Genomic DNA, 288,358 nt, shown 5'->3' on the forward strand with positions numbered 1-288,358 from the left:
AGAAGGGAATAAGGAATTGACGTTCCCGAGATACGGGACGTTTAAGCTAGAAGTATTGAACCAACTGAAAGCGGTAATGCTCGCAACGAGACCTCTACCGAGGCCAACACAGTTCGAAGCCCTTAGTGCATGGTTTAGAACGGCACACGAAAAGAGCTTGAATAGACGCCAAGAAAGAGTGAGACGATCGGTAAAAGCAGTGCAGGATGCTAAATGGGACGATGAAGCTAAAAAGTGGAGGGTGCAGAAAATAGAAGCAGACAAACTGTTCACAATGTTAGAGACTACGGGAGAAAAGAAACCTCTAGAAGAAGATGAGGATAGCGAGCCAGATGAGGATCTGATAGATAGGCTACTATTAGATAGACCACCTCCGTACAACAGAGAAGCCGAAAGTCCCGAACTACAGCAAGGGGACGGAGCTAGATGGGGGGAATATAAACCGCTCCCAGTATCAGAGTGGGATCCCAAGAAAGGTGAGGAAGTACCTCAATCTAGTCCCGTACAGAGAGTAGTAGGAAGATTCGTGGTCCAGAAGGTGCCAGAAACGCAGCATGCAAGGTCGTATCAAATGCCAGATGCTCTACAAGTACCTGTTACCATAGGTCCTATAGTGTCCATCTACAACCCAGAGGGAGTCCAGCAGGAGGAACAGGCACGATGGGACAGAGAAAGGGCAGAGATGGAGAGTAGGAATAATACGAACAATTCCCAAAGGCAGTTGCTAGGACCAAGGAGTCGGAGTACCCCATTAGATTCAGCAACGGGTCCCTGGACAGAACAGAGGGAGAGAAGCCAGATGGATCTGAGGGGACCGAAACCGAAATCCTTTAGGGAATTAAGTGAGTATTTGAGAGAATGGGATGCTGCCGAAGAGACTCAGAATAAAAAGTTAGAAACAGAAGCAGAATGGAGAGATCAGGATAACAGGATCCTCTCTCACTGCGGAGCTGGCGAAAGCAGCCCTGAGTGGGAGAGAGGGAGTCAAGGAAGCAAGGGAGATACTTGCCATACCACTAGCGGCAGTAGACAAATGTGCGACGACAGGAGTGCAGGGTGTGGGGGAGTACCTCGCGTCATCCTTAGTGAGGGAGAACGAAAGACGCAGGAGTACCGAGATAGTTTCAGGTGCACTCACCATGCCCCGAGAGAAAACGTGCGACACTGGAGTCACGAGAATATAGGGAGTCGCGAAAGGTCTCGCCATACATCCAGTGATCACGGACGGGATCGCGGGAACATGGAGGACCGTGAAGGACCTTTCCATTTATTAAGTGACACCAGACAGCAAGGAAGTTGCAGTGATGTAGAACAGAACGGAAGATCCTATCTCGCATCTAGAGAGACCGAGCCGAAAAGACAGAATGTAGTAATGGGGAATAGATCAATGTTCCACCATACCCCAAGGGAGGATGGAAAAGCTTGGGATCTAGAGAGGTGGGAACAAAGAGAAACAAGAAGGACGCCTCATAACTCACCTGCACCGAGACGTAGGGCTCATAGTGGGGGTGAGAGGGATGTAAGCGAACCACCTAGGACTGAGGTACTGAAAGCTGAGATAAAGGCAAAACGGCTCGATGTAATGAGTTTAAAATCAGACTTGGATGAAATCATAGACGGCACATTGCCAATGGAAAGGATAGAGCTGTATGATCATGATGAAATACTGTTTATGTCTAAGGACGTTACTCGAAAAGCGAGGTCAGTTCATGAAAAATTATCCGAGTTGGCGGACAGGTATATGATAGACATGTCACGAACTAAAGCGTTACAGGGTAACCATAGGCTAAATTGCACGGATCAAGATCTGGATGATCGTAGGACGATTGGGCTGAAAGTACACATAAAGGAATTGATCCTGAGTATCAGAGTATGGAGGGATTTGGATAAATGGGAGGAAAGATGGTCTAAGAGGGGATCCGTCAGGAGGAGTACACTTGCGAGGTCCCAAGATGGAGAGCTAATGCGAATGGAAGCTTTTCCTTTGCGAGAAATCGCGAACGGAAGCTATGTGCATGTACCCTGGAGTAGGGGAGATTTAGCGGCATTTACCAATTCCTTTCCAAAACTCAGAGAAAACCCCGTTGAGTGGTACAAGCAGGTAGAGAGGTTTGTGAAGATCTCTAAGGTACTGTGGATCGATTTGAACACTCTGTTTGATATCGTAGTACCCGGAGATTTGTGGACGGCATGCAAACTTAGTATTGAATGGCCCGCTTGTGAACCTCCGAGGGATGCCCAGACAAACGGTCCATCAGAGAGAGTAATGGAAAAGTACGAGAGGGTAATTGCATGGTTAAAAGAGAAAGTACCGGTGCAAGACATAGACTGGGTTAAGATAGATCGAACAACTCAGGAACCTAAAGAGACCGTTCACGAGTTCTATGAGAGATTGCTGAAAGCATTCAAACAGTATAGTGGGTTGGATGTAATGGACCCCAAAGACATAGGACAGTTTGTGTCGAAGTTTGTCCTGGGATTGAGGCCAGACATAAGCCTAATGATACAACAGCATTTGATTTGTTGGCAGAACAAACCTTTAGATGAGATTCTGAGGTATGCAAGGTACTGTAGCGATGAAATAGACTCAAAAGCAAAGAAACTTAAGGAAAAACTGATGTTGGTGCAGATGCAATCAGCTGGAAAGGGTGGACAGCGGCAACAGGGAACAGGAACCCCAGGAAAGAAACAGAATAATCAGAGCAGAGATGAGGAAGAAAGACCGAGACCGAGGGTAGATATCGCAACACTGAAAAAGACAACGAGGTGCCATCAGTGTAACGAGGTGGGACATTGGAGACGCGAGTGTCCCTATAATGTCGAGACGGGGGAATTAGAACAGGAGGAGGATGAGGTTCAAACCAGCATGGTAAAGGGAACAGCAGTCCCGAAGGGAAAGTTTATCAAAGGGGGGACCCAGACTCCTCGAGCCCCGTTCCCTCAACCGCCTCGCATTACAAATGGAGGAAAAACCTATAGACAACTGCCACTGTTCGTAGGAGGAGAAGAATGCTACTACGTTGATCCTCTTACGGGGCAACGAGTGAATAGAGAAGAAGACTGTACTCTAGGAGCAGCCCTGGAGGTAGACCAGAGAGGACCATACGTAGAAGCTGAGGTGGCTGGATGTCCTACGACCTTTTTGGTAGACACGGGGGCCACTCGATCCACTTTGAGATCGGCGGTAGTCCCAGGTTTGCCAATGTCGGGAGAGACGATTCAGGTGGTAGGAGTCGCAAACAGGAGAATGACGAATCCTCTAACTGAACCAGTGTCAGTGAAGATAGGGAATTACAGTGATGAACATCAGTTTGTGATTTGTGATTCTAGCCCTGTGTGTCTGCTAGGAAGAGATCTGTTGTGTAAACTAAATTGCACAATATATTGCACACCTGAAGGAGTAGAAGTGCAGACCAATGATGATGATGCTGATTTTAAGGTTGTAAACTCGCAGGAATGCGTGGAACTATATCCTACCCTAACGGTGGAGGAGCTTCCACAGGACTTGAAGGAGACAGTGTCAGCTGAGGTGTGGGATTTTACTGGAGAAGAAATAGGACTGATCAAAGGGGTAGAACCGGTAAAGATCATGGTAAAACCCAATGCTGAGTATCCAAGAACACCACAATATAAGTTGACACCGGAGACAATTGCAGGAATAAAGCCTGTGATCGAATCCATGATTAAACAGGGAATACTGAAGGAGATCGTGGGAAGTCCATGTAACTCCCCGATTATGGGTTTGCAGAAGCCTAGTGGGAAATACAGAATAGTGCAGGATCTTCGAAAGATTAATAATATCGTTGTTTCATGTTGTCCAGTGGTACCGAATCCATCAGTGATATTGTTTCAGATACCGTTCCAAGCTGAATGGTTCACAGTGATAGACTTATGCCAGGCTTTCTTTTCGATTCCTTTAGATGAGGAGAGCCAGTATTTGTTCGCTTTTAAGCTGGAAAATCGCGTTTTAACATGGTGTCGTATTCCCCAGGGGTATACAGAAAGCCCATCGATTTTTAACCAGCTGCTGAAGAAAAATCTTGAAAGTCTAGTACTGCCCAAGAACTCGGTTCTAGTCCAGTACATAGACGACCTCCTAGTTGCGTCAGAAACTGAGGAAGCTTGCAAGGTAGACACCATTACCTTATTAAATCACTTGGCCGAGAACGGACACAAGGTGTCTCCAAGTAAATTGCAGTATTGTCTCACCGAAGTGCAATACTTAGGCCACAGGATTGAAAAGGGAAAACGGAAGGTGTCTCCAGACAGAATAGAGGCGATCATGAAAATGAACGCGCCTAAAACACAAAGAGAAGTCAGGATGTTTCTAGGCATGGTCGGTTATTGTCGGCAGTGGATAGCCAACTTTTCACTGAAGGCAAAACCTTTACTACAACTGACGCACAAAGGAGTGAGTGATCCGGTACCATGGGACAAAGATTGTTTGATGGCATTTTTGCAGCTGAGGGAGGACTTATGTCATGCCCCGGCTTTGGGAATGCCTGATTACGAAAAACCATTTTTGCTTTACTGCTGCGAAAGAGAGGGTTGCGCTTTAGCAGTTTTGGCCCAGATACACGGCAATGCGCGTAGGCCAGTTGCTTATTTTTCGGCTACATTAGATCCAGTAGCCGCAGCGTTGCCCGGATGTCTCAAATCTGTAGCTGCAACGGGTGTCAGCATTGAACGATGTGAAAGTGTGGTAATGGGACATCAGTTAGTGGTGTACGTACCGCATTCTGTAGAATTGTTAATGACCAGGACTAAGACTCAGCATCTGACGAATAGCAGGCTCACACGCTACGAGCAAGTCATATTGGCTGCCGAGAATGTGACCCTAAAAAGATGTTCTGTCTTGAATCCTGCTACTTTAATGCCACTTCCAAATGAGATTGATGATGAAATCTGTACAGATCATGACTGCCTTGATGTGACTGAACTATGCACCAAACCGAGACCAGATATCGTAGATGAGCCATTGACTGACCCCGATGAAATATTCTTTGTTGATGGTTCATGCGTAAGAGACGATATTGGTCAGCTAAGAGCAGCATATGCAGTTTGTACGATTACCAGAGTTGTGGAAGCCGCTTGCCTGGAAGGAGTACATTCCGCTCAGGTAGCTGAAATTATTGCTTTGACCCGTGCCTGTTCAGCAGGTAACAAAATTCGAGTCACCATATACACCGATAGCCAGTATGGTTTCGGGGTAGTTCACGATTACGGGCAGTTATGGTCTCAAAGAGGTTACATGACCTCCTCGGGTTCTCCAATTAGGAATGGAGAATTCGTGAGACTATTGTTAGAGGCATTGCAAGGTCCGACAGCCATAGCGGTCGTCAAATGTGCCGCGCACACGAAGAATGTAGATTTTGTGTCGCAAGGCAACCGTTATGCCGATGAGGTAGCACGTTACTGTGCAGAACAAGGTTATTCTCACACCAATGTAGAAGTGGGGGGAATACAGGAAAGAACTGAGTTGACTTTGTTGTTAGACACTGTAGATACATGGGACGAGTTGAAATGTGTTCAGGAAAATGCTCCAGATGATGAGAAAAAGAGCTGGGAAACAGCTGGATGTACTAAAAGTGAAATTAATTTTTGGATTTCTGCAGATGGGAGAGCAGTTTTACCAAACGAACTTGTTAGTCCAATGGCAAGGAAATTGCATGGATCAGCACACATAGGTAGAGATGCTATGGTGAGAGTATTCAGACAAACGTGGTTTAATCCGAAATTTAGAGTAGCGGCAGAAGCAGTATGTCAGCGTTGTGCGATCTGTCAGCAACTAAACGTAGGAAAGAGAACACCAGTCACGTTGAGTCACATAGGGAGGTCTGGGGGGCCTTTCAATAGGATGCAGCTGGATTTTATTGAAATGCCCAAGTGCAATCGACTCAGATATGTCTTAGTGATTGTCTGTATATTTTCTAGATGGGTTGAAGCTTACCCGACACGTAGGTGCGATACACTTACAGTAGCAAAATTGTTGCTTAGAGAGTTGATACCGAGGTTCGGGGTGCCATCCTCTTTGGAATCGGACAGAGGAACTCATTTCAATAGCGAAATAGTGAAGATGCTATGTTCAGCTTTGAGTATTGACCAGAAGCTCCATTGCAGTTATCGACCAGAAGCTTTAGGGATCGTAGAGCAAATTAACAGTACGATAAAATCCAGACTTGCTAAAGTTTGTTCATCGACATCCCTGAGTTGGCCTGATGCACTTCAATTGGTTCTTATGAGCATACGTAGCACACCAGATAGAAGAACAGGTCTCTCTCCACACGAGGTGCTAATGGGAAGAGCTATGAGATTGCCATCGGTTCCGACTGCAGCGTTGTTGAACATCACAGACGATTTGATCTTGGACTACTGCAAGGGACTATCTGATGCCATTCATTCTGTGTCCCTCCAGGTCCAGGCTGCAGAGGTTCCATCAGCACAAGACTTATGCCATGACTTGTGTCCGGGGGACTGGGTCCTGGTGAAGAAGCACGTTAGGAAGAACTGTCTAGACGTGCGCTGGCGAGGACCGTTCCAAGTCATACTAGTTACGAACACTGCAGTAAAGTGTGGAGGCTTGCCCAACTGGATACACGCCTCACACACCCGAAGAGTGCCAACACCTCTGGATGAAACAGCTCCTCTCTCGGATGAGAATCCAGCGGAAAGCGGAGAAGCCACAGAGGGGGAAAGCCAAGCTGTAGAGGTGACTGAAGAGGCTGAGCCTGTGTCGGAGCAGGCCGACGACGGTCAGGACACCAGTGAGACCGAAGTCGTCTCAGAAGAAGAGAGTACCTGGGAGTTCGAATCAGATACCGAACAAGCTATGAGTGATCAAGAGACAAGTCCAAGGACAAGGAGCAGGAGGACAAGGAGTGACGAAGCTAGTTGGCCGGAGAGAAGGAGAAGGCCAAGCTTGAAAGCAAATCAAGAGAGAACCCTTGTCCCGATCTCTGAAGAGTCGGATCAAGAAGAAGAAACTACGGATTCAGGCTCTGAGAGTCCAAGAAGATCAAGAAGGGTACGTGTGCCCTGCAGAAGGTACGCCACCCCAGAGTGGACTTATCTAGCAGATGTCTTGGGGACAGAAATCTGGGAGAGTGAAAGACGTGAAGGTGATCAATCTCGATCCATTTGTGGCAGTGGAGATATGGATGTTGACGCCTGGACTCGAGACTGAGGGGTTACTGACTTTCACACTTCCTATACCCCCTTACTTGAGTCGGATCAAAGATCTAGTACTAAATCGATTAAAGTTTCCGACTTTTGGTCATCAAATACCAGAACAAGAAGAAAAAGTCATTCGTTTGGAATTATTGAAACATGTTATTAGAGCTGCAGGTACGAGATTAATTGTAGATGCATAAAGACTTTTGTGTTTAAGCTATAAAGAAGAAGATAACCTAGCGCCGAGAGGAAAGAAGAATAAAATTAGGGATTACATTTAGAGGACGGAGAAGGGTTAGGGTTGTCTATTGCTGAAGAGAAAAAGACATTGTTGTGGAAAAGAGACTTTTGTTGCTAAGAGCACTTTACAGACTGAGAAAGCAAACAAAGCAAACCAAAGACTTGGAAAGAAACTTTTCTTAGTAAAGGAAAGAGCTACGCTGTTTGATAACATGGAGAATGGCAACCCAAACCGAAAAGCAAAATGCATAATAGGTACACTAATAGCAGTAGTAATTTTTCTTATTATTACAGTAGTTACCACATCGTACATGGTAGGACATGCAAGTGAAAAAGAGACAACCGATGTAAAGCCTGTAACGACTTTGAAACCTGCTCTTGTTGGGAAGAAGGAGGAGAGCAATGTCATCCGTGAAAAGGCGTTACTGGCAGATGAAGCTCGTAGGTTACACGTAGACGAGTCGCAGGGAAATTTTAGGTCAAATGCATATGCCAAGCTATTGTATGAGTATATCGATGCCATGGAGGCCAAAGAATGTTATGTATGTATGCAATTGCCGGCTTCCGTAGATGAAGGCATCAGATATCATCATCTCCCACTGACATATGGGATAACATGTAGTTTATTGCTCAGTATATTTTATGGTAGAGAAGGGTTCGAGTACTACTTTTCAAATTATGATTCGGTACTGCCTGAAGTCCCGAATTATAAACAAATGAATAAGTGGGACTATTACAAAAAGGAAGATAGATTAACAAAGTTCTTTCTTCCTTGGGATACATTAGATACTTCATATGCACGCAGAAATAATCTGACTTGCAAAGTGTCAGAGGTAGAGAAAAAGTTCATAGGACAGGTAGACGACAGATACAGAAGGCAGAAGATTCTAAAAATGTCAGGACAATGGAAAACAGATTGGACCGAAGAAGAAAAAGCACACAAGAAGAAGGGTAGCAATGGTCCAATAGCTTTGGATAGAACGCAGAAAGGAAAGTTATGTTTAACTCGAAGCAAGACGCATTATGAGAGTGTATTTGTAGGTGAAGTAAATTGCGAACATGCTTTTAGGTTAGAGTACTATACGAAAGATTTTATGAAAGGGATGCAAGCGATTCCTAATGTATATTTTGTATGTGGAAGAAATGCCTATGTAAAACTGCCTGACAATTGGTATGGTTCGTGTTACTTGGCAATTGTCTTCCCCAAAATATATCATGCAAAGGATTTAGCGATCATAGAAGGAAAGGCTTCGACAAGAATGAAAAGGGAAATAGGAGATGCTGAAGTAGTTGGAGACATATTTGGAGCAATGTTTCCTATGTTAGGTTTGATACTTAACGATGTTAAGATCAGGAGACTAGCTACAGTTGTGGATAGATTATCTGCAAGTACTGCAAGGTCATTAATGCTAGTAGGAGAGATGCAGTCGATTAGGGCAATGGTTCTTCAGAACCGTCTTGCTTTAGATGTACTGCTAGCAAAAGAGGGCGGAGTCTGCAAGGCTTTGAAGGTCCAAGAATGTTGTACTTACATTCCAGACAATTCAAAACCACTTGAGAAAGTCATACAAAACATTACACAGATACATAAAGAAATCGAAGATTTAACAAAAGTAAATGTTTGGGAGAAAGTAGGTCATGGAGTAGGAAAGGTTGGAAGTTGGTTTGCCAACCTTGGTAAAAGCGTTGTGTGGTATATATTAAAATCTGTATTAATAGTATTGATTTGCATAATTACATTGTTAGGGTTAGTGAAATTGTACAAATGGTATAGGTCGAACCGGTTACAAAGATCCATGAGAGAACAAGAAAGGAGATTAGCTGCTTTACAAGACCAACAGTACAAAAGTTTAAGAGCTCTCGAAACGATAAAAAGAGGGAATCTTGTAACTAGTTCTGTGTAAAGTGTTATTCAAATTGCATTTAGTGATGACTCCTAGAGGTCATCAAAGGGGGGAACTGAGAGAGCGCAATTTGAATAAAAAATATGTATGTACCATATTCACAAGCATATCGCATAAACGTAGGAGTTGTAACGTGAAGTTAACACTTGTAGCGTAAAGTTAGCCGATGTAACCAATGTAATAGGAAATGTATCTATTCTATAAAGAGTATTAGAATTAGAAAGCCCGTATACATAGTGGGCTAATATAGAAATGTATAGAAATGCTTAAGAATAGTAGAATGTGAAAACTGAATATACGTGTGTATGATCATGAAACGGAGAAAACGGCGAAACGTAAAGCGACGAAATGTGCAGAGTATGTATAGCACTATGTAAGCACGAGAATATAAATGTTGTGTTATATGTAGAATGCATTTGCGTATAATCATTGCTTTGCTAAATTCGATTATATATAAATGTGTGTTAAAGGTTATACTGTGTAGAAGAGTTGTAGGAATGTTAGAAGGGTTTGGTCATGTGTGATTTTAACCTAACTGACCAAGAGTTCGCAGGAGTGTAGTCTGCTGTATGTAATTTAGTGGGCTCACAGGAATTGTGGATAGCCTTGATCTGAATGTGCGAGACAAGAGTCAAAGGTTTTGCTAGATTTAAGGTGACAATGTTGGACGAAGTTTATGGCCTAAGTGAGATAAGAGACGCTTGGAATTTGGGTCTTGTTTTGAAATGACCGTTCACAGGACCAAATGAGGTTAAGAATATAGTCGTAAAGAATAAAGGTCTGTTGAGGTGATAGACTTTGCTCCGAAAGTGTCAATTGGAATGTCAATGAAGTCACCAGCAAGAAGACGAAGATGGTGCCTACGAAGCAAGGTCAACTTAACGGACGACGCGAAGAGATGAAGCTATGGAAAGAGCTAGAAATGACATCATATGTATGTGTACGTGGTGGGCGTCAAGGGGCGTTCCACCCATACTGTGATTGTGTATTTAGGGACAGCACCCTGGGGAGGAGAAGTTAGGAGCGAGCGCTGAGAGAGATCAGAGCGCAAGAGAGCAGTAGGCCGAGGACCCTTAGAGAGCGGATGGGTAGGCAGAGAGGGTACTGCTTCTCGACATAAGTTACCATTAGAGGCTAAGAGAGTTTGAACTTCTTTGGAAGTCAAACTGCTGACACCTTTTTTAGGTAAGGAACTTGCGAAGTAGGGATGTCACCTAGTACAGAGTAGGGACAGAATTAACTTGTTTATTCTCTTTTTGTAGATGACGCAACGGAACCACTTTGTGTCTATGCTTTTTAATCTGCTGATTTTGGAATTGACTTTAATTGTATTCTTTTGTAGACTGAGGTTCTTTAGGGAATTTATGTTCCTTTTAGTTCCTGTATACTTGTTGAATCTTATCCTGAGAGGATTGTATATGCACTTAATTCTGATTTTATATTAAATTTTTAAAACTTCATCAGTCGTAAGTGGTCCTTCAGAGTTGCGTCAGTTTATGGGGTTAATTTAACCTATGCGGGGTTTGTCTTTTACTCAATGACAGAAAATAATCGATCCAAATAGATGAATGAGATAAGTATCTAAGTGATCAAAAAGGGTATCAAAATCTCATTCCCCGCACTATTTAGGATCTGCACGTTTAGACAACATAGACTGTGTGATTGGTGTTTAGTCTGATTTCAGACACCCCCCAGGGAGTATATTCGCCTGTATACCAGCTAGCTCACAGCGCCACTAGAAACCCCTCTTACCAAAGAGAGAATAGTTCTTGGCAAATATCGAACATGACAACTATGTCCCATCAGGGATCGTAGAAACAGTGTGATACTTTTGGCTCAGTCACTCGTGCTCACGTTGTCTCAGAATAATACAGAGAAACAGTAGTTGGGAAGTTTTTCAATAAGCGTTTTTTGAACCAGCGTCATTCTAGTGTAAAATAGGTGTGCTGAAATAACCATTAGATAGAAACAGGTATAAAAGATTAGAAGCACCAACAGAGTAAAAGGATGATAGATTTCTACCATTGTGCTAAAACAAAGAGCACAGCAAGTATATGATATACATGACAGTAATAAATGCGCACTCCTAGGATGCGACCCTAACTAGATGTACGTAAGTGTACCTAGCATGTATGTAGGTGTAAAGCCAAGAATCCCTATAGGATAAAATCAACCCCATTACCTGAAGGGAGAGACTGTGGGACCCCGTCTTGGTCTCGAGATGGACACCCGCAATGGATGTCATACAACTGCCAGCTGGAGTGTCTGCACGCAGGAGCCTCAGCATCTTGCGTCAGCATGGAAGTCTTATACTCCACAGCCTACCCTAGCAAGATATGGTGTTTATATACCCAAAGTGTTACGCTCAAGGGTTCTACCTTGCTGTGTCATGTCACACTCAAGATGACATAAGGAATGACCCTTATACATAGTTATTATGCAGGAGATGGTAGTTCTGCTGAGTGTCCAAGACTCCTGATGCATAATGGATGAGGTCGAGGATTCAGGAAAAACCCTACATCCGGTAAGCAGTATGGTAACTGGCTAAAAGGTCAGTCCCAAGAACCATTGTGTTGTGTAATGGTAGGGGAGAACATAGGTGAAAGGTTAGGTGACTATCTGAGCCTATATTGGGGTACCTAGATGAAACATAACACCCACTCCTTATCCGACTGGATTACAGACTATTCATCCCAGAACATTTGTAAGTGTTGGACGCAAAGAATTTAGAAAATCCATAAAAATAGTATTAAAAATACTAAACTAATCGGATAAGCAATAAGTCTTCATTCGAATAAATTTGTATATATAGTTTGAACACCGATGAATCACTGAAATCCATGCAGCTCAGCAAAACAGTGTCTATTTAAAATTCCAAATTTGATTGCTTTGAGAAAGCCGGATTTTTCCATACACACGATGAGCTAAACGTTTATGCGTCCTGGCTGCAAGGGGCAACATCACTGTTGCCTGCAATCGCAGACGAAGGTCTCTGCAAGACCTCGCAAATCAAGTCAATCTAGCACAGATGTTCCTCCATATTCTACGCAGCTGCTGCTGGGGATACCTGTGTGACGTTCAAGGTCAAGTACTTGTTGAGGAGCGGGTATCCGTTCCAGCAGGAGCTTAAGCATACTGTGGTGGCTCTAAGAATGCAGACATCAACATTGGAATACACAGAGGACACTGCAGAACATTAGCCGTCATTGGGTCCAGTAAAGCATCACCGACCGGTGGCGCAACTGATGGAAGTGTTAGACAGAGATCCAACACGTATTCTTGTCCGCAGAACAGGCAGAATACAGTCGATACAGACTGGTCTAAATGATAGGAACCAAGATTCACTTATTTCGTGAAGGTGAGGGGTGCCCAAATGGAGTACCATGCGATCACTGTATCGGTGCTCCGAGAGCGTTTTTTCCATCTCCTTGGTGACCTGGATGTCCATTGCGCAGCAGATTAATGACAATCAGGAGCAGGATCAAAGGAAGCCCTCCAAAAATGCTGCCAAACACTGCGTGTATGAAGTTGGGAATAACTCCGAAGATTGTCTGAAAGGTGCTAGCCCAGAACCTATGGTCCTAAATAGGTGTATTATACCGGCGATATCAGCCATGTTAAAGATATGTTGTACCATTTCTGTGAAATGTTGAGGGCAATTTGTTCATACTAGTGCCAGTATCTCAGCAGAGGAGCTTGCAACCTGGACATCAAAAAACTCTCAAGAGGAGGTTAAGGGCACGGTTTTCAGTAAACGCATGGCTTTCATTCGACTCGGTGTATCAAACTGTCTAAAGGAAACATTCAATGCATGCCATAACGGCACCTCCCTGACTGTGTGGGTTGGTAGAAACAATACTTGCATACAGCAAGTAACTCTGGAGCTTACAGTGACAAGATATGCGATGCCTGGGAGAATCCCACAACAACCTTGATCATTCAGCATCAAGTAACTCCTATTTGAAAGAAAGTAACCCGAACACCGGATTAATCACGGCAGCTGGAGACCTTTTCAAGGCACAGGATAAGTTAGCAACTGAACCATTACAGGCCCAATGAAGCATGATATCCTGGCATATGAGAAATCGACTTGAAGAGTTCTCACAGTTTGTACCTCTTCGAAACACTTCCATGTCCCCACTCCTGCATCGAAATCTGTATGCAATTCCCAAGATTCCTTGATGAATTCCCTATCCATCGCTTCGTATCTGTCTACCTGTGGTTGTTCTAGGCAATACTGAAACTGGAAAGTTGTGACCGGTAATGTTATATGGCCATGGATTAACCAATCTGTGGATGGTGACTCAGTAAAAGGTCATTGGTACAGTTTTTCAATACGCAGCAATGTATATTTTGCTCCCCTTTGTACCATTGTTATCTCATTCATTCATTGATAACTTTATTTCGGTCAAATGACCATAAAAGTGCACATAAAATACATCAGCACAAGCAATAAGGCAATAAATAGTAATAAAATGTTAAAAGAAAATTAAACTACAAGTTATCCGGATACAAGAAATAAAAACAGTAAGTACAACAATTAGGTTAAAAAGGTTTGCCACATACTGAATAAATAACGAGAAACCGCAAACACAGTGGGAGGATGGGTATCATAGGTCAGTATCCTGCAAGCCTGTGTAAAATGCAAGAATCCCAAATTCTTACAAATAGGAATCAGCCAACATTTTCTAATTGCAGAATAGGTAGGGCAGAAAAACAATACATGGGTTACATTCTTATTTTTATAACTACATGCAGGGCAAACTTCGTTACTGAGTTTTAGCCATTTAGATGTAAAAGACCTAATAGGTAGAGTGCCATACCTTAGCTGGAGATATAGCTTTCGAGCAAGCGGGGGTTCAATTAAATCCAAGAATTTCTCAGTTTTGGATTCTGAATTAACTACGAGGAACTCAGATGTCAACCTACCCAATGTTGCAGAGCTCGATAGCGTTTGAACGTTCTGCATACGTATATGAGAAAGGAGTTCATTCTTTGATATCCCTAGACAATAAGTCTCAGGGGTTTCCCACAGTTCCAAAAGACCTAACCGGGTACTAAAAGCACGAATGTGCTGAAGCCAAGGGATCTTTTTGTGTATAAGAAGGGACCAGATCTCAGAAAATTCCGCTCTGTAAGCGGCCAGTTCGGGGACTGACCACAACCTCTTCCAGTACATAATCGGTCTTGCACTTATGATCTCCTCTATTGGGACCATGCCAAGATCAAGTCTAAGAGGGATCGAAGGCGTACTAGGCGGTAACCCAACTAGGTTTCTCACTAAAGACTGCTCTACCTTTTTGAGGTTCGTTATCTGCTTGTGCCCCCAAAGTTCAGCCCCGTAAATTGCTGCCGTATTAGCCTGGCGACAATATATCTCCAAAGCTGGGGACACCGGCCTAAAAATTGACTCCCTAAAAACTTTGCTTATACCCCCAACAAGCTGAGATAACTTAAGTGTGGACTTAGCAATCTGCGTGTTCCAGTCAAAATTCTCAGTCAGAGTAACACGCAGATAAACAAATGTTTTAACCCTTTCAAGGGGGTACCATGTAAAACCGGGTTTGGGCGTACCCGCTTAGGGGGGTTAGAAATCATAAACTTTGTTTTTCCCAAATTGGTTTCTAATCCCCGAAGCTCGCAAAACTCCACAATCCGTCAAGTGTTTTTTGAATGCCCGATGATGTTCTAGACAACAACAAAGTGTCGTCTGCGAACATCAGAGCGGGCACTCTACCCGTAACCAATTTAGGGGCGTCATTGTTTACCACACCATTCAGATGTTCCACAAGGCTGTTAATCTACTTCTTAGGTTGTATGCAGAAAATAGGGACATACTGTTGATGAATCGCAAAGGCACATAACCAGCATGCAACAATTGCAGCGTCCAGCTTAATAACATAATAGAACGTAATTGAGATTGTCTGTGATGTAGTATGGACAGGTCCTGTTCTAGTATATCTATAAAAGAAGATACAAAGTTGCCCAAGGAATAAATCCTGGATGTTAATGTAGTCATTCTATTGTCAGAGATTTTCCAGATTTCATTATAGACAGCGTATAAGAAACGTTTCGGACGTGGCTTTCGGGGGCATAATAAAAAATCCCTTAGATCCATCTCATCTGTGAGTAAGGATAAGTGCTGTTTCACCTGGGACAGTGTCGAGGTCTTTAGCCAATCAAGGCATATCTTCCCAACACTGTATGATGTCACCACCCCTGGATGTTCTCTTTGTACATAGAGTTGGTCTGGCCTACGGACACTGAACCCTTTGGTTGTACTCCTGGATCTTGATTCACATCTGTTTGTGTCTGTGGACCAAACTAACCATCCCTTCCGATTGGGGCTTGAAGTATTGCACTGCATGATGTAATCTATTGTATCACCTTCACATGATGTATAATTGATGTGTGATGGTGTGGGAATCCGAGGTGTGTTCAAATCCTTGTTCTTGGCTAGTCCAGGACAGAAAGTCTGTTGCACAGTTTTATTCAGAAATAGCTGCTGTGGGATGATGCACGCTCTAAGTAGTGCTCATGTTCCCTGAACTTGCCATTACTTTGAACCCCAGACTAATTTGATGTCAATAGTGTCCTTCCGTAGTCGAAACCCTGTTCAGACAGTTGGGAAATAAATGATGCAGTGTAAATCTGTTTGTTGTTAGTTAGCATATTTTTCTGTGCAGTTGTAGGTGTAATCTTATAGTAATATGAGGTCGCGTCAGAAGTGTTAAACCTTGAAAAATAAGAAAATGTCTGTGCAAACGTTTTTGAACTACCTTTCGGTGGGGTCAGGCATTGTTCCCATTGGTGAAATATGAAAACATTACGTGGGATACTGGATTTGTGTAAAAAGCAATGACCATAATGATGGTAACAGTACATAGTATCAACATCAGATGTGTCCTCTAACACTTGAGTGCTTGAAAATGCAGTGGATTGAATCTAGAGGATGAATCTACTGCCACCAAGATCTACTTGTAAGCCCCATCTGATTGTAGGGGGCTGAATGGTCCAAAAAGACACAGGCGAGTGGTCTGTCTGATCAATAATGGGGTCTGCGTGCTATGGTGGAACCCCTCATCAGCTGACACGTCGCAATTTAGAAAACTTTGTCTGTTTAGTTACTCCTGGCCGTCACCAATAGTGTTCTTTCAATAAAGAAACCATCACAGTAACTCCTGTGTGTGCAGAACCTAGACCCTCATGTGCAGCTTGAATTAAACCTAATCTGCGATCCATGTTTGGTATTACTCTATCCCCCTCTCCTGGAATTTGAGCATACGGAATGTTATTTGCATCTTACTTGTAGGAGTACTTGATTAGAAAGCCTTTCAGTAAGGCTGTGCTGTTTTTGGGTGAAGCAATGACAGCTATCATTATCTGTCGGTCTGTTCTTGTTTTGGAATGAGTAATTGCAGCTGCGGCAGCAGTTCATACTGCCCGATCTGCGGCCTCATCGGCCAATCAATTCCTATCAATGTGAACACAATCATGTGTGTATCAAGTGAGCTCTCTGTAATTTATTTTTCAATTCAGCTACCTGTTACCATTCATTTTATGCTACATTGTGCCACCTTTTGAGTCTTTAAGCCCATTTTGACCCCAGTAGTGAAGATACTCGTTGTATGACTGGACACAATAAAAAGATTCGCACACAATGAGTGTGGGGAATTCTCGATCCGTATTTATTAGTGCAAGTAACAGGGCCTTTAATTCGGCCAGCTGTGCAGTGCAGTCTCCTAGAGACGGTATTCGTACTGCTAGGTTGGAACTTCACTTCCTGCACACAACCCTTTACAAGCACACACGAGGAGCTGTATTGCTGTTTACTCCCTACGTCCAGCTGTACAGATCCGCCAGTGTAAATAATGTATTCATACTGATCTAGAGGCATTATTTCATGTGAAAGAGGATATTCTTGTTCATATTGCAGAAATGCTTTTATTTTAAGTGTAGGGTCATATTTGTATTCTACATCTGTTTCAGTGAGAGAATTAGCCCATTGTATCCATCTTGGATGTAAAGCTTTAGCATTCCGAACGCTTGCTTTTGGAACAGCCTCTAAGGCTGATACTGGAGTTACAACAATTATTCATTTCCCCATGAGCCAGTGCTCTTTCTCTTACCACTAATCAACAAGAAACAAGTGCCAATACTGATCGTATCTTCATGGAAATGCTCTAACACCAGAACAAAGACAGTTTATCAAAGCTGGGATATACTAGTTAATAGCTTTTTATTATTGCAACCGAGTCATCAAGAAAGTATATTTGTTTTAGTCATATACTGTCAAAAAGAAACAGAAAATTTTTTGTAAACACAAGAACAACTGTGCTATTTGATTATGATGATCTATCTGATTCAGACCTATATATACGAATTCACTGTATAATTTTGTGTATATAATTGTATATATTGCAGCAGACCTAATACTCAACCCGCTTGTCTATTCGTATTCAATAGGGCTGAGTATTTGTATTTGTATGTCGTTTGTGTATGAATGGAAGGTATGAATGAGCTATGATTGAGTACGGAATGCATGTTGGATTTTTATGCTTCACTGTTTGTGTCCAAAATTGTTCTTGTGTTTACAAAAAATGTTCTGTTTCTATTTGACAGTATATGACTAAAACAAATATACTTTCTTGATGACTCGGTTGCAATAATAAAAAGCTATTAACTAGTATATCCCAGCTTTGATAAACTGTCTTTGTTCTGGTGTTAGAGCATTTCCATGAAGATACGATCAGTATTGGCAATTGTTTCTTGTTGATTATTGATTACGGCTCAGCCTTACTGATTACGAGCCAACCCCAGTTGTTCTCAGGCTTTCTCTTACCACAGCAGTCAGTACTGCTGTCAGAATTTTTTCCGCAGAAGTAAAACGCATTTCTGCACAGGCATGATTTATATGCTATGAGAACTGTTTTGCCTTCATTGAAGGTTAGGTAAGTTTACCCAGATGGACTCGCTATAACACAGATGACCAGGTTGCGTACATTCACGCATGTTTGTAAGCGTTTTGATACTTTTGTGTCAGCTTATAGGGAACAAAGGTTATCTGTGTGTTCCTTTGTCCAGTGCCTAACTGAAAAATCAGGTCTTATTAGGTCGTCGAAAGTTTTAACTTTTTTTGTGTAATCTTAAATTCATGTTCTGCCAAAATTGAAGAATCCCAATATTTATTGTAAGTTTTTTTACCTGTCAGGCTTTTCCCTTCACTTGAAAGCTTGTATCCCAAAAATAGGACATTAAAATAGGCTATTTTGACTTTTTAAAGTCTAATTTGTAGCCCTCAAAGGAGAAGCCCAAAATGATCTCACTCACCCTGGTCAAGTGTTCCTTTAAATCATCATCCGTCAGACAAATATCATCTACACAGGACAATGCCTCTTCGTCCAAATTCTGAAGTAACTCTGTTACCCTAGCGCTGAACAACCCGGGCTATTTTAATACCCTTGGGGGAGTAGACAAATTTGACCCTGTGAACCTAGCGCTGAAAATGCTGTCAAATACCTGCTTTCAGGTGCTGTATATTGGCAGAAAAATCCATTTGAGATAGCTAATGTTTTTTTGTATTTCTTCCGCCCAATGTTATTTATTAAGGCAGCACTGTGGGCATTTTGTACTGCAAATGTTTTAGTGCAAGTATTCAGATGTCTGCATTCTAAAACTAGACTGTATGAATTATCGGGTTTCATTACGGGAAACAAAGGATTATTCATGGAGGAGGCGCAAGATTGAATTACACCCTGATATTCAAGTGGATCTAAGATCTCCCTGAACTGTTTTTCCCTTCTTGTTTTATTGGGTACTGTCTCTGTAGAGTTGGAGTAGTTTTTACTGGGATTTTATGGCGAGGTGACAGCATCCCACCCAACATGGTTGCGATACAGTGCTGGAGCAAGTACTATCTCCCACTCTCGTGCATATGTATGTTTTAAGTATATTGGAACGAGGTCGGAAAAAGGTGATAAAATGACTTTTTCTCCCTTTGGGCAATCTATAACAATTTCAGGCGGCCAATCTTTTTCAGCTAAAAGAATGTCATAGCTGTAAGTCAGGTTCTCCCAAAAAAGACATTTGATTTTGGGGGTCTGTCCCACTCCATTTGGAGTGTTATTTCATGTTAACTATGCGGGACACTTCCACCGTGATATGCTCATTCAACTCCGCTGTCACCAGAAATTCCATCAGGTTCTGGTGAGCTGTTGTTACTTCTGCTGCGCTGTCTAGGATCGTCAGAGCCCATTCCCCGTTCATAATTCTGGGCATGTCTAACTTTAAGAACTGCTACTTTCTTCTTTTTAAATGGAGGTTTTGATTTGTGCCTGTCTTCTTTTTTGGTAGTATAGCCTGAAGCGCCTTGAGTGTCTATAGACTTTGAAAGCTCTTCTTGTCTGTTTTCTGACCGTCCTTACCTCTTTGGAGTATCTTGGTGAACCCTGAAAGGAACAAAAGGAACATGTATCAGTATCCTGATACCTGTCAGGTTTTTTAATGTTATTCCTATTCCGAAGGTTGTATGTCCTTTCGCAGGGCTCCTATTGAGACCACCTACTCCTGGATTGAAATCTATTTTGTTTATTATTTAGCTTTTTCTTATTATCCCATTTCTTTTGTAAGAATAGGTGCTTGCTTGGGGTTCTCTTTTTTAGGACCACCCATTAGTTGAGGTCTTTTTGCTCTAGCTCCCAAACTAGCTCTACCTAATTCAGCATGTGTCTTCTATTATTTTAGTAATTCACATTCCTGTTGCAAAGGAGTGAAATCCCTCAGGTTGTGGCGTATTGCCACCACTGCTGCCTCGCATTTTATGTTTGCTCATATAAGAACTTCATCCCTAAGTTCAGAGCTAGTTCTGCTCCATACTCATTCTGTATTTGTCTCAATACATCTGGTATTACTGCTAGTGAAGGATACCATGAGTTCTGGTATACATGGCAGCAAACACTGTACCCCAAGAGGTACAACCCTCTATCTAGGGAGCTATCCCCATTGGCAAGCAGATTGTTAGCATTCTGTGTTTTTCTTGAGGGCTTGTGTGTGGAAATACTGCCTCTTGTGTTATTTTCTGAATTATGCAGAATGGCATCTGTTCGCGCTTAGTGGGCATTTTACCCATAACAGTGTGCAGCGTTCGTGGTGTTATTTTAGTTGTAGGTCCCTGAATTTGTCCTGTGTGTGTAGCCCTTGCTGGCTGAAGTGTGAGGTTTCTGTAAAGTTTTATTTTTTCTTTAAGAAGTGGACGTACGTCTGCTGCTGACATTGTGTCAATGTCTGGATACAGTGTGCATGGAGCTAGGACTGGCCAATGTGCTCCATCTCTTCTGAGCGGTCCGAATCACACTTTTTCTTTTGTGTGAGGAGGGCACCTTTAAACCAGTTTATGTGCTCCTGGTAGGTGAGCAGAACTTCAAAGTCCTCATACAGACACCATTCATTTAGTGTTTCATCTTCAGTGTAGGAATGAAATGTAGTTGATTGTGCAACTGCTTGTGGGAATTTAACCCATGAATAGAATACCTCTGTTCTATATGATTCATGTGCCTCAATCACAAATATTACTGTCCCACCCCTAGATGGGACTCCATAGTCTGTTACCATTAAAGTAAGGGCAGTTCTGACATTCTCTGAAATGTTAATTTCTCTTTCCTGCTCCTCCTCCCTTGCTGCATTTGCATGCTGTGTTGCCGCAGCAGTGTCTTCGTCAGCCATTGTTGACAAAGTTTTTCAAGGAAGAGTTTCAAGGCAACCGAAATAAGGTTTTATGCAAAATAGGAACTATTTGACTTTCAAACTTGATAAACCTACACCCAATACATAGGATATGCCAACTCAGCTGTGGCGGGTAATTCCATTCCTATTCCAGACGTCTTTGGGTAAATGTGAGCAGGAGTCTCTGAGAACAGCATGACTGAACTACTCAGATGTGACTGCTACATAAGTACTAAACCAAAATTGGCGGCGCCATGTCATATTGTTCATATAAAGCGATATAGGATATGCTTGTTCAGATAACATAGACTGTGAGATTGGTGTTTAGACTGATTCCAGACACCCCCACTGAGTATGTTCACCTGTATACCAGCTAGCTCACAGTGCTACTAGAAACCCCTCTTACCAAGGAGAAAATATTTTTTGGCAACTATCAAAAATGACAACTCTGTCCCGTCAGGGATCGTGGAAACAGTGCAATACTTTTTACTCAGTCACTTGTGCTCACTTTGTCTCAGAGAGATACACAGAATAAACAGTGGGGACATTTTTTAATAAGCACTTATTGAACCAGCGTCATTCTAGTGTAAAATAGGTGTGCTGAAACAACCATTGGACAGAAACAGATATAAATGATTGGAAGCACTAAGAGTGAAAGTATGATAGATTTCTGTCATTGTGCTAAAACAATGAATACAGGCAAGTATATAAAATACATGACAGTAATAAATACGTACTCATACAATGCGACCCTAACTAGATGCACCTAAGTGTACCTAGCATGTATGTAGGTGTAAAGCCAAGAATCCCTCTAGGATAAAGTCAACCCCATTACCTGAATTGAGAGACTGTGGGACCCCGTCTTGGTCTCGAGATGGACATCCCACAAGGGATATCAGACCACAGCGAGCTGGAGAGTCTTCGTATTGGAGCCTCAGCGCGTCAGCATGGAAGTCCTTTTCTACTCTTCTTACTCCAGCAAGATATGGTGTTACCTTCAGGGGTTCTACTTGCCTGTGTAATGTTGGGCTCATGATGAAAAAGAAAAGATCCTTATACAAAGGTATTATGCAGGAGATGGTAGTCCTGTTGAGTTTCTAAGAATCCTCATGCATAATGGATGAGGCTAGGATTCACAAAAATCTCTACGTCCTGTAAGCAGTACGGTAACTGGGTAAAAGGTCAGTCCCAAGAACCGGTATGTAGTGTTAGGGTATGGGGACAATATAGGTGAAAGGTTAGGTGACTATCTGAGCCTATACTGGGATACCAATATGAAACATAACAGCGACTGACCGGAACCACTTCAACAGTGGTACAGGACTTTCCAGACGACCAGGACCTGGAGCAGGGTGGAGTTTTCCAATGTTGGGCCACCAGAAACATCCCACGCTCCCGAATCGCGTTGGAATTCATGGTGCAGCAGTCAGGAAAGGTTGCGGCGTCGTGGTCCAGCTCGAGGCATCACAGGCAAACCAAATGGGGGCAGTCACCGATATTTGCCCATGACAGGTTTTGCAGGGTTTAAACCCTGTATGTTTTTCAAAGGGTCATCCCTAAAGCACACTTAAAATTGCTCAAACGAGTAGAAAAGACACTGAAAAAGGTGGTCAAAAAGTGACCAAGATAGCTCATCTGGATCTGCGCTGATTGCCCAGAAAGAAAGGAGCTGCTGTCAGCATGCTAGGGTTGCGCCTGCAAGGGCACTGCACACATCACAGCTGGCACGAATGACACCAACAAAGTTGAGACAGAGCTGTTCAATACCACCTAATGGCATGCAGAGGTACTGCTCAAGATTTTTCAGATACAGCCAGACTAATCAGGAATATTCTAAGGTAGCGAATCTTCACCTAGAAATCTCTTCTAGATGTCTTTTTTTCTTTTCTAAACTCCTTAGTCAGCTGTTTGATGGCGTTCTGGCTGTGGGTGTGTGCCAAGAAACACCCAAGATGGTTAGCTTGTCTGCATTAAAAGCGGGGTACTGGTCGTGTTGGCTTTGTAAATGGTGCAACTGGTTTTGGAGATGGTGCGGGCCGGCAAAGGGAGCCAACAGAGTTTATCTGGGTTGGAGTGATGTGATCATATTTCTGCAGGCCCTGGATGAGATGTGCGACAGCACTTAGGGTGCACCTATCGGGTGCCAGTGTGGAGGCCATGGACTAGGTCATCACAACCATCCAGATGCTGGAGTGCAAAGTCTTGACAGCAGTTTTGAACTTGATTTCTGGAAGAAATGGTTTGACTTTTTTTTACAAAAGGGAGTTGGTATCAGGCTGTTTTTGTTTACATTGTATTCCTTTAAGGTAAGGTTGGCATTCAGTGTAAGTTTGATGTTCGAAGTCGAAGTCGTCAAGGTTCATATCATAGAGCCAGGTTTGTACTGTATCTTGCTTCTTGTACTTGGCAAGGAACATAAATTCTGTATTGATTTTGAATTGCATGTTTGCTTGAACATGAATTGCAATGGATTATGAAACGAAAACATCTTCAGTAGCATATATTACATTTTGAATATTTTTGAGGTCATACTTGTACTGCACAAAGTTTATTATTCTTGCCGGAATATATTAGAACAATTTCTGTAAATATAACAAATATTGGAAGAATGAATGTAAAATATCACTTCACATTGCATCCCACCATCCAAGTGTTTAATACTGTAATGTAGTGCGAGCTAGGTTAACGGTTGAGCCCACCCTGCCCTTTAGGAGTCAGGGTAAACCAGAGAGTGAAGAAAGCCCCTACTGGAGTAGGCAAGGGTTGCATAGAAAAAGTTTTAACTTTTTCCCGCCACTGAGTAGGGTGGAGTGTAGGTTTTGCTTATTTTCCTTTTCTTAACACTGCTACCTTAAAGTTCGGACTGGACTGTTCCCATGAAGCACAGGGTCAGAGCTGATTTGCATATAGCCAGTGTCTAACCCAGGGTGGTGTGGAGTGCAAAAAAACGATGGATTTAGGCCCAGATCCTTGTACTGGGGTGAATGTATGACATTGTTCTACATTCTGTCCATCAAATGTGTTTTTTGCACCTTATAGAGAACGACATTTGACTGGTTGCTAGATGTAGTGAAGCCACACAGGGTAACTTATCCCCCAATTAAAATACACTTTGTTGAATTTGTAATATGCCGAATGGTTTGAGAACCAATCTTTCATTGTCAAAGGTATGTTTTTTGAGCTTTCGTAGGAGTACAAGAAAATGAATCACAGATGATATTGAAAAATGTGGATACTTCTGATGCGCGGTTGTTATCCCTGTCACTGGGAAGGGAGTTTTAGTATGAGTAGGTCAAGCACTTTAATGTGTCGGCAGTATTTTTCACACATACTGGAAGTCCTAATACTGAAATGGCTTTGTAGATGGTGTGACAAGAATGGTGTCTTGAGTTTCTAAAACAGTTTGGAAGAGCAATGTTGAGGGTATAAGTGGCCGGAGCTTGTACATAGGTTCCGCACATTGTTAAGAAAGGTTATTTTAATCAAGGAAAGAGCTGCTATTGTACACCCCGAGTGGGATAGGTATGCTCAGACGTGAGTCCCATGCTCTTCACACCACTGGATTCAAGCAAGCCGGGCTGAAGACGGCTGAAATGTCAGAAACCGGTCCTCGGAAGCTTGTTTCCGGTCCAGGGAAGGCATGGCTTGGCAGTTTGGGCTGGACTGTTCCCATGAGGCACAGGGTCAGACTGATTTGCATATGGCCATGTCTGAACTGGGGTGGTGTGGAGTGCAAAAAAAACATGGATTTAGGCCCAGATCTCTGTACTGGGGTGAATGTATGACATTGTTCTGCATTCTGTCCATCAACTGTGGTTTTTGCATTGTACAGTCAGAAACATTTTTCCACTGTGTATTAAAACCACCATGCATGCTGCATTATTTGACCAATAGAGGCTAAGAAGTCATGAGCACTAGCAGTTCTTTGGTATAGATCCAACAGTTTATTGACGGGTGGTAGATCAAGGTGGCTGTGGGAGATCATTTTGAGGGTGAAATAATCTTTTGCAAATCATAAAAGTATTTAGTGCTCATTTAGGTGCAAAATCGATACTGTCCTTGTGTAGCCCTGCTACACCACTGCATATCTTACTTTTGTTATTCTGTCTGACAACTGAGTGGCATGGCCATCCTTAGCGATCAAAGAGATGTGAAAACCAGGATTTAGAAAGAGTAGGTCCGTTTCTGATTAAGAAACATAGACAATACAGCGGGTGCATTAGCCAGTGCTGTGTGCCAGTTGTGAAGCATAGCTGGATTTGAGCGAAGAACAGTACACAATTCGATTGAGAACAAGATGCTGATACCTGATTTATTAAGTTCTTTGTGTCTATGTAAGCATTGGTATTAGGGTAGTACTACCTGGAAACCTATTTACAGTTTGCAAAGCAACAGTTCCCATAGGGGCGGGGTAGCATTGTGGTGAGCATTGGAAATGCCCAAATGTAACAACAGGTGGGCAAATTCATATTAGATAAAGTCCCAAAAGATGCATACAAACCTTGATGCTTCTGTTGGAGCGGTATGGGGGTTAAGAAATTCAAACAGTCAAGCTCAGCGTCATTTGTTTCAATAGCCCTATTTTGTTCATGGGTGACACAGTTGAGTATGCTGATGGGATGCACAATATGTGGTGAGTTACAGCGTGTGATAACCAGGGCTATCTGAGCTAAGTTTTTGCCAGTGGATATGAGGACAGTGGTATGTATGCATGATAAGTATGCCTGGGGGTGTAGGCAAATATGAAAACACAATTTGTAGGGTTAAGGCTCATAGTTCTTTTCAACTTTAAGGTGTATTTCTGTGTGAGTCAAGGTGTGATATCAAATGTTTGTTAATGGCAACATGAACTGAAATTGAAAACATCTGTGTTACACCTGGCCCTTTTTGCAGGGCCACCCTAGATCTTTTGATGAACCCATTTTCTTGGCATTAAGAGACTCTTTTTTCCTGCTAACCAGTGGTAATGAGCTTGCAATCTCTCCTTAAAATAAGTTACAATTTGCATCCACCTGATTGGCACATTTAATGTACTTGTAAGTCCCTAGTAAATGATAGTACATGTCTCCAACGTATGTACAATAAATGCTACTAGTAGGCTTGCAGCACTCATAGTGCAACCCACTAAAGTAGCCTTTTAAAACATGTCTCAGGCCTGCCACTGAAGCTTGTGTGCAGTTTTATGCTGTCACTTCAGCCTGGTAAAATAAATATTTGCCAGGCCTAAACTTTTCTGCTTATTACTTATAAATCAACCCTATGGCAGGCTCTAAAGGCTCATAGTGAGGGTTCATTGTATTTAAAAGTGGGACATGTGTACTCAAGTTTTACATGTCCTGGCAATGAAAAACTCCTGAAGTCATTGTTCACTGTTGTAATGCTTTTCTCACCCATTGACTAACACAGGGTTACCTTACTACATGTGCTACATAAGTGTTAACTCAAGATTAGGAGCAGGTACAAGTATGCTATTTACACTCAAAAGAATTGTAATTTAAACCCCAATTAATGGTAAAGTTGGATATTAAGTTACAATTTTGAAAATTTCGTTTTTTAGAAAGTTGGCATTTTCTTGTTTCAACCATTTGTGCCTGCTAAAGTGTCCTGGGTGACATGACTGAGTCTTTTGCCCAGGTGACCTGCTGCATCTGGAGCTTTTTGAGCCCTGCTGATCTCTGTTAGTGAGTACCTGATCCCCAAGAGGTGCCTTCACAGGTCCTAGACCCTTGGATGGCATTGGACTGTACTTCTTCTAAAGTAAATCCTGAAGTTTGGGCTCTTCGCACCTGTTAACGGGCCAGTTTGCGCTGAGATTCTGCTGTCACGATGACCACTCCAGGGAGACCTGCTCTTCGCATTGACCGCGAGCGAAGACTGGCACCATGAGACCAACACTTTACGCTACTGCAGCAGCCCGCAACAACTACCAAGCTACAGTCAATGACCCTCTGCGATGCCAGACCGACTCTGTCACTACAGCGACTGTTCATAACACTAAGCATCTTACTCACGGCCTCCTCCAACGTGTACAGAATCCTTTGCCTCGGACTGAGAAGGTAACTTTTCAGAGCAACTAATCTTGTACCTGTCTCTGACCCACGCTCCATTGTGTTTGGCTGAACTTGTGTCTAGCGCAGCCAGATGACCACAGACGACCTTTTTTTAGGTTCTTTTTTAACGTAAAACTTGCATATCTCCAGTTCTACTGATTGGATTTTTGTTATTCAGGTATCATTTTATTATTAAAATGAATTCTATGTTTCTCTACATTCATTTGGGATTTTTCTTGTGTTTTCACTGGGTGCTGCATACAAACTTTACACATTGCCTCTACATTAAGCCTGACTGCTTTGTGTCAATCTACCAAAGGGTTAGCACAGGTTAATTTAATGACTTTTGCGGTTCTCCCTGACAAAGATTTCGGCTGTTGCCTGAACGGGGCTTCCTTCCCCCTCTACCAATAACCCAATTTCTTACAATCTGTAATGTGGAAAAGCAACACGAGACTAGTAAAATCAGACAAGCGATTTAGATCATATATTTATTTCAAGCCCAATAAGCAAAAACATAGGACTAAATATACTATGACTACCACCATCTTAATCTCTTTGCTCAATTTATTTATTTATTTATTTTTACAATTTGTACAGCGCGAACAATTGCCCGTAGGCGTCTCGGCGCTTGAAACAGTGCATAGAATTCCCCACAGAGGCTAAAAAGACAGTTATTCTTGAGAAAACAGCCAGGTCTTTATTTTTCTGCGAAATTGCATCAGTGACGGGCTTTCTCTGATGGCTACTGGCAGGGAGTTCCAAAGTCTAGGAGCGGCCACCAAGAAGCGCCTATCGCCCCAAGTAACTGTTTTGGTTCTCGGTACCAGCAAAAGATTGAGGTTGTTAGATCTAAGCGATCTAGTGGATAAATGGAACCTAAGATGGGCTTTGAGAAAGTGTGGGCCCTGATTATGCAGTGCTTTGTAAACTATACAAAGGGTTTTGAACTTAATCCTGTTCCGGATCTTAAGCCAATGAAGATCTTTTATAGTCTCCAAGATTGGCATGAACTTCGGGGTTCCAGACAGGAGGCGGGCTGCAGCATTCTGGATTGTCTGCAGTTTGTTGGTCACTCTAGCCTGGGCATTGATGAATAAGCCATTGCAATAGTTGAGGGAAGACAACACCAGGGAACTTACCAGTGTCTTTCCTGCTACAACTGGCAAGAACGGCATAATTTTGTTTATCAGCCTGAGTTTATGGTAGGCAGGGGCTGCTGTTTTGTTTGCATGGGCCAAAAAATTCAGATTCTCGTCAAAAGTCACTCAATAAAAGACTGCTCGCTGGAAATCTTTTCAAGCTATCTGGAATTCTTATGTTGTCAAGGTGTGATGTATTGTATCGCATTGTGCATAACATAATAAAGGTCACAAAGTGCTTCGACTTGCATAAGTGTTTCCTAGATATGGTGTAGGATTTAGTTTGCCTTATATGGAAGATGCTGGTTGGAGTTCAAAGATGTAAATATAAGCATAAGGTGTTGCAGAGTGTAGACGTGCACTTATACATTTTAGGAGTGATCACTTTCTTAAGGTTGAGACTGTCATAGATTGCATGGCATGTGGATAGACAGAGTCCTCCAGGGAGCATGTTGTATACAGTAGACCCAAATGCAACACAGATTCAACTCCTGTCAAACTACTGAGGTATTATAAAGTGCAGGATCAACCAAGAAGCAAACAGAGACAGAACCACTGAAGGCACATTAAAACTACCTGGGTTCTGATAGTTCTTTTGGGATGGGGAAGAACATCAAACAGAAGTCACAGAACCAAACAAGCCATTGAGGCGGCAGAGCACTTGGTAGGTTTTACAAAAGGTAGAGATGACTTTTCAACTAAGGCCCCTACTACTGAAAGAATACAGCAATCATACTTGGTTTTAATGATAAACTAAAATTAGACTAGAACAATTCAGATTTTGTGAAATGAGTCATGACAACCATTAGAAAATAGTATTAAAATAAAACAAGCACAAATAAATCAATGCAGTGCTAATACATGTGTCGCACAAAAATAAAAACTATTTCTCAATTTGTTATAAGGTGCTAAATCTTTTTTAAAAACATTAATTAGCATAAATGAAATTTAGTAAATGAGTAATGTTTGTCCTACATATTTTAAAAGGAAATAAAAAACTTCTTCAATGAATGCTTCACGTTAAATTCCAATTAGAAAGTACTTAAGGAATGCATATACGTAAACAAATCAATTTCAAACGCATCTTAATATGGGATTTTTAACAGTGTAATGGCAAGTTCACAGTGAGTGTTATAAGCACACCTAAAATATTAAGGGATGAAATTCATGTGTTTCATCATCCATCTTCAACACAGCAGCGCCACAACTTTTTATCTGCAGCCGTAGTTCTGCAAATCCAGATATCCAGGTCCCGGACTCATATACCTTTTTGCTCTCAGACAGGAAAATTTGTCAGTACAGAATATTTTCGCCAGCACTAGGAGTAGGAATTGAACTAAGTATTCAAAATGATTCCCAATGTTTTTCCTACCCACTTACACACTAGCAGTGGTTGTATAAAAAGGTACAAGTGCTTAAAAGAGGTATAAAATGTTCTGAAACACTCTTTTAAAGAAATGAAATGCACAGCCAAAAAACACATATCATTTGATCTCAGGTTAGTCGGATAAGAATGCCAAAGGTAACAATGTTACTTGCGAGGGAAGAGCTATGTTTTAAAAAAATTTTAAAAATAAAATATCACATAATATAGCAAACAATAACTTTGACAACTGATCTATAGATTTATAAAGATATTAAGCAGAATAATTTACTATCACCTCAAACTCATTTATGTATGCTGAAAAATTCATACAGAAATATAAATCTGTAAAGCGAAATTTATGGTTCCATTGACTGGATATTCTTTTGGTGCTCATGCGCTAATCATTATTATCAAATTAAGAGTCGTTATATTGTTGGCAATGAATGGCTGCTACAAAAGAGGTATGGAACAAGCTGTTACACTGAAAACAGGTGGAACATCATATTACTGTAGGTCACTCAAGATGCATTTATCCCGTACTTGTAATTTTTCTCGTTGCAGAACTTGTCTACAGAAGACTTAATACAACTAGATATAAAAAAGACTCAAGAATGTACAGCAACTGATCCCTACGGCCTATTTCAAGACTATAGAGTCTGCCCTCAGTACGCTGCTTTGGGATGGAGCGCCGCGCGCATAGCAATTAATAAAATCCCGAGGGGGTGGTATGATGGAGGAATAGCTCTTCCTGACATCCAGAAGTATTTCTGGGATGATCAATTTATGACATTAACCAAATGTGTACATCTCCAAGCTGACATGCCCAAATTTCGTATGGACCGATTAGATTTACAACCCGGAGGATACTTGTAAGCCCTCAACGCCCGGCCAAGACACGACACTTCAGTCACCAAGGATTGTCACTGTTGCAATCTGGCACACTACACTTGCAGCCCAGGGATGGAAGAGGGATAAAATAACCCAGGCCGCTCCCCTGTGAGATTCTGAAGCATTGGGTACCCAGGAGAGGCAACCCAGGTTTGACAAGTGGGATATCATTGGTCTCTCAAAGGGTGGTGATTTATGATCTCTGGGAGACGTTGTCCCCTTCACCGACTTACAGCAAAAATATCAGTTGGCTCCTACTGAGACCTTGTGCTACTTGCAGGTTCTACACCATTTCCGGAAGGTTCTACCTCAGGGAGAGGAACTGCCTGAATCTTCCACTTTAGAGAACAGACTGCTTGACGGCCATATGTTCCGAAAGGCTACTTCGCTCACATACCGAAAACTGATTAACAACTCCCTGGGGACACTCCAAGATTTGCGGGGGCACTGGAACCTAAATATGAAAGGCTTAGAAGATGATGAATGGCCTGAGGCCCTTGCCACCCCGAAAGATAGTGATTACGTCTGGGTTTCACAAGATATTACACAGGTCCTACTACGCATGCACCACCATGGTAAAAATGGGCAGAGAGACAGATGCTTACTACTGTCGGCAGTGTGGACAGCAGGCTACCTTCTATCATATCGTATATTTTGGGAATTCTCTGCTGTGCAGCGCTATAGGGAGTCTGCGGAGAATTGTATTAACAGCCTGTGCAGCAGTGAGATGCTGCTCTCCGCCAAGTGGTGCTTGCTCATCATTTGGAACATAACTGAACTGAACCATATGGAGCGGAACTGGACAACTCCGGGTCTGGCGATAGCCAAGCCCAATACTGAACGATTGTGGGGGGAAGAGACGGCACCATGCCTTAGAGACAGGAAACGGGACATGGACTGGTGCATGGTGGCTGAAAAAGTGGTTTATAAAGGGCAAGGGTTGTCCTACCTAATAATAAGATCTAATTTAAAAAAAAAATGTACAGTAACTAGGAGCACTTTGCCAATGCAGGCAGCAACATGAACACTTGCCTAACATTTGTTACGTTATTTTTTTGTAGGAAATAGAACATTGCTTTTAATTAGAAGTTGAAACAACTTGGACAGCGATAACTGAATCTATATACATTTCTCTGTGCAGGTTTATTACTTGATTTAAAGTACACATACATATCTGAAACGTTTTTTATGTAAATCAATTTTGCATCCTTTGCTAATGTTCTGGAAAAAACAGAAGAATTTCAAGCTCATTGACAATTGTGCCATTAATATGAAAGATTAGGTCATTTATTCTAATAAAATATTAACCAAGAGTCAACAGAGGACAAATATTAGGATGCAATATAATGCTTTTTACTCTTAAAAAACAAACTGTTTCCGGTTTCAAACATCAATGTTCGCACAAATTAAATTATTGTTCAGGGAAAACAGCTTCTACAAAGGCTAGATCTGGGCATGGTCGATGGTGTTTGTTTTCAGTAAAATATAAATGGTAGAACAAATGGTTGAAAAAAATGTCTTAAGGACAGCCTTGAAACTGTAAAGACACCCACATTCTTAAAAATGAAGAGACCCATTGCTGCATGTTTGATTTCCATTCCCGCTGGATACGGCTATGAAAAGGACTAGAGAACGACCAGCTCCAGTGTAACATTAATTTAGCAGGTTAAGTCCACGGTCGGATGGTTGCTGTAAACTGTTTGACAGTGAATGTTTCATTGCTGTCGAAATTCGGTAATGTTACGATCTTCCAACACGATCTCTAGGAATAAGTCTCAGTTCTGAACCATGCTTTAGAAAAACATTTCCTACAAACACAAAACGAAATCAGTAAGTACAAAGTTCCAAATGACATCTTAACAGTTCCCTCACTTTTACGACCCAATTAAAAATATTTATTTATTTATTTTTATTTATAAAGTTTTTAGATTGCGCAAACTTGACCCAAGAGGGTATCAGAGCGCTTTACATTTAGGATTGTTGTGTTACAAGTAAAATCAGATACAAGAGCATAGTAAGGAACAGTACAAATAAACAATGTTTCAATAATTCGTAGGAGGGAGGGGATGAAGGAGTAAAAGCGGGGAGACGAGGGGGAACAATGCCCAATGTCCGGCTGGGTAGGTGACGGACAATGGGGAAAACCAGGGCCAGACTCCTCAATAGCTGTCAAGCAACTCCACCGGTCATCGGCCTTGTTGCTCAGGTCTCAGCATCCAGGAAAAAACAGTTTTTAGTTTATTAGAATTTGCGAAGGTTATATAGCGCTAACTAGACCCATAAGAATCAGAGTGCTATAGCAGAGGAACATTGCGTTAAAAATTACATCAGTTACAATAGCGTAGTAAGGTACAGTAAACAAACGACACGGCTGAGAGAATTGATAGGAAAGGAGGAGAGGAAGGAGCCATAGCAGGGAGACGAGGAAGAACTGAGTCCAATGTCAGGAGAGACAAATAGAGAGGGAAAGGGGAGAGGTGGAGTGAGAAGGGAGAGGATGAGGAAGAAGACGGAAAAGAGATAAAGGGAAAGTCAGCCCAAAGACTGAGTGGGTAGGTGACGGCCAGGGAAATAATCCAAGGCCAGTCTCCTCTATAGCTCTCTTGGAAGCTACAACGGGCATCGGTCAGAAAAATGGAAAGAAAGGAGACAGGGAAAAGGCAGAACAGCAGAAATACGCAGGGGGGTGGGGAGGGCGAGACGGGGAGAAGGGGAGAAGGGGAGAAACAGTGTCCAGTGTCTGGCTGGACAAGTCACGGTCAGGGAAAAAACCAAGGCCGATCTCCACAATTAGCTTAACAGAGCAGCTCCATCGGGCGTCGGACAAAATGCTCGATATAGCACTGGCTAGACCCGAAGGTAACAGCGCTTAACATACAGTTCCACAAAATTAAACAGTACATTAGAATCAGGTAACATCAGTTGCTAGAAAAACATTTTAAGAGCATAGATGCAAAGAAGGGTAAGGGGGTAGGGATGGTGGGGAAGGGGAATATAGGACAGGGAGACAAAAGGGAAGTCTGCCCCGAGTCCGGCTGGGTAGGTGACGGCTAAAGGGGAAGTCCAAAGCCAATCTCCTCTTTAGCTATCAGTAAGCTCCAACAGAACAGGGCCAAACAGCAAGGTATCGGTTAAGAGTAAAACATTTTAAAGAGTATAGGAAGACAAGAAAGGTGGAGTGTACAGGGGTTGGGGGAGAGGAAAAGGGTAGGGGGGAAAAAACGACCGACAGACAAAGGAAAATCTACCCGGTTGGGTAGGTGATGGTCATGGGGGAAATCCACAACCCAAACTCCTCTTTAGCTAGCAGGTAACTACACCGGGCATCAGTCAGCTAGGTAGGTCTCACCGGTCAGAGGAAGGTCCCAAAGTCAATGTCAAAGTGGGTGAGCCAGGGTGGAGGGGGAGCACCTAGGAGTTTAGTCCATTTGTGTGGAGACCAAGATGAGGTCAGGCACCCAGGCAGTTTGCAATCCCTCAATTGCTTCATCCTGATGATCGTGACTCCCACAGCTGCTCTATTGGAGTCATGCAACACCTTTAGTGAATGGACTCTCCCCTGCTTGTTGCCCCAGAGGGGAAGCTCCTGAGAGGATAGTTTGTGCCACGTATGGTAGGTACAGCATGTTGAGTTTAGTAGAGGGGTGAGGAGAGGACGGCCAATGTGTTGAGTGGTGATGTGGGCCTTAGGTGTCTGCCACAAGTCAGAGGTATTCGTCTGGGGACAGTCAGAGCTATTGTCACCCATCCAGAGATTCGGGAGTCATTCCGCTCCGAGATGTTTTAACCGGCCACCATTTTGACCTGGCGGAGCCTCTGTGAAATGGAGACCTTCCAGTTAACGATCTTGTCTTCCTACTGCAGCAAAATGAACAGAGCTAACAGAATGAATCATGATCTGAGCGCCGTGGATAAATTACATGGTCTGCTTAAATTAAGAAATTACTTCAACAAAGGTTACCATCTGGATGAGGACATCCTGAGAAACAGAAATTACACCTTAGGTTTAACTAAACAAAGATCAACTGACATCTCAAAACTGGGACAGAAATTACAACAGTAATCAGTGGCAGCTTTTGAACAATGATAGTGGAAGTTTTACCAATCAAGCCAATCCCTCAATAAATCAATCGGGGATTTGTAGAGCACACTACTCACCTGTGAGGGTCTCAAGGTAATGGGGGAAAGGGAGTTTTGGGCAGCTCCGGTCATCCCAAGAGGCATGTCTTGAGGCTCTTCTTGAATGCTTGCAGTGTGGGGCTTCGTCTGATGCGGAGGGGGAGTTGGTTCCAAGTCTTGGCCAAGGCTAGGTCAGCAGAGCGGAGGTTTCTCTTGGGGTATAGAAAGAGATTCCTTCATTGAGGTACTGGGGTCCGGTGTTGTGGAAGGCTTTCTAGGTGTGTGAACAGCTTTAAGGTCACACTTTTTTGACAGGGACCCAGTGTAGGTCTCAATGGTGCTGGGTGATGTGGTCTTGTCGTGAGATGCGGAGGACGAGTCTGGCTGTGGCGTTCTGGATGGTCTGGAGTTTGTAAAGTAGAGACTTGTTGATTCCGGCGAAAAGGGCATTTCCGTAGTTTAGCCTGCTGATGATGAGTGCGTGGGTAACAGTCTTCCTGGATTCGGGGGAATCCATTTGAAGGTCTGGTGGAGTATGTGGAAGGTGTTGAAGCCTGCAGAGGATATGGCCTTGATCTATCGGTTCATGGTCAGTTGAGTATGATGCAGTAGTTGCGGGAGTGGTCCATGGGTGTGGGAGGGTTGCCGAGGGCAGGGCCACCAGGTGTCATCCCACGCTGAGGGGGTGGATCTGAGGATGAGGAATTCCAGTTCCTCAGAGTTGAGCTTCAAGCAGCTGCTGCTCATCCAGGATGCAACGGCCTTCTTTCCTTCCTGGAAGTTGTGTCTGGTGATGTTGGGTTCCTTGGTGAGGAAGAGGATGAACTGGGTGTCGTTAAAGTAGGATACTATGCTGAGTTTGTGTTTTCTGACAATGGTTGCAAGGGGGCCATCTAGATAGATGTTCAAGAGCGTGGGGCTGAGGGAGAATCCTTGGGGTACTCTGCATCTGATATCTATGAGTTCAGACAGGAAGGGCGAAAGTCTTATACTTTGGGTTCAGCCAGCGAGAAAGGAGCGGATTTAGGGCAGTTCCCTGTATGCCGGCGTTGTGGAATCTGACAGCTAGTGTGCAGTGGGAGACGGTGTCGATGGCTTGTGAGAGGTCTAGTAGAATGAGGGCTGCAGTATGACCTTGGTTGATGTAGTCCATGGCGGCTAGGAGGGCGGTCTCTGTGCTGTGGTTTCTGCAGGAGCCGGATTAAGATGTGTCAAGGATATTATTGGTTTCTATGTAGTTCGTTAGCTTGATGTTGACGATCTTCTCTGACTTTGGTGGGGAAAGGGAGGAGAGAGATGGGCCTGTAGTTCTTGAGGTCCGTCAGGTCTGCAGAGGGCTTCTTGAGGAAAGGTTTGACTTCTGGACGTTTCCAGTGGTCGGGGAAGGTGAAGTTAATTGTACGTCGTAGTTATGGTGCAATAGTGGATGTTGCCCTGTGAAAATTGTGCGCCGGCAGGGGTTAGTAGGGGGCTCCGGAGACTATGCTCCTCATTGTCTTTGCAGGGTCTTCTATGGTGACAGGGGTCCACACAAGGATGGGTGGCTGAGTGGTGTTGCCAGTGGAAGGTGATGGGTCGGTGCCTTGGTCATGTCTGGCGAAGTTGTCGTAGAGTGCCCTGATCTTGTGGTGGAAAAAGGAGCAGAGTTTGTTGCAGAGGTCCTGGGAGAGAGGGACGTCAGGTTTGCTGGGGGGTCTGGTGAGTTCTTGTATGATGTTGAAGAGTTCCTTGGACTTGAGGGAGCTGGAGAGGATTCTTACCTGGATAAAATCTCTCTTTGTAAAAATAGTTTATTGTGATGATTATTTAAAATCTTACAATATTACACATCTCAGACAAAGGCTAAAAGACTGATTTCTCAATTAAAAACGCTTAAAATGTACTTGCATCAAAATTATAGATGATTAACACCTTGGATGCTATGAGGTTTTCCCGCTGTGCGCTGGAACTTGAGATATTCCATTCTTCATGACAAAGCCAGCTCGTCATAAGCACAGCGCAGGTAAAGCCCATGACGAGCTGGCTTTGTCATCAGCACTGAAGAGGTTAAGTATTTAAAATAGGTATAAGTTCTAATTTCCTTTTTACTATCATTAAAAACTTTACAAAGATAGCATTTAAAATAATGTCGTTCGAGTTCATACAATTAATCAAGGCCTGCCTACATGTCCTTATGTCACGTACTTTGAAGGGAAGCTTTAGTAGAGATTTTATCTCCTGTAGAAGCGTAGGGCAGGTGCAGAGAAGGTGAAGCATATCCTCCGCACCATTATTGCACAGTCTGCATTTCATTTGGGATTCCTGTCTTTCCCATGGGGGAAGGTGGCACAGGCCTGGCATTGTTCCAAATCTGGCTTTAAGGAGGGCCTGTTTGTTTTTTTCTGTCCATGGTGTTACCAGGTATTGTTGGATTTCCTTCTTTTTTTATCCATTAATTACCGTCCATGCGTGTTTTCTTTTGGTGAGGATAGCTTTATCGTTTAAGATGGATAAATGGTTTACCGTTTTATTAATTATTTTCTTGAAAGATGACTTGATTATATTGCTTTCCCATATTGACGTGATCGCAAAATCCTTTATTACTTCCCTAAGATAGGTCCACGCAGTAGAGTTTGTGTCCTTATTTATTTCTCTCCATAGCAGTTGTGATATTTCATTTTGATGGTCATTTTTTATTTGATTCCATACTTTTATAAAGTGGCCTTGCCTTGCATATTGCTGATTGGTCAGTCCAAACTCCAACCTTATTTGGGCTGGGGATGGGCTTGCTGGTACACGGAATATGGCTCAATAGACTCTTGTTATGATGTTGTTCAGAGTTTCACTATCCTTGCCCATTACCACTTCACTACCATACGTAATAGTCGGTAGGAGTTTTGCACCGATTACATTCAGAAGTGGACCATAAGTTCGGCTGGGGAGTGACTTTTGCACAATTCTGAATGCTGCAGTTAATGAGTTCGCTTTTCTTTGAATCTCACTTTTTTGGAGTTGATAGCTTCCATTCGCATCAAATAGAACACCCAAGTATTTATATACTTCTACTTGCTCCAGCTCATTAGTATCCATAAACCATTTACTTTTATGTCTTTTCTTGTTTTTTTTGGTCACTACCATAATCTTAGTTTTAGACTCGTTTATGACCATCCCATTCTCCTTCGAGTATATGTGTGTCCGCCTAATAAGACGCTGTAGTCCTACTTTGGTATGGCTCAATAGTACTTTGGTATGGCTCAATAGTCTCTCTTTGTAGATCTAATGAGTTGTCATTCTGGAGGGGTGCGAGCGTGTTGGTGCAACCGGTGATCCATTTGCGGAGTTTGTTGGCTGCAGAGTTGGCGTCAGTAGTAGCGGGGGGAGGAGTGCGGCTGAGGACAGAGGCGAAGTGCTCTTCAGTGATCTTGCTCCAGTTTCTGCGAAGGGCGTGGCGTTGGACTGTGTGCAGTAGGTTTCAAGAAGGAGAAGTGGATGCAGTGGTGGTCTGTCCAGAGGGGTTGCGTGGTGTGACTGAAGCGAAAGTTGATTCCTCTGGCGAAGATGGAGCCGATGGTTTGTCCCGCTTAGTGGGTGGGGGTGGTGACGAATTACTTCAATCGAGGTTGTTGAGGTTGTCTAGGAGGGGGGTGGAGTTGGGGTCCCTGAGGTTGTCAAGGTGGAAATTCATGTCTTCGAGCAATACATAGTTCTTGAAGGCGAGGTTGTGGGGCACGATGTGGTCTGCAATGGTGTTAGTTAACGGGGTGCGGGGTCCGGGAGGACTGTGGGCAAGAGTTCCGCGTAGAGTTGTTCTGGGGTTGACCTGGATCTGAAACTGGATGTGTTCCATAGGTGGCGAGAAGTAGTTTGAGATGTAGTTCGTCGGATGGAGATTTCGTTGACGATGGCAAGGCATCCTCCAGGGTGGTTGGGGTGGTCTTTCCTCTGGATCTTGAACCCCTCGGGGATGGCCGTTATAATGTCTGGTGCAGAGCTGGTGTTGGTCCAGGTCTCTGTGAGGAAGGCGCCATCGGGCAAGAGGGTGTTGAGGAGGTCCCAGGTTTCTACTGCATGTTTGTCCAGGGAGCATACATTGAGGAGGATGAAGATCGGTGTTTGGGTGCACCAGTGTCCGGTGGGTTGGCGGTAGCTGTTGGGGTCCGGAAGTGGGAGTAGGTGCGGTGGCAGTGTCTGCGGGAGAACGGGCCTTGGGTGATGCTTGGGGTCGAGAGCTGGACGATGTTGTTGCATTCAGGGTTGAGTTTGTGGAGGGTTGCTGGGTTGTAGTGGCAGGGGTCGGATGACCAGGGTCCCTGGCGCTGGTTGGGTTTGCCTTTGGCGTGGCCACAAAGCCAATTAAGTAGGGGGCAGTGGAGGGAGAGTAGCTCGGAGGCGGCAGAGGGAACACGAGAATTTAAACCTCTTGTTTAAACTGGATAGCAGAATAAGGTCTGAAAATACGATTGTTCAAGCAGAATGGAACCAGGAGCATAATTTCCAAACTGCTTGTATTATTATTTGCATTTTAGATGGACTTGTAAATCAGGGGACTTAATAAGAAATGAGGGATTTGAATGACTAGGCTTGGAGAAGAGCATTTCCAAGGGGATTCTTAACTTGCTCGAAAACTAGATGCAAACTGGGGACTCCTATAATTTTTCTTTGTTGCAAACAGGCCTGAAGAAATTCCACTTATTGAAGATTAGTCTTAGAATTGTCTGAGTAGTTTGCTGTTCATACGGAGCATGCCACAATACTTGTTCAGGGTCTCAGCTTGGGGAGAGCATTTCCTGCCCTAATGAAGAGCTATGGCACGAATTATTAATTACCCAGTCTGGTTGATGGGCCGCCAATTCTCCAATTCTAAACTCCAGCAGACTTGAAACACAAGTATAAAGTACTACTCCTCCCAAGAGCACTGGGAAAAATGAGGCAACATTAATAGCGAATCTACAACCACCTTGAAGGGGGTTTCCCATATTTCTCGCTCATCTAAGAGATGAATTCCCTCTCATTCTCTTGAAAGTATTACTGAGATTATTTTTTGTTACTTCAGCATTGCAGTATAGTTATTACTTTTCAATGAAGCTGAAGATTCTACAGACCAAAGGAGCAGCTACTCCGGTCCCAAACACAGCTCCAACTTGTTTATGCCTATACAGCAGAGTTGTGCTTATGTGTGGTAAGGCCTGCCCACCAGTACAGGGTGTCATAAGTGAGGATTCAGTCCGTGCACCACCTTGCCTCAAAGACCTCCGACTGAGTGGGATCATCCAACTAGTGGAGGAACAACATGAAGGGTTCTCTTTTGTTGCACACCAACATGGAATCTGAGCTTCTTGCAAGGAAACTCTGTCAGGACATGTGTCCATGCAGGACACGTCAAGCAGCAACTTCATTTCTGTGGTGAATAAATCAATTGTTCTGTTCACCCTATGGAGCATAGAGAGTAATGACTACTATGGTGGGGGGTCTGTATAATGAATCAGCGCCTTGGTGAGTTTTTTTACAGGGAAACAGCCCAGGCTCATCCCATCGCACAGGTGGGGGCTAGTGTTCCATCTCTACCTATTCAGACAGAGTGCTAACATTAGTGCACCTCATGCCCTATAACACTCCCAAGGAAGTGTGGGTGGGATACTGTCAATAGCCCTTGTGTCACCATATTTGTGCTCTAGACACGCTTGCTCCATCAACCTGGGCATTCAGCCAAAATTAGTGCGTCCGGAGAGGAGAATTATGTGGATGCCATTAAGAGTTCAATGGGAGGCCAAACCAGCCCAGACTTATTGGGTCCACAGAACCCCCCAAGGCTTCGGGACACAATCCCCAGGATGACCCGCAAGCATCACATGGAGACAAATTTGGCGTGAGACATTTCTGATAAGCTTGAAAGTGCATTTTTGCCCAGGGAGCCCGCTCCAATTTAGAACAACTCAGAAAGGCTATATGAGGAATTGAGGAATAATAATAATAATAGGCATTCTTGTAGAGCGCAATGGTGACGCACAACGGCGTGTCCCCGCGCTTAGATGCGAGCGTGTTCAGAGGAAGATCAGAGGGAAGGCCCGCTATCTGGCAAAGAGAAATGTTTTCAGCTCAGCCCTGAAGATAGACTCTGATGGTTCCAGGCGCAGCGTTACCGGGAGTTTATTCCAGCAGGATGCGGCAAGGTACCTAAAGGATCTGCCACCCATCCTCGCTCTGGACACCTTTGGAATAGTTAGGCGCCCTGAGCCAGAGGATCTTAGCGTACGGGATGGCTCGTATTGTGTCAAGAGATCCTGAAGTGGAGAGGGTGCCCTGCCGTTGATGATCCTATGGCAGGTGCAGAGGGCCTTGAATTCTATCCTGCTCCTGACAGGAAGCCAGTGCAAGGCTTGGAGCGCGGCTTTAGAGGCTGATCTTCTCGGTAGTCTGAGGACTAGCCGAGCAGCGGCGTTTTGCAAGACCTGAAGGCGGCTCAGGTTCTTCTCAGGGATTCCCAGGTAGAGAAGGTTGCCATAGTCCAACCTGGACGTGACTAGAGCATGCACCAGTGTTCTGCGGGCTTTGGTGGGAAGGAACTCCAGAACCTTCCTGAGGGTCTTGAGGATCCCAAAACAGGTGCCAACCACCCGGTTGACCTGGGTGCCAAAGGTTAGATCGGAGTCGAACCAGACCCCTAGATTCCTCGCCTCCAGGCAGGGGGTGGGTGCCATTCCCAAGCAAGGAGGCCACCACGCCGACGTCCACGCCGCTCGGTCTCCCCCTACCACCAGCACCTCGGTCTTGTTGCCGTTAAGTTTAAGGCAGTTGGCAGACATCCAGGCAGCAAGATCTTGCATACATGCTCTGAAGATGTCTGCCGCAAGGCCGGGTGCACGCGATAGGGAGATGACCAGCTGCGTGTCGTCAGGGTATGACACCAAGCGCAGACCGTAGCTCTCCACTATGGAGGCGACTGGGGCCACATATAGATTAAAAAGCGTTGGGCTTAGGGACGAGCCCTGTGGTACCCCTTGGTCCAATGCCATTCGCCTGGAATAGCAGTCGCCCTGCCTGACTTGGAAGCCACGGCCCGATAGGAACGACTGGATCCATTTTAGCGCTGCATCACCCAGCCCTGCCTTGTTCAGACACTGTAGCAAGATGGAATGTGCCACAGTGTCGAACGCGGCGCTGAGGTCCAGCAGGATCAGGGCCATAGTGTGGCCCTCGTCGACCCCCTGCCTGATGGATTCGGAAGCCATGAGGAGTGCCGACTCCGTCGAATGTCGAGGTCTGAATCCGAATTGGGTGGGGTGAAGGAGATTAGACTCTTCCACAAACTGCATTAGCTGCCGATTCACCAACTTCTCAGCCACTTTCGAGAAGTAAGGAAGGAGGGAAATGGGGCGCAGGTTCTCCAGCTTCTCGAAGCTAATATTAGGCTTCTTGCGAAGGGGGAGCACAACTGCTTGTTTCCATTCCCAGGGCACAGTGCTGGACCTGAAGGAAATGTCCAGCATGTGCCTGATATATGGTTCTAATGTTGTCAGGCTGTCCCCCAGCCGTTTAGGAGATGCTGGGTCCCGTGGGGAACCTGATTTCACTGATCTACATATGTTGATCAGGTCTTCAGCTGGTGGGGTGAAGAAATTAAGCAGCAGATTGTGACCATCTACCTCTCTAACTGATGCCTCAACTTTTCCATCTATCGCTGGTTGGGCAGGGAAGGCGGAGTATATTTTGGACACTTTGTCGCTGAAGTAGTCGGCAATGCGATTACAAGCAGCCAGAGAGCAATCCTCTGGTCCTGCTGTGGATTCGGAGACAGCAAGAGATTTGTATACACAGAACAGCTCTTTTGCTGAGTTCTCTGCATCCAAAATTCTCTCTGCGTAGTGGGCAGTTTTTGTTATCCTGATAAGATTATGATATTCTCGTCGGTGAGTGAGATATTTCTCTCTCGCCTGACTGTCATAGGCTACTCTCCACTGCCTCTCCGCTCGCTTACACTCCCTCTTGGCACCACGCAATTCTTCGTTAAACCATGGTGCCGATCTCTGTTTACGACCACCCTTCTTAAGATGGTTTAAAGGGGCCGTTTGGTCCAGCGCAGCCGTGATTCGTTCATTAAGTAGTTTATTTACCGAATCCACATCATCGTCTACAGGGGGGCCATAGGCTGTAAGAGCCTCATTAAATTTGGGCAGGGAAAACCTAGCCCATTTGCGCCTGAGATAGTTAAGGGGAGTGGGAGCGGTGACCTTATTCTTAGGGAGAGAGATTTCAAAAGGCACCAAGAAATGGTCAGTCCACGGGAGAGGCACTGGAGGAGCCACCCTAACATCCTCCCAGTTAGCAAAGACTGGGTCAAGCAAATGACCATGTTGGTGTGTTGGAAGGTGGCCCTTCAGCTCTAATTGTAGTGCTTGGAGATCCTGCCGGAACTCCATCACTCCCTTGTCTAGTGAATCTTCGAGGTGCATGTTAAGGTCTCCGAGTAGCAGAAACTTATCCCTCCGCAGAGCCATCTCAGTGGCACACTCTATGAGGGTGCCCTTGAACCTTGCCAAGGGGCCCGGGGGGCGGTAGACTAAATAACCTTTCACAGTTGTACCCCCATTGATTTTTATCGTAAACATCCCCACCTCACTTGCCGCCAGCTGAACTGACTCAATTTGACAGGCGAGGTTGTGTTTAAATGCAAGCGCTATGCCTCCTCCTCTGCCCTCAGGTCTATCTAGTCTTACCATCAGATAGTCATCCGGTAATGCCTGGATGATGTCAGGGTCAGAGTGTGTGTCCAGCCATGTTTCTGTTAGAAATAGCAGGTCCAATTGTCTGTCCACGAGGAGGTCGTGGATGTCGAACTTATGGCAGCGCAACGACCTCACATTGAGCAGGCCGCACAACAGGGTGGGGCTGTTCCGAGTATCTGCCATTACCGTGCGGAACCGATATTGGCAGAATATGCAGCCTGTGTCCCCCCCTGCATGCATAGTGTGGAGGCCGTGACTGCAAGTGACGGAGGCCAGATTCAGCAGTTCGTCCCTACTCCACTGGATCCGGTTGACAGGACCAGGGGGTGTGGCCCTTGGCCGTGTCCGGTCGCGGACGGGCGCAGACGGGCTTGGCTTTGGCGCGGCTTCGGCGCGCGCCCAGCGTGCCCGCTGCGCACGTCCGCTGCGCTTCCTAGGCCAGGGTACCATTTTGTATAGACAGGGGCGGGCGGGTCTGAGCACTAGAGTGCTCGCCCAGCTCGTCCCCCTCACCCAAGATGGCGGGACCGGTGAGGAGGGATCGGGGGTTCGCGCCCTGCTAGCTACAATATAAGTTTAAAACACAATGGGGCAGTATTATACACGCAGTCTGTATATACACAAGGCAACAATTTTAAAATATTTTTAAAAAGATAGCAGCAATTCCAAGCCTAAAACCGTCCCGGCTTTCCGCCTCAGGACATCACTCTTACCGCGCTCACAATCAGCGAGGCACCGGAGTGAGGAGCTTTTGTAGAGACAGGGGCGGGCGGGTCTGAGCACTAGAGTGCTCGCCCAGCTCGTCCCCCTCACCCAAGATGGCGGGACCGGTGAGGAGGGATCGGGGGTACGCGCCCTGCTAGCTACAATATAAGTTTAAAACACAATGGGGCAGTATTATACACGCAGTCTGTATATACACAAGGCAACAATTTTAAAATATTTTTAAAAAGATAGCAGCAATTCCAAGCCTAAAACCGTCCCGGCTTTCCGCCTCAGGACATCACTCTTACCGCGCTCACAATCAGCGAGGCACCGGAGTGAGGAGCTTTTGTAGAGACAGGGGCGGGCGGGTCTGAGCACTAGAGTGCTCGCCCAGCTCGTCCCCCTCACCCAAGATGGCGGGACCGGTGAGGAGGGATCGGGGGTTCGCGCCCTGCTAGCTACAATATAAGTTTAAAACACAATGGGGCAGTATTATACACGCAGTCTGTATATACACAAGGCAACAATTTTAAAATATTTTTAAAAAGATAGCAGCAATTCCAAGCCTAAAACCGTCCCGGCTTTCCGCCTCAGGACATCACTCTTACCGCGCTCACAATCAGCGAGGCACCGGAGTGAGGAGCTTTTGTAGAGACAGGGGCGGGCGGGTCTGAGCACTAGAGTGCTCGCCCAGCTCGTCCCCCTCACCCAAGATGGCGGGACCGGTGAGGAGGGATCGGGGGTACGCGCCCTGCTAGCTACAATATAAGTTTAAAACACAATGGGGCAGTATTATACACGCAGTCTGTATATACACAAGGCAACAATTTTAAAATATTTTTAAAAAGATAGCAGCAATTCCAAGCCTAAAACCGTCCCGGCTTTCCGCCTCAGGACATCACTCTTACCGCGCTCACAATCGCAATAAGGATGGCTCTAGTAATCCATGCTCCTGCCCAGCTGTAGGAGATGACGCCCCAATGGGTGATGAAATTGTTGATTTCCTTGGGGATTCAGATGACAAGGAGGGTACATCCCGGCCTTGGCACCCTAAGGGGATCCTTAGGCCTGTGGAACCTCCGGGAGGAGGATAGAATATCCACTGGTCGTCTCTGAGAGAATGAAAGATCTACCTGTCCCCCTCATTCTGATAAGTCAGATCTGGAGGCTATTTATCAACCCAGATCCACCAACACAGATTGGATTCAAGTGCATAAAGTGGTGCCCTACATGGTGTGCTGCCCAGCAAACCCCAATATTAAGAGGTTTGCACCAAATATAAGGCTGAATGCCCTAGATCAACTCCAGGGAGCAAAGTAGCCTTACCTCTGGAAATAAACCCCAAGATGACCACCTTCCTAGCGAAGTACGTCAAGGAAGCCAACAAGAGTATTGACCACTCCTGCTCAGACACATTATTGGATCTAACAGGCCTCTTACTAATATTCTGGATTTGGCAGAGGAGCCAGGTAGTCAGGGACCCACCACTTATTTTCTCAAGCAATACAAACTACACCATACCCCCTGAACAGAATAGATCCCTCCTCATCAAAGTCGATGCAAAACTGGGTGAATTAGCTGGCCTCTTTGGAGGAGGGGCAAGCCTGGGAGACCACTTTGGCAACACCGTTGTAAAATAATTGGGAACATTTGTGTCCAAGTTCGCCTTCCTAGACAAACCTCAAGCATCCATCAACAATGGATTCGCTTCCAATGTTTTCACCTGGGCTGGTCATGAGAGGGGGCCCTTGACTGCTTCTTTCATCATTTGTTCCAATAGGCACAATACAACAAAATGGACCACTGGCAAGATCAGAGCAGATTTGGTGGATTCTTCCCTTTCCGTTGAGCGGGAAAAGCTAGAGCTGCCAAAAGCTCATCTTCAACCTCTGAAAATACTTTGGTAATTGGCACCTGCTTATATCATGTAAAAATAGCGGGCAGGTTGCCCCTCTTTGTACAGAACTGGCAGGCTCTAACAAACAACGCCCGAGTCCTGCAGACAGTGACTGCGTTTCACATAGCGTTTTACCGTTCTTCCAAACAACTTCACCATTCCCCTTCTTAGAAGCAGACAAATGTCTAATACACCTAGAGGCGTAGTTGTTGCAGGAGAAAGGAGACATTGGCAAGTTTTGTTTCAAAAACTTTTATTTCGGTCACTAGGACCATAAAAAGTAAACACAGACACAAAAAAACATACATTATTAAGTACTACATACCATGACTAAAAAAACACTATGAGAAATACAAATTCCAATTTTGAATCAGATGCAGAGGTTGTACCAAACAGCTAGGGGGGAAGGAAGGGAGGCAATGAATTAAAGCAGCAGGAAGGAATTATATCAATTAAATAATGTCATGCGGTCGGCAAGCAACTAGAAAAATAGCAGCATTATTTCAGTAAATAATTTAAAAAGACAAAAAGATTTACACTATTTACAATAAAATCAGATTTGTCAAGAATGCTTCTATATACAAGATAATATAAAGCTAAAACCAGTATCTAGCAGAGACTGGACACATGGTGATCACATTTTATAAGTGTACTACTGGTGCACATTTTATGATTTTTTTACCCTTCTGAATAAAAGCCCATCTCCTTCGCCACATTATGTTTAAGTATTGTGAAACAGCAAACACAATGGGTTTAGATGTATCATATTTATAAGCCTCCCTACAGTGCTCAAAGCCCAGATTCCGACAAAGCTGTACAAGCCAGTAGCGCCTCGCTTTTTGGTAGCAGGACAAAATAATAAAACATGCATTTCTGTTTCCTCTTGTGTGATGCATACAGGGCAACCCTCCTCTTTCTGGCCAACCCATTTATTAGTAACTGCACGTACAGGTAGAGTGCTGTGTCTGAACTGTACATACAATTTTCTTGCAACCTGGGGAAGGATGTCGTCCAGGAATATTTCTAGCTCATAGTTATCCTTCACTGCAAGAAACTGTGTTGTAAGAGAGCCAAGTTTAGGATTTGTTTGCATCGCTTCGAGCTTTAAGGTGCGGTAGGTCTTAGGTAATAGAGCTCTGGGAACTAGAGGGCAAGTAATGCCCGGAGTGCTCCACAAAAATGGTTGACCAAGCTTTTCGCACTCATGCTTCACGTGGGCAAACCAAGGAACAAACCTGGATAGGATAAAAGCTCATTTGTTTCTGCCTGTTATGATGCTAATTCAGGAGTTGCCCAAAGTCTTCGTCAAAACGTTACTGGTTTTAAGGCGCTCTTGTCTTCGATCGGCGGAATACCTAAATCTAGTCGTAAGGGAATTAGCGGGGTACCCACTGGGAGACCCGTTATTTGTCTTAAAAATCTATTCTCAACTACAACTAAGGTAGAAGACGCACAATGCCCCCATAGTTCTGCCCCATACCGAGTGGCTCCACGCGCTTGGGCCCTGTACATTTCAAGCGCGGGACCAATGGGTTTAAAAGGCGATTCTCTGGCTAGTTTGGCTATACTCCCGGCAATCTGGGATAGCTTGAGCTTGTATTTGGCTATTTGAGGCGCCCACTGCATATCTTATGAAAGGGTAACGCCAAGATATTCGAAGACAGGCACCCTTTCCAAACAAGTGCCATTCAATTGTGGGTTGGGGCGTGTTGTCTTGGGAGGGTTGACGATCATAAATTTGGTTTTAGTGGTATTGATCGCCAGACCCCTAGTATTACAAAATGAGGCGAAACTGTTGAATAACCTCTGAATACCCATCGGTGTCTTTGATAGAAGGAGGGTATCGTCAGCAAACATCAAGGCTGCCACCTTGGTGTTTGCTAACTTGGGGGCATCGTTGTTTGCCACCTCGGCCAGAAGCGGGATTAATGCGTTTTGCAAAGAGGCAAAACAGGGTCGGTGCGAGCACACAGCCCTATCTAACACCTCTGCCAACTGAAAACCTGCTTGTTAATTCTCCTCCCCTTCCGCATCTAACTTTAGCATAGGGGGCATCATGCAGCTTAATCAAGATGTCAAGTAGATAGAAAGGGATCCCTAATTTGGGTCTAGGGACGAGATCAAAAGCAGTTTTCAGGTCCACAAGTATCAAATAGAGGCTGCCACCCTCCATTGATACTGTCTTCCATGTGATTAGTTGGAATCTAAACACTTGGTCGAGTGTGGAGGAATTTTTCCTGAATCCTGCTTGGTATGGGCTGATGATAATATTTTCTTCCAACCAGCCCTGGATTCGGTCCGGTATTACCCGAGCAAACTGTTTTTGTGTGACATCGATCAAACTGGCCCAGGTGTCAGGGATAGGCATGCCATTCATGATGGCATTGAATAGCACTAGGAAATAAGGGCCCCAAATTAGCAGTTCTTCCCGTAACATATACCCAGGGAGTTTGTCCAACACAGGTGCTTTTCCTGCTGGTAGACTTTTTATATTGCTAAGGTAACCTCTCGTAGCGTTATTCCTTCGTGAACACCATTTGCCTGTCTACTCGATGGAACCGGATGGACTTCTGCAAATGCAGATTCCAAGCAAAGCGTACCCCTGGGGTCTATTTAGGGGTCCTGGTCTGGGTCAATCGCAAACAAACCTAAAAACGTGCTCAGTCCACACTTCGGCAGGCAGATTGGGTTAACTAACAAGAGTACCATCCTTACATCCCGTTCTTATTATTAACCAGAATTCTTTCATGTCCCGAGCCAATAAGGCAGATTTAATATTTAGCCATTTATTTTCTTTACAGGACAGTTTTGCACTAGAGACAACTTCTTTGTAGTGGGCCTGTCTGTTTTTTATCAATAACTTTTCTTCCCCTTTGATAGCCTCAACAACGCTGTCTTGGCCTTACGACATTCATCATTATACCACAAATGTGGTGAATCATTAATTTTCCTTGAGCAACTAATGGGATTTAAAATATCAGCTAAATTATCTATAAGCTGTTTATGGAGTGTTGCAACCGAATGTAAAAAAACTGGGTTAGTTCCATCACCCTAAGCATACTTAATTCCTGCAATATCGGGATAACCCTTCCATAGAGCTCTAACAATTTCTCCGGAGACTGTTTAATTGCCCCCCATATTATCCTTCTCCTGTCGTTGGTTAGGATTAACCTGTCATCAGTCGGGATCTCACTAGGAGGGGATATACCGGAGTCTGGAACCCCGAAGGTAGTGATAGAGCATGATGGTCATTATCCATCCGTGGGATAACCTCAAAGTCCTTCACCCGATGCCAGGAGCTGCACTCAACCATAATATAATCTATTTGGGAGGCCTGGTCAGTTCTACTAAATGTGGGCCTACTCGGCCTATCCGAAGGGGTATGGCCAATGCAGGCTCTCAAGGAGTGTGTTAGAGCAATAGCATTGATTGGTAAAACCAGAGGTGACCAGGATTTTGCTGAATACGTTTGGGGGTCATGTATAGCCCTCTGTAGATCCTCCTCACTGATGATAGCGTTGTGTGAGTCTAAGAGGGGTTCGAAGTGGCAATTTAAATCTCCACCCACTATCAAACCTGAGTTAGGTGGCACCCTCGGGATAAAAAGATTTAATTCCTCCAAGGTTTTTGATTCCTGTCGAGTGGTACAGGGCGGGAATAGATATTAATAATTGCTCATTTCAGTTTGGATGGAAAGGTGAGCAGTAGTGATTGAATATCTTGTGAGTGGGTATTCAGGGAGGTAGGATAGCAACCCACATGGGAAGCTACCCATATGGGTAATCCACACGACGGCCTACCCCTCCCCCCTGTACTAGCAGGTATATTGTAAGTAGCAAAACCCACCCTTAGACAATCATCTCTTGCCCATGTCTCCTGAAACATGCAGACATCAAACTGGTCAACAAATGCACCTCATTCAGGGGAAGATAACTTAGCCTTAATACCAGCCAAGTTCCTTGAAAGAATCTTAAGGTCTCCACGTTGCCTTGGTGTTTCATCAGATTGGCTAGGAACGATTTCAGGTGTCATTTGAGAATTAGAAGAAGAATTTAGGGCATCCATGGGGAAATTAATGGGGGTGATTAATGGCAATATGGAAGTTAAAGATACCCCTGCCCCCTCCCCAGGCATAATCCCATCAAATGTATCCAAGTCTGATTTCGCAGCATTCATGGATGGCCCCCGAAGGTTCCCCGAGTTTTCCATCACATTCCCTTCCTGTCTGTCCTTGACGCACTCGCCACTACACATGGCATCTATAGTTATTAGTCACTCCACTTCTTCTAAAGGGCCGTACCGATTGCTGACTGGCAGATTATAAAACGGCGGCCTAATGATGAAATGGTTCCGGGTCAGCTGATGTCCATCCAACCTCTGGCTATTATGACCTAAGAGCGTCCTTGGTCGCTCCTGGTCCACATGATTGCAGTAAAAGTAATCGAGGGAGAACATTCTCATTCCTATGTCGGACTCATTAGAGAGACTTCTTTGTTTTAGTAAGGAGCTTACCGTCTGGGGTGTTTTAAAATGAATAATCACACAATCACCCCTGATATTTTTCTTGTTAAGTCCCACACATTCTACCCTTCTTGCCATCAAAATATCCCCTGCCCTCTCATAGGGAAAGTGCCTGTGTGTTGCCAGCCAGAACAGGCTCTTATTTATGAGATCCAGCTGGGACTCTCTCTGAGAAGCCTTTAAAGGAGGAACCCCTGTTAGAACTACTACATAAGGTAGTGATTGTGAGGGGAAGATCTATGGTTGGCAACACAACATCACCCAAGCCCTTGTTTCTATGTTACTTGCATCCCGTTTCTCCCCTGGAATTACAGGATTGAAAGGGGAAAAGACCGGTGGATGGCTGCTTCCTGTCACACCTGGGGCTAATGTCTGTATACTATTTGTGCACTGGGCATGCTCAGATTGTGTGGGCAGGGGCTGTGAGTTATTATTAGAGCATTGGGTGGCGGGTTGTCTGTTGCTGGAACTTGGTCTGCTAGTGCTCGTTTGTTTGTTCATGGACTTCCCAGGGCATATACTAGAACTATTAGATGGGCCCTCCAGTCTTAGTCCATTGTTTTTACAAGGAGGGGTGGGATGTGTCTGCGTCCCTAATACCATATCTGTCAGCAGTCTCAATTGGTCAGCTAGCGGGGCAACCTCTTGTCTAATCAGATCACCAAGTTGAGACAAGAGGTCATCAATCAGAGACTGGGCCCAATCTGGGTATTTAGGTGCAGTGCCCACACAGGGAGTGGGCTCTGCTCCAGAATCCCGGACAATGAGAGCTTCCTCTCCTGATCGCACCTCATCCTTGCCTTCTTATTTGCAATCACCTTCCCAGCTGTTAGTTTATGCTTCCCCTTTTTGCGTGTGGCCATACCATTGTTAGGCGATGTTGTTACATTTAAAACAGGATCCACATGTAGTGGGGCTGACAATAGGTCAGCTATAGGCGATGTTGGTGTACCAGATGAATTGATTTCAGGCGGGGGGTCTGGGGAGGGGCAACAGAGCTCCGGGGTAATGGAAAGCCTCCTTTTGGTCCGTTGTATTTCTGAAGTAACAACACCCAGAGCCCTTTGCAGCATTTTATCAATTGAGGTCACTGGCGGAGGTGTTGCTATGGCTGACTGTCCCCTGATTGCATTTTTCTTTGAAATACAGGAGGTTTTCCCCATGGTTTTTATCTAACAAAAATATTTGTAGGGGAAACACACCTTGCCCTAGTTACTATATGATACAGTTCTGCTTTCTGGAGCAAACTAGTTTCCAAAATAGTCCAGCGAACACAACCAATGATAGCCTAAATTTGTTGAACCCAACTAAAAGCCCAAAAGATAACCGTCTCTCTACCCCTCTGAAGATCACTACCAACAATAAGCAGGAGATAAAACGCTGTGAATGAGTTCCACGTTCCCAAGGGAAAAATAGTTACTTCCTGTTTGAAGAGCAGCCCATAGATATCTTCCAATAACAGCCTTTTCTATGGAATATGTTCTGTTGGAAAGCCAAGGGAAGTGGCCCTGCCCTGCCTCTTCCTATCGCGGACAGGTGCGGGACGAGCTGTGGGAGCCCTGTGGCGATTTAATAGCGCCTTCCGGCGCAGAAGGATGACGTCGTCAGCAGGCGCCCCCGGGGACTCTGGGAGATGGAGTCCCGGGCAACCCCTCGTGGCGAGTTACGGCGGCAGGCAAATGCAGGTGACAGGCACTGGAGCAGCTCCCCGTGAGCTGAGGGGGCAAATGCAGGTGTCAACGTTGGCAGGGTCCCCTCAACGTTGGCAGGGTCCCCATTGGCAAGTAAACAATCCACTCATGGGGTTTCGTGAGCAATTTATATTTGGTGGAAAAGAAAGATAAGGGGGTAAAGCCTGTGATAAACCTCAGAGAATTAAAAAAATGGCTGGTCTATTTCCATTTAAAGTGGAGAGCACTCATCTTCTTAGAGACGTCCTACGTCCAGGGGACTGGGTGCTGTGATTTGATTTACGGGATGCATATCTTACCTTCACTATATTTAAACCACATTGCAGATTGCTTCAATGTGTAGCAATAGGACAGTTGTATGAATTCAAGTCACTCCTTTTTGGCCTTCCTTGGCGCTTTACCAGGGTCTTGAAGCTGGTGGTGGAGCCAAAAAGGACAAAGAGCATTTGACTCATGATATATTTGGACAACATCCTAGTGATGGAAAGATGCCTGTGGAGGCTGACTGTACAACTTTCCAAGATAATCTCACTTCTGGAAAGCTTAAGATTCATCAACAACTAGGAGAAGTCACTGATGGTGCTCTCTCAGCAAGTTACTTTCCTCAGGTTAGTCGTTGATTCAGTCAATTTTTCCCTCAGCCTTCTATCAGGAGAGCTTCCATTTCTGACACAGAATAAAAAAACTCCTGGCTATCGTAAAAGAAAGTTTTAGTTCTATTAAGGACAAGGAAGTGATTATTATCCCACCTGAGGTTCTTATCAAACCTGGAACCACCCGTAGAAATGAGAGTTACATTATAGAATTCACAAAAGAGCGAATAAACAGATAACCATGTTAACAGGGTTTTGATGGTTAGATTTATCATATAAATTGTGCTTATGGACTTTTTTAATGATATGTATATTACTACTTATTCTAGAAGAGATTAAGAGGTAGTCATGATATTCTTCTTACGATTGTGGTAAGAAACGATCAGAAGATCAAACAAACATTGGAATGCAGCAAGGATATTGTGCTGGATAACTAAACACTTATAAGGTCCCAAAGGCGAGACCTATTGGCTATGCCAATGCTTGTTCTTTTTGCTCAGACCAACATTAACCCTATCCCAAAAGCCGGAACTAACCAGACCAGTGGCAAAGACTTGGGAAGGAAGGGTAGAAGTAAATTCTCTAAGAGCCTAGTCGTGCAGGGTGGTAGTGAGGGATAAGATGGGTTGTGCATGGCAGATGATGTATCCTATGAGAAAAAGGGGGAGATGAGATGCACACCAGTGTACTCAGTGTTTAACTTGCTTAACGTCATCACTATGCTGTAGGCGTGCAAATTTGCTCCGCGTTCTGCCCTTTTGCACTGCAGTATAACTGAAACACAAATGAGCCGGGTTAGGTTTAAATCAAACTGCACAGCCAAACTCAAATGAATCCAATCAATCAAATCGTCAAATTTCATAATGGTTTTCCTCTAACTTTTACTCCATTGTTCATGCTTTCTTTTTCTTCGTTTGATTCAATTCATTTTATTCATCCAAGTGTACTAGGCATAAGTAAAAACCAGGAGCCATTAAATCCTTGCCATATGTCACGATTTATTAAAATGTGTCCCAATGCATTTCGGGAAACTTCCCTTCGTCAGAGGACTCTAAAAAATACAAAGATAAAAGACACCCCCATCAACATCGTTGTCACACGTTTCACTGCTTAATTTACAAAGAAAATCTCTCTCATGCTATATTCCTTATTTTTATCGTGTATCAAATATCTGAGATTAGTTGTTGAGTGACTGCATGTGGCAACCGTTATGGTGGTGACAATTCAGAAGGAAGCTCAGCATACAGGCCACTGATGAATAGCTCACATTATATGTGGAATGCAAGCTATAAACAGGTCTCTGCTAGAATACAACCAATTGTATGGGAATATGCACACAATTGAGTATATATCATCTGCCCTTAAATGAAATTCTCCAGGACATAGATAGCCCAGTAAGGCACTATACTCTAGGATACTGTCTACTCTGAATTGTAAAAGAAGAACATGATGTGTCATTGGTAAAAAGCAAGAAAATAGGAACGAAATCCCTCAGAGGATGGAAACCACGCCACTCTTAGAGAGGACTTAGATATGGTGCACTAATAAGAAACTTACTAATGAGGCTTAGTAAAAGGAAATAATCTCACTGCAACAGCAGCTCGTGCTCCCAATGTTTCAAGATGTACAAAGTATTTAACTGTCCTGGAACTTTTTCACTTTTAAGTGAAACCACAGCTTAATTTATTTTTAAAACAAAGAAAGGCTCGCTACTGGGATTACACCCGGGAAAAAGTGAATATTTATTTACTGATTTAAATGGCTAGAAGCTTAAATAAGTATCATCCTCAAAGATATGTATCTGTGACAATCATTGCATTAGGAGGCTTGGGTATTTCACCATGCTTCTTTTACTGCTTCTTCAGCAGCGCTGGTATTATGAAGCTCGGGGTGACGGTGGGATGGGTGAAACTGGTACAGGACATTTTGCCTAAGATCTGCTCTATTGTCCATGCCTAGCTGCCAAGGTTTCAGATTCCATTTGTGTGACATTTTCATAATTTCACTGTAATTATGAGTGACATTCACTATCAAGCAGTGAAGACAAGTGTAACATGTATTACACAAATTACACCCATTTGAGGGACGAAAGAACTCTAATACGATCTTAAAACTACTTAAAAGCATCAAACACCGAGGCCGCCAAGCGCTTTCTCCTGCACCACTACATTTACAAGTGTGTTTGCGGCAGTTACTTCTCCACAACTGGGAAGAAACATGAAACTGGAAAGCTAGCAGCAACAGAGAAGAGGATGGAGGTACACCTCAAGAATCCAAGATGAACTGTAGCTCACAAACTGGCCAGGAAACGTACATATTTATAGTTTTCGTAAGATCATTGTAGGCACGTGGTTCCCTCTTTAGCACATTATGGGGAAATGATTATTCTCCACTGCGTTGCATATACATTCTGGGATACTGAGGGGGCTGAGTGTATCGGGCGGGTCGATGTCAGGGGAGGGGATAATGACTTGGTCAGTGTACTGAGGGCTGGGGTAGGAGCAGTGACAGAAGAGGGGGTTAGAGAGGGACCGCGGGCCGAGTCAGGGTCACTGCTCATCCTTGAGCTACCAAGCCTTTCATCTGCAGTTCTCCTGACGGACAAGATAGCCACGGGCCATGTGGCAGTGCACCCCACACACTAAGTTCTTCCGAAGGAAGGCAGCTCGAAAGGGACTGGGGCAGCCTGTGCCAGTGTGGGCGTAGAAGTCCCCTGGCAGGGCATGAATAAAAGGCCTCTTATTTCACAACCAGGTCTGTCTGTCACTCTATTTGCGGGCTTCCGTACAGGACAGAATGCTACGCAGAAGTATTTCCCTGGGACATACGTGGCTCCACAGTCATGATATATGAAAATCATCTAGAAAACAAAGGCATGCTTTAGAACTTCTGTTCACCACCACCTATCCTTTTAAAACAATATTGGCAGTACATTTACAAAGTAGTTCAGATTATGCTCAAAGTGCACTGAAGAGAGTGCAATCAGTAATCAATGTGGCGACGGCCATCGTCACATTACCAAATTAACATACACATGCTCCGCTGGCTGCAGCACTTACTGTCCAACTTGCGAGGCCGGAGCCACGACAATGAGTTCACCGTGGTGGTGGGCCAGCCGCCTGCTCGGTCGTCCTGGCACTCCCTCGACAATTCACGGTGGGGTGATGGTCTTCATTTAACATTTACAGCAACCATCAGGTGCAAGTAGCGCGGTCTATTTCCAGTCTCACTAACAACACTGCATCATCGGCGGCAGCACCAGCAGAAGGAGACGTCCTCGTTGCGCGCCTAATGATCCCTGACCTGGCAGCCGGCGCTGTAAACCGACATGGTCGGTCATGGTTGTCCTTAACCCACTGCACTAATTTCTCAATGCCTGCTCCGAAATTGCAACTGCTGCGGCAGCCTCGATTATGATGGCCTACAGCAGAGTGTGGCCCAGGCCGGGCCATCACGTGCAATATAATCAACGGCGCTGCCCCATTATTATTGCGGGCAACTTCCAGAAGAATAAACTCCCCGCTCTCGAGGTCAGCAGGATGTGACTGTGGAGCGCTAGCTGGGAACGGACATGACGTAAGGCAGGCTGACGCAATGCTGCGCGGCAGCGGGTGATACACTGTAGCAAAGAGGCAGAGCCAGGAACTGGCAGGCGCTTAGCTGGGATTTATTACTGCCTCAAGAAGACCACGGAAGCAGCGCGCTGGAGCAGGCAGACCACAGACAGTGCCTGCAGCCAGCTGCAACACACGTTTGCAGCCATCAGTAAATGTACACCTGAGACTGCCACTATGCATTATGCGTGACAATGCATTTCAGTGCGGTGATGCGGAGCACCGCACTGGAATGCGATGGTGTCACGTTTGATGCGTGATTATTGACAGGACTGGGTCCATGTCATTTTAGTTTGTGCAGGTGCAGAGCAAAAAGTACACAAACGCTAGTGTTCGTTAGTATCAAAGGAGAACCGCTCACCTACATATTTACAGGAAGTAAGGTTAGTCTAGAGCTGTTTTTTCATTTGGAACAAGCCTTTATTGCATGTACTTTTAAATATTTTACTAATTGTTCCCAGGCTTTTAGCTAAACAGACAGCAGGTCGCTACATTTCTCACGGAGTCTTTAACCTGCAGAGCAGTTTCAGAACATATTTGTTTAGGTATTCAAGTATTGTTGTTTTAACAGAAAGGGAACTTTCATTTGGATTTCTTGTCCTATGGTAACAGCGTTTACTCATTTTAAACTACTGAAAACAATTACAATTGGCAATATCATGACACTATCATGCAACTGTTAGGAAAAAAGAAAACCAAGTATACTTACCAGCTGTCTGTGCGGGGTTAATTCCTATTCCATCTGGTAAACAAGGTAAATTAAAATAAACCTAAATAAACAATCCCATAATGCAAAATGTGCATAATACAAGCAGATATTACATAAAAAGTCATTTTCACTTTGCAGTTATGGTAAATGTGCTAATTCCTAACAAAAGTGTTTGACTTAATTAGACAAATCAACCAAAAAGTACACAAGACTTTGATCTTTGAAACCTCATGCTCATTCTTCAAGCAAGAAGAAAGGCTTTTGGATGGATGTCCCAAAAGCTTCTTTTCCAATTCCAATTTCCACAGGAAGTTTTGCTTTCCAGTAAAAAGGGGAAAGCGGGTGTGTAAGTGAGTCACCCTAATTGTATGCCCAGACGAGGGTCTTGATTGTAATGTGGTGGAGGACTCACGGTACATCTCACCGATGTGGATCAATAAGGCAGAGGTTGGGTGTGTATGCACATTCGGGCAAGACTAACTTATTCATGGCAAGCAGGGCTAACTCCAGACTTAAATATGCCTTTCATCATCCTATATTTTTCATCATCCACCACATGGTTCATACAATTACCCATGGAATTATTTATGGTACCCAATTTGAGGTAAAACTGCTCAACAGCAAGGTCCCCAAACTGAATTTAATGTACAGGGAGCGCTTATAAGCAAATATCAAATCAGCATAGTTTTTGGGTATAGCAATATGCAGCACATATTCTGTACCAAAACCTATGTAATATATTGCATTTATAATTTTACAATGGACATGACGAGCCCTAACACCTATAAGCAAGTGGTTGATGTTAGCGGAGTCCACCGAAATATAGTTGTCAAACACTACACAAGGCATAGTCCAAGATATGAGCAGTGTAGGGGCAAAGAGTAGCTTTCTTAGGTCACGGTACAACATAAATGCAGGTCAGAGTTTCATCTATTATATTACTGGCACAAGGGCAACTTTTGTTTTTTTGACACACTTAACCCTAGCTTATATTTCATTAAAGGAAGATCTGAGCAGCCTACACATTTTTATCAGACACATGTATATATGATCCTCGATACGCTGTTGAAGATAATGGCATGTCCAACTTTGTCTGAAATTGCAACAGATCAGCAAATTGGAAAGTGCACAAATCTTGACAGGGTTATCTCGAAGCATGATTGGCTTTTGCAGGAAGTGAGTTGCAAAAGCCCCCTTTAAAGCACAGAGAAAAACAGACCTTTTTTTAAGCATAATTTTTGGTTCAGGGATAAATACAGATCTATGGTCCTGACCAAGGAGACCCAAAGGAGACGATAAATATGACCCCTTACCAAGCAGGTTAGTGGCTACGTCTCGGGCATTAGAAAGAAATTAGCAGACGTTTATATGGACTGAAAACCTGCTCTGATTAGCAGAGTTGAAGATCCGGTGGTCAGCTATTCCATATCAATTCTAGCTTTTTGCAAACATTTCTAACTCACTGTGTTAGGTTGCTTGCTATCAATTCAGACTTCCCCTTCTTAAATGAAGGTGGGAAATATTATACAGAGTTTGTTAAACACGTTAGTAGAGAGATCTCACATTTTATACCCGGATATTAAGACTTTTAATCCCACTTATGTAAGGCAAAGTAAATCAAATGTGCTTAAGGTCAGTTGCCTATGTGTATATTGGTTTGCCAGCTGCAAGTTTGTCTCTTGTTCGTTTCATACAAATGGCGGGGGCCTCACTCCTGAGCACAATGGTGCTACCTGCAAAGCTGGAGCTGGGATATTTTGAAGCCAAGAAAACAATTTGAATCTAACAGATAATGCTTCTATAGGAGTAGTACATCTTACATTTGTACAAATAGTTGGTCACTGGCAATACCATTAACTCACTGGGAAGAACGGATTTAAAAGCAACTCCATTGAGATATCTCCCATCCAGATGGAGGGCAGAAGGGTTGTGTGCTTGCAGATGTTTTCTGTATATGACCCCAAACATTAGAGACAAGGTGCAGCCTCAGACCCAAAACATTGACTGGTATTAAAAGAACTAAATACAAATATGCCTGCAAGTAACCTACCATCAAATCGAAAAATAGGAGTGAACCCGTTGACCCAGTTGAGACCCGGGCAGAGTATGTAACCACAAAACAATGCCTCAACTGGTGATCATTTTAGAGGACAAATACAAGGAAAGCATTAATCACTTCCAGATAAGAAGAAAGGGAGACCACACGAAATGTATAAGTAGAAAGTAAATTCCTATTTGTAAGTAGTTGTATCAGCACGAAAATACAGCGTATGTAAAAGTAACCATGTGCACTTTGCATGCTCGAGACAGTGAACAGCGCATTGACCCAATGGGGTGAAAACAGCATGAGCGCTGCAATGGAATATACAACAGAGTGGATAGTCAATGACACAATGAAGAATACATACAAGGCAGGTCTTTTTGTTTAGGCTGCTTAGGTTGACCACAGTGATGCCAGAAGTTACATTGAGTAGTTGACGGAGTTTCGACCTGTTTAATTCCAGGTCATCATCAGGACCAGATTACTTATAACAATATAGTGCTGTATAAAGTTAAGGAAACATGAATGAGGCCCAAAATAAAAATAATTTGAAAGAGATGGTAATTTTACACGACGGTGACAGAAGAGAGGAAGACTACCTGTTGTGGTAGTTAAGAATCAATCCAGATGGAGAGTGAAGCATTTAGTAAAACTGGATGTCAATTGAGGTAAGAAGGGTCCAAATTGGTTCTCCGAGGAAGAAAAAGGAATTGCTGTAAATACGGCAACATGTAGGGTATGGAACACGGGTAGTGGGGAGGAAAGGAAATTGCTGAGAAATCAGCAATGTGTGTGAGGTGGGACAAGGGTAGAGGGGTGGGTCGATGCAAAGGAATAATCACCTGCAGGAGAGAGTGGGAAGGGACAACGTTGGGACACAGTGGTCCGTGTGGAATAATTTGTACTGGGTGTGGTGGCTGAGTACAAAGGTTGCGTGTGCTCAAGACGGTGAACCAACGATACGAGTGTGCAGATTCCTAGGTTGGGACCTTCTTGGATTGGAAAGGAGGCAGTTGCAAATAACGGGGAAGATGGATACTTTCAACCAAAGATTTCTAACCTGTAAAACATATACCAAAGCAGAACTTTCCAAGGTGGTAGGTCTGCTGATTTGCTCAGATCAAAAAGTCTTGCAGACCGAGTAAAATGCCCTTGAACTTTGTGAATGAGGGAAATTACACTCATGTTGCAGCCCGACAGATGTCAAGGACAAGCACCCCATGTGCTAGGGCAGCTGTAGCTTCCTTGGTCCTTCTGGAATGGGCCCGCAGTCCCTCCCTCCAGAGGTTGCTTCTTGGACAGTGCGTCATACTAAAGTATACAAAAAGTGATAGATGGAAAGCTTGAATTATTCTTAGCCACTGGTAATTACATGGGGCCACGTCCTACTCAACTGTGATTATGCAAACCATGCCACCTCAGTTTGGAGCCAGCTATATCAAAATCAGCCTTGACTGTGCTACAATGGGAACAGTCCATCCAGAACTGCCAAGCCAGGTCATCCCTAAACCGGAACACCAAAAACCTAGGACTGGTTTCGCTCTAGCTAGGGTTCATCAGCCAAGTATAGCTTGGTTCCAGTACACAGTGTGCATAGGACCCATGTCTGGGCATACCCATCCCGACATACTTAAGTTTACAAAAAAGTAGTGGTTGTAATACTTAAATTGATCTCAGAAACTGGTAATTACTCGAGTCAACTTTTTGTCAGTTGTAGCGACGGGAAAAGAAATGCAGTTCATCCTACTTGTGGGAGCTTGAACCACACAACTCTGGTGTATGGGGCAGCATTTAAAAACCAGGTTAACTTGCTCTGACCTGTGGCACCGAGCAACCTTCCCGTTCGCTAGGAGACAGGAACAGGAACAGGGTTCAGATCAGGTACAATTAATGGTGTCATTCAGGGCTTCAATGAATAAAAGTAATGGTTCTGACGAAGTATGTCCTGGTTGCAAAACCTATGTTTGTTGGTTTTGACTTCCATTGTTGACAGCTGTAAATCTAACGCTTCCACTGCACATCTTATGACGATGGATAAGGAGGCAATCTCTTCTGTTTGTGGTTTAAGGGAAGAGCACAACCCACTATCTTGGTAAGTGTCTAGCTCACTTGCACCCTGCAAATGTAGATATAAATTGTCTGCATCATCATCATAATGCTTTGGAAAATACTCCCCTTCATCAACACTGTTTTTCCCAATGGCTGGTTGGTATTTATTTATTTATTTATAGTGTTTTATATAGCGCGGACAAGACCCGTGGGTATCAGAGCGCTTTACATATGAGATTACAGATTGACAATAAGCAATTATAACAGCAAACATATATGAAGGTAGAAGGCGATATACTATCTAGGATGGTTACAAACTGACATATGAAGTTAATAACTTGACATTATAGTAGCAATTATAACAACAAAAACAAATATGGAATGAAGGAGGCAATATGCTATCTAGGGTGATTGAGTAAATATATTCTTAACGCCTGATCACTTAGCGATAAGTGGTGCATATGGTTTAGGTTGTGCCATAGTCGTACAGTCAAGTTCGATGAGGTAGGATTGTAAATTATTATCAGAGCAGTGTCAGAGTAATTACCAAAGGGTAAAATGGGTATAGCTAGTTGTAACGATCATAAATATTCACATGACAAGATAGGGGTAGTAACTTTGGTGTGATACATAGTGCAGATAACACCTAAATATGAGGTAGCGATAGGGTGTACAGCCGAAGCTTGAGTTATAGTCATAGTCATAACTAGAGTGTTTAGACATTTGTCTTATTGGTCTTCCAATTGTTTATGATGGCTCCCGTCATCTTTGGCATAAAAAAAAAAAAAAAGTTTGCGCCACTGGTCTGTGGTCATCTCTATGTAGGGTATTTACTCATCATATGGCTTTTCAGTTCCCTTTTAAATGCTGCAAAATTTTGAATCTTCCTGATATAGGGTGGGAGTGAATTCCAGACTCTGGGGGCGGCTCCCGAAAAAGCTCTGTCATAGGTCTTTTTTTTCCGGAAGAAGGCCGGCCGTAGGAGCAACTCTTTAGCGCTTCTCGTTGATCTGTTACCTCCCGATAGCTTGATTTTCTTGGCTAGATATCTTGGCGTGTTGTAGTGGACCGCTTTGTGTGTAATACAGGCCATCTTCATTTTAATTCTAGCATCATAGGGTAACCAGTTTAGTGCCTTCAGGTGGGGAGATATGTGATCAAATTTCCTCGTTCCCGTGATAAGTCTTGCCGCTGCATTGAGACAGGCTTTTAGCGGGGCAGTGGATGTTTTTGGTAGGCCAGCTAACGTAGTGCAGCCATATTCGATCCTTGAGATAACTAGCGATTGGATCGCAAGTTTTAGATCTGCTTCTGAGATAAAGGGTTTCAGTTTCCTTAGATAGTTCAAATGGAAACGGGCGCTCTTAGCCATTGCATTGATGTGTTCTTTCATGTCTAGGTTCTCGTCTAGTGTAATTCCTAGAGATTTGGCTGAATTAACAAGTGTCGGAGTGCAGTTAAGCGCAGTTATCATTTTAGCCCATTCCTTTACCTCTGGTTGACTTCTTGTCGGTGAGATTAACAGGAATTCTGTTTTGTTGGCGTTAAGTTTCAAATGGTTGGCTGTTAGCCAATGCAACGCTTTCTTTAGAGTTTCATTCATAAGGTCAATGTCATCACTGCAGGCAATCTTCATGTATATTTGTGTGTCGTCTGCGTACATGTGGTAGGAGATCTGTGTATTCCGAAGGATCTCTGTGAGAGGTTCTACATATAAGTTGAAGAGATCTGGGGATAGCGTTGAACCTTGAGGGACCCCTATTGTGTTAGGGCAAGGGGAGGAGATTGCTTGGTCGACCAGGAATAGCTGAGTCCTGTTCTGCAGGAAGGAGTTAAACCACTTCCAAACATTTCCAGATAGACCCATCCTGTCGTGTAATCTGGTCATCAGTATCTCATGGTTTACCGTGTCAAATGCCGATGACAAGTCTAGTAGAATCAGTAGGCATGCATGATTTTGGTCAAGGGCTTGTAGGGCGTCATCAACAATATGTAATATCGCAGTTTCAGTACTGTGTCCTGTTCTGAAACCTGATTGGCAGTCATCTAATAGTGAGAACTTAGCGATGTGTTGACTCAGTTGGCCTTGCACGCATTTCTCAATAAGTTTGGCCAGTAAAGGGATGTTGGTCACTGGTCGATAATTATTTGGGTCAGTTGCATCCGCTGTCGGTTTTTTGATGATGGGAACTACCTGCCCCATTTTTAGGCAGTCAGGTAGGGTCCCTTGTGATAGTGAGGCATTTATTATCTCGGTCCAGATTGGAACTAGAGTGTGGCTGATTTCTCTTACACATTTTGCCGGTAGCGGGTCTTGGTAGTGGTTGTTGGGTCTAAGTTCCGCTAGAGTTTTGGCGATCTTTTCCTGGTTGTATAGTTCGAATGTATCCCAGCTTGCCTTATTTTTTGTTGGGGGATCTTCCGTTGTCGCGTTCGCCTTATTTTTGGTAACGGGCTGGGTCGTGAGGTTAGCCGCTGCATTTGTGAGCTCAGCTTCTAGCAGTTTAGTTTTATCCATGAAAAATGAGGAGAATTTTTCACAACTTATGGGATTCTTTGGGTTCTCTTGGGCCGTTTTGGTTAATTTGTTTGACTGTTGTTTTAAGATCTCGAAGAGTTTTCGAGGTCTGTTTATGGCATTGTCCAGTTCAGCCCTTATAAATTCTTTTTTGGCATTAGTTATCTTTAAATTATATTGTTTTCTTGTTTTTCTGAGGGCCTTCAGTTCGGGGGAGGAGGGATGTTGTCTCCATTTCCTTTCTGCCATTCTCAGTTTTCGCCTGTCCTCGTTCAAAGCCTCATTAAACCAAGGATTTTTTGGCTTTTCCGAGACACTTTTCAGTTTTTGCGGTAGGGTGTCATTGACTATATTACCGATTGAGGTTATGTAATGATCAGTCAGCTCATTTACATTCTGCTCGTTGATGCCTGGCTTCAGGTCTTTCACACATCTTTCAACCAATCGTTCAATATTAGCTTCTTTTGTATCTCGTATCAGTTTTTTGACCTTGCGAGGTTGCGTGTTCCTGCCCTTTTTCATTGTCGGTATCACAAATGTTATGGCGTGATGATCAGACCAATCACACGGGTCTATGGCGGTAATTGAGATTTCTTTGTTTCTAGAAATTATCCAGTCTAAAGTCGCTCCTTGTGAGTGAATTGACCATATTATCATTGCCGTCGTCCCAGTGGAGGTTAAAGTCACCTAGGAATATGTTGTTGGCATCTGGGTTAGAGTTAGCAGTTATGATCTCCATAAGATGCTCTGTGAACTTTGCGTTATCTCCTGGTGGGTGGTAAAACGCATGTAGGTTGTAGTTTTGATTATTTGGTGATCTTATGTTAAGACCAAGGTATTCACATGAATCTATATGGTCGGATTGGAATTGGTTGACCTTTATCTCCGAGCGATGGATGCACGCTATCCCTCCTCCCACTTTCCTGGGTCTGTCCAACCTGACAATGTTGTATTGTGGTGGTACTAGAAGATCCATGGTAGGAGAGGATGATTCGTTGAGCCATGTTTCCGTGAAGATGGCCAGGTCGATTTCTTTGTTGAGGATTAAGGCGGCTATGTCTGATGCGTGTTTATTTGCCGAGCGACAGTTAAGCAGTAGGCAGTTCAATGTTTTCTGTGATTTGACGCTATTTCCATTTTCTACTTCGGTTGTATTTACCTGAATATGTTGTAGGTTATGGTGGATTGCTTTCCTATCATTCTTTCGGGGCAATCTATTCGGGTCAATAGGTACAGTTTCGATAGGTACAGTTTCGATAGTCTCTTTCTTTCTCGGAGCCTGTTGTTCATAAGATCGAAGTAGGGCATGAGCTACTTCTTCTGGAATGGGGTTGGTCCGGTTTGGTCGGTTGGGTCGGAGTATTAGATTCTGGATGTGGGTGATTTTGGAATTCGTGTTTACCGTCATCTCCCAGATTTTCCCAATTGTCTGTGAAACTTTCCGCGAGTCTTGTGCCATGTTGCTTATTAGTTTCTTTAGCTCCTTGGTTTCTTTCTGTGTTCTGGGTGATTTCTTAAGGGAGATAGATCTGGCAGTCTGCGTTCTGCCATTTGCTCTCCTCTGAGCGTAGTCTGTTCTCGTTGTCCCATACCTTGTCGTTGTATCCTTACTTTGGTTGTGGTTCCTGATTCTGTTGAGGGTGTCATCATTGTTTCTTATATTGTTCGGAGTAGGGGGTGTTTTTGTAGGTGTGGATCCGTGGACTTCTAGTCTCGTATTCGAAGGGTGTTGGGGAGGGTGTATAGCCTCTACTAGGTTCCTTTCATTGTTCTCATCATAGGGGCGCTCACTCAGATCTGAGCTACCCTCTTCCGTTGGAGTGGCCATGTGAGATGGCGGCAGTGGTTCTTCTCTTACGGTCTGGTTTGTCTCTTCATTTGCAATGATATTATACACCGTTATCATTTCAGTCTCATTCTCCGGTGTTTCCATCTCCGTAATAGATAAAGCTCCGGTGTTAGAAATTTGATTGTCCGGTGTTGCCATCGCCGTAACAGATAAAGCTCCGTCGTTGGAGATATGATTGTCATTCAGATTGACATCTCTAGTGACAGGGTAGTTGTTGTAGGGTGTGATGTCTGGTGGGGTCATGTTTTGTTGATGATTTGTTCTTACTATATTATGTTGGAGATTAGGTCCTACTATGGTTTCCTTTAATGTTTGGAAGGTTATCTCAAATTTCTCGAGTTCTTTGTTGGTTGCTTGTATCAACACTATTCCCGTTTTGTATATAGTAATGCATACTTCTGAATTACCTCTTTTGGTTATTGAGGTCGTTATTTTTGTGCCATGTGGTATATTTTTCACCACTTTTGTGAACAGCATTTTTGTAAAGATATCACGCCATTTGGCGGTTTTGCCTGTGTAGAATATCAGGTCGTTCATCAGGATACCTTTAACTCTATCAAAATAAGGGTCCGCGAACAGAGTGTCCGGATTTTTTCTCAGTGTAGTATGTTTGAATTTTTTGGCAGCATTTTTGGATAGGGTGGAAGGATATTCTATATTCTTTGCATGAGACCCGGACGTCCCTCGGTAACTTCCCTCCATTTCCGCTTCGTATTCACGTTGGGGGTCTCCAGGAGCCTTTAGGCTATTTGTATTGCGTAGTTCCCTAGAAGCCTTTGACTAAGTTGTATTACGTAGTTCCCTGCTGGAACACACTACACACTTTTTATTTCGATATGTCAGTGATGCTAAATGCGCTTCCAGAGGTGTTCTTGGGGCCTTGTATTTGCGCTGACTGGTAACACTAATAATAGTTGGCCCTTTATTGAGGTATATCGGTTAAAAACTAGATATTCCAAGATGTCCGCCGTTTTTGTACTTGCTAAAGTCAGGGGACTTTCTCTTATACTTATTCAATTTGGTCCACTTTCCCTTTCTCGCCTCATATTATCTATGTTTTAGGCTCCTTTCTCTGTGTTTCTTTGTCCTTTTTCACTTTCTAGTCACCAGGTTGTTTACTTCCTTCGTTATTCCATTGGTCCATTTTCCCTTTCTCGCCTCATATTAACTTTGTTTTTGGCTCCTTTCTCTGTCTCTCTCCTTTTTCTTTGTCCTTCTTCGCTGTCTAGTCTCCAAGTTTGTTTACTTCATTTATTGTGTGCAAGTTAAATGTCTCGAGCGGCCGCCATTTTAAGGTCAGGCGCGCCGCTTCGAGAGCTCCCACGTAGGCTTTATTCCATTCCGCTCTCCTCTCGCCGTGTCGCTCACCCGCTGGCTCTCTCCGCCTCCAGGTCTCCTTGACGTCGCTCTTCCTCCTCATCCGTTCCTCTCTCCAAGCCTCCAGCCGCGTCGGCAGTGCACACTCACCGCTCCTCGCACCGCACCGCTCCCGGGGCCAGCCCCCGGTCCCGGGGCCCCCGTCTCAGTGGTGCGCTGCAACAAGCGTTGGCGCCAGGGCTGACCAGCTCTTCAGCACCTCCCGAAACGCCTCCAGGGACATCCAGCATCTGGGTTCGAATGGGTTCGAAAAGTTGCTAACGTGTGTGGTGTGGCTTTGAGACAAATGCATGATACTGTATGAATCAGAATGTACTGGAACAGCATCGAGATGCAGCCTTGGTCATGCTGAGAAGGATTTGGCTCAGGGTTGGAGAAGTCTAAAGCAATGGATTCATCCTCCGGCTCTGGCGTTAATGTAGAAGGGACCTGTGTGGATTTTAGTGCTAGATTGGAAGCCAGCTCCAGTGTCTGAGTGGAACCCTAGGGGGTTTCTAGAGCCAGACAGCTTCGAGGTCAGACCTGCCAGTGGTGTCCCGATTGGTGACCCCTGCAGAATCTTGTGGCCGAAGGCATGCCAGAAGGGGGCCAAAAATGTGCAACATGGCCTTTTTGAAGGACTCAATATGTTGCAAAGTTACTCATGGCGACTGATAACTCTGGGTGCATCGAAATCAGTTGCCGAATCGGCTCTTCTGCAGGGGATCGAGAGCAGACTGTCAGGCACCATGACATTCTTGCAACTTCTCAGGTCGAGAGTAGTGAGATTGGGATGAACTCCGCTTGATCTTATTATGCTTTTACTTCGATTTTGATTTACCTGAAGAGTTGGACCTCAGAAACAACCTGCTGCTGGAGTGTCCCTGACAATTCTAATGGATACGTGCCCTCTACTTCAATTGAGCCTTTTGAGGCAATACATAGTTTTAGAAAGGCATACATTTGCCTTGCACACTGGAAAAATCATATTGAAGAAAATGTTTGTCAACTGATGAGAAAAAAGTTTGCAGTAAGCTCCGGAACCGCGTACAAAGACATGGAAAGGGAGAAACTAACATTGGCGTGCAGGGGTGGTGCTTATATGCAGATGCATTAGTCACTTTTGCAACGCAAAGCCACATAATGCCACATTGCTGCAAACGGGACAAATGCTGTTCAAATCTTCTAGATCCAGTCTGGCACCTCAGAATATTCTAAAGGTGAGGAATCTATAGTTAGAATAATCAAGCAGAATATACAGGCAGCTCATGGAGATCTGCTCAAGCATTTCTAGATATTATATACAAACCTTCCCCCATTTCTAGATATTCAGTCTTGACATTGATCTCTGCCATTGACGACATCCACACCTTACTCAACAGGGAAGAATCTGCAGCTCTGATCCTCCTTAACTTCTCTACGCAACCTTCAACACTGTGTCCAACCACACACGCCTAAAGAGAATGCGCCAGATTGGGATCAAGGGAGACACACTCAACTGGATCGCATTATTCCTCACAGGACGAACGCAGAGAATTTGCCTACCACCCTTCACATCGGAACCCACGAGCACTATCTGCGGCGTCCTTCAAGGATCATACCTCAGCCCCACAGTCTTCAACACCTACAAAACGCCTCTAGCCAACATCGCCAGACCCTTGATCTCAACATGATATCTTACACATACGACACCCAGCTTATCCTCTTGTTCTCTGCAGACCCCACCACCACGAAGACAAACTTCCACAACTGCATGAAAAATGTTGCAGACTGGAAAAAGGACACCTCTTTGAATCTCAACACTGACAAGACCGAAGTGCTGATCTCTGGCAACCAACCCTCCCTCTGGAACGACACCTGGTGGCCCACCGAATTCGGACCCACTCCAACAGACCACATGACACAGGACATCAAATTCACAATGAAATGACAGATCAACACAGTCTCCTCTTCCTTCTTCCCCATTGTAAGATTGCTCCAAAGAATCTTCCAATGAGTACTCATCAGCACAAGAACAACCGTCATGCAAGTCTTAAACACTAGCCGGCTGGCCTACGGCAAAGCATTGTACCCAGGAACCACGACCAAATTCATGAGAAGGCTCCAGACTATACAGCACTCAGCAGCTAGACTGATCCTCAATCTGCCCAAGCGGACTCTCATCACCAAACATCTGAGAAACCTGCACTGGCTCCCCGTCCAGAAACGATACCAATTCAGGTTACTGACACACGCCTACAATGTCCTCCATGACCAAGGACCAGCAGACATGAACCACCTCCTGAACTTCCACCAACCATCCAGAAACCTCCATTCCACCTCCTTCACACAGACTCTGCGTGTCCGTAGCCACAGTGGAGGCGCTCCTTCTCTCACCTTGCCAAGTCCTGGAACGCCATCCACCTCCGAACATCACCCTCGCTGATCGACTCCAGGAAAAGGATCAAGACATGGCTCTTTGACTAAGCCCACCAACCCAGCACCGTGATACCCTCAAGGGGAATTAGCCACGGTACACAAGTACTGATTGATTGACAATGCATGATTAGACATACAAATGTCAGCTTACTCTTCTCAGTCGCAAACAATTACAGAATTAGGTAATCCAAACTGTCCTTGGATCCCTTTATTTTACAAAGCCTCCGAGTACATAGCAGAAACCTTAAATATATTCTGGAAACTTGCACACAATAAATAGTACACCATATTGAATGTTGTTAAGTAATAGTAAAAACAAATAAACATTGATAAACATTTAAGCATTTTGTGTGAATCAAGACTGACACAAGGGTCGGATTTGGAATGCTTGTTTCAGGCATCTACAGGCAAAATAGACAATTAGGTTTTAGGTATTTCATGAAGGATCACGAGTAAGGGGACAAAATGATTATATAGTGGTAACAGGCATAGTTTTGGTGTTTGCTTACAGCTTGACCTCAACTAATCATCAACTCAGAAAGATGAAGTCGCTTCGATACAAGACAGCAGAAGACACATTGCATGGTCGGAGAAACACCGCATTGTAATAATTGAGCTGACAAGCAGCACACAAACCGAAGATAGGATCTTTCTGATGAGACAAAAGGAAACGATTGGAAATATCAGAAACAACATCTATGTTTAAGGTGTCTTTTTATTTGATAGTTTATTGGTGATTGTGATTTTGCTGGAGAAAACTCTTACTCCCGAGTTAATAATATCCCAGTCTAGAAAATATACACATCACTCACATTGGAATCAGTAACTCATGCAGGAGCAATACTCCCGCTGTCTTCGATGATACATTTTGCACATTTGAAATTGTGGGTTCTCATTTATCTGTGGTGAAGGGAGTAGTAATTCTTTAAATCCAGTTGGCGTATGTGATGAAGGTATATTGATAGGTGGGGGGTGCGAAAAGTGGGTAGCTCTAGTCTGGCTACCGAACTATGTTGCAATACCTTATAGTCCTGTAACCAATCACCAATGTGGCCAATCTGACCATGTATGTATAGCAACAAACTTCAATTGATGAATCTAAATATTACCATTAAATACATTTTGTAGTTCTTCCTTTCCTGATATCCCGCTGTCTACGATGATACATTTTGCACATTTGAAATTGTGGGTTCTCATTCATCTGTGGTGAAGGGAGTAGTAATTCTTTAAATCCAGTTGGCGTATGTGATGAAGTTATATTGATAGGTAGGGGTGCGAAAAGTGGGTAGCTCTACTCTGGCTACCGAACTCTGTTGCAATATCTTATAGTCCTGTAACCAATCACCAATGTGGCCAATCTGACCATGTATGTATAGCAAAAAACTTAAATTGATGAATCTAAATATTACCATTAAATGAATTTTGTAGTTCTTCCTTTCCTGATATCAGCAGTCAAGAAAGGGTAATTGGGGGGGAAGGGGGGGGGGAGGGGGGAGAATAGATTAATCCTCCGTAATAGGTGCTCTCACTACATTAAACTGAATTTCAATCACCTATCTAGACACTTTGAACCAAATAAGTCCCCTAGAGATATCACAAAAGCTAAGACCCTGGCTCAGCCTTCTAGTGGACTGAAATATTTTTTTAATTATCAATGACAACGAGACAATCATCAGCCTTGATCCTTTTTTCCTGAAACCTATTATTAAAATTGTTGTCCCTTGGAGGTGTTGGAAGTGAACAATTTTGCTACAACTATACCTGCTGTCAGGTCTTATAGGACTGACATTTTCCCTGGAACCAGCCTACAACACATTTGCTAATCAATATAATGCCTAATCATGACACTTAGGACCCGATTACCAGCCGAGGCATTATTTATCAGCCCAGATAAATAACAATACCACCGGGTACGTTATTTACCATGTGCGATAAATAACACCTATTATGAGTTTATAGGGATTGAAATGGGGGTTTTGGTGTTTAACACACCAAAATCTGCATGATATGGAATTACTGTACGTTTCTCTCCTGTTAAATGTCAGCAGGTTTGAGCTGCTGAAATGTAACTATTGTTGGGTTATTTAAAGCATCCAATAATTATCGGATGTGTAAATAAAACCAACGCTCGTAATTCTGTCGGAACATAAGGCACAGAATTTAACGAGTCTGGGAGTCAGCATGATAAGCTTCACTGCAGGAACCAGGGCTACCAGACAGGCGGTATTCCACTGGGTTTTCCTTTGGCCCACAGTGAATATAAAACAATGTATAACTGGACTCAACACCATGCCATATTTCCTTTCATGTACTTAAGACAAGGTTTAGCAAAGTCATTTTACTTACGAGAAACAAGCAGAATGTCAATAATATATGATGGACCATGACAATTACAGATATCATATCTCCCATCAGCTTTATATGTAGAAGAAGGTAGAATGACAGCTGCATGTTAATCAGATCATGCCAGAGGGCAAGAAGGACCACTTTAAACTGCCAATATAGGGTAGAGACCACCCAAGAGGATTAGCTTTGGACAAATAATCTCTCACAGAATTAGAGGTCCGCGATATTGTTTGTTTAGATTTAACTATTTTCTCAAAGCATTGTAAAAAAGTGAGGTAAGTAAGGTGACGTAGACTGCTTTGCTCAAAATAGAAGTGTCTGCTTATGCAAACAAGCATTGGCATAGCAAATAGGTCTCGCCTTTGGGACCTTATAAGTGTTTTGCCAGGACTATTGGCTTTGCCAATGTGTTTAAGCTATGTTGTAGAGTAGTATACCTGCTGTGCAGCATGTTGAACAGTTATAATGAAGTGTAATGGAAAGGGGCGACCAATCGGTCCCCCCGAACGTATGGTGGAGTACCCCGATCTCCCCGGGAAGCCATCTTGGGCGGGAGGCGAGTCCCGGCTGGTATGCCCGAAGCGGCGTAGCCGGGGCGCGCTTTTTCCCGCCCTAGAGTGGGTTGTCCTAGACACCGAAGCCGCCAGCCACGCCCCCGGAGGCGGGCGGAGGCGGGTTTACGCCCGCCCGAAGAGGGATAAAAGGAGCGACAAGCCAAGGTAGCATCCTCTTGTTCCTGTGCTCTGAAGCTGCACCTCCCCGCTGCACGTGAGCTCGAGACGGAACGAAGAGCCAATTTTGAGCGTTGTAATTTTGTCTTTGTTCTTTCAGAGAATCATCGTTCGAGAATGCCGGGCAAGAAGGTCGGAAAGCGGGTCGGTACCGATCAGATGCTCCGCATGCTCGTGAAAGACATGGCCGAGATGAAGAAACAGATGGCGGCAATGAACGGTGTAGGAGGCCCAAAGCGAGTCGTCGGACCCGCATTGCCGGGAGTAGTCCCTAGCGGGAGAGGTAGAAGGTCCAAGAGGGGGGCAACTGGGGGAGAGACCCCGGTTCCCGAGGCGCCGCCGGCGCTCCCCGATACACCGACTGAGACCCCGATCCCGGTCCCGAAGGAGGGGCAACCAATTCCCGTTGTAGTCACCCCTGTGAACGGGGAGGATATGCCTCCCGAGTTGGCTGCACAGCTGGCAGCGTGGTTGGGGAAAGATAGCGAGGGCACCACGGCGGATGACGCCAGGGCAGTAATGAGGCAGTTGCGGCAATCAAGAGAGGCTGCAAAGGCGCCATGTCCTTTTGTTCCCCCGCAGGCTCCAGTGGGTGAAACCGCGGCGGGCACGAGTTCGGCAGCGACTACGGTTACAGCTTCTAGTTCAGGTAAGCAGCGACTGCCGATTGCGGGGGAGGGGTCCGTACCCTCGAGAAGGGAGAAAGTGGCTCAGCATATTCCGATTGAAATCAAGGAGAGGGTATGGGCTGAGAAGTATGTAAACATGTTTTCTTTGCTAACTGATCATTATGAGATCGAGCATGTGAAGGGTCAAAAAGAGTTTTTGCACCCGAGTGTTTGGCGCGCCAAGATGGCCGCTTTTAAGGTCGATGAGAACATAGGTAATTGGGGCAGAGCGTTTGGCATATTCACTTCAATTATGGGGGAACGAAGGCCTGAACTGTTGGCCGAGTTACCCGTGTACCAGACACGTATTATGGAGTTTTCTCAGTCATATGAGGGCAATCAGTGGTTTTGTTATGATAATGTTTTTCGGAAGGCCAAGGAGTTCGACACATCTCTGACATGGGATTGTTACGACTCCATTTCATGGCAAAGGATGGAGAAATCAGGCATGTTAAAGGCACCATTGGTGGGGGGAAACGGGGGAGAGTTTTCCCGCTATTCATCTGGGGCGCCCTTTCGGGCAGGTTCAAGTAATGAGCATCACTCAAGATCGAGTGGCAATACAGGCAAAAAAGGCATCTGCTGGAATTTTAACAGGGGAAAGTGTACAAGGCCCCAGGGGTCATGCAAGTTTAGGCACGACTGTGGGGGGTGTGGGCAATCCTCGCATCCTGAGACCATGTGCAGAGCCAAAACGGGTGATAACGGAGGTAGGGGAAGCGCCAAACAGGTCTGAAATAGTCCGAGGGGCGCCTTTACCTACCCCGGTTGATACCATGGCAATGATTCCTTGGCTCAATGAATACCCGGATCATGTCTCCGCTGGGGTGTTGCGAGATGGGTTTTCGTATGGTTTCCGCATCCCAGTGGGGAATTTTCAGGGTAAGGCACAGTGTAGGAACCAACTGTCGGTCCTGCAGAATACGGCGGTGGTACAGGCGAAGGTTGTGAAAGAGTTGACCCGGGGTCGGGTTGCCGGACCATTCGACATGCCACCAGTTGCTAATTTTGTTTGTTCCCCCTTGGGAGTGGTCCCCAAGAAGGACCCGGGTGAGTTTCGGTTAATACATAACTTGTCCGCCCCGAGAGGTCTTTCGGTGAATGATGCGATAGACCCGGAGGTGTGTTCGGTGCGGTACGCATCTTCCGATGAGGCCGTCGCCATGTTGAATCGCCTGGGGCCCGGAGCGCTGATGGCCAAATCAGACATCGAGTCAGCGTTCCGGTTGCTCCCGGTACACCCAGACGATCAGCGTCTCCTCGGTTTTATGTTTCAGGGTCGCTATTACATGGATAAATGTATGCCAATGGGATGCTCCATATCTTGTGCTTATTTTGAGAAATTCAGTTGTTTTCTGCAATGGGTATTCACAAGAATGACGGGGTATCAACATGTTATGCATTATCTTGACGATTTTTTGTTCCTGGGGGCAGCTAGGGATCCAGAAAGTGCACAAGCTTTGAAAGAATTTTGTGGTCTGATGAATCAATTTGGTGTGCCATTGGCACCAGGTAAGACGGTGGGGCCATCAACTTCGCTCGAGTTTCTCGGAATAGAGCTCGATTCACTGGAAGGTTGCTTCCGGTTGCCCAAAGAAAAGGTGGGGAAATTCAGGGCCTCCCTTGAAGCATGTATTCGGGAAACCAAGGTGAACTTGCATCAATTGCAGCAAACTGTGGGTCAGTTGAATTTTGCCCTTAGAGTAATGCCAATGGCCCGCCCTTTCTCCCGCTCGATTGCTCAAGCCATGGTCGGTCTTAAAGAAGGGCACCATCGCACGAGGCTCTCGGCCGAGATTCGCCAGGACATGCGCATTTGGTTGGCATTTCTGGCGGATTTCAATGGTCGGGTTGTCTGGAGCAAGCCGGCGGTGTCCTCCGAGGAGTTGGGGCTGTGGACAGATTCGGCGGGGAGTATAGGCTTTGGCGCCATATTCGGTAATCACTGGTCGGCTCAAAAGTGGCCGTCATGGTGGCACGAGTGTGGGCTGACGAGTAACATTGCTTTTCTCGAACTGTTCCCTATTCTGGTGGCCCTACAAACATGGCCTGAGGGGTTTCGGGATCACTCTGTGGTGTTCTGGTCGGATAACATGACCGTGGTTGAGTGTATCAATAGTCAGGCAGCACGATGCAAATGGATTCTGAGATTGCTCAAGGAAATTGTGTTACTATGTATGCAATTGAACGTGCTCTTTAGGGCGAGACATGTGCCAGGAGTACTGAATCAGGCGGCTGATGCGCTTTCTCGTTTCCGTATGCAGGCCTTCTGGGGTTTTCTGCCCACAGCGGACCCGGTGTCGGCACCATTCCCCGAAGCTCTCTGGTCTCTCGGTGCCCCGAACTACAAAACCTCGTGGGAGAGAGTTTAGCACCCAGGACAAGGAAGGCATATGAAGGGGCGTTCCGTTCCTATTGATCCTTTTTGGGTTCGGCTAGGGGGGAGCTTTGGGGCCAGGAAGAGTATGTCGTAAAGTTTTTGCTGTCGTTACATCAGGCAGGCAAATCGGTAGCCACGGCCCAGAGGCATCGGGCCGCCATTTCCTTCATGGCGCGGGCTCATGGGATCCAGGACCCTACTGCATCTTTCGTAGTACAGAGAGCGCTGCGTGGGTGGCAACGCCTTGAGGGTCGCAGAGTAGATGAAAGGCACCCGATAGGTCTGGAAAGGTTGGCCCTGTTATTTTCCGTTCTCCCTGCGACTTGTTCATCCCAGTCTGAAACAGTGTTATTCCGGGCCGCTTTTGCATTAGCATTCCATGGGGCTATGCGGGTAAGCGAACTGGTGGCAAGGAACAAGCAGGATACGGGGGGGGACTGTGCCGAGAGCACGTTCTAGTTAAGGGGGATACGATGATTGTCTCGTTTCCCAGGTCCAAGACCGATCAGGGTGCGATCGGGGACAGTATAGTAGTCCATCGGAGTCCCGGATCTCCCATGTGCCCCGTCGTATGCGTTGGGGAATATTTGGCGCAGAGGGCGGCATCGTGGGGGGGGACCCTGTTGAGACACACTGATGCCACCCCACTGACGAGGTTTCAGTTCCAGCGGGTGCTAGCAATGGCAATTTCGGCCGCGGGCTTGAACCCGGGCGATTTTGGGACCCATTCCTTCCGGATAGGGGCTGCTACAGAGGCTACAGCCAGGGGTCTGAGTGTGGAAAAAGTGAAACAATTGGGGCGTTGGTCCTCGAATTGTTACAAAAGGTATGTGCGGTTGCACATGTTGTGAAGCTGTAATCATGTACTCACGCTTCTTGTTTTTGTTTGGTTTACAGTTTCGCAAGCTTACGAGGCGGGGCGGACTGTGCAGTCGACCCGACACCTGGGAACCAGCGGTCAAAGATCACTGGCTGCGGAAAAAGTGGTGTGGGTCGTGGGCCACTCATACGTGAGGCGTGCCGCGGACGTATTCAAAGCAGGTGACATGATTCACATGGCTGGGGAATACGGGTACAGGGTGACCTTCTACGGAAGGGGCGGGCTCTGTATTGACCAGTTCCAACCTTTTGTCGAGGGTTTGTTAGGGCGGACAAGGTCACCGCCATCTATAATCATAGTGCATCTTGGGGGCAATGATTTGGTGACCACTGGTAGACGACTACTTCTCGAGGCGATACTATCCACAGTAAGTTGGTTGGCGAGAAGGGTTCCAGGGTGCACAATTGCATGGTCCCATATGATTCCACGAAAAGTGTGGCGGGGGGCGAATTCTGTGTCTGCTATAAATCATTCGGTGAAGAAGGTAAATAACAAGTTGGCTAGACTGTTTCGTACAAGTGCATTGCATTTGATTCCTCATGGTTGTATCAGGGGGGACAGTATGTATCTGGAGGATGGGGTCCATTTGTCCCGGGTGGGGAATTCTTTACTCATAGGAGACCTCGTAGCCTGGCTAAAGAGTTTACAGCATGACCTTTAGGTAGGAGTTTTGTGGGGGGTCCGGATAGCCGGTCAACTATCCGGCCTGTGGCGGTAAGGTCATGATCGGTGAGCAGTAATTGGAAGATCCCTATGGGGGGGGCGTCACCCATTACGGATGGGAGCGCCCGGGGGGAGGTGGCCATTGGCCCCTCAACGGGGAGGCGGTCCCTTCTAAGGATGGGACGCCGAAAGGAAAGGGAAGGCGGTCAAGGCCCCTCCCTGGATAGGAGGGGCTACGGGCCCCTCCTGGGAATTTCCCGGGGCCAGGACATCTGCAACGGCAGATGTGGTAAGTTGTGTGGGGTGGGGAGGGGGGTCTACGCTACCTTCTAGACACCTCACACGAGTCCTCGGACGACCATAAAATGGCGTCGAGTTAATTGGGGCCCCCGTCAAGACAAGGGAAATTGGTATGTGCACATGAGGTACAGTCCTCTGTGCGGCCGCCCCTCACAAGTGAGGGGGTAGTTCTGGTTTAGGGGTCTGACACCGGTTACGACCTTGCCGTTGGCCCTTAACGTTAGGATGTACAATTTCAATTTAAGAATGTATTTGTAGGATGTTAGTATCGGCTAGGAGAACCTTTGTATTAGAAATATGTTAAGGTCAGCCAAACATCGTAATATGGAAATGAAATTGTACATGATATGAAACTGTTATTTTAATGTTTTAATTTTGTTTCATATTTTAATAAATACGGCCGGGAGGGTAACTCCCTCCCGCCTTCCAAAAGTTCAGAAATGTTTCCGTATTCCCATTCTTGGGGATTGTGTTGAGAGGGGGTGGCGGGTATCTCAGCCATATGGAAAGGGGCGACCAATCGGTCCCCCCGAACGTATGGTGGAGTACCCCGATCTCCCCGGGAAGCCATCTTGGGCGGGAGGCGAGTCCCGGCTGGTATGCCCGAAGCGGCGTAGCCGGGGCGCGCTTTTTCCCGCCCTAGAGTGGGTTGTCCTAGACACCGAAGCCGCCAGCCACGCCCCCGGAGGCGGGCGGAGGCGGGTTTACGCCCGCCCGAAGAGGGATAAAAGGAGCGACAAGCCAAGGTAGCATCCTCTTGTTCCTGTGCTCTGAAGCTGCACCTCCCCGCTGCACGTGAGCTCGAGACGGAACGAAGAGCCAATTTTGACCCACCCACCAGCCCCTGAGGACAGCAAGTGGTCTGAAGTAAAGTTTGATGTGGTAAATCAATTTTCTTACAGGTTGCTTGGATTAAAAGTTGTGATTCATTATGCAATAAAGTGGTAACGCAATTTTCTTACAGGTTGCTTGGATTAAAAGTTGTGATTCATTATGCAATAAAGTGGATAATTTCTTACAGTATGTTTTAGCGAATAAAGTATTTGCACCAGTGTTGATCGGTGATGTTTCGACAGAGCATCTTTTGTCTTTTAGTGATTAGTCCTTTTTTAGTTTAATGTCGTATTTATTTTCGGTCGGGCGGTAAGGTCATGATCGGTGAGCAGTAATTGGAAGATCCCTATGGGGGGGGCGTCACCCATTACAGATGGGAGCGCCCGGGGGGAGGTGGCCATTGGCCCCTCAACGGGGAGGCGGTCCCTTCTAAGGATGGGACGCCGAAAGGAAAGGGAAGGCGGTCAAGGCCCCTCCCTGGATAGGAGGGGCTACGGGCCCCTCCTGGGAATTTCCCGGGGCCAGGACATCTGCGACGGCAGATGTGGTAAGTTGTGTGGGGTGGGGAGGGGGGTCTACGCTACCTTCTAGACACCTCACACGAGTCCTCGGACGACCATAAAATGGCGTCGAGTTAATTGGGGCCCCCGTCAAGACAAGGGAAATTGGTATGTGCACATGAGGTACAGTCCTCTGTGCGGCCGCCCCTCACAAGTGAGGGGGTAGTTCTGGTTTAGGGATCTGACACCGGTTACGACCTTGCCGTTGGCCCTTAACGTTAGGATGTACAATTTCAATTTAAGAATGTATTTGTAGGATGTTAGTATCGGCTAGGAGAACCTTTGTATTAGAAATATGTTAAGGTCAGCCAAACATCGTAATATGGAAATGAAATTGTACATGATATGAAACTGTTATTTTAATGTTTTAATTTTGTTTCATATTTTAATAAATACGGCCGGGAGGGTAACTCCCTCCCGCCTTCCAAAAGTTCAGAAATGTTTCCGTATTCCCATTCTTGGGGATTGTGTTGAGAGGGGGTGGCGGGTATCTCAGCCATATGGAAAGGGGCGACCAATCGGTCCCCCCGAACGTATGGTGGAGTACCCCGATCTCCCCGGGAAGCCATCTTGGGCGGGAGGCGAGTCCCGGCTGGTATGCCCGAAGCGGCGTAGCCGGGGCACGCTTTTTCCCGCCCTAGAGTGGGTTGTCCTAGACACTGAAGCCGCCAGCCACGCCCCCAGAGGCGGGCGGAGGCGGGTTTACGCCCGCCCGAAGAGGGATAAAAGGAGCGACAAGCCAAGGTAGCATCCTCTTGTTCCTGTGCTCTGAAGCTGCACCTCCCCGCTGCACGTGAGCTCGAGACGGAACGAAGAGCCAATTTTGACCCACCCACCAGCCCCTGAGGACAGCAAGTGGTCTGATGTAAAGTTTGATGTGGTAAATCAATTTTCTTACAGGTTGCTTGGATTAAAAGTTGTGATTCATTATGCAATAAAGTGGTAACGCAATTTTCTTACAGGTTGCTTGGATTAAAAGTTGTGATTCATTATGCAATAAAGTGGATAATTTCTTACAGTATGTTTTAGCGAATAAAGTATTTGCACCAGTGTTGATCGGTGATGTTTCGACAGTTCATATATTGAGCATCTTTTGTCTTTTAGTGATTAGTCCTTTTTTAGTTTAATGTCGTATTTATTTTCGGTCGGGCGGTAAGGTCATGATCGGTGAGCAGTAATTGGAAGATCCCTATGGGGGGGGGCGTCACCCATTACCGATGGGAGCGCCCGGGGGGAGGTGGCCATTGGCCCCTCAACGGGGAGGCGGTCCCTTCTAAGGATGGGACGCCGAAAGGAAAGGGAAGGCGGTCAAGGCCCCTCCCTGGATAGGAGGGGCTACGGGCCCCTCCTGGGAATTTCCCGGGGCCAGGACATCTGCGACGGCAGATGTGGTAAGTTGTGTGGGGTGGGGAGGGGGGTCTACGCTACCTTCTAGACACCTCACACGAGTCCTCGGACGACCATAAAATGGCGTCGAGTTAATTGGGGCCCCCGTCAAGACAAGGGAAATTGGTATGTGCACATGAGGTACAGTCCTCTGTGCGGCCGCCCCTCACAAGTGAGGGGGTAGTTCTGGTTTAGGGATCTGACACCGGTTACGACCTTGCCGTTGGCCCTTAACGTTAGGATGTACAATTTCAATTTAAGAATGTATTTGTAGGATGTTAGTATCGGCTAGGAGAACCTTTGTATTAGAAATATGTTAAGGTCAGCCAAACATCGTAATATGGAAATGAAATTGTACAAGATATGAAACTGTTATTTTAATGTTTTAATTTTGTTTCATATTTTAATAAATACGGCCGGGAGGGTAACTCCCTCCCGCCTTCCAAAAGTTCAGAAATGTTTCCGTATTCCCATTCTTGGGAATTGTGTTGAGAGGGGGTGGCGGGTATCTCAGCCATATAAGCATTTGCGTTACCTTATATGGCCATCCTGTGAATGATGTCACCATAGGTATCAGACCCATGGCAGACATAATCAAACATTGCTAGCAATTGCTGAATATGCAGTGCCAGTAAAGAGAACTATTTATCCCTTTCCTGGATAGCCCCTTTAGAACACACCTGTGTCATTAAGCCGCACAATGTACTCCATTTGAATACGTGCAGTGAGCATGAAGTCTACAGCACATGTGTGTGAAGGTGGTGCTTGCACATGCTTGAAGTATGAGGAGCACAATTAAAGACAGTCAAGAACGCCAAAACAAGACTTGTGTCGATCTGTTCGCGCCGGATGAAAGGCAGCAGGACAGCAGAGTGGGAAATAAACAGGTATAAGAGGGTGGGGGTTGCTCATAGCTTTCAAGTTATGTATTAACAGAAGCAACCAAGAGCGCTGTATTTATTTTGCTGACGCGCTACCTGTTAAGTTGAGGTAAGTAGTAGGTAAAATAAAAGATGGTCTTAATTGGCTATGCTTTTACATTGCCTTAAAAACTCCTTTTAAGCGGCCATCTCGTTTCCTTGAGCTTTTATTTGCCCTCCTATGCATTGATTTAACTGTGAATGAAATTTCTATATTTTTCCGGCATTCTGCCTGTGGCTGGATTATTCCTGCAACTTCCTTGTGGTGCTCCTTCCGCGTCCCCACTCCGGTAAGAAATTTCTTCGACTCTACATACAAAGAGCCAATTTCACCAAACGCCATATGCTTTGCTTGGCCAGTGAATGGACAGGAGTGAAAACAAACCACATTAAACCAGTGTAAACAGGATTTAACTGTACGGGCTGAAATTTAGTGGGATGGGGAACCTTAAGTAGTGCAGAAGGTTGAGCGTTTGCCCTTGCATTCATGCAAACGTTTAGAAATGTAACCATGAAACTCAACTTTGCTCTCAACAGTCTTGGAAGCTAATGCAATTGATCCACGAGCATTGTAGCTGTTGCACTGAGCGCCGCTGCTCGCTCCCGCAGGCAAAGCGCAGTGGGAGTGAACATTTAAAACAAGCAAAAGCACCGCGCGTTGTGTGGAAATAGTAACCTGACCCACGAAGAATGCAGCTGCCGCATTGCGCGCGCTGCTTGCTCCCAAGAGCAAAACACTGTGGGAGTGAACATTAGAAAAGAGGTGGGACATGCACCAGCCTTTAGCAATTTGTGTGCTTTCATTTTTTAAAGGGACACGCAAAAGCCAATACAATGTGTGGGAGGAGTCAGACCCAAGCGGAGAAAGCCGGAGAAGCCACAAAACAGCATATATAGCTTCTCAATTTCTAATGAAATAATTGCCGAGGCCTCTGAGAAATTGTTTTACTGGTTGACTGTGGTGTGAGCTCTGGTCAGACAGCAACCACAATCCTAGTCCGGGTAAGGCGCAAGTAAAACCCCAAATCAACCTGTGCTCACTCTCCTGGTAGCTTGGCACAGAGCAGTCAGGCTTAACTTGGAGGCAATGTGTAAAGTTTGTGTGCAATACATCAAACAGTAAACCAGTCAAAACACCACAAAAAAGTATCCCACAACATAAAGCTTCATTTAGTAAAAAATAAAGCAAGGCCAGAACAACAAAATTCCAATCAGTAGGACCGGAGTTATGAATTTTAAAAAGAATAAACTGCAATATAGCTCCTAAAAGCACAAAGAACAAATAGTGGCTATCTGTTTGCGCAAGTCCGGGTCAAAGTCAAAAGTTCAGGCCAACTGCTATGGAGAGCGGGCCAGATACAGTCCCAGATTGGTCCTGCTGAAGTTTTACCTTGTTATATTTTGTGGCAAGAGCCCTGTTCGCATTGGAGTGGGTCGCAAGGAGAGCATTGAAGGCGGCATGGTGCGAACAGCAGGCTGAGCGTCGCGGATGGCGGGTTGGAGATTCACACTGGCCATCCCCCACGAACTGTCAATGCTGCAGTGAGAAGAGACAGGCTAGGGGGCAGATGGCACTGTTTATTGGTGAGAGTGGCGTGGTTCTGGTGCAATCGGGCCCATTCACGGCTGCCAGAGACCAAAAGCTTAATTTCAAAAGCTCAAGAGCCACATCAAGGGTCTAGGGCCTGAGAGGCAACACTTGGGAGTCAGGAAATCACTGAATATGAGTCCAGGAGCTGTTGGGGTGCCTAAGGCTCAGATCAGGAAGCGAACAGACAAGCTTTTTGAGTCACTCTGGGGTCTTGGGTTCAAGATGAAGTTACAGATCCCGTACTTCTTACAGAGGCAAGAGGACATCAGGTTGGCACAGCAGAGTAGCAGTTCCTTCAGAGTGGTCATCCCGCAGAGTGGCAGTCCTTTATGCAGCACACCAGTCCTCCTTCCAGGCAGAGTATCCACAGGTCCAGAAAAGTCCTGAAGTGGTGGTGTCTTAGGTCCTTCTTTCATACTCAGTTATGCCTTTGATGTGGGGAGAAGCTTCTAGAGGCATGCCTTTGAAGTGCAGAGATGCCCTGCCATGGTTCCAGACTAACTACATCGGTATGCTTAGTGTGGAGGAAACAGACTAACTACATCGGTATGCTTTGTGTGGAGGAAACAGAACACAGCCTATTCAAATGGGCCTGTGCACCCCTCCTTGATCTCATCCTACCAGTGACGACCCATTAAGTCACACCTAAGCTTCCATTGTGTGTGGCTATCTAGGAGGAATATACAAAGCCCAACTGCCAACTACACACAGTCATGTGACCAGAAACATGCTGCAGGCACCAAATGGCTAAGACAGGAAAATGCCAACTTTAAGAAAATGGTATTTACAGAATTATTATTTTAAATCAGACTTCACATAAGTTAGGATTGTAAATCTGGATTCCAGAGACACCAAACACGAACCAATTATCTCTTCACATTTGGAAATGTCACTTTTAATATGCAATAAGGCAAGTCTAATGTTATCATATGGGAGAGATGAACCTTGCAGTAGTAAAAAACAAATGTAAGATTTTTTCACCACCAGGACCCACAACACCTAGAAAGTACATGCACAACTTACTAAATGTACTGCACCCTGCCCTCTGGGCTGTCCAGGGTCTACATCCGGGTTGACGTGTACATATTAGAAAGGATGTTTTGGGCCTGGCAAGAGGTTTATTTTGGCAGGTCGAAACAGCAGGTTAAAACTGCACCCAGTGGCTCTTCCATGGCTGGCCTGGGACATGTCTAAAGGGCTACCTAAGTGGGTAGCACCACCAGTGCTGCAGGGTGTGGGTGGCCGGACATGAGGTATAATATTTATCATTAACCAACCTATGATAACCGCCTACCACCCAACCAGACAGCTCAGATCTGGATCTTCCTTCCTGGCCCTGATACCTAGGTTCAAGAGCGCTAGGTATGGAGGCCGCTCGTTCTCCCACAACTCGGCCAGGCTATGGAACTCCCTCCCCCTCCAACTCAGATCAGAGCCCAAACTACTCACCTTCCGTAAACTCCTAAAAACCCTGCTTTTTAACAAACCAGAATAGCTTTTAACTATTTTGCAAAAAGCGTGATGTCTACAGCGCTAGGATGCCTGAGGGTACTACTGTGCTATATAAATGGTCTTTTCATTTCATTTTATTTCATTGGGAAGGGAAGGGGAAGGAGTTTAGTATGGGAGGGTGGCAGGATGTGTGTGTTTTTTCAATTGGGCAGGTAAGGAGAAAGATGGCTAAAGGGTAGTAGGGGATGGAAAAGAGGCCACCAAATCTTAGATAATTTGCCAAGTAGATACATAACACAGCAGGGGGACTGAGGCAAGCGAGGCCATGTTGTGTATTCCCTCTCTCCACCTGACATTTTACATGCTTGCACAACTGATCTGTGTAGAGAAAGATGTGGTGTGGCCATACATAACTTAAAACTCTAGATTGGTAACTGGGCATAAAGGGGACTTTTTAATTTCAGGGTTCTCAGTGACATTACAGACAATTTGAGTCTCACGCTTGATGCCACTTAAGCCCCGTTGGTGAAAAACACTGCAGTTATTGACAATTACATAGCAATAATTCTGTATTTTACAACTGTGTGAGGCTGCAGTAATAACAATTTGAAATGTAAATCTTAGCTACACTCAATTTAAAGGAAACTACAACACAAAAAGCATAAGTGTCAATCCTTTTGCATCCTACGACCATTTGATTTAATATAAGATATTGTGGAAAAATACTTACCTTGGTAGCAATCTGCTGTTGATCACTATAACACATCTAAGTTCAAGAATGCTGTGGATTTTAGTGACAAATCTCCGAGTGTGTCTTTGTTGAAACAAGAACTTTACTCAGAGGATATTCTACATTCATGGCCTTACAGAGGCACAGATACACTGCCGAGGAGCCCAAAGACAAACACTACATGGTCAAAATAATCTCGTTGTGTGCCTTGTAAATTCAAAGAACTCTCAATTTCTCATCTCCCTCTTACCACCGTGCTTTTACCCTAAGGCAAACCACCGTGGTCAATTACAGACATGGAAAACTGTATTTAAAATTAATGTTAACAACTGGCTACAAGGAATTGGTAGGCAGCAATAAAGGATGGTTCTTAAAAAAGAAAATCGGCATTTTGTAAATATAACCGTCCTTTTGAGAACTATTTTTGAACATACTGTTTTCACGGGAATGCTTACTTTTTTAACATGTTTTACGGAATTTCTAATCACTTTGTAGGACTCGAGTACTTATATTTTTGTGGGTCTTACTTCCTTAAAATACTACGTACATTATTATTTTTATATTTTTAACAAAGGAATTGTCGTTTTCTAATCCCTTTTCAGCTATATGAGGTATACTTACACAATATTAAATATTTAAAAAGTAATGGTAACTTATTATTTCCCGGATTCTAAAACACCTTAAGTGTGGTCTTTCACTGTGTTTGGGAAGGAAGAAGCAAAGAGAAGTCTATTTTAAGGTGGAGCTTTGGCAGCGGGCATGCGCTGTCTGCTGGACCTGCTCTAATCAATAGAACAACTTTACCCCACCTGTAACTTACCATACACTGATTCCAGTGTCCATCTTCTTTGCTGTATCCTGACTGGTTCCTGCAGCTGATACGTTCACTCCTGTCACTGTTTTTATTTTTCCTTGCTGTTATCGACATGCCTACAGCTGTGCTCTTAACTCGCTGCTCGATTATATGGCTGTTGTCCTGAAATTGAGTGTAGTTCCTCAAGCAAGTCACACATGGGTCTGGTGTCCTTCAACAAGACACAGATGTTGCAAACTGAGAGAGAGCTCTGCTGTTTGCCAAGCGTGAAGCACATTCAGCAAAGCACAGGTATTACACAACAAGAGATATTTGTGCTATTTACAGCAGAGCGAAGCTCCTTTAAGACATCATATGTAGTAAAACCAAAGGGAGCTCTGCTGTCTAACACACGGCAGATCTCCTTTAACAAGTGAAGTGCTCTGGGAGAGAACTCTTTTGGCTAGTGACTTGAAAAGAGCAGGCAAACATCGAAATTATGTGTGAACGAATGAGGTAATGTATACAGCGCATATGCACCACAGATCAAACATTCTCTTGGAGACGGATTCAATAGGAGACGGCTCTACTGTATACTGCTAAGTTAAACCGAATCCAACAGGTCATATTTGTTATAATTAGAGATAGTGCTACCATTTTGTTCAATGACTTGCAGTGCACACAGCAAGATAGATCTGCTATGTCTAAAAGGCAAACATCATTTAACAAGCCTGGTTGTTACCCTGAGAGAGAGAGCTGCTGTCTAAGGCGGAGGCAAAACATGTTATAGTGGACCACCTGAAGTTCAGGTCTCTCGTGGTACATGCCACAAGTGTGCCGGTGAGGGGCGCCCTACTGTTCTACCAGTAATCCCACCTGCCAGCGGAGGAAGAACAGCATCTGTCACATATTAATAGCCGCTGCATGACGTGGTACTCAGCCTCCCACCCTTTAGGAACAGTTCACCGCAAAAGGTGTGGGTAACTGTGCCAGGACATGCTTCGTTCAACAAATCAGCATGAACAAATCGTTTGTAGAGGCAGGGCGAGCGGTAAAGCGGTTCATACACTTCTATACATGAGTGATGTACTGACAGCAAAATCCACACCGCAATTAGACAAGGAGTCTGCAGTCATATCCCTAAAGAGGGAAGCATCCACGTGCAGCTCCTGTGCACCCCGAGGGATACGCCTGCTGTCTTGTTTGCACACACTGTACCACTCATGTACCCAGGGAGACAGTTAAGTAGAATGAGAAACAGGTGCAAACCTTTCATTCAAGAGCATCCTACGAGACAGTTATCTTTCATTTAGGCCCACTATCATCTATGTAACTTGAGAGACACCCGTGCAAGCCTTTAATTCCAATGTATCCTGAGAGCCAACTCATCTCTCATTTACGCCAACAGTACTTATCCAGGCAGACAGCCCCACAATCTACGTGCAAGTCTATAACTACAGTGCATCCTGAGAAATGGCTACTATCTCTCATTACACTAACTGTATCATCTAACCTGAGAGACAACCCTTCTGCCCAAGTAGCAAGCCTTTAACTCCTGTGGGTCCTTTTCAGTAGCTCTTTAGGCTTGCTTTCACCCATTGTATCTTCTATGCAACTCATGGGACTGTCCTGCTGCTAAGGTGCAAGCCTTTAAGTTGTGCTTTCCGAGGCATAGCTTATCTCTCATTTGCATCCACTGTATCATTAGGTAACCTGAGGGTCAATCCTGCTGTCAAAGGTACAAACTTCCTAATTGCTGGTTCCATATTTTTAGCCACCAACGTTTCCAGATCTGGGGTCACCTGTACACCGAGGTATACAGCCGTGTCTATGACACGGGAATGCTCAAAAATAACTGACCGGTTCTTATTTACTTGGGTCTTAGATTTATTGAGGGCATACCCCGTAAATATACCAAAGTCTAATGCTTATGTCTCAACCGCTTCCAAAGCCGAATGTGAATCTGCAGTGACTATAGCCACTTTATCCACGTAGGCGAGGACTTTGGTTTCAATCCCCTGACTAACAACTGGACAAATTTCATTTCTACCCATAAATAATCGTATTAGGGGATCCATATAGATAGCGAATAACAGAGGGGAAGACAGGCAGCGCTGCCGCGTCCCTCTCTGTTTATTAAACGGGGAAGTGTAATTGTCATTAACCTTTACTCGAGCCGTAGGATCCCGATATAACACTTGCACAGATTTGATAAACCCCAACCCAAACCATCTCATAGCCTCCCAGAGAAAATCCCAGCAGACCCTATCAAATGCTTTCTCTGCATCTAATAACAAAACAGCCATAGAGTCTCCCGAGATCTCCATTGCGTCAAAAAGCGCAATCACCCGCCGTATGTGTTGCGTTGTCCCACGACCCATAATGAACCCATGCTGACAGGTTTGAATAGATTTTTTTAAGATGCCATTTAGACGAGTGGCCAAAACTTTAGAAAATACTTCAACATCACTATTCAGAAGAGTGATTGGCCGATATGACCCCGGCTCCCTAGCTGGTTTGTCTTTTTTCAGAAAGACAACGACATCCGCCCCCGACCATGATTCGGGAGCCGGCCCCCCTTTTTGAACTAGTAGCATAACCTCAATTAAATCAAGTCCGATAAAATCTTTGAAGATCTTATAAAATTCTAGCGGGATCTGATCGGGACCCACAGCTTTTCCAGGAGGCAAATCTTGCAAGGCATCCATTATTTCATCCTGAGAAAACGTCCTCTCAAGTTCCTCCCTGTCTAATAGATCTACCTTCTGGGTAGATATTTTATCTAAATATTCACAAACACGCTCTGGTGCCACAGATAAGCCACCAGAATATAACTGGTGATAAAAAAGCCTAAAAGTCTTGCTAATGCCTGCTACATCTGTAATATCCCTTCTGCCCTCATCATAGATTTCAGAGATCTCCCCGGCTGACACTTTTTGCCTAGCTCTGACGGCCAAAGTATGTCCCACCCGCTCACTGAATTCATAACAGTGCTCTTTTTTGGACATATAAATCTCAACTGATTTTTTAGCATAATGATCCCCTACTTCCGCCTTTATCATAGCAAGCTGTACTAATATTTCCTCTAACACTTCTCCCGAGTTAATAGCTGTTACTAATGCTTCCTCTAGCCTACATAGATCCTGACTAACTTTGAATTCCCTTAGCCGCTTCTTTTTTGCCAATGCAGACTGTAGCTTGTTGTCTCCCCTCTCACCCCGCCTTAAAAGCATCCCATACAATTCCACCCCTAGTGCTCCCACAATTAAAATCCCAGAATTCCCTAATCCATCCCCTTATATATATATATATATATCATAATCAGGGTCATATAATAACCTTCGCTCAAAGGTCCAGCCAACGTTCTTTTTTTCCATCATTGAGAATTTAACAATCAAGATTAATGGATTATGGTCTGAGATAATACGAGGGTGCCTCTCAATCCCAAGATTAGTGGTACATTGACTGGACACAAAAAAATAATCCAAACGAGAAACAACCTTTTGAGGGGGAGAAAAAAAAGTGCTACCTACTTCGGAGGGTTTCATATAAGCCCATGCATCTACTAAGCCATTATTATAAACTAAATTAGATAAAGCGGAGCCCATCTTCTTTTTTTTGCCTGCATACTTACTACCTGGGTCACCCCATTGTAGCTCCAAGCCATTAATAATAAAATACCCACTTATGATTATCGGAGCAGGCCATGATACCAAGCTAAAGTCTAAGAAATCTAGCATCTCTGGATCATCACATGTTGAGCCGTATACGGAACAGAGTGTGAATTTAAAACCACCTAACAAGCATTAGATCAGGACCCAGCGTCCCCATTGATCAGTTGACTTTCTAAGCACCCTCACATCATTCCTCTAGGTGAGGATTGCCACCCCCCCCCCGGGTTCTTGAGCCCTGCGTTGTATATGCCAGTAGTTTAAAACCAAGTTGTTCGAGTATACGCGCTCTACCACCCTCATTATGTATTTCCTGAACACATAAGAAGTCCACCCGTAAGGATTTCAACCAATTTGCTGCCTTATTTCTTTTAACCTGATTAGGCCCGCAGATGTTTACTGTCAGAATCCGCAAACTCATGTTTTAAGATTTCCAGAGTTCCCTACAATTAACCATATTTGAATAGATCTCTTACATTCCAAACTGCCATACGAAGTTATCAATCAAATTGCATTAAAGAACCAACTAAAGCCAACTTGAATCCAACTATCCTTTCCCTGCCCAAACCTCACACCTCGAAGTATCTCATGCTGTGCTGATTGCTTGCCAAACCACACCCCACAACCCCCCCAGAGCCACCCACCACCCCCACCCCCTTACCTCCAGTACAGGCAATTAGGTCAAACATGACCTATGTATGACCACTGATGCTCCCTCTGTGCTAACGCCCACCCCCCTCATCCCAAGAGACACCCACCAACCCCAGCCTTTCCTGCCTCATCTTACAAAAAGAGAAAAAAGAAAAAGGGATAAAAAGGCACACTCAGGACCGGAAAACATTTCCATGGAGTAAAGGACCTCTGCACAGATTTTACAATAGCTCTCAGTTATTTCCAGTAGCCCCCCTTTCCAATACGTTGCAGACGGATTTTCCCCCCGTGAATCAGTTATTTCTGTGAGAAAATCCTGGGCTTTGATCTCTGAAAAAAACATCCTGACCCTCCCTTTATAGATAACCTTAAGCCGTGCAGGAAAAAGTAAAAAAGCTTCACAACCTGCAGGCTGAAATGGAGTGATCAGTTGGCGCAACCTCCATCTCCGCTCAACAGCCGTGTGGCAAAAATCCGGCCGAGGGAAGACGGTGTGCCCCTCAAAAGATCTTTTTGAATCTGGTCTGGCCCGATCCATAATTGCCTGCCTTAATAAAACGTTTCCCTTAAATATCAACATAGCCCAGGGTTGGCCCCCTTGATTTTTTGACAATTTTTTTAAACATTGGAAATCTGTGTGCTCGCTGTATTTCTAATTCCCAGTTCCATTGCGCCAGTTCTGGGAAGGCACCCTTCAGCAACTTTACAACAAAGGCCAGAGTGTTCTCTCCTTCGGCGCCCTCCTCCAGACCAAGAAGGCGAACATTATTACGACGCTGTCAATTTTCAAAGTCCTCGAGTTTCCAGTCTATGTCATGAGCTTGTTTCTACTGTGCAGTCTTAAATATCTGAATTTTCTCAATCTCTTCCTCAGCTGCTGCAGTGCGATTCTCCACGTGGGTTATTCGATCAGCCATATCTGAACACAGTTTATTCATCTTTCTAATAGCCCCTTGAATCTTTTTAGTAGCGAGTTGTGATCTTTTGCTTTCATGCCTGGCCTCCCCCTGCATTTGTTTAAGTGTCATTTACAGCAATTCCAAGGTTGGTGTGGCAGGTGGGCTACCCGGATTGCTAGCTCCTTAAGCACCCGCTACTTCAGGACTACATGTAGTTAATGTAGATGCAGAATAATCCCACTCTAGCCGCCTAGTGGCTATATCCGAGGATCTACCTTTAACCCTGGCACGTTGCTTAGAGCCCTTAGTTTTGCTATAACATCTCTGCAATGTGGCTGGAGACTCCTCTTCAGTATCACTTAATTGCGAGGTCTCCGGCTCACTGCAATGAGACGTATCTGTATCATCGTTCAGAGAGAAAAATGTATCTCCCTCTGGAGAAAGCAGGGGAGCACTAGCCCAGGTAGACTTCGCCCCTTGATCCACCTGTTCATGGGGGTGGTACTCAGATTATCAGCATGTCTCACCGCCGTTTCCAATGCTCGAGGAGCTTGCAGGGGTAAATTCAGGTTACTTGTTGTAGGCTGAGTAACTATTACCCCCCGTAGGAGTTTAATACTGCCATTCCTGCAGTTTCTGCCGACTTTTCACCTGCAGTGCCGTGAGCAGTGCCCCCTTCCCCTTTCTCACCTTCAGCTAAGCCAATGCTTTCTGTGCCCGGTACATTCAATGTTAAAAGATGATTTGCAACACCCGACTTTGGGGCAACCAGTATACCAACAGTCTCTTTTCTTCCCTGCTTTCATGCGCTTTTCATATCTGAAGCCACAGCAATATCTTCTACATTCTGATATGAGGCCAAAAGCGAAGGGATAGTAGCAGGACTTCATGGCCCAGAATGCAACAAAGCATCTGCAGGAAGATCAGTCTCAACCGTCTGGCAATTCAAGCCGTATAACTGTGGTGGGAGTTCTGCTTCTGGAATTGCAGAGAAATCAGGGAGGCTAGCAGGAACAGTCAAAGCCCTCACTGGGGTTGCCGCCAAGGTAACACTTGATGCACCAAAAGCTTCCATTACAGTAGGCTGGCGCATCGTACCTTTCCCTAGCGTTAGCCGTGCGCAGTCTTGTCCCACCAGCAACACAGTGGATTGCCAAGAGCTGTACGTTTTGTTATGTCTAACTGAGCAATTTACAACACTATCCTCTCCACCACACATATATGGATTTTGCACACTTGCTGCTTAAATAAGTACTGCCATGCATAATGTCAGACTTACAAAATAAATTAAAACCTGTTATAAGCCCCAAAACTTTCAAAGATTACTACAAACTCTGCACAAGAGATTCAGATTAATAGAAAAAACTTTTCTTAAGTTCAGCTGTGGATTGCGGTATTCAACATTAAAGAGGTTAGAATGGTGCCTGGATGGTCTAAATATCTCAGTGTAAAGGAATTTTTTGTGCACGAAATGAAACTCCTGCATATTTTAATGTTGCTGTCTAAAACATGGTACCTTCCTTGGCCCGAATTTTTTTTATTTTCACTCTTCACACAACTATATGTTTACATTGTACACACTGTTTTGAAAGCAGCAGTTATCATAAGAGGACACACAGTTTAAACGAATCTGAAACATATTTCATCCATTTTAGGGTCCGCTATAAAGTTGATGCTGAAGGCAGTACGAGTTTCTGTCAGTAGACCTTAAAAGCTTGCAAACCACAAGCACATCCAGTCCTTGGCTTCTCTACCGAGTGATAGTTGCATATGTGGCATAGGATCCGACCATAACATGGCTAAATGATACTGCCATTGGCAAAACCAATAGTTCTCGCTTTGCCAAAACCTACTGGCTATGACTCATAGCAGACCTACCCTTTAGGTGCTGCTGCTAGTGTGTGGCTTGCCACAGACTTTGTTTATAACCACATCAGGTCACAAAATTAAACAGCACACCACATAATTAAACTCCACTACATACCACTCCGCAACATAATACACAATTCCACATAATAACACTCTAAGCACACAATCCCACTCCACATAATTCCATTACACGCAATACCACATAATTACTATCCATATAAATCCACAGCACACCATACCACATAATTCCACTACACAAACCCACACCACACAATTGCACAACTAACTAATCCAATCCACCCACACAATTCCACTACACACCACACACATACACTCCATAACACATAGGTAAAAGACATTGCCATTTTTAATGTCAATAGCTCTAACTAACAAATGCGAGACCTATTGCATTTCCAATGATGGCTTTATACACCAGCTCTACTTTAAGAAATTTGGCCTATTTTTGTATATTAATGAGCTCTCCTGATCCAATTGCATATGCGAGCGCACACATCCTGATCCTATCCAAGTTTCTGTGGTATGTACTTCTTTTCATGTAGGAACTGACACTTAGTAAAGTCTGAAACCTTTCCACAAACACAATGAAAAAAAAATGATCTGACAGAATTACCAAGGACATATAAATATTACGGACATCCTTACCATTAGTAATTATGGCACTTGTTGCTGCGGGTACTTTAAACTGAAAGAGAGCAAAAAAGAAAACTTGAATTTTTTTTTACAAATAAAATAGGATCAATAACTCTAAGGGATGGCAAACATAGGTGTATCAAATAAGTGCTACTCACTCTCGTTATTTATTTGCCGCTTGCTCTCCTATACAAGACTGGCTGTTTGGGGGAAATGGTCGAGTCAAAAGAAAGAAGCACATTCTTAACCTACATAAAAGTAGACAGAGCTTGATAGCTTCCGTATCACAATTAATAATATTCTCTGCTTTTCTACAACCACTTGAACAAACAACAGTGGAGCGTGGAAGGGGCAGAACTAAGGACCAGGAATACAAATGGAACAGTGGTGAATAATTTTTTGTTAACCCTAAATTCAAACATTTTTAATCTAGATTTGTTAGAAAATTTTAAAGCAGTCATACAAGCTTGAAAAGGGAAAGAAAGAAAAGTGATATCCTCAAGACAAGGCCAAATAAAGCGGCCTTGACTGAACTGGGTATCACATCCTGAGTTAATACCTACAGAATAATGTCTGTAGATAGCCTGCACAGAATTTCAAATAGTCATTTTTCAAGCCTCTGGGAGGCATGGGTGGAATGGAACCGCATCACATGAATGGATCATTAGGGTCCGGCGACATAGATGGACTTTCAAAAAACTCTCCAAACAACATAAGTGGTATTAGCAATCCTCCAGGAACACCAAGAGATGACGGGGAACTAGGGGGAAACTTCCTCCATTCTTTTCAGAATGAAAACTACTCGCCCAGCATGACGATGAGCGTGTGATTTCCCCTCCTATTCTTCAGGAAAAGAAAGCGTCAGCTGCCAACTCCAAGATTAAGGAATTTATGCAAGAAGAAGCTAAGTGTATGGGCAAGGAGACAGAGGGGGCAGCACCTCAGTTTTAGTTTCATGCAATAAAAAGGTTGAACTTTTTATTCCATAAAACATGAAGGACAACAAAACAAAAGATTCAAGACCTGATCGATCCTTCTTCTGGAAGGATTTCTGTATGAACATGACACTTTTTTCTTTTTTTTGGAAACAAATGGAAGCCTCTAGCACCCAAATCAACCTCCTGGTTTTGTCCTTTTAAACTTGTTGTATGTTTGTGCTGTGCTACGCAAGGAAGCTAGGCTAGAGACCCAAAAAGCTCCTGATGTCTCTCTGTTGTAGCATATTTTTTTAAAGAAACTGGACATTTACAGTTGGTGGCTTTCTTCCCGAAGAACGTCTTTTCTTTTTGCAGCACAGCATAGCACGTCCTCCCTCATCCAGCTACAAAGCATGCTTTGCGGAGGGATTGTTCTTGGACTGAGCATTTCGCCACCCCTCTATGAGAACCCCACCACTATACTTTTAATGCAGCGACGGTCTTAAGTAGGATTGTATCCTCAAGAATTTGTTGCGATCCTGTTGTCCGTAACCCTGGCATGGGTACACCCTATGCTAGGCACACACTGCACCCCTCCCCTGCTTCATGTTCACCTGTTGGTGCAAGGAGACATCATTTCCTGATGTAGAAATGACAGCTTTTGTTTATATCCAGGAACAGAACGAACGATAAGAGGCCATTCTGACCTGAGACTTTGAAACTGTGATCTATTCAAGCCAATATCTTGTTCTAAAAGATGCGATCGTATCAGGGCTTCCGCTGTAATGTGCTTGGGAACTGGATTAAGATATTATGTTTGCTTTTGACCTCACTTTCGTTAATCAGGCATGCTCTCCCCCAGTTCCCTTTGCCCCAACATATAATGGAAGAGGTTGTGAATCCACAATCGACTTTGCACTGATATCCCCCACCGCGCCCAACTTTATAACCTCTTGGGAGATAGGGGAAGATCCAATGAGTGATCATTACCCTATTACCTTTGGGGTTAGGCTCCCAGTAGAGAAACTAAAGGAACCTAGTGGCCCACAATATCCATTCGAGGTTTCCTTAGCAAAGATAAATGGATATGTGGTAAAGTGGGAGAATTTAAACCCCAGCATTTTCTTCCACAAATTAATTTCATCCTGCCTTGAAGACATATTCGTATGCTTAGAAGTAGATGCGGAACCTAAGGCGATTATGGCAGCTTTCGCCAATATACAGGAATACATAAAAGGGGTTTTAACCAAGAGCCATAATAAGAAGGGGAGACGTGCATCCAGGTGGTTTGATTCTAGGTGCACAGCCGCCCTAAAGAACTTGAAGAAAGTTTTAAACACCGTCCCGAAAAATAGGGCCCAAATCTCTGAGGCTAGACGAGAATACAAGAGAGAAATTAACCTCCGGAAAGCAACCATAAAAAAGGAGGCCTGGGAAGCACTGGGAGAAGCTGCCAGGAATAAAGACACCAACCTTTTCTGGAAAGTGATTAGATCAGTATACAACCCAAAACATACTGATAACTGCTTAGATGTAGCAATTACAGCAGAGCTTTGGGTTGAACATTACGGGAAACTCTACACTGATAGACAGGGGAACAGCACGAATCAAGAAAAGGCACTTTTATCATCGAAGAAACCCATGCGGGACTTCCAGCAAAGTGATCCCCTAGCTTCGCCATACCCAATTGACTTGGTCTTCACCATCCTAGAGGTTGATAATGCAATCAGGGAATGTCCTTCAGGGAAAGCTCCTGGTCCGGATCACACACCAGTGGATGCCTACAAAACAAACTTGGAATTTTGGGCTCCGCTTTTAACGAACGTTTTGAACATGGGAAACAAATGCGGCTTAATTAAGACCTGGTCAGATGCCATTGTAGTTCCCATTTTCAAAAAGGGAAACAGGGACGATCCGGCTTGCTACCGTCCCATATCCTTACTAGACGGCCTCATGAAAATTGCAGGAAGGATCGTTCTAAAGAGGATCCAGCACTGGGAGGTAGAACATAAGGTTATTTCGGAACTCCAATATGGATTCCGAAAGGGACTGGGAACCCAAGAGCAATGCCTAAACCTGTCCTTACTAATGTCCAAATACACTGAGGCTAAAAAGGGATCTATTTGTTACATTTGTTGACCTTAGCTCAGCTTTTGATTGTGTGGATCATCTGCAGCTTTGGTCAACTTTGGAGAACATTGGGGTGGATCCCACAATAGTGGTTTTTATCAAAGAACTTTACAGAGAGGCTGGTGCAAGGGTTAGGTTTGGGACCCAGGGGCAGTGCACACAGAAATTCCCTATAAATAGAGGGGTTAGGCAAGGGTGCATACTCGCGCCCCTCCTATTTAGTTTTTATATTAATTCAGTTGTAGAAAACCTAACAAATCTCCAGAATGACTACCCAGCTATCAATGGTAGGCCTGTTCCCATCCTATTATATGCCGATGACGCGGCTATTATGTCTAGGACTAGGGTAGGGTTGCAGAGAGCGGTAAGAGAATTTTCGTCCTACATGGGGAAAAGAAATTTGAAAGTCAACATCTCAAAAACTTTCTCCATGCCGTGCACCCTAAAGAGTATAAGGCCACAATGCTCGATATACCTTGACGAGCAAAAAATCGAGACCACAGACACTTTTTGCTATCTGGGTGTTGTCTTTGAGAGAAAAGGAGCCTGGAAACATGCAGTAACGGCTAGGAGGCTTGCCTTTACCCGTGCTATTGGTGCCCTGAGAACTTTTGCAGCGAAAATTGGGGGCAAACCGACTGCCGAGATGATACAGATTTACCAAGCAAAGTGTATAGCGACAGTCACCTATGGAGCAGGCTTATGGGGCTTTGAAGATGTGTCCTCCCTCCAAATTTGCGAAAATCATTTTATCCGCTACTTATTGGGGGTGAGCAAATCCACTTCAACCTTCATTACTCACATTGAGATTGGCCTCAAATACCTTAGCGACCTCATAAAGCTGTCACCATGCTTGCTCTGGCACAAAATTTGGTCTACTAGGGAATGCCAACTTAATAGAGAACTAATCAGGGATTGCATGAGCTTGGATGCCGCAGCCAAAATTAGATGGTTGCGACACGTCCGGTTGATGTTTGCCCAGGCTGGCTGCCCGGAATACTATGATGACCCAGAGTCCCTTGAAAATCTGTCCAGGTCGTCTCTTAAAAAACTTTTACTTGCCCACTTGGAGGGACTTAGATGGGATGCAGTGCGACTCAAAAATACTATCCTGAGTTACCAAAGAATTACTCCCACCGAAGGTTTGCAATTGTACCTCAGGACGGAAACGGCACCTTACCCTCGTATGCTTCTCACCAGGCTGCGCCTAGGTACCTTCTTTCGTATGGTCACCCTCCCTAAACAAAACGATTGGACTGCCCCAAACCTCATTTGCCCATGCGACGATCACTCATCACAAAGTAATATTCATATTATGTTCTTCTGTAACCTGTATTCTGCCCCCAGGAAATTGTATTTATTACCTCTTTTAAAACAATGGGGCTTAAGAACATGCAAAGACGCTTACCTTAAATTACTTTTGTTAGATGAGGTGTATGTCATCTTTGTTGTCTCACGTTTTTTAATCTCAGTAATGAAATATAGAAATTCCATGATGTAACTTGTACATGTTTTAACCTTTTTCTTATGTTTTTACATGAGGTTAATTGCTGCAATTTCATTATTGAATCTTTTTGATCTGGAAAACTGTTTCATAGAATCTCACAAAAACTTCGTTGGGGTAATCTTTTTTAAACTTGTTGTATGAAATGTACCTGTATGCTTTTATGATTTTATCAAACAAATCGAATAAAGCTAAATTTGAAGCCTCTGGGGTTGAAACCCAACTCCTGGCTTAGTTTCACTGCATGCTTAGTAGGGCCTTTGTTCAGGAGTTATGTCAGCATTCTAAATTGCCAAGAAACTTACCAGTGCACAAAAGAAGTCTTGGAGATTAGCCCCACTAGATGACAAAAGGTCAACCTAAGTTCAGTACTTATATCCCACCGAAAGAAATCTTGCAAACCCGCAGAGAACACTTTACAGATAAAGAGAATTTTGTGAAAAAATAAATAAAATAATAATTTGGTAGATATCAGCACACCCTCTGAAATGTGCCTTTTCTTTCCTGGTCAATGATTTATCTACATTTTTCCCGTTCCTCTCTGTCAAACGATCTACAAAGTAGGCCAAGCAAAGGTAGTTTATTCATTTCACCTAGTTTCAGAAATGGACTGCCATTTGGGCTAAAGGGTAAAGCGTTCCTGGACAGTTAGAGTTTTGATTTCTGGTCTTAGAAAGAGGAGCTTGTTCCCCAAACAAGCTTGATTGCCTTACAGACATTCGTCGAATCGAGTAATCTGCTGCAATTGTTTGACAGTCTTTTAACATAGTCTGACACAGATTATTGACCTATGCTTTTAAACATCTCCTTTTGCAGTCACCACAGCCCATCACTCACAGAAAGACACATTACTGATAAAATACCCCTTTGACCTGAATTTAATACCCAGGGACTTTATCAAAGTAATGGAGGCAGTGACAGATTACACATCTGCATGTTCCTTGATCTCGAATTTGTGAGAGTGTCTTTCTTTACATTAGAATAAAATCTCTTTATTCAGTGACTCACAGGGTTACTCCTTGATCTTGGCATTTCAGTAAAAATTCCACTTTGTCATCGATTTCAGAACAGTAGCGCTCCTTCAGTGAAGTCCAATCTGAACAAAGCAGAGGGTCTGGCCTTTTATGTGCTAGACAATATTCTCCATCTGAAGCCCATCTTTCATCACATTAGTAGCCGTCTTATTCTTCCTTCAATGCAAGGGGGTTAGGGAGGGCTCAGGGGTTCATGGCGGCCTGCATGTACATAGTTACTCTGATCAGGCAGGCTCAAGATGTAGGTCGGAAGCTGCATCTGATGCATCCATGGGAAAGTGTACTCAACAGCAAAGGAAAATCTGATTTTGAGGGATTTGCAAAGGAAAAACATCCTAATGTGCTAATAACGAGTAGCTGCAAAGCAAGGATTCTGATTTTGTACGTACAAGCGCAAATGTCTAAATGCCCATGCATGTTATTTTGAAAGTGCGTTTTGACGACGGAAGATACGTGTGCAAATTAAATACCTCGTCATGCTAAAATAATCAAACGTGCATTACAACTCGCATCACGATTAGAAGACAATTACATAATTTAAGAATATTCAATAATAAATATTTTAGCCAGATAAGAGGAAATCCATCAAACCAAACATGCCATCACGAAATGATAGTGAAACAAGAGCATCAAATAGTAAACTTTAAAACAAGCAGCAGAGGGAAATGGAATGTCAGATTTACATAATAATGAGAAGTTAAAATGAAATTCTTGTATGACAGGATTATTATTTAATCTGTTCGTGTGTTGTGACTCATGGTTGTCTGCCGAGATAAAGCGTCGGCATTCTCCTGAGGCAGGCAACGCGGCTGGCAATTCAAAAACTGGCACACAACCTATCTCCAACTGCTATATAGGCTCTCTCAGCCATCTCGGAAAAAGGGGCGTACCTTTAAGATAAGGAACGGGGAAATATGAACCTTTAAGTCCTCAGTCTAACAAAAGAAACAACATAAAAAATGAGAAAAACACGTTTTATTGCTGTAGAAAAAAACAACACTGTTGTCCTTTTTTATGAAGTTGCTTTTAAAATTTCATTATTTCATTTATCTATTTGGGTACTTGTAATGTATTTACAATTCATTTGCTTTGTTATGTAAACTTTTACCTCACCACGCACAGTCATGCCGCCCTGCTTGTACCACCCCGGTTCTGTCCTTTCTATGATGATTAGCTATATGAGCCCACCTTTGGCGTAACTGTGCACTACAGGGAAGGGCACTTAATGCTGGATTGAGTGGATACTGTATTACCCCTTTTGTGGCTTCTTTACTTTGTAACTTTTGATTATTAGGTCTCGCCTAGGCAGCACTTGTGCTGTCTCTGCGAGACATGCTGTATTTCAGGATATGGGCTTCAACCTGTTCCGTGCTCCCGTCGGTCGTTGGTCGACGGGAGCACTACCTCCCCAGTGCTGCCGTCGGCCACTGGCCGACGGAGACCCGCCCACCCTTTAGAACACCTGCACCGCGGCGGAAAAAACGCTGAGGTTAAGGCGTTAAAAGCTCTGCCTATTTTCAAGGACTGCCCCGGTTACATGTGTTGTTACTCAGGGCTTGTGAACACTATTTATTTCTTTAAATTGGAGCACTCAGGAGCAGAGCTCATGGTTTACAGAGCTCTGTTGTAGATAGGGCTGTAAATCTTGCTCCTACCGTGCCATATTTGCTGTGCATTCAAAGACCAAGGTCTGTTTTGGCGCAGCGGTCTCCTCCTCCCTCCTGCTTTTGAAACGCACCACCTGGCATCACAGTGCCTGCCTTCACATGGCTGCGGTCACCTCCGTCTCAAGAGACATCTCAATAGGGTATTATAACCACGCATCTATTTAATTTTGAGGCTTTTATTATCATGACTGAGACTAGCTCCATTCCAATCTCCATATATCTTTAATTAATCTGTACTGAGCAAGGTTAATGAGGGAAAGGGGGACTAGGCCTTTTCAGTTTTGATAGTTTCACACATGCATAAAACAGTGGTTGGATTTTTGGAATTCAACTGTTTCCAATACTGTTGCATTGACAATCAACCCGATTGTGTGGAAGCAGTTTTATCACAGGAGAATGATTCAAAGTTTATAGTGTGATTATGAAGGCACATTGGGAGTAGGTGTGACTGTGTGCGTGTATATATATATTCACTGAAAAAACCATAGGTTTTAGCCCATAAATAGTTAGGGATTAGCATTTACAAAACCTTAATTTACTCGCACAAAACCATAGAAATTCGCATATATAGTTAGATGCAATAACTATATATCGCGCACCCGCAACCCACTGCTGATGATGTCACATATTACATCATTCATGACATGGTCAGTGACATCACTGATGACATCCAGTGATTGTATGTTTCTGTAAAGTTAAAATATGTCTTACATATTGTAGAATGAGTGGATGTATAAGTGTCTGGATGAAGGATTTAGTAGGTGCATGACTGACTGTATGAGTGAGTGATTAAATGTGTCTCACTGAGTGCATGGGTTAGTGACTAAACTGTCTTAATTTGTGCATCATTATGTCTGTTGTTCTGTAAACTGCTGCATGTGTTGATCAGTAGCTATATGAGTAACTATATGGGTTATTGATTGGTTGCCCAAATATTTGTATGGGAGAGTGAGTGTGTGTGTGGGGGTGGCTGGGAGGTGTATGACTCTGTGCATAGATGTGTGAGCAGTTGATTCACTAGATGTATGGGTTCAAAAGTGCATGTGGAAACAGCTGTATGGGCGGTTGACTGTGTGCATGAGTGTATTGGTGAGTGAATGGATATCTCAGTGCTACATGTCAAAGTAAGTACATATTTAAACACAGTACATGTGAGAGTTGACATATATAAATGACTTTGCATAAGAGCCAGTGAATGTGTGAGTGGCTGTATGGATCATTGTGAACTTGTATCAGGGATTGTATAAGAGAGTAAATATGTGTTAGTATATGTTTGATTAAGTAAGGTGTGTATAACTGTATAGTTGAGGAAATGGAGGTGTGATTGATTCTTTGCATGAGTGACTAGGTGTGTGAGTAACTTCATGGATGAGTGACAGTCTGTGAGAGTCTGTTTACACTGATTGTATCTAAGGTTATATTAGAGTCTGAAGAGGTTGATCGTATTATCACATGAATGATATCATCAGTGATGTGATCAGTAATGACAAATGAGATGTTATCAGTAATTTTATCAGTGATGTCATTTGAAATGTCATCAGTGATGTCATTTGAGATGTCATCAGTGATGTCATTTGAGATGTCATCAGTGATGTCATCAGTGATGTCACTGACCATGTCATGAATGATGTAATATGTGACATCATCAGCAGTGGGGTGCGGGATATATAGTTATTGCATCTAACTATATATGCGAATTTCTATGGTTTTGTGCGAGTAAATTAAGGTTTTGTAAATGCTAATCCCTAACTATATATGGGCTAAAACCTATGTTTTTTTCAGTGAATTTCAATGGTTTTTAATTAGCAAATATCAAAAGCTGTCAAATGTCAAGTACGTGATAGGTAAAAACATTTTCGTGTTTATGCACGCTGATGTGCTTTGAACGCTGCCCCCCCCCTCTTTTCTCTTAGTAGTACTCTCTCTTTGCAGATAGTGAAGGGTAGTTAACGCAGGCCTTTGCCCCCGTTGTAATCCGTCGTGCCTGCTTGTCTCTCCATTTGATTGATTGTTATCCAAGCATTTACTGTTTTAGAATTGATTTTCTTTGGTTCATTCTCTATTTACAAACAAGCACAAAGTCGCAATACTCTGTTTTGTCTTTGCAGATAGTGAAAAATCGTGTAAAAAAACAGCAGTAATCGAGCAAAATCAGTAGGCCACTAATGGGATCACTTTTTGACCTCGCTAAAATAGAAACATTAGGAACAACCCTTCATGAGAAATACGAAAATAGTGAGATGAACTGAGCTCCACACCATGATGGCTGCAAGACAGCTCGGCTCCGCCACCCACCCCGCCCAAAATAATGATAAACTCTATGCAAATATTATAAATATATACAACACACCAGCAAAGTAACAGGGTAAAACATTTTATTTAATAACTATTTACATAACTGTTTTATACTTTTTGCTGCCTGATCTGGCTAGCTCAATCGATCGAGCATGAAACTCATGCACTCTGATAGCAAGCGTTGCTGCTGATGCTATGCAGACAAAAACTGGTTTTCAGTTTGTACATTCATCAAGATTTTTCCATCCAAGGCTGGTTGAGAGTTTGTAGAACGATGGCTTCAGATTTTCAACATACGGTGTGGTGGCGCGGACTGGGAGGGGGCGCTTGGCTCCTGCCCCCCCCCCCCCAAGTCGTGTTGCCCTGGTGTGGCCTAAGATCGCCCCCGACATAGGTGGCCGGCTCCCGGGGTCCGGCGGAACTTTTTGCCTTTTGATGACTCTTCCATTCTGGACCTTGTCCCACAATCCGTTTGACCTGAAGACACGCTGTAGTGGGGCGCCCCTTTACCGTTTCAGTTGCCATTCCGCCCGCTTTTGCTACACTGTGCCTCTTCCGCCATTCAGCTGTTTACCGCCCGCTCTTGCGACTACAGCGTCTCGCTCACCATGTAGTTGAGTTGTTCCCGCTCTTGCGATGCAGCGATAGGCGGCTGCCACAGGACTCTCAAAATGGCGGCTGGCTCTTCAGATTTGGGCGTGGTCCACTAAAATGGCCCTGGGACACCTTGGAACTCGGACGCTTGTCTGCTAGGGCTTGGGCCCCATTCTCGAAAGCGTCCACTGAGCCTTGAAGATTCTACAAAAGTCTTGGGGGCCCCCGACTCCCGCAGGCTTCTGGTGGGGAGCGGCTGCCATAATTGCTCGTGGAATGGCCACGACTGAGCTACGAGATGGTGGTGCTCTCATGCTGACGCCAGCTTCAGTCTGAAACATCCAGAAACACTGTAGACTACCAATTCGATCAGTTCCGGTAGCGCCCCAACGTGACCCGGTAGGGAAGAACTTGCCCTCCCTTTTTGACTGATGGTTCTTGTTGCCTGTCCCTTCTGTTGTCATTTAACAGAACTTTTTAGACTGCTGAAAGGGGTTGTGTTCCGACCGCTGGTTGGTAGAGACATTTTGACTATATTCTGGACCTACGTTGTCGCGTAATGCGTTATATGACACGCCGCGTTAGCACACCCGGAAGTGCTCCGGTGAGCGAAGCGCAGCTTCCCGGAAGCGATCCGGGGCGCGGCTCGCAGCGCGTAACGTAAGCATAACAGGTCATGTGACTTGTTAATAAAACTTTTCATTGGTTCATTTTACTTTTGTTTTTCTAATGATGAAAGGCTTGGTCATATGACCTAAAAATTACGCTTTTTATTGCTTTCGAACATTATTTTTTCATAAACATATATGTTATAATGTTCCAGGCTAATGTACTTTCCCGGAAAATTTACAACTGTCCTGCAAGTAAAATATATTCCTTTTTCTAGAAAAAGGGCGTTTCTTCGTCCCATGACGGAGCCGTTGAGCAAAAGATGCTCGGCCTGCTGTCTTAGTCGCCGATACGCCTGAATATCAGATTCTTATAGATCACTTTATGTTGCAGGAGTAGAAAACACAACAGCCCTTGACCATTTATCTTTACTGCGTTCCTGCGTATTATACCTTTTATCCGTCATGTAATTGGACTGCTTTATTTCACTTGCCTTTTACTGATTCGAAAACAGTGACTAAAATTAAAAACTTTACCAATGTAAATACTACTACCGTGTTTTGTTTTAAAAACCTTTATTGTGAAAATGTCAGTATACAAATACGGGCCTATAACCACGTGGGCCGGCCATGGAGCAAACTGGAATCGTATATGATGAGGAGACATTTACACTGTAGAGGAACGTAACGAGCGGGCCATTAGGTTGCAAGAACTAAGGTGTCTAAGTTGCGGAATCGGTGGACGTACATTTTGTAATTAAAATACGACAGGGCCACTTACAATAAAATTATCTAGATATACATTTGCGGGCAAGTACCATGGGTGACGTTAATTCGAACTTTCAATAGTACAGTAATCAATAACACATCAGAACTTAATATCAATAGGGATGTCGAAATATTCAATCAATTCTCGTCCCCGCCCGCCATGTGCTTCAAAACTGCACCTATCTCGTGATATCAAGGTTGTGCAACCAGTACACAACAAGGAGTTACGAGTCCCATTTATACCGGCGCCATTTTGGGCGAGGCCGGGCAGGTCCAGGATATAGTCAAAATGTCTCCACCAACCAGCGGTCGGACCAGAACCCCTTTCGGAAGTCAAAAAAGGTTCAGTTAAATGACAACAGAAGAGATAGGCAACAAGAACCATCAATCAAAAGAGGGGAGGGCAAGATCTGAAGCCATTGTTCTACAAACTCTCAACCAGCCTTGGATGGAAAAATCCTGAAGAATGTACAAACTGAAAACCAGTTTTTGTCTGTATAGCATCAGCAGCAACGCTTGAGTCAGCTTTGTGTGAAGCCGCCATTTTGATTCAATCAATAGCGTCCCCCTGCACACATTCAGGGACCTGGTTGTGTCTTCAGGTCAAACGGATTGTGGGACAAGATGCAGAAAGGAAAAGGAAAAAAGTTCCGCCGGACCCCGGGAGCCGGCCGCCTATGTCATGGGCGATCTTTGGCCACACCAGGGCAATAGTGAAGCTGCAGCAGGTGCAAATAAGCTTCAGACAGTGTTACAAGCGCTGCTCAGAACTCTCAACTATGACACCACCTCCGTGCCATCCGGATCTTGGAGCCTTGTGCTGGTTCCGACCTATTGACACGTCGGTCCGCTACTGACACCACCTCATAGGCCAACGGGGCACCCCACGCCGACTTTCGGCGTAGCATTGTAGGATGGCCACACCAGTGCGGCAACTTGCTAGACACCACCTCGGTGCCATCCAGATCTCGGCGCGTTGTGCTACCTTCGGCCTACTGTAGCCGCAAGTGCGGACGCAACTCAGCTGGATAGCGAGTGAAACACCAAGGGGCGCCCCACTGCAGCCAAGGAGCCTCCAACTTGGGGGCGACGCACAGCATCACATTGCTTTCCAATGCAGTCAGATCCTCAAACAGCCCCCACTGACTGACGCGACCTCACAGGCCAACGGGGCGCCCCACGCCGACTTTCGGCGCAGCATTGTAGGATGGCCACACCAGTGCGGCAACTTGCTGGACACCACCTCGATGCCATCCGGATCTTGGCGCGTTGTGCTGCCTTCGGCCTATTCGCACATCGGTCCGCTACTGACGCCGCCTCACGTGCCAACGGATTTTCTACGCTTTTTATAGCAGCGCGTAACGTAAGCATAACAGGTCATGTGACTTGTTTATAAAACTTTTCATTGGTTCATTTTACTTTTGGTTTCCTAATGATGGAAGGCTTGATCATATGACCTAAAAATAACACTTTTCATTGGATTAAAACATTTTTTTTTCCCAAACGATGAAAGCCCCACCTTGTTTCTGGATGTTTCAGACTGAAGCTGGCGTCAGCATGAGAGCACCACCATCTCGTGGCTCCGTCGTGGTCATTCCGCGAGCAATCATGGCAGCCGCTCCCCACCGGAAGCCTGCAGGAGTCGGGGTCCCCCAAGACTTTTGTAAAATCTTCAAGGCTCAGGGGACGTCCGAGTTCCAAGGTGTCCCAGGGCCATTTTAGTGGACCAGGCCCAAATCCGAAGAGCCGTCCGCCATTTTAAGAGTCCTGTGGCAGCCCCCTATCGCTGCACCGCAAGAGTGGGCGCAACTCAACTACATGGTGAGCGAGACGCTGTAGCCGCAAGAGCGGGCGATAAACAGCTGAATGGAGGATGAGGCACAGTGTAGCAAAAGCGGGCGGAATGGCAACTGAAACGGTAAAGGGGCGCCCCAGGACAGCAGACGAGCCTCCACCTGGGGAGGCCCATTCACAAAATGGCGAATTCACGTTTCGCTACCAGTTTGCGACCCGGTTCGCGAACCGAGAAGCGCTTCTACCGCGAAAAATCAAATTTTTATTATTTGCCCCACGGGACCCTTTAATAACCTCAACATCATTCCTAGGGGGTCAAGAGGGGTCTACCTTGCCCCCTTTCATTAAATTCCCCCTTCGTTTTTCTCCTCCTCTTGTCTCTCGATCCTACCGAGAGACAAGATGGCGGCCGCACCGGACTGTTTAGAATGTTGACAGACACCGGAGAACCAATTAGCTTCGCTACGCAAAGCTCCGTTACGCGAAAAGTACGCGATCTGGAGCGCTATCTGGGACGCTGTCACAGATATATCTGTTTTTTTAAACGTTAATTTCTCAAAATCCACTGGAGCACATATATTGAGACCCAGCAAAGGCACATCGGGCAAACAGTCCCTATAATTTTGCCAAGTTTCGTGTAAATCCATTCAGCCGTTCAAGCTAAAAGTGAGGCCAAAGGCCCTATGGAAAAATGAATGGGAAAAACGCGTTTTGGGACCCCCTTTTTTCTCGGCCCCCCCTTGACGGAACCCCCCCAAATTTTCAGGGGCTGCTCGGAAACAAAATGTGCCATTTTCCTGAAAATTCCAGCCGATTCCGTCCACAAACGCCAAAGTTATTAGACATAGAATTTTCAAAAGTTCCACAGAGAAAAAATCATATATATATAAGACACCATTCCACCCAGGGATACGACTAAGCCCACTAATGCCCCGTGTGTGTACTGAAGTTGCCATGTGTTTGTTGATCTTTAAAGCGGTTCCACCTCCGCTTTTCGGTTGCATCCGCCGTGAGTTCGGCTGGCCCTGGGTGGAATGGTGTCTTTCTATTAATTTGGGCTGCCAGAAACGCCGCTAACAGATACTGTCGACCGAGTGAGGTCGTTGCTTATACAAAGCAGGAGTGTCTCTCTAATACGTGGGGCACTCACAGGTGTGGAGCGGCAGGCGAGGGGACACAGGACCACAGCAAGTGCAGCTGTCATTTGATTTCGACGATGAGTGCGCCATGAACATTGCGATTGGCAAGAAACAACGGGAATGAAGACGCCCCATTGCTGGCCGTTCATTGGCCAAGGATACACCTATCAAATGGCAGGACTGTTTAAAAGACTGTGGCCAATCATCGATGGCTTTTCCGCACTGATGAAGGCAGAAGCCAGAAACGCGTCTGCGGATACGACTAAGCCCACTAATGCCCCGTGTGTGTACCGAAGTTGCCATGTGTTTGTTGATATATATATATATATATATATATATATTCATCCAAAATCTCCTCAATCAAGAAGAACACAGGACACCCAGAGATTCTGTTTAGGAATTTATTCTGGCAGATGAAAAAGTCTCCACGCCGCGTTTCGTCACTTAAGGCTTGATCACGCTCGTCAAGTTTGTGTTGATAGCCATTTTTAAAACCACACAACAACCTCGTGCACAGTGAATAATACGAGAAGCGGCAGACATATTGTAATGGACATGAAATGCTGGCATAGTGCTGATATCAATACCTTAGCGCAACATATTAGTGCAACTATTGCCTTAATAACATATACTGTAACGTTCTGTTCAATATAACATTATTACGACACATTTGTTATTGTCGCGGTACATGTCAAAAAATATATTTGATTAGTGTCCCAAGCATGGTTATCATAGCGGAATTCATATTATGCACAAAACCATCTTATCCTGCAAAATATACAAAGATTAAATACATATCCTGTGGCGTAAGTATCCTTGGCTCTGATTGGCCACACTGTAAGAGCAGTCCTATGATTGGTTGTATAATCGCTAGGATACAATAAACAATGCTCATCGCGTATCTGTCAAAATACAAGTAAAAACTTGAGGAGTTGGCCTTAATAAACCAATATATTACTCTAGAAAGGCATATAGTCCATTAGTAACCTTTGAAAAAGCCTCCGTGTAAAGCTAGCAGTCTAGCCCCAGTGGGCAATACGACTGTAAACACTCATTCATTGCAATGAATTTGAAGATAGCGAAAAGTACCGGCACTAGTGGAGGATATATATATATATATATATATATCTGCAAATACCTTGCAGCAGCGCTTCCTCAGTGAAACACGAGGCAAGGACCAACTTTTTTCAGCATCTTATTTATTTAGCCATTAGCCAGGTAGTCATAACGCGTTTATATATATATATTGCAGTACTCTATCCTTCAAGAATCCAGTAACAAAACCACGGACTCAGATAGACAACGCGGACCCAATTTCTTCGTGCGTTTCTTCATTTATTTAAAGTTTTCCGCCCTGCATCAGTACGCCGCCATGACGCGTTTCGGTCCGACCTGGACCTTGATCACATGACATATATATATATAAGCCTCGCTCCGCTCCGCTCCTTCCCTGAAAGTTTCGGGGGGATTCGTCAAGCGGGGGCCGAGAAAAAAGGGGGGGCCCAAAACGTGTTTTACCCATGTTAATTTCCATAGGGACATTCTGACACAACTACAGCTCGAATGGCTGAACGGAATTACACCAGATTTGGCAAAATGGTAGGGACAGGTATGCAGCAGTGCCTTTTGTATGTTTGATGTAAATCCCTCCAGTAGTTTTTGAGAAAATTGAATTTGAAATTTTTAAAATGGCATTTTCTATGGGACCTTTAGACACGGCTACAGCCCGTACGGCTGAACGGAATTACACCAAACTTGGCAAAATGGTAGGGACAGGTATGCAGTAGTGCCTTTTCTATATTTGGTGAAAATCCCTCCAGTAGTTGTTGAGAAAATTGAATTTGAGCAAATTATATATCCATATATGCTCAACATTCTATTGGGAATAACTTTGGCGCCGATTGAGGAATCTGCGTGTAATTTTCCAGAATTTTGGCCAGCTCCGCTCCGCTCCTTCCCTGAAAGTTTCGGGGGGATTCGTCAAGCGGGGGCTGAAAGGGGGGTCCCAAAACGTGTTTTGGCCATGTTAATTTCCATAGGGAACTTTAGACACGGCTACAGCCCGAACGGCTGAATGGAATTACACCAAACTTGGCAAAATGGTAGGGCCTGGTATGCAGATGTGCCTTTGTTATGTTTGGTGAGAATCCCTCTAGTAGTTCTTGAGAAAATTGAATTTGAAATTTTTCAAAGGGTATTTTCTATGGGACCTTTAGACACGGCTACAGCCTGAACGGCTGAACGGAATTACACCAAACTTGGCAAAAAGGTAGGGACAGGTATGCATAGTGCTTTTTCTATATTTGGTGAGAGTCCCTCCAGTAGTTGTAGAGAAAATTGAATTTGAGCAAATTATATATCTATATGCGCTCACCATACGCGCACCGTACGCGTACGTGCGCGTACCCTTACGTGCGCGAGCGAGTTTCTGATTGGCTGGCAGTCGACTGTCAACATTCAAAACTGTCCAAACCAGGAAGTGTTGGCCACCATCTTGTTTTTCAGGAAAACTGAGGCACAAGAGAGGCCAAAACAAGAGTGGAAAACACGTAAAGGGGGCAGGGTAGAGACCCCCCAACCCTCTAGCCCTTCTCAGGGGGTCCCAAAAGGACCCCCAAGGGCAAAAAAAATTAAACACCATTCAAAAAAATCGCGAAGTACGCGCACAGTACGCATACCGTGCGCGTACCCCGCGATTTAAAAAAAAATTGCACTTGGTGGTCCTTCTGGGACCCCCTGAGAAGGGCTAGGGGGACAGGGGGTCTCTACCCTGGCCCCTTTTTCGCGTTTTCCACTCTTGTTTTGTGCTCTCTTGTGCCTCACTTCTCCTGAGAAACAAGATGGCTGCTTAGGTGGTCCCAGAAGGATAATAACATATATAAACGTTATCCGCTAATAGAATTAGCATTTACAAAACCTTTGAAATTTATTGAAAAAAAATATAGGTTTCACGCCTGATATAGTTAGGAATTAGCATTTAAAAATCTTTGCAAATTCACTGAAATAAACATAGGTTTCAGGCCTTATATAGTTAGGAATTAGCATTTAAAAAACCTTGCAAATTCACTTAAAAAACCATAGGTTTCAGGCCTTATATAGTTAGGAATTAGCATTTAAAAACCTTGCAAATTCACTTAAAAAACCATAGGTTTCAGGCCTTATATAGTTAGGAATTAGCATTTTAAAAACCTTGCAAATTCACTTAAAAAAACATAGGTTTCAGGCCTTATATAGTTAGGAATTAGCATTTAAAAAACATTGAAATTGCTCCTCTATAGTTAGTTGTACTAACTATATTTCGCGCACCCGCAATCCACTGCTGATGATGTCACATATTACATCATTCATGACATGGTCAGTGACATCACTGATGACATCTCAAATGACATTACTGATGACATCTCATTTGACATCACTGATCACATCACTGATGATATCATTCATGTGATAATACGATGCACCTCCTCACACTCTAATATAACCTTTGATACACCCAGTGTTAAATACAGACTACCATTCTTGAAACCATTGACACACCAATACCAGTTACTACATATGCACTCACTGATTCCTAGGTCTACACACACATTCACTCATTCACCCATAGAATCACTCATACATACAGTCACTCATCAATACAACACTATCATATGCACTCATACACCTATACAGACACTCAAACACTGCCACTCATCCATGGAGTTACTCACACACCTAGTCAGTCATGCAAAGAATCAATCACACTTCCATTTCCTCAACTATACAGTTATACACACAACACCTTACTTATTCAAACATATACTAACACATACTTACTCTCTTATACAATCACTGATACAAGTACACAATGATCCATACAGCCACTCGCACATTCACTGGCTCTCATGTATAGTCATTTATATATGCCAACACTCACATGCACTGTGTTTTACATATGTACTTACTTGGACATGTAGCACTGAGATATCCATCCACTCACCAACACACCCAAGCACACATTCAACCGCCCATTTAGCTGTTTCTACATGCACTCTTGAACTCATACACCTAGTGAATCAACTGCTCACACATCTATGCACAGAGTCACACACCTCCCAGCCACCCACACACACACTCAGTCTCCCATTTAAATACTTGGGCAACCAATCAATAACCCATATAGCCACTCATATAGCTACTGATCAACACATGCAGCAGCTTACACAACAACAGACATACTGATGCACACATTCAGACAGTTTAGTCACTAATCCATGCATTTAGTAAGACATATTTAATCACTCACTCATACAGTCAGTCACGCACCTACTAAATCCTTCATCCAGACACTTATACATCCACTCATTCTTCAATATGTAAAACATATTTAAACTTTACAGAAACACACAGTCACTGGATGATGTCATCAGTGATGTCAAATGAGATGTCATCAGTGTCATATTTAAACTAGGGTGCCTAGTTTTCCGGGCTGTTGATCGCTCTGCTCCGGCGTTCATCAATACCTTGATCTCCACTCATACCCCTGCCCGTACCCTCCGCTCATATACTTCCGCCCTCCTCACTGTTCCTCGCTTTCGCAAATCCCGCACTGGTGGTACAAGATTTTCTGTGCTGGCCCCCCGGTTCTGGAACTCCCTCCCTCTATCTATGCGCTCAATTCCCATCTTTTCAAACTTCCGCAAAGCGCTCAAAACATTCTTGTTTGCCCAGGCCTACAAGTGTTAACTTACTTGGCCCTGTCTGTATCTGTTGTTTAGAGCTCTCAGCGCCAGGAAGCCGCTTGGCCACAGTGCGCTTAACAAATATCTTATTCATTCATTCATTCATTCATTCATTCATCAGTGATGTCACTGACCATGTCATGAATGATGTAATATGTGACATCATCAGCAGTGGATTGCGGGTGCGCGAAATATAGTTAGTACAACTAACTATATAGGAGCAATTTCAATGGTTTTTTAAATGCTAATTCCTAACTATATAAGGCCTGAAACCTATGGTTTTTTAAGTGAATTTGCAAGGTTTTTAAAATGCTAATTCCTAACAATATAAGGCCTGAAACCTATGGTTTTTTAAGTGAATATATATGAATATATATATATATATATATATATATATATATATATATATATATATATATATATATATATATATATATATATATATATATATATATATATAATATAATCCTAGTATAGTGTTTCACAGTTTTTTTCCAAGTTACATATCCACGAAAGTTTAATACCCTCGTTATAACCTGCTCACATATAATGTATGCTATTTTATCCTATTTATTACTCATATTTTTTTAATATTTAAACAGATATGATATTAAGGATGTATTTTTGATATTTGCATTTTAAGCTATTTATTTAAATAGACAGCATACAGTACAACATAAAAAGTTCATATGACTATGTATAGAACATAATTTTGTGAGCAGCTGCTCGAAGAAATAATGAGCACAGTTAAAACAAAACATGAGGTCTATTACTAGGATATTACTGGTACAATTCGTGTATATATATTATGATTCTAGGCTGGCAGGTTTCATCAAATTCAACCAACCATTGAATATAACAACAGATTTAGCAATGTAACTGAAACTTCTAATCATTTCTCTTCTGATTTGTTTTATTGGGGCTCCAAATGTCTGTACTCAGACACGTTTTTCTCCTTTGCAATTCTACTGCAATCAAGCCTTGTAACACATGTGTATTTTTTATAACAGTCAGGTATTCATACCGTTAGTTTAAACCTGATATACAAGTGCTCCGCACCTAGAAAATGTCACGGTTTGGGTATTTACACCGTAACACATGTGACCTACAATGCACATTACGTGCAACCAATTTTGGGCTCAAAATTGTGAAGACTCCTGTTTAACATCGCAGCGCACTTTCCTTATTTTAATCCTGTCTATTTGCACTTGCACAAGCACTTTTCGAACAAGGCAATTTAAAGTCTCTTACCTTGTTTACATTTATTGTTGCACTTTATCACGTCTTTTTTAACTTGGATTTTTATGTACCTTTAATATTGACAGAATTGATCGTGACTTTAAAACATTTGAGGTCCTTGTTTCATTGAAAACTTTTCTATGTCTATGGTACTATGCTGATGTCATCAAATTCAACTGGCATTTAAACCCATGTGATTGATTACACTGTGTCATGTGATCAAGGTCCAAGGTGGGACCGAAACGCGTCGTGACGCTTGAGCACCGAAAATAAAACTCTAGCACAAATTTGAGGACCGTGTCTGTATCTTCATTTCCACGAGGACTGTGGTTTTGCATGCTTGGATATGGAACCTGCACAAATATCCTAAAGCCGGCTTTCGTTTCTTCCCGGCGATACACGGACCCCCTCTCAACTTTGGCTGCAGCGATCCGAGGAAACCTGCTCCTCCCCTGTGGGAGGAACTCTGTCTGTACTCCGGAAGGAGCAACGCAACAGCCACCCCGGTGAACCGTGGACGGCGGCGAGTGCAGTGGGCGGACTTGGCGGGAACCAGATTCGGAGGAATCGGGAACTTCCAAAAGAAACCCAGGTACGAGCTGCTAAGCGGTCTTAGGGGCGAGAGGTGTGCAACCAGCGCAACGTAGGAGCAAATTGACCCTCTCCTGCTGCTACCCGCCGGTTAAAAGTTATTTGTAAACGGTGCAATGGCGTCTGACACAGTGAACGAACGAGAACAGGCGGCGCTGTTGATGTTTAAACAGGAGCCTGCAACGCGTAACAAACGGGGGAATCCAATAGCATCAGAATAAACTGCTAATACGAGCCTTAAGGAGAAATTCAAATTACTTGAAAGAAAGAGCCGCAGTGAGCAAAGTAAATGGTGGGAGGCACGATCCTTGAGAACTTATTTAGATGAGGACAGAGTCCCAAGAGGGCTTAGAATTCTCTTGGCGCCAAGCTATGAGGATCCGAATCCTCTAATGATGAGAGCTTGGGCGGAATGCAATTTAGACTCATCCAAGCGGCTAATGAAAATATTAATAGAATACGCCGAAATAGATCGTGCCAAACTGCTAGAAGAAATAGACAAACTGAATGAAGAGATTGAAGCCCTGAACCAACCTGACGAAACTACTAAACTTCGTGCCGAAATGAAATTGAGGTTAAAAAAAGAAGAAGACAAAATCAAGGAGCGTAAAACATACAAGTTTTTCCGTGACAAGACTGATTATGAGACTTGCCAAATTTTCACGTTTTCCCGAAAATATGAAGCGCTCAGAAAAAACAAAAAAACAGCTTTAAACAACAACCCTACAAGTATGAGATCTGATAGAAATGAGGCAGGTTCCTCAAGCACTTCTTTGACCAGCCTGAGCTCAGGGGCAGAAAGCGACCCAGAGTCAAGGGAAAATGTTATCATCACAGACTCTGTTGGTACTCTAGATGCAGAACTGGCTTTTTTATGCGAAGCCAGAAAAGCAACACTGAGACCGTGCACGAACAGAGTAAACTACGATCAATCAAGAACTGGAAACGCAAGCAACGACGGAAAGCAAAACGCAACAAAACCAAACTACAAGAAAAAAGGAAATTGGAGAGGGAAAAACAAACAGCAATAAATACTGTGGACTGTGCTAACAAAACTGTTGTAAACCTCTCCCAAACTCCATTGAATGAGAAGGAGAAAAACATTCTCAGTTTGGGATTGACGTATTGCCCTGCTAATAATTTCAACTACGCCAAACAAGAGTTGATATATTCAAAAGCACGAGAAAATTGAAATTACAAAAATACCATATTCAAAACAAAAAAGTGACCACAATAATTCTATCCCCACAAGTGAAGATATCCCCACCTCCCAGACAAGTACTCAAATGGGGGGTAGTCTGCAACAGGAAATTCAAGACCTGTGGGATGACAATTCAACAAATACCCAGGGAGGTAGTGTGGGTTTGAATGCTGCAAGCGAAATAAACATGGAGAGAGCCCTGGACACCGGGGGTCCCCTAACGCAATTTCGACCCAAATCCACGTTTAATCCAATTATGTTGAAAGATTCAATAGATCTATTTCATGATCAAGTCACTGAACAACTCAAAACATTGAATGTGGACACAAACAAAAAAAGAAAAAGATACAATAAGGAGAGGATGGAATATTTTTCCCTTATGGCAAAACTAAAAAAGAATAATAAAATTGTGGTTAGACCCTCTGACAAAGGGGGAAACATCGTCTTGTTGAGCAAAGAAATGTATACTAAAGAGGCTTTCCACCAACTACACGATAAAAACTGTTACATGAGATGCAATGCTACAGACTTGAAAAAGATGTATGAGACAATTGCTAAAAAGCTTCTACACTGGAAATATGAAGGACTCATCCCAAATCAAGAGTTCAAATTTCTTAACAACCCCTTCCCTGTGGTTCCCACCATCTATTTTTTACCCAAACTGCACAAAGACCCAAACAATCCTCCAGGGCGCCCAATAATCTCTGCAAGAAGAAGTTGCCTTGAGAACGTCTCCCAATATGTGGATTACTTTTTACAGGCACATGTCAAGGCTTTACCATCATACATTGGCGATACCAGTGACTTCTTAAGGAAATTGAAAGATTTGAAATGGGAACCAGGGTATCTGCTTATGGCACTTGATGTTAGTTCCCTCTATACAAGTATTAAGCACACTGATGGCTTAAGAGCGTTGGAATATTACCTTGAAAAATCTATGGGCAATATGGTACAACACAAGAAAATGATACTTGAAATGGTTGAGTTCTGTCTGAACAATAACATTTTTATGTTTAATAACCTTTTGTTCAAGCAGCTCAGGGGTGTCGCCATGGGATCCAGCTTCTCCCCCAGCTACGCGTGTCTTCACATGGGCTGGTGGGAGGAGCTGGTTCTTAGGGTGGAACATCGGGAGATCATGACAGACCATATTATGGCATGGTATAGATTTATTGATGATCTATTTATTGTTTGGAACGGTGATTTACAAAAAGCTAATGAATTCGTAGATTGTCTTAACAACAATGAACTGAATCTACACTTCACCGCAGACATAAGTGCTGAGTCTATAACATTTCTAGACACTGAAGTATATATCCAACACAACAGTGTAGAGACTAGACTCCACAGAAAAGCCACAGCAGGGAACTCAACACTACATGCCTCAAGCTCCCACATACGTCATCTGATAACCAGCATCCCTTATGGGGAAATGCTGAGGCTAAGACGTATCCATAGCAGAGAAGAAGACCCACTCAAAGCACAAACAGAAAGTGCTATGAGATTCAGGGAACGGGGGTACAGTGATAAACTCATTGACATAGCCATTACCAAATCTATGGCTAAAGAACGTTCATCCCTACTACAGACAGGAACCAATATGCAGGTAGTTCCCTACAGATCTGATAATACTCAAACAATTGTAGGAAAAACTTCCAATAGGGGTACCCCCTTTAGAATAATACTACAATACAGCCAACAACACAAAAAAATTGAGTCTATTATCAGCAAATACTGGCCTCTAGTACTGTGTGACCCGGTCATCGGTGGTACTCTGCCGATCCGCCCATCCATTACCTACAGCAGAGGCCGTTCTATGAGGGATGAACTCATTAAAACCAGTCCAGAAGTGATAGAGTTCACAGACTGGCTGAAAACCCACAGTGGATTCTACAACTGCAAAGTATGTAAGGCTTGCAAACAAGGCACCAACATGAGATTTTATATCTCGCCCTTTGACCACCAAAAACACAAAATAAAACAACTTTTGACCTGCAAAACAGAGTTTGCAGTATATGTGTTATCTTGCCCTTGCAAACTTATGTACGTGGGGAGTACCAAACTCCCAGTACATAAACGCATTTTACAACATCTCAGGGCCATAACTAACCAAGATAACACATATCCGGTGGCCAGACATTTTAAGACCGTGCACAATTCCAACAGCCGGGAACTTAGTTTCTTTGTCATCGACTCAATACCGGCTAGCAGAAGGGGTGGTAACCGCGAGGAAAAACTGCGTCAGCTTGAAACAAGATACATTCTCGAGCTGAATACCAAACAGCCCACGGGTCTTAATATGACTGAGGATTTGTCAACTTGCCTGTAAGCATACCTCAACCGTACACATCTTAGCAGTACATCCATATGGTTGATTTCAATTGATTCAATGTATTGATAAGCCCGCTAATCCTAGTATAGTGTTTCACAGTTTTTTTCCAAGTTACATATCCACGAAAGTTTAATACCCTCGTTATAACCTGCTCACATATAATGTATGCTATTTTATCCTATTTATTACTCATATTTTTTTAATATTTAAACGGATATGATATTTAGGATGTATTTTTGATATTTGCATTTTAAGCTATTTATTTAAATAGACAGCATACAGTACAACATAAAAAGTTCATATGACTATGTATAGAACATAATTTTGTGAGCAGCTGCTCGAAGAAATAATGAGCACAGTTAAAACAAAACATGAGGTCTATTACTAGGATATTACTGGTACAATTCGTGTATATATATTATGATTCTAGGCTGGCAGGTTTTATCAAATTCAACCAACCATTGAATATAACAACAGATTTAGCAATGTAACTGAAACTTCTAATCATTTCTTTTCTGATTTGTTTTATTGGGGCTCCAAATGTCTGTACTCAGACACGTTTTTCTCCTTTGCAATTCTACTGCAATCAAGCCTTGTAACACATGTGTATTTTTTATAACAGTCAGGTATTCATACCGTTAGTTTAAACCTGTTATACAAGTGCTCCGCACCTAGAAAATGTCACGGTTTGGGTATTTACACCGTAACACATGTGACCTACAATGCACATTACATGCAACCAATTTTGGGCTCAAAATTGTGAAGACTCCTGTTTAACATCGCAGCGCACTTTCCTTATTTTAATCCTGTCTATTTGCACTTGCACAAGCACTTTTCGGACAAGGCAATTTAAAGTCTCTTACCTTGTTTACATTTATTGTTGCACTTTATCACGTCTTTTTTAACTTGGGTTTTTTATGTACCTTTAATATTGACAGAATTGATCGTGACTTTAAAACATTTGAGGTCCTTGTTTCATTGAAAACTTTTCTATGTCTATGGTACTATGCTGATGTCATCAAATTCAACTGGCATTTAAACCCATGTGATTGATTACACTGTGTCATGTGATCAAGGTCCAAGGTCCAAGGTGGGACCGAAACGCGTTGTGACGCTTGAGCACCGAAAATAAAACTCTAGCACAAATTTGAGGACCGTGTCTGTATCTTCATTTCCACGAGGACTGTGGTTTTGCATGCTTGGATATGGAACCTGCACAAATATATATATATATATATATATATATTCCAAACAATCCGATCCATTAAAGCACGAGAGCGCTCACCAGTGTGTGCTCGACCCGAAGGCAGGATCACAGCCCCAAATTCAATTTTGTACAAGAAGGGCGGCACAACCGGATACTTTTTCAAAGTTACTTTATTTCACAACACTCCACCGACGCGTTTCAGCCTCACGGCTTTTCTCACGGTCAGTGAGTCCTTTTTTGCTTTCCCATTATATACTGCCCCACCTGAGCCATTAAGTGGCATTGTGGGATATGTAGTTTTTAAGCAAAAAATTATTCAAACATAAAAGACAGACAAAAGGACTGGTGTGTTTACATTGCTAGTATAGTACTTAGCGTCCCAAGTTATGTTCACTCAGGGAATGCAGTATTTCATTCCATTCAAGTCATTTAGAGTTTCATAACTTGGGACGCTAAGTACTATACTAGCAATGTAAACACACCAGTCCTTTTGTCTGTCTTTTATGTTTGAATAATTTTTTGCTTAAAAACTACATATCCCACAATGCCACTTAATGGCTCAGGTGGGGCAGTATATAATGGGAAAGCAAAAAAGGACTCACTGACCGTGAGAAAAGCCGTGAGGCTGAAACGCGTCGGTGGAGTGTTGTGAAATAAAGTAATTTTGAAAAAGTATCCGGTTGTGCCGCCCTTCTTGTACAAAATTGAATTTGGGGCTGTGATCCTGCCTTTCGGGTCGAGCACACACTGGTGAGCGCTCTCGTGCTTTAATGGATCGGATTGTTTGGAATTAATGGCTGAGAGAGCGCCCGATAACCTGCGATCGGCAAGACAGCCCTGAAGTTGGAGAAAATGCCCTCGGCGCTGTGGACGAAGCGGCAGGCTCGGCTGCGGCTGCAAAGACACCACAACGAGGTGAGCGATCCAATACACTGTGTAATTCAGCAGCGGGTTATCGAAGTGGCTGCGCTTGTATTTCGGCGAGTGGTCTAAGCGTTTACATAACGCAAGGCAGGAAATATAAGGCAGACCGGAGAAAATAAAAGTTAACTAAATCGCTCACGAAGAACGCTCTTAAAGTGAGGTGTGTTTACATCAAAGCACTGTTGAATAATGGAAGCAAGAGTTGCCAAACGTGCAACGAAAGCGTCAACTATGTTCAAACCAGGGGCAATAACAGCAGAAGTGACAAAGAAAACGAAAACAACAGAGAGTGAAAATGTCACTTTAAAGCAGCAAATGAACACACTTGAGCGCTTATACAAAAAAGAAATAAACAAAAGCTGGGAGATCATAGCACTTGAGAATTATGTGGAAGTTAAGAGAATCCCGAGGGGATTGAGGATTTTTACCATGCCAACACACCCAGATACAAAGGAAGATCTTATCATGGAATGGCTTGACAATAACACAGACTGTTCTCTAAATATGATGCGCATTCTCATCAAGCATGCCAAAATTGACATTGATGATATCACAATCAAAATAAAAGAGTTGGAGGATATAATTTCAAAAGATACAAAGCAGGATGAAATCACAAAACTAAGGTCTGAAATGGAAGCACGACTGGACACATATGAAGATGAAATACAAGAACGTAAAGAACGAAAGTTCAGAAGGGATGAACTAGATTATCTACATGGACGTATTCTCACTTTCGCAAAGCGCTACGACAATCTGAAAAAAAACTTTCCTCTCAACACACCAGCATCAAGCGGCAGTGAATCGGATGCCAGCTTGGCGGAATTGACGAGTGAGCAGTCAAAAAACTTCAACATTTTAGAGGAGGTAAAAATGGTGAATTTAGAAAAAGACATCACCAGAGGAGGCAGAGGGAGAATGCCCTTCCAGAGAAGAGGAAGAGGAAGAAGCATGCAAAACCCACCAAATCCTTCACCAGCACCAGAAAAACCCGCAGGTCCAAGCAGCGAAAGAAGACAATATCCCCTACGGAGCAGGAAGTAGCAAATTTAATCGTGAACTTATCAAGTTATCAACTGACAGATGATGAACAAAAAGTTCTCAACAAAGGCCTATCATTCTGTCCAGAGGCACATTTCGACTACCCACAAACCAAAATAGATTTATACAAATTTGTAAGAAAACTCAAACTGGCCAAAATCCATGCCAACAAAGTGATATCTAATAATGCCACTGAGATAACACAGCAAGCAATGGAAACGCAAGTGGGAACCACCATCGACCAACTCTCTGATTTAAGAGAAATATTTAATACAATGTACAATCCTGGAAGTGACGATGTAACGGACACACAAATGTTACAACAAATGGATATTCAAACAAATCTAAGCAGAAGCACTGGATTAAAGAAAAAATCCCGCTACTGCCCAGTCCTATCACCAGGCAACAAAATTGACTTGTTCGCAGAGGCAATGTCAGAAGAAATTGACAAACTGATAAAAGTGAAAGACAACAAACGACAAAACATCTCGACAAAGGAAAGAAAAGCCATACAAAATCTTGTGAATAACACCAGCATAATAATAAAACCCGCTGATAAGGGGGGCAATATTGTTATCCAAGACACAAGTGATTACATACTGGAGGCAGAACGCCAGCTGAATATACCTCAAAATTACAGCAAATTAACATCGAATCCAATGATGAAAATGATGTCTGAATTACACGGAAACCTAAAGACTTGGCACACGAAAGGATTGATCAATGAGGAAGAAATGAAATATATGATCACGGAATTTCCAATCACCCCGTGCATATACTTCCTGCCGAAGATCCATAAAACCCTGATCAGTCCGCCCGGCAGACCTATCGTTTCCTCCTGTGATTCATTGTATGAAAAAGTATCTAGATATGTGGACACCTTTCTCGCACCCATTGCCCAGAGTATGCCATCCTATCTGAAGGACACTGGTGATTTTTTGAGAATCCTCATGGACATTTCGTGGAACCCAGGCTATCTTTTGGTGACAATAGATGTATCTTTATACACATCCATAAGACATGATGTAGGATTAAAAGCATGCAAATATTTCTTACAACAACGCAGCATCAAAGAAATAGAACACACCTCAATGCTCCTACAGATGATACAGCTATGTCTTACGAACAACGTCTTTCTTTTCAATAACACTTTATACAGGCAAGAGTGCGGAACAGCCATGGGGATTTCTTTTTCTCCCAATTATGCAAATGTCACCATGGGATATTGGGAGAAAATGGTCGCCTGGAATACAACTGACCAAGAAGAACTGGACCGGATCATCTTATGGGTCAGATATATCGATGACCTCTTTCTGATTTGGAATGGTACTGACGAACAATTCCAAAAGTTCTTTACAACCTTAAATCAGAATGAGGAAGGCCTCCAGTTCACCTGTTCAACAAGCAGTGATGAAATTGACTTTCTAGACACCAAAGTCTATGTCTCCGAAGGCAAACTGGAAACTACACTGTTCAGAAAAAAAACGGCGACCAACAGTGTACTCCATGGCAATAGTTTCCACCCCAAATCACTACTCAGAAGCATTCCGTATGGAGAGTACATAAGATTGAAAAGAAACTGCTCAAGACCGGAAGAAGCCGAAAAAAAGATATGTGAAAGCAAAGCAAGATTCCAAGCAAGAGGGTACAAGGACTATGTGTTAAAAGACTGCAAAAAAAAGGCAGACAAAATCAGCAGAGCTGAAACGCTCATTGAAAAACAGAAACCCCCACAGGATAAAGATCCACCAAGATTTGTAACGACATACAACAAGGAGAGTGGTATCATTGCCAAGAAAATGAACAAATATTGGCATCTGATCAGCAGTGACCCAGATGTGGGACCCCTGGCGGGCAAACACCCGTCCATTACGTACAAAAAAAACACGTCTTTGCAAAACCTGCTAGTAAAAAGCTTCTTCCAAGCCAAAGAACAACCTAAATGGTGGATGGAACAGAATGTAGGCTTCAAGCCATGCACAACGTGCAAAGCTTGCAAATTAGGCAAAAAGACAAAGACAGTGCGAGAACCAGATGGAAAAGACATGCCCATCAAGCAGTACATCACATGCACATCAAAAAATGTGGTGTATGTGATAGAGTGTAAATGCGGAATGAAGTACATAGGGTCGACCACATGCATGCTGAAAAAAAGAATACTGGAGCATATACGAGCGGTGAAAAATCAAAACATGTTGTATGCAACCGCAAAACATTTGATTGCCTGTCAAAATGGGGATTGGAGAGCCATGAATTTTTATGGACTGAAAATGCTGTCAAAAACAGAGAGAGGAGGAGACACTGTCCGTCTCTTGCGACAAATGGAATCTCGCTTCATTGTCCGTTTCCGAACGAAACAGCATAAAGGCATGAACTTCGGAGAAGATCTCCACATACATCTGGAGTGAGCATGAACTCAGCTTAAATTAACCATGTACTGGGGTACTATACCCATCACATTGAAACTCTAAATGACTTGAATGGAATGAAATACTGCATTCCCTGAGTGAACATACCTTGGGACGCTAAGTACTATACTAGCAATGTAAACACACCAGTCCTTTTGTCTGTCTTTTATGTTTGAATAATTTTTTGCTTAAAAACTACATATCCCACAATGCCACTTAATGGCTCAGGTGGGGCAGTATATAATGGGAAAGCAAAAAAGGACTCACTGACCGTGAGAAAAGCCGTGAGGCTGAAACGCGTCGGTGGAGTGTTGTGAAATAAAGTAACTTTGAAAAAGTATCCGGTTGTGCCGCCCTTCTTGTACAAAATATATATATATATATATATATATATATATATATATTACCTACTGGCGGGCGCCAGTAGGTATATATAGTTAGGATTTTTTTGAATAGGGATTTCTGAAAATTCTATGTTGAATAACTTTGGCGTTGATGGACGGAATTGGCTGAAATTTGGGGGGGTTTCGTCAAGCGGGGGCCGAGAAAAAAGGGGGGTCCCAAAACGTGTTTTTAACATTGAGTTTTCCATAGGGCGGTTGGACTCACTTTTAGCTCGAACGGCTGAATGGATTTCCACAAAACTTGGCAAAATTGTAGGGACTGGTAGCCCGATGTGCCTTTGCTATGTCTCAAGATATATGTTCCAGTGGTTTTTACGAAAATTAACTTTGAAAAATATATATTGGGCTACATTGGGCTATATATATGTTAGAGCCCAAATGTAGCCCAATGTAGCCCAATGTAGCCCAAAGATGGCCACCAGAGACAAAAAAAAACAAATGTAGCCCAAATATCAGCCAGATGTAGCCCAACTATAGCCCAGTGACAGAATGTCCCAGAGTGTTCTAAAGAACAACTAGAGCGCTAACGGTCTTACTTATGACAAAAGTATGGCACACCTGAAGTCATCTTGATTGGAATAAAGTGTTAACACTTAAAACATTTAATTTGCAAAGGAACAAAATGAGGGGTTTCATTATATATATATATATATTCACAGAAAAAACCATAGGTTATAGTGGATATATAGTTAGGAATTTGCATTTACAAAACCTTGAAAATTCAATGAAAAAACCATTGGTTTTAGGCCATATATAGTTAGGGATTTGCATTTACAAAACCTTATTTTACTCGCATAAAACCATTGAAATTCCATATATAGTTATAAGCGCTAACTATATATCGCGCACCCGCAATCCACTGCTGATGATGTCACATATTACATCATTCATGACATGGTTAGTGACATCACTGATGACATCACTGATGACATCTCAAATGACATCATCCAGTGACTGTATGTTTCTGTAAAGTTAAAATATCTCTTACATATTGAAGAATGAGTGGATATATAAGTGTCTGGATGAAGGATTTAGTAGGTGCATGACTGACTATATGAGTGAGTGATTAAATGTGTCTCACTGAGTGCATGGGTTAATGACTAAACTGTCTTAATTTGTGCATCATTATGTCTGTTGTTCTGTAAACTGTTCCATGTGTTGATAAGTAGCTATATGAGTAACTATATGGGTTATTGATTGGTTGCCCAAGTATTTGTATGGGATACTGAGTGTGTGTGTGGGTAGCTGGGAGGTGTGTGACTCTGTGCATAGATGTGTGAGCAGTTGATTCACTAGATGGGTGGGTTCAAAAGTGCATGTGGAAACAGCTGTATGGGCGGTTGACTGTGTGCATGAGTGTATTGGTGAGTGAATGGATATCTCAGTGCTACATGTCAAAGTAAGTACATATGTAAAACACAGTACATGTGAGAGTTGACATATATAAATAACTCTGCATAAGAGCCAGTGAATGTGTGAGTGGCTGTATGGATCATTGTGAACTTGTATCAGGGATTGTATAAGAGAGTAAATATGTGTTAGTATATGTTTGAATAAGTAAAGTTTGTATAACTGTATATTTGAGGAAATGGAGGTGTGATTGATTCTTTGCATGACTGACTAGGTGTGTGAGTAACTCCATGGATGAGTGACAGTCTGTGAGTGTCTGTTTACACTGATTGTATCTAAGGTTATATTAGAGTCTGAAGAGGTTCATCGTATTATCACATGAATGATATCATCAGTGATGTTATCAGTCATGTCAAATGAGATGTTTTCAGTGATGTCATCAGTGATGTCATTTGAGATGTCATCAGTGATGTCATCAGTGATGTCACTAACCATGTCATGAATGATGTAATATGTGACATCATCAGCAGTGGATTGCGGGTGCGCGATATATAGTTAGCGCTTATAACTATATATGGAATTTCAATGGTTTTATGCGAGTAAAATAAGGTTTTGTAAATGCAAATCCCTAACTATATATGGCTTAAAACCAATGGTTTTTTCATTGAATTTTCAAGGTTTTGTAAATGCAAATTCCTAACTATATATCCACTAAAACCTATGGTTTTTTTCTGTGAATTTCATTGGTTTTTTAATAGCAAATATGAAAAGCTTTAAAATGTCAAGTACGTGATAAATAAAAACATTTTCGTATTTATGCACGCTGATGTGCTTTGAACGCTGCACCCCCCCCCTCCCCTCTTTTGTCTTAGTAGTACTCTCTCTTTGCAGATACTGAAGGGTAGTTAACGCAGGCCTTTACCCCCGTTGTAATCCGTCGTGGCTGCTTGTCTCTCCATTTGATTGATTGTTGTCCAAGCATTTACTGTTTTAGAATTGGTTCTCTTTGGATCATTCTCTATTTACAAACAAGCACAAAGTCACAATACTCTGTTTAGTCTTTGCAGATAGTGAAAAATCGTGTAAAAAAAATAAAAGTAATCGAGCAAAATCAGTAGGCCACTAATTGGATCTCTTTTTGACCTCGCTAAAATAGAAATATTAGGAACAACCCTTCATGAGAAATACGAAAATAGTGAGATGAACTGAGCTCCACACCATGAGGGCTGCAAGACAGCTCGGCTCCATCACCCATCCCGCACAAAATAACGACAAACCGTATGCAAATATTAAAAATATAGACAACACACCAGCAAAGAAACAGGGTAAAACATTTTATTAAAAAACTATTTACATAACGTTGGTTTATAAGATGATGTCAGTAGTGGACCGATGTGTGAATAGATCGAAAGCAGCACAAGGCTCCAAGATCCGGATGGCAAGCTCCTGGATGTTGGGTGCCATAGTTTAGAGTTCTGAATTTGAGCCTTTTTGAATGTCTGTGCTTTGTTGAATCAAATTTGCGGCTTGACACAAAGCTGACTCAAGCGTTGCTACTGATGCTATGCAGACCAAAACTGGTTTTCAGTTTGTACATTTTTCTAGATTTTTAATCCAAGTTTGGTTGACTTTGTAGAACGATGGCTTCAAATTTTCAACATACGGTGTGGTGGCGCTGACTGGGAGGGGGCGCTTTGCTCCTGCCCCCTCCCCAAGTAAGATTTTCATACCTGAAAGTACGTTAATGGTTTTGGTCCCTGAGATGCTTCGATGTCACTGCCATTCTCAAATAGCATAAGTTCTGGATGTTGGGTGCCATAGTTAAGAGTTCTGAGCAGCGCTTGTAACACTGTCTGAAGCTTATTTCCACCTACTGCAGCTTCACTATTCTCAAAGTAAGTGAGTGTCGTTTGTGGACCTGACTGCATTAGAAAACAATGTGATATATTACCTTCCTAAACAGCTTGACGGAGGCCCCTGAGGGGCGGTGTGATGGCCATGGACTCGGAGAAGACGCTTGGCTCCGACACCCTCCCCAAGTCTTATAGCACTGGTGTAGCCTGAGATTGCCCCCGACATAGGCGGCCGGCTCCCGGGATCCGGCGGAACTTTTTGCCTTTTGATGACTCTTCAATTCTGAACCTTGTCCCATCCAGCTGAGTTGCGCCCACTCTTGCGGCTACAGCGTCTTGCCCACCATCCAGCTGAATTGCGCCCACTCTTGCGGTGCAGCGATAGGCGGCTGCCACAGGACTCTCAAAATGGCGGCCGGCTCTTCGGTTTTGGGCCTGGTCCACTAAAATGGCCCTGGGACACCTTTGAACTCGGACGCTTCCCTGATAGGGCTTGGGTCCCATTCTCGAAAAGCGTCCCCTCAGCCGTGAAGATTCTACAAAAGTCTTGGGGGCCTCCGACTCCCGCAGGCTTCTGGTGGGGAGCGGCTGCCATGATTGCTCGTGGAATGGCCACGACGGAGCTACGAGATGGTAGTGGTCTCATGCTGACGCCAGCTTTAGTCTGAAACATCCAGAAACACTGTAGACTACCAATTCGATCAGTTCCGGTAGCGCCCCAACATGACCCGGAAGAGAAGAACTTGCCCTCCCCTCTTTGACTGATGGTTCTTGTTGCCTGTCCCCTCTGTTGTCATTTAACAGAACTTTTTGGACTGCTGAAAGGAGTTGTGTTCCGAACGCTGGTTGGTGGAGACATTTTGACTATATTCTTGACCTACGTTGTCGCGTAATGCGTTATATGACACGCCGCGTTACCGCACCCGGAAGTGATCCGAGGCGCGGCGCGCAGCGCGTAACGTGAGCATAACAGGACATGTGACTTGTTAATAAAACTTTTCATTGGTTCATTTTACTTTTGTTAATTTAATGATGAAAAGCTTGGTCATATGACCTAAAAATTACGCTTTTTATTGTTTTCGAACAATATTTTTTTTTCAAACATATGTTATAATATTCCAGGCTAATGTACTTTCCCGGAAAATTTACAACTGTCTTGTAAGGAAAATATATTCCTTTTTCGAGAAAAAGGGCGTTTCTTCCTTCCATAACGGAGCCGTTGAGTAAAAGAGATTCGGCCTGCTATCTTAGTCGCCGATACGCCTGATTATCAGATTCTTATCGATCACTTTATATTGCAGACATGAAAAACACAACTGCCCTTAAGCATTTATCTTTACTGCGTTCCTACATATTATACCTTTTATCCGTCATGTAATTGGACTGCTTTATTTCACTTGCCTTTACTGATTCGAAAACAGTAACTAAAAGTAAAAACTTTACCAATGTAAATACTACTACCGTGTTTTGTTTTAAAAACCTTTATTGTGAAAATGTCAGTATACAAATACGGGCCTATAACCACGTGGGCCGGCCACGGAGCAAACTGAAATCGTATATGATGAGGAGACATTTACACTGTAGAAGAACGTAACGAGCGGGCCATTAGGTTGCAAGAACAAAGGTGTCTAACAGTTGCGGAATCGGTGGACGTACATTTTGTAATTAAAATACGACACGGCCACTTACAATAACATTTTCTAGATATACATTTGCGGGCAAGGAGTTACGAGTCCCATTTATACCGGCGCCATTTTGGGCGAGGCCGGGCAGGTCCAAGATATAGTCAAAATGTCTCCACCAACCATCGGCCAGACCAGAACCCCTTTCGGCCCTTTATGCTACAAGATGGTGTCTTCCATTCAGAAAATAGTGTTGGCAGCATTTTGAAAGGAAACAGAAACAGCCATTCTCCTAGTGAGTTTCACATTGTTACATTTAGGAAGAATGTTGAAGAGTAGTATGTGGAAAATCTGAAGCCATTTTTCTACAAACTCTCAATCAGACTTGGATGGAAAAAAAAAACCTGAAGAATGTACAAACTGAAAACCAATTTTTGTCTGTATAGCATCAACAGTAACGCTTGAGTCAGCTTTGTGTCAAGCCGCCATTTTCATTCAATCAATAGCGTCCCGCTGCACACATTCAGGGACCTGGTCGTGTCTTCAGATGAAACGGATTGTAGGAAAAGAAGCAGAAAGGAAAAGGAAAAAAGTTCTGCCGCACCTCGGGAGCCGGCCGCCTATGTCATGTGCCACCTTTGGCCACACCAGGGCAATAGTGAAGCTGCAGTAGGTGCAAATAAGCTTCAGACAGTCTTACAAGCACTGCTCAGAACTCTCAACTGAGGCACTCAACATCCAGGACTTGCCATTCGGATCTTGGCGCCTTGTGCTGGTTCCGACCTATTCACACATCAGTCCACTACTGACATCACCTCATAAGCCAACGGGGCACCCCACGCCGACTTTCGGCGCAGCATTGTAGGATGGCCACACCAGTGCGGCAACTTGCTGGACACAACATCGGGGCCATCCAGATCTCGGCGCGTTCGACTCACTGTACCGCAAGAGTGACCGCAACTCAGCTGGACACGCCATCTTTCGGCGCAGCATTGTAGGATGGCCACACCAGTGCGGCAATTTGCTGGACACCACCTCGGTGCCATCCGGATCTCGGCGCGTTCGAGTCACTGTACCGCAACAGTGACCGCAACTCAGCTGGACACGCCGTCTTTCGGCGCAGCATTGTAGGATGGCCACACCAGTGCTGCAATTTGCTGGACACCACCTCGGTGCCATCCGAATCTCGGCACGTTGTGCTGCCTTCGGCCTATTCGCACATCGGTCCGCTACTGACGCCGCCTCACGTGCCAACGGATTTTCTACGCTTTTTGTAGCCCTATGCCGCATAACAGGTCATGTGACTTGTTTATAAAACTTTTCATTGGTTCATTTTACTTTTGGTTTCCTAAAGATGGAAGGCTTGGTCATATGACCTAAAAATAACACTTTTCATTGGTTTAGAACATTTTTTTTTCCCAAACGATGAAAGCCCCACCTTGTTTCTGGATCATTCAGACTGAAGCTGGCGTCAGCATGAGAGCACCACCATCTCGTGGCTCCGTCGTGGTCATTCCGCGAGCAATCATGGCAGCCGCTCCCCACCGGAAGCCTGCGGGAGTCGGGGGCCCCCAAGACTTTTGTAGAATCTTCACGGCTGAGGGGACGCTTTTCGAGAATGGAGCCCAAGCCCTAGCAGGCAAGTGTCCGAGTTCCAAGGTGTCCCAGGGCCATTTCAGTGGACCAGGCCCAAAACCGAGGAGCCGTCCGCCATTTTAAGAGCCATGTGGCAGCCGCCTATCGCTGCACTGCAAGAGTGGGAGCAACTCAACAACATGGTGAGCGAGACGCTGTAGCCGCAAGAGCGGGCGCAACTCAGCTAGATGGCCGCCACCTGGGGAGGCCCGTTCACGCCGCCTCCCCCACCCCCGGGCCGCCGCACGCCAATTTTCGGAGCAGCATTGTAGGATACCAAAACCAGTGCGGCAGTTTACTGGACATCACCTGGGTGCCTGTCGTACATGTTGTGTCAGCCATGTGACACTGGACACAGTCCCATCAACATCTCAACGCGTTCTGCTGCCTTGGGACTATTCGCACAACAGACCGCTACTGACGAGGCCTCCCCCCGCACCACCCGGGACGCCCCACGCTGTTTTTCTGTGCTGCATTGTAGGATCCCAAAACCAGTGCGGCACCCAGGCGACATCACCTGGGTGCCGTCCAGAACTCTGCACGTTGTGCTGCCTTGGGACTATTCGCACAAAAGACAGCTTCTAACCATTGTTGCTTTTTGTGTTGAAAAATGTTTAAATGTTTTTAGTTTTTGTTCCGTTCGTTATAGTTAATAAAGTTTTATAATCTTACTTTATTGGAGTGTTATCTATTTTTTTTAAAACGGGTGAATGGGGCCTTGAATCGGGTTATTGTCATGTGTGGGCTTTGGAAGTGTGCTGCTGCAGGATCGGACATTTCAAACTCAAATGCACGTTCTTTTTCTTACCTTTCCGAAGCATGGAGCGCAATAGCAGGCAGAGAAAGGGTGATGCACGTGTTGAACACTACCTGACCTGGCAAGTTGCTGGCAGTGCCCCCCCGCCCGCTCCTAAAAGAGGGCACACACACACCGCCGCCCCGAGTACTTCACAAATCTTTAAAAGACCATGCGCTTGTTCATGAGGCTTAAATGGTTTATCACCTCTTCTAGAACCCCTGCATCGACCCTCTGACGTTTCCTGGAAAAATTACCATGTAACACAATACCAAGCCCTGTCAGCTGAAACCCCCAAGGAATCGTGGGGCATATTATCAAGGGGGTTTATCTCCGCTTTTTTGGCTTTAAAAGCCATGAAAGCGGAGATAAAATTATCTCCCTATTACCAAGCTGTCGCTAACACCAGTTAGTGACAGCTAAAAGGAGATAGCGACCATCTTGGGCCCCGCTTTGCATGTCAGTGATACTTATCACTAATGACATGCAAAGTGGCGTACCAAGATGTTAGCGACTGGAAACAGTCCCTAACATCGCTATCTTCTATTACCAACTTTTGGAGATATTCGCGCTAAGCGCGAATATCTCCAAAATCTAACACCTGCCCTGAGCAGTTCTTAGCCATGTTATCCAATGGGAGGTGGATAACATGGCTAAGAGCATTTGCTCGATAATACATGAATATCGCTGACTTTTCTGCGATAATAGCAAGGTTTATCTGCGATAAAAATCGCCGATGTGCGGCGATAATTTTTGTCTCTAAACAAGTTAGAGACAAAAATTATCGCTAGTTGTTCGTAATATGCCCCCGGGTTTTTGCTTGCAGAAATCGGGAGGCGGGAGACTAGCACTGAAATCAGTAGTCACACGCCTGAATCAGGAGGGTTGGCATGTCTGAATTCTCTACAGCTGGGGCCATAAACTACATCCGCAGGGGTAGGTGATAGCCTGGGACCAGCCTGGCATCTAAAATGGCTGCCGTGCACGACAAAATTGTGGCATTGGAAAAAAGGCAAGATGGCGCAGCCGCTGGAAGAGATGTATCAACATATATGAGCCTCCTCAGCCACCCTCAGGAAACATAGGGGATTAGGATACGTCTCCCGCACCCCCTTATACCTAGTAATTTAATTAACGAAGCACAAAATGGCGAATTCCCGTTTCGCTACCAGTTTGCGGCCCAGTTCGCGGCCCGTGAAGCGCTTCTACCGTGAAAAATCATTTTTTTTTTCTTTTCCCCACGGGACCCTTTAATAACCCCAACAACATTCCTAGGGGGTCAAGAGGGGGATACCTTGCCCCCTTTCATTAAATTCCCCCTTAGTTTTTCACCTCTTCTTCTCTCTCGATCCTACCGAGAGACAAGATGGCGGCCGCTCCGGACTGTCACGCAGCAAAATAAAAAAAAGCTCACGCACAGCCGCTGGAAGAGATGTATCAACATATATCAGCCTCCTCAGCCACCCTCAGGAAACATAGGGGATTAGGATACGTCTCCCGCACCCCCTTATACCTAGTAATTTAATTAACGAAGCACAAAATGGCGAATTCCCGTTTCGCTACCAGTTTGCGGCCCAGTTCGCGGCCCGTGAAGCGCTTCTACCGTGAAAAATCATTTTTTTTTTCTTTTCCCCACGGGACCCTTTAATAACTCCAACAACATTCCTAGGGGGTCAAGAGGGGGATACCTTGCCCCCTTTCATTAAATTCCCCCTTAGTTTTTCACCTCTTCTTCTCTCTCGATCCTACCGAGAGACAAGATGGCGGCCGCTCCGGACTGTCACGCAGCAAAATAAAAAAAAGCTCACGCACAGCCGCTGGAAGAGATGTATCAACATATATCAGCCTCCTCAGCCACCCTCAGGAAACATAGGGGATTAGGATACGTCTCCCGCACCCCCTTATACCTAGTAATTTAATTAACGAAGCACAAAATGGCGAATTCCCGTTTCGCTACCAGTTTGCGGCCCAGTTCGCGGCCCGTGAAGCGGTTCTACCGTGAAAAATCATTTTTTTTTCCTTTTCCCCACGGGACCCTTTATTAACCCCAACAACATTCCTAGGGGGTCAAGAGGGGGATACCTTGCCCCCTTTCATTAAATTCCCCTTTCGTTTTTCACCTCTTCTTCTCTCTCGATCCTACCGAGAGACAAGATGGCGGCCGCTCCGGACTGTTTAGAATGTTGACAGACACCGGAGAGCCAATCAGCTTTCTGCGCGCAAAGTTCCGAAACGCGAAAAGTAAGCGGACCGGATCGCTGCCCGGAGCGCTGTTACAGATATATATCTTGATTTAAACGTTAATTTCTCAAAATCCACTGAAGCACATATATTGAGACCTAGCAAAGGCACATCGGGCTACCAGTCCCTACAATTTTGCCAAGTTTCGTGCAAATCCATTCAGCCGTTCGAGCTAAAAGTGAGGCCAACCGCCCTATGGAAAACTCAATGTAAAAAACGCGTTTTGGGACCCCCCTTTTTTCTCAGCCCCCCCTTGACGAAACCCCACCAAGTTTTCAGGGGCTGCTCAGAAACAAAATGTGCCATTTTCCTGAAAATTTCAGCCGATTCCGTCCACAAACGCCAAAGTTATTAGACATAGAATTTTCAGAAATCCCATAGGGAATTAATCCTAACTATATATACCTACTGGCGATAGCCAGTAGGTAATATATATATATATATATTATACCTACTGGCGGTCGCCAGTAGGTATATATAGTTAGGATTTTTTTGAATAGGGATTTCTGAAAATTCTATGTTGAATAACTTTGGCGTTGGACGGAATTGGCTGAAATTTTCAGGAAAATGGCACATTTTGTTTCTGAGCGTCCCCTGAAAGTTTGGGGGGGTTCCGTCAAGCGGGGGCCGAGAAAAAAGGGGGGTTCCAAAACGTGTTATTAACATTGAGTTTTCCATAGGGCGGTTGGACTCACTTTTAGCTCGAACGGCTGAATGGATTTCTATGAAACTTGGCAAAATTGTAGAGACTGTTTGCCCGATGTGCCTTTGCTAGGTCTCAAGATATGTGCTCCAGTGGATTTTGAGAAATTAACTTTCAAAAAAATATATATATCTGAGGCAGCGTCCCGGTTAGCACCCCGGTTCGCGTACCAGACGCGTAACGGAACTTCGCGAGGAGAAGCGGATTGGCTCTCCGGTGACTCTCAACATCCTAAACAGTCCGGAGCGGCCGCCATCTTGTCTCTCGGTAGGATCGAGAGACAAGAGGTGGAAATAAACGAAGGGGGAAATGAATGAAAGGGGCAAGGTAGACCCCTCCTGACCCCCTAGGATTGATGTGGATGCTATTAAAGGGCCCCGCGGGGCAAAAAAATAAAATACATTTTTTTTCGATTTTTCGCGGTGGAAGTGCTACTTGGTACGCGAACCGGGTAGCTCACCGGTAGCATAAAGGGAGTCCGCCATCTTGTGTTTCGGACGAATTTAGTCACAAGATGGAGGATAAACAATGTTGGGAATGGGTATAAGGGGGCACGGGTGATATATCCTGACCCCCTAGGTTTTCTGAGGGTGGCTGAGGAGGCCCATATATGTAAAAAAAAATAAACCTTTTTTTTCAAATTTTCGCACGGTTAGCGCCCGGTCCGCGCACCGGGTAGCGTTCCGGAAAGCGTAACAAGGGGAAAACCAAGGGAAATAGTAAAATAATATTTTAGAGTGCTTTGAGGTAGGGTAGCTCTGAATAGAGCTGTTGTGTTGTGTGGGTGATGTAAGTACCAACATGTAGGTACCAATGAAGAGTCTAAAATTCAATGTACACCGTCTCCTCTGTAGATATTTTGTATGTTCTAATATGGGTTATTTAAATGAAAATGTGTGGAAAAGCACTTCATGCTTTAAAGAAATTGTATTTTTGAACTGATTGTTCTTTCCTCTTAGTACTCCTCTTTGGTTTTTTTCCCCACACTCTTAATCAACATAATAGTTGATAAATTTGTTCCCTCAAAAAATTTATATACATAAAAAAATTATATTAAATACATATAAAATATATTTTTCCTTTAAAAGAAGAATACATTTTACAGCTTTTGATATTTGCTATTAAAAAACCATTGAAATTCACTGAAAAAACCATAGGTTATAGACCATATATAGTTAGGAATTAGCATTTACAAAACCTTGAAAATTCAATGAAAAAACCATAGGTTATAGACCATATATAGTTAGGAATTAGCATTTACAAAACCTTATTTTACTCACACAAAACCATTGACATTCGCATATATAGTTAGTTGCACTAACTATATATCGCGCACCCGCAATCCACTGCTGATCATGTCACATATTACATCATTCATGACATGGTCAGTGACATCACTGAGGACATCACTGATGACATCTCAAATGACATCACTGATGACATCACTGATGACAACATCCAGTGACTGTATGTTTCTGTAAAGTTAAAATATGTCTTACATATTGAAGAATGAGTGTCTGGATGAAGGATTTAGTAGGTGCATGACTGACTGTACGAGTGAGTGATTAAATGTGTCTCACTGAGTGCATGGGTTAGTGACTAAACTGTCTTAATTTGTGCATCATTATGTCTGTTGTTCTGTAAACTGCTGCATGTGTTGATCAGTAGCTATATGAATAACTATATGGGTTATTGATTGGTTGCCCAAGTATTTGTATGGGAGACTGAGTGTGTGTGTGGGTGGCTGGGAGGTGTATGACTCTGTGCATAGATGTGTGAGCAGTTGATTCACTAGATGTATGGGTTCAAAAGTGCATGTGGAAACAGCTGTATGGGCGGTTGACTGTGTGCATGAGTGTATTGGTGAGTGAATGGATATCTCAGTGCTACATGTCAAAGTAAGTACATATGTAAACACAGTACATGTGAGAGTTGACATATATAAATAACTGTCCATAAGAGCCAGTGAATGTGTGAGTGGCTGTATGGATCATTGTGAACTTGTATCAGGGATTGTATAAGAGAGTAAATATGTGTTAGTATATGTTTGAATAAGTAAGGTGTGTATAACTGTATAGTTGAGGAAATGGAGGTGTGATTGATTCTTTGCATGACTGACTAAATGTGTGAGTAACTCCATGGATGAGTGACAGTCTGTGAGTGTCTGTTTACACTGAGTGTATCTAAGGTTATATTACAGTCTGAAGAGGTTCATCGTATTATCACATGAATGATGTCATCAGTGATGTGATCAGTAATGTCAAATGAGATGTCATCAGTGATGTCATCAGTGATGTCATCAGTGATGTCATTTGAGATGTCATCAGTGATGTCACTGACCATGTCATGAATGATGTAATATGTGACATGATCAGCAGTGGATTGCGGGTGCGCGATATATAGGTAGTGCAACTAACTATATATGCGAATTTCAATGGTTTTGTGTGAGTAAAATAAGGTTTTGTAAATGCTAATGCCTAACTATATATGGTCTATAACCTATGGTTTTTTCAGTGAATATATATATATATATATATATATATATTTATTCTATAAGTAAGCTTCACATAAGCACAAACAAGTGTGCAGCATCTACCACAGCACAGTCTCCAAGATGTGGAAGAGCTTTGTTTGCAGAATAATAACAATTTTACACACTAATGGAGAAATGTCCCTTTTCATAAGGAATGCATTTAATAATTAATGTAGTTTATTTTTTATTATGAAGCACGTAAAGCATTTTAATGTAGAGCAAGTTCTTAAAGCCTTTCAAATAGCTTTTTAAATACAATAGGATACCTGACATTTTTAATTACTGGTAAAGCAGCAGTAATAATAAACGTAAGTTACTTTCCCAGCCTGTCTAACTGCATCCCACACTCCGTGCTCTCAGTGTATGAGATCGTGTTTCCGAGTTCAAAAAATTGCTATTCACAACTGTAGTGCCCAGGAAGGACAAAGGTAAAATGCCCTTAGTGGAGGAAAGTTAAATAACTATCTTCAAACCCCACATTAGCTTATGTATAAGTAAGCTTTTGCAATGCAATAGGTCTCGCATTTGAGAGAGTCTGAGCTACTGGCATTGTAAATCATTATGACTTTTATTTATGTGTCTTAAAAACTGGCAAGTGGTGCGTAAATACGCACTTTGTACTTATGTCCTTACGAGAAGCAAGGCTGGTCGTAAAAGAAATGCAGTTACACTTGACATACAGGGAGTTCTAGCACTTGATCTAGTGATTGCGCCAACTGTCCTTACAGCACATTCTAAAGTAAAAGTTGTAGTATCGTCCACCCACTACTGAATTGAAACTCACATTAGTCATTGTACAATAAAGGCTAAGCCAACTAAAAATAGAGTTCAATTACTGGAATGGCAAAAACAACATTGCCCCTCCTCGCTTTGAGAAACCTATGTCATGCATCGGCCCCTCCAATAAATGCAATTCGTTGGACTACTGCATTTTTGTGGGATGGTCGACCACAGTGTTGGATTCCCCTTACTCTATCCAGACCAAGAAACACAACTGAGCTCAACTCGCTTCCTGGCACTTCGAACTGCTAGCCATCTGGAAAACAAAAAACAGAAATGTGTAATGCCAAAGGCAACACAGCCACTCAAGAACAATGGTTCCCAAACTTTTTCGACCCGTGGCTACCTTGACCCATTGGCTATTGCCCATGGTTCCCCACTGTTATTTTTTTGGGAAGGTGGGGGGATGTTAGCCCGGCCTCAGGAGTACTTGAATTTCTCTCCCTGAAAATAATTGGTATGAAGCTGATGAAGGCATTATAATCATATATGAAGGGTGTTTCGTATTACTAAGGTGGCGCCTATAATAAAATATTCCTAGTTACATCTCTTTGCCCATGCCTTTTTAGAGTACCCTCTCAAATGTTTTTGTCCCATTTACAGTGCTAGATAGCACCCCATGCATGTAGGCCCCATTGCCAAGTGTTTTTGTGATTGAAGAATATTTGCATGCCCTTCCATTTCTACCCATATCACAAGTGCCAACACACCTGTCTCAGCAGGGTGACTCACGATTTTTTAAACCACATAAAGCTTTATTGTTGCTGTCTCCTCCCTAAAATTGCTTCCAAATCAATGCAAGTAAAATACATTCCTCTGATTTTATTTTTTTAACGTCCCTCTTTCTTGCTTCCAATTGTTGCCAATATGCTGTACATGGTATTTCACTTCCCTGTGTTCAAGGAGAGAGCAGGTCTGTCTGGGAATGTGTGTGTACTGAAAGCGATATGTACTGGAAGTCCTATGATTCAAGTACAAATGTTAATACTTAATAATACTTAGTGTGTTTAATAGACAGGGCAATTGTACTTTCCAAATTTTTTGATCATGGAAGGTGCACCAGGTAAAAAAGTCCACAAACTTAAAAGGAAGTCCTTTCAATGTATTTTATTCTTCTCAGTAAAACATCAGCCAACGCGTTTCGTTCCTTTCAAAGGAACTTTATCAGGGTTTGTCAAGGAGTAATGCCCACTTGGATCCTACACGTCCCCTACCAACAGCCATCTGCTCAAGGAGAGAGCAAGCCTGTCTGGAAATGTGTGTGTACTGAAAGAAATGTGTACTGGAAGTACCTATGATTTAAGTACCAATGGCAATACTTAATAATGCTTAATGTGTTTAATAGACAGGACAACTTAATTTATTTTAATAAGGGTGCTCTTGTCTGATGTCTAGTGCAGAAAAAACGGTTTAGATGCAACTGTTCAAACACAGACGCCCAGGACATATTGTTTAGGATCAAGGGCAACAGTTTTTCATGTTCATTTTGTCCTTGGGACAAATAGGCCCAACCCGCCGCGGCACAAACCCTTTGGCTGCCAGTTTGCAGTACAACAATATGGCTCACGTAAGGGCACGGTCTTCAGTTAGGTAATATTTTTGCCCATATGTTAATGCTGTTCAAACTTGTATTTATGGTTCATTAATTGTCAGCCTTTATTATTAGGGTGAGCGCTGTAAGTAAATGTTGTAAGCTTGGACTGCACTACTGACAGTGGTTCGAGAACAAAAATGTGTGTACACATTTTCCAAAGTTTAGCAATATGTAGCTATGTATAATACTCAGAGAATGCTCTTTGATTTGATGCAAATATTTGCAGAAGCTTGAAAGCAAGAATGATGATTCTTTGCTTTCAAAATAAAATGTTCATAAAAAATTAAAGCAGGGAAAAATATTTTTTTGCTTAACTACTGTAAAATTTGAGCTACCATTTCTTTGCAGCATCATTTAGTAACATGTGTTGATGCATGCTAGTATTTCCCAAAAATATTCATAATGGAAAATTAGTGTAGCCAATTTTTATAAGATTATGGGAAACACAACTAAACAAACAATGGCCAAGCCAGTAGGTCTGAAATTGGTGGTCAACTTTTAAGATTTGTCAATGAATGTGTGACTTGTTTTGGCATTGTTTTTGTAAAATCTTATTGATGTGGGAGCTGCCTGCCCTCACCATTATAACAAACATTAGCAAAAGCAAAAAAAAAAAGAAATGTTGGTCTCAAAAAGCACATACTGCCCGAGTAGTTAGTGGCACTGCACAAAACTACTTTGTTTGCAGATATTCTCCTTGTGAAAGAGCAGAATGCTGTCACTCACATTGAAGCCAGCTGATACAGAGAGAGACAGAATTTTAATAAACACAAAAAATCACGGTCAACATCAGACCAAATTAGGGGCCCAATTATTAAAGAAAGTGTCAACAGTGCACCCATGGTATATGTCCTTGCATTAAGTACAGCTTTACGGATTTTGGGAATTCCCAAGAATTTACAGAAGTAGGACAAGAAATAGTACACCTAGACAATATATGTGAACTGCATTTTAGCATGAGCAAATAAGCATGCGTAGATTAGCTCATGCGAAAATCTGAGTATTAGTAAGTTCACTTTCCCTCCAACCACTTTTTTCCCAACTCTGGAAGAAGGTTTACGTCTGCCTTTGACAGGGCTACATTTCCAACATTTCTCAGTATGGGAAAAGATTAGAGAAGAGTTGTTGAAAACCCTTAAAACATGCAAGTGAGTAGGTTTGCCCAGACTCAAAAGGGCATTCAACCATGGAACTATTCCTACTTTTACCTTCATCCCCAGTATGTAGATCTGAGGAAACGTGGCAACATAAGGGGATTGCGAGTAATCAAACACTATTATGGTACGAGCCCTGGCATAACCAGAGACGCTACATCAAAGCTCTTACATAATGAGATTTCTGTCATAATTTGTTGCTGCACTACATGGCACCAAAGGGGCGAAAGGATTTTATTACAGGGCAAGTAGATGTATGAAGCAACTTGCCCCATGGACAAGAAGATATTTTATTAAATCGACGAGGCTCTGCTGGCATCAGACATCAACAGTGTAAGTGCACTAATTGTATTAGACCTGTAAGTGGCATGTCACAAGGGTGACGTTGGAATATTGATACATAGTCTCTTACCTAAATATTAAGGTGTAGTACTTTCCTGGTTAAGGTCTGTCTCTATGACCACATGCAGTTTGCCACATGCCTCTGTTTTTCTCTACAGTTTTTCCATTTCCAGTTGTGGGCTCCTGGGTGTAACATTTTCACACTACCTTTTCAGTGTATATGTGAACCCTTTTGCCGCCCTTGTGCATTCTCTGGGCCCTCATTTCTATTCTTATCCTAATGACATTCAACTAATATGCCATTCTAATCAAAATAGATAATTAGTGAACAATTTCGATTTTACTTTACAGAGTTAGATAATGGATGGAGAAATACTGCTTTTAACTGAACTCACAAAGAAATTAGATACTGGTAGTAGGTGGGAGTGCTGATATCTGGAGTCTTTCTTATTGGCCTGCTGAGAGTGGTACCTACTCTACTCCTGTTATGTGACAAAGAATTCAAGGAACATAATTGATGCTGTCTGTACGCTTAAGAGACAAGTCTTGGTGTACTATCTACCTGCTCATTCCAGATTAAGAGAATATAAATGATTTTCCCAAATCTCAGTGAAGAGGGAGAACAGAGCACACTAGCTTCTGTTAAAGTATAAGGAATGGACTACGTAAGAGCCCTCCTTCCTGGTTTGTTGAAATGGCCTTCTTAATAGAACCTAAAAAAACACCGAACAATGCTGCATGATTATTTGAGGATGCAGCTCAATTCTGTTGAGCATCAACTATACTGAATAAAATAAACCCCTCCCTATCAAAGCCAAGATCTATTTTGCTAGACACACAAATAGCAGAACACAAAAGTCACCACAAAAATGTCTCTTTTCCATCTTCTTATGTCGAAAGGTAGATTAAAGTGTTTTCCAGCCATGTCCAGCATGGCTATCTAGGCTGGTACGACCGTGTCTACATTTATCTGAACACCATGATTGAGGATTATCTTCAAACAACCTAGAAACCAGTGCTGCGGGTGCACACTGGCTACCATGAATGGCACTCAGAATGAAAGCAAATAGAAAAATAAATAGCAGACATCCTAACTATTTTCCATTAGCCTGTGACTTTCTAAAAGGACCATTTTAAACAGCAACCATTTTGTTTAATGTTCTGGGCCCCATTACTTTATTATGCTTGTTTAAAAGGCGGAAAATGCAAACTCATTATATGTGTTCAAAACGAACCCTTTTGACTACAAACCCATTTATGCAACTAAACAACCCCTATTTTCATATGACACTCTAAATTCTGTGTTAATAAAGGTCAAAAGATAAACCACGAGACCTGTTCTGTCAAGACTTCGAAAAGTTGAAATCTGCTGCATCCCAAAAAATACTTATTGGGCACCGGTGATAAGAGACCATACAAATCAGAAAAGAAGTTTCCTTAAAAAAATATATATATTTTCAGGTTGAGCTAGACAGCGCATGCGCTGACCCTTCAAGACCCGTTGTGATCAGTCTGTGTGTTTCAAGTCCATCCCCTTTCTTGCCAGTGCTTATCATTTGCCTATGTAAGTGTCCTTTAACCCCATGGCTGCTAGGCGTTTTCCCGTCCTGCGCTGCAGATGATTGTATGCCATTATTTCATGACGAGCTGGCCTTGTCATCCGCGCACGGCAGGTAAGCGCCATGACGAGCCCAGCTCGTCATTAGCCTCGAAGGGGTTAAAAATCCTTGCTTGCTAATGGCCTGCCCTGCCTCTTTGTCCCTCCTTTTTCTCTTCTGTTCCTCCCATAGAGCAAGGGCTTAGTACTATCTCATGGCACTATGGCTCTTTATCTGTTCTTTGGGGGACTTTTTTTCTTGGTTTCCTGCTCTGTTACTGTTTGTCTGTGTTTAGCTTCAGCGCCCTAGCTGCTTTCATTCAAACATAGCATTCTTCCTCCTCTTAATGTCACAGTTGTGCTACTGCTGTCTCTCCCACCGTGGCTCCCGTCCGTTGCTTGTATCTTTTTAATTAGGCTTTTTGCACTTTTCTGTCTCCACCGTCAGCTGTGCTTTTTCTAGTACGATATTTGCTTAGGTTTAGGCTTCATTTTAAGGGGGAATGGCCTTTTTTTTTTAGGTATGGCCTGCAAAGTGTTACATCCCACCTCCTTTATTTCCTGGCTTTTCATTGATTCCCGTGCGGGCCACTTACTTTTCCTCCAGTTCCATTGGCTGTAACATATTTTCTTGCATTTGCTAATGCTTGTTTACAGTGGATTATAACATATTGGAGGGGTTTCCATGGGGCCATTTACACTATTTGTTTACATTTGACAGGCACAGCTTAAACTATTTGTTTACATTTGGCACAGCAAAGCGAGTGATTCACCCAGATCGGATGTTGAGTCGAATGGGGACTCGCACCATGCCCCTCAGCTCCAAAGCCGGCAGCAATATCTGTTATGCCATATGGTGTTCCGTTCTCCGTCAAGCTGCTTTTAGCAGATGTAAGCATTTTACGTTAGGGATCAGAAGATGGCCTTCAGTAATTGCCTTTTTAAAACATTTATATTGTGATTCACCTAGAATCACAGATGATAAGCGGCTCCGAGACTCAAACCGGATTGCCCAGCTTCAGATCCGTTAGCCATGATGCCACTGGACTGGTGTCTGCACCATAAAAATGTTTACAATGGCGGTAATCAAACTACTGTTTCAGGCATTGGAACAACTGTTTCGGGCACAAGCAGCTCTAATTTTCCAGGTTGACCTGAGAGACCTCTACTGGCGTGTTAAGAGTCCAGGGGAACACTATTAAAATAAAGTGTTTATTCTTCAGAGGGATATGTATGTCCAAGAGTTAAGCAGGTTCTAAGTCAGTTCTGCAGTGAGATAGTTAGACTCGGGGCTCGAGTCGGGGGTACACGCTGTTGGACGGCGTTCACCCACTCTTTTCACAGGGCGGACCCCGTCCGCCCTGGCAAGAAGTTGAGCCCCACTCTAAAATATGCTGAACACGTCCCGTTGTAATTGTGAGACACTGGGATACATTCAGCAGCACCTGCTTATTATCTGCTTTCCTTCCGATCAGCAATGTGCAGACGGGTATGGGGGTTTATCAATTGAGACTCCAGCTGGGCCATAACAAAGGCCGAACTTAGGGGCCCATTTGGCCTTCTTTTGTCTGAGTATTCAGGCTGTGGCCTGCCTGTAGCCTCACACCTAGATGTAAATGCAGAGGAAGGGAAACAAAAGCAGCAGCTTGTTAACACTTCAAAGGCGCATGAGAGGCTTAATTTTGACTTTGTTCAGACCCCCATATATAATAGATATTCATGCACTGTAAGAATGTCAGATGCATTACTTTGTCCCAGTGCAAAATAATTTAAATACCAGTATTTTTTATTTGTTTCACAGCGTTATTCATCCCAATATAGGGTGTCAGATCACATTACAGCAAACACACACATTACATTGACAATAAATCACATAAGTTTGTAAATCACTGCACAGGATTTGTTACATAAGACAGTGAGGGTCACAAGATATAGGTGTCACATATCCTTCAGAGCTCACTCTGCTGTACTAGAAGGTTTACAATGAAGCTGCGTGTAACAAAAGGATCTATGTGTTCAAAGCAGTAACCCACTTACCTATCTAAATAAAAAAAAATCTGCCATCTGCATGTTACATGATGTGCTTTGCAGGAGGTGCATTAACCTTGTATGCTACTTCAAATCAAAACTAGGAATAGACAAAAACAGATCTTTCCATCAAATGTGTTAACCACCAGGCAAGTAAAGCAATCACCTCTACATGGAAATGTGCTGCACATGGAATATTACGCCTGGTTAGGCTGGCAGCAGAGTTAGTTTGTCAATCCTTGGGTAAAGGAACCTGTCACGCGCGCAGTGATGTCACTTCCTGTGATATCACTTCCTACAATGCCACGCACCGCAATGTCACTTCCTGTGATACTACCTAACTTGGAGAGTGCCCCCCACTTCTTTTTTTTTTTAGGACTTGTGCCCAGGTTAGACTTACTTATGTGTTAAATATTGCCTTCAACCTCACACAGAGAAAGGTACAGCAATCCCATTCCACGACCATGGACAAGTGCAGAAATACTGAATTGCTGCACTCTGGGTAAAGTATGCAATACTGTCTCACGGATATGATTTATTTGTGGTGCCCAACGGTGTCCCTTCCCTGAGCCTTACCGCACAACTCTCGCCCACTCAGTCTACTAAAATAAACCGCAACACAGCGGTGCCCCATGCACTCTCAAATACAACACGCCATTTATATGGCCTTAATTTACCACTTGTTGAGAAGAAAAAAGTAGCAAATTAAGCCAAGTATTCAGATGCCACAAGCAAAGTACGAGATAAAGCAAAGTACGAGATAAAGCAAAGCTGTGTCAGGGGTAAACAAAGCATAAATTTACTTAGCACTAATAGCTTCAGAACTCCTGTGACTGCCACCCGGGTGTGGCAGACCGTTTAAGAGGTTACTATATAAAATATATCCCAAGGAGTAGCACAGTGGACGTGCAAACAGACGCTCACTCCCTGTATTATGAAAGGCACTGTGATTGTCACGATACAGTCAAGGATACTGGATGCTGCTGTACACCACAACAGACTTTCTCTGTTCTATTTGGTGTCGAACATCCCCCACCCCTTCACAGGTCTCACTCCCGGATTTGTTAGACGCTTGTTAATGAACATACCGGTTCCAAAGATTATTACATCTAATTCTGAGGGAAGGCTCACCACCATCTTGGTACAGTAGGATGAAAGTGTCATTAATTACGAAACTGGCAGCGAGTTTCTGAACGTGTGACACACTGTGCCAATGGAATACACACAACACATTTACACATCATACCACAACTAACAATTACAATACAGCCCACATAATGCCACTCCACACCACGTGTCCACTACACTACACTCCAAACCAAAACACAAAGGTAAAACACATGGTCATTTCCAACGCCAATAGCTGTAACTCTTGGAAATACGAGACCTATTGCATTGCAAATGCTTGATTTATTGGTTTTCAAAATACCATACACCGCCTTATCACAAGGATGTCAGATAGGTACATGTGACATAGCAATGAGAACCACTAAGGGAGGTCTGACATATGGATTATGAATCACATAAGTGAAAAGGAAGGTAGAACATCAGCATACTCAACTTTCAATCACGATGGCGGTTATCATCAAGTCCCATAAGCCAACACTGAGGTGGGTTCCCCAGCCCGAGATAGGTTATCTGAGCATATGTCATAAATCTAAACCCATAATCAGACTCCACAAACAGACCCAGACTCGGTCAATAATCCCCACCCTTGAGGTCTACCGGATGAAAGCTCAAAATGCGGCAATATATGGAGCAGAGCTATGGGTACATGCTGACACGAGCAAGCTGGCATGGAGCCGGAACATATTTTCCAGATCCTTCGTCTCTGTTCAAACTAGTACTCCGCTGACCGCCTTGTATCTTGATCTTGGGTTGAGGAAAATTGGAGATATGGCCGCATTAAAACCCTTGTTGTTTAGCTGCCTCAGTGGTCCAGCCCGTAATTAAGAGAATATAGTGGTTCAATGAGAGAAGTCCTAAATATGAGTGGTGCCAAACGGACTGCATGGATACTACATGTTGGAACTTAAGAGTAGATCCTTGGGGTTGATTAATCTATGGGTCTGTCCAGAGCGCATCAGCAAAACAAAGCTTTTATGATTATCATGGTTTTAACCAATGCCTATTAACACATTCCCATAGCTGGGATGCATCAACAATACCTCAGATTTCTTTGAGTTAAAAAGACACCATCAGTTCGAGGTATTGCCCTTTGGCATCAAGTCTGCCCCATGGGAGTTTACAAAGACGATGCCACCCTTGGTCATAATTCTTCATCTGCAGGGGGGTAGTGTGTTTCCATGTCTGGATGATTCGCTTCTCCTTGCTCCATCAAGTGAGGAGGAGAAGTTTGGAAAGTGATTAAAAATAGTTTACAATGTCCTGGTTCGCTAGTAAATTTGGAGAAATGTAAGCTAGATCCCTTCCAAGACACAACTTTAATTTGGGCCCAGTTCAGGACAGATAGGGGCATGTTTATTTCCGCCAGACCCAGAGGAGTGAAGCCGATGATGACTCTCTAATTCCCTACCTATCCCAAACGAGGGCACCAGCAAGATTGCTGCTAAAGGTACAGTGCGCCGTGGCATTGTGTGTATTTCCAGTCCCATGGGCAATGTGTCATTGGCGGCTTCTGTTGGCTCATCTAGCACAATATTGGAAACAATGCTTAATGGACCGGGAGAAGAGAATTCCTATTACAGACATTATCAAGTGGCAATTGTAGTGGTGAAATCACTAATTCCTTATCACACATCCTGAATCACACATTCCTTAAAAAGGAATCACTGTGCAGGGGATTTCCTCTTCAATCTTTGACATAGATTGTCTTAACAAAAGATGCCAGCCCTTTCAGTTGGTATGCAACTTTACAACAAAGGACAAGACAAGAACACTGTATTGGAAGGAGTCATCTGCAATTTTCCACGCAATGTTACATTTCACGAGGGACATTCTGAATCTAAGTGTGTTGATCAGGTCAGACAAGACTATGGTAGTGTCATATGTGAACAGACAAGGGGGAAAAAACAAAGTCTGCCTTTCTCAATCTGGTTGCTTTGAAAATTGGAGGTTGAGCAGAGAAACATCTTCTTTCCCTGAAAGCAACTCACATCAGGGAAGAGGATAATTCAGTGGTTTACAGGCTAAAGAGGGTCGTCTCATCTCAAGCTCTGTTCCTCAACCCTCTGGTGTTCACCCAAATATGTCAGTGAGTCAGAAACCGATAGACGTGTTTGCTTTTTGAGAAGATACTCAGTTAGTGAGGTTTTTCTCTCTGTGTCAGGATCCAGAACATGGAGTGTAGATGCTCCATCTTCACCTTGCCCTCCTCTGCTGTTATGTGTATTCTCACTTATTCATCACCTGCTTACAAGGGTGCAGAGGGAAATGGAGATGATTATTGCTGTAATCCTGTTTTTGCCTTGTTGCTCTGGTTTTCCCCTTCTAAAGAGTCTAGCTGTTCTTCTTCCACAGAAAGTTAAATTTTATCACCTTTTCTCTCAAATTGGTGGGGTGCCTACCTCTTCAGAAGCTGGCTCTATTTGTCTGGGGATTAAAATGATTGGGCGTCAAAGAAGAGGGGTACCTCAACATGTAGCCATAGATTTAGGGTCATAGGGGACTTTGTACTTTAAAGTCCTACTCCAAACATTGGAGGAATGTTGATGAATGGTTTTCTTCTAAATCTCTATCAACAATATAGTGTGAGATTTCCTCAGTTCTACAACTCTTGCTGGAGGTTTTCAGAAGCAATTAGTGGCAACTATATTAAGAGCCGACTGGCCAGCATTAGGGCCTTTAGGGAACCGTGTTCAGACTCTTAAAGGGTTTTTCTATCTAAAGACTAATATCTAGGCCTGTTGTGCAGTTCCTACTAAACCGTAGTATCTGCGCATTGTTTGACAACATAAACTAAGGGCTTGGTGTCTAGACTGGTTCCCGACACTCCTCAGGATTTGTTGGCCTATAGACCAGCTAGCTCACAGTGCCACCATGTGCCCCCCTAAACTTACCATGGAGCGAATGTACTTTAACAACCACTGAACATGACAAACATCGTGGAAAGAGTACAGAACCTTTCGCTCAGTCACTCATGCTAACTTATTCTCAGAGAAATTATACAGAATACACAGTGGGACGTTTTCAATATATTTATTGAACCAACATTATTCTTGTATAAAATACATGTGCTGAAATGATTAGCAGACAGAAGCAGATTCATGTGATTACAAGCCCTGAAAGAGTGAACAGTAGATACATTTCTACCATGGTGTTGAAGCAATGAATATATGCAGGCATATATGCAAAATATGGTAATCTGACATACTCCTACGATGCGGACCCTAATCTGAGTGTACCTAGAGTGTGTATGGGTGTAAAGCCAAGAATCCCCCCAAGGGACGATCCCACCCCATTACCTGATCGGATAGAGTGAAGAACCCCGTCTTGGTCTCCAGCTGGACACCCCAGAATGTCAGATCAGTGCGTGGTGGATTCTCAGCATGCACGGACCGTCAGTCTAAGCGGAAATACCTCCTCTACCAATCTGAAGGAATGCCTATCATTTATAATAAAAGGTAGCCTTTGCGATGTGCGTGTTAGGTTAGTGATGTTATTGATATATAGATAGCGCTGTCACCTCATGGATACAGATAAGATGACTTTTGTACCTACTGCATAGAGACCTAGTACATGATGTTCAAGGCATCGTGATAATGTTGTGCGAAGCTGGATGTGTAAACAAAATAGTTTCAGAGAAGTTAATCCAACATTGTTATGCATGCAAATGTTAGCACAACTTCACAGCTGAAATGTTATTTTCTAGGGCAATGTAAGAAATAGGCTGCTTCGCAACACGGCCTATCTCAGGAATATAACAGACCCACAGTTCCTCCTTAGGATGTGCCTCTAGTCCTTAAGGCTCTGCAGGGCGTGCCTCTTGAGGGACTGATAACAGTTGTTTAAAATTGTTTTAAATTGCCATTTCTTGTGGTCATAGCCTCAGTTAGAAGGGCTGGTGAGCAGGAGGCCTTATTATGCAAACCCTCTTTCTAAAAGAATCTAGAAGATGGAGTTTTGTTTAAACACAATCGAAGTTCCTCCCCAAAGTAGCGCCCAAGCAGCATAGGGAACAAGAAGTATTGTTACTTGTATTTTACCCTTCTCTGACTTCCAAGGAAGGGAAACATTTTCATTTGTTGAAGTATTTAAATTGCTTAGTAACTTTTGGTGGTGCCAATCAGGGTCACAGAATTTCTAATGTTAACTTACATAGATAGATTAAATCAAATATTGTTTCCCATATTCATTATTAAGGTTTCTCAGCCTGAAGGAACAAAGGGAAGATGCACTAAAGGTGTGATAGCCTTTTGGGCTAAGGCACAAGGGTACCGAGTCAGAGATGTGTAGTGCGGATAGGTGGGCTTCAGCTCAAACATTTGTTAAATACTATCATATTGAGTGCTATGGAGGGTAAATCCTTTGGAGAAAATATGTTGGATGCAGTTTTTTTACACACAATTTGAATCCTTAGTTTGGTACACAGATTAAAGATTAGTGAGCATTATTGGTATACTGTGTTTTCAGTTTGATATGGCATTTGGGTTTGTCGTGAAGGCCAGATTTTGCCTGAGTAATCCTCAAAAGTGATGACTAGAATGAGGTCATGGGATGTAAGGATAATGCCCAGTTACTTACCGGTACATTTCATTATCGTTATTCACTATTATCCTTGTCACAGTCGTTCCAACCCACTCTACTCACCCCGACAGCTGGTGTTCATATCCCTTGCTATTGTCAGGAAGGTGCATATACCACCCTAAGGGTGGGTCAGGTTATACCTTCACTTCCAGTTTTCCTCTTCTGGTTGAGGTGGAGTATACTACCTCAAAAATAATGACTGCAGTGAAGAAAAAAGGGATTATGCATAATGAGATTAACCGGTAAGTATCTCTGCATTACCATGTGCCTGCATTCATCACAGCCTCTGGCCTCTATTCAAAAACTTTGTTTATGCTCTTATCTTCAGAAGGAAATCCAGATGTGAACACTCCAAAATTTAAAAAGCTAACAGTTTTTATTTGGCCGGCCTAAAATGTTTTCTACTGGATGCATACCAACTGAGATTTCAAACTGGTTTGTGTGTGGAGTGAAAGAGAAAAACACAATTTTAAGAAGCAATAGTGACTGCAGGATGGGTTGCGTAAATAAGGTGGAAAAGGGGAAGAGTCATATACTCACATTTTGTGCGAAACGGCATATGCCATACAAACAATAGGGTGACCAAATATTGAGAAGCCAAAACCTGGACAGGCCAGATGTAAAAGTAGGACTAAAGCATGTGTGTGTTCTCTGAAAATCAGGACTGTTTGGGGAAACCTGTTAATGTCTGGTCACCCTAAAAAAACAACGCAAATGAAAAATAGTTCCACAATGTCAGCTGCAGAAGGACACAACATATCAAAGTAAAATGAGGCTAACATGCTCCTCTGGGAGGGGCAACCACAAGAATAGGATGGAAAGGTATTGAAGAATTAGGAGCAGAGAGCTGATATAGATAAACAAGCTTCCCAATTATGAGCATGTGGGACCACAAAATCTGCTGTAAGTATACGTAAAGGACTGGTTACAGTGCTAAAGCTGTCTGAAGCAAGGCACCAAAAATTAACAGAAACAAATGAGAAGTGAACAAGACTTCTAATACACATCAATAAAATATATATTTATATATTTTTAAATGGGTGAAGGTTGCATATCATAATGCTGTTGCCGCGAACATATTAAGTTGTAATAGCTGTAGGAATGGAAGAGCATAAGTGGAGGGGGAAGTGGAAAGTGGGAACATGAGAAGAGGAGATGCAGAGAGAAGAGCAAGAGACAGTGAGATACAGGGCAAATGGAATGAGAGGGGAGAGAAGGGGGTACCTTCATATATACAGCCTATACTTAGAACATACCTCCTCTGCTGCAAATTTCAGTACTGCAGTAAAAGGAGTGCCTTCAGGTACGCTTAATCTGAAATAGAGAAAAAATTGTGAGCTGTGTGTTAGAGCTTGTATATCAGCTTTTATGAACAAATATGTACACAAAGAAACTAAAACAAACTGAAAGGCAGTAACGTTTGACAATATATTATTAGTGGTATTGCCACAAAAAACTAAAAAGTGAAGAAATTACTGAGTTAAGTTATTGCATTTGTCTTCAGATCTACCTTTGTCATACTAAGTCATCAAGGCCTTTTTCCTAATTAAAGGACTCGTTTTTGGGTTTGATTTTAAATCAAGCAGCTCACAGTTGCGGGAATAGGCATCTCCTGGTAGTGAACAGTTGTCAAAGAGGTCAGTCTAGACTGAGGCCCACCTTCAACCAGCAAAGTATAAGGTAGATGGTTAACATTGTGTTAAAAGGTTGAGCGATGGGTAGAGTTTTGGGGTGGTAAAGGGATTTTAATGTTAAATAATGGATAGAGATTACCGAGGTGTGTGGGTTTAAGGGTTCAGGGATAGGTAGAGTGTATATGTAGAAAGGGTTTTAGAGTTGAGGGATGGGGAGTTTATGTGTGGTGAGAGATTTATGGAGTCAAGAATGGGTAGGTTTCAGGAGTGGTGAGGGTTTTTTTTTAGAGTTCAGGGATGAGTGGAGTTTGGAGGTGGTGAGAGATTTTAAGGGTTTAGGGATGGATGTGATTTAGGCATAGACATTTTATTTTTAGGTTCAGGAAGGGGTGAAAATTTGGGTTGTGAGGGGGTTTTAGTTTAGAGATGGGTAGAGTTTAGGAGTAGAAAGGATTTTAAGGGTTCCAGGATGCGTGGAGTGTAGGGGTCAGAGATCGGTGGAGTTTAGGTGTGGTAAGGGTTTTTGTGGAATTTAGGGTTAGAAATGACTTCTAGAGCTCAGGGATCAATGGAGTTTAGGGATCAGGGATGAGTGTAGTTTAAGTGGGGAGAGGCATTTTTAGGGGACAGCAAAGGATTTATGGTGTTAGTAACTGGGTCTCTAGTTGGTAGAGGTGTACACCCTGTCCAATTAGGGATCACAATCCAAGTTAAGGTAAGTCAGATAAACAACCTAAATTAACCTGTGCTCACCCTCTGGTAGCTTGGCACTGAGCAGTCAGGATTCATTTAAGAGGCATTGTGTAAAGTACTTGTGCAACACTTAAACTACAGTAACATAGTAAAAACACCACAAAAGACTCCACACCAGTTTAGAAATAGAATATTTATCTGAGTAAAACAAGAGCAAAACGTAGAAAGTCCAATAAGAAGAACTCAAGATATGATTATTTAAAGAATAAACTGAAATATAGTGCTTAGACCTCAATGGCGCTTAACTGTTACTTGAGGTCGCGCTGGACCGCGGTTAATCCAAAGTTCGGGCTGATCGCGATGAATGGCAGGACAGATACAGGACCCATGCAGGGCCCTGCTGAAATGGTACCTTGGATGGAACAAGGGTCAGTGTTGACTCGATGTGTCGGTTCCAATTCACGCAGCTGGGCTGATGCATCGCCCCCAAGCCTCGAAGTCAGGTCTGGTGTCATTATTGAACCCTTTATGATGCAAGCACTGCGACTGCGTCGAGCTGCGCAGGGATGTCCTCGGATCAGTGCTGTGTCGTTGTTGAGCCTCGCAGTCGGGAAGGATGTATGACGTTACAACGCATACTTTTACTCCGCATACCATTACAACGCGGTATTTACAACGCATACCGTTACAACGCATAGCGCTTTGGGGTGCTGGATAGTGGTAAGTATAATTTACTATTCTAACTCCAGTCCCCGTGGACCCTAGGGAAGGTGTTGGATAGTAAATTAAACTTACCTCTTATCCTAGAGCGCCCCCCATCGCAATGCGTTGTAATGGTATGCGTTGTAATGCCTGCGTTGTAGTGGTAGTGCGTTGTAAAAATTGCGTTGTAACAGGTGCATACCAGTCGGGAACTGTGTCTATGTCGAGCTGTGCAGGAATGGCCTTGGATTAGCATTGCGGTGGGTCCGATTGGTATAGAGTCATTGCTGCATCTCTTTTTGCAGGAAATCAGCTGCTGAGCCCACGTTCAAGGCTCGGGACTGGATTGGCACCTCTTGGCAGGGGAGGACTCAAAGTTGGCAGAGTCTAGCAGCTGAATCAGAGTTCAAGGAAGTGTTCGATGGCCCTGAGACTTTAAAAACAGGAGGCAAGCAAGCAAGCCCTTGGAGAAACTTAGATTCAAAGATGTAGAGCAGTGGTTCCCAAACTTTTGACTCCTGAGGACCCCCACTGAATCACTACTGGAGCCCGGGGACCCCCAAGCAATTTTTACAATTTAAATTTCAAAAAATTAAATCAGTAATTCACAAAAAATACACAAACAAGTACACACCAAACAAATACTTGCATTACTAAAGCTTTTATTATTTTATCTAGAAAAGTATGCAAAAATAAAAACATTTTAATGGGAAGGATGGTGCTGCATCTCAGCGACTAACTTTTCAATGTTAATTAAACACTAACGTTCTCCTCCTGGTCCGAGGTGCCGGAATGCTGGTGTTTTGCCTTTTTTTTTTTTTTTTGCAGACTTTTATATAGCGCAAACTTGACCCGAATCGGGTATCCGAGCATTTTACATAGCACCAGTTACATTACATGAGGACACACATTCATTTTTGTTCATGTCAGTGAGAATAAAATCAGTGATCTCATACGAGTGTTGTGATACTGCAGGAAGACTGTGTATACAAGATGATAGGTGTAATATGGAAAACAGGATGAAGCAGCAGGATATCTTTATTAATCTTGCTGACATAACAAATTGCTTACCAAACAGTCCGCGAAATCTGAGCTCTGGGACCTTGTAGTCTTTGTTGAGCTAAGTACAAATACAATCCAGATCCTGCACAGAAGCTTCTCTGTTGCTGCACCAAACAAACTCTGTCCACCCCCACCCACTTCGTTTAGTGTTGGCCATAATCTAGCAACCAGAGTCCATGGCTGAGAGTATCCGGTTTAGGTCAATCTAACTCACGTAACTTTAGGAATCAATACCAGCCTCACAATTTGCCTTCCAGAGAGTCTTGGAAGCAAGCCAGGAAACATGCACTGGGCCCAGATAAGGAAAGTGTACATATTTTAAAGACTGCCTGGGTTCTGTCTGGCCCCAAGATCCAACCAGTCTCCCAAAGCCCCATCCAGCCAATAGATGTACTTCATCTGGACTTAGAAGAAAGCTGTGCCCAGAGAGATGTTTCAAAGGGATTTTATCTGCAAGGACCAGACATAAATACTGGAAAAATCGGCTCTACAGTACCCTTGAAGGAGGTAGCTCTATGGACCAGTGTGAAGAAACAGAGGGCCCTATCTGCCAAGATCCAGAAAGGAAGGCTTGTGGACTGCAGCCTGCATGAGATTGTCAAAAATAAATGAGCCATCCAGAACCCACAGGGTACATGCCACCTAGAACTGATGATCCAACTTCAGACTGGTCTATGAAGCCAAGGTAATATTCTGGGACAGCAAACTAGGAAACATGATAATTTATAGTCAAAACCATACATTGAAGCACCCACCTGTGACCCCTTTGAACAGTTGTAGAAACACAACCTGCAGCAAAAAATTGAGTTTCCAAGAAAAGCTGACACACTCATTATTGACATTAGATATGGTGCCCAGGTGATAAATGTACCAGATAAGTGATATTATTGTGTTTTACTAACTGTTGATTTTGTGAAGTTATTTTAACTGCAGGACTTTCCTACCTGCAAATAAAATCCCTACCCTTTTTCAGAGATACAGCCCTGGCTGTACATAGAGACTATCGAGTGTAATTATTTCTGTCACACCATATCAGAGTTCCAAATACTGTACATCCCCGGAGTGCAAGTCTTAGCTACACTTCCTCAATACCCTTATAAAGTCAAGCACGCAGAGAACATAACTTGGAGTGAAATAATTCCACAACCCTCAGGCCATGAGTGGTGACGACAATACTACCCGAAGATGCTGTCCAATAAGGACTAACTGTGCTAGAAACCAGAGATATGGTTTGTCACTCGACGCCTGCCTAGCTGCAATGGCTCTTTCCACGAATGTTGTCTATATGCTATGAAAAGGATTAATGTGTCACCAATCAAGGCTTCAAGAATCTGGGATACCTCCCGCAGAGAGAGCTCTAGCAGCGGCCCCGTACACTCCTGAGATGGATTTACTAATGTGTGGGACATAAATACCATTTACTGTAAGATAAAACCAAACATAACATAATCAGAAGCACTGCCTTATGCGGGGTAGACTCCTTCTACCAGCGCTCTCTGGGGATGAGGAGCTGCAAGTCTGGAAATAAACAGAGGAGAGATTGGGAAATGCACTTTTATTCTCAAACACTTAAGAGTGGCAAGGAAGGCTCGGCCTGTGATAGGGCGGTTTCCCGGTGTAATGCTGCAAACACTGTTATACTTGTAATAGCCACGTCCGCCAATAACTTGGTCTGGTATCGCTTTTGCTGGCAGACGCATCAACAAGACAAACACTGCTTGCAGCCTCTGGAATCCAAAGTTTCAGGAAGGTTTTTTTTAGCAACTTCTAAGAAACTTACCGGTTCGCTATGCTTGAATTCCTGAGACCAGAGCTCTGAATCTGACCTGCCTGCTACAGTCCGTCCCACACACAGCCTCTGCGCACTGTGCAGCCAGAGCCCCTCGCTGTCATTCACAGGGCTTGTAGCAGCGCATGGGCGCTTGAAAGGTGCGTGTGTTTTTGAAGAAATTATGAAGGGGAGACGTGCAGATTTAAAGGTGAAGTACCTTTATTTCAGTTGAAAGCTTGCACGTGAATCAACAGGATTCACTTAGCGCTTTAGTATTGATGACGGAAGGCACTCCAGTCCGGCGGACCCCCTGGGAATGTGTCACGGACCCCTGGGGGTCCGCGGACCACAGTTTGGGAAACCCTGATGTAGAGAGCAGGTCCAGTCTTTCTCACTCCAAGGCAAGAATCAGTAGGCAGCAGGCGAGCACCGCAAAGCAGGTAGCAGAGTGGCAGTCCCTCCTACAGCACAGCAATCAGCAGGCCAACAGAGCAAAGCAGTTAGCAGAGTGGCAGTCCCTCCTACACACAGTGGCTCTTCTGCCTGGCAGAATGTCCTTGGTTCCAGCAAAGTTCTGATTTGGTGGTGTCAGGGGTCCAGTACTTATACCCAAGTTGTGCCTTTGAGGCTGGCAGAGACTTCAAGGAGGCCTTTGAAGATCACAAGGTCCCTGCCTTTCCTTCCCTGGCACCACACTCACTTTAGGGGGGAATGCGTTTTTTTGTGTGGGGACAGGCACAACCCTATTAAGGTGCAAGTGTCAGCTCCTCCCTCCCACTCTAGCTCAGCCGTGAAGGGGCCATCAGGATGTAAATGTCACACCCCAGCTCCATTTGTGTGTGACTGTCTAGAGGGAAAGCACAAAGCCCAGCTGTCACCAAACATAACGTGTATTAAGACACAAAATGAGGCACACGATGCTTAAAAAAATGCCAACTTTCTAAAAGTGGCATTTTCAGACTTGTGATTTTAAAATGTGAGTCCACAGACATCAAACTCCTAAATTTATATTGTTTCCCAAATGAAAAATAAAACCATGCAATCTCAATGTCGACATTTGGGAGAGATAGGTCTTGCAGTAGTGAAAAACGAATTTAATAGTTTTCACTACCAGGACACATAAAACTCAAAAGTACATGTCCTACCTTTTAAATATACTGCACCCTGCCCATAGGGCTGCCTAGGTTCAAGTTCAAGTTAATTTTATTAGCATAGTTAATAAAAACCATTGCTTAAAATGTAGAGCATTAAAATGTTCTTTACAAAAAAAGAAATGGATAAAATGTTGGTTAGATAATTCTAAAACTGTAGTAGTCGTGAACTGAGTTTTTGAGTTCACATTGTTTGGAGGAGTGTCCATTGATGGGGACCCCATTTCACACACAAATTTATTTAATGTTTTTATGCTGGTGGGACTTAGAGGGGTGAAAAGTGTAACGTGGGTTCAATGATTTCCTCAAAAGTGCTTTAGGTTTGCTGTGGGTTGTTTTAGCCGTGCGTCCCTCTCTCAGTGAGCTGGATCTTTTTTGCCACTAATGTCAAGAATTTTAACAATCGTCAGTTCAACTGTGGGTCCTCTGGTGCAAAGTATGCCAGCACAGCTTGCCTCCGTGTTCGGATCCCTCTTTGGCTGAAGTGATGTTTCAGTATCTGTTTCCGTTCCTTCAGGAGTACTTTGCAGGTGCATAAAAGGTGCTGTGCTGCATAATCAACAAGAGGAACCTCCCTGATCCCCAAGCTAATGCAGGAGATGCTGTGTGAAAGGTAGCAGCCCCAGATATTTTTTTGAGGAGGGGGATGCAGAGCACTACAAGTTCTCAAGGTCATTAAAGCCATGAGCACTCTTCGATAGTGCAGCTTTATCTTCAAACGGTGATAGAAGTTTTATTGTTTTCTGTACCAATTTTTTTAATGCGGTGTTAGTTACAGGTGTTTCTCAGAGTTGTGATAGCCCTGTGCTGCCCACAAAAAAATTGAGGTAGCTTGGGGCAGGTGACAAGTGGATCTGTTTTAGTTCTAGCCTTTAGTTGTGGTTGAGGGTTTCTGGTGAGGTTTTCCAGATTTTGTTCCAGGTCATAATGTAAGTTCCTTGCTTGCCAAGGTCTGTTTTTGTAGATCAAATTCCAACCCAATCTGTGCTGGTGAGGTGTGGTTGGGCAAGCCGAAGTTAATTCTGTACGCTCTTATAATTGTGCTTTACAGGATCTTGGAATCCCTTTCCCTCTGTAGTCCACTGCTGTAGGCTATCGTTGGTAGGATCTTGGCTTGTGTGACTTGAACTAAGGAAAGTGGTGATGAGCCAGTCAGTTTTGATCTAAGGGCTGCATAAGGCGTACCTTAGGGGGTTAACATACGTAATAAAAGGAAAGGTTTAGGCCTGGCAAGAAGGTTAACTTCCCAGGTCGAAATGGCAGTTTGAAACTGCACACACAGGCTCTACAATGGCAGGCCTGAGACATATTTACAGGACTACTAAAGTGGGTGACACAATCAGTGCTGCAGGCCTACTAGTAACATTTAATTTACAGGCCCTGGGCACATGTAGACCACTTTACTAGTAAGTTAATTAAATAAGCCAATTGTGGTTAAACCAATGTTACCATGTTTAGAGTACAGAGCACATGCACATTAGCACTTGTTATCGGTGGTAAAGTGCCCAGAATCCTATAGCCAGCTGAAAGGAAATCAGCAATACAGGAGGTCAGACGGCAAAAAGACAGGGGAAACCACACCAAGGGTGACAGGTTAAAAAGATGGTGTTTAGAGGTGGTAAGAGTTCAGTAAATTAAAAGCATCCAAAATTATTGTATGACATGTAAAAGATATAAATCCGAAATAATGTCCACACATGTAACAGACTGAAATAAATACCTTCTACAAAATAAATTCTGCAATTTGTACCTGCAAACACTTCATTCACACCTTCTCTTAGATCGGTCGGCCGCTTTCGACACGGTGGACCATGACATCCTTCTCCATCGTGTCGAGCAGGCAGGCATCCAGGGCCTGGCGTTGGCATGGGTCGAATCCTTCCTGACCGGGAGGTCTCAGACAGTTAGTCTGGGCACCTTCACGGCACCTAAGGAACGATCACATTGCGGGGTTCCCCAGGGCTCCTCTTTATCCCCCCTTCTCTTTAATCTGTATCTTCGACCTCTTCTCTTTTCTCTGAGGCAGTGGGACGTCACCGTCTTTAACTACGCTGACGACCTGCAACTCATCTTTCCTCTCAATTCTCCTTCTGCTATCACTAATTTTCAGGCGGTTATGTCCCACACTCTCCAGTGGATGAGCCAGAATCAACTCAAACTGAATCCCGGGAACACGGAGCTCCTTCTCCCTGGTAAGAGCTCTATCCACTGGGGCCCGCACTTCTGGCCGGTAGAGCTAGGCCTTCCTCCCACCCCTGTGGCCTCTGTGAAGAGTCTCGGGGTCATTATTGACTCTGAGCTATCCCTTAAGCCCCAGATAGGGGCGGTGGTCTCCTTCTGCATGTACCAGCTGTGCAGGATTAGGAAGGTGGCCTATCTCCTGACTCCCGAAGTTTTGATTCAAGTCATCATGGCTCTTGTCCTCTCCCGCTTGAATTTCTCGAATTCCCTTTATCACGGTCTGCCCAAGGCCCTTCTTTCGAGGCTGCAGATCGTACAGAACCAAGCGGCGAGATTGGCCTTCGGGATCCCGAAATGGCAATCCGCTAAACCTCTTCTTACCAACTTGCATTGGCTTCCTGTCATTTCGAGGGTAGCCTTTAAGATCGGCTGCCTTGCCTTCAAATCTCTAACTGGTCCCTGCCCTGCATTCTTGAAATCCCTTATCAGTCCCTATTGTCCCTCACACAACCTCAGATCCTCTCACCTCCGCCTCCTGGTTGTCCCCTCTTTCAAACTCTGCAGAATCGGAGGTCGGAGATTCGCTCATTTGGCCCCTAAATTCTGGAATTCTCTCCCACCCTCACTTAAATCCTCCAATTCGCTCTTCCAATTCCGTAGATCTCTGAAAACATGGCTCTTCCCACAATCTGGCTAACCCCCGCTGTCCACCCCCAGCACCAGATCAGCGCCAGGAAACCCACGGTGACAGAGCGCTCTATAAGCTCACCTTAACATAACATAACATAACAAAAGCTTGCAGAAGCCAACTTCGAAAAAAGGACATTCTATGAATTGGTTTCTATGAAAGGGAAAATGCCAATCATTCTGAAAGCATCCATTAAGCCGTTTATATGAAATACGGTATTCCATTAAAACGTTTTTTTATGAAATCACATACAACCCACGGATCTATATGAGGTCTTCCTATGGTGTCTAGGGACAGCTCAAAGGCATGCAACAAATGCTCTCTGTTCTACCAAGGGCTATCAGGCTACGGAAGGTAAAACTACACACTACAGAGAACATTAAGCGAAATAGGATGCACTCCAAGCATCAGACCCGCTCCAAGTCGTTGGCCCATTGCAGGTCCCAGTCTCACTCCAAGTCGCAGTCTCTGACACTTCAAAGACAAAGTCCAAGGACAACTTAACTTCTGCGAGAAGTGCAAAAAGCCCAAGAGGCACTCGTATCACCACTCCCACAACAAAGAGTAACCACGCAGCTGAAACTCCAAGATACCAACTCCATCGCAACTACATACATGGGGTTACTCTTTTTCTCTATCTCTACTACTCTTTCTTCCAACTTTCCACACTTCCATCTAGGAGCAACAAGCGCAGGCATAAGCACAAGTACCCACAAGCAAGCCAAGGGCTAGGGAGAGGCAGCAATAGCAATCCACACAGAGCGAGGCCACACAGATCGCCAGATGCACACCACCACAAATGACACACAACAACCAAACCAACCTCTCAACTGATATTAAGATAGTATACCTAAACGTCAAAGGTCTTAACAGCCCGGGGAAAAGAAGGAAAGTACTAGAACACCTGAGGAAAGTTAAGAGCGATATCTATGTACTGCAAGAGACAAGATTAGAAGCTGAGGACATAGAGCGCCTCAAGGCCAGCTGGATAGGCGAAGTAAGAGGGTCAGCAGCACAGAACAAGAAAAATGGGGTAGTGACACTAACCAGCAAGAACTCCAAGCTAACAGTGGTGAACTCACAGGCAGACACCGAGGGTAGAACTCTAGTGACCAGCCTAAGGAGAGCCGGGGAAACCATACATGTGGCCAACATCTACGGCCCAAATACCGACGACAGGCCCTTCTGGGACAAGGTAGGAGCACAACTACACACTCTACCACTAGGCGACCTTCTTGTCGTCGCTGGAGATATGAACCAGGTTCTAGACCCAGCCATTGACAAGCACCCGCACAGACCGAGCCAAGCAACACACAAGGGGAACATCCTGAAAAACCAGTGCTCCAAACTTAGCCTCAAGGACCCATGGCGCCTCCAAAACCCAGATGCCAGAGAATACACTTTTTACTCCAACCCACACAACTCCTACAGCAGAATAGATCACATCCTCATATCAGAAACACACACCCACCTCATAGACCACACGGAAATTGGGCCTCGGACCATCTCAGATCACTCGCACATAAGCCTTACCCTATCAGGGAAGCACAATGAGAAGCCAACTCGCAGATGGCGTTTTGACGACAATCTGCTTGCCAACATCTCAGCGAAAGCAGAGATCGGAACAGCAATAAAAGAGTACCTGGCAATTAACGACACCCCCGAGATACACAGAGAACTGCTATGGGACGCCTTAAAAGCCACCATCAGAGGGACCGTTATGACAATCAAGGGAAGGCTGAACAAAGAAAGAAACAAAAAGATTGCCGACCTAGAAAAATAAATCAAAAACCTAGAGAATGGTCACATAGCCAACTTAGAAGATAGGAACACCCTCACCAGCCTAACTAAATGGAAGTATGAACTTAACAAAATCCTGAGTGAAAGAGCAGGGACCTGGATAAATAAATACAAAGCTATTAACCCATGCACCGCAAACAAAGCAGGGAAAAACCTGGCATCCTACCTTAAGGGAAAACAGAAACAGCACTCAATAGAGGCCATCAAAGACAGACATAACAAGTCCCAGACTGCAAACAAAGAGATATTGGAGGTCTTCAGAGACTTCTACGAGAAACTCTACACGAGGGACGAAACACTACGAGAAGATGGGGGCAAAGAACTCCTAGAACGCATATCCACACCAACGCTATCAGATAAGGAACGAGACATCCTCGACCTAAACATAACGGAGGACGAAATAGGGAGAGCCACAGCGAGCCTCAAAGACAACAAGGCACCTAGGCCACACGGCTTCACGGACGGCTTTTACAAGCAGTACCTGCACATTCTCAGACCCACAATGAAGGAAGTTTTCACGAAGTATGTCCAGAATGGACGCATGACACCATCAATGGCGGAAGCAAACATAATAGTAATACCAAAGGAAGGCAAGGACACAAACCAGGCAAAGAACTTTAGACCAATCTCACTCATAAACGTAGACTGTAAATACTAGCAACCAGACTCAACGCACACCTACCGAAGCTTATACACTGCTCCCAAGTAGGTTACCTTAAAAACTGCATGTCCCACGACAACACGAGGCTGCTATGCCACATAATAAACCACTCCTCCAAGAGCAGCAACGCAGCGGTCATGATAGCCTTAGACGCTGAGAAAGCTTTTGACAGGGTGTCCTGGCCATTCCTTGACCAGTGCATGGTGAAATTCGGGCTCGGACCCAACTATAGGAAGATGGTACTGGCCCTCTACAACGACCCCAAAGCACGGGTGGTAGTAAACGGAGGGACATCAGAACTACTTCACCTAGGACGGGGGACCAGACAAGGGTGCCCGCTCTCGCCAGCCCTGTTCCTGCTGGCGATAGAACCACTCCTAAACATGATCAGAACTAACACAAACATAGCAGGGATACCAGTAGAGGGAGAAACTTTTAAGCTAGCGGCATATGCAGACGACGTGCTAATAATCACCAAAGACCCAGAGAGATCAATCAAAGCGCTGATGGAAACGATAGAACAATATGCCCAGGTCTCGAGATACAAATTAAACAGGGACAAATCCGAGTGCAAACCGCTGAACGTCCATACCACTAAAACGGTGTTAGGCTCGTCGGGCCTTACTTGGCAACAGAAACCTATCAAATACTTGGGCCTCCTCTTCGAGAGAGACCTAAGATCCACACTAGAACACAATGAGCAAGCCATACTACAGAAAATAAAGGAAAGAGTAGAAGGATGGTCTCCCAAATTCACCACGTGGTGGGGGAGAGTGGAAGCGATCAAAATGATGCTCACACCAATGGTGAATTACATGCTGAACATGCTGCCACTGATAAACACAGAAGACTTCCATAAGAGACTAGACAAAATGCTGAATAACTTTCTGTGGAGAGGGAAAAAGCCCAGAATAAGCCTACATAAGCTCAGACTGTCGAAAGACCTAGGCGGCCTAAACATAACCAACTTCAAAGCATTCCAAAAAGCGTGCATAGCCAGACAGGGGCTACACTGGCTCACCCCGAGACCGGAATATACCCCGGTGTGGCTGACACTTGAGCCAGGACTACTAAAAGGGATGAACCCCATCGCCCTTCTCACCGCTACCCGACACCCAGCAATCAAAGACAACCCCGTCCTAAGGAACACAAAATCAGCGCTCCTAAGTGTTGATAAACTAATGGGAACAAGCATAAAGAAAACCCAATTCGAGTACATTTGGCACAACCCCACAATAAAATACAGGGATAAGACTCTGAACATGCATTCATGGTACAGACACGGCATCTCCACTGCCATCAACCTACAGAAACAAGGCACAAACTTAACTTTCGACACCCTTATGGAAGAACACAACCTAGAGAGCATAGAACTGTACAACTTTCTGAAGATCAAGGTAGCAATAAGGAAGGCAAACCTCAACGGTCTAACACCATCACTCATACAATACGCCACCAACCTTAACATACTAGGACACCAAGTAGCACACCTCTACAAGGCCCTTTGCCCCAAATCCACCAAACTCAACGATAAAGTCAAGATTTATTGGGGCACACTAGCGGGTAGGGTGCTAAGTGAGGACGAGAGATCCGAGCTATGGAGATCCACTTCCAGGAAAAAGGTTACGGCAGCCCTAAACCAGACTAAATTCTGGCTCATACATAAGGCATACTGGACACCCGCCCGCCTAGCATCCATGGGAATCCGCGACAGCGACTCCTGCTGGAATTGCAACAAGGGAAAAGGAGACCTCGCACACCTACTCTTCCACTGCTCCAAGGTTAGGAAATTCTGGAACATAATAGAAACACTAATAAACGATATCACAGGGGTCACCATGCACCTAGATTTCCACAGCCTGGCACTGGGTTTCACATCCCCCTCAATCACAACTAAAGAGGACCGTAACCTCATCGACCTACTACTGACAGCGGCAGTCAAAACAGTTCTGAACAATTGGAAAGACACAGGGAAAGCCACGCCTAAAGCATGGCTCAATTGGGTCACTTTCCTACGAGGGGCTGACAACATCACAGCGACACACTCACCCAAAACACACAGGCAGTCGAATATGTGGGAGTCCCTAGACAATTACCTATCGTCGCACAAACCCCCATAGGCAGTGCAGCTAGACACAGAGCCTATAGATGCAGTGCACCTTTGCCTTTTTCTGATGGTGCACACACCAGGAACGGAACCTGCAATGCTCCTTTCTTCTTCTTCTTCTTCTTCTCTCTCTCTCTCTCTCTCTCTCTCTCTCTCTATTTTCTCCTCCGGGGCGTGGGACCAAGGATGACAACCAAGCCAGACAAAGGGACGGAGGACCCCAACAACAAGTCGAGCTCGAAAGACTGGCAATCGGACTAACTCCAATAAGACTGGAAGCTGGAAGCGAAGCCGAGACCCCTAACGGCGTTTTTCTCTTTTTCTTCTTCTTTCACCCTTTTCTCTTTTTCCTCTTCCTCCACCCATGTATATGTTATGCTCCATGTAAATATATATTTTTCTACAATAAAAAATTACCGAAATAAAAAAGAGTGAAATGAAAGGCTGTAGGAAGTCAGGTTTTTTTTTCTAACACAAAATTTAAATAGGTTGCAAATGAACTGTGCACACAGTTCAAAATATATTTTAGCAGTTATAAAAGCACTTTTTTGTAATTATGTGAGATGAAAAAGGTTTTTTAATAGGATGAAAACAATTCGGAACACTTTACTTGGTGATGTGCAAATGATAAACATTTTTGCTGATACCCAATTTCCACAGATTATTGTTTATACGCAATATAGTTTTATCAGTAAAACTGCATGTTAGTGTAGGTTAGTGGAAATGTTTGTGGTCATTTCAATTGAAAATCTGCTGTTTGTAAATGCTAGTGTGCTACCAAATAATGCTTTAGCAATACATTATTAAAAGTGAGTTTTTAAACGTACTGAGAAACATTCTTGCCCCACCCTGATGACAATGCGATTACTCTTTTTCACATAAGAAGTGACAAAATACAGTGAACACCCAACAGCTTACACCAGTTGCAGCATCAGGGCAGAGCAGTAGAAGCGGTGTTAAAGTGATCGGTGGACATGCTGTATGTATACTCCAACTCTTTTGTTTGGCTAGCACTAGCAATCTAAATTTAGGCAGCTTTTGGACATCTCTAGGTAGCTTATGCCCCTGCTCTCAATACGGTCTGATTATCACCTCTATAAAGGACATCAAATACACCTGTAAATACATTTTGGAGACATTTTCTGTACAGCAGGAACTCCCGTTTAGCCTCCTGGTACACAAACGTCTGTCCATCAGGCATTTCAGCAATGGAAATTATCAGAAATAAATGATCTGGCCTACAAATGTCCGGATTATGAAAAACAATACAGTGAGAAATAATGAAGTGATAGGGGGGGGGGATGTTGAAAAGAGACATAGGAAAGCCATAAAGACACATTTGTGAGTGGGCCAGCATGAAAGGAAGATAACTTTAGTCGAGCAAAGAGCACAGTTATGAGGATACAGGGAACAGGCCCTTTAAGGCTAAAGGGACAAACATTTCTAGGCATGAGCCAGGCAAATTAAAGAGCCAAAGCGAAGGGCAAAAGGGCATGATAGGAGGCCTAGGGAACACCAAAGAACTTATCCCAGGAACTGGAGTAGTAATTAGAAGAGTCTTCTAGTCCCCGAGTTCCCCTTTACCAGAGTACGCAGGTGGTGTGCTGTAAAGGCTGTCTTGGCCTTCTTCCCTTCTGTAGGTTCTTTCAGCACCTGGGATGCAGTGTGTGCTTCAGCCACGAAGAAATGCTGGCTACTTTCAGCAATTCCCCCTCTAGCAAAAAATGTCAGCACACAGCCTACCTATAGGCCCAGCGGTTGGCTATTTTCCCAAAAAGCAAGGAATATTTTGAGCTGTGGGTGGGCTCAGGACTCCCCCGCCAATCCCAGGCTTACACACTTTTCTTCATACTAATGGGAATTGTTTAAACCTTCCCGATTGGTAGTGCCACAGCTCTGCCCCCGTTTACAGTAATTTAATGTGTAGTTGTCCATCAGACAAAATAGATATTAAGGGGCCGATTTCGATGTCAGGTGGAATTGCTTCCGCCCGACACTGACACGGTCCTGGGACCGACCGTCTGGCACCCAGTCAGAGGTCCTGGGTGACCCATTGAAATGCGACCGAACACTGTTTGGTCCCATGCTCCCTTTTCTAAATGGGAGCTGGTGTTACAGCTGTAAACCAGCCATAACACAAGCTCCAATTGAGAAAAGGGAGGTGGAGTTCATCCTTGCAACCCGTGGCAGGCACCTCAAGGAGCCTGCCAGAAGGTGCAGGGATCAACAGGGGGAACCATACGTGCCCCCTCGGCCTCCAACTGGAGCCCGTGCACCAAAGGGGGCCCAGCTGGGGGGCCCTAAATAAGCTTTTCAACATGGTTTCCATGTGTGACAGCCCGGCAGGGAAACCATGTCGGAAACCATGCATCGCAATCTAAAGGGCGGAAAGGCCCGCCTTTGAGATTACTGGCTGGCTTTTGACTGGCCAATGGGCTCTCTGAGCCTGTCGGAAGCCAGCCGGAATGATCAGCTGGTTTACTTTCCGACAGCCTCCATCATAATGAGGAGGTCGAAAAGTCCATTAGAATGTGGCCCTCAAGGCTCTGACCGCAGGTCAGGGACTTTACGGGCCACATCGTAATCCGCCCATAAATCTTCTTGTCACTGATCTTACTCAACATCTTTCATGCATCAGGTAATATGCATTTCCCATTCCTGATGGATTATGTGACCTTGGGAGCAGGTAGAAGTAGAATGGAAACCAGACAACATGAGCCATTAATAAGATTGGTAATAGTAAGGAAACAAGCAGGAAGTGATCCAGAGAATGTGTTTCTAGTCCATGGAGAAATTTGAGGGCAACAGTAACAGATGTGGGTGGAGACATTCAAAAACTTCTCAAATGATTGGCGGAGCATGTTGAGTTATGCAACAGATTTTTCACATCAGTAATCACTATAGGGTCCAAAACTTACACTTTGTAAGGGAGACGTGGGTCTGAAGTCAAGGTGATCTTAAAAGTAGCTTTCGACCTGATAGAAAGAAATTTAAGATAAAGTGAACATATTTTACACTTGTAAATGTTAAATATTGAAAAACTGTAGATGCTTATGCAAGTTATTTAAAGGTAATGAATGCTACAAAGGACCTTGAAGGGAACAGTCTAAATTCAAGAGTGCTATTTTCATGCAGTAATAATGGTAAAGTAAACAAAAGATGTGTTATAACCCCTGGCTGCACAGCTTTTGGCCTTTAACTGGGGAAAGAACATAAAGCATAATGTTACAGAAGGTTTTTCCCATAGTTATGTTTATGAAAATACCACCAGCTTGTAAGTAGTAATCTGTTACAGGTTATCAATTCTGTGATGCTTTACTATTCCATTTGTAATATGGCATTACTACATCACTCCAAACCCAAGTTATTGGTAAAATATGTGCATCTGAACAGAAGATCAAAGTTCTTGAGTAGAGTCATAAAACAAATTAAGGTGTTAAAAAAGTTATAGACCAAATTAAACAAGCATTGACATAGCCAATAGGTTTCGCTTTCGAGACCGTATAAATGTTTAGCCATGCAGCACATTATTCTGGGTATTACAACATCTACTGTTACTTAATGTACCACTGGTGAACGAGCACACAGCCAATTATGGGCTTCCATGCTGTTTAATGAAAATATGATAAAGTGTCTTCAAAATTCAAAAAAGCGTAATTTCTTTAACAAAAAACGTTAACGCTAATAGGCTTGATTTAAAAAGGAGGGCACCCAATCAAACACACATGCCCCAGAAATTCCTCCCCTCATCTACCAGACTTTTTGCTGAATTTGTGTGTGGGAGCAGGGTTTTTACATGGCATGCTTGGTGAAGGCACATGAGTGGTAAAGACATAGGTGGTAAACTAATAAATTGTTCTGCAACAGCCTAGACATGATAGTTGAAGAGAACCTTCTATAAAATCATCTGTATTTCTTTTTTTTAATGGTCTTTCGTCCTTTGTTTATTTTAATCATCAGCCAGGGATCATTAGGACAGCTATAGAACACTTTTAAAGGTTCTTCTTATGTTTATTGTTCAAGGTTTATGCAGAGGCAGGGAAAAAATACTAGCTGTAAGTGATTTTCTGAACTGTTTGTTCTGGCCTCAACATTAAAATACTAATAATGTCTGCGAAAAACCAGCCAGGTGTCAACCCTACACCCTCCATTGAGCACGCATTGACAGGTTTTATTGAGTGCCTCTCCTTTATACCTAAAAAACACAAGCGATGAGAGCAAAGATGCCAGCCAATGTAAGCGATGATAAAGAGGTAATGCTCTATATGACGGACAAACTCAATATTGACAAGCTGGAGCACGAACAAGAAGCAGGCAAATGAGTGTGACATGGAAAGCCAACCAATGGTAATCAATGGGCAGGCTCCAAGACCTCTACATTCAAGATAAGCCACAATATGTCTAGCAACCGTCAGCATATACGCTGCCCAGTAGGCTCGACCTAAAAGGAGTACACGCAACCGCACACATGCCCCAAAAATGACTACCCCTCCTCCCCCATCTACCAGACTTCTTGGAAGGGAAGGTGTAAATAAAACCTTCACTTGCCGCCTGACAGGAACTCTGGCGCCCTAGAAAACCACACATTTGGTAAGGAAATCCTACACAACAAACCCTCCTAGGCAGGAACTTTTTATATTATTACATTTTACTCCCAGGCCTAGGAAGCAGGAGTGCCAGAATGTGATTTTCAAAATAAAATGTGCACTGTCCAAACCACAGAAAAAGCAACTGTTTGCTTTGGAAACGATTATTTGTAAGTGGTCATGTGAAATTCCCATCACATTGCTGTGGATAGTGATCCAAGTCTCTGCATCTTAATGTGCCTCATATTTTTTACCAACACACAGGCACACTTTTTTGCAGTTTTCCACGGCGCAAACTCTACCCGCAGGAGGACTTTACATATGCATCAGTTACAGAGCGCAGGATCACTTTATTCTTTTTTTAGGCATGAGGAGCTGAAGTGTGCCCAGAGTCAAAGGATGTTGAGAAACGCTGAGACTGGAGCCAGGTTACCCAGTTCCAAAGTCGCAGCTCTGGCCGTAACGCCACATCCTCATCCTCTCTCTTGCCCTAATTAATTGATTTCTGTACAGTGGAGCTCTGGCTTTTGCTTTGTCTTGGAATCGAATGGCAATGAACATCCTGCTTGTGACAAAGTGTGGCCCATTTACACTAGTTCCCACTTTAAACCGCTGCAACGCTATGTGTTTATATTATTATTGTTGGACCTAACCCTTTTTGAAGGTTTATCAACAGACTGTTTGCCTCTTGCCTCCTATTTTTTCTGACCTGTTTTTTGTGGGCTGTAGGACTCTTGGCACTTTACCACTGCTGATCAGTGCTAAAGTGCATATGCTCTCTGTGTAAATTTTGATTCTGATTGGTTCTCCCCAATTGGGCTGGCATATTTGATTTACTGGTATGTCCCTAGTTAAGTGCACTGTGTGTGCACAGGTTCCCTAAATCAAATGCTACAAGTGTGCCTGCAGCATTGATTGTGCTATTTGCATGTAAACTTATGTCGGCTGCCATTGTAGTGTCTGTGAGTGTGGTTTTAAACTGCCATGTCGACCTGGCAAGTGCACCTACTTTCCAGGCCCCAACCCTCCATTTTACTACCTTTAAGGCACCCCTAGGGCAGGCCCAAGGTAGCCCCCAGTTTATGTGAAAGGTAGGACATGCTGGTGTGTTTTACATGTCCTGATATGCTGCCAATTTCGTTTTTCATTATTGAAAGGCTATTTCTACCAAAGCGTATACTTGGAGCTGCCTTGCAACATTTAACAAGTGTAACTTTCAATTAGGAAGAGATAGAGAATTGGAGTTTGGGCTTCTTGAGCCTAGAAGTAAGAAATATATATTTTAGTGAAGTTGTTTTTTACATTTTGTGTTTGAAAATTGCACTTTTAGAAAGTGGGCATGTTCTTGTTTAACCATGCTGTGTCCCTGCCTGCCTGTGGAATCAACATTGGTTTAGACTGAGAGGGGCCTGTTTTTGCATTCACTCTGGACAGTTACACAAAGGTAGATGAGGTATGTCCTCCATATCCTGATGGCCCATCACCAGGTTGGTAGGTCTTCCTGAGCTAGAGTGGTGGGAGGAGTTATCACCAACACCTGAACGGAGCTGTGCCTGTTCTAACACAATGATGTCTCTGCCCCCTACCCCCGTAGAGTGTCTGGAGCCAAGGCAGGAATTTGTGATCAACAAAGAATTATTTTTGAAGTATGCCTACTTCAAAGGCCAAAAGTGGTATGAGATTGGACCTAAAACCCCAGAAAACTTCTGGATCAAGAGAAACCTCTGCCAAGGAGAAGAGCTGTGAGGAGGACTACCCCTTTGCTGTGTTTTGCTTTGCTGGGTTGGCCTGCAGTTGCTGCTTCTGCTTTTCAGTGGAAAAGAATTGGACTTTGCTGTGTATCCTGCTTGTGAAGTTTCTCCAAGGGCTTGTGTGGGCTTACCTCCTGTTGGAAGTCTCAGGGTCATCAAAGACTTCATCTGCAGCATCCCTGAACTCCACTGCTAGATGTTCTAAAATGCCTTGGGGTACCAATTCCAGTTCTGGCCCTTGAATGTTGTTTTGCTGCTAGAAACCATAAAAATCGGTGTATCGCCCTTCCAGCACCAGTTATTCAGGTACAGCGCCAATGTGCAGGAGATATTTCCGCATACCGCCACCAAAGGGCTGAAGAAATCCATGCAGCGCCTGCCCCTGGCCGAAGAAACCACTGCAGCCAGTTAAGGAATCAGTGTCTCCCAAGGCAAAGACCACCTCACTGACTTCTATCAGGTCCTGCTGTGCGGCTGAATGAATCGAAGCATTGTTGGACAGCTGAAGAAATCGACGCAGTGGCTGTTTGCAGTGGCTGCATCAACCTCCATCTTGTCCGGATTTCAATGCATCGCATCTGTGCACCACGTTTTTCCAAAGTATCACCCGCAGCCTAGAACCGGTTTGGATTTCAATGCATCGCTTCCCCATACAGATCAGATTTGACACCCCACTTCTACTGCATGCAGATGAACTGATGCTTCACCTCTCCAGGCACTCGGGAACCAACGCATCACTGTGTTTTCCGACACTTCCCTCCTCTGTGGCTGTTTTCCTTGTAAATTTTTAACGCAACAAAATGTACTTTGTGTAAAATCACCGCATCCATAGAGTTCTATGGACAGAGTTGCGAAAATCCTCTAAAAGTGATATTTTGAGTTGCTGGATTTTTGGCGTTTTGGTCATGTTTGGTTTAGATAAAGATACTTTATTTTTCCAAATTGGTGTGGTGCCGATTTGTAGTATTTTCACTGCGTTACTGTATGTGTTACATACAAATACTTTACACATTGCTTTTGAGATAGGCCTGACTGCTCGTGTCAAGCTACCAAGGGGTGAGAAGGCATTATCTTGGATGTGTAATCCCATAATCCTGACTAGAGGGAATGGTCCCTGCTTGAACAGGGTGCATACAACTGCCAACTGGAGACCCCATTTCTAACAACAACGGTCTGCGTTGCAATAGGACTTGGGTTTGTACTTGACATAGAGTGATTGGTGTACACTACTGCATTGTGCATACCATTACATGACCACATACTCTTTTTCCTTCGTATGTTCTCTAGTGTCCTCCAGGATTTTCGATTGATACTTGAAACTCTGGTTCTTGTTGCACCCGTTAGACCTTGACAGAATGGATATCGACCTCTGGCACCTGTACATCTATTCAATGAGGGAGCTAAAAGTTTTCTGCAAGAAAAGGGGGCTGGCAGTGAAGATAAGGTCTACAAGGGAGGATCTTGAGGCAGCCCTGTATTGCTATCAGGACAAACACTGGGATGTGGCGCTGCCAGATGAGTCTTAGGAGCAGGATTCTGAAAGTGAGGTAAGGTCCTGAGGGGGAAACAGAGAAATATAAATGGCTTCTAGCTTGTGAGCGGAGAGTGATAGAGCTGGACCAAGAGCTCGGGAGGGCTGAGTCCGAGAGAGCCTAAGCCTAGGGAAAGGAATTTTGTGTAGCTCATGAACTGAGCTTGGGAGAGCTGGAGTCGAAAGCCATGAGGGCAGAGTCCAGCTCAGATGTTTGCAGCAAAATTGTTACGTGCAGTAATGCAGAAGAAGAGCCCATGCCCAGAGACTTGGTGTCTGACTTGAAGGAGGGAGGTGACGTACACTAGGAGGTTCAGGTTTGTGTTTTAGCTCCAGTGGTAGGCATGGTCCTTGAAGTAGGAACTGGCATAAGGAGTCATATTTCTAGTGATGGGAGGGACACTCTACTAGAAGGGAGTGGCAGGGATAGGTGTTCCTCCATGGTGGAAACCCTGGAAGTGAAGTATGGAGGCACCCCAGAAGAGTGTGGGTTGAGTTTCAGGGTCCGTGTGATTATGTCTCACTAATCTTAGGAGGGTGGTGTGGGGTATGTTCGAAAGGCACTAAATGGTGAGGTGGAGTGTAATTTGGTTAGCAGATTTGTTTTAGCAATACACAAGCATTATTTGCATGCCTTTTTATCTTTAACTTTGTATCAGTCTTACTTACTACGCCAACACCTGGTGGAGTGAGAGTTCTCGTACCACAGGAGGCAGCACTTTTGCTGGATTCCAGAGGGTTTGAGGAGGTTTTTTGGAGTGATCCTGAAAGGGGTGACTCAGGTTTTGCTCAACCCTAGGGATTGGGGGGGGGGGGGGGGGGGGGGTAGGTTGGTTGTAGAAGCCGAGATAGGTCCCCATGTATTGGAATAGGTGAGGGGTCCCATGTCCCTTTCAGAGAAGGGGAGGAGGGAGTGGGCGGAGGCCTAGGTTGCCCAAGTCCCAGTCCCAAGCCTGGATGGTTCCATGAGTGAGCACCAGGAGGACAGCATAGTCTGTATTGGGAGGCCATCCCTGAGGGGGAACCCAGTAGTGTCAGGAGAGCTGGGGGAGAAACGGGCAGCTGTCTCAAGAGCCCCAACAGGTCTGGAATCTGGCAGCACCACTCCAGAGAGGAAGCTGCAGAAGTGCAGACATGCATAGAAAGGGGCGAAGGGGATCAGTGGGTCAAGGGTTTCCAGCTTTGAGGTCAGAGCACCCCAGAACTGACCCTGGAGAGGCCATTTCTGGCCTGCGAGGTCTTCATGCACTGTTAGATGGACAGGAGGGTGGAGACCTGCGCCAGGCAGACCCGCGGACAACAGAGGAGAAATGTGTTTCTTTTGGGGGGTGGGGGTAGCGTTACTTCTACGGAAGTCCTGGCTTGCCAGGCACAGGTCAAGCCTAAGAGTACAGACCCTGGGTTTGAGTACCAGGTTCAGGGCGTGGCCTTGACCTGGAGGGAAGGGTGACTGCTAGCAGTGTCCCTGCCGTTTTGTCTTCTGGGGTACCACTCTGGGTGGGGGGGGGGGGGGGGGGGGTGCAGAGCCCCAGGAGGGGGAGGGAAGCCTCGCCCGACTCCTGTCTGTTCTCAGGGTACAGACCCTGGGCTCGGAGACCAGTCGCAGGATATCACCTCTGAACTGGTGGGAGAATTCTGCAGGACACCTGTCACAGGTGCCTGGCAGGTCTGGGGGTACCTCTCCACAATGGAGGGTACAGTTCCTCAGAAGGAAGGACAGGGTGTGGGAGAGCCAACCCTAGTCTCCTGTTCAGCCTCACGGTACAGACCCTAGGCTGAAGGGTCAGTCGCAGGAGACCACCACTGAAGTGGCAGGAGGGAGAGTGGAAATACGGTGCTTAGTACCTATTGCTACCGCCTCCCACTGTCAACAACCACAGAGGTTAGAGAGCCCTGAGAGGCCTGGCCCTCATCACTGGCAGCTGTCAATAGCCACTGCGGCTTACTGTCGCAGGTAGACAAGAGTTGCGGATGAGGGGGGGGGGGACAGGAGTTTCACCCCTGCAGTGGAATAGGTCGCACCACTGTGTTGGCCATACTGGTACTATCTGGCCACTGGGATAAGTCTGTGAGCAAGGTAAAGTTAGGTGCTGCATAGATGGTACCCACAGGTGCGGAGAACGGTTCCCCATGGGTTAGCTTAGTGGGCCCTAGGAGTATGGACAAAGGGATCCAACTGGGCTCAGAGAGGCATAGAACTAGAGTGTGTCCCTGTTGTTGCAAGACAGGGTCCAAGTCCTATCACCCCAATAAGGGCAGTACATCAAGGTATTGATTGGTCTACCTTGGCTTTCGGCTGATGGGTGTTGTGTTGGACCTGGCCCGTTTTGCAGGTTTATCCCCAGGCATTTAGCCTTTTTTGACCTATTTTTGGGGCTGTAAGACTCCAGGTAGTTTACCACTGCTGATCAGTGCTAAAGTGCATATGCTCTCTGTGTAAATTGTGATTATGATTGGTTCTTCATGATTGGCATATTTGATTTAGTGGTAAGTCCTTAGTAAAGTGCAACGTGCGTGCCCAGGGGCTCTAAATCAAATGCTAATAGTGGACCTGCAGCACTGATTGTGCTACCCACATCAATAGCTCTGTAAACCTGTCTCAGGCCTGCCACTGCAGCCACTAGCCAGGCCCTCACCATCCCTTTAACTACCTGTCTATCTAGGCACCCATGTGGTAAAGCCCAAGGTATCGCTCATGACTCAAAACACGAGTGCTTGTGTACCCGCCAGAAACAAAATGGGAAAAAAGCATGCCACAAGTAAGATAAATGGCCTGAAGTGAAATGACCCATGTAACAAGGCCATTTGCCATGGGCGTGACAAGCACACCAAGAGGGGGGAAAATGGCAGGGATTCACCACACAATACAAAGACATTTCGAAAGCCACACAAAGAAATCAATGAAAAGCGACGGGCATGGCCAAAGCCAACGGAGTGATTACAGCATGCCTCGCAGAGAAGCGAATGCGTGCTGACTCTAGGCTCGACCTAAAAATATGTGAGTCATAAAACAAATGCAGGTGTTTAAAGTGGTTATATTTGTAGAACCATATTTAAGAGAGTAAATTACAGACTGTACAATGAGTTTGTGGTTGTTGCAATAGCCGTTAAAGCGAAATTTAGAAGCCATTGAAACATCAGTCTATATATTCGTAAGCAGTTGAGTCACTTGAGAAAAGAAATCAAGAGCATTAACTGTAATAACCACTTGCAAGGCAATCTATGAGTTAAGTGTGATGCCAAAAGGGGGTCTGTGTATTTTAATTGAAAAAATGCCTGGTACTGTCATCCTTGAACTATACTATTTAGAGTATATATATTACATCTTCATTTAAATTGAAAGGGAATTTAAAATTCAAATTACCAGTTAAAATCATACAGGCAACAGTGCCCCATTGTGGGTACACAGCTGTATGTTCCTGCAAGAAACTAGGAATATTACTAATTTAAGCTAGCCTCTGAACAATACATTTTAGACAGGCGATTTAACACAAATCTGTATCAATAGGTGACTCAGCGAATAAGTTTAGATACAAATTGCATTAGGTTCGCCGAATTAGTGAAAGGCATTTCGATCCCTGCTGATGACGGAATAATCATCAGGACTCTTAATACACATGAGTTCAAGAAGAAGTTGAGAGCATGTATCAAAATCAACACATACATGCAGAAGACGCCACAACATTGTTGCAGTAGGTCTGAATCGGCAGAGTGTTTTTGCTCGGCTGAAGCACTGGTTCGAGAAGGGCAGGATGAATACGGGCAAAATGCTGAACCGGCCGCCGAGAAGAAGAGAAGTTGAGTGAATCCAAAAACAGCTGCAGCGACCCACAATGCTGGGAGGCACACGAACACGGTGGACCCAAAGAAATTTGTATCTTAATTTATTTTCTGGGCCATCTATTAAGAAGGCTTTGTGATACACAACTATTTCTCTCTATCACAAGTGTTTCCCTCTTCTGAGGTCTGAGAACAAACACTTTTCCACGTCACTGAACATTGTGATTAAAGTTGGTGAAAATTTGTAAATATATTTACTTAAATCATAAAAAATGACTGATTTCCATGACGCTTTGTTATTAAGTACTATTGTACCTTCTTCTTTAATTTGGATGGAAACAACATTTTACCATGTGAAAAGTGAGTTTGGGACTTATAAGGCTGGACGTGGCTCGCTGGCCTCTGTGTTACAAATCCTTGGTTGGCCCACTCGCAACTGAGAACCAGCTTGAAAGCAATACTCTCTGTTTACGTACATGGCCTATTGCCTGAGGAGAGAACAATGAAATGATCAGTTCTTCCTTCTGTTTTAAATTTCCATTTCCTGGACTTGATTCCATGATTGATTTGAAGCCTGTCTGTTGGATGAGCCAGAGTCTGGAAACCTTTGTAAAGAGGAGCAGATACACTTCAGGGACTAGAGAGTGCATCTGTACAGTAAAAAGAGAGTTGATTTCGCTAGAACAAACCCGTAATTACAACAAAATGAATTATATTTTGGAATTCTAGCTTTACCATCTTGAATCTTTGAAATTGCAAAATCCAAATCCAATTTCCTCAACCTCTCCTAAATAGACTTCGCATCAGGGATCGACCTGCTGCACGTTTGACTATCTTCCTCAGAAAGCCTGGCTTCTTGGAAGTCGTAATTTTGACATTTTTGCTGAAGAATTTGTGACTGAGCCAAAACTTGCCAATCCCTTAAAGTTGTGAGTTTAGAGAATACGTTTTTCCTGCAACTCAGAGAGTACATGCATCCTTACTCTCAAAAGAGTGCCATATAAAGATTATGTTATTTTTTAGATCTCGCCTAAGCCATCCCGAATGGATGCTTGGCGAGATTATAGTAAGGCTTTTCAAAAGTGTACCCAAACTGCGGATCGGGTACAGTTCATGTGAGCCGGGCGCGTGCACATCGCACACCATCGGCATCAGACTTCAAAGGAAGACGCTCCTCGGCCCCCGCCACCCATTTCCACTCCCCTGTCCCCACCACGGAATGCCGAGAGCTTGTCTATGTGAGCTCCGAGAAAGAAAGGCTCCGAGGCAGCCATCGCACCAGTTCCGGACGCGACATTCGCTCCCTGCTTTAAAGGCAACTCCGTGACTTAAAGCTTGTGGTGTTCCCCTCTCAACCCCCCCCCCCCACCCCCCCCCCGATCCCGGCTGAGTGTGCACAGGCACAGTCACTACTGACTGGGACCAGCGGTGCCGTCTGCTACAGCGCCTCGAGCTACCATTTAAATGTCTGTTACCCCCCTACCCCGCCCCCCTCTCTCACATGTATGGCATGTTGTGCTGGAAAATGTATCTCTCTTGTGTTTAGCATTGTGCTCAATACTGGTAATATTGGAAACAGCAATCATATTGTCTTAGCTAGTCAGATTTTTCGTTAACCTCTTTACTTTGATTTCAAAGTTGATTCTTTGTCTACTTTTTCCTAGTAGAAGTTTTTGCCTCACTCGATCTTACTTTTTGTTGCAACTCCTCCAACTAACCCTTTGTTCATGTTTTTCACTCATCTCTACGCCATCAACTGTTTAATTTTGTTCTCTCGGCTGTTCTGACCCTTTTTGTCTTACATTATATGTCCTCATATGTCCCAGGCTGGCGCCAGCCCTGGCTTTCATTAAAACCTTGTCTTACGTCTGGAGGCCTCGTACAGTCCCAGTTGTCCTCCCTCCCCCGGGGGTTCTACGCACAGGGGAAAAGGAGGTGCAGCATTTGGCGAAGGAACAGCATGCACGAGCTTGCGAATGGTAAGAACGTGTACATGTCGCACATGCTGTTTTTTTCCCTTTTGGACATTGAATGCTCACATTGACACTGCGGACCGCGCCACCAATCATTCTCACTGGGGTGGGACGTTTCCGGACTGATTGTGCAGACATGTAATTCTCCCTTCACCTACCTTTGATGCATGGTACTGGAGGCTTCCTAATGCAGTCCTGTGACATAGCCCTTCATGTGTGCTTGTATACTTTGACTGTTGGCAACATATGACAGTATCTCACCAGTTAACAAGAACTGTAAAACTTTTTTGCCATTTTCCAGGGTCATAGCAACACAGGTTTTGATAATTAAGCACTCAATACGTTGCTTCCTCATAATCTTGAATACAAGATGATGGGGTCCTTCCACTTTTTCACACCACCTGTGTGCTCGTAGTGTGGCTGTGTTTGTTGGCTGTGACTCTTAAGTTAAAATACTGTGTTTAACTTGTAAATGCCAGTTAATGGTCACCCATAGAATGTTCTTTTCATCACATAGAAGCAGTTGCCTCTTGGACATCAATATTTTTGTCTACATGAATGTACAATTACCATATTTCATAAACATATCATAATTTTATATGTTTGATAGATGTGTGTCCTAGAAACAGCACATTTTGTTTATGTATTGCTATTAGTAGTTTTTCAAGTTTCCTAACCATACTGCCAGGGCTTTAAGTGGGCCGGGTCTCACCGGTGCTACGCACCGGAAGATTTTTAAAGGGGGCCTCAAAACAGGTCCCCATCAGGTTCTGTTTTGTGCCTTGGCAAAGCCGGCCCGTTTTTTTTCAGACTGCAGTAGCAGCAGGCACATTGATGTGCACTGCTCACACTGCTCACTTCTCACTAGTGGAGAAGTAACGACATGAGGTCATGCCAGGTGAGCGTTACAGGGGAAGGGAAATCCTTTAAAGAGACTAATTTTCTCTCTGGATTTTTCTTCTCTTTTTGAAACTCAGGAGCAGCAACATTGTCGTGGTGTCACCAGGGTTTTAAGTGAAAGTTTTTCAATATTATAAACTTCATAGTTGCTGCTTATTTATCTTATGCAACTAACCATTGACAAAGCTAATAGCCCTGACTTGTTGTTGGTGTTAATGATGAGGTTCATTGCATTTTGTAAGCTATTAGTATAACAATGCCTTGTATTTATGTTTTAAAACCCAAAACATAAATAGAAGGCATTGTCATTTACAATGCCAATAGCTCAGGCTCTCACAACTGCGAGACCTATTGCATTGCAAATGCTTGTTTACCTTTTCTGACAAACTGAGACGCGCTGTTTGTGTGGGAGCCACAAACCTTTGCTGCCTAACACTTGTGGGACTCGCTGGCCCAGAGTTCAACTGACAGGTCCCAGCTGCTGGCGTGAAGGGAGGCGCTGGTCAACGTGCATAAAAGTGCTGCCTTACCTCTGTGACGTGGGACGTGCTTTCCGTGTGGGGGCCACAATACTTTGATGCCCAACTCTGATAGCTTTTACGCGTTCTGTTAAGGCACACAGGTTCTGATCCCATATAATAGATTGGGAGTCTGATAGCGCCACACTGAAGATTTCTGTTTATTAATATACTAGCAGCCTGTCCCGACGTTGTCTGGGTATGAATTGCTGTCTGCCAGTAGTATATTGTTTTGTAGGATTTCGTTTTGATAGCGTTTATCTGTGACAGGCCTGTGAAACGCTCCGATTCACAGTGCACTGCTGATGCACTTAAGAGTGCGCGTTCAGTAGTGTGTGAACTCGAGTTTCCCTACTTTATTTTTCCTTGCAATATTATATAGCGCGAACTCGACAACATGGCATGGGCACAATTTACATTACAGAAGAACACATTCACTTGTGGTAAGCACGGGGAGACAAAACGATTTGCCTGGAATAACAGGATGTTGAGCTAATGCTGAGATTCGAACGTAGCTCCCCAGCTCTAAAGTTCGCAATTCTAGAACTTGTGGCGGGAGGTGTGTCTAAAAGTGTATATCGGTGCTGGCCATCAATGAGAGAGACCTGTGCATTTTTCAAATCGGTGGTGAAAAAATATGAGTATGTTGCTGGAGATGTGGGCCACCGTGCCACCAATGTACTTACCGGGGGAGGGTAAACGCCCATTATTCGCAACTTTCTTTCCGCATACCATCACTCCGCATACTTTCATTACGAAAGTACCATGACTCCGCAATGCCATTATAACGCATGGCATTACATTTTATATGCTTTTACCACGCATACATTTACAAAGAAATTCGTTGTCAATGCATGAATGGTAAAAGCATGTTTTTAAAAAAATGTTTGGATAAGGTAAGTATGGATATAGGGGTATATGTTTTGGGGTACTGAGGTATATGTTTTGGGGTGTTTGGGTATTTTAAGGGTTTAGATATAGTTTTGGGTTATGGGGTACAGGGGTAGTTTTAGGGATAGGTATGGGTTTTGGGGTACAGGGGTATTTTTAGGGTTCAGGGCTAGGTTTGGGTTTTGGGGTACAGGAGTATTTTAGGGTTCAGGGGTAGGTTTGGGTTTTGGGGTACAGGGTTATTTTTATGGTTCAGGGCTAGGTTTGGGTTTTGGGGTACAGGGATATTTTTGGGGTTCAGGGGTGGGTTTGGGTATAGGTGTATTTTTAGGGTTCAGGGGTAGGTTTGGGTTTTGGGGTACAGGGATATTTTTATGGTTCAGGGCTAGGTTTGGGTTTTGAGGTATAGGGGTATATTTAGGTTTGGGTTTTGGGGTACAGGGTTATTTTTATGGTCCACAAGGGACTACTTTTCTGGCACGGTTCTTATACCTTTTAAATGTATATGGTGGGCCTCTGCATAGCCTATGTCCTTCTGCTGCAACTGCCCTTTCCAACGCTGTATTGGGTGTTGTGATCGGTGCTGTGGTTCCTGAGATTACCCGCCTCAAAGGTTTGGGCTCTATCTTTATTATATTAGTATAGAAGATATAGATATAGATAGGCCTGAAGTTGTGCCACAAATACGCATAATTTGAATGATTCTGGCCCCGGATCTTTGTGGGTCAGCGAAGAATAAGATGACATCATCAACATATAGGGCTATGCAATAGGATATCTCCGGCGTCCACTCAAAGCTACGCACAAGTGCATCGCGTCTGACCCATGTGGCCAGGGGTTCGATGGTGAAAGCGAATAAGAGTGGGGAAAGAGGGCAAACTTGTCTGGTACCGCAGCCAATTGAGAATTAGCCGAATACCCTGCCATTCATCGGAATAGAAGCTGTGAGGGCTGTATATAACAATTGTATATTTGTGCTATGAATTTGGGGCCCATATTCAGATGCTCCAACAGTATAAACATATATGTCCAGCTGACCGAGTCAAATGCCTGGTCTATATCTGCAAGGAGTAAGGCTGATGGTCAGCCCAAGCAATCTACCACAGCTACTACGTTGCGAGCTTGACTTACGCTGTGTTGTGTCGCTCTGTGGCATAATACCAGCCTGATCTGGCTGAACCAGATCCAGCATGTATGATAATCTATTTGGTAGTACTTTTGCCTGTACTTTGGCTTCTTAGATTTAGAAGGGAGATTGGTTGGTATGATGAACAGAGTTCGGGAGGACTCCCTGGCTTCAGGAAAACAATGATTTCTGCATGTCTCCAAACGGGTGGCTTTCAGGGCACTGCGGACTGTGGCCAGTTGACTGTGTCTAGCATAGGCATGCATGCTTAAAACAATTCGCAAAGAAACCCTTGGGCCTTGATTCTTTCCCGGGATTCATTTCTGTTATAGCTTTGGTTAATTCCTCTAGTGTAACGGGGGCTTCTAGGGATTCTCATGCAGTGGCGGATAGTGTCTTTGGCGGTATATCCCGAAAGAAATCTTCGATCTGGGAGTGTGATAGAATTCGGCAAAGCAATGGGCTACCTCATCTGGGTCCGTGAGGATTACATCGTTTTGTGATTTAATCGCCGATATCTGAACTGCTTTCAGGGTGCGGTGACACAGTCTGTGTAGGAGTTTCCCTAATATAGAACACACACTATATAAATGAGGGTCTAAGGGCTAGTTTTAAGACTCTAAACTGGACACATGCCCCTAACATCAGACTTACTACAACAAAAGGTATCCAGGAGTCACAACCAAGTGTTTTTACTCTAGACTGACCACCATATGACTTACAGATTAGATTGTGAATTAAATATTGTTCATATGTGAAAACCATTCAACTACTCATATGCTCAGCATGCAACCAAGGTAGGAATGTTTCCCATCAGTTGCCGTTCTGTACCACCACTATCACATCATTTGGGTCCTCCTTACCCAGGAGTTAGTACAAGAGAACAGCCACACTGTGTGGAGCGTGAAGACTGTGTGAGTGAGGAGACTGATGTTATTTGTTTCGCTAGGTGGTTATGGTGTTGAAATGATAGTTACAACTGAAAGAAAGCAGTGCAGTGAAAAAGAGTGGTAGTGAGTAAAATTAGGTGGAACTGAGTAGAATAAGTGTTTTATTAGTTTCTCTCAGACCCCCAAATCTAAAAACAGGTGAACAGTGAAAAGTAGATTTAACATAATATCTACTGGCAAGTGGTCGACATGTTTCTGCATAGAAGCGGAAGTTATCCTATGCGTTCATCAGGACCTAGATGTTGCTACTGCTTGCATGATTTAGTGATAAAGAAATAAAAGGGAAAAATTTCACCTGGGTGTCAGGTGTTGATTCTCCACCACAATCCAGTGTTTGTGGGGATGGCGCCTGACCTCACCTGGCTGCAGCTCAGGTAAATAAGGAGCACCGCTCTCTCCGTCGGTGTCTCCCAACGTCCCTCTGGGATAGCCCAGAGGGACGTTGGGAGACACCGACGGAGAGAGCGGTGCTCCTTATTTACCTGAGCTGCAGCCAGGTGAGGTCAGGCGCCATCCCCACAAACACTGGATTGTGGTGGAGAATCAACACCTGACACCCAGGTGAAATTTTTCCCTTTTATTTCTTTATCACTAAATCATGCAAGCAGTAGCAACATCTAGGTCCTGATGAACGCATAGGATAACTTCCGCTTATATGCAGAAACATGTCGACCACTTGCCAGTAGATATTATGTTAAATCTACTTTTCACTGTTCACCTGTTTTTAGATTTGGGGGTCTGAGAGAAACTAATAAAACACTTATTCTACTCAGTTCCACCTAATTTTACTCACTACCACTCTTTTTCACTGCACTGCTTTCTTTCAGTTGTAACTATCATTTCAACACCATAACCACCTAGCGAAACAAATAACATCAGTCTCCTCACTCACACAGTCTTCACGCTCCACACAGTGTGGCTGTTCTCTTGTACTAACTCCTGGGTAAGGAGGACCCAAATGATGTGATAGTGGTGGTACAGAACGGCAACTGATGGGAAACATTCCTACCTTGGTTGCATGCTGAGCATATGAGTAGTTGAATGGTTTTCACATATGAACAATATTTAGTTCACAATCTAATCTGTAAGTCATATGGTGGTCAGTCTAGAGTAAAAACACTTGGTTGTGACTCCTGGATACCTTTTGTTGTAGTTTCCCTAATATATCCTGCTTTGATTGGCCTGGCATGCAAGATTGGCCTCGTCTAGCAGTATTCCCTGGTATCGTTGTTTCAGTATAACTAATTGCCTACAAGCGTTGTCCCAGTGTCTCTCACTGCCACGTCGCTCTATGTCCATAATTAGGCTGTGGGGTCCTTTGCTGATGGTCCTCAGCCCAAGGGGCTATGAATGTGATAGGGTATTTTCACAGAAGATTACAAGGGAAGGAAAGAGCAAGCGCACATGACCCAAAGACTCACTGAAGAAGTATTGATTGGTGTACTACAATAAGATTAATTTGCAAAATTCTATTTGGACCTCATATACACTAAACGTACACTGTCTATATACCATGTTCTTTCAGTGCAGAAAGCAAGCAATAATAAAAGCAAAACGTTCCAGAAACACCGGAAAAACACTTTTTCTGTTGTTTTTAGTGGCGCGAAAATGTGTAACCACTGATAACAACTGTTTTTTAAGATATTGAAAACACTGAAAAAATCCCACCAGAATTTACCAAAAATAGAAACTGAAAACAGGAAAGCCTATCCATAATTTGTGCTTCTCTTTGTAACAGCATCTTTTTTTCTGGTGTCGCTCTGTTGTGCAGTAACTAATGTTGAAACCTCGTGTAGTTGGTTTCATTGCTTCCCATAAGGTTATGGAGGACAAAATCGTCCCTTCATTGAATGAGAAGTAGTCTATTAGGGCTTTATTATGCAGGTTTTATATAGTGGATTATGCCTGTGCCAGAGAGAAAGGTGCCAACGGAAAAGAGGTCGTTTAGGGCCATTTAACAGTTGTAGTTTCACAGGGGAGTGGTCTGACAGACCTCTAGGAATGTTGTCTGCTTCAGGTATTTTATGGGCGTGTTCACGTGTAATGAAATATATATTCTAGTCTAGAGAATGAGCCGTGGACTGCTGAGAAGTATTTATATCTTTCAGTCGTGGGATGTAGGGCTCTCCATATGTCCGTCCAGCCCAGCATCTCTGTCACAGGGCCAAACTTAGATTCCCTTGGTGTCCCATGTGGGGCTGTTTGTCTCCACCTGTCATGTTCTGAATGAATCTCATAATTTCAGTCTCCCTGAACTATTGTGAGGCATTCTGGTATGGACCCATAAATATCTAGTATGCGTTCGATGAATGTTTGGCTTAGGAGTGGAGGGGCATAAACACAGCCCAACACTATAGATTCTCCTCCCACTTTGCATTGCACAAAGATGTACCTGCCCTCTGTATCTGCCCATGTGCGAATGTGCACAAAGGAGATATTCTGTTGAACCAATATAGTGATCCTTCTTGAACCTCTTACGAATCCTGAGTGTAATATGTTCATAAAACCATAGCGGGCCAAGCATGGGGCCTTAGTCCCCATGAGGTGAGTCTCTTGTAGGAGCAGAATGTCAGCTCCAATGCATTTCGTCTGTTATAGAACAGCTCCACACTTTATATTATCAATTATGCCTTGGAAATTGAATGTTATCATATTGAGCCTGTCAACTGGAATCTGTCCGCTCAGTATTGTCATAGGAATGGGCTGTGATGTGATCGGGGGAGTATCTGATGAGGGAACAACTACATTGATGAGGTGGATGCCGCAGGCTAACAAGTATCGTAAACAAAACCTGGAACTGAGCTTTCACTCCCCACCGAGCCCACCCGCTCCCACCACAATACCTCAGTAAACTTTGAAGCATCTGTCACGGACGGAATACCGCGCCCACTCAAACAGAGGGTGAGAGCAGTACCCGTACAATGGTTCCCCAAACATCCCATGAGAGTAAATGTCCTGAGAAGTTCTAGATTATTCTCTAAGGTGTAGTAACCCTCGATTCATCCCAACATATTTAGCGTTGTCTCTTTGGTGGTTCTAGAATTACGTTACATGTGGATTAGACTGTGTTCAATTGCCAAGGGTCTCAGTCAGGCTGTTTGTTACACCGTGATCTTGAGTGCCAGGATGATCTGCATCTGTGTCTTTGTCTGTCTTTCTTGGCATTCTAGCTGTAATGTGGTTCTCCAGACAATGAGTCCGAGTCTCGGGCGTTGGTTTGTGTGGCTTCACCGGACGGACTTCCTCCGGTGTATCGAAAAACATGGTACGGTCTTTGTAACTGTTTCACAGGAGAGCTGGGAACAGTAGCATATATGAGATTTGGAGTTCTTGGAGGCAAACTTTCAAAGAGTTAAATGATTGACGCTGTTGTTGTACCATCCTAGTATAATCAGCAAATAATAATTATACGATGGGATTCGTAGACGGGTGATTCCTGTGACCAGGCCTGTCGACGAATAGTATCTCTATTGTGAAAATTGAGTATCTGCCGGATAACTGCCTGTGTTCTGGCACCTGTGGGAAGTTTTGTGGTTAGAACTTTGAGGGCATGATCTATTATGAAACAGGTGTACAGGGTTTCCATGGGGATCCATGTTTTAAGCCATTGAGCGAGAAATGTGCCTAAGTCTGTGTCTTCACTGCCTTCGGGGAAACCCATGAAGCAAAGGTTGTTCCTACGTGCTCTGCCTTCAGCTTCTTATACACGAGTAGCCAGCCCCTGTGTGAGTTTCTCAAGTGTGTTCACCTTCCATTGGAGCATAGAGACTGAGTCTTCCACGCCCGAGACCCTGTTCTCGGCTTTGGTGAGGCGTTCCACAGCGTTACGCAAGTCTTGGTGCAGTACCATTACATCAGACCCAACCACGCATACTTTGGCATCTAACATATCCCTTGATTGCGGGATCGTGGCTAAAAGCGCAGCATTGTCATGGATACTGTTTTGGAATCTGATAGGCGTTGTTGTCCTCTCTCTGGTTCCAGTGAATTTATCCATTGTGGATTGTTTGGTAGCCGGGCCCGCTGATTTTTTTCCAGACATGGCTGCTGTTTGTCCTATATTAGTGTCTTCAATATCTGGGGGGTAAGGGGGGAATGGGGCACGGTTTAATATGAAAGAGAATCTCCGGATGCTGGTCTTAGTGGATTGGTATATAGTATGGTATCCCCACCTATGTGTTTCATTTTCCTGTAGGGGTCGGAATTCTAGAGTTGCTTAGCTGTACACTAAAGGGGGGCATCCCAACCACAGGCTGCACCAGAACCTACTCTAGCCGCTTCCGCAGATGGGGATGCAACTCCCTCTAATGGGCACTACCTTCATGCCCCCTGTTGGTGTAGTCTGAGGGGTGCGGTTTCTCTTGCCGCTGCTATTTACTCATGATACCTATGTTACCTTGCAGGTTTTAAGGCTGAATAAAAGCTTGGATACGCCTCCCCTCACTGGTCGTGCTGTCCCCAGGCCGTGCCTGTTGTGTATCTTTATCTCTTTATCTCTTTCGCGGCAGGAGTGCACAGTGTACTTACCTTCACCTCGTCTGCGCTCCAGTTTCTGCTTTTGTGTGGTTTAGTCTCTTGGTCCGCGCCTAGGGAGCCGTTTGGCCGCAGAGTCTCCCATGGCCAAGCGTTATTCGGGGCCTTCCGGCTCCACCTTGGCTCCATGTGTCTCTCTCCCCTTCGTCACCGTTTTAAGTTGGAGGACCCTCTGCCTGGGTGTTACTAGGCCTCCGTCCAGCTTGCCTCCGGTATGGCCAATGTCTCAACAGCCCACTGCCCAAATATACTTTGTAGACCGCTCTGGCTTATGAGGGTTCCACGGTCTCACCGGTGGTGCCCGGGCCGTTGTGTATCGTTAGCTTTGTTTCACAGCGAGGGTGCACTGTGTACTTGCCTTCACCTCTGGGTTGTGCTTCAGTTGCTGCTTTTGTGTGGCTTAGTCCCTTGCTTCGCAACTGGGCAGCCGTTAAGCTGCGGTGTGTCCTGTGGCGAAGTGTTATTCAGGGCCTTCCAGCTGTTTCTAGGTTCTGCGTGTGTCTCTCCCCTTTCTCGCCGTTGCTAGTTGGGAGCCCCTCTGCTGGCATGTTACCTAGGCCACTCGGGCCGATCGATGGGAGTCCCACGATCTCACAGATGGTGCCAGGGGCCATCGCTCACTCCGTTGGATTCCGGGTTTCCCTTCCCTGCAATGGTGGTAACTGGTAACAAGACCTCCAGGAGGGGCACCCGAGGAGTAGTTGTCACAGCAGTCCGCCGCCGCCTTATGCGCCATAAGCTGCACGGCCCGATGAGGGTCTAACGGTCCTACCATTCAGCATCCTGGATTGTCGGTTGCTCCGCATGATTCCGGGAGCCACCACAAGATGTAGGGATTCTGTCCAAAGGCATGGGGCTTCGTGTGTGGTGGTATGACGGAATGATTAGGTCAGATTTCGAAAGGAGCTAGTCTACAGCGCGCCCACCAGGTCAGACCGCTTAGCCACACCCACCCGTCGATGTATGTTTTTAATTCTTATCACATATGTGTCATAGTGATTTATGTCAAGTCATTGGTTGTCAAATGTTTACGAGTTTTGAGATTTTTTTGATATATTTGTTATCCTCAATATGATCTGAAGTTTGAAGAACCCTATTTTATGTGTTTTATGCTACAGAACTGCAGCGGATAAAAATGATTGATGATGATGACATATTGACCAACATTCAGCAGTTTTTTTCCCCATTATTTTTTATGCCCATTTGTACCTATTGCAGATTTAAACTTGTGAACCACTTACACAATAAGCAAAAAAACTAGGGCTTTTACAGCACACCACTTATTATTCAGTCCTATTTACGTATATCTCATCTGTGAGTATGAGTCACCCCCTCTGTTACACTTAGAGACAATAATAACAGCCACAAACGGGGAATCCAGAACAATCAGTCCTCTTGCTGATCAGTAGCCTTTATCGTATTTCAAAATTATTCTTCTCTTATAAAACTCCCAGCACACGACTTGCCGACACGTGTTTCATCTTTTTCAAAGACTTTTTCAAGGCATGGATGTAGATATCATAGAAAACAGGACCGTGTGTGGACCAAGCCTAGTCCCGCACAATAGAACGTTCGAAATCACCAAATTGTCACTGTCATCTCCCGGGTAAGCTCCAGGTAACATATATAGCACAGTCCTGATGTCTTGTCAGTAACGCCCCGATGGTCTAATAGAAACCGGGTGCTCAAATTTGGCAGTTCAGTTGCCAGTTGGTTTAAATGTTGCTTCTACGGATAGTACATATATATTCCAATCCTGTGATGCGTGGTAAAAACTCTGCACACCAACTATCAAGTGTCGGTCGGTATAAGCGAACTCTTCTCCCAAGGTTTCAACACTCCAATATGTGCTGTCACCATTGAATGATTATAAATATCAGGGCCGTCCTCCTCTTCTAGTTTGTGAGGACTCTACCACTGTCGGCCACACATCACTAACTAGGTTATTCGTTGTAATATCTTCTACGCACACTGCGCCACTATTTTCGGTCCAACCATGGTAAGTTGAGACCTCCGAGTATCTGTAGCCCGTAGTCAGACCGCAAGTCCTTCTAGCAACGGGTGACTTGAAGATATTACAAAGAATACCCTCTTTAACGAGGTGTGGCCAACAGTCGTTTATACCGACCGACACTTGATAGTTGGTGTGCAGAGCCCTATTGCATCGTAAATACTTGTTCTACATAAGTGCTGCCCCTTCCTGCAAGTTTTTTCGGTAGCCATCTGCTGGTTACCTTGATCTTTTGGCCATTTGTTTGTTTATTTTTGCACACCTAGTCCCTTATTAATTTGACTTATGTCATGTAGCATCATAAATTCAGCTGATTTAGCAATATAACCTTTTTTGGATTCTCACTCACAGAGGCTTCACCAACCCCTTAATGACCTTCTCCAACTTCCTGTCTTTTAGGGTGCATCCAAATTCTATCATGATGTAGATCCCGGTTGGATTACCCTCCGTATTGCAATCTGATGTGTGTTGTAGTTCCATTTTCCTGCCTGTATGTGGATGCATAAACACATCTCCCAGAATCACATTACTGCACTGGCCACAATTCTCTTATATCATATTGGTAACTGTTTTGTACTTGTGACATTTGAACGTATTGTGTTGTAGGTCTCTGAGGAGGCCACAGCTGTACGATTCAAGCTTCAATATTTATCCCCTGATGAAGGGTTCAATTTGAGCCTAAAATGCATTGGGATTGTCCTGTTGAAATCTGTTAAATGTGCAAACATTTTTGTAGTTTTTTGAACATGCGATTCTATTATTTATTATTTAATGCATTATATTTGAATGGATAAACTTTAAATATTGTGGATTTTGTTTTCATGTATCGTGCATGTAATATATGATTGATTACTGAATGATAAACTAATAAGCCTTAGAGCACACTAGTCATTTTGCATAATTTGATTAATTTGTTTAGACATAAATTGTCAGTTGCTGTGCTCCACACAGGTTGTGGTTTTCCAGAGCCTTTACAATTTATTTGATTACACAGAGAGATTTGGGGGCTACATCTCTCAACGTGGAGGCATGCATATCCTCTTAAAATTGTTAAACATTGGGTTTATTTAGTCTTGATCTAGTAGAAAATTAGGTGTGCGGAGTCACTTCTCTTATTTGTAGACTCTAGAACGCACATCTCTCTAACATTACAAACCCTGCATTTGTATTACAATTAAAGCATACTACACATTAGATACTACATTTAATAAAAATACCCCAAACTATTCATTACCCGGGTTTCCCTTTTCAATCTCAAATTTCAGATAAATCATTAGTAGGAGAAATGATGTTATCTGCCAAGGCAAACAGTTATTGATAGCCTACCCAAAAAACATCTGCACCACTAACACCTCTTAAGAAAATGTTCAAAATCTGAGAATTTCCGAAATTGCAATAACAAAACCACAATCACAATGAGACAATAATTACCTCAAAACTCACTCCCAATTGTTTCACAACAATTCTAGCTCTCCGCCCTCTAGTACAAAGCTCTAGGTTTATGATGATGGACAAGATAAAAGCTGCACCACAAAACATAGCAATATATGGAATCCGTCATTTGGCCGTATTCAGGTTATTCAGGTATTCATGGTATTCAGGTTACAGTGAGCAGCGTCTAAACAAAGGGGCACGGACAATACTAATGTGAAAGCGCATATGGTGCGCTTTCACACAAAGTAAAAATAAAATAATTAAGGAACGCACTGCGCAGCGGCTGAAGTGAAAGTGGGATGCACTATTAATTAATAAAATAAATAAGGTACAGATGAGCAATTTAACTCCACCTTCACTCGAGACAACCATACCTGGGCACCCGACGCAAACAACGTAGCCAGAGAACTCCACACCTGGAACTCCAACTGAGCAGACGAGCTCGCCCCGCAACCCCGACAGAGAACGCCCCAGGAAAGCCGCCTGGTTCACCACCGCTCTCCAAGAAACCAGACACACCTGTAGACGCCTGGAAAACAACTGGAGAAACACCAAGACAACCTAAAACCACATCACCTACAAGGACGCCATGACGGACTACCACAACCAGATCAGAGCCACCAAGAGGAACTTCATCCACAACAAAATCCTGGCCAATTCCACCAACTCCAAGGAACTTTTCAGTGTCATTCAAGAATTCACCAACCCACGCAGCAAACCCACAGATATCACTCCATACCAAGACCTCTGCGACAAGCTTGGAACCTATTTCCACCTCAAGATCAAAAACCTCTAAGAAAACTTAATCGACCATCCAACTGGCGCCACAGGCGCCGCCCCCCCCTCCCAGAAACACAAGCGAGCCTACCATCTCCAACTGAACACCGATCACGGCGGAAGACACCGCCTAGCCCATGAAAAGCATCCACTCAGGGGCCCCCACCGACCCCTGCCACCCTCACATCTACCACAGAGGGGCGACTGCCATTGCACCCGAACAACAACGCACCATCAACACCACCTGCAAAACAGGCACCTTCACAGATGACTGGAAGCAAGCAGAAGTCAGACCCCTGCTCAAGAAGCCCACAGCTGACGCCACCAACCTCGAGAACTATCAGCCCATCTCGCTCCTCCCCTTTGCAGCCAAAGTTGCAGAGAAAACAGTCAACAGGAAACTGACACGATTCTTTGAAGAGAACACCGTCCTCGACCTGTCCCAATCCAGATTCCGAAGCAACCACAGCACAGAGACCGCCCTACTCGCCGCCACAGACGACATCCGCACCGTCCTGGACCAAGGCAAACTCGCGGCCCTCATCCTACTCGACCTATCAGCGGCCTTTGACACAGTCTCCCACCGCACACTAGATGCCCGACTAAACGATGCAGGCGTATAAGGAACAGCCCTGGACTGGATCCGATCATTCCTCACCGGAAGAAGCCAAAGGATTAGACTCCCACCTTTCCTCTCCGACCCCAAGAAAATTACCTGCAGAGTCCCACTGGGTTCATCACTGAGCCCCACCCTCTTCAACATCTACATGGCCCCCCTCGCAGCCTTCGTCCGATAACACGGCCTCAACATCGTATCCTACGCCGATGACACCCAGCTCATCTCCTCCCTCACCAAAGACCCCACCACTGCCAAACTCAACTTAAAGAAAGGAATGCAAGTCATCGCAGTCTGGATGACGAACAGCTGCCTGAAGCTCAAAGCCGAGAAGACAGAAGTCCTCATCCTCGTTACCACCCCTTCTGCATGGGACAGCAGCTGGTGGGCGACCGCCCTCGGAAGACCACCTACTCCCTCAGACCATGCCAAGAACCTGGGCTTCATATCGACTCATTACTCACCATGAACCGACAGGTCAACGCCATCTCCAGCTGCTTCAACACCCTCCGCAAAACCTGCAAGTGGTTCCCCCTTATTCAAGGAAGACAGTCACCCATGAACTCATCACCAGCAGACTGGACTATGGAAACGCACTCTACGCTGGCATCAACAAGTCCCTACTCCGCAAACTCCAGACAATACAGCCAACTCGTCCTCAGCATTCCCCGACACAAACACATCAGCCAACACCTACGAAGTCTCCACTGGCTCCCAGTGGAGAAAAGAATCACTTTCAAAATCCTCACTCACGCCTACAAATGCCTACACAACGACTGAACCAAATACCTCAACGACAGAATCAACTTCTACATACCAAAAAGAACCTCTGATCTTCCAACCTCGCACTGGCCGAAACCCCGTGCATCCACAGAGCCAAAGCAGGTGGAAGATCCTTCTCTCACATTGCAGCCAAGACCTAAAACGAGCTACCAGCAGATATCAGACGCGCCCCCCCCCCCCCCCCCCTGAACACCTTCAGGAAGACCCTCAAGACCTGGCTCTTCAGCTAAACAGATCTGCGGACCCCCCCCCTACTTTCCCCCCTCCACACTCAGCGCCTTGAGACCCTCACGGGTGAGTAGAGCGCTTACAATTCCCTGATTTATTTATTAACTGCAAGTAATATAAAGAGCTGTGTGTAAAAAGCAATGTCACACTTACCTATCTACATAATAAACTGTCTTGTGCATATTACACAATGCACTTTCCAGGAGGCAAATTAAACCTCTATGCTAAGTCAAAACTGTGATTAATCAAAACACAAATATCTCCAGAAAACGCTTTAACTACCAGGGTTATCTAACCATTATTATTTCCTGAAATATACATGGCACATAAGCTCTCTGCAACAGATGCTTTAACCAAATAAGATATTTTTTAATGCATCCTTTGCGACTAATTAAACTAGAAGAGACTTACTATAACGTCTCTCCTGGTTTCCAATTTCTTTGTGACAGTGTTCTTAAAAACATAAATGTATACGTTGACTGTCAGACTGCTTTTAATAACTCCGCCCCTTGTGACCCCACCCCCTTTTTTGTTGTCCACTAAGATCCCCCAATTAACGGCCTCTCAGAGTTAAGTTTACCCAATTCCAGCACTTCAAAAGGAGCTGAGTGAGGCAGGACCAAGTGATGATGTGATGATGGACACACTCAATCTCATAGACATCAACTTTGTACTGAATTAAAATCAGTGAAACACACTGCCCGAAGAAGTACGGCGCCAACACAAGTGTAAAACCAATGAAAGGTGTCAGTCTACGTTAGATTGAGTTACACTACAAACCCATACCCCAATTCGCTGCTGGGATGCAGACCGTTTATTTACAACAAGAGTGCCATAAAATGTACAGCTGTCAATTGTCACTCACATCTTCCCGGGCACAGGCTATCGGCGTATGGTGTGTAGGAACGCTACGCCCAAAGAAGACACCGTCAGCAAAAGAGAAGCACATTCAGAAGGCAGGTCACCGGCACGGAAATCATAGATCTAGAAAGCAGACCGTGCAGACTTTGGCCCTCCCAACTCCAACTTTAACTTTGCGGCCATCATGTAATGATACGTGTGGGATGAAAATTGGTAAATTATTGACACAAAAGCTATACATTTCAAACCGTACTGCTCACGACGCTCTAATAATCATTAAAAATAAAAAACGGGCCACTTTTTGGAAACGAATATATACAGTTAAGCAGATTTATACGATGCACATACCAAGAATACAGACTCCATTTTATTTGTGTTTCGATTTCCTATAAAGAAAATAACCAGTGACTGCCGTCTGGCATCCCATGTTCGTGCGGCAATGTTACCTTATTATTATTGTTCTTTATTTTAAATGTCTCAATACGAAGATGCTTGTCGCTCTTCTATTTCTACACATGATCTTTGGCAAGCATTGAAAGACAGAAAGGAAGCCGCCTGCCCTAAAGTACACATGAGGACAATTTACGTTATGCTGGGGGCCATGTTAGGATCAGGCAAACATCTCGCGAAATACACTCAGCTAAATAATTTAAAATTCTTTTCAAACCGTATCGCACTTGACGCTAATGTGATGTTCGCGCATAGCGTGCTCAGTTTGGAGAAAACAAGCTACGTGGCAATGTCAGTTTAGTCTTAGACTACGTTTGCGTCGCGTTAGCACGATGGGTGTGAGACGCAGCTCGAGATGCTGCGAAATCAACCACTGTCTGTCACCGTCAATCGCTTCCTCTTGGGTTGTGAGGGGATGGTTACTTGGGATACCCGCTGGTCCATAGAGCAGGTGGATGTGCACAGCGCCCGCAGCAGGCTTTGTTTACTTTTTGTAGTGGACGTCACGTGACCATTAGTAGATACAGCCCATAAAAAGCTGCGCTTTATTAGATATGCAGCAGAAAGAGTAGCAGAGGAGGCGTTTGATACAGGGTCGAAAACAGAACGCTCACACTGGAATGAAAGAACCCTAACACATCGACAATTGATCAAGGATTTGAAAGTTTATTTTTTTCATAATAAATATTATGCATTCATATTGTAGTTTATGGGCGTGCCAACATGTAGGACTATGAGCGGTGTACCCTAGATAGGACTTTGGTGCTCACTGTCTGGAACTGTCTCTTTTCTAGTTAGGAGATCTCATACAATAAACTGCGGCGGCTCCTTTGTTAAGCTGGAGGAGCGTCGCCCCTGCTCTTTGAGAAGTGCAAAAAGGATAAATAGAATTATAATAACACAATGTTATTATTATTGTATTTTTCAGTAAAGAGCCAGGGCGGAGCTATGCTGTCATTACAGAGAAGGGAGTAGGAGTGGTGGGCACCATAAGTGTGTCTTAAAGTTTGTCCGGCTGTCCGTCTTAGGACAGCCAAATTGACATGCGCACTAAGCATTTTTCCACCCGGCTGCGTTGCACACTCGGGTGGAGAACAGTCCCAGGCACTGTCTGAGTGACAAACCAGGCCCCACAGCCCAATTACAACGTTGCTGCTTACTGTTACCAGCATGACAGCTGCGTCATGTTTGGCTTAGGGGAGTCTGGGTGTCTGTGTGCTGTTGGGAGTTGACAAGAACAGAAGAGTACAGAGGAGAGACAACAGCCGGCAGGTAACTGATTCTTTTCTTTTTTTCTTCCCACGGCTTACCACCTCTGTTCCGTAGCAGCGGCCACTGACAATGCTGAAACATTCTCATAAGAATGACAGATAAAGATTCTTGTTTCAATGCTTTATATAAGAATTAATTGACAAAATACAAAAAAGTTGTCATAAGCAAATTTAGCAACAGAGCATATTTGTCTAGGTACAAAGAACTCAGTACAGTTCTAAATGTTCTAAAAGAAACCCGGCATAGATTCGCCTTCTAATAGTTCTTTGCTAGCAAAATCCACACTCTTATAAAGGGCTTTAAACAAAGATGATCAAAAATTCTGTAGGAATACGTGATTCAATGGGTTGGGACCAATAGGAAACATCCTAGAAGAAACATTTCACTACAGAATACATTAGAGGATTCTTCCAGCATACTGGTACTTTGAGATTAAAGTATTCTCACAGACTTTGCTGTTTAATTAAGCCGATACTTTGTTAACATAAGCCTAGGACAGTAAGAACCATCCTTGATTCAGTGCAACAAAGACATTTTTCAGAGAACACTTGCTGCTTACTCAAATGAAACTAGACATTTTATTTAGAACCGGAATCAACAACAATTATCATGTGATATCGAGTGAAGTTGAGGCAAGATGGAGAACAGTGTAAACTCAGGCTAATGTTAGCACAAGCTCAAATCATAATGCTCTTTTTATTGGCAGGAAATCGACACTCCCAACATCAATATTAACATGTTAGCATGCAAATGTGTAAACTGTGTATTGCTCACTTTTAGATGGGCCATATAGATGGTCTTGCAGAGTAGCACAAGTATACAATATACTATTCGAAGAACCAGTCTAGCATTTATGGGAATGCTGTCAAGACTTCAACTCCCATGATGCGTTATTCTTTTTTAGGAAATACAGACTTTTGGCAACATCTATGGGCCACTTTGGGAGGAGCATCAGTATTAAACCGGCTGCCCAAATGCACAATGAATATTATTATTTAGTGGGCATGAGTGAAGGAGCTGCATTGCCATGCAGATATAATTCGGTTGCCGGTCTGCTCCAATCCAAATTAAATAGTGTGGTAAAGGTGCACTTGCACCACAAAGTTTTCTCTGGTGTGCTTTCAAGATTAGCAGCACTGTAGACGCTTGGTAAACAAACTCGTGAGGGTGTTGGAGCAGCACGCATAGCCTTCGTGTGTATCACCTCTGAGTTAGCCTTAACGGGGGGAGGGGCTCCGCTTTCATATCTCATTGAAATGTTCTGTGTGTGACAATTGTGATGTACCCATGACGCGGGTGAGCTCCACTCTCAGAAAAGACTTGTTGCACTGAAAATACATTCAGTTCACATATATAGTGAATCCAATGAGCGACGAAGAGTGTGAGAGCTCTTCATATTTACATGTGTCTAAAACACTAGCTGATACTGTCAGTTGTTATGAACAATAAAGCATAAGATTAGTGAGAACAAATATTAAGAGCTCTTCGCATGTGCAAATGCAATTGCCCCGCTATTGAAAAGTATACCAATAAGTAAAAAGCAAAGGTATTTGTTGGTAATTAACCTATCTTTATGTTGCTCAACAGGGGATGTGAACATTACGAAAGACCCCTGTGAAGTAAAGGGGATAATTACGATAGGTTATGTTGGTCAACAGAGTCTAAGATTGAAGGCTACAGCATCTTAACATATTAAATGATGTTCTGTTTCCAGTCATAGATATTGCACAGTTCTGTTCAAGAGAAGAATCCAAAGGATACACTATCATTTTCTTCCTTTACAGGTAGGATATAGTGAGAGTATTGCAATGTGAATGGGGAAGAGAGAAGTAAAGTATTAAGTTGACAAACAATCGTGCTTTTGACTTTCAGGTCTCACACCTAGAATGGTACAAGAACGTCAGACAACGGCTATAGTCTGATCAATAACCTGTACTCCAAACAGGGTAAGACCTCATATATAGATGTCAGTGGAACGGTTGTTCTATGCTAGGTCCCGGAGACGACACTCATTTTGATTATTTCTTTGCAGAAAGAAATAGTACGGCATTTGGCGGAAGCATTAATACAGGGTCCTTACACGTTTTTTGGCCTTGTTCTGCCAAACATAAAGAACATAATCTAAACCAAAGAAAGATGCAATTTCTGGCAAGACTTAGGTGCAGAAAGACTTTAAATGAATATGTGCACCTCTAATTTCGCTATCTCACTTAAATCTATAGAATATATTAATGATCTGATTCTTGGTGAAGGTTTTTTCTCCTTTCACTTTTACCTCTGGTCACTTTTTGATCTATCTTCACATGGTTGCATGGCATGAGGTTGCAAGCCCACAGGTGTTAGGCATGTTGTGAATGCAAATAGGATCACACCACGGGACACGATTAAGGTTGCCCTTGGATAACAAAACAGAATTGGATGTAGTATTAGAATATATAAAATGTATACATTTTTTAAAAATTATTATTAGCTTTGACAGTCCCCACATACAGTGTTTTTTAAAATTATTGTCTTGTGTTATTACCTTACAGATAAACCCGTCCACTTTTTTGAGAATTATATGACTCAAATCTGGTCCTTATGACGGTGGTTTGATTGACATTCCACCGAAACATGCGTTGACCACAATTTGCTATGTGGGGAATCCTTCCAGAGACAGACACACTGGAGGAAATTGAGGGGATTCAATCGTACCACAGACGAAAAGATAGCTTGTTGTCTCTTACAATATTCCCAGGATCCCTGATATGATTGGACTTTTTTGGTGTATGAATGTTAGTGTGGGTGAGATGGTTCGATCGGTGAGACTGATGATTTAATGGCCGAGTGTGGGGTTATTTGTGAATAATTTACACATACTTTATGTATTTTGATTTTAAGGATGTTGTTCCGGTCTTTTCTGTTCTATAACAGTTACAGATGAAGAAATTGAAAGACTCTGTATCTATACAAATACAATCTATTGTTTATGTGTTGATATAAAATATCCAAAATGCTGTAGAATTATCACACACTAAGAAGTTAAAAGCATTGTGTTAAACCTGGCACCATTGGCGTGGCTCTCCCGTCCATTTTTTTCTGTTGCCTCCTTTGTTTTTGCTATGTTTTTTCTGGTCTAGATGCTTTGGGCACTTTGCCACTGCTGTTCAGTGCCAAAGTGCAGGGCTCCCTATTGTGAATTGTACTGGATTAGTGACTACATGATTGGCTATTTTGATTTACTTGTCAGACCCTAGTACAGTGCACCATATGTGCCCAGGGCCTGTAAATCAAATGCTGCTGGTTTGCTTCCAGCACTGGTTGTGCCACCCACAAAAGCAGCAGCTTGTAAAATATGGCTCAGGCCTGCCATTGCAGAGCCTGTGTGCAGTCTGGGACTGCCATGTCGACTTGGCAAGTGCACCCACTTGCCTTTCCCTAAACCCTCCCTTTTCTTCATGTTAGTCACCCCACAGGTAAGCCCAAGGTACACCTATGGGCAGGGTGCATTGTATGTGAAAGGCAGGACATGCCCTGATGTGTGTGGCATGTCCTGATAGTGAATTACAGCCAATTTAGTTTTTCACTATTTCAAGTCTACTTATTCTTATGGGCCAGAATGGGCAGTTTGATTATAACATCTAATAATCCTAACTGACTCTGGGAACAAGGTAGAGAGATGATTTTAATATGCCTGAACTCAGAATGTTAAAATACATATTTTAGTGTGGGTAATTTTTACATTCTGTGTTTGAAAATACCACTTTTAGAAAGTAGGTCTTTTCTTGCCTAACCATCTAGTATGCCTCTGCTAGGTTTGTGTATTCAATGTCTGGTTCATGAGTGACAAGGGGGCTGGAGAGGGCCTTGGCTCCAGCAGTCTGATGAGTCAGGGCTTGGCTGAATAGGTCCTGGGTTGAATAGAGAGTAGGGGGAGGAGATTTCCTTTCACTCGCCTGAGCTTACATTGAATAGAGAGTAGGGGGAGGAGATTTCTTTTCAGCTACCTGGCCCAGGTCTGCTTTCAACAATGCTGTCTCCACTGACCTGCAAGGAAGCTGCACCAGGTAGGACAACACTGTTTTTGACTAGGTACAGACACTCTCTGCCTTCAGAGAACAAAGGATTTACTAGTATAATTATTGGGGCCCAGACCCTAGAGCTTTAGATCACTTCTGGGAATCAAGACAAACCTTTGCCAAGGAGAGAAAGCTAGAAAGCTGAAGGAGGAGACTCCCCCTGTGCTGTTTGCTGTTTGGGGTTGGCCTGCAGTGGTTACTTATTGCCAAGGAAAGGAGAAGAGGAACTTTGTGTGTACTTTATCATCTTGAGGAAGATCTCCAGGGGCTTGAAGCTGAGCTTGCCTCCTGTTCTGAAGTCTCAGGGACACAAAGACTTTACCACCAGATCCCCTTAATTTCCTTGTTCGGAATTCTGCCTGCAGAGAGGTGCCTGTTTTCGGGACCTCTATAGACTGCATGGTGCTGGAAGCATGACGCAATGATGAAGAAGTGTGCACCGCCATAGCTGTTGCCGTCGTATCACCAAAGATGTGTGCCACAGCTGTTTGCCGACATATCGCCGAAGAAGCGTGTTGCATCGCCGGTGAAGCATGTCGTCGCTGCAGAGGTTGCCGTCGCATCACAGGAGAAGCATGTCGCAGGGCCTGTCGCGGCTCAAGAGTCCACAGAGTTCGCCGCAAGGCCTTCGGGCATGCCCGCATCACATCCAGATTGGCACATCGCATCAAAGACTCAATTTTGTCGCATCGCACCAAATCGTCGCATCGAGGCACCATCTTGTTGCATCGTAACCATAACGCAGTAAGAAACCGACGCATTACCTCCTAAGCCGTACGGAACTGACGCATCACCTCCCCCAAAGCAAGGAATCAACGCATCACCTTCCCTGCGTCCTTTTTGTTTGTTTTGCGTTACGCATCTAAGGTACTTTGAGAGTAAAGTGTTGCATTTACCCTATACATTGAACTAAGCCATTTCTACCATTTTATAGTCATATTTTTGAATACTGTATTGTGGATTTTTGTTGTTTGGTCTTGTGTTAAGTCTAGATAAAGATTACTTTTTTTTTCTAAACTGGTGTGGCGTCCATTTGTAATGTTTTCACTGTATTACTGTATGTGTTCACAAATGCTGTACACACTGCCTCTGAGATAAGCCTGGTTGCTCATGCCAAGCTACCAAGGGATGAGCAGGGGTTATTTTAGGAGTGTATCCCCCTTTCCCTGACTAGAAGCAAGGGTCCCTATTTGGACATAGGTGCAAACCATTGCCAACTAGAGACCGCCATTTCTAACATTTGTGGGCATCGGTGAGGATTTGGACGTGCATTTGTCACTCATATAAAGTGATTGATGTACACTGCTAGTGAGTGCAGACCATAATGTGACCACATACGTTTTTCGTATAATTTTTTCCTTCGGACTTCTATTTTTGCTAAGAACTGCCAATCCTTGTTACCATGAGCAAAACAGCATCCAACGCATCTATGGATCTACAATTTGAAGGAGAAAGGGTTGTTACCTACACTGATCCCTCTGTAAAAGATTTAAAATCTCTGTGAAAGGTCTCACCAAGAAGGAGGAGTTCAAAAGGTGCTGAGAGCCTGGTTGGAAGCTAGAAAGGCTACTGAGCATCATGAAGAGCCTAGGGAGGAGGCAGAGAATACATATGGGCAGCTAGATGGGGCCCGTCCCCAGGAGAGCTGGAGCACAGGGAGAGGGATAGAATGCATAAAATAGAGCTAGCCACGCTCAAACTGGGTGGTCAGATTGAATTAGAAAGCAAGAAGTTAACCTTGGAAGAAAAGAGAATGCATTTAAAGCATGAGAGAATGTTGAGGGAATTGGAGCTGAAAGCCAAGAACTTAGAAATTACTCCCTCTGGTGGCAGCACACCAACCGTGCCTGTAGAAGCAAGAGTATTTATCCCCAAAGATGTAATTATGGAGTTCCACAAGCAAAAATATATTGGGCAATGGTTTAAATCCTATGAAGTGGCCATGTCCTCCCACCGGGTCCCTGAGAAGGATTGGGGAGCAGGGTTGTGGAGGCTGTTTCACAGTGATTGGGCAGACACCTTGTTAGACTTGCCCTCTGAGGACCAGAAATCCTATGTCTACACGAAGGAAACCTTAATTACCAGGTATGGGTTGACCCCAGAGCTTTATAGACAAAGGTTTAGAAATTGTAAGAAGCTGGAGTCAAGTACTTGGGTGGAATATGTGTCTTTTTTTTGCAAAGCATTGGATGGTTAGGTGAAGAGTAGCAAAGTAAATGATTTTGAGGCGCTCTATGATTTTATTGCATGGGAGCACTTGTCCAGTAATTGTTTTCCAGAGCTACGCCAGCACCTGATTGATAGTAAGTTGACTAATCCTAGGAAGCTTGCTGAGGAGGCGGACCGCTGGGTCAGTACCCGGGTCTACAAGTATCATGTGGGAGACTTCACCAAAGGTGGGCTGGGTCCCCAGCAGAAAAGTGGGGGACAAGGGTAAACAGAGGGAGTTCCAGAAAGGGCCCCAAAGTAATCCCCAAGGGAAGGGTTCCCAGCCTCCCTCTGAGAAGAAGCCAGGGGCCCCTAAAGATAAGCCAGTTCTGAAGGGGCCCAGGAAATATTATAATTGTGGCCAGGTGGCCCACTGCTTCTGGGATCCTAAGTGTACCATGAAAGCGAAGGCCGCACCCACTGGTGCACCGCCCCAGCAGATGGCTAGCATAGCCCGGGGGGAGGATTTGGGTGCCCAAGGTGGGAGATGTCCCTAGTCTCTCTAGGAGACAGTGAGATGGTCCCCAGGATCCAGCTGCCTGATAACACTAAGAAATGCAGGCGGTGGGTGACCATCAATGACCATAGGGTGGAGACTCTGAGAGACACCAGAGCCAGTGTGATAGCTGTCAGTTGCCGGCTGGTGTCTGAAGAGCAGGTGATCCCCATGCATTTACCCTATTGTTGCTGCTCACAACTCAGAGAGCCACTGTAAGGTGGCCAGGTTCCCTTTGAGTGGTCGGGGGGCCTCAGGTACCTTTCAAGTAGATGTGAGGCCAGCCATGCCTGTTGACTGTCTGCTAGGCAGTGATTTGGAAAGCTCCCCTTGGGCTAAGGTGGAGAGAAGGTCTCATTTGGAGATGTTGGGTCTGCCTGAGTGGGCGTGTGTGACCACTCGGTCAATGGTAGCCAGTAAGGGTATTCAAGAGGACCTGGCGCCTGAAAAAGTGTCCCAGGTGCCTGCCTTAAAGAGGAGAGGCAGGGGGCACAGGAAACAGGCCCCCAAAGTTCTCACAGTCCAGGAGGAGGCAGACCTTGAGGCGAATGCCCTGGAACCTACAGGGGAACAGGTAGCTGAACTGGGGGACCTGCCTGAGCGGACCCATTGGCAGCAGGAAGGAGGCCCCTCCAGGTAAGAGTTCTGCGAGGAGCAGAAGTGCCTTTCTCTTGTGGGTTTGCGGCAACAGGCCACAAACCAGGCAGCAGGTGATTAGTCTGGATCACATTGGATCTACTGGGAGAATGGTCTCCTGTATAGTGAGCCTAAGGTTGCTGAGCCTTGTTCAGCCCGTGTACTAGTGGGACCCCAGCGCTTCAGAGCCTTCCTACTGGGTCTGGCTCATGATGTGCCTTTAGCAGGACATTTGGGGCAGGACAAGACCTTTGAACGGCTTTTCACCGACGTTTAGTGGCCCTAAATGCACACGTGTTCAGCTACTTATTGCAGAACCTGTCAGACTTGCCAGGCAAGTGGTAAGAGCGGGAGGATGCACAAGGCTACTCTCCAACCATTCCCTGTGGTCAGCACCCCCTTTGAAAGGGTGGGCATTGACTCCTTACCACCCCAAGGTAATGGGCTGGTTGAGAGATTCAACTGGACCCTAAAAGGCACGATTATGGGTCTTGAGGAACCTATGAGGTGTAAGTGGGACATCATCTTGCCATGCCTTCTGTTTGCTTACATAGAGGTGCCACAGAAGTCCTTAGGGTTCAGTCCCTTTGAACTGCTATATGGTGACCCTGTAAGAGGAATTCTGAGTTTGGTAGAGGAAGGCTGGGAGAAAGCTCCCAGTAAACCTCCCAGGATGTATATCGCTACTTGCTGGCCTTCAAAAACCAAACTAGGCGTTTCAGACAATTCGTTCAGGTGAATCTGGAAGCCAGCCAGGAGAAGATCAAAAGGTGGTATGATCAGAATGCCACTCTGATCGAGTTTCAGCCTGGGCAGAAAGTGTGGGTCATGGCCCCAGTGGAACCTTGTGGGCTCCAGGATAAGTGGACCGGACCATTTGAGGTGGTGGAGCGCAAGAGTAATGTCACCTACTTGGTGGACTTGCGGTCTCCTAGGAACCATTTGTGGGTCCTGCATGTAACCCGCCAGAAGCCCCACTTGGAGAGGTCCGAAGTGGGCATGCTCCTAGCGACAGATGATGGAATGGAGGAGGAGACTGAGCCTCTTCTTGACCTCCTGTCTGCAACAGAGTAAGATGGGTCAGTGGACGATGTGAACCTCTCTCCCGCCCTGACCCATGAGCAGCAAGATGACTGTCGCTAACTGTTGGCACAGTTTTCTGATCTGTTCTCCCTGACTCCCGATGTCACTGAGTGGTGCATCTATGACGTGGACACTGGGGATAGTCCTCCTGTAAAACATAAAACTTACAGAGTGATTGACAGGGTGAGATTTTGCATCAAGGACGAGGTCTCCAAGATGTTTGCATTCGGCACCGGAACATGGCGGCGGGTTGGGTTATGCCGCAAGCTCCTCTCATCCCCCGGCATCTCGCTCGAATCCTAAGCATTAGGGAAGCAAAAAAAGTTGTAGAAACCTTACTGGATTGTCATGCGGAGGGCAGCGGCAGTGGTTTGGGCGGCCTGATTTTGCTCTTTCAGTCTCTGACTTCGGAGTGTGGCGTCCTCGCTGGTTCCGTCCTTCCGTCCCCGTCTTGCATCTTCTCCCCTTGCCTGCCTGCATCTAGCCTTGCGCTGCTGTACGTTGCTGCCTCTTGTGGCTGGGAGCTGTGAGCAGCAAGGGGGGTGGCGCTTAACTCCGTCTGAATCTTTAAGGCAGTCCCAGATGCGATCCTGGATTGGGACTTAGTAAAGCTGAGCAGGGGGACCACGGCTGTCCGCAGCAGGGTGCGGGTTACTACAGGCAGCGTCTGGGATCCTCTGCGACAGACGTGCAACTGCAAGGATTTCCCTACGAGGTACACCAGGTAGGATCACCTTTCCTAGTCAGAAACACACCTGTTGTAGCAGGGGTCTCCTGTTGGTTAAATCTGAGACGGGTCTCAGCAGCCGGAGTAGGAGTGCTTCCCCAGGCAGGTCTTATGCGGATTTTGCGGGTTTTCAGCGGGAGGGCCTCTTGCATCTACACTTGCAGTGTTGTTATCAATATTTACAAGGGCACAGATTTCTCTCTATGACACCCCTATCTTTACTGATCCCTGGTGTAATCTTACGAGGTTGAAGGGGTACCTCGTCTCGAGCCATCTGATAACCCCCAGGTGAGCAAAAAAATCAAATAAAGGGGGTGGTAAGGTGAGCTTCCCTCTGGACATACCACTGAAGAAAGGAAGAATACTAGATCCTAGGTTGCCAGCGCTGACACCTCTACCTCCCCTAGTACAGAGCGTAGATAGCATAAATAAAGAGGATCACTCTAAAGACGTAATTTCACCCAATCTCTCTGACTCACATGATTTACATGAAACATTAGGAAGCCAGTCCTCTCAGTCTTCGCATGTAATCACAGAGGGGAAGGCCATAACCTCAGGGTACCCTAACAGATATACTCTACATAATAAAAGTTATAATCAGGTGGAGTACCTGGAAGACGCACCTACGACAGGAAGTCTTGTCTTTAAAAAATCAATTAAAAAAGGTGGCAAGAATGTAAAAGGAAAACAGCAAACTATTTTGTCTCGCACTTCACAACAGCTAAAGGAAATCTCTGCACTCAAAGTTGCGCCTTCCTTAAGATCCTTTTTTAAAGTGCAAGAAAAAATGCAATCAGCCCTTTCTCCACGATTGGAGGAGCCATGGCCTGTCATCAATCAATCAATCAATCAGTGACACTTATAGAGCGCGCTACATACCCGTAGGGTCTCAAGGCGCTGGGGGGGGTGGGGGGGGGGGTGCCGCTACTGCTCGAACAGCCAGGTCTTCAGCTTCTTCCAGAAGGAGAGGTGGTCTTGGGTCAGGCGCAGGTCGGGAGGGAGGGAGTTCCAGGTCTTGGCGGCCAGGTAGGAGAAGGACCTTCCTCCTGTAGTCGCTCTTCGGATGCGGGGGACGGCGGCGAGGGCGTGGTTGGCTGATCGGAGGTGGCGTTTGGGAGCGTAGAAGTTGGTCCGGCTGTTGAGGTAGCTCGGGCCTTGGTCGTGTAGGGCTTTGTGTGCGTGGGTGAGGAGGCGGAAGGTGATTCTTTTGTTGACGGGGAGCCAGTGAAGGTCTCTCAGATGTCCGGTGATGTGGCTGGTTCGTGGGATGTCGAGGATGAGTCTGGCTGAGGCGTTCTGGATCCGCTGGAGTCTCTTCTGGAGCTTGGCGGTGGTACCGGCGAAGAGAGCGTTGCCGTAGTCCAGTCGGCTGGTGACGAGGGCCTGGGTGACGGTCTTCCTGGTCTCGGTGGGAATCCACCAGAAGATCTTCCGTAGCATGCGTAGGATGTTGAAGCACGCAGAGGAGACGTTGTTGACTTGCCTGGTCATGGAGAGGGAGGAGTCCAGGATGAAGCCCAGGTTGCGTGCATGGTCTGTCGGTTTGGGTGCGGTGCCCAGGGCGGGAGGCCACCAGGAGTCGTCCCAGGCGGAGGGTGAAGAGCCCAGGATGAGGACCTCCGTCTTGTCAGAGTTCAGTTTCAGGCGGCTGGTCGTCATCCACTCGGCTACCTCTTTCATCCCTTCGTGCAGGTTGGCTCTGGCGGAGGCGGGGTCGTTGGTCAGGGAGAGGATCAGCTGGGTGTCGTCCTCGTAGGAGATTATGCTGAGGTTGTGTTTGCGTACGATGGCCGCGAGGGGGCTCATGTAGACGTTGAAGAGGGTGGGGCTCAGAGATGATCCTTGAGGGACGCCGCAGATGACTTCGGAGGCCTCTGACTTGTACGGTGGTAGGCGGACTCTCTGTGTTCTTCCGTCGAGGAAGGAGATGATCCATTCCAGCGCCTTGTCCTGGATTCCGATGTTGCTGAGGCGCTGTACTAGGGTGCGGTGGCAGACCGTGTCGAATGCCGCGGAGAGGTCTAGGAGGATGAGGGCCGCTGTTTCTCCATTGTCCATCAGGGCTCGGATGTCATCGGTGGCGGCGATGAGGGCGGTCTCGGTGCTGTGATTGGCTCGGAAGCCGGACTGTGAGGGGTCGAGGGATCCGTTCGTCTCGAGGAAGGCGGCCATCTGCTTGTTGACGGTCTTCTCGATGACTTTGGCTGGAAACGGGAGGAGCGAGATGGGGCGGTAGTTCTTGAGTTCGGTGGGGTCCGCTGTTGGTTTCTTGAGTAGAGCGCTGAGTTCGGCGTGTTTCCAGCTCTCAGGGAAGGTGGCGGTGTCGAAGGATGTGTTGATGATGTCTCGCAGGTGGGGTGCGATGACAGCGTCGGCCTTGTTGAAGACGTGGTGAGGGCAGGGGTCGGTCGGTGATCCGGAGTGGATGGAGTTCATCGTGCGGATGGTGTCTTCGGTGCTGATCGGGGTCCAGGCGTGGAGGGTGGTGGTGGGGGGTGGTTGTTTGGTCATGGTGTGCGTTGGTTGGTTGTTGAAGCTGTTGTGTATGTCCGCGATCTTGTTGTGGAAGTATGAAGCGAGGGAGTTGCAGAGGTCTTGCGATGGGGTGATGTCGTTGTTTCCTGCGCTGGGGTTGGAAAGCTCTTTAACGATGTTGAAGAGTTCCTTGCAGTTGTGTGCGTTGTTGTCCAACCGGTCCTTGAATGCTGTTTTCTTGGCGGCGCGGATCAGCTGGTGGTGCTTCCGGGTGGCAAGCTTGAAGGAGGTCCTGTTGTCCGGTGTAGGTTCCCTTCTCCAGACTTTCTCGAGGGCTCGGCAGTTCTTCTTGGAGCTCTTGAGTTCGTCGGTGAACCACGGGGCTTTCTTGCTGCCGGGTCTGCTGGGCGGGGTCCTCAGCGGGGCGAGCTCGTCCGCGCAGATGCTGATCCACTTCGTGAGGTTGTCGGCGGCCTGGCTGGGGTTCGCTGAGCTGGCAGGAGGGTGCTGGCTCAGGGAGGTGGCGAGCTGGTCTGCTGTGATCTTGTTCCAGCTTCTGCGGGCGGCCTGTTGCTGGTGGTGGTGGGTAGTCGTTCTCTTGAAGGTGAAGTGGACGCAGCTGTGGTCCGTCCATTGAAGCTCTGTGGCGTGGCTGAAGTCGATGTCTGTGCTGGAAGAGAAGACTGCGTCGAGTGTGTGTCCGGCGAGGTGGGTGTGGGTGGACACCAGTTGCTTGAGTCCAAGATTGGCGAGGTTGTCGAGCAGGGTGCTGGTGTTGCGGTCGTTGTTGTTCTCCAGATGGAAGTTGAGGTCCCCCAGGAGGATGTAGTCAGCGGAGGGGAGGGCATGCGGGCTGACGAAGTCGGCGATGTCCTCGCTGAATTGTGTGCGTGGTCCAGGGGGTCGGTAGATCAGGGTGCCTCTGAGGGTGGTGTTCGGGTTGGTGTGGATCTGGAAATGCAGGTGTTCGGCGCTGGTCAGGGTGTTGTCGGTGCTGGTCGTGAGACGGATGGTGTTCCTGTGGATGATGGCGATGCCTCCTCCCATCTGGTTGGCGTTGCGGTCCCTCCGGACGATCTTGTAGCCCTCTGGGATAGCGATGGCGATGTCGGGAGCTGAAGAGGCGTTCATCCAGGTCTCCGTGAGGAAGGCAACGTCAGGGGCTGTGGCGTCTAGAAGGTTCCAGAGTTCGATGGCGTGTCTGTGGATGGAGCGGGTGTTGAGCAGGATGCACTTGAGGTGGGTGCTGCTGGCGTTCGACTTGGCGGGTGCTGGTGCGAGGCAGGTCCGGATGCAGGTGAATTTGCAGGCGTGGCAGCTGAAAGGTCCGTGGGTACGTCGTGGAGTGGCTTGATGGCATTCTGGGAGTCGGCCGGTGTTGAGTGCGATGAGGGTGGCGGCGGAGTACGTCAGGCGGGTCGATCGGGGTCTTCGGGGGCCAGGGGTCCTGGCGCTGGTCGCGATCCGGTCGCGGACGGGCGCAGACGGGCTTACCTTTGGCGCGCCTTCGGCGCACAATCGGCGCGCCCGCTGCGCGTGACCGCTGCGCGTTCGCACGGTCGCCATGTAAGGCGAAGTGCGCGGGTGGGCGGAGCAGATGGGAGGCGGGAGCGGGGAGGGAACAGAAGGAAAAAAGGGGCGGGGTCTGCGGTGGTGGCGGGAAGCGGGGAGCGGGGAGGGAAGACGGAGGGCGGCGAGGTAGGCGGGCAAACAGGAAGGAAAACGCTGACACGGCAACAGAATAGCAATAACAAATACAATACAAATTAAGACGCTAACACGGGCACAGAAATAGAGAAAATAAAAACAGGCACAAATTAAGGTCAAAAGAAGGCCAAAACAACCGACAGCGGAGTCAGCCGGCAGCCGGCAGCGAGGCAGAGGGCAGGCAAAGGGGCACACGCAGCAGCTGGTGGCCGTGCGGCGCGGGGGTGTCCCACAAGTGGGTCACACTCACCTGCGTCGCACGGTCGCCATATAAGGCCAAGTGCGCGGGTGGGCGGAGCAGCTGGGAGGCGGGAGCGGGGAGGGAACAGAAGGAAAAAAGGGGCGGGGTCTGCGGTGGTGGCGGGAAGCGGGGAGGGAAGACGGAGGGCGGCGAGGTAGGCGGGCAAACAGGAAGGAAAACGCTGACACGGAAACAGAATAGCAATAACAAATACAATACAAATTAAGACGCTAACACGGGCACAGAAATAGAGAAAATAAAAACAGGCACAAATTAAGGTCAAAAGAAGGCCAAAACAACCGACAGCGGAGTCAGCCGGCAGCCGGCAGCGAGGCAGAGGGCAGGCAAAGGGGCACACGCAGCAGCTGGTGGCCGTGCGGCGCGGGGGTGTCCCACATAAGCAAGGGAAGTGGAAAGACTCCACCAAATAGGGTACTAAAGGCACCTGAGATCAAAATGGATAAAAGGAAAATAATTCCGGGGCCCAAGGGCGGATTTCGCCCATATTACAACAGAGAATATGTTTGAGGTACTGGGTGAGAATGGCCTGGACTCGGCCTCTGCTTGTGATGCTTCGAGCTCCACGCCAACCCCTCTGGTAACATCAGTAATGCCATCTGTCTCCGATAAGCCGAATCTGGCAGAGATGTTAGATACCCTTTTTCTAGAAATCCGGAGCAAGTTTGCCATCTCAGAGACAAACCAGGCCAAGGTCCAAGACTCATGTGAATCTCTAGAGGCTAAAATGTCAGCGATCACAGAAAGAATTTAAAGAATGTGTGTAATGGAGGCTTCAATAGAAGCACTGAATAAACAAGTGGAGCTGAACTCTACCGAGATTCCGGCATTAAAAAAGGGAGGAAAAGACATGCTTGATACATTGGAGACATTGGAAAATAATGCCAGACAGAATAATATTAAAATCATGAACATTCTGGAGGGTTCGGAGGAGGAGGACATTAAGACCTACATTATAAATTTGTTAAGAGATTTTATCTCCACGGTAGGTGTTAAGGAGTTAGAAACAGACATTCAGAGAATCCACAGAGATCCTTTCTCAAAGAATCCGAATAGGAAAAATCCTCGGCGAATCCTGGTTAATTTTAGTACGTATACTTTAAAGGAACAGGTACTATCAGAAGCCTTAAAAGCAGAATCTTTTACGAAGGGGGACTGGACTTTTAGGATAAGGTCAGATCTCTCAAGAATGACACAGGATCGACAATGGGAACTGGGCAAATTCTTCCCAATTCTAAGATCTCTGGGTGCCATGGTACAGCTGAGGTCCCTGCCTTACTTAGGGTTATGTGGAAAACAAAATGCTTAACTTCAGTGACCCTAAGGAGGAAGGAAACTTCATTGAACAAATTAAAGCTCAGGGATAATGTAGCACACAAATTGCACAATAAGTACAGGTTGCCGGGTGGGTGGGAGATGGGCTCGTAGGGGTCAATAAAATCAAACCCTATGAGGTTTAGGAGGGTTCCCGGGGGAGGTGAGAGTGGGGACACACAAGAGGAATGTCATTTTAAGTTTTCACTGGGGGGGAGCAAATTAGGGAAAAAAAGAAAAAGTCCTCATTTACACACCTTTTTCAAGAAAGTTGTTAAAGAGATAGGAATAGCAGGCGGCAGAGGGCACTCCCTTGGGCCATAGTCAAGGCACGCTGACCCGACATAAATGACTGAAACTAGAATTTGTACTTGGAATGTCAATGGTTTGAGGGTTCCAAGTAGGCGTAGGAGGATTTTTCAATACTTAAGGCAGGCAGACTTTGACACCATGATTTTAATAGAGACTCACCTTACACCTGAGGAGTGGGATCTGGCTTTAGCTAAGCAAAGATGGATAGATGCCTCACTTCATACCACACAACCCTTTTGTACTAAAGGCATCGCCATTATGATTTAAAAATCCGCTAAAGCTATTTTGGGCCCTTTTAAGTTGGACAATAGAGGACGGTAGATTATAACATTTAAAAATACGAAATGAGTGGGTGACTTTGGTGAGATACTATGGCCCAAATATAGATGAGGAGTCATCTCTTAGAATAATCTACAACCACTTAATAGATACCAATTTCCCCATTATCATGGGTGGAGACTTCAATGTTCTTTTGAACCCCGCTCTTGACAGGTCCAAGGGGGGGAGAGTGATACCTACGAAAATGGGTTCACTGATTAAAATTATTATGAATGACTTGAATATTGTAGATATCTGGAGAGTAAAAAATAAGACTATAACTGACCTCCAAAGCGTCACGTTTCATAATAAAAAACACAAATATCACTCCTGAATAGATTATTTCCTGGTAGATTTTAGGTTGATAGAATTGGTCAGTCTAGTCTCCCACATCCCAGAACATTTATCAGATCACTCAGTGGTCCAGATGAATCTAAAATTTCCTAGATATTCAGAAACCAAAAGATAGACGTTTGATAAAGAGTCATCCTTAAAGATGAGTCAGTGATTGAACAATTAAAAGTGGACACTCTGCTCTTTTTTGAACTAAATGATCAGTCCGCCCCTTTGGAGATAATATGGGATGCCTATAAGGCATATATCAGAGGCAGAATCATTGGTATCTCGTCTAAAATTAAAAAGGAAAAATAGAAAAAAATAAGCTACTGGAAGCAGAAATTCTTGGAGCCTCGCTTGACCAAACAATAAGTCGAAGGAGTGTAGAACAGAGGGAGGAAAGTCCCAAGCTATTATCCAAACGACAAGACATGGCTGACTATCTTGACAATATTACTAAAAGTAGATGGAAAGTTAGCAGACTGGCGAACTATGAATATGGTGAGGGCAGTGGGAATCCCTTGGCCTGGAAAGCTCGAGCCAATCTATCTAGAAATCTGATAAAAGAGATATGCAATCTAGAAACAGGGGAGATCTTTTCAGACAGGGTTAAGATAGAAACTGAATTTGTACTATTTTTCAAAGATCTGTATACTGAAGATCTGAAAGTTAGTGACAACCACATAAAAAATTGCCTAGCAAAACCTCCTTACAGTCATTATCTGAAGACCAGGCTCAACAACTTAATAGGAAACTTTCACTATCTGAAATTAGAACTGTAATAAAAAACTTAAAGAGAGGTAGTGCTGCGGGCCTAGATGCGATCCCTAACGAGTTTTATATCACTCTCACTGAGACACTTGCCCCGTTCTTAGAGAAACTGTATGACAGCACTTTCTTTATCCAGCTGTCCAAACCCTAGTTCATGGAACAAGGCTGCCATTTCCTTGATCCTGAAACCTAACAAAGATAAAAAAAAATGTGAATCATATAGACCCATCTCCCTGCTTAATTGTGATTATAAAATCTTTGTGCAAATTATAGCAGGGAGACTGAAAAGTATAATGGGAAAATTAATTCACCTGGATCAAAAGGGATTTATTAGAGGACGCCAACTGCATGACCTAACACTCCAGCTGATAGGAGCTATTGACATCGCGTCAGCTAATAGCTTGCCACTTACCATCTTTACATTTGACACGGCCAAAGCTTTTGGCCTATTAAGAATATATATAAAACTCCTACAGCCAGGATGATAGTTAATGGAAACCTATCTAAATTGGTTACTTTAGAGCAAGGCACTAGGCAGGGTTGTCCCCTCTCCCCTCTTCTCCTTGATCTGTACATAGAACCACTGGCCCAAATCATTAGGTCCAGTGACTTCTTTGTCCCATTTGAATTTAGGGACTGTCAAAGAAATTAGCCCTGTATGCTGATGACCTGATAATTTTTACAAAAGAATCACCAGCGATTCTGCCAAAATTGGAACATTTTCTTATAGATTTTGGGAAGATATCAGGCTACCAAATTAACTCACAAAAAACTGAGATTATGACATGGAATTGGCAATATAGCTCGTCTCTAGTACATCCTCAAATAAGATACCTTGGCCCAGATTAATTTAGAGGTTAAAAAGGAGATAAGAGCTTTACTGAAATCTTGGTGCAACCTCCCATTGTCAATCCCTAGTCGTTCTAATCTTTTTAAAATGTTGTTTCTCCCTAAAATGACATTTATTTTTGATGCAATCCCTCTGCTATTTAGCTCGGGTGTTTGAAAAACTGCAATCAGATATTAATAGTTTTGTTTGGGCCGACAAAGGGGTGAGGATCGCGTGGCTGAAACTGAGATGCGAGAAAGCAGCAGGGGGAATACCCAGTCCTGACTTTGGGTTTTACAGCTGGGCATTTCTTTTTAAGAATATGAGATCCCTGCTTCTTGATTCCACCTACTTTACACCTTGCCTCTTAGCCATGTCCAATAGTGAACAGCAGGAGCGATGGATTTCTTTTTAAATTTCGTCACCCAAAATACTTAAAAGAAATTAAATTGAAGTTGAAACGGTCGGCCTGTGAGTTATGGTACCAGATTAGGAAACTTCTCAAAATTCCATACTACTGTTTTTGGTGCTCTTAAATGGATCTCTCCAGGCACTACATCATGTTTAAATGACAGATTATCTGCCCCTTTATGGGAAAATAGATTTCAGAATTGGGGCCAATTATTGCGAGAAAATATTCTCTTGTCATGGGATGAGCTTAATTCTCAAACAAATCAAAGGCTATCAAGATTTAAATTCTATCAAATCTCGCGTTGTGCTTCTAATCTGGATAAAAACTAAATTAGTAATGAAGAACTGGAGAGCAGGTTTTTAGTCCCGAACTGCTAAAGCAAAGAAGTGGCGAATTGGTACTGGACTTTGATTAAAGGAGATCCACCACCACTGCCCATGTAGGAGCCTTGGAGAAGAGAACTGCTTTTCAGCGCTATTTCATCATTTTGATAAGTCTCTATTTGCACTTTGTGGAAGGTTGTCAAAGCTGCCTCGTTGAGGAGAAATCAACTGTTCAAACTTCACAGAGCCTTTTGGACCCCGAAGAGGCTTTCCAAGCTGGGAGGTGGAGAGAAGGTCTGTGTGAAGTGTAACCTGAGATGCATAGATGATGTGCATATATTTGTGCAGTGTCCTCAGATCCAGGGCTACTGGAGGCAAATTGGTAAGATTATCTCTGAAGTAATGGGCCAAGAAATTCAGGTAAGCCTGGTATTAATTATTTTTTTAATTTTACCTGATGACAGTAGTACCATCAAACTGTCAAATCTCCAAGTATCATTATTGTTTGTTTTAATACTGTTGACAAGAAGAGAAATCTGTTTAAAATGGATATCACCTAATTCTCCAAAGTTGTTAGATTGGGTGTCCTCTGTTAAAAGAATCCTTAAATTGGATATGGCTTGTGAAGCAAAGAACAGAACTAGGTTTTGGGGGATTTGGGATAATTCGGCTAATAATCAGAACTCTACATCTTTCTAGCACGTATAAAAAGTCCAATGATTATGAAGCAAGTGAGTTCCTGGGAAAATGGTTTATGTATAATCTATGGGTGTGATACCATCTTCGACATTCCCAAGTGTCATGCGGTCGGCGTCTCTAAAACATCCTGGAGGTGGAAAGAAATTTGTAGAGTTGCATGTTGCCTCTATTGGGTCCAGGAGGGTGCCATGGTACTGCTCTATGACCACTCACTTTTTTTTTAATGAGGACAAAAAAAAGATGTTTGCATTAAGGGTGATTGATTTCTAAAACAGTCCTTCGGCCAGCTCAGTGGTCTTGCTCCCAAAGGCTGCCGCACCGGGTACCATGCCCAAACTACGGTTCTGTGTGGATTACCGAGGGCTCAATTCAGTCACCAGGACTGATGGGCACCCATCCCCAGAGCTGATGAGCTCATTGATTGCTTGGGAGCAGCACGGTACCTCAGTACATTTGATTTACCGTCTGGGTAATGGCAGATCGTCTTAACTGATGGGGCAAAAGAGAGGTCAGCATTCTCCACCCCAGATGGGCACTACCAATTCTGGGTTATTCCCTTTGGGATGAAGAATGCCCCTGCCACCTTTCAGACGTTGGTCAACCAGGTGTTGGCTGGACTGGAAGATTCCAGTGCTGCCTAACTGGATGACATCGCAGTATTCAGCGCCAGTTGGGAAGAACATCAGCGCCACCTCTGGGAAGTGTTGATGGTGCTGCAGAGGGCAGGCCTCACGATCAAGGCGAGTAAGTGCTAGATCAGGCAGGGTTCTGTGGAGTACGTGGGAAACCAGGTTGGGAGTGGCCAGGAGGCGCCCCTACAGCCCAAGATTAATACCATCCTGGCTTGTAAACCCCCAAAACCCAGACAGAGGGGAGAGCCTTTTTAGGACTCACAGGGTATTATAGGAGGTTTGTCAAGGGGTATGGCAGCATTGTTGCACCCTTGACAGAGCTGACTTCCAGGAAGCAGCCCAAGAAAGTGAACTGGACTGACACCTGTCAGAAAGCTTTTGATGCCCTGAAGACTGCCATATGCACAGCGCCCGTGCTTCAGGCGCCCAACTTCTCAAAGGAATTTATTGTGCAGACAGACGCTTCACACCATGGTGTGGGGGCTGGTCTTTCACAGATGATTGAGGAGGACCTAGACCAACCTGTAGCCTTCATTATTAGTAGGAGTTTACTTTCACAGGAACAGAGGTGGAGTGCAATTGAGCGTGAGGCATTTGCTGTGGTCTGGGCACTAAAGAAGTTGAGACCATACTTGTTTGGGACTCACTTCCGGGTTCAGACAGACCACAGGCCCCTCAGATGGTTGCTGCAGATGAGGGGTGGGAATCCAAAGCTGGTGAGGTGGTCCATTTCCCTACAGGGGATGGACTTCACGATAGAACACAGCCCTGGTACAGAACACGCCAATGCTGATGGTCTGTCCAGATTTTTCTGCCTTAGTGAAGGGAACTCCCAAGAGGGTGGGTAGTTCTCCACACATTTCTGCTGGAGAGGACACGTGTTAGACCTGGCACCATTGGCGTGGGTCTCCCTTCCATTTTTTTCGATGGCCTCCTGTATTTTTGCTATGTTTTTTCTGGTCTAGATGCTTTGGGCACTTTGCCACTGCTGTTCAGTGCCAAAGTGCAAGTGCTCCCTATTGTAAATTGTCGTAATGGATTAGTGACTCCATCATTGGCTATTTTGAATAACTTGTCAGACCCTAGTACAGTGCACCATTTGTGCCCAGGGCCTATAAATCAAATGCTGCTGGTGGGCTTGCAGCACTGATTGTGCCACCCACAGAAGCAGCTTGTAAAATATGGTTCAGGCCTGCCATTGCAGAGCCTGTGTGCAGTCTGGGACTGCCATGTCGACTTGTAACATGTTAGTTACAAGTCGACATGGCACTTGCTAGTACCTAAACCTTCCCTTTTCTACATGTTAGTCACCCTAAGGTAGACCCAAGGTACACTTATGGGCAGGGTGCATTGTATGTGAAAGGTAGGACATGCCCTGATGTGTGTGGCATGTCCTGATAGTGAATTACAGCCAATTTCGTTTTTCACTAATGCAAGGCTACCTGTTCCCATATGCCAGAATGGGCAGTTTGATTATAATATCTTATAATCCTGACTGACCAAGGTAACAAGATAGAAAACCGAGTTTAGTATGCCTGAACTTAGAATGTTAAAATACATCTTTTAGTGTGGGTGGTCTTTACATTCTCTGTTTGAAAATACCACTTTTAGAATGTAGGTATTTTCTTGCTTAACCATCCAGTATGCCTCTGCTAGGTTTGTGTATTCCATGTCTGGTTTGTGAGTGACAGGGGGGCTGGAGAGGGCCTTGGCTCCAGCATTCTGATGAGTCAGGGCTGGGCTCAATAGGACCAGGGTTGAATAGAGAGTAGGGGGAGGAGATTTCCTTTCACTTGCCTGAGCCTACATAGAATAGAGAGTAGGGCGAAGAGATTTCTTTTCAGCTACCTGGGCCAGGTCTGCCTTCAACCAAGCTGTCTCCACCTCCTGCCAGGAAGCTGCACCAGGGAGGACAGAACTGGTTTTGACTAGGTACAGACACTCTCTGCCTTCAGAGAACAAAGGAGTTAGTAGTATAAATATTGGGGCCCAGACCCCAGAACTTTAGATCACTTCTGGGAATCAAGACAAACCTTTGCCAAGGAGAGAAACCAAGAAAGCTGAAGGAGGAGACTGCCCCTGTGCTGTTTGGGGTTGGCCTGCAGTGGTTACTTATTGCTAAGGAAAGGAGAAGAGTATTTTGTGTGTACTTTATTATCTTGAGGAAGATCTCCAAGGGCTTGAAGCTGATCTTGCCTCCTGTTCTGAAGTCTCAGGGACACAAAGACTTCAGCTCCCCTGAATTTCCTTGCTATGAATTCTGCCTGCAGAGAGGTGCCTGATGCTGTGAGCTGGAAGCGCGACGCAACGAGGCAGAAGCATGTCGCGCCGTAGCTGTTGCTGTCACATCACTGAAGAAGCGTGCTGCGGCAGCAGCTGTTTGGCGATGCATCGCTGAAGAAGCATGTCGCATCGCAGGAGAACCGTGTCGCTGCCGCAGAGGTTGCCGTCCCATCACCGGAGAAGCGTTTTTTAGGGCCTGTCACAGCTCAAGAGTCCACCGAGTTCGCCGCACAACCGTCGGGTGTGCACGCACCAAATCCAAGTTGTTGCATCGCATCGAAGACGCCATTTTGTTGCTTCGCACCGGATCTTCGCCTCTCATTGAGGTGCCATCTTGTCGCATCCTAACTGGAACGCTGTAAAAAAACGATGCTAATCGATTAAAGTAATGGGGTGACCCAAAAGGTACTGGACCTGGGTTTATTGCGATATAGAAAAATGGTCCAAGACCTCTATATTTTATAATGACTCAATTAATCAGTAACTTTTTGGAATCAACAAAGTTAGGAGCATGTCACTCAAGATCCACACTATTCAAGTAAATGTTTCTCATTTTTCATAACAACAAGTTGTAGAAACAAGGGCAGCAGCAACACAAAATATCTAGCCTTGAGAATTATTTAATAAACCAAGGTCCACGCATTAATCATTTCATAAATTGATTTGAGTTATATATCAAAAAGTTACCACAATGGAGCGTGAAGATAGAAAAAGAAATAGAAAAAGTGTGTGCAATTTAAGAGGGAAAGGAATTCACAGAAAAATATTGTGACAAAATATATTCATTAATGATTGACTAAACAGCAAGCGACAAATCAATTGACCATGCTGTTCAACCTGGCCAAGATGAGACACCATTTCTTTACAAGTATTAATGAATGTTCATAACTCCTCAGTGTCAAAAATGTCCGCACATTAGTATACAGAAACACAAAAAGGAGGTCCAGGTCTTTATAATAGATACGTCGACGTTTCGACTCGTCTTTACGGCCTGATGGTTATTTAAGCCTGAGCCATGCGAGTCTTCTTCAGGACGAAAGAAATAGAAAGGTAACTTGGGATCATGTTTGACCCCTTCCACAACGATGGGGGTGGTGCTTATTCCCACATACCCAGGGATTGTTCTTTAATCCAATACGTCACTCCGTGAGGAGTTGATAGTAGACGTAGAATAGCGAGTAATGGCTAAAAACGAGGAGATGCACTTAGTTCAATTCGGGAACAATCTTCCAAAAAGGAGGGATTCTGTGTATTGAGGAGGGACCTCTGGTACTGATTCGGGGCCACTTTCTTATTGTAGACTCCTGTATTTAAGTCTCAATTCGGGTAGGTCACCTCCTCACTCTGTAAACACCAACCGGCATGTGGGCCATCCGTGCCAATTGTTAATTCTAATATTAACATTGTGCTCTCCAAATAATTCTCAATATGGCATAAGCCCATGTATAGAGGCCTCCAAAAACCTCCTTAGTTAGGTCTCCATATTACGAAATGTGGACAATCTGTCCCACACGGTTGCTCAGGTATTTTTATTTAACTCAAGCGTCTCGGTGTCGGTGATGCCATATTGAGAATTTTTTGGAGAGCACAACGTTAATATTAGAATTAACTTTTGGCACGGATGGCCCACATGTCGGTTGGTGTTTACAGAGTGAGGAGGTGACCTACCCGAATTGAGACTTAAATACAGGTGCCCGGATTGAACTAAGTGCATCTCCTCGTTTTTAGCCATTACTCGCTATTCTACGTCTACTATCAACTCCTCACGGAGTGACGTATTGGATTAAAGAACAATCCCTGGGTATGTGGGAATAAGCACCACCCCCATCGTTGTGGAAGGGGTCATCCATGATCCCAAGTTACCCTTCTATTTCTTTCGTCCTGAAGAAGACTTGCATGGCTCAGGCTTAAATAACCGTCAGGCCGTAAAGACGAGTTGAAGCGTCCACGTATCTAATTATAAAGACCTGGACCTCCTTTTTGTGTTTCTGTATACTAATGTGCGGACATTTTTGACACTGAGGAGTTATGAACATTTATTAATACTTGTAAAGAAATGGTGTCTCATCTTGGCCAGGTTGAACAGCATGGTCAATTGATTTGTAGCTTGCTGTTTAGTCAATCATCAATGAATATATTTTGTCACAATATTTTTCTGTGAATTCCTTTCCCTCTTAAATTGCACACACTTTTTCTACTTCTTTTTCTATCTGCACACTCCTTTGGGGTAACTTTTTGATATATAACTCAAATCAATGTATCAAATGATTAATATGTGGACTTTGGTTTATTAAATAATTCTCAAGGCTAGATATTTTGTGTTGCTGCTGCCCTTGTTTCTACAACTTGTTATGAAAAATGAGAAACATTTACTTGAATAGAGCGAATCTTGAGTGACATGCTTCTAACTTTGTTGATTTCAAAAAGTTACTGATTAATTGAGTCATTATAAAATATAGAGGTCTTGGACCATTTTTCTATATCGCAATAAACCCAGGTCCAGTATCTTTTCTATATCGTAAAAAAACAACGCATCACCTCCTCTCCAGTAAGGAACCGACGCATCACCTCCCCTGCGCCGCAGTAGGGGACCGACGCATCACCTCCCACGAAGCAAGGAACCGACGCATCACCTTCCCTGCGACCCTTTTGTATGTTTTGCATTTTGCATCTAAGGTACTTCGAGGGTAAAGTGTTGCATTTTCCCTATACATTGAACTAAGCTATTTCTACAATTTTAAAGTCATATTTTTGAATACTGTATTGTTGATGTTTGTTGTTTGGTTTTGTGTTAAGTCTAGATAACAATTACTTATTTTTCTAATCTGATCTGATGTCCTTTTGTAGTGTTTTCACAGAAAACAGAAAACAGAGATTTTGGACAGCGCAGGTGGGGAAGGTGGGGAATACGAATTGTAAAAACTGAATTTGCATTGGCATCATTTTTAAAAGTACTATGAGTCTTTTTTACTTTGCATTATTTTAAAAAGCACAACAAGTCTTTTTTACTTTTAAATTTCACCTGGCTCTCGTGATTGCACTACTGCACGCAGCATCTGTAGACAGCGTTTCCGGTCCGCCGCGACCTTTCTGGGCCGTTTGAGCGGAGAAACACTCTCACACATAGACGAGGCATTTCCACTCACTTCCGGGGCCACTGCAGGTCTATTGGTTCGCTTCCGGATTAGCATAAATATCGCATGCCTTCCTGGACGCGCAGCGGACACTTGCAGCGGGCGTGCCGCTGCGCCCGCTCTGCGCCCGTCCACGTCCGGACTGGGGCCAAGGCCGGAGAGGCTGCCGGTTTTCATAAAAAAATACAATAAACCAGCAGGGCGTTAATGAAGCTAAACTATCAGGATGCCAAATGTAACGTCCAGCTCCAGATTGAGGCTACGAAAGGCCCACTAACCTGCCGTAGTTGTAGAAATACCATTGACATCTCTAGTAGAGGCATCAGACATGTCCCTGTAGGATAATTGAAACCATATAATAAACCTTTACACTGCTGCCTAATAAATGCAAGATCTTTAAGCAAAAATGCACCAAATATTTATGACCTTTTGAATACAGAAGAGCTAGATTGCCTATTCATCACAGAAACATGGATGAATGAGTGCTCGAATCCAGACATTGTACTAGCTCTCCCACATGGCTACACAATGACTAGAAAGGATAAAAGTGGACAAAGAGGAGGATCTCTGGCTATAATCTATAAGTAGGACCTGAAATTCATCACTATTAACCACATAGATCTAAAAGCGGCAGAGAGTCTTTCTTTCTGCCTAAATAGTAGTTCTACGTTTATGGGAGTTCTCCTCTATAGACCCCCGGGCTCTACCCTCAAATTTCTTGACACAATAGGAGACAGTATTAGCCCCCTAGTGATGAGATATTCTAGATTCACCATTTTGGGAGATTTCAATTTACACCTGGAAGCGAAGGACACCCCCAACTCCAGATATTTCTGTGATATCATCAGTACCATGGGTCCAGAACAAAAGATTGTGTGTCCCACACATGACGCCGTACATACCCTAGACGGCATCTGCACCAATATGACTAGTCTGTATGTGGACTCCCCCACCACCATTACCTGGTCAGATCATACATTTATCCCATTTATATTAGACCCGGAAAAGATCCAAGTTGGGAAGATACGAAGGCCACAAGATTCCACGGGGACCCGAAATTGAAATAGGATGCTGGAGCATCCCGACCTCTTGATAATGGCTGAAGCAAGTAAACCCACCTTCACATGCTTACCCTCTATGGACAATGATACATTTAATGTGTGGCTTACATCTCTGGCCAATAAGTTAGCACCAGCCGTTCGCACGAAGAAAGCCCAGTCCAATAAGAAAAAAACAGTCCCCTGGTTCTCCCCTCGATTGAAGGAACTACAGGGTAAATGTAGAAAACTGGAAAAGACCTGGAGAAGGAATTATGATGCAGTTGACCTGATCCCTTTTAAAACAGCCCTTAGACAGTACCATCTCAACATTAAATCGGAAAAAAAATAAATTCTACTCCAATCAGATCAATCAAGCAGGAGAGAATCAAAAGACCATTTTTAACATCATTCAAGCTTATATTAAGCCCAAAATACTTGATCAAGAAATCATACCCTCGCATGACCTGTGTGAAGAAATAGCTGATTAAGGAAGGACTTCCCAGAAATTAGCCCCCACATGAATCAGCCTACCTCTTTAAAGACCACAGGGACATTCCCCTGCTTCCAAGAGGTTAGCTTGGACCAATCAAGACAAGCTATTCTTGCCTGTAAATCAGGCTCCCCTTTCGATCCCTGCCCTCCCAGAGTACTTCAGTTACTTGTAGATATTATTAATCCACCTATTAAGCAAATAATTAATTCATCCTTTGAATCCGCCGTTGTACCGGACACTTGGAAGATCGCAGCAGTAAAACCTCTTCAAAAAAAGAAATCCATGGCCCCGGCCACACTCACTAATCTCAGACCAATTTCATTGTTACCCTGGTTGAGTAAATTGGTGAAAAAATTGGGTAACACACAACTCAACGACTTCCTGTCAAAAGAAAACATCCTTCATCCAAAACAATCAGGTTTCAGACCAGGCCATTCAACAGAATCAGTGCTGCTTCACATTACAGAATCATTAAAAATAGCCTTAGATCAGGGCAAGGATGCAGTACTGGTTCTGTTGGATTTGTCGTCTGCATTCGACACGATCTCTCACGCCATCTTACTTAACAGACTTTGTACTAGTGGCGTCACTAAAAAGGCGTTAGCCTGGTTTTCCTCTTTTTTGGAAAATAGACGCAATATCACCCGTGGTCAACAAAAGTCCATAAAAAAACAACTTCTATCAGGGGTCCCGCAGGGCTCTTCTCGAAGCCCAACGCTTTTTAATCTTTATATGACCCCACTACTCAGCCTGATTGATTCATTTGAGGTTGAAGCTATTACCTATGCTGACGATACCCAGATCATCCTTACCCTTGATAAAAACTCTTCATCATCCGAAGAAAATTTTTATCACTGTTTGACGGCTGTCATGACATGGATGAATCTTAACCATCTAAAATGTAACAGCCCAAAAAACTAAATCATGCTTTTTGGGAAAACAAACCTCTTTGCGCCTAGTTCATGGTGGCCTGAAAACATGGTTCCTCCGCCGAATACTGCAGACACTGCACGTAACTTAGGGATCAAGTGCGATCATTCCCTATCATTTCACAGCCAAGCACTAACAGTGGCTGGCATGTCCTCTCATACGATAAGAATCTTGAGGAAGTTTCTGGACCTATTACCCTTAAATGCCAGAAAAACAATTGCAGTGGCCTTATTTTTTTCAAGATTAGAGTACTGCAACAGCCTGTATGCAGGAGCAAATAAACTGATGTTAAAAAGACTACAGTTAGTACAGAACACAGCGGCCAGGCTGGTACTTAGGTTACCAAGAGGATCTTCCGCTACAAAAGCAACCCAAAGATTACACTGGCTACCGATTCATAAAAGAATTTGGTAAGTATTAACGATCATTTACAAAGCAGCAAAATCATTAGGTCCGACATATCTCAGGTCAAGAATCAGGCCATACATCACACAACGTTGTCTGCGATCCTCATCTGGCAACTATTTGGCCGTTACCAGCTACAGACTGAAAACAAAAGGAGGCAAAACTTTAGCGGTTCTAGGAACAAGAGCCTGGAACAGTCTACCATTACAGCTGAGACTAGCAAAATCTGAACCCCTATTCAGGAAGCTCCTAAAAACCTGGATGTTCGCTGCCCCAGACAGTATCGTGTTTTCCCTTATATGACACTAGATAGGAGCTCTCGGTCAATCTCTTCATTTTGTCCACTTTCATTCCTGTTTCTGTTTTCGATACTTTGTTTTACAGCGCCAAGATGCTCCTTGGAGTGAACGTAGCGCTTTATAAATAAATTCATTCATTCATTCATTTTCACTGTATTACTTTATGGGTTCACAAATGCTTTACACACTGCCTCTGAGCCTCGTGCCAAGCTAGCAAGGGGGTGACAGGGTCATTTTAGGAGTGTATCCCCCTTTCCCTGACTAGAAGCAAGGGTCCCTATTTGGACAAAGGTACAAACCATTGCCAACTAGAGACCCCCGTTTCTAACACATTGCATGTGTGTATAAATGTTATGTGTCTTTGTAAATAATGAACATTTATAAGCAAGGAATAGCAGCAATTAAAAATATATATACAAAAAAGAAAACGTTTTTACATATAAAGAATACAAATAATAAAATATATTTTTTTTAATCAATTTTGGTGTATGACACTGTAATTGGGGATCTGTGTTACAAATGAGCCTGAGGAGGCTACCCTAGAAACTAATAGAGGTCAGATAAGAGGTTCCTTCATAGTTCTTGTTGTTTCCCCCTCTTCTTGGAGCTAAAATTACATAGGGGGTACCCTTTCCTTCATGTGGACCTATGGACAATGTCAGGAAAAATGACTGCTCAGATGTGAAGTCTGCCATGCTGACCTGCTTGCTGACCAGGACTGCTGTGCTCCTAATGCCTGCTGTTGCGGCCCCAGGACCCTTCTGCTGCTGTGGGCTGCCTTGATGAATCCAGTCTACCTGTGTGGACCCAGAACTCCAGTAAATCTCCAAGGGTTAGTTGGATGACTCCCATGCTCCCTTTTCCAAGCCACATGGACATAACAGGCTTATTCAATGTCGACACATCTCCATGCAGCCTATCTTCGATGCAACACATCTCATTGCAAGTCCTTGCCACCTGCCAACAGCTTTTTTCTCAGGACACAGCCCAATGCAGACACAGATCCAGCACGACTCATCTCGTCACCTGTGTTGACGCCTCGGAGCGCAAGTCTCCAGAAGCTCCACGGTTTCCCTGATCATGTCGCCGAACTTTGCATCGCACCTCCTCGTCAACAGCCATCACCTCTTCTGCTGTGCGACGCATCTCGAAGCCAGACCTCATATCACAACTCCTCATTGACAGTTCCGCAACAACAGCCTGCACAACTCAATGCAAGGACTATGCATCTCAATGCCCAGGGACATAATGTACTCAGTGGACTGAAGTTAGTCCTGTATCCAGCTTGCGCTTTATCGCAGTCTGCCTAAACTTGTGACTGAGACCCATTTTACAATGACCATAACATTTTGGTTGATGCTTTTTGCTTCTTATCGCTTGAATTTCCCAAAACCTTTAAAGTTGCATATCTCCGGTTCTACTAATGTTATTTTCTTTTTTTATGTTGAACAATTTATCCCATTTTACCCTCTTTTTCTAAACTTGTGGCATTTTTCTTGTGTTGTTTTTCACTTTATTTCTTTTTGAAGTGCTGCATAAATACTTTCGCAAAAACCACAGGTGATGGACAGAATGCAGAACAATGTCATACATTCACCCCAGTACAGAGATGTGGGCCTAAATCCATCATTATTTTGCACTCCACACCACCCCAGTTCAGACATGGCCATATGCAAATCAGTCTGACCCTGTGCCTCATAGGAACAGTCCAGCCCGAACTGCCAAGCCATGCCTTCCCTGGACCGGAAACAAGCTACAGAGGACCGGTTTCTGGCATTCCAGCCATCTTCAGCCCGGCTTGCTTGAATCCAGTGGTGTGGAGTGCATGGGACTCACGTCTGAGCATACCCATCCCACTCGGGGTGACAAATGCAAAAACCACAGGTGATGGACAGAATGCAGAACTGGGGTGAATGTATGACATTGTTCTGCATTCTGTCCATCAACTGTGATTTTTGCATTTGTCAACCTGAGTGGGATGGGTATGCTCAGGCGTGAGTCCCATGCTCTCCACACCACTGGATTCAAGCAAGCCGGGCAGAAGACGGCTGGAATGCCAGAAACCGGTCCTCGGAAGCTTGTTTCCGGTCCAGGGAAGGCATGGCTTGGCAGTTCTGGCTGGACTGTTCCCATGAGGCACAGGGTCAGACTGATTTACATATGGCCATATCTGAACTGGGGTGGTGTGGAGTGCAAAAAAACGATGGATTTAGGCCCAGATCTCTGTACTGGGGTGAATGTATGACATTGTTCTGCATTCTGTCCATCAACTGTGATTTTTGCATTTGTCACCCCGAGTGGGATGGGTATGCTCAGACATGAGTCCCATGCTCTCCACACCACTGGATTCAAGCGCTTCCCTGGACCGGAAACAAGCTTCCGAGGACCGGTTTCTGGCATTCCAGCCGTCTTCAGCACGGCTTGCTTGAATCCAGTGGTGTGGAGAGCATGGGACTCACGTCTGAGCATACTCATCCCACTCGGGGTGACAAATGCAAAAATCACAGTTGATGGACAGAATGCAGAACAATGTCATACATTCACCCTAGTTCTGCATTCTGTCCATCACCTGTGGTTTTTGCATTTGTCACCCCGAGTGGGATGGGTATGCTCAGACGTGAGTCCCATGCTCTCCACACCACTGGATTCAAGCAAGCCGGGCTGAAGACGGCTGGAATGCCAGAAACAGGTCCTCGGAAGCTTGTTTCTGGTCCAGGGAAGGCATGGCTTGGCAGTTCGGGCTGGACTGTTCCCATGAGGCACAGGGTCAGACTGATTTGCATATGGCCATGTCTGAACTGGGGTGGTGTGGAGTGCAAAAAACGATGGATTTAGGCCCAGATCTCTGTACTCGGGTGAATGTATGACACTGTTCTGCATTCTGTCCATCAACTATGATTTTTGCATAAATACTTTACACATTGCCTCTAAGTTAAACCTGACTGCTTTTGTGCCAAACTACCATAGGATTGAGCACAGTTTAATTGGGGTATGCATGTTTTTCACCCTAACAAAAATTGTGTTGATGCTTGAGTAGGATTTCACCCCTCCACCCCAACCAGTAACCCAATTTCCTATTTTGGTGTTCAGCTGTGAGATTCAGGACTTTTGTTTATTCAGAGCCATACTGTGATTTGGTGTTACTCTAGAAATCCCAGATAAACAATTTCATACTTTTTTGTGTTTTAAAAAAATTCTCCTTGATTTGCTCTTTTAATTTTCCAAATTCACTCTCTCATACATGACTGTCTGATACCATACCTGCAGAAATGGAATTCGACTCAGAAATCTTGAGAGCTACACTGGCGTTCAGCTCAAGGAGTTCTGGGCCTAACTTAATTCTCCATTACAAGAATTAAATCACTGCATTGCAATTATGTTCAAGTTTCCTCACTGCCAAGAATGAGGTTGGCCCGCTGCATTTAGATGTGGGCAGACCTTTGGGTTAATCACAGCGGAGACTACTCTGTCTCCTTTTAGATTAACACCATCCGATTGCCCTTGGGAGCAATTGCCATTAGAGAAATGACTACATGTCCGGTAAGGAGCAGTAAACTATTTTAATGCTCTCCCACCATTGGAAAAGCCTTCCATTGCAAGCGGAGCATTACTTTTTTCCTTACTAAAAGAAAATCCCAATTCGGGACTTTCTTTTTGAAAAGAAAAAAAATTATGGGTTGTTACAGGGCTTGTTTTCAAAGCAGTCTTGTAACAAACAGTAAAATACATTGACAGGAACCACAGCGAGGGCAGTTACTGCCAAAGCCTTTATAAATGACCTCCTTCAAGGCGAGCATTTTTACATCTGGCAGGTGGAGTGGCCTCGGCCTGGCAGTTTGCAAAGTTCTCTCCCAGGCCAATGATCTGTCCGACAAAAATTTAATCAGGCCCTCAGTAAGGAAAGAACTGACGCATCGCTGCTTGGTGCCGCCACATCGATCGCTGTCGCATCCCGGATTTCCATGCATCGCATCTGCGTGTCAAGTTTTCCCGACGCATCACCCACAGACCCGAACCGTCTTGAAGTCGACGCATCCCTTCCCTTTACCGTCCAGATTCAACGCTTCACTTCTCCTGTGTGTAAAAGAACTGTTGCATCGTCACCCCTAGGTCTCAGGAACTGACGCATCTCTTTGTTTCTCAACACTTTCCATCTCTGCAGCTGTTTGGCCCTGTGAATTTAGATGCATCTACAGGTACTTTGTGTAGAATCCCACATACACAGTTTTCTATTGCCCCAGTTGCTTGTTACCTTTTAAAGTCATAATCTTCTTACATGTATGTTGGATTTTTGTTGTTTTGGTCTTGTTGAGTGATCATACAGGTACTTTATTTTTCTAAACTGGCGGGGTGTCCATTTGTGGTATTATCACTGTATTACTGTGTGTTTTGAGTACAAATACTTTACACATTGCCTGTGGGATAAGTCCATCTGCTCATGCCAAGCTACCCAGGGGGTGAACAGGGATTATCTAAAGTGTGTATCCCCTTACCTTGACTAGAAGCAAGGGTCCCTCTAGGGACAAAACTACATACCTTTGCCAACTAGAGACCCCCATTTCTAACAAGCGGTTCCTACAGCTCATTTATTATTCAATCTTTGTTATTTATTATTTTTTGGGTATCAGCAACCAACTACTGGGGCTTTTGTTTTACGGGCAGAGGCGTGTGCGGCCCTGTTAGAAATGGGGTTTCTGGTTGGCAGAGATATTCACCTTGTCCAAGCAGACACCACCAAACTAGTCAGGCATAAGCTAGTTACACACTAAAAGATAATCTGTGCTCACCCTATGGTAGCTTGGCACAGAACAGTCAGGCTTATCTAAAGAGGCAATGTGTAAAGTATTTGTGCAAAACACACATACATTAACACAACGAAAATACCACAAAAAGACTCCATACAGGTTTAGAAAAATAGACTATAATTTCTGAAATAAATTAAGACCAAATCAACAAAAAATCCAATGTATAGAAGTAGTTAGGAATTTTTAAAGATTAAACAGAGTTTTAGCACTTAGAAGCAATAAGCGCCAATGGCGGTTATCTGGTCACGCTGGATCAGGGCAAAGTCAATAGTTCGAGCCGACGGCCATGGAGAGCAGGTCGGCTACATGACCCACGCAGGCCCTGGTGAACAAAGCACCTTATCTTGGTCACCCAGCGAGATGCGGGGCACATTAGAGCAATCCGTCGAGGTCGATCCCGCAGGGGTGGCAATGCGTTGGTTCTGTAGTCGAACTGCCAAGATGCATTTTTTCTGAAGTGTGAAGCGCTGGGTTTCTCCATGGAATTGAAGGATGCTTCAATATCCGAAGACTGCTGTGGCTGCGATATGCAGTTCCGATGTGTTGGACTATGGAGGCAATACACCAATTCTACTCCCGTAACCGGGTCTATGCACCGGTTCTGCTACATGCTGCCTGGAGATGTGGTGATTTCCATGATGCAGGTATCTGGGTTCACTTCCAGTGAACCAGACTCAGGAACAGTGGAAGAGACTTCAATATCCCCAAGTCTTAGGCAACAGAAGACAGGCCTACAAGCCCTTGGCGATCAATTCAGTCTGATGCAGAGTCCAGCACTCATCAGCAAAGTCAGAGAGCATTAGGCAGCAGGGCAGAACATGAGAAAAGCAGACCTTACAAGTCAAGAGTCCAGCAGAGTGTCAGTCATTGATGCAGCACAGCAGTTCTTATGTCAGAGTCCAGTTGTAGAGAAGTGTCTGATTGATGGGGTCAGAGACCAATGACTTATAGGCAAATGTACCTTTGAAGTGGGGATGACTTCAAAAAAGGGTCATTGAAGCATCCTTTCTTCCTCAGTCCTGTCTCCACACTCTGTGGGGGTAATCCACCCTTTGTGTGAGGTCAGGGTACTACCTATTCAGATGTGTCAGCATCTCCCTACCTGCCCAGGAAGAGCCATCAGACTGCAGATGAACACTCAGACACACCTAACCTTCCTGTGTTTGTGGATGCCTAGAGGGAATGTACAAAGTGTAGCTGTCACCCACCCCAGACATGTATTGGAGACAGGCTGCTGGCACACAGAGCAGTAAGAGCAAAGAAATGTCCACTTTCTAAAAGTAGTATTCATTAAACAGTAATTTTAAATCCAACTTTGCCAGTAAAGAGTATTTCTCATTGCCATTCCAAAGATAGAAAACATGATACAGCTACTCCTTTCTTTTCAGAAATTACAACTTAAAAGTGTATTAAAGAGTTACAAATGTTAACCTATGAGAGAGTGTATTCCACTACCAGTACATGCAAAATTTAAAAATCTATGTCTTTCTTTTTACTTACATAGCACCCTGGCCTTTGGGCTACCTAGGGCTTACCTTAGGGGTGACTTATGTGTAATAAAAGGGAGTTTAACACTTGTCAACCAGTTTTTAATGACAAGTCAAAGTGGCAGTAAACTGCAGACATAGACCCTGCTATGAAAGGCTACTTGTGTGGGAGGCACAGTTAGTGCTGCAGGCTCACTAGTAGCATTTAGATTTAGGTTATTGGGCCTTGGTATATGGTAAACTACCTTACAAGGAATGTACAAGTAAACTAAATATGCAAATTGTGTATTTATCAATGTTGTCATGTTAAGGGGAAAAATACATGTACTTTAGCACTGGTCAGTAGTGGTAAAGATCTAAGAGTCCTAAGGCCAACAAAACGAAGGTCAGAAAAAGACGGAGAGGAAGGTAAAATGTTTGGGGTGACCCTTCAGAGATAGACATTTTCCAACAGGCCCCTGGACCCCAACCCCAGGGCAAAAAAGCATAGGCAGGGAAACAATGTGTGCTCTCACTCAGCTGGAGAGTGTTGGTAGCTCTCCCTGGGGGGGAATAGACATGTTTCCCCTACCTGACTTCTTGAGGGCAGGAAAACTGTGTCCCACGAGTGGGCTCCTCGAGACAAAGTGATTGAGCCGGCCCCAGGGATGTGGTCCCTGTGGCTTTTGTTGGCTTGAGAAGGGGGCAGCGTTCCCCCTTCCCTTTGAAAGTAGTTTCACTGGGGGATGGGCTCCCCGGTGCATTTAGAGGCTCAGGTAGAGGAGCCCACTCCCCTAAATTAATTATGCCAGTTGCAGGTGGATGGGGTCCCTAGGGCCTTAACTAGGCTCGGCGAGTGGGGCTATGCACCCCCCCTTTAAAGAAAATATCAGTCCCTGGGGACGGGGACCTCTCGGCCTCAAGTAGGCTCTGGGAGTGGGACCACACACTTCTTCTTCTTTAAGGAAAGCACTAGCTCTAGGGATGGGGTCCCTGGGCCACAATCAAGCTTGGCAAGGGGGGCCACATGCTGCCTACCCCTATATTCATGACTGTGTTGCTTCTCCAGGCCCTGGCCCACCCCATGGGGTTAATTGTTTTAAAGAACAGAAGCTCAGGCTTTTTATTTAATATCACGGTGGATTCAAGGATTCTCCCCAAATCCACAGTGAGATTATAAAAAATGTGTTTTGGGCCCATGGGTTGGTCCCTCTTGGACTGCCCCACTAGGCCTAGAAGGGCAGGGTAGGAATACCCTGCCCCTATATGTTTTTTAATCCTGTTTTGCAGGACTGGGGACTAAATCCCTGAGTCCTTAAATGATTGCTCCTCGTCTTTATTGATGTGGTGGCAGCCAATCAGATCGTATCTCCACTGGTCCTCCGTGGTATGATATATGACGAAATGTTGAAACTTACTTTCTCAAAAACTACTGAATGGAGTCACAAAAAGCATGCTTTCTGGACCAAGAACTACCTTCCTGCCAAATTATGTCTAATTGCGTTCAGCAGTTTTGGCAGTAGCATTGTTCAAAAAGCTCTATGGAAATTACATGTGGATTTTGCATTTTGAGACCCTTCTTTTTTCTTAGCCCTCACTTGATGGATCACTCCAAAACATTCCATGAAGAACCTTAGCTAAATAGAGCTCTTTTTTCAAACGTTTTATGAAGATTTGTCAAATAACAACAAAGTTATTAGCAAAACAAAAAAGGCATTTGCCATGGAAACACTGAACTAACTATAACAATCCAGTGGCGCCCGAGACTGGGTAAAATATAGATACTGGGTAGTTATAGTTAGGTCCATAAGAAATGCCTTTTTGTTTTCTTAATGACTTTGGAGCGCCCACATCTCTTTTGCACTATCCATGGGTCTGACTCCTTTCCACTTTTTCCTGGGCCATTAATTAGAGGCACCATGGGCCCTGATGATTAGGGCTTTGCTTCTAAATGCAACCCTACTGGACTCTTCCCTGCCACCCCCTGGGCTCACCATTTTACAAAAAGGAACCATTCAGGAAAGGTTAACCTTGAGAGGCTTCTACCTGAAAGTGAAGGCTTGGAAACTTCTGTTCTGTGAAGCAGAGAGAGGGATAGAACACTAAAGCAGAAATAAGTATTTTCTACAGGGTGCCTGCTGCCTGAAAAAAAGTGTAGATGTGTGTAGTTGGTTAATAAGACAATATGAAAGACTGCTTGGGTGCCAGTACACTCTCTAACCGATGGAGTCACTTGGAGCTCAACAGTGACAAAAATGCGTTCTTCTTGAAGGGCAATGTGAGGGTGTTACAATTGAGTTCTGAAGAGTTTCCTTTTATCGGACACACACAAATATTACTTGATATAGTCTGAATGCACAATACTAAAATGTATAGATATGAATAGCATTGTACAGATTTATAGTGCTTTCTGTCATAGGTTGGCATCTTGCAGCACTGTAAATATGTAAGCCACTATCCCCCACTGCACCACCTAGGATTCAATTCTGTGTTTCTCTTGTCTTACTGAGACATCTGCACTCATTTCATTAGCCTAATGAGGTTTCATAAGGTAAAAGAGTACATTTCCCAGCGATTAGTTTCATTAACCAAATGAGGTTTCATAAGGTAAAACAGTCAATTTCCCACCGATTCGTTTAACCTGTATTTACTTTTCACTGAACATATGCATGTTATTTCATATGCAATTACCTGAAGGTGAAAAAATGACAAAAATAGTTGCAGAATATTTTGTTCTTTTTAGCCACGTCTTTGACCCCGTCATCACACTCACTGACCTTGACCCCATGAAACCTACGATGACAGTTAACAAACTTTTTTTAGGCTCTTCAACTGCTGTAAGAAATGAAGACCACCTGAACACAGAACAAATTAACAAAGTCACTTTACCAGGGAATCTTCATTTACAAATGCATTTGCGCCCCCTCAATAGGGGATTCAGCCACGGCATTGTTGGTAGGGACAACCATGTGTTTGAAGAACTCTTAAGTTAGAAGGTCAACCATTGCTTCATTTTTTAGCAGGACACTTCATGAACCCTCTTCACATTCATGTGAAGGAAATGGAGATCTATTATACATTTCATGAATGAGGTGGAGGTCTTCAGAAATGCATAGGCTGCATCATGCATTCCAAATTTTAATGCAGACACTATGGATCTTACATTTTATGTGGACTTCTAAAAACACACTGCCTCTGTATATAGATTATTTGAATCTGTGTGAGTATTTCATATTCCATAACCAAGAAATCCATTACCACTATCAATTTATCAATAAATGATTACCATATTTTTTGTATTACTCTGTTGCTTCTTTTTCAGAGGGACCCTCTCTAAATTCCCTTTACATTCTGTGAACAACATTCACATCGACTGCAGATTCCAGGAAGAAGATGAAGGACGCACATTTTTTGAGCCTCAACACATCAAATGTAATGTTCCTACTGTTAGGCTAGTCGTTTCTACCATTTTTATTTAGATGGCCATTCCCGGGGTCATGGCTTAGCTGCCTAAGATGGTGGTCATAGGGTAATAGAGCTCTGCACCACTATGAACGCCCTACATAAATTCTGCCCAACTACCTCATCTTGCATCTTGTACCACCACTCTGTGGCTGGCCTGGATGGCTCCCTGTGCTGCCAGTGCAGTTAGTGGGGTCGCGGTGAGACTGGGGATGGCTGCAGGTGCTGAGTGAGCAGGGCCAAATGGAGAGTGTGGAGAGGGCCCGGCCACGACGGAGTGGGTTAGTGTGGGAGCCGTTCCAGTGGCTGGCAGGTCTCCTGTGCCACCGCTTGTGCAGTTTTAGAGCTTCTGCAGCCCTGGAGCAAGATCGGAGAAGCCATGCGGGCGAACTTTCCTGGGAGGGAGGGAGATTTCTGATGCATGGTAGCACAGCCAGTGCCATCCTGGAGACCTTGGCCTGGGATAGTGGGCAACACGAAGACCCGATGCAGCGAGACGTTACCGCTAGAGCAGGGGATATAATAATATCAATTTAAGAAATTACCCCAGCGCTCTGAAAAGCAAAGGCAGCTTACTCCGCCACCACAACCCCCTCTACAGCGAGATTTTTCCGCTGCAATAGAGAGATTCGCTCTGGCCCTTAGAGGAAATCGCCATTGTACTCCATCCCCGCCATAGACCAAGAACAGCGAAGAAGTAGTGGCATAGAAGTGTCTGAAGATTCACTGATTTTAAAGCTTTCTAATCCTTAAGGGATAGGATACTCCAAGGAAAACTCGAGATGGAAGCCGTTTAATAAGAACAACTTTATTCATCTTGAATGTAATTCATTACTTTCAAATAACTAGGAATCCCACCTGAGGATACAGGACACCTATAAGGATCCAGATACAAGACAGACAACGAAACAATAGTCTTGATAAAGGTGGCACACAAAATACGCAAAACCACCGAAACGCGTCGACGCAAGTCTTTGTACAATTCATGTCCTTTCCTCCCCAGTTTATATACGATTGTGAGGTTATAAAACCAGGGAGTGATGAAATATCAATATTGAATGTACACTTTGTAATTTTCAATTTGTATGTTTTACAATTAAGTTTTGTCTGTCCCCTATTTTGTGCTGGTCACAAAGTTTCACAGTATTAGTTAAATTTTAACTGTTTTTAGCATACCCCCCATGTGAAATTGTAAATTGTTTTTTATTATTGTTTCAATAAATTGTTATGTAATTCATATTCTGATTATTTTTTAGCTTGTGAGTTTATATTTAAATGTGTCATAGCTAAATCTTAGCTTCTCCTGTACACGTCCCAAGGGAATCATTTTTGATTTAGGCTGAGTGAGCAGGGCCAAATGGAGAGTGTGGAGAGGGCCCGGCCACAACGGAGTGGGTTAGTGTGGGAGCCGTTCCAGTGGCTGGCAGGTCTCCTGTGCCACCGCTTGTGCAGTTTTAGAGCTTCTGCAGCCCTGGAGCAAGATCGGAGAAGCCATGCGAGCGAACTTTCCTGGGAGGGAGAGAGATTTCTGATGCATGGTAGCACAGCCAGTGCCATCCTTGAGACCTTGGCCTGGGATAGTGGGCAACCCCTACATGGTAAGTCTGCTGTTGGTGCAATGGGCAGTGGTGCACCTGCAGGAGCACACAGCAGGTGCTGGAGAACTATTGGGGTCTGTCGATGCCATGTAGGCTTGACTTTTCGAACTGAGTTTGGGTTAGGTGTAGGTAGTGACTCAGAGGAGGACATCACCTGCGTGTAGAGACACACATGTGGGGTCCTGCTGGGATGGGTCAGAGTTTTTTCTCACTTCTGGCTCCCCCGCTGGTCCTGACCCCTGAGGGGGGCCCATTTGGAGACTTGGAGCAGTGGCAGAGTACGTGTGGATTGGGGCATGGCTAGCGTCCTCTTGACTCTCCAACAGGTGTAAGAACAGGGTGGCAGCTGTCTCCATTAAGACAAGATCAATAAATATACAAGGACCCTCTTCTGCCATGACCATGCATGAAGGGGGTCTGGTGCCAGAGGACCATGGGAACCTGGAAGACCAGATGGTGTACGCTAGCAGAGGAGGACTTATATTGCATGCACAGATAGACACTTAAAACACGGCCAACATCAGGAAAACAGCAACATTTGGGTCATGGCCAGACTCGATGGGACTTCAAGACGTTAGGAGGCACCTTCACTCTGTTACCAATTATTACACTTACTACTGGAGTACATATTTGTCCTTACAATAACATGGTATTTATTTATTTTATTTATTTATTGTATTTTTTTTAATGTGATTTTATATAGCGCAAACATTACCCAAAGGTGTCAGAGCGCTTTACATAAGAACCCGTTGCACAAGCGTGATCGTAGGCCATTAACTGGTCGAGCCGGTGCTCAAAGGAGTTGAGGGTGGCTTGAATAGGCAATGGTGACTCCATAGGGGATAGCATATGTCAGACGTAATATCTACTCCAGCATTTCCCATGTTACTTTCTGAGAAGCCATGAAGGGGAATTGTGGAGAAGGATAATATCCTATGTGCTTGAGTGGAGACGGGAAAAAGGGAAAGAAATCCAGTCTCTAGAACAACAATTGATCACACTAGAGGGTCAATCCATTCTATCCTCAATTGAAGAGGGCCGGTACCTACTAGATGCCTTCCGACTTACCCTCAAAATGTGTTGTTACAGATGGCGCAGGAGCAGCTCTTGCGCCTAGCTAACAAAGAAGCTGAATACAGACTAGACTGGTGCCCAACTTGAGCACCGTCAATGGTCAGACGTTGAAGATGCCCAAGGAATAGCCTATACCTTGTGAGAGTATTACGAATCATTCTACAGATAACACCCACCTTCCAAACTGGAATCTCAGGTCCCAGTAATACGTGACTTGACAGTGCTCACACTTTCCGAATGGAACAGGGCTGACCTGGATCTGCCACTTGCGGTAGAGTAGTTGACCTTGGCCACACAGGACATGCCTAGGCAAGGATGGCAGGGGGAAATAAGGTTGGATAGATTCTTAACATACATCTTAGACTTATGGTTAATTCTGGTACAACCTAAGTATGATGCTGTCATTGTTGTACTTGTTATGTGGTTACACACCAATAGGTTGTTACCATAAAACAATAAGCAGTAATTCCATAGTTGGCCATTCCCTGTGAGCACTAGTTCCTTGGGCACAACGGTAATTTGTTTTGAGGTACCCCCTTCAGCAGCAACAAGGAATTGTCCTCCTACTCTGTCTGGCCACAACTAAAGTCAGTGTTCCTAAACGTTTTGACAGAGAGCCATGTACAGTGCTCTGTTGACAAATGCTTAATACACATTCTGCAAATCTCTTCTTCCTTACAACGTTGACAATGCCAGTCCTGGCTCAAATTTCTGTTACTCCTTTACTAGGCAGACCTAAATGCTTCTACTAGAAGTAGATGTGAACCAAAGAGTGAGCAGGCTTTAACGTTCTGTGACTGACCCATACTGCTTGCATATGGCTGGGTCTGAACTAGGGTGGGAAGGTGAGCTAAAGATAGCATATGGCTGGGTCTATACTGGGGTGGCAAGGTGAGCTAGAGAAGGATGATGGATTAAACCCAGATCTGTGACCGACGGTTCAGTGCTCGGTCCATCATCCCTTTGCGTTTGCTTTGACCCAAACTGTACTCACTTGCATGGCACCAAACTCATTTTTCATGTCAACTTTCGTTAATTATTAGGACACAAAGCCATACCACGTTGGCAAATGTTGGTAGCAAAAATATTTCCATACATAAATGTTTTGGAAGTAAATGGCTTCCATGACAAAAATATTGGAGTGTGAATGTATGCAATGTAGGACTTGCAATGTACGATCATAGGATTTTCTTTTACAGTTGAGATTTCTTCTGCCTGTGGAATCCCAAGGTTTAAAGTAATATTTTAAACACAGTCCAATATATCAAAGTCTTTGACTTTGTGGCGTAATTGTTTTTTTTACAATTTGTGGCTTTTATGGACATACACCATCCAAAAAGGTGGTTAGTAACTGATACATTGCGCTCTGTATTGCTGATTATACAGCAGCTGGGCAGAGCCCTTAGTTTGTCAACCATGAATCTGGCGTCCCTTCATAAAATGAAGTCCAATTTTTGGTGGGTTGGAGTGAAATACAACCGGAATTCCTTACTTTGGACCCCCCGCCCCCATTTCACCTCCACTTGCAAACTCAGCAAACAAATATGTGAAAGTTCTGAAAATCTAACTATTTCTCTCTATTAATTTAAATGATTCATCGTTAATGACTTCAGATTTCACATACATATGGACCCCTCTTTGTGATTCCTATTGCAAATAGTCTAAATTCTCCCCAGTCTCTTCTACTTGGTATGAGGCTGTACTACTTGCTGTATGGGATTGTTTATGTGGGATAACATAGGTTCTGTTAAGGAACCTTTGTATGTAAAAGTTCTACAAGTAATTTAAGGTCACTGTGACCATTCCAATAGAGTCAGTTGACCTGCTGCACTGGTTGATGTATGAGGTGAATTACATCGTACCAGATTGAAGTGTTCTGAGCCATATGTAGTCAATTAAATGTGGTAGAACCACACATTTTAGCAGAAAGTACATGTAACGAACCGTGCAAGTTGAAGAAATGTCCCAAGTGAAAGCTGCAGTCACTGTTTAACCAGCATCGTGGAGGTGAGGTGGGAGGGGGTTTGGGCACACCATTGCAGGTAGCTACTGCATGGCTAATAAGTTCAATAGTCAGGTAGAAGCGTTTTCGGATGTGTGCGAGATCTGGTTTCTGGTGAAATGCATTTGCATTTCAGGTCGGCCAGTGGGAGGCTGTACACTCTATTGCCCAGTAAAAGTTATGGCGATGTTTTGACCCAAGCTTTATTTTCCGCTCCATTCCGCTCCATTTTCTTTTGAAAACATCCCTAATGATGCACAGTGACCATCTTAGAGCCCAGCCGAGAGAGCAAGGTCCGAGGTGTTCAGAGGCCCACCAGTTCCGAAGTTCCGAAGTACCTACGTCACGAGTCGAGTCGAGTCCAGTCCAGTGTCGAGTTTCCGAGGCCTTCCGTTCCGTGCTTCCCGGTGAGTACCGTTGCTGGGGACGCATCTAGACGGGTGCATTAATTTGTGTCCGGTCAAGACGGGTTTGGGTACACAGACCCGGTCTGCACTGTTTAGCAGTGTATCTGTACTGTTTAGCAGTATATCAAGTATCCAGTTATCAGGTTATTGTCTGTTCCGAAATGTTTTAATGTTTTTTAATGTCGTGGTATGAGTGATTGTTTGATTTTCATTACTGTGTTTATTGTATTAGTTGTGTCCAAGCCCGAGTAAGTATCCAGTATCAAGTATCAAGGTTCAGAATGCCACTGTTTTCCAAACTGAGACAGATAGGAACTAGAAAAGGGATACTCGAGGAAGCTGTTCCCATCCCACCCAGGGACACTCCCGGTTATTTTATGTACCACAAGCACGGCTTAGATGCTGTATTATATCTCGACTTGTGGGTGGATTACACTAAGGATTTTGCAGAGAATCAGAGATGGCCCGTTACAGGGACATGGGATGCCGAGTGCATCATGAGAGTAGAAGAAGCCTTATGGAAAAAGAAAGCCAGACAGTCACAGAAAGATGCCATTGAACTATGGCGTAAAGAATCACACAGACGGACAGAGAAAGCACTCAGAAAAGCAGAGAAAAGTAGAGAGGATTCTGAAAAAGCCAAAGAGAAAGAACTACTAGAAGAAGGAGAACGAGTTAGAATGGAACAACACGATAGACGGAGTAATGCCATTATGACAGGATTGTATCCAGTCCTGGCCGAGGGCCTGCCCAAGGCGACCCCGGAAACACCGAAAAATCTGCCCCCCCCATTGGTTCCGACTAAATTACGTCACAAGACCGCAGCAGACATTTTTATTTCATCCTACCTGGATGATGTAGCTCCCGCATATGCTAGTGTACCTACCCGTGTACCACCTGCTGACGGTAACCCGCCCCCTGATCATCAGCCCCCAGGTCCGCAACAGCCGATCCCTCCCGCACCGTTTCCTGCACCCGCACCCGTTGTCCCTCCTGGTATGCAACAACTGCATCCGCTTAATCCTTTTGGGGCTGACGCTGCTCAGGCCCCAACCCAGTTACAACAGATACCGACCCTACAGCCAGGTTATGATCAAGCCTCCGCTTCAGGAGGTGCTACAGGAGGTTATCAAACACCCCCACCGTTACACCGAGTGACAATGAGAGATTTAGCAAAGGCTCGGACACCTAAAGGTGCACCGGCTGAACAGCTTAGAAGAGGACTTACAGATTGTAGATATGGCCCAGTGCCCGGTACAACAGGACCCATGTTGTTAGCGTCCCTACGTTTGAGACGTGTTACAGATTATTTGATATTACTACCAGGAATGCCAGAACATCTAGACAAATTGTATTATTTTATTAGAACAGGAGAAGGACAGGAGTGTGTTGCTGAAGCCATGTCACGTCAGAAAGTAGAGAACAAAGGCTTAATAATGCGATTTATGGTTAATTGTTTAATAAGAGAACAAGATCAGGCAGGTTTTCCGCAAAGTGAGATGGATAGACTGAATAAATGGAGAGGCCTGGGTACCGATTTAATTAAAGTAATTTTAGAACATCGACACAGATATAGTGCCTTCCTGAATCCACAGTTTGTTTCAGCTCCACCCCCAGAAAGGAAAATGTTTTACATAGACAGACAAAATCCCTTGAGAGAAGTACATCCAGTCAGGAATGATGATAACACCCTTACACGTGTGTATGTATACACGCCCATAACTAAAATGGAATTATTGGAAATGAAGAAATTAGTGCCCAGTCATGATAAAGACCCTGCAGGTTTTCACCGTGAAATAAAAGACATGTTACTCATGGGAGATTATACCTATCCCGACATTATGAAAATATTGAAAGTACTATTGCCTGCCGGTATTTACGAGAAACTCAAAGAAAAAGAATGGGAGGTGGGAGACACAAAGATTGATTGGGCTGCATTAGAAACTGAAGAAGCGACCCGAACCCCAGGGTTGGGTCTTGGGGATAAAACTAAAGCATTACCAGGATTGTTAGTACAGGTCTTGCCACGATTATTAGCAACTAAAAAGGAGGACTGGGATGCAATCTCAGCCTGCAAACAGAAACCCGATGAAGACACTAGTGACTTTTATTCCCGATTTGAGAAATGTTTTATTATTAATAGTGGCCTGAAACCAAGTAGCGAGTCATACCCGCACCTTTTTGTATCCAAATTAGTCGAGAATTCTCTGCCCCAAGTTAAAAATCGTGTACTGAAAGTCGAGAGCACATGGCAAGCAAACACGCCTTCACAAATGTTACAAATGTTACAGTACCACCAGAACAGAATTAGGGAAGAACATGATCACGAACAAAGACGTATGAAAGACACGAAAATGAAAATGCTAGTTGCTCAGTCAGTTCCAGCTGACGGTCAGAAAAAGGACATGGCACAGTCCAATAATTCAGCAGCTCCTGTTAAAGGGACATGTAACTATTGTAAACAGCCAGGTCACTATGTAAACGATTGTGCAGTTATGAAACATAATATATCTACTGGTAAAACTAAAGAAAGACCGCGTCAACCTAGACAGGACCAGGCCCAACCACACGTACCACAGAATGTACAGCCTATGCATGCTCCACAACAGACAGTACAGACCGTAGCAGTACCACAGCCACAACCGATTGCCGCAACACAACATGCAACACAGCAGATGTACCAGTATGCACAAACTGATTATCCTGATTACCAGCGATACACATGAAACAGCCTAGAGAGGGAGGTTGGCTTGCCTCTTATTGAGGTTCCTGTAGATCAAGAGGGTCCTTACGTACATAGTCAGGTATTAGGAAAAGATAGAAAGTTTTTGATTGACACAGGGGCAAGCAGGACAACAATAAGTCACGACGAGGTTCCAGGGGCACCCCTCTCAGGCTCACAGAATGTTTCCCTTGGATTTTCAGGAAAGCCTATTGTAAATGAAGTATCGAAACCAGTTCCCCTTTCAGTTCGTCCATTGTCACGTACTACAGATTTGTTGCTCACGAAATCATGTCCAGAAAACTTGTTAGGTATCAAGACACTGAAGGCTCTAGGAGCTGTAATTTGTTGTTCTCCGGAAGGAGTAAGATTGTTTTTGCGTGACTTTAAGGGTCACTATGTGTTGAGGGATATTGATCCCAGATTACAGAATGTTCCTGCACATTTATGGGCGCAAGGCCCCACTGATGTAGGTTGTATGCACATTACACCATACCGAGTTACACTGAAACAAGGTGTTGTTTTACCACGCATCCGACAATACAAGTTACCACCAGATGCTGTAGTGGCTTTACTGAAAATCATTGACGAGCTCATTGCACAAGGAGTGGTTGTAGAAACCGACTCAAATCTATGTAATTCCCCTATCATTCCAATCCTTAAACGTACTGATCCAAAAGCTCCCCCCGTTTATCGATTAGTGATCGATTTACGAGAATTGAATAAATGCATTGTACCACAGTACCCTGTGGTTCCAGACATCTCTTCCTTATTGACAGCTATTGATTCAGAGGCAACGTTCTTTACTGTAATTGATCTGAAGAACGCCTTCTTTAGTGTCCCAATTGATCCGGAAAGCCAATATCTTTTCGGATTCTGTTTAAATGGCCGAAGCTTCAAATTTGCACGCGCACCTCAAGGATTCACAAAAAGCCCCAGCATCTATAGTCAAACATTGAAAAGACAACTTGACAGTATTCACATGCCTGATAACACTGCCCTACTTCAGTACGTCGATGATCTATTGATCACCGCCCGTAGTGAACCAGACTGTGAACAAGCCTCACTGACAGTTTTACATTTCCTGGCTGACAAGGGACACAAGGTGTCTCCTTCGAAGCTGCAATTCTGTGTTCAGCAAGTGGTATACCTTGGGCACTTGCTGTCCAAAGGGGGGAGACAGCTAACACCTGACCGTATCCAGTTGATTGTAAACATGTCACAACCCAAGACACAAAAGGAGGTACAGGCTTTTATAGGCCTCACTTCTTACTGTAGACAATGGATCCCTCAGTATGCATTTCTAGCCAAGCCACTCATACAGTTGACAACCCAGGAGGCAGCGACATCGACTGTCCTCCCTTGGACTCAGGAACATACACATGCTTTTGACGATCTGAAGAAAGCCTTATGTCAAGCACCTGTTTTAGCGACACCATGTTACAGTAAACCTTTTACACTTTTTGTCACAGAACGCGAAGGTACGGCATTGTCAGTACTCACCCAGGATCAAGCAGGTTCACACAAACCGTGTGCTTATTTTTCTAGTACATTAGATCCAGTAGCCCAGGCTCTGCCTGCGTGCTTGAAATCTGTAGCAGCAACAGCTCTAGCAATCAGACAAAGTGATTCCATAGTGTTAGGACACCAATTGACAGTACAAGTTCCACATTCCGTGGAAGTTCTTTTAAACCGAACACAGACTCAACACTTGACTATAGCACGACTGACAGGTTATGAATTGACATTGTTTCAGCCACACATAGAAATCAGACGTTGCAATACATTGAACCCAGCTACACTTTTGCCATTAAGTGAGACATACCCTTTGGCACATGATTGTATTGAAGTCATTACCATTACGACGAAACCCAGACAAGACTTGACAGACACTGCATTACAAGATCCAGACCTGACACTTTATGTGGATGGTTCATGTTTGAGAACGAGTACAGGAGAGTTAGTGGCCGCATATGCAGTAACGACAGAAACTGAAGTCATAGAAACGAATCGTATTGACACCCTGTCAGCCCAAGCAGCAGAGCTCATTGCTCTGACTCAAGCCTGTATACGAGCAAAGAACAAGAGAGTTAACATATACACAGATTCACGTTATGCATTCGGAGTAGTACACGACTTCGGTGTACTCTGGCGAGAGAGAGGTTTCTTGACCTCTCACGGAGCCAAAATCTAGCACGGTCCCCTCATTCAGGCTCTGTTAGACGCAATACATTTGCCTACAGCGATATCCATTATAAAGTGCAAGGCACATACGAAAGTTACAGATACCATTTCCCAGGGTAATGACCTGGCAGACCGAACAGCCAAGCATACAGCTCAGACTCAGACTCACGCAACTGACCTGACAAAGACAGTAGTCCCGACACCGACACATTGCATGACAGTTAGAGATCCCGCCCTAGATGTAATTGATATACAGACACATGCTACACCAGACAAAATAAAGAAATGGATTGAACTAGGAGGGATCCAGACAGAACAGGGATGGATGACGAAGGGGAAAGCCACATGGTTTCTCCCCGACTCTATGGTTCAAGTTATCATTAATACAGTACACAGTCCTGCACATTTAGGAGAAAAAGCCATGTTAGACAGTATTCAAAACCTTTGGTTCAATAAGCATTTACGAGCAGCAGCAAAGCAGAAAGTTCGTACTTGCATGATCTGTTGTCAGTTCAACCCAGGTAAAGGCATTCCCGTAGAACAAGGTGGATTTCATCCTCCCGATCACCCTTTTGAAGTCCTCCAGATGGATTATATCCAGATGGAACGTTGTCGAGGATTCAAATATGTCCTCGTAGTTGTATGTGCACTCTCCCGATGGACAGAAGCATATCCAGTCCCAGATTACACTGCTCCGACCACTGCCAAGCAGCTGGTACGTGAATTCTTCCCCAGGTATGGTTTGCCCCGTATCGTATACTCAGATAATGGTCAGCCATTCTCGTCCGAACTTATGAAGCAGGTATCACTCCTGTTATCAATGGAAGTTCCACTGTGTCCGACATCCCGAGGCAGCAGGTCTCGTGGAACGTCACAATCAGACCCTAAAAACACGTCTCGCCAAGATATGTAGAGAGAAAGGCGTTGACTGGATAGTAGCTTTACCAGTTGCACTCTTTTACATGAGAATGATAGCACATTCAAGAACAGGGCTATCCCCGTATGAGGTGGTCTTTGGTAGGCCACCGAATATGTGGGGGACGCCTCTGCCTCGTAAAATCACAGATGTTGACTTTAATATGCTGACAGATTACCTTGCCTCCTTGATGTCTGCACTACAATCATGTCGTTTGTTAGGTAGCTGCAGCCTTTCCCGACAACACCGAGGTGAAGCCACACGAGATCGTTCCTGGGGATCTGGTGCTGGTCCGGAATTTCGATAGGAGGAGTCCGCTGGAGCCCCGTTGGCAGGCGCCGAAGCTTGTGTTATTAACAACAAGGACAGCAGTGAAAGTGGAGGGCCGCAAGGGCTGGCTCCACTCGAGTCATGTGAAAAGACACTATGGACTGCCGCCAAAATCAGACTCCCAGCCCTGCCCCCTTCCAGAGACTGATACTAAACTCCCCTTGGTAAAGAAAACTCCTTCTCGAGAATTTCGTATGAAGTTGAGGTCTAGCAAGTCAGACAGTTTAATTGTTTAAGTCCTCCCCTAGGTGAAGCGGTTAGACAGGTTCCTGACATGTACAAGTTAGACCCCAATAGAAAGAGAGATAGACAGAAACAGATCAAGAAACATGAATATTGTAAATCTCTCCGTAGTCACTGCATTGTGACATTATTGATTATGTTTTTTCTGAGTCTTATGATTATTGCTGCAAGCATATTGCTACACATGTACTTTCCTATTTTTACACGTGCGCATTCTTCTTCAAATAACACTGCCGAGCATACTTTCAGTGAATGGCCCCCGCACGAGTTATCTTACCGACTTGCGCTGCGCAACAATACATTCATCAGTATGTTACATCATTCCCATCAGACCAGCAATGCTACCAATTGTTGGATATGTGGCCGACTCCCTCCCTATCAGAAGTACAAGGGAGTTCTGCCCCTCTTTCCGTACCCGTTCACACATAATGGTTCCTGTGGTGCATGGTTTAGTTTAATAAATTCATTTGATTCTGATTCCGTAGTTTACCAGGGCAATTGGGTATGGGGAAATCTGAATACAGTTTTGCATAAGGTATGTTTCCCTGACAAGGAGGGTCTTCCACAAAGGACAGGGACTGATCTAGAAAAAGAAGTATATGGATTAGGTAATTTTACACTTAACCTCATGATTCTGAATGTCCAGTCCGAAGCTGAACCAGTCTTGCCCGCTATGTCAGTATTACCGGTTAAAGGTGAATTATGTGTCAGAAAGAATGGTTCAGTACACCTAGGTCATAGTAAATGTACTACTGTGATCGAATTCAGTGATAAGGGCAAGTCTACATTCAAAGCTTCCCGTCATTCCTATTTTATTTGTGGTCATACAGCATATATACGCTTACCTCTAGATTGGGATGGTACTTGTTACATTGCATTCCTTCTGCCACCTGTTTTCCTAGCCCCTCCTGATTATCATAGGGACTCCCATCTAGTAAACAATAGACCCCAGAGAGATCTCCCGATTGTCGACTATACTGAAACAGCATGGGAGCAGTATACAGACTTCAATAAAGGTTTTTTCCCCTATTTAGGTACTGTCTTTAATAGTAAACTAATACGTAAATTAACCAGAACCCTCGAAGCAGTAGTGAATGAAACTACTTCCGCCCTAGGCAACTTAACAGAGGAGCAGTCTGCTATGCGGATTGTTGTTCTTCAAAATCGTCTTGTTCTTGACGTCATCCTGGCCGATAGGGGCGGAGCTTGTAGAGTCATCGGATCGAGTTGCTGTGTTTTCATTCCAGAAAACGCACCATCAGTATATAGAGCCATAACCCATCTCCACAAGATTGCAAGTCAGATACACCAGAATCCAGGCACCTGGACTTGGTCCGGTTGGTTCTGGAGCGTGTTATCAGCCTGGGGATGGAAAGTCCTATCCTTCCTCGGAATAGCCCTTCTCATAGTGTTCAGTTGTTGCCTATGTTTACAGTGTGGGCCAGCGATTTGCGGCTTGTGTGCCACATCATGTATTCCTCATTCAAGTTCACGTTCTAAATCCCGCCAGAAAAAGGAAGAGCAAATGATGTTATATGAACAAATTGATGGACTAATGAAGATCGATATATCATGAAGGGTCCGTAGGGGACAAGGAGGGAATGAGGTAATATGAATTTTTATGGTAAAATGTGTCCCCTAACGTAGACCCCAACGGCTCCATGTACGTGCTTCAAGTACATGTATGTTCCCTCCACAACCAGCTATGAAGACGCAAATACATTTGCGTCCAACGTTAACATGTCCTCTTTCAGATCCACCATGAATGGATCGATTATTCAGTTCCTAAGTATGCCGTGCCACCGTCTTTACATGGTGCACTTTCACTTTTTCCTGGCTCTGGCGAGCTAGGCCCTGATTTCTGCCATCGAGCCCTTTCTGCCTTCTGCCTTCTGCCTCTGAAAGCTGCAGCCTGGATCTGCATCCATGACCCTTGTCCTACTCCCTGTGCGGCGAGCGGTGCCCGGCTCGGCCTGCTTGCCTGCCAAGACTGTATTTTGCCTTCAAGTTATCTGCTCCGCTCCTTGAAAATACATTCCTGTCTAGTGATTTAGGAAAACATCTTCCCAGCTGCAGAGCAAAGGGCCCGGCCTTTCTGTCTCCGTGCAAGTAATTCATTGCTCCCGTTACCATGGTAGGCCCATGGCCCCCTCGCATTACACGTAGACACGTAGTCACATATGTACGCACTAGCAGTCAGTATAGAATAGCCTCTGCCCGAGAGACCTTTCCTTCCAGATAATACAGTTCCTCAAATACAAGATATCAGATATGATTTGGGTTTAGGTTGTTCTGACCCGCCAGACTTCTGTCTCCCCGTATAGTGCAAATGTCAAGTCCCCTTCACCCTCCAGTTCCACGTCAATCACACGTCATGCTGCTGCGCGCGCATCTCTGCCATATATTTCTGCTGACACTGCAGGATTCCTCTATGGATCCACCCACCTGTGACACTCTCATGTGACGTTTCTAGCACACACCTCCGTGCACGCCTTCTGTTACGTACATGTGTTCTTATCTCTTTTCTCTCAGCTGTTACGCCTTCTGTATCCATCACCATTGTATGCATTTACTATATATATTGTACTCTGTTAATAAAGTATTGTCTATCCCTTCCTGAACCTCCGTGGTGATGGAACATGATACCTGGTTCGAACCAATTCCATTTTATGGAATAAACCCCTTATAAACTCAGATGCCACGGACTCTGCCTCTCATTTTTTGATTGAGTTATTCTTATTGAACTTTACCGCATAGAAATTCCGCATAGGTAAACTTTATTTACCACAGTTCGACAAAGAAAAAGCAAACTTTCAGATTCCAAAGGTACGATCGCGGCCCTTAACTCAGTCTTTCTTTCTGAACAGAGCCTAATTAACACAATGTTCCAAGCTCTCTGCGAGTTCAGTCCAGTGTCTCGCTCAGTACCCCAATCACTCTACTCAAGGTTTTTCAACACAAAGTCCTGGTCTAATTTCTTCCATTAGAGACTGGGGTACCGCGCTGTTTTCGGGGCCGCAGATCGTATCGACAATGGCCAGGTTGCTCCTGATCAGAAAACAATTCGGTAGTATGGGTAACAGACTCGGTCACCCCTTGTGGCGCCTCGGGACTGGCAGTTGCTTCTGACTGAGCTGTCACACCTTCCCCTTCAGGCAACACTTCACTTGATTACCCTATTTCCCAGGCATCCAAAAAGGGCACAAAGCTTTTAATCAGATCTCCTTCCTGGCTCGGCACTCCTTCTTTGTTCTGCCGATCAGAAGGCAGGGGCAGCGGCAGGCACTTCAAATGGCTCACATGGATCCAGTGTTTCCGGCCATGCACCTTCACCGCCGTCCTTGTAGCCAAGATGATCTGGTAGGGCTCGGACCACCTGGGCTCCAAACTCGATTTCCGTTGACAATTCTTCACCAGTACCCACTGGCCGGGCTCCAAACGATGTCCAGGACCCTCCGGTAGTTGCTGCAATGTGTCCGATACCTGTCGAAGAATAGAACGCAGATCTTTAGTCAAGGCATACAGGTAATCTGTCATCAACGGGTAATCAATATCCCTAAAGGATCGGGGCCTAGGGACTCCCCACACGTTGGCGGGGCGCCCAAAAATTACCTCATAAGGAGACAGCCTGGTTCTGGTGTGAGGGGTCGTTCTAAGGGACAATAAGGCCAATGGGAGGGCATCTGGCCACTTCAATCCAGTGCTGGCACAAATTTTGGCCATCTTCAATTTCAAGGTACCGTTATATTTTTCAACCAGACCTGCTGACTGAGGATGTCTAGCGGCATGCAATTTTTGTTTTATTTTTAGTCCATCGCAAACACTTTGTACAAGCAGGGCGTTAAAATGGGGCCCGTTGTCCGACCAAATAATTCGGGGCAAACAATATCGGGGGGAATATTCTTTAATTAGAACCTTGGCAGTAGCAACTGCCGTGGCATCTTTGGCGGGGTAGGCTTCAACCCATTTACTAAAGGCACACACCACCACCAATACATACTTCAAATTATTCACACGTTCCATCTGTATGTAGTCTATTTGTATGACTTCAAAAGGCAAAGATGGCGGAGCAAGATTGCCACTCAAAACAGATTCTCAACCTCCAGGATTGTGCTGTAAACACACCGGGCAATATTTGACAATGTGTGCGGCAGTTTTAGAAATATTCGTGTTATTCCATACTGGGTCTAATACTGCACTAATTCCTTTTGCACTTATGTTTACCGGGCCATGTGCCATGGTCACTACTGCATATACCAATGCATTAGGGAGCAACCATCGCTGTTTCTCAGATCGGTCTATCCAACATTCATTCTTATCTAATTTCCCGATCTCCCGTTCCCACCTCTGCATCTCTTCCATAGTCACTTCTTTCTGTAATTCTTTTACACTTTCAGTGGTATTGTCAAAAAGGGATGTTTCGGTGGTCCATCGGGCAGATGTACTAGGGAACATGGGACTCCCTTTAGCATGAGCCGTCTCATTTGCTACTGAATCGGCAAAGGGGTTTCCCTTTCCAGCAGAATCTACAACTTTCTTGTGGGCACTGCACTTGATAATGGCCACCTTTTTTGGTAATGTCAGAGCAAATAATAATTGATCAATCAAAGGACCATGTTGAATTTTCTGGCCATGTGTGGTGAAGAAACCCCTCTCCCTCCACAGCCTCCCAAAGCTATGGGCAACACCAAAGGCGTATTGGCTGTCTGTAAAAATGTTCACCCTCAGACCTTCACTCAATTCACATGCTCTTAACAAGGCTATTAGTTCAGCTGCCTGGGCTGAGTGGTGTGAAATCCTTGCAGTTTCCACCACTGTCTTCAAGGTCGTAATAGCATATGCAGCTGTTGCAGTGCCATCTGGTAACTTAAAACAAGAGCCATCCACATACAATTCCCCTTGGGGTTCAAGTAAAGGGGTGTCCGTTAAATCTACACGCCCCTTTGTTTCTTCCTCAGTTCTAAATATACAATCATGGACATCATCTCTTTTATCATTCTCGGGGAGAGGCAACAGTGTGGCTGGGTTCAAAGTAGCACATCTTTTATTAGTAATGTGAGTGGCAAACAGTGTCAGCTCATATCCTGTCAATCTAGCACTTGTCAAGTGCTGGGTCTTAGTTCTATTTAAAAGGATATCCACAGTATGCGGTACCATGACTGTAAGGTCAGTATTCAAGACTATTCCTTCTGATTGTCGGATGGCCAGTAGCACTGCAGCAGTGGCCCTCAGACAACTCGGGAGGGATCGAGCAACAATATCTAAAACCGAAGAGAAAAATGCACAGGGTCTCTGTTTTCCACCAAAAGTCTGAGTTAACACTGACAATGAACAACCGTCTACCTCGTGCACATAAAGTGAGAAAGGCTTCCGGTAATCTGGGGTTCCCAACACAGGTGCAGAACAAAGAGCAGATTTTAAAGATTCAAAGGCTTCTTGACATTCATCCGTCCAGGGCAGGGGTTCATGCACATCTTTGGTTGTCAAATGCAACAAGGGTTTAGAGAGAAGTGAATAGTTAGGAATCCATTGACGACAGTAAGAGGTTATGCCAAGAAAAGCACGAATATCACGCGGAGTACGAGCTACAGACATGTTAGTTATAACAGATATTCTTTCAGGAGTTAATCGCTGCCCCGCTTTCGACAGGAAATGGCCTAAGTAGGTCACTTCCTGTCGACAATATTGGAATTTAGAAAGGGACACTTTATTTCCTTTCTCAGCCAAATGGTGTAACAATTTTACCGTAGCCTCTTTGCATCCCTCCTTCGTATCAGAGGCCACCAAAATATCATCTACATACTGAATAATTGTATTCCCAGCTGGCAAAATTAATTCATCAAGAACTGCCTTCAAGGCTTGGCTATAAATGTTAGGACTTTCGGTATAACCTTGGGGGGCGCGTGTAAATCTAAAACTTCGGCCAGCCAATGAGAATCCGAAAATATGCCTGCTATCAGGATGAATCGGGATGCTTAAGAAGGCATTCTTCAAATCGATCACAGAGAAGTACTGAGCTGTGGGGGGAATCATGGTCAAAATAGCAGTTATATCGGGTACCACTGGATATTGTGGAACCACTGTTTTATTAACCTCTCGAAGGTCAATCACAAAACGATATGTGTCCTTATAATCTGGGGCGCCATCAACTGGGGCTTTCTTCAAAATTGGTAAAATCGGGCTTTTACAAGTATTCGCCGCTGTTTCTTCCACTACCCCCTTCTGAATAAGGTCCCGAATAATGTGTAACATAGCCCGTTCACCTTCTGGTGAAATTTGATACTGTGGAATGCGAGGCAGCTGCGCATTCGGTTTCAGGGTGATGGACACAGGGGCTATTCTTAACAGACCAACATCAGTGTCTCCTGTAGCCCACAATGTCTGAGGAATTGTAGAAAATTCAGGGGGAAGACGTTCACTTTTTGCAAAGTATTGAGCGTCTGTAAAAGAAGGTTTCTGCATGGTCAGATATACACCATCCGGGGAACAATAAATCCGAGCATGTAATTTCTTTAAAATATCCAAACCCAAAAGGTTCTCACCACAATTTGATGTCAACAAGAAGGGTGACTGTATAGAAATAGGGCCTACAGTGAAAGGCAAAGGCTTAGAAACGGGGCTTACTACAGGTATTCCAGAGAATCCTACCGATACGTTATTTTGGCCAGACAGAGCAGCCCCTGGGACCATTGTACGAGCAACTGAACTATTCATTGCTCCAGTATCCAATAGGAATTTTCCCGATGCGCCCAACAGTTCCCCTTGTACATAAGGTCCCTCTTGGTCAACTGGTACTGGAATGTGGCCCCCTCTCTGTCCTTGGCTGTCTCATGCATAGTCTTGTCCGTCGTATCCATCATCTCTATAATTCTCATTATAGTACTGCCTATTTTGTGGTTTATCAAAATAGTTTTTTCGAGAACCCTCCTCTTATCGTCGCATACTATTTCGATCCATATTTCCCTGGCCCGTCCTCGTCCCCTACCGGGGACATTTCTTGCCAACAACAAAGGACAGTCCGCTCTCCAGTGCCCCTCCTGTTTCCAATATGAGCATTGATTAATGCCGATATTCGGGGGACCTCCACTTCCTCTACCTGCAGCTATACCCCTTTGGGAGGAACCACGCCCAACTCGTCTCGCATTCTGTCCTCTACTAACCTGCTGTAGCAGAACTCTAGTCTTTAAATCTTTCATTTTCTTTTCAGTCTTTTCCTTGCTTTCATTTTCTTGATGCTCATAATATTGAGCCATACTGAGGATCACGGACGGGGTGGCTGTAGTCCACGTTCTCTCAGCTGCTTGGAGGCGAGACATAATCTCCGGAAGCAGATTTGTAACAAATCTGTTTACAAACAGTCGTATCCCCCTATCTGTGGATAGGTCCTGCCCACTAAAATCTATGAACGTTTTCTCAAACCTGGTGAAGAAATCCGACACACTTTCATCCTTTTTTTGTTTACAAGCTGTTAATTTATCCCAATCTATTTTCCTAGGAGGGAGGAGGGTCTGCATATATGTAATAATTTCTGGCACTGCTAAAACTTCCTCTCGGGGTTTCTCTCCAGGTTTGCGTTCCTTATCCCAGGTCTTTAATTGGTCCCATGTTCCTCCTAGCTCGGGAACATGGTCCGTGAAATGTATTTGTCTCCAAATATCCACTGGAATTAGGAGACCAAAGAATAGCTCAATATCAGGTATCGTCATAATGGCTGAATTAGCAGCTTCTGTCAACTCCTTATAATAAGCAGTGGGATTTTTACGAGGGTCAGGAAGTTGAGCCTTCAAAGTGAGGACCTTGCTTCGCTTCCAAGGGGTATAAACCCATTGTTCCTGATGTCTTGCGTCCACGCAAGCTCGTATCACTACATTATTAGCATCCCGCAACTCAGGCAATTCAGGGTAAAAGAGAGGATGTACTTCTCTCATGGGGTGTTGAGCTCCCCAGTCGGCGCATTTTCGATGCATTCATTCTTGATAATGTTGGAGAGTTGCTACATATTGATATACTTCATCGGACTGCAATTGGAACTTGTGGGCTCGATATCTGATATCCCTCAATATTTGAGGAGGGAGCCCTTCCTCGAAACACTGCTCCCATAGCGAAATCAGTCGAATCACCATGTTCTCTAGAGCTAGTTGCTGCGTAGCGGGCTCAAAATCTTTCATGGTACTTCAAATGTCCTCCATCGTATAAATAGCATTCCGCATCCATTGGGATGTCTGATTTACTATAGTCCTTCTTTCCTCCATACCTAACGAGGATCTAGTAAATGTCCATTGATCACTCAAATCAGACTTAAGACGCTTAGGCGTGGTATCTAAGGTGGCCAAAGATCGGGGGTCCATAGCGCTTTGAGCCGGAGGGGAGAGGAATACTGGATGAAAAGGGGAAAAAACAACCGTGTCCGGTTGTAACGAAATCAAGGGTGAGGTAGTCAATCGGAGAGAGGGAGGGGGAAATAGCGCACTCCGTACAGACCCGTCAGACAGGGCTGTGGCCGCTGCTCCCATTGGATCCTTAATGGCTAACGCAACCCTAGGTTGATCTATTCGTGCCAAAGGCACTGCTGGATATAAGCCTTGTGGAGCATAAGGAGGAGGCGGACGGGCTTCTAATAAGTCCCCCAACTCATCTCTGGTATCGGGTCGTGCCACATAACTTTTGTCAGTTTCCAAACGGAACTGCCTGTCCATTTGTGCAATATTTTCCTCTACTTTTCCTTTATCATAAGCTATGACTTTCTGAGAAACAGTCTGTCCAGATTTAATCTTTCCCAATTTCTCTTCCCTTATCCGTCGCCGTTTCGCCTCCTTTAACCATAGGTTCAAGGAGTCAAACATCGACTGGCGGCTTTTCTTCATAAACATTTTATTTTGGAGATAATTAATCTTTTTCTCATAGAATGACCCTGTTAGAGGCCATTGCAAGTCAGTATTGTCATTAGTATACTTATGCCATAGGGTATTAAACAGGATCGGTGTAAGACCATGTTTAACATACATATCAAAACCGGGGCTTCCTTCGGGAGGGGCAGGCTGTCTTTCTTCCAGCCGAGCACCTCGCCGACAGCAGCACCCGAAACATATTTTGCTGAAACAAGGCATAACAATAATAATGTCACAATTCTTATTTACGAATTTCAATCATTCCTTGCATGCAGGCGCGCCCTCTTCCCCATTCACTCTCTCACACTCTTCCTACTTTTTAACCATGTAAAGTGCTGTAAAAGTGACAGGGTAGAAATGAGCTCAATACAAATTCAATGCAAATGACATGTCTTCTGAAACTAACAGAGCCCGTCAACTCCTGTTCGGGGAATCAATTCAAAAGAATTTCAGACCAACTGAACTTCAACCACAAAATGGACAGTCTGTAGACTGTTCTGAGATCACTTGGTATGCGAACCACAAACCCACTCTCAGGTCATCCCCATGTCCTGTTCTGGTTGGGCCGGGTTTCGGGGCACGGAGCTCCAGAAAGCTAGCTTACCCAGTTGCTCCCAAGGCTTCCCCGGAGTGAGTTTGGCCGAGTGAGCACTCCGTACTCTGCGAGGGCACCAAGTGTTGTCTCCAATATTCACCAAACAAATACACAAGGTGTCTACCCGTGCAGCCCCTGCGCCACAACGTCAGACCCCCCTGATTCCCTTGTGGACCGGCTTCCCCAGCCACCAACAAAAAGCAGACTGCTGTTACCAAGCGAAAACTTCTTCCAAGCATCGTTTCCTAATATAATCAGAGAGCTCACTCACCTGGTGCACTCAGGCCAATCACGAATTCTCCACTGCCGACTTCTAGACAGACCGACACATCCTGTTCTTCTCTCGGGTTAAGCCTGTAGGACTCCGGCGTAGGGTCTTCAGCAGCTGGGAGGGATACTGGGCTCGAGGGCGGAATCTCTAGTTGTCATACCACAAACGGGTGTTTCAGATAAAAATTCTGTTTGTCCACCCACTCGGCCAGAACTCCTCCCTGTCCCTTCTGCTCTTGTTTACAGGAGGGGACGACCCTATTGCGGCGTCCCGGCGGAGTCGCCAACTGAAGGAATCGAATTTTACAAGACCGGACTATACTTACCAATAGCCCATGAATAACATAAAAGAATAATGAGGCAGTCGGCAGAGAAGGTCGAATCGTTTATTCAATCAAATGCAAGCCCTGGCAGGGGAGCCTCGGTCTACACGACCCATGGAGGTGCGCAGAGGAGACTGACTACATACAAGTGATACAAAGCATATATACGTTTTCACACATTCAGGTTAACACCCTACAAGGAAAAATACAAGTTGTCAGTGATCCAGCAGGAAGACCCATATAAGGCACTATTGATTGCTAGTAGCTAGGCCAGAGCTATTCCGGGGGCAGGTCGGTGAGGTGCCTTCTTGTCTATCTGGAGCCCGGGGAGTACAGGAACAGGCTCTGCTAGAATGCACGCATCCCACAAGAGGGGCAGGTGTGACCTTGGGTTTCCCTGAGCTACACACTAAAGATCAGAGAAGGAGGCTAAGCCTGGCAACATGGTTTCGTAGCAAGAGCTAACTCACATGACTTCTGGAAAGCCGTACATGAACACGGAGAAACGAAACAAGATGGCTGCAGTTATATTAATAGGTCTGAATAGGCCTGCATGAATCAATCGTAAAGCATACATATATGGAAATTGAAATTGAAAAAAGAACTTGATTAAGCGCACTGCGGCCAAGCGGCTTCCTGGCGCTGGGGACTTGACCAGACTCACAGAGGGGACCCAGGGAGACTAGCAGGGAAATGCCTGGGAAAACAGGAAAGTTTTGAGAGCTTTACGGAAGTGAGTATAGATGGGGATAGAACGGATGGAAAGAAGGAGACTGTTCCAGAACCGGGGGGCCAGAACCGAAAATCGGGTGCCCCCCGTTCTGGATTTATGGAAGCGGGGGACATGCAGAAGGGAGAGAGAGGAGGAGCGGAGAGTGCGGCTGGGGGCGTGAGGAGTGATGAGAGATCTGATAAAGAGAGGAGCTGAGCGGGTGTGGGCCCGAAAGGCCAGACAGGCCAATTTGAAAAAAGATCTAAGGTGCACAGGGAGCCAATGAAGAAACTTGAGTGCAGGGGTAATGTGGGAAGATTTGGGGAGACGGAGAATGAGGCGGGCTGCCTGATTTTGAATGGCCTAAAGGCGGCGGGTTTCATAAGCGGGTATGCCCACGTACAGGCCATTCCCATAGTCAAGGCGAGAAGTGATAAGAGGCATGACGATGGTTTTAAGGGCGTCCGCCGAGAAAAACCGAGAAATCTTACGGATGAGGCGGAGGGACAAAAAACAAGAGGATACGACGGAGCTACTTTGGGCATGCATGGACAGGTCATGGCTGACCTTGATGCCCAGGGTCCAAAACAGAGGAAACCGGTGAAGAGGAGAACCGAAGGAAGGGGGCCAGTGAACCGAGGACCAAGGGTTTGAGTGACCACCCGTTAGGATAAGCTCCGTCTTGTCTGGATTGAGCTTCAAGTGATTGATTCTCATCCATTCGGATATGAAAACTAAGGTGGAGCAGAACTTAGGGAGGGAATCAGATGGGGAGGAGAGATCGAAGACGAGCTGGAGGTCATCATCGTAGTTATACACAGAAACCCCCAGCTCGAGAAGAGAGATGATAAGAGGGTGGATATAAAGATTGAAAAGAAGAGGGAAAAGGGAAGAACCTTGGGGGACCCCACAGGTAACCGAGCGAGCAGGAGCAGAGAAACCTGAGAGGTGGACCGCTTGGGACCTACCTTGAAGGAAGGACGCAAGCCAAGAGAAGGCAGCGCCCCGGATGCCCGCTGCGCTGACACGGTCGAGAAGGATGGAATGGTCGACCGTGTCAAACGCAGCAGACAAATCGAGGAGGACCAGGGCTTGGGGGAGGTTGATGTCAGCTTTCCCCTTGAGTTCGTCCAGGACCGCGAGGACCACTGTCTCCGTGGAATGGCCTGGGCGAAAACCCGCCGGATGGGAGGCCAGGAGGTGGTTCTCCTCGATATAGGTGGACAAAGAAGATGTGACATAGCTTTCAAGGATCTTGCCCAGATAAGGGAGAAGAGAGATGGGCCTAAAATTAGGAAGAAGAGAGGGATCCAGACCAGTTTTTTTTAAGAATGGGAAGAACTATAGCAGATTTGAAAGATGAAGGAACAGAACCCAGGGCCAAAGAAGCGTTAAGAAGGGCGAGAGGAGGGGCAGGGCAGCTAGTGAAGAGAGTTCTGAGAATCCGTGCAGGAGCACAGTCCGCCGGAGAACCAGACTTGACTTTTACAAGCAGGTAAAGGAATCAGTCCAGAGAGATGGGTGGAAAATGATCCAGAGAGGAGGAGGGCAAGGGGAGGGAGCAGGAGAAACCAGGTTGAAGCACAGTAGGAATATTGGCCTTTATGTTGGCAATCTTGTCAATAAAATAGTCATTAAGTGAGGAGCAGAGGATCTGAGATGGGACGAGACTAGTGCTAGTGCGGTCAGAGGTAGCAAGATTGTGAACCAAGGAAAAGATTTCTCGAGATTTATTAGTAGAGAGGGCAACTCTCTCGGGGAAGTATTTAGTTTTAGCCGCGAGGATCGCTCTTTTATAATCGTTGAGGAGGAGTCTGTATTTGGCGCGGAGAGTGGGACAGTAGTTCCGTCTCCAATGACGTTCCGACCGCCTGAGATCGAGTTTGAGAACTTTGAGCTCACTGGTAAACCATTTGTGCGCGTCGTAGGGGCGGACGGCTTTGACCTTCTTGAGCGGGCGACCTGATCACAGGAAGAAGAGAGCCAGATACTAATGGCATCTGCCTGAGAATCCAAAGAGAGATCAGTAAGATCAGGAGCTGAGGAAGCCAGGGAGAGCGAGAGAGAGTTAAGGTCAATCTGGTTCCAACTACGAGCCAGAATATTTTTGGGTAGAGGGAACTTGTCGGCCGAACCCAAGTGAATGGAAAATGATATAATAGAGTGGTCCGACCAGACACAAGGGAGTATAGAGGGGGATGAAACGTCACAGCGTGATGACCAGATTTGGTCCAGGATATGACCCTGAACATGGGTGAGGGCCGAGACATGGGATGAGAAGTTCAAACACTGAAGGGTAGCAGAAAAGTCTTTAGAAGACAGGTCTTCTCTGGGGTCACCTGGCCAGAAATTAAAGTCGCCAAGCAGGAGATCCGAAGAGTTATTGACCACCAGCGTGGCCAAAAGATCCTGTAGAGCAGCTACATATGAAGGCATGGCTTGAGGGGGATGATACATAAGGACTACGGTGAGAGGTACGGAAAGATTGAGAGATCGGGCTACCAAGTATTCCACGTCAGGTATGGGGGGGTGAGCAAGAAGTTGGAATTTCAGAGTGGAACGGATAATCATCGCCACACCTCCCCCAACCTTACCATCCGGGCGGTCTTCTCGGAGGGCATGATAGGTATCGAGGAGAATGGCCAGAAGATCCGGAAGTGAGTCAGTGGAGAACCAGGTCTCAGTGAGAAATAAAAAGTCTGGGGAGTCTGTGTTCAGAAGATTAAAGAGTTCCGTCTGATGCTTGGCTGCAGAGCGAGTGTTAAGCAGATAAGCGGTAGCTGCCGAGGAGAAGGAGAAGAGCGAATGACAGGAGAGGGATCAGAAGGAGGGAAGGTAGGGCTGTGGGTGAAAGAGAACAGACAGGGAGGGCGGGGGACAAGGATACCAAAAGAATCAAGATGATGCAATAAAGAAGGGGAAGGAAGGGAGGTTGCAAGATGTGCAGAGAGTTGAGCTGAGGTGTAAACCAAAGAATGGACAGAGTCTGTGGCCCCTGGTCCCGGCCCGTCGCGGACGGGCGCAGACGGGCTTAACTTAGGCGCAACTTCGGCGCGCCTTCGTCGTGCCCGCTGCGCTCGTCCGCTGCGCTGCCGGGACCGCGTAACCAAGATATAGGGACACATAAGGGAGGAGGACCGAGGGGTGTGGCAAGGGGTGGAGGGGCCAAAAGACTGCAGCGCTGACCCCAGAGCCGCCCAAGATGGTGGACTCACCCGTCCCTGCTCCGAAAACCAGACCGGCAAGGAGGGAACGATCAGCGGGAGGCGCTATGGTGCGCGTGCAGGTAAGGGGGCAGCTAAAAGTAATACAGTGCGCAATATCTGATGCGCGACCAGGATACACAAGGTTCGTTGACCTCAAGTGCTGTGCAGGCTTAAAATGGTACGTTGCTCCCGGAGACGCCTCGGGAGATCTGTGTTAAAAGTCAAGATAGGCGCGGGATCGGCCAGGCGCCTGAAATGCTTGCCGGGGGGGAAGGGCCAAAAGACTGCAACGCTGACCCCAGAGCCGCCCAAGATGGTGGACTGGCCCGTCCCTGCTCCGAAAACCAGACCGGCAATGAGGGGACGATCAGCGGGAGGCGCTCTGGGGCGCGTGCAGGTAAGGGGGCAGCTAAAAGTAATACAGTGCGCAATATCCGATGCGCGACCAGGATACACAAGGTTCGTTGACCTCAAGGTCTGTGCAGGCTTAAAATGGTGCGTTGCTCCCGGAGACGCCTCGGGAGATCTGTGTTAAAAGTCAAGATAGGCGCGGGATCCGCCAGGCGCCTGAAATGCTTGCCGGGGGGGAGGGGCCAAAAGACTGCAGCGCTGACCCCAGAGCCGCCCAAGATGGTGGACTCGCCTGTCCCTGCTCCGAAAACCAGACCGGCAAGGAGGGGACGATCAGCGGGAGGCGCTCTGGGGCGCGTGCAGGTAAGGGGGCAGCTAAAAGTAATACAGTGCGCAATATCCGATGCGGGACCAGGATACACAAGGTTCGTTGACCTCAAGGTCTGTGCAGGCTTAAAATGGTGCGTTGCTCCTGGAGACGCCTCAGGAGATCTGTGTTAAAAGTCAAGATCGTGATACTATATGGCTATTCATATGCATATACAGTTATATGGTACATAGTGGGCCAATCATGTGTACATATAATTTTATATCCCAACAAAAGTAAAACAGATCATAAACGTACAACAAGTAAACACTGGTAATCACTGTACTTAGCATCAGCCTGTAACTTAAACTAAATTATGCCCAGTCACATCAGGCACGAATTACATTCTGCGCCAACCTCACCAGCATAAACTCATGATGCAATCAACTCACAAGTCTAAACACATTGGACCCTAACCTCCTAAGTATAACTCACATTAGGGGCGTAAATCACACAGTGAAACATAATCTCACTAGCATAAACCATTATATACAAAACAACCTCATAATCATAAACCATATTTAGAGGTATCAAACAGGGTGCGTAAAACATACTAAATGCATTACATTTCACATTAGCATGTAAATCACATTAGAGCCTGGCACCCTTTAAATCTAACTGTCCCCCCTAGCCCTCTGGCTATCTCGAAGGGGCTCAAATGCCCTGTGTGCAGAATGTCAGGGCACGCTGCTAAGGCAGTGAAGGTTAAGGGTGCGCACTCTGCGCAGTCCTAAATGTTGCAGCTGCTCACTACTTGCCGTGCAGCTCTGAATATCAAGAAGGAGGCCTAAACGGCGCAGCTGTGTGCTGCGTAGCTGTGGGTCACACTCCCTGTGCCCTCTGATAAATTAGGAAAAACGGGCCCTGGCATGGCTGTACCCTCGGGGGCCTCACTGGGGCTTCTTAGTAAATAATAATGCCCATTGTTGGAGCCCGCAGGCTCAGAAACAAACATGCCCAATGTTGCTGCTGCCCTCTGCGAGCGGGGGAGCTGGAACACTCTTCATAGCGGGGCTCGGCACCTCCGTGACCTCCGGACCCCCATGTGACACTGTAGCACATGCCCCCATCGTTGGAGTGGCCCGCTGCTAGACAGGGCTGCTCTGACTCTGAGGACAACCCAGTGGAGAAGCCCCTACTCCCCGGGCGCTCCATGCGATGCTGTGATCCTCACTGGCAGAAGGCAGGCTCTGGGGCGGCCTTATTCAGCACGGCGCGTGACACTCTGCTGGGGGGCCTCCGCTCTACTCCAGTCTCCCGGCGGCTGGGGAACTGCACACGGGGCCTCCTCTCTGTGCGCTGGCGGGACTCTCGGCTTCTCCCTCACTGGGGAGACTTCGTCACGGTCTGCAGCACTTGCCGGGCTTCCCTCTCCTCACGGGAGCCCCATGCTGCCATCGGCGGTCTCGGCCGCTTACACCCTTCACCCGGGCCCCCTCATGGGACTCGGGATTTCTCCTTCGCTTCCGGCCGTACTTCTGCTTCCATCCGCTTGCCCCGCCCACAACCAGGCAGGCCACGGGTGGCGGCAGCGATTTCCGTACTTTGGCAGCAATGAGGGGTAGGCTCCCTCGGAATTCAAAATATGCTGCGGGGTGGGAACCCGCTTTAATTACAGCCAAAGTCGCAGGGTGGGCACCCACGCAATTAAAGTATAAGTGGTGGCCATAAGCGGGGTGGGCACCCGCTCTAATTAACAAGATCAGCGGGGTGGGCATCCGCCAGGCCCGCCGCACGGGGGGAATCCCTATGATGGGGATTCCCTCTCCCTTCCAGCAGTGCCGCGCTGCCACTCCTGCTCGCTCCTCTTCTGGGGGAATTAGACTAAAGCGCTCCCCAGGTGCTGGAAGGCTGCATCAAGTCTTGGCCAAGTAAACAGAAAGAGCAAAACGGTCCAAGAAGTCCTTAGAGCATCCAGGGGCCATGTTGGGCCCAGGGAGGCAAGCCCTCATGGCAGCACCCCCAGGGCCCCAGCAGCAGCATGCCCGCAGGGTCAGGATCCAAGGCAGAACATTTTCATGGGGTCACTGCCCCTTCTTTTATAACACATTTTCCTTTGTCTGCAATGTGCAGGCAATGGAAGAACCAGCTACAACTGGTTATGGGCAGCACCTAAGCACTTTGTTTTGCTCAGCTCCTCTCTCCTATTCTGTCGTGCCTGCACGAACGGCAGGTACGTGGTTGGCGTTGCTCATGATACGACTGGTTGGCAAGACATCGGAGATGCTCATCCCGCATGCGCGGAGGTTAGCGCATGCGTGTGAATAGTATAAAGCCCTTCCTCACTTTTTACAGAACGCTTCGCGTTCCTTCCGGTATCGAAGTCCTGATTTGCTTCCGGGTCATGGTGGTGGCGTTTACGGGCCTCGTCGGGTTCTACAATCGGCGCTCCCCGTTCATCTTGAATATCGTTTGTTTTCAGGTATTCCTGTCCTGAATCTGGTGTGTAACTTAAGTTGAGTCTATAGCAGTGTATCTTTTGTTCATGTTGTCTCTTACTGGATCCTTGTATTGGAATCGGTGTTTAGTCTGTTATTGAGTATTCTCAGTGGCGCTTTTGGCAAGAGTGAATTGCCCCCTATTTATTTATTTGGATTCAGTGGTTACTGAAGATCTAAGACTGATTATGAGTTCATGATTCCCCCCACACAGGTAAAATAGAGCTGTGTAGACATCCCTATAGAGAGACTTGGCTAGTATGGTTTCACTACAGTAATTTGTTTTTGCATATTGCTTTGCAGGGTGTACACAGTACTATTACCCTATATTCTCTCTTGTGAAGACAACAGGATAATATTGACAACCTTCCAAAATTCCCTCACTCAGGTATCCAAAGATCCCTTCAGCTATATAACCCTTATAGAGAGAATACACACCAGGGTTTATAATATATACTTACCTTATAGGGTGTTCCAGCATTCTTGTCCCTATTTACCTCTGTGCTGTGGAGTGAACAGGACATTGGTGATTTCTAAAGAATACACACACACCCAGTATACGAACAGGTAGTCGCATGTTTCATGTTCCACCTATAATCTTAAACAGACCTATAAGAATTGATATTAATCTTCATTTTTTTTCTTCTAGGAAAAGGTTAACAGAAGCCTCCCTGTCCCTCGAACAGACTACCTTAAATACTGTGTATTAAGACTCTGTCTTTCCCCTCCTTACCTTGTTTTGTTTCCCTGCTTTCCCCACACGGGCATCACTTCTTGCTACCAGTATATATAGTCTGGGGCAGAGTGAACCGGTGAGGGGGAGTTGTGGACTGTGCTTCAAATCCATGGTGTTTCCGAGGCAACCACATTTACCAGCTTGACAGAACGCAAAGCCTCTATATATTTGCCACCCAAGCACTATGGAGGTGACGCTAGGCGATTTAGCCAACATGATGGGAAATCTCCAATTAGAAACTCAAGCCTTAGCAAGTCGGTTAGATAGATTTGACAGAGATGGAGTGGGAGGAGCTTCTGGATCGCAGAATCCAGTTATATAAGTAGTCACTCCCACACCCCCAATACCTTTAGCCCCTCCTGAAAGATTTACAGGAGACCCTACAAAGTGCGCTGCGTTCATAAACCAATGCCAACTACATTTACTGTGTAAGACAACATGTTTTCCTACAGATCAGGCCAAGCTCGCCTTTATGATTTCCTACCTTGGGGGTTCGGCCGCCAATTGGGCTATCCCACTAATTGGAAGGGATGATACATTATTATTGGATTATGAGACGTTTAAGAGAGAACTGCGCAAGCTGTTTGATAAACATTCCTTCACCCATGAAGCTTATACTGAATTACTTAACTTACGACAGGGTACGAAAGATCTGCCTACATATACTGCCACCTTTAACAGACTAGTGGCTGAACCTGGCTGGCCTCGGGAAAAACGTAGCGCTTTATTTTACAAGGGGTTACGTGACGAGTTAAAAGATGCCTTGGCCCATGTTGTTGATCCCCCTGATTCTTGCCCTGAATTAATTCATTTATTGGTAAAATTAGGCCACAGACTGGGAGAACGGAGGAAGGATAAGACAAGGTTTGATTTTAACAGAACCTTCTAAAGAGAAAAGAAAACTAAATCAGAGTCAGGTTCTGTACCCAATTCTGACAGTACAGAACCCATGCAAATTGGGAGTGTGAAAGGTCCGCTAAGCGAAACAGAAAAACAGAGAAGAAGGGACCAGAAGTTGTGTTTATATTGTGCCAAGGCCGGGCATTTTTTAAGGGACTGTCCCATCAAACCCAGACAAAGTAGGAAGTCGGAAAACTAGAGGACCCGAAGCCAAAAGAGACTGAGGCATCGGGTCATTCCTGATCTATAGTCTCCTCCCTCTCTCATACTCAAGGCCATTTCTTCATACCTTCTTTAATGCAATGGGAACATCATCAGACGGAGATACCCATTATGATTGACTCCGGTGCTTCTGGAAACTTTATGGACCTACACTGGGCTCAAGGATGTAATCTTACTATACTTCGCAAGGACATAGTAGAAGAAGTATTCACCATAGACGGGAGCTCCTTAAAATCAGGTCCTATCACACATGCTACCGACACCATTATAATGACATTAGCAGACCTCCTTTTATTTTTTTTATTTTTGATAAAGATGGTACATAGATGGACAAATTTCAGCAATTATTACATACATGATAAGAATTTGATTAATATTTGATATATTTACATACATTTTTAATTACATCTTGTTAGCGGGAACGAGAAAAATAAATCGATAAATAGGGTTAGAAATCAGTTTCAATTAATTGGAGACGAACAAAATTTTTTATCCATTTCTATCTATTCTCCAATTAGTTACAGGAGCCCATAGGCGAATACCCTCCTTACGCTGCCTCATGCCTTTATATTCATAGAGGCAGGATTCTATGTTATGAATTCCTAGAAATCTCGAGAGCCACATCTGAAAGGATGGAGGGTTCGTATCTTTCCACGCCGCAGAAATTAAAATTCTAAGTACTGCAACAGATAAAAACATTAGATCTCTTTCAGCCTCGCTTAAACACAACTTAGAGTCTGTACCCAGTAAAATTAAGGTAGGGGATAAGTCGATGGACTGACCTAGCAGCCCCTCCATAAATTTAATTATTTATTTTTTAACATTTTCCAACTGATTGCAGGAAGAAAACATATGTATAATGTCAGCATGACTTTCATTACATCTGGGACAATTATCATTCTCGCTTAGACCCCAGGCGAATATCTTCGCGGGTGTATGGTAAAGATTAAAAATAGTCTTGTAGTGTTGTGCGCGAAGGTTTGATGCCCGGAATATTTTTTTATTCAATACAAGCGCAAGATCCAGATCGACATCAGAATCTCCTAATTTTGTCGCCCAGTTAGACTCAACCTTCTCAATATCATCCGGGATTTGGTCCAATAAGCAATTATATAAAATCTTAATCTTCCTACAGCCTCTATTTAATAACTCAATCAGTGGAAAATCCGCTGTATGTGAAGTCTGTGGCCTGACTGCCTTAATTGCCCTGGTAACTTGACCATACACCAGCCATTGACTGTCTGGAATGCCAAATCTTTCCTGCAGCATTTCGAACCCCAGAATTTCACCTTCTTCCATTAAATCTCCCAAGGATCTAAGCCCCAGCCTTTTCCACATCAGCAAATTATTATCATTTTTTAGTTGAGGAAAGAGAGATGAATTATACAGTTGCAAAAAGGAGTTGATTTTCGGGATATTAAACATTTTCATAATTGCTTTCCAAACCTTCCATGCGCCAATCAGTGTCTTCAATCTTGTTTTTTTATAGAAGCTTCGTTCCAATTCACACTGAAATACATTTACAGTCTTTTCACCCAATAACATCCTATATATCTGTGGCGGACATTGTTGATCTACAAACCCAGGTGTTATATCAGGTACAGATGTAGATTGAAATAGAGTAGTCATTTGGGTTAGCAAGCAGGCCCAATGATATAACTTTAGATTCGGCAATCCCATCCCACCCCTTTCTCTGGGCAGTGCCATTAAGTTTGTAGATCGCCTTACCCTTCCATATTGCCATACAAATCTGATAAACATAGATTCAAGATGTTTCATGATCCTGTCCTCTATTGCTAAAGGGATAGCCCGAAATAAGTAGAGAACTCTAGGGAACATAGACATTTTAACTGCATTTACCCTTCCTATTAATGAGAGGTGTAGCACATCTATTCTTTTTAATTCCTTCTCAATATCCTTAATAAGTGGCAGATAATTCTCACTTACAATTTTCTCAACATTGGCATTAATTTTAACCCCTAAATATACGGCAGAGTCGACGAATCTATAGTCAGTTTTGGCTATATTTTTAGAGCAAATAACCTGCGTTTTTGTTTCATTTAGAAGATAGCCTGACTCTTCACCAAACAGTTTAGCCATCTGAATTAGAATAGGAAGAGTTTGTTGTGGATTATTTGTTAACACTGCAAGATCGTCAGCGTAGGCCAGTATTTTACTTGAATAACCATTGCATATCACTGGAGCTATCTCTGGGCAGTCAAGAATACACTGTATAAGGGGGTCAATATACAGCGCGAATAGAATAGGGGAACAGGGACAGCCTTGCCGAGTCCCTCTTTTTATATGTATAACCCCTGATTTCTCGCCCATTGCTGTTACCTTAGCTGTTGGTTCTACATACATGGCTTTAAGGGCCCCTATAATATTGGGACCAAATCCCCTCGCCTCTAAAATAGCCCAGAGAAAGCTCCAGTCCACACGATCAAACGCCTTCTCTGCGTCGAGCAGGATCATAGCGACATCCCCCCCCATGGCAGCCTGGGCATCAAACAAAGATATTGCCCTACAGGTATGATCCGTTGTACCCCGACCGGGGACAAACCCATGCTGCCATGGGGATACTAGACCGCCAATGACCCTGCCCAACCTCTTTGCCAAAATTTTAGAATAAAGCTTAGCATCGGAATTTATTAATGAAATGGGTCGGTAGGACCCCGCCTTTTCCGCTGGTTTCCCCTTTTTGTGGAAGATTGCTATATTTGTTTCTTTCCAAGAGGAGGGTGTTGATCCTGTACACATAACCCCATTAAACAAATCTACCAGAAGCGGAGTGATTTCGGTTTCTATTGTTTTATAGACTTCTAAAGGTATCCCATCGGGACCTGAAGCTTTACCTGAGGCCAATTCCCGCAACGCAACTGTTACTTCTAATAATGTAATTTCTTCTTCCAATTTTTTTTTGACTGAGTCTTCTAAAAGTGGGCCCCGATCTCGTATTCCTTCCCCTGGTTTCTTAGTAGGTTCTTCCTGCTCATACAGCTGCTGATAAAATTTCTCAAATACTCTTAAAATGTCCTTACTTTCTGTATACCTGATCTCATCCTCTTCTATACATACAATAGTGTTTCTTGTTTTTTCCTGCCTTAACCTGAGGGCAAGTGCTTTCCCTGCCTGCTCACCGGTCTCATATCTTTTAACCCTATTTGATTGGTATTCTCCTGTGACTTTCATAGTTACTTCTTTCTGGAGTGCGGCTTTGATTGTCAGTAAAGCTTCCTGACTTGCAGTGGTATTAACCCCTTTGATTATATCAGTCGTGTGTTGCTCTTCTACTTTTACTAACTCTTTCATTAAACCCTCAATCTTATTTCTATCTTCCTTTCTTAATCTTGCTGAACAGCTAATAGTTTCACCCCTCAATGCTGCCTTAAAAGTTTCCCAGACTGTGTTTCTAGACGCACTGTACCTATTTACTGCAAAGAATTGTGGGACCCAATTTTTCAGATGATCTATAAATCTTTTATCACTAAGGAGCTTTTTCTCAAAGGACCAGGAATTACTTTTTCTTTCCCTCTGACCTATACTATATGTAAGAATTAATGGGTTATGGTCAGACACCACTTTAGGAAGTTTAAGTATGTCAACTTTCGATAACTCAGAGGAGGAGATCAGGAAGTAATCTAATTTCGTGTATTTTTGGGCAGGATTAGAAAAATATGTGTATCCAAAATCCAAGGGGTTTTTGGCCCCCCATACATCGAGCAACCCATGAGAGCTCAGAAGAGATCGAATAGATTGAAAGACCTTGGGTTTCCGACCTGCATATGGTTCATATCCGACCCAATCAGCCGAAATATTAAAATCCCCAGCTATTATCAACGGTGTAGCCCAACCCACAAGTTCAGCTTCTAAAAAGTCAAATATTTCCGGCTCATCTTGGTTGGAGCCGTACACCACACATAACGAGAAACCGAGGTCTAAGTCAGCAATTACCCATCTCCCATTGCTATCCGCCTTCACTTTCCTTGCTTTACCTAGGGAACCTCGAATTAGTATAGCTACACCTCGGATTGTAGACGTCTGTGTAGAGCAAGCTATTAACTCAAAGCCACCCAGTGAAAGTAGATTGCGTTTTGACCATGGGAGATGGGTTTCTTGTATACAGATAATATCGATCCTTTCATGCCTTACTAAGAATGCAAGTCTCTGCCTCTTTCTCCAATCATTCAGTCCTCCCGCATTAATAGTGCAAATTCTAATGCTTGCCATTTAATTGTTTATATATCTCATCACTCCAATCCTTAATCATGTTATTGTCCTTCTCAACAATTCTTTGTCCAAAATTGTACCACTTTCCTTTTTTCTCGTTTTTCCACCCTTCCACCATCCAATCCCACCCCTCAACCCTATTTCCCTGTATGTCTAACCTATCCGGCCTTCCCCCCTCCCCTTCCCCCCCCCCCTCCCACCACCATCTTTGAAGGTTACCTGGGCCTGTCTGGACCAGGGGTGCGACATCGGCGCAAGCGGGCTCTGCGAGCTAGGCTAGTTTGTTAGTATAAGTAGTATGCTTATCTTTTATAGTTGACCCTAAGCCTACATTTCCTAATAATTTTCAGACTTAATTTCCTTAAACCATTCTGCCATTCCACTACAAGTCCATGCTTCCCCAACATATACCTTCTACTTGATACAAATTGCAATAGTTAATTCATCTTATATATTCCCTTTACTGCAAGTCTTTAGATCTGATTTGGATTATTTCCCTGGATTTCGAGAAGCTGTCTCTGAGATTTCTCGAAGATAGTCTTCCGCCTGTACTTCGCTGTTAAAGCTTCTTGTGGCACCTTTGAATATAATTTTCAGGCGTGCCGGATTTTGCAAGAATACTTTTGCTCCAGCTTTTTCAAAAGGTCCAAATAGCTGACGCATTTTCCATCTTCGCTCCACAGTGGCGTGTGCGAAGTCCGGTCTGACAAAAAATTTGAACCCCTTATGCTCTCTTTGGGTGGTAGGTCTTGCAAGGTCGTAGATTTTTTCCCGGAGAAGAAAGTTCCCAAAGCAAACCAGCATTGCCCTGGGATATTGATTTTGCTTGTTATGGTTTTTTGATGGCATTAGGGGGAAGCGATGGGCTCGCTGGACTTCCCTTTCCATATCCCAGGCTTCCAATTCCGGAAATGATGTTTTGAGTATGTTAACCATTGCCTCTCTAGCATCGCTTCCCTCAAAATTCTCCGGAATTCCAAGAAACCTTAAATTGTTCCTTCTGGATCTGTTGTCTTGATATTCCACTTTGGCCATGAGATCCCTTATTATTCCGTCTTGTTCTGTTTCCTTTTTTTGAAGCGTCACAACATCGGTTTCAAGATTCTCGGTACGAGTTTCCACCATGCCCATTCTCTCCGAAATCTCGGAGCAGATACTGCCCACTTTCTTCACAGTGCCTTGTAGTTTTTCAATGGCCATGCGGTTCTTTTGGCTGTCTTTTTTCACATCCTCATGGAGGTTCTTTATTGAGCTAAGCACCTGGCTCAGCGTGGGCTCCATAGTTTTTAGGTGTCTATCTTTATTTTCTTGTACATTCGGAGTTTGATGTGATGTTTCTCCTGATGATTCAATCCTCGGGCTTCTTCTGGGGGGATTAGGTCTACTTTTGACATAGTCCGTATTATTTCCAGGGTCTGTGGTTTCCTCATTCAATACATTTCGTTCTCTTTTGTGTTTTGACCTTTTTTTCCCCCCACTTCTTTTTTTCCTGATGTTGATTTTGCTAGATAATCTTGAGTCATTGGAGCCAGAGATCTCTAGAGATACGGCGCCCCTTCGAGCACTAGGACTTGATTCTCTTGAGTTGCTCAGTTGACTTGAATCACTAGAGATAGACATCCCTGTTTCGTATACCTCGGATTCGGAATCTTCATCCGAGAGAGAGCGATTAGCTGGGTGTGATTCTTTCCCCACTGGAAGATCTTGCGAATTGGGAGAATTAGGAAAAGGGATCAGGTCCTTCATTTCCTGGTTCACTTTTCTTTTATTAAATTGCTCCATTTGCTCTCTCTGATTTGATGTTGCTGCGTCTATCTCTATAGATGCCCTTGTCTCTTGCTGGGACACCTTTGAGTCAGCATTCCAAATTCCTTTGCCAGTGCCTATAGTTCCGCTTTCCTCCAAGTTGGTTGGGGGCATAAGTTGAGCATCCTTGCAGCTTCCATTCTGCTCCTCAGAGTTCTTGTTCTGCATTTGGATCTGTATTTTTCCCCCATTATTTGGTGCATCGCTCTGGCAATCCTTATGCAGAGGGCTGAATATATTAGAGATTCTTGGTTGTGACGACTCAATTATGCCAGTATTTTTTGCAATTGCCTTTAAATTTTTAATAGTCTGTAATCTCTGCGCTTTCTTAACCATTAGTTCCAGTTTGGCATCTTCCTCTGTTTCGCCCCCTTTCTCCTTCTTGTTGCCAGCCTCTTTCTCTCTCTCCTTTCGTTTGGTTGTTTCTCCTTCTTTTTCTTTTTCCAGCTTTTTTTCCATATTTTTATCTTTAATCTTTCCTTTTTCTTGAACCTCATTCCTTTATATATGTTAGTTGTATGTTGGGCAGGTGTCAGCACAGATTCTGCATTCTCAAGTTCTTGCAGGGTAGTTATCTCTCCCTGTAGAAGCTCACCTACTTCATCCCCCTTTTCTTTGTTAAGGGCGGAGTTATTTGCTGCCCCTGTTTGTATTTTCTGGCCTTTTTGCTCCTTTTGCAGGGTGAGCCCCTCCCTTCTGTCCTCCTTATCCTCCCTGTTCTCTCCGGTATTCCTTTCCATATCTGAAGCCTTATAGGGCTTAGAGGGCGTCGCAAACCATTTTTGATAATCTACTGATGTCAACAAACCCCCCAACCTCCTCCCTGAAGTCTTCTCTTGTGTCTGCAAAAAGGATGCCTCAAGACAGTATTGCGTCTCTTTTGACCTTTCAGACAAGTTTTCACCTCTCTCTGTAAGGAGGCAGTATTGAGGGGGTAACTCTTCCCAATTTGAAGTTTTACTTGTGGTTTTGCTGATATACCAGATAAAGATATAAACACAGATATTAATACAGAAGTAGTATTAATCACAGTTTCAGTCTCAAATGTAAACAATAAGGCAGATGTGACAGACGGACCAACACAAGTTCCAGTTCCAGCTGCAGCTTCAATTGCAAAGAGTGATTGAGGAATACACCGCCTCTCCTTCGTTTTAAATCTGATTCTCCTGTTTCTATTCCTAAGCACCATTTGCCTTTTACTTCCCCGAACCCTTTTTCAATGCAGGGCAGAGTGTCTCCCTGGTAACGGGACACGTGGGGCGTGCTCAAACACGTCGTGCGCATGAGATTTAAAGCCTGATATTCTCCCGTCTGCAGATGAAGTCTGGGACCCCAGGGAGGAGGACGAGGGAGAAACTCCGGCGTCTCGAAGGCAGAGAAGGACGGTAAGAGTGATATGGGCCAGTTACTAAAAGTTACAGCAGTCAGTGAAGTTAAGTTTGAAAATGTATGAAATATCCTCAGAATGACGATCAGGAAATTAGTAGGTACAGGTAATCTTTGACGGCAGATCACTGATAAAAAATCAACGCTGTTGCACTGTTACACTGAGGCTCTGACCAAAAAGCCGTCCGAGTAATTCCAAACAATAAAGCATGAACAGTCACTGTACCAAACCAGCGAACACATCAGCAGAACAGTCATAATCAGTAACATATGGCACACGCAAATATGCCTTTCCGCTACACATTTCAGTATGATGCAGATGCAGATGCGAAATACCAACAAAAAAGTATAGCTACTTGCAGCAGAGGTCGAGGTCAATCTGGGACTTCCCCATCTGTTACTTAGCTATTCCCCGATATGTAATATACAGGCTGGTAATCCTGACTGGGCGCCGTACAGTTTTCAGCACAGCTCAGTGCCTCCGGTTTCTTTCTTCCTCTGCCACTTCCCAATGCCTTCCACTGACGCTGCTGCTGATATATTATCAATCACATCGCAGTGCCTCAAAGTGTCTCTAGCAAGCAGGCTGATATCGGACTAATAAGATCCAGATCCTGACCCAGCCGATAAAATCCGCACATAGGTAGCTCCAGAAATGCCTGGATGTAGGCTGCAGGTCTTGGTCACTCAATTAGGCTACAGAAAGCATGTTCTGAGTAGATACAGCCCAGTGTCGCAGAGCACCACCGCTGCGACCGCTCACGCTGACGCCATCTTGCCCCCTTAGCAGACCTCCATAGAGAGTCCATTCAGTTTGACCTTATTTTGTCACCTCATTTTCCTGTGGTTTTAGGTCTTCCATGGTTGAGATTACATAACCCGTCGATTGATTGGCAGGAGGGCACAATACACTTTGAATATTTATCATGTACAGAACACATGGATCTTATAGAGGTCCAGGAAAAGGACATTAAACAAGAAATGATTAGTGCCACGGATCCCAATCAAACCCAAGACAAATCCGTTTTGAATGTCACTATCAAAGAACTTAACATAGATGAACCCGATACCACTTTACCTGAAGAGTATCTGATGTTTCAGTCGATATTTGATGCTAAGGAAGCTACATGTCTGCCCCCTCATAGGGTATATGACTGCCATATCGATTTGCAGACAGGGGCTCGCATACCGACTAGTTGTGTCTACGCTTTGACTGAAAAAGAAAATGTATATCTGAGAGAATACTTGGACAAAATGCTGGATCTCGGGTTAATTTGGGTTTCTAGGTCCCCAGCCTCATCTGCTCTCTTCTTCATTCCGAAGAGGGAAGGGAGATTGCGATGCTGTATTGAATATCGCTCCCTTAATGCGGTTACCATTAAGAACAGATACCCTCTGCCACTCATCTCTTCCCTGCTCGATCAAGTGAAAACTGCGAAATACTTCACGAAGTTAGATCTACGAGGGGCGTACCATCTGGTAAGAGTAAGGGAGGGAGATGAGTGGAAGACGGCGTTCTGCACAAAGTTCAGATTATTTGAGTATCTAGTGATGCCATTCGGCTTGTGCAATGCACCCTCAGATTTTCAATACTCCATTAATGATGTATTAAAGGACCTATTGGATAAATGTGTAATTGCCTATATTGACGATTTACTAATTTATTCTGCCACCCTGGATGAACACGTCATTCATGTTCAATCTGTTTTACAGAAACTAATGGACAATCTTTTATTCTGCAAGCTAGACAAATGTTTTTTCCATAGGTCACAGGTAGCGTTTGGGATACGTGATATCATCACACGGGCTGGAGATGGATCCCCAGAAAGTCCAAGCAGTGGTACAATGGCCATCACCAGTGTTCCCTGTAATGTGTGCGCGCGCGCGCACCTTGCTGACCCCGAGTGCGCAGAGTCCCGAGGAAAGCGCGCACACATCCTGTGAGTGCTTTTGCGCCGCTGCGTTTAAAACGCGAGCGGCGCGAAAACGGCAATTCCGTGTTTGGGGGAAAGATTGAAGAAGCTCCGCACTAATGGGCTGTGGCTGCCGGCTGTTTGTGGCCCTTTGTGAAAACATTTGTTAATTGCAGCGCCGTCATGCGCTGCAATTAACAAACATTTTCACAATGGCTCACAATCAGCCCCCAACTGCGCTCCCTTAAGAGAAGACATTTAGCAAGTCCAAAAGCATGACTTTTCGTGCTTTTGGACTTGCTAAATGTCTTCTCTTAAGGGAGCGCGGTTGGGGGCTGATTGTGAGCCATTGTGAAAATGTTTGTTAATTGCAGCGCATGACGGCGCTGCAATTAACAAATGTTTTCACAAAGGGCCACAAACAGCCCGCAGCCACAGCCCATTATAAAACAAATTCAGCAAAAGAAAAGACGGGATTAGGCGGTGTCTCCCGCCTCTATTTTGCCGCCATTTTCAATCATGTCACCAGCCCCTCCTCGCTAGTGGTACAGGTCTCGGTTGTGGCTGGCTCGGGCAGATGCATGTGCGCTCTGCTCAGCTGACAGTTCGGGCGGGACAGAGGCCATAGCTGCCAAGGTTTAAGATTGCTATGGGGGACATTTTTATAATTTCTATGTAATCTTGAGTGATATTTCAACAAATGAGTGACACTTTCAAGCAAAATCAAGCAATTAAGATGACGGAAACATAAAGATGAGACATTACACCCCTCAGATAGCTGTAATTTCTTTTATTTATAGGTCACTCATAATTACACTGTAATTATGAAAATGTCACACACAAGCAATCTGAAACCTTGGCAGCTATGTGTAAAGCACACATTGTGCTTTTGGGCTTGCTGCAGCCAAGCCTGCTAAAAGTTATACACAGCAGTAGTTGGTTGCCAGATTGTGAGCTGTGCATGGAGATGGACGAAGGCCGCTGCGAGGCTTTGCTGCATGCAGCTGACTATACATATAATGAGGGTGTTGTCCTCGTGTGAAGAGTTGGATGCCGTGCATGTTCTTGGCCTCCAGCTATTTCCAGGCATCAATTAAAATGTCTAGATAACTCTGGTGATTATTAGTCTTTCTGAAAAGAGATAGAGGTTTGTCTAGTGGAAGTTTTGACACATCCAAAGGTCGCACAGTGGGTTAAAATGTCTCCTGCTAAGAACATGTGCCTGGGGGAGCAGGCTGTAGTGTAGCCCTTTGAGTATAATGGATGTTGTGCGCCTGGAGCTGTGGGTCCCGTGACATGTCTCCCCCTCCCGCCCCCAGCAGGGAGGCACAGAGATGCCTTCCCATGAGCGGGAAAGAAGGAAGAAGACACAGAGATACTGACCCCCCCCTACATCCCATGAGAGAGTCACAGAAAAGGTGGGTGGATGAATGATGGGTGGATGGATGGATGTAAGGATGAAGGATGGATGAATGTGTGAAAAGGAGGGTGGATGAATGATGAGTGGCTGGATAAAAGGATGGATGGATGAAAGGGTGGATGGATGGAAGGATGAAAGGGTGGATGGATGGAAGGATGAAAGGGTGGATGGATGGATGAAAGGGTGGATGGATGGAAGGGTAGATGGATGAAGGATGTATGGATGGATAAAAGGTTGCATGGATGAATGATAGATGGATGGATGTGTAAAAAGATGGGTGGATGAATGATGGGTGAATGGATGGATGAAAGGGTGGATGGATGTATGGATGGAAGGAAAGATGAAAGGGTGGACGGATGAAGGATGGATGGATGGATGGATGAAAGGGTGGATGAATGGATGGAAGGATGAAAAGGTGGACGGATGGAAGGAGGAAAAGGTTGACGGATGAAGGATGGATGGATGGAAGAAAGGGTGGATGGATGGATGGATGGATAAAAGGTTGCATGGATGAATGATGCATGGATGCATGTGTGAAAAGGTGGGGGGGTGAATGATGGGTGGATGGATGGAGGAAAGGGTGGGTGGGTGGATGGATGTATGGATGAAAGTGTGATGGAGGAAGGATGGATGTATCGATGGGAGGATAAAGGGTGGATGGATGTGTTGATGGATAAAAGGTTGCATGGATGAATGATGGATGGATGTGTGAAAAGGTGGGTGGATGAATGATGGGTGGATGGATGGAAGGGTGGATGGGTAAAGGATAGATGTATGGATGGATGACAGGGTGGATGGATGAAGGAAGGATGGATGTATGGATGGAAGGATGAAAGGGTGGATGGATGAAGGATAGATGTATGATTTAAGGATGAAAGGGTGGATGAATGGATAAAAGGGTGGATGGATGGAAGGATGAAAGGGTGGACGGATGAAGGATGGATGGATGGATGGATGGATGGATGGATGGATGGATGAAAGGGTGGGTGGATGGATGGATAAAAGGTTGCATGGATGAATGATGGATGGATGTGTGAAAAGGTGGGTGGATGAATGTTGGGTGGATGGATGGAAAGGTGGATGGGTAAGGGATGGATGGAAGGATAAAAGGGTGGATGGTTGAAGGATGGATGTATGGATGTGAGGATGGATGGAAGGATTAAAGGATGGATGGATGTGTGAAAGTGTGGGTGGATGAATGATGGATGGATGTGATGAGGTCTAACAGGTGCATTTATGGTTATCAAAAGTTGATGATGAGGAGTACCAGTTTCTAGAAACTTTTGTCGGAAGGGGGTCCTTACGCCTAAAAAGGTTTTACATGGGGGTCTCGGCATCAAAAAGTTTGAAGACCTCTGTGTTAGAGCATTATGTTTTATTGCCGAGTCTTTTATTATCCTAATCTTTCCAAAAGGGTTTATTTGGGTAAAAAAACAATTCTTGTTTTTAAGAGAACCTCTAACACATGGGGGCACATTTTGAATTCTGAATTCGTACTTTTCCAGAATAAGCATTGTTAAACTATATTGCCTACTAGTATCGATGACGCCTACACTGCACCTTGTAGTCTTGTCTGATGTAACACTTCCAATACACTGATTTACACACCTATGATTGTGTCTGTGCAATGTGTGTATTATGTAAATTAATCAGAGAGCCAGTGGTTCTGGAGACTTGAGGGCCGCTATTAAAGGGTGCTAGTGAGGGAATCCATGGCAGAGGTGGCCATTGGGGGGCGCCAACAAACATTGTCACACAGGGCTCCACCAGTGTTAAAGACGGCCTGGCTTGTGCCTAGTTAAAGTTGGCTGACCAAAGTCCAATTGAACAACATGTAAAGCACACGTCGTTCTTTTGGACTTGCTACATTTCTTTTAGATATCACGCGAGATAGAAATCTCTCTGCTTAGCCTAGTGTGCCACCTGGCTGGTATTTTGTTGCTTCTTTCCGTCTGTGCATCTAGATATACAATACAACAAGTAACATTACATCTACAGCAGTAAAATCTTATAATGGTACTATCATTGGAGCCTTGTGCTTTTCTAAACCCGAAGTGTACTTGCCTGTATAACCAATTCATGTAATGGTGTGTGTCTAAATTGCAAACCTGCCATAAGACACTTAACGTGCCGATTTATGTGTGAAAATGCAGTCTTTTCACTTGTTTAAAAAAATTAGAGGGAACATTGGCCATCCCCTAAGACAGTTAAGGAAGTGCAGCGATTTATAGGATTCGCCAATTTCTATAGACGCTTTATCAGCCACTTCTCTGAAATTGCGACCCCCATTACCAGGCTATTACGGAAAGGCACCCCGTTTGTGTGGTCTCCTGAAGCGGAAAAGGCCTTTAACACCTTAAAAGAGGCTTTCACTAGCGCTCCAATTCTCAGGCATCCTGATCAACAGAGTCCCTTTATTGTTGAAGTAGATGCGTCACAGGTAGCGGTAGGAGGTGTGCTATCACAGGTCCACCCCGAAACAGGAGAATTACATCCAGTGGCTTTTTATTCTCAAAAGCTGACCGCTCCTGAAGTCAATTATGCCGTGGGGGAAAGAGAAGTACTTGCAATAAAGAAGGTACTAGAGGAATGGAGGACGTATTTGTTAGGTACACGATACACAGTTGCTATCATAACAGATCATAGAAACCTACAATACCTTAAAACTACCAAGGCGCTATCCATGAGGCAGCTAAGATGGACCCAATTCTTTAGTGGGTATGACTTTGAGATTCACTTCAGGGCTGGTAGAAAGAATGGGAAGGCGGAAGCCCTTTCTCACAGTGGTTTTGATACCTCTCCATCATCAGAAGATCCACCTAACATCCTAGATACCAACAGGATAATAGGGGTGCTCACTGTTGAAGAAAGGTTCAAGAAAGAAGTCAAGGAAGCCCAACAAACTCCTAACACCCTTGAGTATCTTAAATCCCCAGACACCCAGTGTAGACAAGGGTTGTATTATGTACAGGGGGGTTTGTATATTCCCACTACTCAACAGCGACAGAAGGTGTTACATTGGTGTCACACTCAGGGAATAGCCGGTCATCCAGGGTATAAAAAGAATATAGAAATGGTGAAACTTTATTGTTGGTGGCCTAGCCTGTCACAAGATGTACAGGATTATGTTAAAACGTGCCATATCTGCGCACAAGGAAAAGCATCTCACATCAAACCAGTAGGTCTTCTTTGCCCTATTCCTATGCCCCCGGATCCATGGCACACCGTGTCCATGGACTTCATTGCGGAGTTGCCACGCACTAGCAACGGAAATACTACCATGTTGGTGGTGGTTGACTCATTCACCAAAACTGCCCATTTTATTCCTTTGCCAGGCCTTCCTACATCGATGAAGTCAGCACAGGTGTTTTTACAACACATCATCAGATTACTTGGCATTCCCTTTGTTTTGATAACCGATAGAGGTACACAATTTATATCTCGGTTCTGGAGACAATTATGTAAGTTGCTACAGGTAGACGTTCGTTTGTCATCCAGCCACCATCCACAGACGGATGAACATACTGAACGTGTTAACCAAAGCCTTGAGCAATTTGTGAGATGCCAATGTATCCAGTCTAGTAGAGATTGGGACGAGATAATTTGGTTGGCAGAATTGTCTTACAATAACATTCGTCATTTCTCTACTTTGTTCACCCCTTTTTACGGTTCTCATGGTTTCCATCCCCGGGTGCTGCCTATACCCCTTTCAACCTCTTTTGACACCCGGCAGTGTCGGCATTAGTCCAACAGTTACAAGTAGTACACAATTCCATCCATGACAATCTTGATGAAGCCAAAACTATGTACAAGAAGGGGGCGGACGCACACCGGACACCAGAAACCCACATATCACATAGGGGACAAGGTATCGCTGTCAACCAGACACTTTGCATTGAGGGGGGCATGTAAATTCCAACCCAAATACATAGGTCCCTTCCCTGTGTCTAAGATAGTGAACCCTGTGGCCTTGAAGCTTGAACTTCCTCCGTCCATGAAGATCCACCCTGTTTTTCATGTGTCACTCCTTAAACCTGTTGCACCTGGTACGCCTCTTCCATTGGCCCCCACCCCTGTTGTTGTTGATTCTGAAGAGGAATACGAGGTTGAGGCTATCATTGACTCCCGAAGAAGTAGGGGCAGATTGCAGTACCTAATTCATTGGAAAGGTTATGTGGTTGAGGAGCGCAGTTGGGAGCCTGCTAGCCAAATACATGCGCCGCGGCTGTTGCGTATATTTCACAGAAGATACCCCGGAAAACCCAAACCGGTGGGAGGGGGTTTAGGAGGGGTGTACTGTCGTGCCTGCACGAACGGCAGGTACGTGGTTGGCGTTGCTCACGATAGGACTGGTTGGCAAGACATCGGAGATGCTCATCCCGCATGCGCGGAGGTTAGCGCATGCGTGTAAATAGTATAAAGCCCTTCCTCTCTTTTTACAGAACGCTTCGCGTTCCTTCCGGTATCGAAGTCCTGATTTGCTTCCGGGTCACGGTGGTGGCGTTTACGGGCCTCGTCGGATTCTACAATCGGCGCTCCCCGTTCATCTTGAATATTGTTTGTTTTCAGGTATTTCTGTCCTGAATACGGTGTGTAACTTAAGTTGAGTCTATAGCAGTGTATCTTTTATTCATCTTGTCTCTTACTGGATCCTTGTATTGGAATCGGTGTTAAGTATTCACAGTGACGCGTTTGGCAAGAGTGAATTGCCTCCTATTTATTTATTTGGATTCAGTGGTTTCTGAAGATCTGGGATTGATTATGAGTTCATGATTCCCCCCACACAGGTAAAATAGAGCTGTGTAGATATCCCTTTAGAGATACTTGGCTAGTATGGTTTCACTACAGTAATTTGTTTTTGCATATTGCTTTGCAGGGTGTACACAGTACTATTACCCTATATTCTCTCTTGTGAAGACAACAGGATACTATTGACAACCTCCCAAAATTCCCTCACTCAGGTATCCAAAGATCCCTTCAGCTATATAACCGTTATAGAGAGAATACACACCAGGGTTTATAATATATACTTACCTTATAGGGTGTTCCAGCATTCTTGTCCCTATTTACCTCTGTGCTGTGGAGTGAACAGGACATTGGTGATTTCTAAGGAATACACACACACCCAGTATACGAACAGGTAGTCGCATGTTTCATGTTCCACCTATAATCTTAAACAGACCTATAAGAATTGATATTAATCTTCATTCTTTGTCTTCTAGGAACAGGTTAACAGAAGCCTTCCTGTCCCTCGAACAGACTACCTTAAATACTGTGTATGAAGACTCTGTGTTTCCCCTCCTTACCTTGTTTTGTTTCCCTGCTTTCCCCACACGGGCATCACTTCTTGCTACCAGTATATATATAGTCTGGGGCAGAGTGAACCGGTGAGGGGGAGTTGTGGACTGTGCTTCAATTCCATGGTGTTTCCGAGGCAACCACATTTACCAGCTTGACATATTCACAGGACAGGCCAGGGACATCAGACGCAACACAGGAGGTGGAGCCAGATTTGTGAGGGAAGGCACAGCCCTATTCAGGTCCCAGGTGCAACTCCTCCCCCCCATCTACATGCAGATCTCCCTATTCACCACTGGGCAGACCCATCCTGGCTCCTGGAGCCAACCACACCAGCCAGCCCCTGTCAATCACAAACCAGACATGCAATTCACATCAGGCAGGTAGACACAATGCACACAGAAATGCCCACTTCTAAAAGTGGCACTTCTCCACTAGTCACAATAAATCTGCGCACACCATTACGCATCATTTATTCTCATGAGTTCACACATACTAAACTCTCCCCTGCACTCCTCTCATCCCAGGAACTACCAGGGACACACATATCCCCATGCATTCCTATGGGAGGGCAGGCCCATCTCACCACACATACACAGAGAGCGCACGCACTTTACACTGGACCACAGTACTGACGTGCGCAGAGGCCTAAAATCACCACCACCAGGTTACATAAACAGGCTAGGAGAACACAAAAAGTTTTGGGCTGAACCTGCCAAAAGGGCCAAGACCCGAACAAACAGCAAATCTATACTTATGTGCAAAATGCTGCTGCCGCACAATTACATAATTCCGCTGGCCCTGCCTGCAGGTAGGTTATCATGTACTAAACAATACTTTACTTGGAAGGCTTTCCAAAGTCAACCTGGGAAACTGTATTTATATATCAATTTGAACCACAGCATAACCTTTTGGAAGGTGCCTCAGAATACAGAAAACAAGATAAGGAGCAAAATATTAGCAAGATGTCTATATCCGTTATTGCCGACTTCGTTACACTTGTTAAACCAACATCAGAACATTTCGAATCACTCACTGAGCCTGAGACACTGCTTCTGGGTTCTTGAAGGAACTATGCAAATACATCTGCACCGAGAGGCCCTCTGAAAGAATTTGACCCTCTGAGTTTGCCATATATGCTTGGTGAGGCGATATGTCACAGGGTCCCTCTATTTATTGCTGTACCATCAGCAAGAAGTCAGGCAGGTAAAATAATATCATCTTCTTTGCAGTGTCCCTTCGCACTACACAGGTATGCCAGCTATCAACCATGCTAATCGCAGTCTTGTCTGGAACCCCGTCAATATGTTGAGAAACAAAGGGGCAGTAAAGGGGTTACAATACTCAGAGGGTTACACAGATTACCTGATTTATTTTAGGAGACAAGCGCAAGCAGGCTTAGTCTAAATGTTTGACTCTCTTCGTGGAACAGTCATGCCTCTTTGTCTATTGGAAGAAAAGAGAAACCATGTATTTTCCCAATCCACCCAATTGTTGATGATGATGAACCACTGGGGCACTAACTGTGAAACACGCACATTTAGGTATCTGTGTGTATGTGCGCATTTACCATAACATTGAGCGAAGAGTACTAACCAAGAATCTGTGGGCAACACTGCACTCGCTGAAAGACTGCATGGAGTGCTGGATCAAAGCAGAATGGTGACGTGACATTCACAACTTCTGGAGTGCTTTGCCAGAACGAAAATATGACCTAGATGACTTGCTGGCATATCTGAACCGGGGAGGGGGAAGACATCGAACCTCACTTGATAAACTGACATTTTTGGTCATGCAAGGGCATAGGGGAATTTAATCATCAAGATTTTGAATACTATTAAGCAGCAGCACTGTAACATTGTCCATCTGATTTTGTTACTGTGGACCGATTTTGGGAAAAAAAATGAAAATAGGCCCAAGTAACAAAACCAGCCCATTTCAAAAGCAGCCCAGCCCAGCTCCTGCCCTTCCAGGCTCCTAGCGTTGATTACTACTTACTCGGTTGCATAACGTTACTGCAGTTACAGACCGCTCACTACCTTATTTGGAGGCATGCTGCTCTGCTGCCCACTGCATACTACATGACGACACAATGCTTCAAACAATAGTGCATTTGCTCCAAACTGCAGTGTGCTGATGATAATATGGCGGGCGGGGGGGGGGGGGGGGGCGGTGTAGATTCTAAAAAGGTTTCATTTGGTTGCTGCTTTACGCATGCTGTCACGGCAGCCCCAAAGGACCAAATCCATCCAAATCAGTGTCCAGCCCACCGGCAACACTGACTGAAGGCATGGATTTGTTATTAGCGAAGCATAATTCACTGGGGAGACAGAGTGAGAGTGAACAACAGTTGATTATATTTGTGTGTCACAGTGACACTTGTGGAGTCAGTCAATTATTGATGGGAGTTGGCAGTGGCCGGTGCTCAGGTCTAGACCCGGTCCTGATAAATAAGAGCTGGTGCTGAGCACCAGAAAGCACCAGCACAAATTAAGCACTGCTGTCACCTATGAACTGCCACATAACATCTCTTGACTATGCCCAGATTGCTAATTATTTAATTTAACAGGGTTCATGAAAACAAGACTTGTATTTTCATGAACTTTGCCAGTGCACAGGTGAGTCCTCCTGGCATATCCTGGCAGTCCTCCTGAGGTGCACTTTGCAGGTGGATGCTGGATTGCACATGTCTGATTTGTGTAATTCAACTATGGTCCCCACATATAGATACAATCCATTCAGTTTAATAGACATACTGCAGATGGCTCAGGCAGTTCAGTATATCTGATTCAGGGGGACTGTCAGGTTGGAATGGGCCTGGTGTGCCAGCACAGAGTTCAGTGTTCCAAGTAGTCCCGACAAGCATCTTTTCTACTGAAATAATGACTGTAATGGCGTCAAAGACGACCCACGCATAAGGACCAAGAGGGTTTATGAATACGACTGACTGTCATTTACCCAAGTTGGCACAATCTGATCGCAAGTTGGTTTGCTTTTACTTTCTAAAGAGAAGTGAACTACTACTGGGATTATCACGGGATCATGACAGCACACACATTGGTGATGAGCCACTTACGCCTTAATATTACTGGAATAATCCAACTGACCACTGGGCCAAGATTATTAGTCTGTGATCAAAACGAATAAAATATTATTGTATGTTCTTTCAAACTCGACAACAATGTTGATCTTGTGGAGTGGTGAAGATCTCTTGCCCTGATGAAACCTTTTTAGGTGAAATGCGTTGACTGTGTTCTTTTGAAAAAAAACACAATAAAGTGATTGTATCACCAAACAAGACCTTCGATCATCTATATTTTGTTTCTTGGTCAAGAATTTAACCCTTTGGATGCGTCGGACGGCCGTTAGCTGTCCGACATCATCGGTCATGGTGGGCGTGTGCATCGGACGACTCCCAGCCATCCTAGTACCCACCCATGGGGAAAGCGTGGGCGGTCCCCCCATGGGCCGCCCTTAAACTTGCCCCCACCCGCAATCGAAGGGGAAGCCATACTGCCCCCCCCCCCCCCACTACATCATGTAATGACGTCAGCAGGCCTCACGCGCAGACATCATTACATGAAACCGGACACGCAGGAAGCCATTTGCTTCCTGTGCGTCTGGCAGAGCAGAGGTGAGTTTGTCCTCAGGGAGGGTGGGTTGGATTTACAAAAGGTATCGGGGGAAAGGAAATCAGATCTATAAAAACAGCATTATGTGTCCACTAGGCCGGAATCCGCCTTGTTATTCTAGGTCCATTTGCCCCCAAGGGGGGCAGAAGCCATTAGACTCCAGGGATTGTTTGAGCTTTTTGGGAGCGGCCCCTTGGGCAAGGGTCGCTCCCCTTTATGGGATATTTATTCTGGTAGTTTTGCCTCCTTTGAGGGCAGATCGGCCATATTTTTTCAGACCCCCTTTATGAGTGTGGATTTTCTGGCTCCCTGTGGGGGCAGAACACCCTTATGCTTTTAGGCCCACCTACCACCTTTGCTTGGCTGGTGGATAGTGTATGGACTAGTTAGTTAAATACACTTTATTCGATTTGTTAAAAATCATAAAAGGCATAAAAATTACATACAAGGTTAAAATAGGCAATTCATGGATGTGCAAAGTCAGGCTAAGCCCAAGTAAACATTTACAATAGAAATTACACGAAAATAAAATCAATGTGGGCAATATCATGATTAATATAATGCGTTTGGCACGTGTTTATGCTTAATTCTGAATGCCGCAGCTAAAAAACTTTCCACAAAATAGATAATGCGAGTATTGCTCAACATCTGGAGGTAAATTAATGCAGGCCTGACTTGAATAAAGCCGGCCTCCCTCAAGATAGGTAACACATTTTTTTACCTTATACCCACGTAAAACCCATAAAACATCATAAAAATGCATGGTATCTTGATGGGAAAATTTATCACAATTACAGGGAGGAGCCTCTTCTGGTTTGGCCCATGATGATAGCATATGAGATTGTAATGTGTTTTTTCTTCTTTTTATTCTAGTGCAAAGCTTTTGATTCTTGTTTGCGGTTTCGGCAGTGGTTGATCTGCAATTTTGCATTGTTGCATTTTTTTGGCAAGAAAAACATTGTTGTTGTGTTTACTCCAATTGAGTATTAATGTCATGCATGAATGAAATTTTTGTAAGTGGTGTCATAATAGAAGCATATTTAGTGTGTGTTTTGTGCATGAAATTTGTTGTGGTGTGTTTTGCGTTGTCTCATGTGTAATTTTCTTTTTTCGTGGGATACTGTTGGTCCGTACTGTGTCTGTGCAGAGTAGGTAATTGTGAGTCTAGCTGCTTCTGGCAAGTGAGTGGTATAGTGTTGGAGTATATAGATCTTTGTGATAAAGCTACCTTTTGTTTATTTCCTTTTTTACAAAGAGTTTGTTGTTATCAACTTGTTTGACAAGTTACTTTCATGAGTAAGCATTATGGCTAGCCCAAGATGTACTGCTCAGCAGGTGGTTCGTATGCATCTTGAATCTTCCTCTGAGCAGGATTATGATACTGACAGGGTGCCTGAGGGAGAGGAGGGAGGGGAAGATTCAGGCAGTGAGTTTTCTCTCCACATGGAATCATTGGATGATAAAGCTACTCTCAGTGCAGATGAAGCTACTCTCAGTGCGGATGAAGTGCCTGTTTTAGAGGAAGACACTGATGTGATAATGGTGCAAGAGACATCTGGATTGCAGCCTGGGGCTTTAAGGCTCTCCATTGGAAGTGCTGGACTCTGGGTTGATCCAAACATGGTGCAGCCCGTGTTGCCCGCCTTTAGAGGTGATGCAGGGTGTAGAGGGTATTGTCAATTTTTTTTGCCTATACAGTTTTATCAGTTGTTCATGGATGATGTATATTTGGGTGAGATTATTGAGCAGACTAATTTGTATGCTGAACAGTTTCTGAGGGACAACAGTGCCAGACTTAGGCCCCACTCTAGAGCTAGGACCTCCACAAATCTGGATGAGGTGAAGAAGTTTTTGGGCTTGACTTTTTTGATGGGCTTGATAAGGAAGCTGTCCCTGGCTTCATATTAGTCTACCATGTCCCTTGATGGCAACAGCCATATTTCCTGCAATTATGAGTTGTGATCGGTATTTACTTTTGCTTCGGATGCTGCATTTTGTTGATAATGCTTTGGCGTTGCCACGAGATAACTCTGACTGTGACCGTCTTTCTAAGATTTGGCCTTTCATGATCACTTTGTAGATCAATTTTCAGAGATCTATACTCCAGGCAAAGAAATATCAGTTGATGAGTCGTTGGTCCTGTTCAAGGGCCATTTGGTTTTTAGGCAGTGCAGTCCCAGCAAGAGGCACGTTATGGAATTAAGCTGTATATCTTGTCTGAGAGTAGGACAGGATATGTCTATAATTTCCGGGTGTACACTGGTAGGGATTCTACTATTGACGTCCCTGGCTGTTGGTCCACTTTTGGAGTTTCAGAGAAAATTGTGTGGGAGCTTGTTAGAGGACTGTTTAACAGAGGCCACCATTTGTACCTTGATAACTTCTACACTGCTGTACAATTGTTTAAGGAATTGTTCAAAGTGGACACTTTTGCTTGTGGCACAAAAAGCTCCAACCGTAAAGGTTACAAAAAACGACTTGTTTGCAAAAAGGGGACAGTGCAGTGCCTTGCGTAGTAATCTAAATTTGAGATTTGCATGGTATTCTGGGTAGGAGAATGTTGGAGGACCTAGCAAGCCATACCTCGCTGGACTCCCCCAGGTGTCTAGTATCCAAAAATGTGTGGGCTTGGCAGGTTTCCCTAAATGGCCGCCGAGCCCTTGGCCAAAACTCACAGGGCCCCCCTTGCAAAACCAGATTGGTTTGTGTACGTAATTTTGATGTCACCTCAATAGGTTTTAGGCCCTTGCCTGTCGCGGGTACTTGACCCACCCATGCAAGTAAGGTTCCATTTTTCTGGAAACACTTTAGGGAATGCAGGTGGGTGGAATTTTGTGGATCCACGCAGATACCAGAACTTTCCACCACAGAAATGTGAGGAAAATGTGTTTTTTAAAAATAATGTTATGGGTTTGGAAGGGATTCTGGGTAACAGAAGCTGGAGAAAGCCAGTTAAGTCACCCCATCCTTGATTCCCCTGGGTGTTTATTTTTCAGAAATGTATAGGTTTGCTAGGTTTCCCTAGGTGCCGGCAGAGGTAGTATTAAAAAAATACAGCTAGGCACTTTGCAAAAAAAAAAAGGTTTCACTGTGAAAATGTGGTGTGTCCATGTTGCGTTTTGCGCCGTTTCGGATTGCGGGTACTAGGCCTAACCACACAAGTGAGGTACCATTTTTTTCAGAAGACTTTGGGGAACGTGGGGTGGGTGGAATTTTGAGATCCACGCAGATTCTAGAACTTTTCACCCCAGAAATGTGAGGAAAATGTAGGTTTTTTTTGGACAATTTCTTAAGTTTGCTAGGGATTCTGGGTAACAGAACCTGGTGAGGGCCAGTCAAGTCACCCTATCCTGGATTTCTCTGGGTGTCTAGTTTTCAAAAATGTATAGTTTTGCTAGGTTTCCCTAGGTGCCGGTAGAGCTAGGGTTCAAATACTACAGCTAGGCACTTGGTGTGTCCATGTTGCGTTTTGCTCCATTTCCTGTCACAGGCACTAGGCCTACCCACACAAGTGAGGTACCATTTTTCTCGGACGACTTTGGGGAATGAGGGATGGGTGTGGATCCACACAGATTCCAGAACTTTCCACCACAGAAATGTGAGGAAAATGTGGGTTTTTAACAAGTTTTTAGGTTTGCAAGGGATTCTGGGTAACAGTACCTGGTGAGAGCCAGTCAAGTCACCCCATTCTGGATTCCCCTGGGTTTTTAGTTTTAAAAAATGTATAGGTTTGCTAGGTTTCCCTAGGTGCCAGCAGAGGTAGGGTTCAAAAACTACAGCTATGCACTTTGCAAAAAAAAGGGTCATTTTTCATGCACTCGGCCTACCCACACACCTGAGGCATTATTTTTATTGGGAGACTTAGGGTAACACAGAATTGTAGAGCAACTGCTATCACCTATTGACTTTTGATGCATTTCTGCCTTCAAAATTAAAGACAATGTGTAAAAAAGAAGTCATTTTGAAAAATGACCTATAATTCTCATGCTAGTATGGGTACTTGCAATTTCGGAAATGTGCAAATATCTACTGTTTCTAAACTCTATATTTTGTTCTCATTTCAGAAATACATAGGTGTCTTTCATACCGATTTTCCTATGTATACCTTTTCCCAGAATAATTGCTATATACCCGGTACGTAATAAAAAACCATTGCAAGACGCTGCTCAGTTATTGGCTCTTGGTTCGTCGGGTTCTTGGTAAACCTACAAGTCCTATATATCCCCCCAACCAGAAAGATCCAGTGGATGTAATGGTATAAATATTGCTTTCAAACAGTTGTCATAATTAGAAGAAGTTACAGGTGAAAACGTTGACACATATGGCTGTTTTCTTTAACTAATTTTCAAATGTTCCTATATTTAACTGTTAGTTTCTATAACAAACCTTGAAGGATCTACACAAATGACCCATTGCTGAATTTATAATTTGATCTACTTTTCTATAATGTATAGCTTCCCAGGATCCATTATTGCTTTCATACTCATTTCTACCATTAACAAGAAGGAGGTTGAAAGCAGTAAAAATAGCACCAATAGGCTATGTCCCAGAAAAATGTCAAAACTGTGTAAAAAAATTGGTTTTCTGACAAAAGTCTGCTTGTCCCTGAAAGCTGGGAAGATGGTGATTTCAGCACTACAGCCCCTTTTTTGGTATCATTTGCAGGGAAAAAACCCAGATGCATCTGTAGCCCTTTTTTCCCATTTTTCCCAAAAAAAACATGTAGCTGTATTTTGGCTAATTTCTGGGTCCCCTCCAGGGGAATACACAAACCCTGGGTACCTTTATAATTCCCATGATGTTGGAAAAGAAGGACACAAATTTGGCGTGGATACCTTATGTGGTCAAAAAGTTACATGGGCGAACTACCTCAAATAGCCATAAAAAGGCTTAGCAAGGGCGGGGGGAGGCCTAAAGGCCTATCAGCGAAGGGGTTAAAGGCACATGCTTTTGGTGTGGTGAAAAAGGTCACAAAACAAATGCAACTTACTGTCCAGTTGTGCTAAGAAAGAATGTTCATTTTTTCAAATGCTGCAGATGTAAGATAAAGAAACAGATTCATCACGAGGTAAAGGAGATAGTATTTCAGTTAGATGGTGCAAAGATTGAACATACATCACAAAGTGAAATTTGAGGTAGTTGACATAGAAATAAAGTTTGATTCATGTT

General features: G+C 44.5%; 1 protein-coding gene across 1 annotated transcript; it reads right to left on the bottom strand.

Annotated features, from left to right (window-relative positions):
- Positions 1-27,562: 27,562 nt before the first annotated feature.
- On the bottom strand, positions 27,563-193,549 carry UFM1 (ubiquitin fold modifier 1). The gene is made up of 7 exons (XM_086935068.1): positions 193,391-193,549; positions 167,056-167,112; positions 150,944-151,001; positions 93,251-93,290; positions 57,033-57,065; positions 28,354-32,289; positions 27,563-27,646 (listed from the first exon to the last, which is right to left on the bottom strand). Coding segments are annotated over exons 1-6 (258 nt in total). The 5' UTR covers positions 193,393-193,549; the 3' UTR covers positions 27,563-27,646; positions 28,354-32,221.
- Positions 193,550-288,358: the final 94,809 nt, after the last annotated feature.

This window comes from Lissotriton vulgaris, chromosome 8 (assembly GCF_964263255.1).
Source record: "Lissotriton vulgaris chromosome 8, aLisVul1.2, whole genome shotgun sequence".
Lineage (NCBI taxonomy): Eukaryota > Metazoa > Chordata > Amphibia > Caudata > Salamandridae > Lissotriton > Lissotriton vulgaris.

What these genes read in the sequence shown, in the direction of transcription:
- UFM1 (XM_086935068.1), bottom strand. An exon ending in TGAAATTTGCAGCAGAGGAG is followed by an intron (nt 93,291 to 150,943) that starts GTATGTTCTAAG and finishes GCTCTCTTTCAG; the next exon opens with TTTAAAGTACCCGCAGCAAC. An exon ending in AAGTGCCATAATTACTAATG is followed by an intron (nt 57,066 to 93,250) that starts GTAAGGATGTCC and finishes CTTGTTTACCAG; the next exon opens with ATGGAATAGGAATTAACCCC.